The sequence below is a fragment of the Oncorhynchus mykiss genome, chromosome 13 (genome assembly GCF_057628025.1).
Source record: "Oncorhynchus mykiss isolate SJ-2025 chromosome 13, ASM5762802v1, whole genome shotgun sequence".
Classification (NCBI taxonomy): Eukaryota; Metazoa; Chordata; class Actinopteri; order Salmoniformes; family Salmonidae; genus Oncorhynchus; species Oncorhynchus mykiss.
Window position 1 is genome coordinate 22694789 of NC_143034.1, and position 285853 is coordinate 22980641.

Below are 285853 nucleotides of genomic sequence, written 5' to 3' on the forward strand. Positions count from 1 at the left end.
AGAAGTCAAAGTGAAGCAATTACCATATTGCTATAACCTATCGGATCGTTTCAAATGCCCATAAGTGACTAAGTGGTAGGTGTAGGGGCTAGGGGTTGATTTGGAATTCAGAAATTTACTCAGGTGTGGTTGATTCTCTAATTGAGTTCCTGACAGGTTTGACAGCCCTTACTCTAAAGCACACGTAAAACTCATTTCACGGAGGGCCGAGTGTCTGTGGGTTTTTGCTCCTTCCTTGTAGGAAAAAACCAAAACCAACAGACACTAGGCCCTCCATGGACTGAGTTTGACACCCCTGCTCTAAAGTAGGAAACACATTTTGTCTTGGCACTTCATTGATCGGTTTCAATTATTGTTTGTACAAAATTCACTTGGTTCATTTGAAGATTAGAGGTTGAATAAGCAGTTAGGCACCATTATTTTACACATGCCTTCTTTAAAACCGTGTGTTTCATTCAGCATAGCAACATTAGATGGATAACAGTTTCATTTGCACAAAGTGCAACATCTTAGACAAATTCTGATTTCAGACAGACACCAATTAAACACTCATGTTATGCTTTTGATGATCTGAGTCTTTAATTTTTCAGAGGCAAACATACAGTAGGGCTCGTTTGAGTGGTAAAGCTAAAGCAACTGACTGTAGACCAAAGTCAAGAAGTAAAGTCAGGAGAGGTGCATCTGCAACAACCGAAATTCGGATACTAATGTCTTCCAACAGCAAGGCTCAGATCACCATGGCAGTGTTGCCATTGTTTATACAAGGCTTCCTTTATAATGTAAAAAAAAACATGTCTCTAACACCCACTCACAAACTGAAATAATTTATGTGTACATTATACAATCAATAAATGAGAGAGAGCCTCAATCACAACATTCATTTATGCACTGTAGGCTACACATTAACTGCAGCAAATTGGTTCCTGTTTCAGTCATGTTTTTGGTCATGTGGGTTAAACATAAACACTAATGATTGGTTGACAATGGAGCCCCCACATGACAGGTGATGGCTGCAGGATGAAGTTGGTGAAGAGCTTTTGTAAAGATTTTTGTAAAGTTCATGCAGTCGACATATAGACTCACTTCGGAAATGTTTTATCCCCAGAACGCAACAAACTTTGAAAGGCGTCATGATGTTGGCCTGGTTGGGTTGGTTTATGACAGTCATAAATACCTCTTCCCCCCTTTTTCCAATCTCTAACCTACTGAGGTTACATTTTTTTAAAATCTTGGTTAACATAGAGATTCTGGGAGCATCAGTATGTGGGGGGAAATTAACTATATTCTGGTAATCCAAACAATTGAACATATGCAGCTGTACTTAATGAATATGATGTCAGTTCGATTGTCATCTGAGACATTCTCATCCATGATAAGATGACAAACTCTGCAGTAGAAAGTCTATACATCAGAGTTATCAGATTCACATGGAATTGTTGTTCAATTTAAATGTTTGAATATGAAATTATTTGTGACGGGATGAAATGTGATTTTAGCTTCTAAAATGTGAGATGTGGGTTTTCATAAGTTAGGGCTGCTCACTCAGTGGCCCGCCCACGTGAAGAGACAGAGGTCGTAAACTATGACACGCACCCCTTTTCTCCCTTCCTATATAAAGCCTTGACGACAACATAACTTTCTGTTCCAATGAGGTAGGATGACGATCCTATGTCAGAATGGTTCAGATAAAACTACAGAACGAAGCCAACATCAGCATGAGCTTTGGTTGCGAATGCTATGAACTTTGAACTCTTGTTCACAACAGAAGTGATACCTCCTAGCCATTGAGTTAGCGACCGCAGCTGCAAATGCAGGGTAGGAAGGAACAGACAGAGTATACCACACAACGACGTTACTACAACTTATCCAAGTGACCACCAGAGACATTCTTCAAAGGACAGAGGACTCGGTTTGGCAACGCGGTCTTCTACCACCAACCTACAGAAGCGCAGCTCAGAGTAAATATTTATTGCATTTTCCTTTTCCAAATGAGCGGTAATTTAGAATGCATAAGATCCTGTATTTACGATAGCACAGCTTCGCCTTTGTTCCAGTCTCCCACTCTTTCACTCAACCCAGCCCCTTTTCCTCTGTGTAACAAGCTGTCATATCTGTTCCGCCCACTAGGGACGTTTTCCTTTATGACGACAATTTGTAATCAAGTTATGATTTAATTATGTGTATGTGTGATTCTGTGTGATTAGTTAGGTATTTAGTAAATAACTAATTAAACCCAATTTTGTATTGCTGATTCAACTTGTTAGCCAGGATTCTTGCAGATAACCAAGAATTTACAACTTTAAGATTATGAGACTGAAGTAAGATGACAATTAATGTTGACTACTATTGATGTAAAATATTACAATCTTTAAGAGTTTATTTGGAAGATAACAGGTCTATAAATATTATTTTGTGTTGCCCGACTCTCTAGTTAATTACATTTACATGATTAGCTCAATCAGGTGATATTAATTACAGAGAAATTATTTTATAGAATAGCATGTCATAGCAATTAATCCGGCATAGCCAAAGACACGACAGCGGTGACCAACAATTGTCACCGACTTGACAATAGTGATCAGCTCGAAGGTGCCCACTGTCTCCATAAAATGTCTCCCTCATGTGGATGAAATAAAACACAAGACAACAACCCATCTCATCATCCTCTGACCGTCTATCCTACTTTGTGGAAGCATTTTTTTCCAATGTTGTCTCAACTTTGATTGCAGTACACATCCACAAACATATAAACTCGATTACAACTGTTTAGATAGCTATGCATATATCTCCAGCCCCCTTAAATCTGCCACAGTGTTTTCCCTATTCCGACTGATGTTTCCGCTTGCATTCCATCTCTGATAATTATACTTGATTCCAAGTCTGTGCCTTGAAAATGCCAATCTCCTTTTCTTCTCCTGTTTCTTACAACACAGCAGGCAGACACTGTTATTTTTTCTGGTCTTTTATATTCGCCCCAAGTGCTCCAATCATTCTGTACTTTATTGTACAGCCCTTAATGTCTAGAAATCTGCACTAACTCCCCTCTTCCACTGCTGTAGGCTGGCCTACTGTAACTGGAACACAAATGTATGTCACTTAAATCGGACCTGGGTTCAAATACTATTTAAAATATTTCAATTAATTTCACATACATTCAAAGTAAGTATTCTGATCTTTTATTTGAAAAGATAAGTAGTTAAATGTTATGTATTTAGAAATACACTTGGAAAGTGTTTGAAAACTCAAAATCACAAACTAATTTACACTCCAATGTATTAAATAAGTATTTGAAAATACTGTCAAATATACAATTTGTATTATAACCCAGATATTATAACCCAGATACTGAAATACACATGTTTTTGAATACAGGTCTGCACTTAAAATGTAGCATTTGCATGAAAATACACAGATATGTATTGTATTATACTGCATCATATTCTATTGTATTTCTTGTTTCTTTGCGATTGCATTTGAAATCCTCAACGGTTATTTTTTCTGTAGACAGATTCCAATTCTTCTTTCTCTGTTAGACCCTCCAGGCCCTATTAGTCTACTGAGGTCAGTCAGTTGTGATTGTAACCATCAGATCCAAAATCTCAGTGGTGAGTAACCACTGAGCTGATGGCAGTCCTCACATAAAGACACACCATGCCCACCAGAGCACACAAATAGCCTACATCAGATTCAGACAGAAATCAATACTGACTCCAAAACAGACACAATTATCATAGACATTCATTTATTTGTTTGTTTTACAACTCAGTTTTAGGATCAGGTACTACTGCCTGCTTCACCTCTTAAAATTAAGAAAAAAGTATTTGAGAAGCAATGTAGATAGATTATATAGAGGCAACTCAGTATAATTCACTGCTGCTTTCTATATATTATCAAAGCCACTTAATCGTATACTGCTCCATAGACATGGCTTCAAAATGAATTTCTTTCTTTCAAATACTTTTTTAGCTGCTCTTAATTGAGCGTTTATCTGTCACTCCAGGCAGGATCAATCAACCCTCAAAAGAATTTGAAAGAAAACCAATACTATTTGAACTCAGGTTTGTTTTCACCTCAGACCTTGAGATCGCCTCTTATGAGTGAGTGGAGATCTCTCCCTCGTGCATGAGCCATTTCATGGCTGACTTGCCGTCGTAAATGCCCACGCGAGGAAGGTCACGTGACATCAGGCCGAAGTAGGCCAGAGATTTTCCATTGGACTTCAGCCCGTTTACCAGCACAAACAGGAACCTAGACAAATAATTAATAGTTATGTTCAGTAGGGCACAGCGTAGCAAAACGTTCTGCAACCGAAACTAAAACTAAAATCAGTGGGTTTTTTGGACCAGACCAATGTCAAAAGTTGTTCAGTAGTTCATATATATTGAACTACTTTTGACATTGGTCTCATCCAAAAAAAACACAGATTTTAGTTTCGGTTGCAGAACGTATGAATTTTGTTGATGGGCAGTTCCTTATCTCCCGCATCTGGTAAGGGTTTTCTCAGATCACAAAGCAGTTCATCACATCTGACTCCAATGAATCAATTTACAAATTCAATTCAAGCTGCAATTAAAGAGTGGATTCAAAATAACTTGTTCCAAATAGTGGATTAGGGACATTATCTTAAGATCTGAATCAAATAGCCAATATAATAGAGGTTTTGGTGAGTCACTCTTTTTCAGGTCCAGTAGCTGCTTGCCTGATCTCACCTTTTCAACTAATTCTGGGGCCAGAGCTCCTGACCTAGCCGGTCCTTGAGCACTTCATAGTCACCACTCCCCCTGTTGATGAAGAGCAGGATGTGCCCCTTCACCTCTGACTGGTACAGACCCACTGCTGTCTCTGTGAGTGTGAGTGAGTGTGTGTGTGAGAGAGAGAGTGTGTGTGTGAGAGAGAGAAAACGAGAAAGACAGAAGTATGGGAAATAGATATCAAAATAGGCATGTGCCAGTACATTAACTGTCTGTAGGTATAGTCTGGTTATATGACTGAACATGAAAGGCTAATAATACAAAGATGTGATGCCAAGGTGTAGTTTTAACAAGGCTGGTTTAAATCTTGTGTAAATTTGCAGTCCAGGTATTTGTAATGCGAGTCAAGCAGGTGATTTCTGATGGAAATTTTGGATGGTTGCTTCTGCTGCTGAGGCACGAGAGCCTGTTGCTTCACCTAAGGTATTTGCGCCAGTCGTCACACTTGCTGAGGCATTGTGGCTGGTTGCTTCTGCTGAAAAGGCATGCAAGCCCATTCCTTTTGTTGCTGGGACATTGGCGCAGGTTCCTTTTAATGAAGTGTAGAGAATATATCTATAATTTACCTAGGAAACAAAGACAAAAAGTTCAAAATAGTAAAATGCCTGAATTTGAAGTCATTGGAACTATACGAATGCTGTTTTTTTTTTTACTTAATTAATTTGTGTATAACAAACACCGTTAGGTGTAGGATAACAGGTTATCCCTCCAATGAATAGATCAATTGAAGGTCAGAATTCTCATAATATGCAGTTAGTGAATGATTTCAGCAGAAATGTACATGTTCAAAGACATTCTGTTGTGTGTAGAGCATATTTGAGTTAATTGACATATTCCCAACCAATTGTGTTTTTTGTTAGTTTCTTGAGTTGTTTGGAACTTGTTTTTTTACTTATTTTGTACATAATGTTGCCGCTGTCATCTCTTACGACCGAAAATAACTGCAATTACTCACCACGGACTGGCAGAATCCTTTTTTTTGGAACAGAATAATTTTTGGGGGACAGGCCCAGATCCGTGATTTGTGTGAAGAGAAGGTGGAGAAAAGGGGGCCAGAGGCTGGACTGCCTTCTGAGATTTAGTAGGCGATCGAATAAACCCCCACTTCCTTCCATTCTGCTAGCAAACGTGCAATCTTTGGAAAATAAAATAGATGACCTACGCGAAAGATTAATTCAAAATTGTAATATCTTATGCTTCACGGAGTCATGGCTGAACAACGACATTATCAACATACAGCTAGCTGGCTGTCCTCCAGGATAGAACAGCGGTGTCTGGTAAGACAAGGGGCGGTGGACTATGTATTTTTGTAAATAACAGCTGGTGCACGATATCTGAGGAAGTCTCGAGCTATTGCCAGCCTGAGGTAGAATATCTCATGATAAGCTGTAGACCACACTATCTACCTAGAGAGTTATCTGTATTTTTTTGTAGCTGTATACATACCACCACAGACTGAGGCTGGCACTAAGACCGCATTGAATGAACTGTATTCTGCCATAAGCAAAAAGGAAAACGCTCACCGGGAGACGGTGTTCCTCGTAGCCGGGGACTTAAATGTATGGAAACTTAATTAAATACATCTTACCATATTTCTATCAGCATGTTACATGTGCAACCAGAGGGGGAAAAAAACTCTGGACCACCTTTACTCCACACACAGAGATGCATACAAAGCTCTCCCTCACCCTCCATTTGGCAAATCTAACCATAATTCTATCCTCCTGCTTACAAGCAATAATTTAAGCAGGAAACACCAGTGACTTGATCAATAAAAAAGTGGTCAGATGAAGCAGCTGCTAAGCTACATGACTGTTTTGCTAGTACAGACTGGAATATATTCTGGGATTCCTACGATGACATTGAGAAGTACACCACATCAATCATTGGCTTCATCAATAAGTGCATCAATGACGTCGTCCCCACAGTGACCGTACATACATAACCCAAACAGAAGCCATGGATTACAGGCAACATTTGCACTGAGCTAAAGGCTAGATTTGCCGCTTTCAAGGAGGGGGACGCCAACCCGGAAGCTTATAAGAAATCCTGCTATGCCCTCCGATGAACCATCAAACAGGCAAAGCGTCAATACAGGACTAAGATTGATCGTACTACACCGGCTCTGACACTCGTCGGATGTGGCAGGGCTTGCAAACCTTTACAGACTACAAAGGGAAGCACAGCCGAGAGCTGCCCAGTGACACCTGCCTACCAGACGAGCTAAAATACTTCTATGCTCACTTTGAGGCAAATAACACTGAAACATGCATGAGAGCAAAAGCTGATCAGGAAGACTGCGTGATCACGCTCTCCGCAGCCGATGTGAGTAAAACCTTTAAACAGGTCAACATTCACAAGACCACAGGGCTTGACAGATTACCAGGATGTGTACTGCGAGCAGGTGCTGACCAACTTGCAAGTGTCTTCACTGACATTTTCAACCTCTCCCTGTCCAAGTCTGTAATACCAACATGTTTTAAGCATACCACTATAGTCCCTGTGCTCAAGAACACTAAGGTAACCTGCCTAAATGTCTACCAACCCGTAGCACTCACGTCTGTAGCTATGAAGTGCTTTGAAAGGCAGGTCATGGCTCACATCAACACCATTATCCCAGAAACATTAGACCCACTCCAATTTGCATACCGTCCTAACAGATCCACAGATGCAGTTTTATTGCACTCCACACTGCTATTCTTTCCTATTCTTTGACTAGTGCTCAGCATTCAACATCATAGTGCCCTCAAAACTCATCAATAAGCTAAGGACCCTGGGACTAAACACCTCCCTCTGCAACTGGATCCTGGACTTCTTGACGGCCCGCCAACAGGTGGTATGGGTAGGTAATAACACATCCGCCACACTGATCCTCAACACGGGGCCACTCAGGGGTGCGTGCTCAGTCCCCTCCTGTACTCCCTGTTCACTCATGACAGCACGGCCAGGCACGACTCCAACACCATCATTAAGTTTGTTGACGACACAACAGTGGTAGGCCTGACCACAGACAACGAGACAGCCTATAGGGAGGAGGTCAGAGACCTGGCCGTGTGGTGCAAGGACAACAACCATTCCCTCAATGTGATCAAGACAAAGGAGATGATTGTGGACTACAGGAAAGAGAGGACCGAGCATTCCCCCATTCTCATCAACGGGGCTGTAGTGGAGGAGGTTGAGAGCTTCAAGTTCCTTGGTGTCCACATCACCAACAAGCAAACATGTTCCAAGCACACCAAGACAGTCGTGAAGCCAGCACGACAAAACCTATTCCCACTCAGGAGACTGAAAAGATTTGGCATGGGTCCTCATATTCTCCAAAGGTTCTACAGCTGCACCATCGAGAGTATCCTGACTGGTTGAATATCTGCCCGGTATGGCAACTGCTCAGCCTCCGACCGCAAGGCACTACAGAGGGTAGTGTGAATGGCCTAGTACATCACTGGGGACAAGCTTCCTGCCATCCAGGACCTCTGTACCAGGCCATGTCAGAGGAAGGCCCTAAAAATGGTCAAAGACTCCAGCCACCCTAGTCATTGACTGGTTTCTCTGCTACCGCACGGCAAGCGGTACCGGAGCACCAAGGCTAGGTCCAAGAGGCTTTTAAACAGCTTCTACCCCCAAGCCATAAGACTCCTGAACATCTAGTCAAACAGCTAATCAGACTACTTGCATCCCCCCTTTACACCGCTGCTACTCTCTGTGGTTATCTATGCATTGTCACTTTAATAACTCCACCTACATATTACCTCAACTAAAACGGTGCACCTACACATTGACTCTGTACCCCCCTGTATATAGTCTCACTATTGTTATTTTACTGCTGCTCTTTAATTACTTGTTACTTTTGTTTCTTATTCTTAGTCATATTTGTTTTTAAACTGCATTGTTGCTTACGGGCTCGTAAGTAAGCATTTCACTGTTGCATTCGGTAGCGCGAACGGCCTAGTACATTACTGGGGCCAAGCTTCCTGCCATCCAGACAGAGGTAGACATTAAAAACACACAGTATTTCAAAACACAAGGAGGCACTTTTAAAGGTACAATATTTTATTGTTTTACAAGTAATGCAGGGTAGAATGAGCAGCAGCAACTCCCTGGCCGACGCAAAAGCATACAGTGGAAGCTTAAAGAAAGTGTCAGCAACAACTCAGAAATGTCATCCAAAGGATGAATCTACCATTGCAATTCTGTTGATAGATGATTAGTAAAACGGATTTAAACACATGCTTGTTCAATGAACCATGAATGAACATTCACCTGTTGAACGGTCGTTAAGACACTAACAGCTTACAGACGTAGGCAAATAAGGTCACAGTTATGAAAACTTAGGACACTAAAAAAGGCCTTTCTACTGACTCTAAAAAACACCATGTCCAGGGTCCCTAGTCATCTGGGTGAACGTGCCTTAGGCATGCTGCAAGGAGACTGCAGATGGGGCCAGGGCGATAAATTGCAATGTCTATACTGTGAGACGCCTAAGACAGCACTACAGGGAGACAAGACGGACAGCTGATCGTCCTTGCAGTGACAGACCACGTGTAACAACACCTGCACGAGGATCGATACATAAAAAGATCACAAATGCGGGATAGGTACAGGATGGCAACAACTGCAGAGTTACACAGCTTATTGCCGCAGCTACTTGCCCAAGCCTCCCCAGTTTCTCCTTCACCCAAATCCAGATAGCTGATGTTCTGAAAGAGCTGCAAAACCTGGACCCGTACAAATCAGCTGGGCTAGACAATCTGGACCCTCTCTTTATAAAATGATCCGCCGCCATTGTTGGAACCCCTATTACCAGTCTTATCAACCTCTTTCGTATTGTCAGAGATCACTAAAAGATTGGAAAGCTGCTGCGGTCATCCCCCTCTTCAAAGTGGTTGACACTCTATACCCAAACTGTTATAGACCTATATCCACCCTGCCCTGCCTGTCTAAAGTTTTCTAACACCAAGTTAATAAACAGATCACAGAGCATTTCGAATCCCACCGTACCTTCTCCGCTGTGCAATCCGGTTTCCGAGCTGGTCACAGGTGCACCTCAGCCACGCTCAAGGTCCTAAACAATATCATAACCGCCATCGATAAAAGACAGTACTGTGCAGCCTTCTTCATATTAAGCATCTCCAATCCATAATTCAATCTAGAATCGGCTTCCAATTTCGTAACAGACCCTACATCACTCACAAACAAAGCCTGCCTTGGTGGAAGAGTGGGGTAACATCTCACAGTAAGAACTGGCAAATCTGGTGCAGTCCATGAGGAGATATATTGCAGTACTTAATGCAACACATAATTCCAGTTCTGTTATCTGGAAATAAACACAGGACACAGGATGTTTATTTTTTTGCGGAGTTTATATTAACTTCAGTTGCAGTGAAATAAAAATCTCTTCAAAATTGTCTTGGGAACAGAGTGGATAAATATTTCTATCAGCGTCTCGGGGAAAATGCCAATGCACGTGTAATGTGTCATCTTTGACACTTTTGCAAGCAGACAGCATTTCAACCACAAAATACACACCCAAGACTAACTGAAGTTACCATTCTCAGCTTTCCATTTCCTTAAAACCTGTTACAATGACATTTGGCACAGGACCAATGTTTCCACTGTGTTTTAGCATGCTACCTGGTCCTTAAACATTTGTGAGCACTACTTTAGTCTTCTGGGGCAACATGTTATGACAGAAGAGAAGCTGCATGTATTAAACTGTAGTTGACAAATGGCCTACCTAATGTAAGTAAGCAGAAACATCTCTAAATTAGGGGTGAAAGTAGCCATTAAGCTCAGTTATGGTGGATCAAACTGGACAGGTAGCCCACTTTAAATTGATTGACAGAGTCAGACAACCACGAGAGGCGAAACGGAGCCTGCGCATACCACAAAAACAGAGGTTTACATGCCACAGTAGCCCATCTCCGGGGTACAAGCTTTCTCTGGTTTTTGTAAAACAGGATTTGATGTTTACATGTCAACACAAAATAAACACTTCAGGATCCCGAATAACGGGATATTGATGTACATGTAAACGTGGTCAGTGGCTTTAACGTAGAGACAATCTTGGGGTTTGTCAACCAGCAGCAAAGATAAAAAGAAATTATAGATTTGATATCCAAAAGATAAGGAACTATGAACCACATTCCCCATTACTACAAATTGCACTGGCAACCAACATTGTTCTCAACCAGCAAGCCAAAGGTAGACATTAAAACACATACTATTTCAAAACACCAGGAGGCACTTTTAAAAAGGTACAATATTTTGTTTTACAAGTAATGCAGGATAGAATGAGCAGCAGCAGCAACTCCCTGGCCGACGCAAAAGCATACAGTGGAAGCTTAAAGTGTCAGCAACAACTCAGAATTGTCATCCAAAGGATGAATCTACCATTGCAATTCTGTTGATAGATGATTAGTATAACGGATTTCAAAATCAGAACGCAAAGTGCAGGTGAGTGTAGAAGTTGCACATTACATTGCATCCAAGTAGCCGTTCCCTTGTGGTGGGGCTACTTTAGCAGGTTGTGAGTTTGTAGCAGGTGGGGATATGCTTGGTCCAGAGATGTCACTACAGTCCGAGAGTTATTTGCATAACCTACCCAGTGGCGTGGCAGGTTTGGGAGTACAGTATTGCCATTCTCATACACCGATTTGTAACTGTGTTGGTACGAGAACTGACTGTTCAACGATGCTGCCTTGAACGCTGCTGGAGCTGACATATTGGGTGCTTTCATTGTCACCCTCATACCCAAAATCCTGAGAAACATCACTGCTGCTAAAATTCATGTTGCTTGAGGAGTTGGCCCTCCTGTTCAAGGACTGTCGCTTCTGCCGAGGCAAGGGCGCCTGTCGCTTCTGCCGAGGCAAGGGCGCCTGTCGCTTCTGCCGAGGCAAGGGCGCCTGTCGCTTCTGCCGAGGCAAGGGCGCCTGTCGCTTCTGCCGAGGCAAGGGCGCCTGTCGCTTCTGCCGAGGCAAGGGCGCCTGTCGCTTCTGCCGAGGCAAGGGCACCTGTCGCTTCTGCCGAGGCAAGGGCGCCTGTCGCTTCTGCCGAGGCAAGGGCGCCTGTCGCTTCTGCCGAGGCATTTGAACCAGATTCTGCACTTGAGGTACAGTGGCCGGTTGCTTCCGCTGCCGAGGCAAAGTGGCCGGTTGCTTCACCTAAGGTATTTGGGCCAGTCGTTAAGCTTGATGAAGCGTTGTGGCCAGATGCTTCACCTAAGGTATTTGGGCCAGCTGCCACACTTGTCGAGGCATTATGGGTGGCCGCTTGCGTGGCACTGTGGCCAGTTGCTTCCACTGCCGAGGCACTGTGGCCAGTTACTTCACCTGAGGCACTTGGGCCAGTCGTGGCGCTTGATGAAGCATTGTGGCCAGTTGCTTCAGCTAAGGCACGGGGCACGGGAGGCACGGGAGTCGGCTCCTTCACCCAAGGTATTTGGGCCAGTCGTGACGCTTGATGAGGCATTGTGGTTAGCCGCTTCTGAGGCATTATGGGTGGCCGTTTGCATGGCACTGTGTCCAGTTGCTTCCGCTGCCGAGGCACCGTGGCCAGTTGCTTCCGAGGCCAGTTGCTTCACCTAAGGTATTTGGGCCAGTTGCCATACTTGCCGAGGCATTATGGGTGATCGCTTGCGCGGCACTGTGGCCAGCTGCTTCACCTAAGGCATTTGGGACAGTCGTGGCACTTGATGAAGCATTGTGGCCAGTTGCTTCAGCTAAGGTATTTGGGCCAGTCGTGACGCTTGCAGAGGCATTATGGGTGGCTGCTTCACCTGCTGAGGTACGGGAGCCGGTAGCTTCACCTGTCGAGGCACGGGAGCCGGTAGCTTCCGCTGCATTGCGGCCAGTTCCTTTTACTTGATTTTGGGGAATATAGCTATAATTACCTACAAAATAAAACAAAAAGTTTCAAATCGTAAAATGCCAGCATTTGAAGCCATTTATACACATTTATTTTTACTGAATTAAAATGTGCAGAACAAAACACACCTTTAGGTGGAGGATAACAGGTTATCCCTCCAATTAGCAGGCAACAAATCCAAGAAATTCTAAATAAAAATATCCTAGTCAGTTAAATACAGCTACCTGTAAAACATGGAAGACAAGAGAATCAAACTAGAGCCATACAACTTACCTCAAAGACATTTCAAAACTCACAGCCATTTTTCACATCAAAACCTCAGTATTCAGAACTAATGGTAGCCAGAAGCCTTACCAGGAGATCCCTGATATTGTATCTGATTGTTTTTTTTGCTGCGCTTTACAAAGGAATCCTAGACCCTTCTAATCTGGCTGGTTAATTAGGTACACCTGCAAGCCACTGAACATAATTTCCATTGGTCCAATTTCCCAATTGAGATTAGGTGCGCTTGATTTCATTCAGTGGTTTTAATTAATAAAAAGTGAACTCTACCTACCCATTGCACTGGGTGAGCTTAATCAAGTGCACCTTTATTTCATGCTAATTAAGATCCTACCAGGGGCTTTTGCAGGTGCAACCACGGTGGAAGTGTGTTGTGCAAAAATATATTTTAGATTTTTCAAAGAGTGTGCAAATCTGTCATCAAGGCAAAGGGTGGCAACTTTGAAGAATCTCAAATATAAAATATATTTCAATTTGTTTGACACTTGTTTTTGTTGCTACATGATTCCATATGTGACTCACCACCTGGATTCCGTCTTATGTAGTAAAATGTGAAATTGTGTTAAAAGTAGAGACTCAAAGCTACAAAATGGTAAATCATACACTGTATTGGAGGAACAATGGGAAAGTAATTCTGCTTTGAAAGTTGATCATCTTTTAATCTCACTTTTGAGAAAATCACCTTTGAATGTTTTGGTATCTAGTTTAGAGCTCTTCTTTGTCTACACCCATTCAGCATCGTTCACACCCTCTTAATAAGCTTTAGCCCCACCCATCTCGTTTCGCTTTCAGAGCACACACTTGACACTCTGGCCAATGATTTGTTTACCTCTGGATAACATGAAAACAGCCTAACCAGTTCTGCTGGAAACAATTGCATGACGCTTTCTTGCAGACGTTTACTGACACCGGCCATATTCAACGGGTGTTGTACACACGTCACGTAACGTTAGCTAACGAGCCAGCCAGCTAATGTTAGCTAGTTAAACAACAATGAACAAAGTGGCAACAATGCCACAGTGCTGGGAGCTAACCAACCAGGTCCAATGTTAGCTAGCTAACATTAGGCTCTAACTAGAAAAGCAAACAGCTCTGGGAAACAAATAATAATGTCAGCTAGGGAACCAACCAGCTAACAGTACACTTTAGCTTGAAATGAAACCCCTTTGTCAAAATTAGAAATGTGTCATATCTGAAAATGTAGCTAGCTAATGCTAGACTATCAACATACATCATGGACGCATCTCCCTGTCAGGAATGCCATACCACGGTTGCACGGTTTGAAGATGTAATCCGGAGACAGGTGTTTTCTCCATCTCTTTAGCTATCATACTCTAATTCCACTGAATTCCTACAGAAAACAGGAGAGCAACACTTATGCAGCTCCACTATACAAAACATTTTTAAGCGGTGTTCGACAGGATTACCAAAACAGACTGACAAGCTCAAATAGACAGAGGACTTCAATATGGCAGACCAATCTGAACTCCTCTCTCTGCATGTCCAGCCCACTCATTACCTCAGACAATCATGGCTAGTGAGAAGTTTGCTTACTTTTACTGTGGCTTAACCAGCAAGGCTCGTAATTTAACAATTGTATTTACAGATGACATGTTTGTTATTAAGGTACATGAAAGTTCACTTGTTCGGGAAGGAATTTCTGCCAAAAACGCATTTTGATTTTTACGTTCAAACGGCTCCCCTGTGAAGTCGTGACTTGCAACATACGCCTAGTTTCCTGAATCAGGTCACATATGTGTTATTTCATAGTTTTGATGTGTTAACTATTAACTACTCTTCACTATTATTATAATACATTGTAGAAAATATTAAAAATAAAGAAAACCCTTGAATGACTAGGTGTGTCCAAGTTTGAGTGCTACTGCATGGTAGACAAGAGATTGTCCAACAACACAGAATTTACATTCATTACATAAAAGCAGACCATTGAATGCATATACAATTTCATCCCGTGTCATGAGTCTTTGGCCAAACAGGCAGTCGACTACAGCAGGCAAATGTGTTAATGTGTCAAAGTTTGTGAATGAGTTCCATGTGACACATAATGCTAGCTAAGCTTCCCTGCTAGTGCCTCGCCGGCTTCATCATTGGAACTTGAATGGATCCATTTAAGGTATGAGTTGTCATTCTATGTAGTTAGATGATTTCACCAACAATACTTGGTTTAGAAAAATTTACTTGCTCTTATTTTTTTATTTCGCCTTTATTTAACCAGTTAGGCCAGTTGAGAACAAGTTCTCATTTACAACTGCGACCTGGCCAAGATAAAGCAAAGCAGCGCGACAAAATCCACATAGATACACATGGGATAAACAAACGTACAGTCAGTAATACATTAGAAAAAATAAAAATCTGTATACAGTGAGTGCAAATGAGGTAAGATAAGGGAGGTAAGGCAATAAATAGGCCATTTTTTTTATTTTTTATTTTACCTTTATTTAACCAGGTAGGCAAGTTGAGAACAAGTTCTCATTTACAATTGCGACCTGGCCAAGATAAAGCAAAGCAGTTTGACAGATACAACAACACAGAGTTACACATGGAGTAAAACAAACATACAGTCAATAATAAAGTATAAACAAGTCTATATACAATGTGAGCAAATGAGGTGAGAAGGGAGGTAAAGGCAAAAAAGGCCTTGGTGGCAAGGTAAATACAATATAGCAAGTAAAACACTGGAATGGTAGTTTTGCAATGGAAGAATGTGCAAAGTAGAAATAAAAAAATAATGGGGTGCAAAGGAGCAAAATAAATAAATAAATTAAATACAGTTGGGAAAGAGGTAGTTGATAGGGCTAAATTATAGGTGGGCTATGTACAGGTGCAGTAATCTGTGAGCTGCTCTGACAGTTGGTGCTTAAAGCTAGTGAGGGAGATAAGTGTTTCCAGTTTCAGAGATTGTTGTAGTTCGTTCCAGTCATTGGCAGCAGAGAACTGGAAAGAGAGACGGCCAAAGAAAGAATTGGTTTTGGGGGTGACTAGAGAGATATACCTGCTGGAGCGTGTGCTACAGGTGGGAGATGCTATGGTGACCAGCGAGCTGAGATAAGGGGGGACTTTACCTAGCAGGGTCTTGTAGATGACATGGAGCCAGTGGGTTTGGCGACGAGTATGAAGCGAGGGCCAGCCAACGAGAGCGTACAGGTCGCAATGGTGGGTAGTATATGGGGCTTTGGTGACAAAACGGATTGCACTGTGATAGACTGCATCCAATTTGTTGAGTAGGGTATTGGAGGCTATTTTGTAAATTACATCGCCAAAGTCGAGGATTGGTAGGATGGTCAGTTTTACAAGGGTATGTTTGGCAGCATGAGTGAAGGATGCTTTGTTGCGAAATAGGAAGCCAATTCTAGATTTAACTTTGGATTGGAGATGTTTGATATGGGTCTGGAAGGAGAGTTTACAGTCTAACCAGACACCTAAGTATTTGTAGTTGTCCACGTATTCTAAGTCAGAGCCGTCCAGAGTAGTGATGTTGGACAGGCGGGTAGGTGCAGGTAGTGATCGGTTGAAGAGCATGCATTTAGTTTTACTTGTATTTAAGAGCAATTGGAGGCCACGGAAGGAGAGTTGTATGGCATTGAAGCTTGCCTGGAGGGTTGTTAACACAGTGTCCAAAGAAGGGCCGGAAGTATACAGAATGGTGTCGTCTGCGTAGAGGTGGATCAGAGACTCACCAGCAGCAAGAGCGACCTCATTGATGTATACAGAGAAGAGAGTCGGTCCAAGAATTGAACCCTGTGGCACCCCCATAGAGACTGCCAGAGGTCCGGACAACAGACCCTCAGATTTGACACACTGAACTCTATCAGAGAAGTAGTTGGTGAACCAGGCGAGGCAATCATTTGAGAAACCAAGGCTGTTGAGTCTGCCGATGAGGATGTGGTGATTGACAGAGTCGAAAGCCTTGGCCAGATCAATGAATACGGCTGCACAGTAATGTTTCTTATCGATGGCGGTTAAGATATCGTTTAGGACCTTGAGCGTGGCTGAGGTGCACCCATGACCAGCTCTGAAACCAGATTGCATAGCAGAGAAGGTATGGTGAGATTCAAAATGGTCGGTAATCTGTTTGTTGACTTGGCTTTCGAAGACCTTAGAAAGGCATGGTAGGATAGATATAGGTCTGTAGCAGTTTGGGTCAAGAGTGTCCCCCCCTTTGAAGAGGGGGATGACCGCAGCTGCTTTCCAATCTTTGGGAATCTCAGACGACACGAAAGAGAGGTTGAACAGGCTAGTAATAGGGGTGGCAACAATTTCGGCAGATAATTTTAGAAAGAAAGGGTCCAGATTGTCTAGCCCGGCTGATTTGTAGGGGTCCAGATTTTGCAGCTCTTTCAGAACATCAGCTGAATGGATTTGGGAGAAGGAGAAATGGGGAAGGCTTGGGCGAGTTGCTGTTGGGGGTGCAGTGCTGTTGACAGGGGTAGGAGTAGCCAGGTGGAAAGCATGGCCAGCAGTAGAAAAATGCTTATTGAAATTTTCAATTATGGTGGATTTATCAGTGGTGACAGTGTTTCCTATCTTCAGTGCAGTGGGCAGCTGGGAGGAGGTGTTCTTATTCTCCATGGACTTTACAGTGTCCCAGAACTTTTTTGAGTTAGTGTTGCAAGAAGCAAATTTCTGCTTGAAAAAGCTAGCCTTGGCTTTTCTAACTGCCTGTGTATAATGGTTTCTAGCTTCCCTGAACAGCTGCATATCACGGGGGCTGTTCGATGCTAATGCAGAACACCATAGGACATTTTTGTGTTGATTAAGGGCAGTCAGGTCTGGGGAGAACCAAGGGCTATATCTGTTCCTGGTTCTAAATTTCTTGAATGGGGCATGTTTATTTAAGATGGTTAGGAAGGCATTTTTTAAAAATATCCAGGCATCCTCTACTGACGGGATGAGGTCAATATCTTTCCAGGATACCCCGGCCAGGTCGATTAGAAAGGCCTGCTCGCTGAAGTGTTTCAGGGAGCGTTTTACAGTGATGAGAGGTCGTTTGACCGCTGACCCATTACGGATGCAGGCAATGAGGCAGTGATCGCTGAGATCTTGGTTGAAGACAGCAGAGGTGTATTTAGAGGGGAAGTTGGTTAGGATGATATCTATGAGGGTGCCCGTGTTTAAGGCTTTGGGGAGGTACCTGGTAGGTTCATTGATAATTTGTGTGAGATTGAGGGCATCAAGTTTAGATTGTAGGATGGCTGGGGTGTTAAGCATGTTCCAGTTTAGGTCGCCTAGCAGCACGAGCTCTGAAGATAGATGGGGGGCAATCAGTTCACATATGGTGTCCAGAGCACAGCTGGGGGTAGAGGGTGGTCTATAGCAGGCGGCAACGGTGAGAGACTTGTTTTTAGAGAGGTGGATTTTTAAAAGTAGAAGTTCAAATTGTTTGGGTACAGACCTGGATAATAGGACAGAACTCTGCAGGCTATCTTTGCAGTAGATTGCAGTAGATTGCAACACCGCCCACCGCCCAATTACTTCGCCATGGTGGCGAAGTAATTACAACATAGCAATTAGACACTGGAATGGTAGATGTGGTAGATGTGCAGAAGGTGAATGTGCAAGTAGAGATACTGGGTTGCAAAGGAGCAAGATGAATAAATAAATACAGTATGGGGACGAGGTAGTTGGATGGGCTGTTTACAGATGGGCTATGTACAGGTGCAGTGATCTGTGAACTGCTCTGACAGCTGGTGCTTAAAGCTAGTGAGGGAGATATTTGTCTCCAGCTTCAGTGATTTTTGCAGTTTGTTCCAGTCATTAGCAGCAGAGAACTGGAAGGAAAGGCAGCCAATGTAGGAATTGGCTTCAGGGGTGACCAGTGTGATATACCTGCTGGAGCGCGTGCTACGGGTGGGTGTTATGGTGACCAGTGAGCTGAGATAAGGTGGAGCTTTACCTAGCAAAGACTTGGAAACAGTGGGTTTGGCGACGAGTATGAAGCGATGGCCAGCCAACGAGAGTGTACAGGTCACAGTGGTGGGTGATAAATGGGGCTTTGGTGACAAAACGGATGGCACTGTGATAGACTGCATCACATTTGTTGAGTAGAGTGATGGAAGCTATTTTATAGATGATCAAGGATCGGTAGGATAGTCAGTTTTACGAGGGTGTTTGGCAGCATGAGTGAAGGAGGCTTTTTTGCGAAATAGGAAGAGGATTCTAGATTTAATATTGGATTGGAGATGCTTAATGTGAGTCTGGAAGGATAATTTACAGCCTAGCCAGACACCTAGGTATTTGTAGTTGTCCACATATTCTAAGTCAGAACCGTCCAGAGTAGTGATGCTGGACAAGCGGGCAGGTGCGGGCAGTGATCGGTTGAAGAGCATGCATTTAGTTTTACTTGTATTTAAGAGCAGTCTGAGGCCACGGAAGGAGAGTTGTATGGCATTGAAGCTCATCTGGAGGTTAGTTCAGTGTCCAAAGAAGGGCCAGAAGTATACAGAATGGTGTCGTCTACAGAGAGGTGGATCAGAGAATCACCAGCAGCGAGAGAGACATCTTTGATATATACAGAGAAGAGTCAGCCCGAGAATTGAACCCTGTGGCACCCCCATAGAGACTGCAAGAGGTCCGGACAACAGGCTCTCCAATTTGACACACTGAACTCTATATCAGAGAAATAGTTGGTGAACCAGGCGAGGCAATCATTTGAGAAACCAAGGCTGTTGAGTCTGCCACTAAGAATGTGGTAATTGACAGAGTCGAAAGCCTTGGCCAGGTCGATGAATATGGCTGCACAGTAATATCTCTTATCGATGGCGGTTATATCGTTTAGGACCTTGAGCGTGGCTGAGGTGCACCCATGACCAACATTGAAACCAGATTGCATAGCTGAGAAGGTACGGTGGGATTCGAAATGGTCGGCAATCTGTTGACTTGGCTTTCGAAGACCTTAGAAAGGCAGGATAGATTGCGTCTGTAGCAATTTGGGTCTAGAGGATCGTGGACCAATCCGATGGTTTTATAGAGGGAAATGTAACTAGCCATTGCACTGGGTGAGCTTAATCAAGTGCACCTTTTAATGCAGGCTAATGAAGTTCCTGACAGAGGATTTTGCAGGTGCAACCTCAGTGGTCCGGGAAGAAATGTGTTGTGCAAAAAGACTGTACATTGAGATTGTCCAAAAATTCCATACCGTGACAAATTAAACTAAGTATGTTGAGGTACGCTAGACGAGATTGTCCAACAGCAAAGTGTAACTCCTTGTAGAAAATTCAATGCATATACAATTTCATGTGTTCATGAGTCTGTGGCCAAACAGTCAACTACAACAGGCAAATTTGTCAAGTTTACAAAAAGTCCTGGGTGACATCTTATGCTAGTTAAACTGTCATGCTAGTGCCTACCAGCTTCCTCTTTGGAACTTAATGGATCCATTTAAGGGCTGAATTCTCATACTATGAAGTAAGATTAATAACTGGTTAAGAAAATGTACATGTTTGAAGACAGTCTGTATAGAATATATTTATTAATTGATAGGTTAAACGCTCCAGGCTCCATAAAAATCAAATACACCGAATCCATGCTATAGAAACCTGTGGTACAATAAATGGACTAGGAGGATTGGGCTACAGGTGAAGAGTATTGAGGCCCATCAAAATCCAGTTGAAGCTAGAACATTTAGAATGGGCTGCGTCTCAATCCACTGCATCCGCCTGTCGCCCTTACGCATCTCTGGTGGACAGGGGCCGAGCTACAGTGGTGTTGGTCAGACACCTCAAAATGCAGTCTCAAAAACATCTAGTGTCAGAACGGTTTGGCCTACAAACTATGAACATTATAGAAAATTGACTCCCGAACATAGTTACTTTTCCCTCTTTGACCCCACAATTGTAAGACACATCTGAAGGTAACCCATACAAACAGAAGTATGGAGGTAGATGTGCCAACAGGGGTTGAAGCATCCAAAACATGAGGCATCACCTAGATATGGGACAGACACTTCTAAACTGATTTGACTCTTTGCCATTTGTGGTGTGGGCTATAGTAGAAGGCTAAACGCAAGTTTAGTGTACTTTTTGGGTTTCAATTCTAATAGCTAAATGAGCCATTGTCTGACCATCTAAAAACAATTATATATGTTAATTTACTCACCAACAACTTACACTGAGGTTGAAGTGAAGTCTCACTGTATACAATGCATGACTACATCTAAAGTATGAACATATGATGAATGTCTAACAACTCACCCCATCACAAATGCTCTAATGTAGACCCAAGCTTTTATTTTTAACAACCAGTAGCAAAGGTAAAAGATGAACAACCAAAGATTTAACTGAACAGTCATTTTTACAAGACTGCACACCACCTGTTCTCAAGTCGCAAGCAATGGACACAAGAATCATTGTTTCAAAGAGACAAGGCATTTTTTAAAGTAAAATTGTTGATGTATTCCATAACTCTAGAGTAGCAAGAGCACCAGCAACGTCCTGGTCGAAACAAAAGCAGAAATGCAGTGTCAGCAACACAGAATGTTAAGTAACCAATGTAAGAAACAATACTCACCATTAGAGCTTCTAGAGGATGAATCCATTACATTTTCCTGTTGATAGATATATGGTTAGTACAAAGGACTTCAAATTCAGAGAGCAAAGTTCAGAGCAGGTTAAAGTGAACCATTACCTTGCAGAATCCTTCACTAGTGGTGGATATATGCTTGGTGCACCAAAGCTAACATAACCGTCCTTGGGAGCATTTCCACTGTCAACAGAAATAGCCTCCCTAGGAGTGTAGCTGATTTGGGAAAAGACAGTTCTGCCATTCTCGTAGTGCGATTTGGAACTGTAGGAATAGATTGGGATGACACCCGACTGTTCAACGATGCTGGCCTGAGCGCTACCAGAGGCACCATCTTCAGTGCTTTGGTAGTGCTTCTGCTGAGACATTGGGGTCAGTTGCTTCTGGGTCATTTGAGCTACATGCCATAATTGCTGAGGCATGGCGGTCAGTTGCTGTTGTGGCATGGCAGTGTGTAGCTTCCGCTGCTGGGACATTTGAGCTGGATACCACACTTGCTGGGATACGGCGGTAGGCTGCTCCTGCGGTAGAGGGGTGGAGGCCGGTTGCTTCTGCTGCTGGGGAGATTGAGCTGAATGCCACACTTGCTGATGCGTCTGCGGCATGGCGGTCAGTGCAGCGACTTGTTGCTTCTGGACCATTTTAGCTGGATACCACATGTTGTGAGGCTGCTGAAGCATTGCAGCCGGTTGCTTATGCTGCTGGGGAATTTGAGCCGTTTGCCACAGTTGTTGGGGTATGGCAGTCAGTTCCTTCTGCGGTAGATGCATAGGGGCTGGTTGCTTCTGCTCCTGGGGAAATTGATTTGGATGCCACACTTGCTGAGGTGGCTGGGGCATGGCGGTCGGTTCAATTTGCTGCCGAGTTTCAGTAGCTGGTTGCTTTTGCTGCTGTGGCATTTGAGCTGGATGCCACACTTGCGGGGGCAGGGTGGCCTGTTCCTTCTGCGGTTGAGGCAATGGGGCTGGTTGCTTCTGCAGTATGGTGGCCAGTTGTTTCTGCTGCTGGGACATTTGAGCTGGATACCATGCTTGCTGGAGTATAGCTGTTGGTTGTTTCTGCAGGATAGGCATTGGGGCCAGTTGCGTCTGCAGCATTTGAGCTGGATGCAACTCTTGCTGGGGTATGGTGGCCGGTTGCTTCTGCTCCTGGGGCATTTGAGCTGGATACCACACTTGCTGAGGCATGGTGGTCAGTTCCTTCTGCCGCCGAGTTGCAGCGGCTTGTTGCTTCTGGACCATTTTAGCTGGATACCACACGTCATGAGGCTGCTGGGGAATGGGGGCCAGTTGCCACACTTGCTGAAGCATGGCAGCCGGTTGCTTATGCAGCTGGGGCATTTGAGCGGAATGCAACAGTTGTGGTGGAATGGCGGTCAGATCCTTCTGCAGTTGACGCATAGGGACTGGTTGCTCCTGGGGAAATTGAGCTGGATGCCACATTTGCTGAGGCATGGCGGTTAGGTCAATCTGCTGCTGAGGTTCAGTGGCGGGTTGCTTCTGCTGCTGGGGCTTTTGAGCTGGATACCACACTTGCTGGGGCATGGCAGTCAGTTGCTTCTGCGGCTTTTGAGCTGGATGCAACACTTGCTGAGGTTGCTGGCTTATAGCGGCTGGTTCCTTCTGCTGCTGAGGTTCAGTAGCTGGTTGCTTTTGCTCCTGGGGAAATTGAGCTGGATGCCACACTTGCTGGTGAATGGTGGCCGGTTGCTTCTGCTGCATTTGAGCTGGATACCATGTTTGCTGCGGCATAGCTGTTGGTTGTTTCTGCAGTATATCCATTGGAGCCGGTTGCTTCTGGGGCATGGTGGTCAGTTCCGTCTGCTGCTGAGGCCCAGTAGCTGGTTGATTTGCTGCTGGGGAATTTGAACTGGATACCACACTTGCTGAGGTAACTGGGGTATGGCCTGTTCCTTCTGATGCTGACGTTCAGTAGCTGGTTGCTTCTGGGGCATTTGAGCTGGATACAACACTGCTTGAGGCTGCTTAGGATAACTGGCCGGTAGAGTCTCCTGTTGGGTCATGGCGGCCAGTTGCTTTTCCTGCTGGGGCATTTGAGTTGGATACCAAATTTTCGGAGGTGCCTGGGGCATGGGGGCCAGTTGCTTTTGCAGGATGGAGGCCAGATGTTTCTGTTGCTCTTCGGTCAGCTGCGCTCGCAATTGAGCTGTTGGAGAGATGTAATTTCCATATCCTTTAGACCTAAGTGAGCCTGCATAGAGACATACTGCATCAGAACCTGGTGCATGATAGCCATCACCTAGGTTAGAAACAAAGTAAAATGCCAGCCTTGGAAGTAATTGGAACTGCAACTGTTAATTGAAATGAATGTGTAGAAACTCACTTGATGTAGAACAGGTTATCCCACCAATTAGCAGGCAACAAAACCAAGAAACTCTAAAAAAAATATATATAAAATAAAAACATATGTTATAAACACATGAAGGACAAGGGAAACAAACTAGCGCAATACTTTTAAAACCCTACCTGAAAGTGATTCCAATCATCACGGCAAATTTTGCACCTCGAAACCTCACCAGTAATCAGAACTAATGGCCAATATAAGCCCTAGTTTAATATCCCTTTTGCTGTATCTGGCAGGCTTTTTGGTTGCTCCTTTTAAACAAATCCCAGACCCTTCTAATGTCATTGGCTAATTAAGGACAGCTGTAAGTCCCTGAACTACATTTGATACCTAATTCCAAATTGACCGCTAAATCCTACACCCTGGACTAAACACATCTGTGAATCAGAAATGATTGAAAAGGTATAAGCAATATGGCCACAATTGCATCCAGCCTATCAGAAGTCAAGGTGAAGCAATTACCATATTGCTATAACCTATCGGATCGTTTCAAATGCCCATAAGTGACTAAGTGGTTGGGCTAGGGGTTGATTTGGAATTCAGAAATTTACTCAGGTGTGGTTGATTCTCTAATTGAGTTCCTGACAGGTTTGACAGCCCTTACTCTAAAGCACACGTAAAACTCATTTCACAGAGGGCCGAGTGTCTGTGGGTTTTTGCTCCTTCCTTGTAGGAAAAAAACAAAAACCTACAGACACTAGGCCCTCCATGGACTGAGTTTGTCACCCCTGCTCTAAAGTAGGAAACACATTTTTGTCTTGGCACTACATTGATCGGTTTCAATTATTGTTTGTACAAAATTCACTTGGTTCATTTGAAGATTAGAGGCTGAATGAGCAGTTAGGCACCATTATTTTACACATGCCTTCTTTAAAACCGTGTGTTTCATTCAGCATAGCAACATTAGATGGATAACAGTTTAATTTACACAAAGTGCAACATCTTAGACAAATTCTGATTTCAGACAGACACCAATTAAACACTCATGTTATGCTTTTGATGAGTCTTTAATTTTTCAGAGGCAAACATACAGTGGTAAGGCTAAAGCAACTGACTGTAGACCAAAGTCAAGAAGTAAAGTCAGGAGAGGTGCATCTGCGACAACCGAAAGTCGGATACTAACATCATTATCCAACAGCAAGGCTCAGATCACCATGGCAGTGTTGCCATTGTTTATACAAGGCTTCCTTTATAATGTAAAAAAAACATGTCTCTAACACCCACTCACAAACTGAAATAATTTATGTGTACATTATACAATCAATAAATGAGAGAGAGCCTCATTCATATCATTCATTTATGCACTGTAGGCTACACATTAACTGCAGCAAATTGGTTCCTTTTTCAGTCATGTTTTTGGTCACGTGGGTTAAACATAAACACTAATGATTGGTTGACAATGGAGCCCCCACATTACAGGTGATAGCTGCAGGATGAAGTTGGTGAAGAGCAATTGCAGAAACTTGGAGTTTCTGCAGATTTTTGTAAAGATCATGCAGTCGACATATAGACTCACTTCGGAAATGTTTTATCCCCAGAACGCAACAAACTTTGAAAGGTGGTGTCATGACGTTGGCCTGGGGGGTTGGTTTATGACAGTCATAAATACCTCTTCCGATCTCTAACCTACTGAGGTTACATTTTTTTTAAATCTTGGTTAACATAGAGATTCTGGGAGCATCAGTATGTGGGGGGAAATTAACTATGTTCTGGTAATCCAAACAATTGAACATATGCAGCTGTACTTAATGAATATGATGTCAGTTCGATTGTCATCTGAGACATTCTCATCCATGATAAGATGACATAAACTCTGCAGTAGAAAGTTATCAGATTCACATGGAATTGCTGTTCAATTTAAATGTTTAAATATGAAATTATTTGTGATGGGATGAAATGTGATTTTAGCTTCTAAAATGTGAGATGTGGGTTTTCATAAGTTAGGGCTGCTCACTCAGTGGCCCGCCCACGTGAAGAGACAGAGGTTGTAAACTATGACACGCACCCCTTTTCTCCCTTCCTATATAAAGCCTTGACGAGAACATAACTTTCTGTTCCAATGAGGTAGGATGGCGATCCTATGTCAGAATGGTTCAGATAAAACTACAGAACGAAGCCAACATCAGCATGAGCTTTGGTTGCGAATGCTATGAACTTTGAACTCTTATTCACAACAGAAGTGATACCTCCTAGCCGTTGAGTTAGCGACCGCAGCTGCAAACGCAGGTTAGGAAGGAACAGACAGAGTATCCCATCTACCACACAACGACGTTACTACAACTTGTCCAAGTGACCACATTCTTCAAAGGACAGAGGACTCGGTTTGGCAACGCGGTCTTCCATCTACCACCAACCTACTGAAGCACAGCTCAGAGTAAATATTTATTGCATTTTCTGTTTCCAAATGGGCGGTAATTTAAAATGCATAAGATACTGTATTTACGATAGCACAGCTTCGCCCTTCGTTCCTCAGTCTTCCCGATCTTTCACTCAACCCAGACCCTTTTCCTTTGTGTAACAAGCAGTCATATCTGTTCCGCCCACTAGGGACGTTTTCCTTCATGACGACAATTTGTAATCAAGTTATGATTTAATTATGTGTATGTGTGATTCTGTGTGATTATTTAGTAAATAAATAATTAAACCCAATTTTGTATTGCTGATTCAACTTGTTAGCCAGGAATTTACAACTTTAAGATTATGAGACTGAAGTAAGATGACAATTAATGTTGACTACTATTGATGTAAAATATTACAATCTTTAAGAGTTTATTTGGAAGATAACAGCTCTATAAATATTATTTTGTGGTGCCCGACTCTCTAGTTAATTACATTTACATGATTAGCTCAATCAGGTGATATTAATTACGGAGAAATTATTTTATAGAATAGCATGTCATAGCAATTAATCCGGCATAGCCAAAGACACGACAGCGGTGACCAACAATTGCCACCGACTTGACAATAGTGATCAGCTCGAAGGTGTCCACTGTCTCCATAAAATGTCTCCCTCATGTGGATGAAATAAAACACAAGACAACAACCCATCTCATCATCCTCTGACCGTCTATCCTACTTTGTGGAAGCATTTTTTTCCAATGTTGTCTCAACTTTGATTGCAGTACACATCCACAAACATATAAACTCGATTACAACTGTTTAGATAGCTATGCATATATCTCCAGCCCCCTTAAATCTGCCACAGTGTTTTCCCTATTCCGACTGATGTTTCCGCTTGCATTCCATCTCTGATAATTATACTTGATTCCAAGTCTGTGCCTTGAAAATGCCAATCTCCTTTTCTTCTCCTGTTTCTTTCAGCACAGCAGGCAGACAATCTGTTCTTTTTTCTGGTCTTTTATATTCGCCCCAAGTGCTCCAATCATTCTGTACTTTATTGTACAGCCCCTAATGTCTAGAAATCTGCACTAACTGTATGTCACTTAAATCAGACCTGGGTTCAAATACTATTTAAAATATTTCAATTAATTTCACATACATTCAAAGTAAGTATTCTGATCTTTTATTTGAAAAGATAAGTAGTTAAATGTTATGTATTTGGAAATACACTTGGAAAGTGTTTGAAAAACTCAAAATCACACACAAATTTACACTCCAATGTATTAAATAAGTATTTCAAAATACTGTCAAATAATACAATTTGTATTATAACCCAGATATTATAACCCAGATACTGAAATACACATGTTTTTGAATACAGGTCTGCACTTAAAATGTAGCATTTGCATGAAAATACACAGATATATATTGTATTATACTGCATCACATTCTATTGTATTTGTTGTTTCTTTGCGATTGCATTTGAAATCTTCAACTGTTGTTTTTTCTGAAGACAGATTCCAAATCTTCTTTCTCTGTTAGACCCTCCAGGCCCTATTAGTCTACTGAGGTCAGTCAGTTGCGACAGCCTTGGTTTCTCAAATGATTGCCTCGCCTGGTTTACCAACTACTTCTCTGATAGAGTTCAGTGTGTCAAATCGGAGGGCCTGTTGTCCGGATCTCTGACAGTCTCTATTGGGGTGCCACAGGGTTCAATTCTCGGGCCGACTCTTTTCTGTATACATCAATGATGTTGCTCTTGCTGCTGGTGATTCTCTGATCCACCTCTACGCAGACGACACCATTCTGTATACATCTGGCCCCTCCTTGGACACTGTTAACTAACCTCCAGACCAGCTTCAATGCCATACAACACTCCTTCCGTGGCCTCCAACTGCTCTTAAACGCAAGTGTAGCCTTTCCTTTCAGTTCTCTGCTGCCAATGACTGGAATGAATTGCTAAAATCGCTGAAGCTGGAGACCTATATTTCCCTCACTAACTTTAAACATCAGCTATCTGAGCAGCTAACGGATCGCTGCAGGTGTACATAGCCCATATGTAAATAGTCCACCCAATCTACCTACCTCATCCCCATATTGTTTTTATTTACTTTTCTGCTCTTTTGCACACCAGTTTTTCTACTTGTACAGCATCTGCTCATCTAACACTCCAGTGTTAATTTGCTAAACTGTAATTATTTCACTACTATGGCCTATTTATTTCCTTACCTCCCCACGCCATTTGCACACACTGTATATAGACTTTCTTTTTTTTCTATTGTGTTATTGACTGTACGCTTGTTTATTCCATGTTGTTGTTTGTGTCGCACTGCTTTGCTTTATCTTGGCCAGGTCACAGTTGTAAATGAGAACTTGTTCTCAACTAACTTACCTGTTTAATAAAAATGATAAACACCAGGAACGCACAATCCCTCCATCAGTGCTCAGACTGTCCGCAATAGGCTGAGAGAGGCTGGACTGAGGTCTTGTAGGCTTGTTGTAAAGCAGGTCCTCACCAGACATCACCGGCAACAACGTTGCCTATGGGCACAATCCCAGCATCGCTGGACCAGACAGGACTGGCAAAAAGTGCTCTTCACTGACGAGTCGCGGATTCGCATTTATCATTTAAGGAATGAGTGTTACACAGAGGCCTGTACTCTGGAGCGGGATCGATTTGGAGGTGGAGGGTCCGTTATGTTCTGGGGCGGTGTGTCACAGCATCATCGGACTTAGCTTGTCACTGCAGGCAATCTCAACACTGTGTGTTATGTCCTCCTCCCTTATGTGGTAACCTTCCTGCAGGCTCATCCTGACATGACCCTCCAGCATGACAATGCCACCAGCCATACTGCTCGTTCTGTGTGTGATTTCCTTCAAGACAGGAATGTCAGTGTTCGGTCATGGCAGGCGAAGAGCCCGGATCTCAATCCCATTGAGCACGTCTGGGACCTGTTGGATGAGGGCTAGGTTCATTCCCCCTAGAAATGTCCGGGAACTTGCAGGTGCCTTGGTGGAAGAGTTGGGTAACATCTGACAGCAAGAACTGGCAAATCTGGTGCAGTCCATGAGGAGATGCACTGCAGTATTTAATGCAGCAGGTGGCCACACCAGATACTGTTACTTTTGATTTTGACTCCCTTTTTGTTCAGGGACACAATTCCAGTTCTGTTAGTCATGTCTGTGGAACTCAGTTTGTGTCAGTTGTAGAATCTTATGTTCATACAAATATTTACACGTTAAGTTTGCTGGAAAAAAACACAGGACACTCAGAGGATGTTTATTTTAACTTCAGTTGCAGTGAAATTATAAAAATCTATCTTTAAATTGTCTTGGGAACAGGAGTGGATAAATATTTCTATCAGCGTCTCGGGGAAAATGCCAATGCGCGTGTAATGTGTCATCTTTGACACTTTTGCAAGCAGACAGCATTTCAACCACATAAATACACACCCAAGACTAACTGAAGTTACCATTCTCAGCTTTCCATTTCCTTAAAATCTGTCAAAATGACATTTGGCACAGGACCAATGTTTCCACTGTGTTCTAGCATGCTACCTGGTCCTTAAATAATTGTACCTGTTAAGATGACTAATGCATTCATTCTATCAACGTAAGACATTTGTGAGCACTACTTTAGTCTTCTGGGGCAACATGTTATGACAGAAGAGAAGCTGCATGTATTAAACTGTAGTTGACAAATGGCTTACCTAATGTAAGTAAGCAGAAACGTGTCTAAATTAGGCGTGAAAGTAGCCATTAAGCTCAGTTATGGTGGATCAAACTGGACAGGTAGCCCACTTTAAATTGATTGACAGAGTCAATCAGACAACCATGAGATGCGAAACGGAGCCTGCGCATACCACAAAAACAGAAGAGGTTTACATGCCACAGTAGCCCATCTCCGGGGTACAAACTTTCTCAGGTTTTTGTAAAACAGGATTTGATGTTTACATGTCAACACAAAATAAATACTTCAGGATCCCGAATAACGGGATATTGATGTACATGTAAACGTGGTCAGTGGCTTTAACGTAGAGACAATCTTGGGATTTGTCAACCAGCAACAAAGATAAAAATAAATTATATATTTGAAATCCAAAAGATTAGGAACTGTGAACCACATTCCCTTTTACTACAAATTGCACTGGCAACCAACACAATATTTTATTGTTTTACAAGTAATGCAGGGTAGAATGAGCAGCAGCAATTCCCTGGCACGGCAGCAAAAACATACAGTGGAAGCTTAAAAAAAGTGTCAGCAACAACTCGGAATTGTCATCCAAAGGATGAATCTACCATTGCAATTCTGTTGATAGATGATTAATACACAGCTCAAAAAAATAAAGGGAACACTTAAACAACACACTGTAACTCCAAGTCAATCACACTTCTGTGAAATCAAACTGTCCACTTAGGAAGCAACACTGATTGACAATAAATTTCACATGCTGTTGTGCAAATGGAATAGACAACAGGTGGAAATTATAGACAATTAGCAAGACACCCCCAATAAAGGAGTGGTTCTGCAGGTGGGGACCACAGACCACTTCTCAGTTCCTATGCTTCCTGGCTGATTGAATGCTGGCGGTGCTTTCACTCTAGTGGTAGCATGAGACGGAGTCTACAACCCACACAAGTGGCTCAGGTAGTGCAGCTCATCTAGAATGGCACATCAATGCGAGCTGTGGAAAGAAGGTTTACTGTGTCTGTCAGCGTAGTGTCAAGAGCATGGAGGCGCTACCAGGAGACAGGCCAGTACATCAGGAGACGTAGAAGAGACCGTAGGATGACAACAACCCAGCAGCAGGACCGCTACCTCCACCGTTGTGCAAGGAGGAGCAGGAGGAGCACTGCCAGAGCCCTGCAAAATTACCTTCAGCAGGCCACAAATGTGCATATGTCTGCTCAAACGGTCAGAAACAGACTCCATGAGGGTGGTATGAGGGCCTGACGTCCACAGGTGGGGGTTGTGCTTACAGCCCAACACCGTGCAGGACGTTTTTCATTTGCCAGAGAACACCAAGATTGGCAAATTCGCCACTGGCGCCCTGTGCTCTTCACAGATGAAAGCAGGTTCACACTAAGCACATGTGACAGACGTGGCAGTCTGGAGACGTCGTGGAGAATATTCTGCTGCCTGCAACATCCTCCAGCATGACCGGTTTGGCGGTGGGTCAGTCATGGTGTGAGGTGGCATTTCTTTGGGGGGCCGCACACCTCCATGTGCTCGCCAGAGGTAGCCTGACCATTAGGTACCGAGATGAGATCATCAGACCCCTTGTGAGACCATATGCTGGTGCGGTTGGCCCTGGGTTCCTCCTAATGCAAGACAATGCTAGACCTCATGTGGCTGGAGTGTGTCAGAAGTTCCTGCAAGAGGAAGGCATTGATGCTATGGACTGGCCCGCCCATTCCCCAGACCTGAATCCAATTGAGCACATCTGGGACATCATGTCTCGCTCCATCCACCAACGCCAAGTTGCACCAGACTGTCCAGGAGTTGGTGGATGCTTTAGTCCAGGTCAGGGAGGAGGTCCCTCAGGAGACCATCCGCCACCTCATCAGGAGCATGCCCAGGCGTTGTAGGGAGGTCATACAGGCACGTGGAGGCCACACACACTACTGAGCCTCATTTTGACTTGTTTTAAGGACATTACATCAAAGTTGGATCAGCCTGTGGTGTGGTTTTCCACTTTAATTTTGAGTGTGACTCCAAATCCAGACCTTCATGGGTTGATACATTTGATTTCCATTGATAATTTTTGTGTGATTTTGTTGTCAGCACATTCAACTATGTAAAGAAAAAAGTATTTAATAAGAATATTTCATTCATTCAGATCTAGGATGTGTTATTTTAGTGTTCCCTTTATTTTTTTGAGCAGTTTACAAAGGATTTCAAAATCAGAACGCAAAGTGCAGGTGCTTCTGCCGAGGCAAGGGCGCCTGTCGCTTCTGCCGAGGCAAGGGCGCCTGTCGCTTCTGCCGAGGCAAGGGCGCCTGTCGCTTCTGCCGAGGCAAGGGCGCCTGTCGCTTCTGCCGAGGCAAGGGCGCCTGTCGCTTCTGCCGAGGCAAGGGCGCCTGCCGCTTCTGCCGAGGCAAGGGCGCCTGTCGCTTCTGCCGAGGCAAGGGCGCCTGTCACTTCTGCCGAGGCAAGGGCGCCTGCCGCTTCTGCCGAGGCAAGGGCGCCTGCCGCTTCTGCCGAGGCAAGGGCGCCTGCCGCTTCTGCCGAGGCAAGGGTGCCCAGGTGCGCTTCTGCCGAGGCAAGGTCGCCTGTCGCTTCTGCCGAGGCAAGGGCGCCTGTCGCTTCTGCCGAGGTATTTGAAGCAGATGCCGCACTTGATGCACGGGAGCCAATTGCTTCACAGGTATTTTGACCAGTTGCCACACTTGCTAAGGCGTTGTGTGTGGCTGCTTCCTAGGCATTATGGGTGGCCCCTTGCGCGGCTCTGTGGCCGGTAGCTTCCACTGCCGAGGCACTGTAGCTGGTAGCTTCACCTAAGGTAGTTGGGCCAGTCGTGGCGCTTGATGAAGCATTGTGGCCAGTTGCTTCACCTAAGCTATTTTGGCCATTGCCACACTAGCCGAGGCATTATGGGTGGCAGCTTGCGAGGCACTTTGGCCGGTAGCTTCTGCTGCAGTGGCACTGTGGCAAGTTGCTTCCACTGCATAGGCACTGTGGCCAGTTGCTTCCGCTGCTGAGACACGGGAGCCGGTTGCTTCACCTAAGGTATTTTGGCCAATCGTGGCACTTGAAGGATTGTGGCAAGTTGCTTCACCTAAGTTATTTGAGCCAATTGCCACACTTGCCGAGGCATTATGGGTGGCTGCTTCCACTGCATTATGGGTGGTCAAGTGCACCTTTTAATTCATGCTAATTTAGTTCCTGCCAGGGGCTTTTGCAGGTGCAACCTCAGTGGTCCGATAGAAGTGTGTTATGCAAAAATATATTTTAGATTTTTCAAAGTAGCCTCACTTGCCTTGATGACAGCTTTGCACACTCTTGGCATTCTCTCAACCAGCTTTACCTGGAATGCTTTTCCAACAGTCTTGAAGGAGTTCCCACATTTGCTGAGCAATTGTTGGCTTCTTTTCCTTCACTCATGCCAAACCATCTCAATTGGGTTGAGGTCGGGTGATTGTGGAGGCCAGGTCTTCTGATGCAGCACTCCATCACTCGCCGTCTTGGTCAAATATGCCTTACACAGTCTGGAGGTGTGTTGGGTCATTGTCCTATTGAAAAACAAATGATAGTCCCACTAAGCACAACCCAGATGGGATGGCGTATCGCAGCAGAATGTTGTGGCTGCCATTCTGGTAAATTGTGTCTTGAGTTCTAAATATATCACAGACAGTGTCACTAGCAAAGCACCATCACACCTCATCCTCCATGCTTCAATGTGGGAACCAGACATGCGGAGATTAACCATTCACCTACTCTACGTATCACAAAGACACGGCGGTTGGACCCAAAAATCTCACATTTGGACGCATTAGACCAAAGGACAGATTTCCACCAGTCTAATGTCCATTGCTCGTGTTTCTAGGCCCAAGCAAGTCTCTTCTTATTGGTGTCCTTTGATGGTGGTTTCTTTGCAGCAATTCGACCATGAAGGCCCGATTCACGCGGTCTCCTCTGAACAGTTGATGTTGAGATGTGTCTGTTACTTGACCTCTGTGAAGCATTTATTTGGACTGCAATTTTTGAGTCTGGTCACTCTCATGAACTTATCCTCTTCCGCAGAGGTAACTCTGGGTCTTCCTTTCCTGTGGTGGTCCTCATGAGAGCCACTTTGATGATAGCGCTTGATGCACTTGAAGAAACTTTCAGTTCTTGAAATGTTCCAGATTGACTGACCTTCATGTCTTAAAGTAATGATGGACTGTCATTTCCCATTGCTTATTTGAACGGTTCTCACTATAATATGAACTTGGTCTTTTTTCCAAATAGGGCTATCTTCTGTATACCACCCCTACCTTGTCACAACACAATTGACGCGTTAAGAAGGAAAGAAATTCCACAAATGAACTATTTACAAGGCACACCTTATGAAGCCAATTATTTTGTGCCCAAAAATGCATCCACTTTGAATACGCAGACCTTCCTCCACATGATCAGGCGACTTGATGAAAGGCGCCCTGTTAACCAGCTACACTTTTGATACAGCGGTGGTCAGTGCCATTTAAGATGAGGGAGGATGATTTTTTTTCATGAGCATAGCCTTATTCTTATTCCAGCATATTGGATGACTCTCATTCATATTCCATTCACCCAGTTCAATATAACATTGATTGGTTTAGGCTACTAAATGATACTTACATTTTCCCTACACCCATCATGAGGTTGCTTACAACCTAGCCTATGAATAAAAGTTTAGGTTGAGAGGTCGAGAGACAAATTTGAAGGGGACTGACAGTGGCACATGGACAGACAGTGATATTCAATGCCGCCTTGCACACTCTTGCCTGCATGTAGCTGATATAGGATGTAATCATTAGTCCAACCGTTACAAATTATAGTTTCTATTGGACAAATTCAGGTATGTTTATCCTTGTTTTGTTCCATTTGCGTCCGTTTAAGAAAAGTTTTTTTAACAGAATCTGCTTAATGAATACACTCCTGATCATGCGTAAGCACAGTTCACTTTCATAGAAGCCATGTTGTATTCATTCTCGCATCTTTGCGCTCTCCTCCTCTCACCTCTTCCCTTAACTTGTGGACTTTAATTTCATAGTCAGCATAGCTAATAGAACTAACTCATTAGTAAACCTTCTACAATCATGCAGTAACATTACAGTGTACAGTCAGTAAGCAGTTACACCGGCGGGCCCTGGTGGGAATACATTTGTAAAACCAAAAGCTTACCTTGACTTGGAAGAGTTCCAGTGTTGTGTTGGAAAGTCATAGCCAGCTAGCTAACATAGCATCCCTCTGTTTGAGCAGGGTGTTTCAGTAGGCTAAACTAGCTAACTGCATTTGCTTGCTAAGTAACTGCAAGTGAACAACAACAAAAAACAATCTCTCTCTCTTTTTCTCTCTTTGCTTCTCCTTAATTTTGGAAGAAATTAATTTGTTCAAAACTGTTCAACTATTTCTCTCTCTTTGATTCAACTACTCACCACATTTTATATACTGCAGTGCTAGCTAACTGTAGTTTATTCTTTCAGTACTAGATTCATTCTCTTTTGCTTTGATTGGGTGGACAAAATGTCGGTTCATGCAACGAAAGCTCTGATAGGTTGGAGGATGTCCTCCGGAAGTTGTCATAATTACCTATGGAAGGGGGTGAGAACCATGAGCCTCCTAGGTTTTGTATTGAAGTCAATGTACCCAAAGGAGGATGGAAGCTAGCTGTCCTCCAGCTACATCATGGTGCTACCCTACAGAGTGCTGTTGAGGCTACTGTAGACCTTCTTTGCAAAATAGTGTGTTTTAATAAATTATTTGGTAACATGATTATATTTTTGGTGTTGTTTTATCTAAAATGTATAACTTTTTAAATGTTTGGAAAATATTATTTGTGTAAAATTCACTGAGGATGGTCCTCCCCTTCCTCCTCTGAGGAGCATCTACTGTTTTGATACCAATTGGTATTGAATGTCTTCACCCTTTCATTCTTCTTCATGAAACTGATCTCAGGCAGACGTTAACCCTCGGTTTTAATTCACACCTTTTTCTGTTTATCCCACAGAATGATAGGGTTTCTTCAACAAAAAGTCTACAACATTTTCGGTAGCTTTGACCATTCTGCCATTCTGGCAACGAAAACTGCACACTCGCGCTGGTAGCTAGCTACTGCTTAGCAAGGAAAATTGAAATAAATTGCACTAACTGGACACAAAAATAAAGTTCTAAAACCAAGAAAACAATTTATAATCTACCGCCTCCGTCTCCTGTAATTTGAAGAAACTAATTGGAATTGAATAATATTCTAAAAATGCTCAACTATACCTTTTCACTCCTAATCTCTATCCAATAAGGTCACCAACTCACCAAGCTTCACAACCCCAAAACAACACAGGTTCATTCTCTGATCCTAATCCTATGATTGGATGGACAACATGTCAGTTCATACAGCAAAAGCTTTGATTGGTTGAAGGTCGTCCTCTGGAAGTTGTGTTAATTAACATGTAGGTCTATGGAAGGAGGTGAGGCCGACGAGCCTCCTAGGTTTTGTATTGAAGTCAATGTAGCCAGATGAAAATGTAAGCTAACTGTCCTCCAGCTAAACCATGGTGCTACCCCAAAGAGTGCTGTCAAAGTAACCATAGACCTGCATTGCAAAACAGTGTGTTTTAATAAATTATTTGGTGACATATGAATATACTTAGTATAGATGTATCTAAAAAACTTGAGAGCTGTTGATGACTGGAATAGTTTGTGGTGTCAGATAGTTGCTAGTGATATCTCTCTCTCTCTCTCTCTCTCTCCACTCGAGTCTTTTCCTCAGAAGTCTGCCCTTGTCTCCAGATGTGGTAGCCCAAGGTTAAGACACGTCTGTATTCTGTTTTACACCTCAGACCCCTATATTTCCTATTGCAGACACAGTCTAAAACCTACACCTCAACCAGCTTAACATCTTTGCAAGACCAGATTTTTTTTTTTAAGCAAACAATTCACACAGGTTGTAAAGGAGTGTACTTCACTGTTGCTAGTCATACAACTGGCCTCAACTCTGTAAGGTCAGAAACTCCAATTCCCTTGTGTTTTAATGACCGGCTATAGAGTGAAGTTGCACTCAGAGAACGGCAGGGAATATTGTACAGGGTCAATGTGCAAGGATGCTTCAAATAATTAGGCCTACTCATCTCTACCCTTAGGTGTGTAATAATAGCAGTGTAGTTACTAAAATGTCCAACAGGGTGTTTCAAAACCCCTCTTATATCAGTCATGGCTCAGACTGAACACTCTTTAAGATTATAAACATAAGGCCTTTGTATTAATAAGTGTATGGTTTTAACAAGTAGGACTATGGAAGCATCTCATACTACAAATACATAATTACAATATTATAGTTACTATATAGCACACTGCCACGTTGTCCCCTAGGGGAGTCATGCACTAACAAAACCGTCAGCTACTTTGTTTAAACTTTACAATGTATGCAAAATAAAATAAGCAGAGTTTTGTGTCTTTGGAAAGAGCTAAGGGCCCATTATCTCTGTCTGTAATGAGCTAAGGGCCCATTATCTCTGTCTGTAATGAGCAATGGGCCACTTGTCTCTGCCTGGAATGAGCTAAGTTCCCCTTGTCTCTGTCTGTAACCGTGTCACTTTCGGCACTGGGAGAACCATAAAACATTTTGTCAAGATTACTATGTGGCTTGCACTGTATGTGATTTTCAGGATGAAAATGCACACTAAAACAGACCTGATCCTGCAGAAAAGTCTAGACTCTTAACATCTTTGTTTATTCAACCCGGGATTTTGTGGCAAATGTTTTCTCAAACTTTGTCCTCCTGCATTGAAACGGGTTCACAAAATAGGATGCTGGACCAGACATTGAAATTACACCCCACACTATCCAAGAAAAACCCTTAAAGTGCCAATCAGCAGTTGAAACCATAACCAAGCAGTTGATACAAAACAAGGCGAGTGATTGGACTGGAGAAATATAAAATTCATTGGCAAATTCAAGGACTACGCATGCAGGATTTCAAAACTATAGTTTTAACCATGTTTTGAGGCTATACAGTGGTTGTTTACATTTACTTTGTAAACATTGGAGTATAACAAGCTCATATTTTCGGTTCTGTATGGGGTTTGACAGTTGAAATAAGCTCATGAGGCATTTATAAGTTATATTCTTCAAGAATCAATGGGTACATATCATATCATTTATGTCAACAAATGGATGTAGCAACTACAGATTGCCCCTTTTAACACCAAGAACAGACCAGCAAGAGATTGACAACCAGATCAGTCTGCTACAGCAGAGGGCAATGGTATTTCTCATTGTAACACACAACCAGGCCCCTGGTGTCAGCGCCGAGATATATAAATATATACATCAAGACATATTGGATTATCTACCATATTTACCTTTTAATATGGCTTTACTCCCTGTCCACAGTCTGAAAATTGAAATCAGCCGATATCAGATGCAAGCTTGTATCTCTATATATCGACCAACCACAGTCTATATTAGGCCCCCACCAAAACAAATCTATCCAATCCATATGCATATCACACACATCATTGTGCATTTAACATATGAGCAACCCAGGCAAGCTGTTTATACCTGTGCACATGCAAAAATACATCAAGTGTGGCTGTAACAGTTGGATCGTTAAGTTAGTTTAAATTGTGTGGCTGTGGATCTGTCTGGAATTGAATGGCCCCAGCCTTTATATAGTGAACGGCTGTGGCTTCAGTGGGACACTGGTAGGCTGTAATTAATCTCTGTCACATAATGAGTCTCGGTGCTGTTCCCAGTCACTCGATTAGTAGTGTGTGGTAGACCTGGGCTGTAGTTTGGGGTTTGTGGGGGTGGGAGTTTGAGGCGAGCAGCCGAGGAGCTGAGCCTCTCAGCAACTCAGATCCAGGGTCATCCGCTACATGCCACTGGCTGGGGCCTGATTTAAATCCAATCACAACTTATAGACATAGTCTTATTTCGAGGGATATGTTGCTTCTATTCTGACCCGTTTGGCTTTTTTTGGGGGGGTATTTCTGTTGTCACGCCCTGTCCTTAGAGAGCCGTTTTATTTCTCTATTTGGTTAGGTCAGGGTGTGATGTGGGGTGGGTAGTCTATGTTCTATTTTCTATGTTCTGTGTTTCTTTGTTTTGGCCGGGTATGGTTCTCAATCAGGGACAGCTGTCTATCGTTGTCTCTGATTGGGAACCATACTTAGGCAGCCCTTTTTCCCACCTGTCTTTGTAGGTAGTTAACTTTGTTTGTGGCACTAATGCCCTGTAAGCTTCACGGTTGTTTTTTTTGTTTGTTGGCGACATTTTGAAATAAAAAAGGAAAATGTACGCTCACCACGCTGCACCTTGGTCTTCTTCCAGCGATGGCCGTGACATCTGTTGGGATTATTTATACTACACTGATGAATGGTGGGGATGGAATCGATTTCAGGAGAATTTCAGGATCGATTCCATTTAGACCGAAATGGGGGGAAATGATCGGTTGGAATTCAGAATAATTGGCGTGAATGAATGTAACTCTTAGAGGATTTAATTTAGCATTCACATACAGGTAACTGCCAAAATAAAGGAAACACTTGCATACATGAGGGAAATAACGTTTATTGAAAGCAGGTGCTTCCACACCATAGACATTAAAACCAATTCCACACAGGTGTGGTTCCTGGTCCCCAGGGTCATGTATACAATTTTAAAAAGCTGGGCAGGCCCAGTTGACCTTGATTTTGTTTTTGGCAAGATCTGAGATCTTTGATTCAACCAAATTGAATGATGTTTTATGATGTTTCCTTTAGTTTGGAAGTTACCTGTACACTACAACAATAACAATGCCGGAAATAGCCTATGTTTATAATATTTCTCAACTCAAAGCCTATATTCATTTTCAAACCAGCACTTTTCTGTTTTCAGACACAATGTTCCTGGTGTGATGGTTATGTTAGGTCCATTCTAGATCAAATGTAGTAGTCCCTGTGCAATTAAAGGGGCTACATAGAAGAGGAATTCCATTTTTAGAAACCTTCTTACACATCCCTACTTGTTTCGTTTCATTGGTTCTGCTACATGGGTTGGGTGTACATGTATGTATGCCACATCGAGTGTGTATGTTTGTGTGGGTGTGTTTTAGCCTGTTCCAGTGCCTGTCTGGTGTGTGGGTTGTTATGTGATGAGTGTCCAGGGAAGTGGTACAAGTTGACATTCGATTCCTTAACCAATCACATAGTCTGACCATAGTGTGTATCTGATTGGGAGGGGGATGACTACAGTATATATTGACCATGGAGGGATATACAGTGAAGAAGGCATTGAAAGAAGGAGAGAAAGAACCAAAGCTCTACTACTACCACTCACTGGTAGTTCAAGAAAGCAGCAAGACAACAACCCAAAAACAACATGAAGTCTCTGACTCTCCTGACCATTTGTGCCGTTCTGTCGGTCTCTCTGTCCATGAACGGTAAGTTGGGAAAGCATATTGTGTTGTTTCATCATTCCTTTTGATTGTGACAATGTATTCTGAACAAGATTAACTAACGAGAGAACTAACATAACATGTTTTATAATAAGACATAAACGCAAATGGGATTTTCTCTGTTCAACAGATCTGGCTCTTGATGTGGTTCTCGATCCTGACCCTGCCGCTGAACCAGCACCAGCCGCAGACTCCTCCGCATCTTCATCAGCTTCCTCCTCTTCCTCCTCGGCTTCCGACTCATCAGCCTCTGCCTCAGACTCCTCGGACTCTGACTCTTCCTCATCCTCTTCCTCGTCTTCTTCTTCAGAGTCAGCAAGTGCTGAAGGTCTGGCATCTCTCTAACTAACTCTAAATGGTGTCATTGCTCAGCAGTGTGCTGATATAAAGTTAACAGATGCATTGATACTAGCAGATAGTGTATGCAGTATATGCAGATCTGCATAGAAACGGGAAAGAGGGTCGCCTTCTTTGTGTTTTGTATTTGTAATGGTATCAGTTTAAGGAAATGTGTAAGAGTATGTGTACAGGTTTGTGTTGACGTTTACAAAAAAATGGGAAGTAAAACTGTTCATAAATATAGGCTACCGTGGCTGCTCTAAAAAAGGAAGCAAAACCACATTTGTGTGTGTGTGTGTGTGTGTGTGTGTGTGTGTGTGTGTGTGTTCCAGCTATGGCAGAGGACCCAGCTGCAGCTACAGAGCCAGAAGTGATTATGAAGAGAGACCTGGCCTCAGTGCTGCTGAGGCGGAAGAGGGCGGCTGGACCTGCAGCTGCTGCCTTCACCCTCACCCAGGTGGAGAGGTAGGCTCCAATACCCTTTTAGAACTCGAAATTCTAGAACACACACACTTCTAGAACACATCACAGAATTACTCTACCATTACTCTATAGCAAATGTACAAGCTAATAGACTATTCTACATTAGGACAACATTCTCTATAGCAAATAGACCAACGCCCTACCACTACTGTACACTACTTCAATACACTTCAATACTACAGCACTTTTACCCAAGCTTTTCGCTACCATCACTCAACACTACACTACACACACTCTACTATGGCTATCTGCCAGCAAACAGCTGTCACAATCATGTCAAATGTGACCTACTATAATTAGGGTGTTCGCTTTTCCTGAATGCCTCATTTAGTCATTTAACAGTCAAGGCTGTTACCTCACATGATTTGGTGTTAGAATGTGTGACGTTGCAATGATGCTTGGGAAAAAGTGTGTGGAATGTTAACTGCATTGTCACCGCCAAGAAGCCAAATAATCTGTTTACATTTTACCTTACACATGTTTACATTTAGGCAACACTCTTACTGTACTTCATACAAGCCATATGACTGGAGCAAAATATGCAGAATATCACTGCTGTTTTGTAAAAAAAAAAAAAAATCACATCAAACAAATTGATAAAGTACATTTACCCTACAGTTGTGTAATTGCTGAGAAGTCAATTAACCCCAACTTTCTCTCTCTCTCTCTCTCTCTCTCTCTCTCTCTCTCGTCCAGTCTGAGTGAGGTGTGCGAGCTCAACCTGGCCTGTGAGCACATGGCGGAGACAGCTGGCATCGTTGCAGCATACACCGCATACTATGGACCACCTCCCTTCTAAACAGACTCTTTACTATGCAACCTGGAGAGAGAGAAAATACTCTCTGCCATTTCACCATCATGAAGCTACATTCTTGAGAAGGGATCAACCACTCCCAACAGTGTCCTTATACGGGCATAGGAAACAAACACAAACAGGTTTCCTCCACGTTTTAGCGAGCAGACCAAGTTATGGGACTTTGCGAGACCAGCCACAAGTGAAATTGGTAGCTACAGTACTCGTAATGCCGGCTGTAACTATATGTTTTGGGTAATGTAAGAAAAGGCATGTCTGATCCAAGCTTTTGTAATATTGAGGAGAAGCTAGAGGCATATAGGAACTGAGTCCTGTGGTTATCGGGGCCTGCTAATGTAAATTGCTCAACACAATATCACAAAGAATGGTGCTAAAACCGCAAATGTATTGTATCATAAATGTATTAATCTTTATCCGTTTTGTAGTATTAGGTAGGCTAAATCGCACATTATCATTTATCTGCAATGTATTATAATCATACATTTTAAATTATTGTTTCCTGTTCGTAGTGTAACTTGCTGATAGTCAATACTGTCATAGATTTGTATTGATTGATTTAGTGATGATAACAAACTTCTAAGGAGGGGTTTAGAAAGAGTGAGAACACCACAGTTTGTATGCAAACTCAAACCTTGTTGATGCCACTTTGACTACTGTCTTGCACATAAGTGCTGAATAAAGTGGAGAACATTTTAATATTTTGTGTTTGGGTGTTTTTTTTAATAGCAAATTGAGTACAGTATTGGGACCTAGGCCATGTAGGCTTCTATACCAGTATGTCTCAATTGCCCTCTTCGGTATTTGTTTGAATACCTATACATACCTATTATACCTAAAGACAAGATATTAACACACAAGGGTATGGCTCACTGATTGTCATCACTGCTTCTGCAGACTGTCCACCACAGGAGGTTGGTGGCACCTTGATTGGGGAGGACGGGCTCGTGGTAATGGACGGAGAAGAATAAATGGAATGGTATCAAATACATTCCATTTGCTCTGTTCCAGCCATTATTATGAGCCGTCCTCCCTTCAACAGCCTCAACTGCTGAGTGTTCACATGGGAAAAACTATTTTCATGGCACTTCGATACCGAAGTTACTTTTTAGTAGGGGGCTAGGAAAACTTAACACGTTAGGAGAATATATGTAACAGGTTAGAAGACCGAGGATAAAGGTTGGGAAAAGGGTTAGGGTTAGCAAAAATGCTCTCATAACCTGCAAAGAAAATCACTTTGTATCGAAGTGCCGTGAAAAGAGTGTGTATTCTGTCCTGTCCACACATCCACTTTATAATACAGTACAGTACAGTATGTAATCCTTTTTATAACCATAGCCTGGCCTGGTGGTATTCACGTGACCGCGCGTCCACAGATCAACCTACGATCTGTGTGAAGCTAGCCACAAGAGGGGAATTTGCGGTTTGCCTTCAAAATAAATGTCCCCCATTGAAAGTGATTCAAAACAATGCAATCGTTGATTCATGCCATATTTGGACTAGATAATGCTAAACAAAACCGGAATGTTGTTATATAATTTTTTTTTAAATACAATAATTTGTTAATTTCACACCAAAAAGTTAAATTCAGTTGAAATCGCACTGTGGATGACTTTAGAATTGCATTGGTGGCATACTTATATGCACTGTACAGCCTTACATATGGATATTGGGACCATGAAATGGGGTATCAGCCTGCTCCGTGACACTCACAGAACACAACTGTGTAGAGTTTACACAAATATTCACATCTTAGCTCTTGTTGCAGGACTTGACGGATGGAAATCCCCTTTCCAGTCAGTCTATTGTGCATATTGGACATTCATATTGCACTGTACAGCGTAACCTATGGATTGTGCACCCATGAAATGGGGGATCAGCCAACTCACTGACACTCACAGAACACAAATGTGTAGACTTTACACAAATATTAGTGTCTTAGCTCTTGCACAGTCCAATATGAATGTTCAATAGGCTGTATAGGGAGCTGATTTCCCACAGTTCAAGTTCCCTAATAAGAGCAAAGTTGTTTTCTGTGGGTGTCACCGAGTAGGCTGATACCCCATTTCAAGGAAGCCAATCTCTAGTTTAGGCTGTACATTGCATATTAGTATGCCCCAAAGGCAATCATCATTGGTCTAATACATCCACAGCGGGACTTAAATATATATATGTGTTTATTGACACAAATAATGCATTATTTCACTTCATATTAAATTATGTAACAACATTATAACCTTGTTTAGCATTATCTAGTCCAAATGGCATAAAGTGTTACACTGTTTGTATCTGTTTACATGACTTTCCATGGGGAACCTTTATTTTGAAGGCCACTAAAATCCACTGTTGTGGCTAGTCCTTATTGTGTCTAGCGTCATACAGGTCTATTTACGAACGGGGAAATAACGGGGAACTGGGAGTGAAAAAAGTACCGTTTTGGAATTACGACTTTGTGGAAAATATGGAGTTTCTCATAGGAAGCCCCTTCTCTTCTCCTGTTGGACAACGAATTGGTAAGTCGGGAGAAATATTGCAGAAAGTTGTTCAAAGCGGAGCCATCAAGCTAATTATGCGTCGCTCGATCTGCAACGTTGAATGACATCGCAACTAAACTTTAGAAACTTGCAAATTGTATCGATCCAGCTAGCTATTTATTTATGTTCAAACATTTAATACATTTTGTGAAAGTTACAGTGCTGTTTTGTTATAGAGGTTCAGACAGAAAAATAGGAATTGCAGTTACTTTTATTTGCTAAGTACTATATACAAACGTTAATGTGAATTTATGGCGATATCTGCCTTGAAAGATGTGTTCTCAAACCAATAAAATACTAGAAGCAGTCTAAAGTACCCTTATCGCTCATGTGATTCGTAATCTGTGGTGACATGACAGCAATATTGACGAATCACTGATGCCAATGGGTGGGTTTAGGGGCATAGAATGTGTTGCTTAGTTCCTTATTCAAAACCTTGGCTCACAAACCGTTTAAACTCTCCATTTCAAGACTGAAATTATTATCAGCCTATAACCAATGAACATTTCACAATTTATGCCCAAAGAATTTAAATCTTAGATATCTGGTTTCTTAACTGACATAGCATTATCACAGTCAAAGTTGGTCAACTTCCACATCATGTCTTGGAGGGCCTTTATGGCATACATAAACAGATTATGTCATTGATATCAACAAACTGTCTATATCAAATGCAGATCATGTTTTTATGTCACAGGTGTTTTGATGGAGATCAGCTATGGAAAGTTATGTCTACTGTCCAGTCTAGTGAAAGTGTTGACATCCTTGGTGACCTTAAGTTCCTGACATCACACACACAAACTCCTCTTACTTCATTCACTTTGCCCTCTCTCTCACATGGCATATATGCTTAGACTACCCCGGAGGGAATGCGAACAGAAGCAGCTGACAGTCACATGAAATAGGGGGACTGAGTGAGTGAGAGAGAGAGTGGCTTGCTTTGGCAATGTTAACATGTGTTTCCCATGCCAATAAAGCCCCTTGAATTGAATTGAATTGAATTGGGTGAGAGATTGAGAGTGAGATTAGCAGAGAATTATAAGGACCAACTCAAGGGGCCACAGAGTGGAGTGCAAAGAGGATGAAATGGGAACAAACATTCCTCAATAAATGCCATTTAGCTGAGTTTAGATAATTTGCTGGATTGTAAATGTTTTTAAACTGAATCATTATTCAATTAAAATCAACCAGCAATTGTTTAGAACAATTACATGTAGGCCAATGCCTGCTGAATAGATTTTACAGTAGGCCTATGTTTACGGTCGCTAATAGGCTAGGTGGTATTCTATGTGTTATCTTGATACCGAGCTGTATTGATAAGTATCGATAATGCTGTGGTATAAAATGTGACTTTGTAGTCTGCCTATCTGCATAATCATCCATGTTGTGTGTCTATCTGCATACAGTAGGCATGATTAATCATCCATGTTGTGTGTTTATCTGCATACAGTAGGCATGAATAATCATCCATGTTGTGTGTTTATCTGCATACAGTAGGCATGATTAATCATCCATGTTGTGTGTTTATCTGCATACAGTAGGCATGATTAATCATCCATGTTGTGTGTTTATCTGCATACAGTAGGCATGATTAATCATCCATGTTCTTTGTCGTCTCAGACAGTCATAATAAGAGTATAATATTCAATTGTTTGTCATCTCAGACAGTCATAATAAGAGTATAATATCATATTGTTTGTCGTCTTAGACAGTCATAATAAGAGTATAATATCATATTGTTTTTCGTCTCAGACAGTCATAATAAGAGTATAATATCATATTGTTTGTCATCTCAGACAGTCATAATAAGAGTATAATATCATATTGTTTGTCGTCTCAGACAGTCATAATAAGAGTATAATATCTCCTGTTGATGTTGACAGAACGAGCCACCAGCGCCGCGCTGCATGCAGAGGACTGGGCCCTTAACATGGAGATATGTGACATCATCAACGAGACAGACGAAGGGTAACTATGGCGTCACATAGGCCATTTTGTTTTCTATGGTGTTTTTATTGATGACTGTTTTTTTGTACTGAGTCATTTTCGATGTCAAACAGTTAGCAATACGGATAATATGACAACAATAAATACAGTCTTTCTGGGAATTGATGCTGGAAGTGCGTATGTGTGGTTTTCCTCCCTAGACCCAAAGATGCAGTCAGAGCCATAAAGAAGAGGATTGTTGGTAATAAGAGCTTCAGGGAGATCATGTTGGCTCTGACAGTGAGTATTATTTCAGGTCTTTCTATTCCATTTTCTGAGGATTGTAGTTCTCTTGATGGGGAATGTTGAATCATCTGGGTCTCACACTGGGGACTCCCGAGACGGGAACTGAGTGACTTCAGGGAGTGACTGAACTAAATGGGGTTATATACAGTACATGCTGCTCAGTGTGTTCCTTGCAGTGTGTGTATTCTCAGTCGTTCCTCCTTTAGGTTCTGGAGGCATGTGTAAAGAACTGTGGCCACCGGTTCCATGTTCTAGTGGCGTCCCAGGACTTTGTGGAGGGGGTTCTGGTCCGAGCCATCCTGCCCAAGAACAACCCTCCCACCACCCTACACGACCGGGTGCTGAGCCTCATACAGGTAGGTTGCATCTCAGAGGTAGAGTCTGAAATGGCATCCTTTTCCCTATGTATATAGTGCACCACGTTTTGCCTCTGGTGAATAGGGGGCCATTTCTGACGATCCATTTGGATCATATACAGGCACTGTACAACTCCGCTGTTTATTGACTGTTGATTTAGCTTGGACATGATCCCACTATTGCAAGACTGTAGAGTCAATTGTTATAGGCTATGATGGGGTTAATGCCTTGATTTAATTATCACGTCAATCGTCTATGGTCATTCATACATCATGTAAAGTCATTGAACAATGAGAGATGATGGAGAAATTGGTTGGAATGACAACATTCATTACAAACTCGGAGCTTGATGGTGGACAAATGCACGTTTTCTCTGTTCATTCATAAAGGATCTTCTTTTGCTCCTCCCCTCTCAAACTCTATTCCACTCTCTCTCTCTATCTCTCTGTCTGTCTGTCTATCTATCTCTGTCTCTATCGCTCTGTTTCTCTGTCTGTCTCTCAGGCGTGGGCCGATGCGTTCCGTAGCTCTCCCTCTCTGGGAGGTGTGGTCTGTGTGTACGAGGATCTGAGGAGGCGGGGCCTGGAGTTCCCTATGACCGACCTGGACGCCCTCTCCCCCATCCACACCCCCCTCAGGGTAAGGCTCATAGAGATGCTATAATTTACTGGTGATTTGTTATGTAATCCTATGGTGAACTTTGACCTTCCATGTCTGTTATCTCTGGATAGATCACTTTTTATCTTACACACATACACCGCCTTCCCACAAAACATACTCTTTACTATGCTGAGGTTCCGATAGCTCAGTTGGTTGGAGCATGATGTTTGCATTTCTGCGTGAGCCACGTGTGTGCTGTTTTGGATCAGATCATGTGCTAATTGGCTGTATTATTACGTGGCTCTCTTTCTGTTGTTTCATAGAGCATTCCAGAGAACGACTCCTCTGTTACAGTGCAAGCTCCACCACCTCAGAGTCAGACTCCCCGTGGCCCTGCTGCCTCGTCCCCTACCCAGGCTGCACTGACTGCCGTGCCCCCGCAACTCAGCGATGGACCCATCTCCATCTCTCCTGAACAGGTACTGAATAGATCCAAAACGCATTACCCTTTTGATATTATGGTAATACTCATGTACACACAGTGTGAGTAAATACTAGCTGCAGTTAAACATTGGTTAACTGTGTTTAAAGTGTTGGTTCTGTTTAAGACCACTTTTGACTAATCTCTTCAAATTGTTGTAAAACGTGCCGAGGGGAAACGTCTGTACGTACCATCGTGGTTAAAGTGGTAAGGCCTACCCATCCATGACGACGACTCCGTAGCTTGATTCTAGACTCCGTAGATGATTCTTTGCCTCCTCTCCTCATGTCTTTCCCCAAAGCCTCATTTGAGAGAGCATTGACAAAGAGCCTAAGGATGCTACTGTTGATGACCTTTTAGGCCCAGAAGCTGAGAGTTGACCTGGCTCTGGTCAGGGGGAACCTGACTGTGATGACTGAGATGTTGAACCAGTTGACGCCTGGACAGAGCCAGCAGGAGGACTCGGAGCTACTGCAGGTCTGTCTGCATGTCTTTCTTCCTCTCCTGCCTCTCTACTTCTCGCTCCGTTTCTTCTTGTGGTCTCTTTCCCTGTTTATTGCCTTCATGTATTCAAATGCGCCTCTGTCATATATTCTGTATTCATATATTCAGTGTTATCAGGTAGTGAATCCTGGATGTCCTCTGACTCCCCCCATCTGCTGCACTCTCTTTTTCTCTCTCTCTCTCTCCCTTCTTCTCCCTCTAACCCCCCTCCCACCCAACCCCCTCTGTTTGTGTGAGCAGCAGTTGTACCAGGTGTGCAGGGAGATGCAGAGCCGTGTGGTGGAGCTGATCCCCAGGCTGCTGGACGAGGGCCTCATAGAGGAGCTGCTGGTCGTCAACGATGACTTAAACAATGCCTTCCTCCGCTACAACAGGTAAGGCGTGGACACACAAACACATCAGACTTGGGTTACTTATGTTCTGTGTATTTGAGTATTTAAAAAATGATGTGGCTCGAATCAACTACTTCTCTTTGAAGTATTGAAAGTATTTTCAAATACTTCTTTTGAATACTATTTTCAAATACCTGTGTTAAATGCATGGGATTGTATTTGAGTCAGAGAACTACTTACTGTATATTAGTATTTTCAAATGCATGCCAATACTTTCTAAGTGTGTTTCCAAATGCTGTACATTCCAATATTCAACTACTTGTCTTCTCAAATATCCAGGTACTTACTTCCAAATATCTTTGAAAATAATTGAAATAACCTAAATAGTATTTGAACCTAGGGCTGACACACACACATACTCGGCTACTTGCAGTCAGAAAGACATTGAAAATGAGGCACATGTATTACAGAGTGTCCATGTTCTGAAGTCTGTACTTTCTCTTTTTCTCCCATGTTGTTTAGGTTTGACAGACTCAATAAGGCCCAGAGAACAGCTACAGAGCAGGTACAGTCCTCTTTCACCTTTTTGTTTTTGTGTTTTACATCTAGTTCAGTAGGGCACAATGTTCAGACATAAATCTATTCTGCTGACCAGACGTGCCTCACTGACGTGTACAGTAAGCAGTCATTTCAGCTCTCTTTAATTGCAACGTTCAATACGATGCACCATCCTGAACACGACCCAATGTATCCTATTCCCTCTGCCCTATAGCAGACTCCTGCCAGGGCCAACCTCATTGACCTCAGCCCTGTGCCCCAGTCCCTCAGCCAACCAGAAACCACCTCTGTGGCCGCCAGCCAACCCGCATTCAGCGCTCCCTCCAATCAGAGGCAGGCAGCCAACCACAGTGAGTGGCATCTGTTTTGCATTAAAACTCAAGGCCGGTCGGACTCCATTTCTTAATCTCTCAGACCCTAGATCAGCACTCCTACTCTGAGGCCGTGGTCATTGAATAAGAGAAGGTGATGTTGGTTTCTGTCTCACAGCCTGTCTCTGTGCGTCAGGTGCACCAGAGGAGGATGAGTTTGACATGTTTGCCCAGACCAGGGGCAGCTCTCTGGCCGATCAGAGGAAGAGGTGAGACACCTTCAATGTGGCGCTGTAGGGTGTTCTATCAGTATACAAATATCAAAACACACTGCAGAAATGTACACCAAAGACGACTGTTATACATATTATGGTATGTAGTCCACAGGAGGTTGGTAGGCACCTTAAATGGGGAGGACAGGCTCGTGGTAATGACTGGAGCGGAATGAGTGGAATGGTATCAAATATATCAAACACATGGATTCCATTTTCTCCGTTCCAGCCATTATTATAAGCCGTCCTCCCCTCAGCAGCCTCCACTGATGTAGTCTTGTGTGTGTCCAGTATGCGGTACGAAGACCCAGGAGCAGTGGAAGGACTGGCTGGAGCCCTGGACACCAGGTTACAGGTCACTGGAGCGGTAATGTTTCTCATTCATTATCTACGGTCAACATAGCATATCCTACGGAAAGCACAGGGTAGGATCTAAAAATACTGACTTAAAGGCCTTCAATTTACTGTTGATTTACATTCTGAATCATACTGTTATTGCCAGCAATAAGGGTGTAACCTTCCGGAAGGGACTGTTTCGATGCAGACAACAGCAATGAGCTGTTGAAGGCCTTTAAGTCAGTATTTTTAGACCAAAAATGTCCAACACACAGTCCCAGTTGTATAACAGTTCAGGAGCGACTTCTGCGATGATGCAGAAATGGGCTTGAATGAAAACATGCATTCACACACTGAGGCCCTGAGGACTAGACTCCGCTAGAAACATCTGCCTTGTGCCGTTTTACTAAGCCTCAAACCTCCCTCTGTTTCCTTTCTACCCTTCTTCTTCTTTGTTCTGTTTCTCTCCCTCCCCCTCAGATTCCTTCGTCTAAGCCTGGCCCTAAGAACTCCACCCTGGAAGACATTGACAGATGTCTGTCTGCGGACACAGAAACGGTAAGACGGTGACCTCTTAATGGGGTGTGTTTTCTTGACGTTTCAACAAACATGAATGGGTTGCCATGAGTTGCTACATACTTGTTTCATGTTACAGCAACCAGAGGCTGGGGACAGGGAAGGGCTGACCAGTGAGGGTAAGTCTTTTTTTCCTTCCCTTTTTAACCATTGTCATTGCCAATATCCTATTTCAGCCTGTGCCAGTAGAAATCAGTGTTGCAAAATACCCACACCATTAACTCTCTCACCCTCTCCTTCTCCCTCCCTCTCCCCCTCTCCTTCTCCCTCCCTCTCACCCTCTCCTCCCTCTCAGAGTTTGACAAGTTTCTGGAGGAAAGGGCGAAGGTGGCCGACCACATTCCCTCAACACACAGCCTGCCCCCCGTCTCGTCCAGGCCCCCGCCACAATCCGCCCGGCCACAGGAGAGCTCCCAGGACCAGCTTTTCTCACTCTGAGAGAACAGCGCACGCGCAGCAGAGGTGGACTCACAGGTGGACACATAGGATGAATACGCACAGTGCCTTGCTACCTTTTTAATCATAGTGTTTCTACTTTGAAATGAAGTTGCTGTAGTTAAAGTCTATGACATGATGACAATCGGTTATGTTGTGGTGGCACTTTACCTTATCAATGTGTGTATATATATATATATCACCTGAGTATGCGTGCTTGGTTACACACACACACACTGCATGGTGGTATTTGTAAATGTTTTATTGAGTCTTTATTTAACTAGGCAAGTCAGTTAAGAACAAATTCTTATTTTCAATGACTGCCTACACCGGCCTAAACCAGACTCCCAATCACAGCCGGTATTGATACAGTCTGGATTCGAACCAGGGGGTCTAGTGACGCCTCTAGCGCTAAGATGCAGTGCCTTAGACCGCTGCGCCACTCGGGAGCCCCCCTCGGGTATCACATCATTCAAAAGCCTGAGGGTACAAAACATTAAGAATATCTTCCTAATATTTACCCCCCCCCCTCAGAACAGAGCAAATGTGTCTGGGCATGGACTCTTCAAGGTGTTGAAAGCGTTCAACAGGGATGCTGACCCATGTTGACTCCAATGCTTCCCACAGTTGTGTTAAGTTGGGTGGTGGACCATTGATACACACAGGAAACTGTTGAGCATGAAAAACCAAGTGTTGCAGTTCTTGACATACTCAAACCGATGCGCCTGGCACCTACTACCATACCCCATTCAAAGGCACTTAAATATTGTGTCTTGTCCATTCACCCTCTGAATGGCACACATACACAATCCATGTCTCAGTTGTCTCGAGGCTTAAAAATCCTTCTTTAACCTGTCTCCTCCCCTTCATCTACACTGATTGAAAGTGGATTTAACAAGTGACCTCAATAAGGGATCATAGATTTCACCTGGATTCACCTGGTCAGTCTGTCATGGAAAAAGCAGGTGTTCTTAATATTTTGTACACTTGGCACAGACTTGTAAATATACACTATCTAGATTTCCTGAATACTGAGACCAGTTGAATCAATGCAGAAAGCAATATCAACCTTTTTAATGGAGATTCACACTTAGTTCATATACTGCACTTCAGAATTAGAATTATGTGAACTGTGTATGTATATATGAAGCCTAGTATTATGAATGAAAATAAATTGATATTTGAAAACAATCGTACAGTATTATTATTTATTATAGTGAAACCTCAGTCTTGATACGGTATGTTGTTGTGGCTTTGACCATGAAGAGGTGATTCCAGTAACCGTAAATGAAAGGGGCTCTTGTCCTGACGAACATATTTGGTCTGGGCTGCCAGTTTGTTATGTTTCAGTCTCTGAGACTCAGGGTGAGCCACACGCTGCAGATACTAGTTATGTTTGACGTTGCGGGAACTTGTGTGATTATGACCTCTCCTGACCACAGGGTTTCCCTCCTGTTCCTAGTAGCCAACTGGAGCTACATACATGGGATGGTATGAGGAATTATCAACTGTTTCCAGTACTGTAAGGTCGTTGTGATAAAATGAAGGTCAACAACTCACGCCTTTCCATCACGCTTCTCACCACTGCAAACCATCCCCACTCTAGCGTTGTCTCTCTCCTTTCCTGCCTGTGGTGTTTCAGCACGAGGTCTTTGACTGAGTGATCATACCAGAGAGAGAGACGGTGTGGACAGTATTGCCTGTTCCAGCCATAGCTGATAAAATCCCTGTTGTTCAGGTGATAAGAGAGACTCCTCCCAGCTCCTACTTTGACATCAGCTCTATTTGTGTATTATTGTGTCCTTGTTCAAGGATGTGTGCACTGATACACTGACTGTGTGGGTTCATGAAGACTCCAAAACAACCATGTATTATGAGAGGAAGACGGAGAAACCACATTAGACTTGCTAGTGGAGAGGAGCCAGTGAAGTGGGACTGTCCTTTGTACCTATTGAGGCCTACTACAACTGTTTGACTTCACTTTAGACATCCATTGTTTGGAAAATGGATGTATTGATCAATTGGTTAAGGAGCGTTTTACTGTGCTGGACATATCTGGTTGTCTTTCTCACCAGCGCAACTTCAATGATTCCCAACCAGGAGCAGGTGCGCAGTGAAACCCCTATGGGCCAAAAGGGCACAGATTTCGATGATGTATCCTTTCTACGGACCAGATCAAGTAGTTTCGTATCTTCCTCGCAGCCGATTCGGCCATATTCACTCTCGATGAATGAGGGGGATTACCATTATGCTCCGAAACCCAAACACCTGCGGCACAACCGGCTCCTGCGCATTTTGGGCTCGTCTTTTGATCCGTTCTGGATGTCCATAGAACGCCCAGCCGAAGCAAGAGTCGACACCGATGCGTCTGGTAGTCAAACTGCGTCTCGTGGTGACCCGCCCGCGTATCCCGCCTTAACAAACTACACCACTAAGGAGGGGTTCAACTTCGGCGCGTCTCCAGAGCTGACAGAGGGTGCAGCGCGCTACCAACGAAAACTACAAAACGACGCAGAGGATTTGGACTTGAGTGAACTTCCTGCAGACGTTGCCAGCACTCTGCGTGACTGGCTGGTCCGCTCGGCCACCTGTGGAATGCGCTACCAGTGGGTAAAATTAGCTCCAGTGTTCTGGCCCCGCTGGTTACGCCACACCGATTGCGAAAAATCTGGTGGCTCGCGGAGTTGCTCTTTCCCCAGCGGGATGGCATGCCGGCAGGCCCAAACCACACAGATAAAGATACTCGCCTGGCACTGCTGGAGCAGCGAAGAGAGAGGCGGGGATGGGTTAAGAGAGATGGCCGGGATCGACAGGGGGACTGTGGTGGTGGGGACAGGTGTTGCAGGCAGGAAGTGTTTGTGGAGGCAGGTGCCTTATCCTGTGGTTACAGCGTGTAAATGTTCATGCAAATAGTTTTATTTAATCACTGTTAGTCACGAACATGTAACCTATTTGGGGTTGGCCTACATTCAGGAGATAATTTATTTGAACATCTGATTGTCAATGTAGGCTTACGACTATTTGTTTTGCAATTGATTATCAAGTATTGTTTGTCCAGCCTTAAATAGGATACCTGTATACAATTAATTCACTTGGGTTTCGTAATCAACTTGTTTTCATTAGTATGAAACGAAGCTATTGGACGAAAATTGAATAAACTTGATGTTTCCAACCAATGTGTTTTAATGTGGGTTTTTTTAGGTGGACATTTTTATTTTTGATGAGATTTCACATTTTGCAGCGTTTTTCTATTTCTGTTACACAGGATAGCCTACTGTGACGGAAAGAGGTGAAGAATACCACGCTGTCCTTCAGCACTGAATATATTTTATTTATTGTCAACGCGCGCCATCTAGTGGTAATGTCATAACACAAACGGGTCAATGTCGATTATTGCGTAAATTAGTGGATTCTAATTTTGTGTTTCAAATACATTTTACATTGACTGCTATTTACACCACTTGTGTTGCTTGTATTTCTCGATGTATAGGTCTTATTTGTGACTTAAGCAGTTTTCAGCCCAGTTATTGCCGTGTTAGTTTAGTTTTCCGTAGAGAAAGCTTGTGTAACTGTTTTTACTGCTCTCCGGTTACACCTTGGATGAAATATGGATGATTCTACATCCATCCAAGGGTCTTCTTGGGTCGATTGTTACCTTGATTAGTATTGAATTAATGCTGTGCTCTACAGTAGCCAGCTCCATCCATGTGTTCAAATTAATTGCCTGTTAGCTCTCTGCTCACTGGTTCCAGAGCGAATGATGGATGGCCTGTCTTACAGAGAAAGCTCATCAGAGAGTTCCTGACTCTTCAGGAGCAAGGCATACTGCCAAACTACATCACTGTCAATCACATGAGAAAGCCTTCCTGAAGAAGTGAGCGAAACCTCAAGTTTCACCGACTCCAGTACAGTATGACGCACACAAATATATAGACCGATGGATAGATAGGCCCACGGGGATAGACATCGAAACATAAGAGTGATTGATGCAAGTTGTATGTCTTGTGTATAAATGGCAGAATGGAGAGACATCCACGTCATTGAGCTGTTGAGTAGATACTGTATATAGATACAGCTGTGATAGTCTGAACAAAATTACCATTTCAACTACACTGAACAAAAATATAAACGCAACATGTAAAGTGTTGGTTCCGTATTTCTTGAGCTGAAATAGATATCCCTGACATTTTTAATACGCACAAAAAGCTTATTTCTCAAAAATGTTGCGCACACATTTGTTAGTGAACATTTCTCATTTTCCGAGCTCTGTTTGTTCACAGGAACCAGAATCCCTCTCGATGGAGGGATGGAGGGTGATGATGGAGGTGGGAAAGGGGGAGAAGAAAAAGTTCTGCAGACTGTTTGGCTGTAAAAAAAAAAAAAAAAAATGAAAACAGCAATGGAGAAACGGATGGAGGATTGTGAAAAGTATTGTCTCAGGTGCGGAATTGTGTCTGTCATAGTCTGATACAGTACATGCTTCATGTGTCTTTGTTTTACTGTTCTGTCTAAATTATGTTTTCATGCTATGATTGTTAATATTAACACTCTAGCTGACAATATGTTCAAACATTTGATAAAATATCAAATCTGATTTAAAAAGATTACTTTCTAGATAACGCTTGTCATAATTCTCAAATGAGTCATGTATCAGCCTCTCTAGGCAAGAATAGGCCTACATACAAACTCAATGGGTCATTAGTTGAGGCATTCTACCTTACATTCTACCATAAATATATGTCTATATTTGGCTCTGCTTCTTCATATACATGAAACTCAAGGTCAAAGCTCTTATGGTTCCAGGTCAATAGAGAACACCTATCTCAACAGTAGAGGAAGTGTGTGTTATCCGGTTTGCTCTGTATGTTGCAGAGGAAAGCCACATCACGTGGGCAGAGTACTCACTCAGAAAATAACTTGATCTGTAACTGCATCTAAAATAGGAGGAGGTAGCAGTGTTGCCGTGCAAGGATTTCTCTTCTGTTTCGTCTACATCTGTTCGTTCCTTCTAATATGATGTCAACATGATTCATTTGTATCAAAATGTCACAATTATTCACAATATTTAAATTTTTCATCAACTGTTTCAAAATAAATCTTATTAACTGTTTTAACAATTGTTTTCTGATTTTTTTAAAACATTATTCACATTGGCCTATATGTTCATGCCAGCTGAAGAACTGAACCACTAGCGTTACAAGGTAAGTGAATTACATGATTTTTACGAGCAGATACTTACTATATGTTGTTGAATGTTGATGTAATGGTTGTCAATATTGTTCAGTGAGTATCTTTGATTATTGAAGTCCTTATTGTTTAACTTGATTTGTTCTTCTGCTTAAACAAAACAGTTGTATGGCTTTCCTATCATGGAATAATCACTACATCAAGTGTTTGTCTGTGCTTGATCACTTCTCCACTGAAGTGTGTGTGTATGAGTGGTTTTGATTACAGTATACCTGCAGTTTGTCCCCTTTTGGGGCATAGATGGATAACATCCCTTTAATTTAGCTTTACAATGCTTTATTTGTCCTTACATTTTATTTGACACAATTATAGTGTTACATGTGACTTTTATGTACAGGCCTACTCTATGCTACTAGACTAAAGTCCATCATGTGTCATTTGAGAGAGCATAAACCACCTGTTAACTTTTCAGGAAGTGTTAACGTGCACGTCTGTCTGCCTCTGCCCATGTTGTGCTGTTAGCTATTGGAAACGGATAATTATCAAAATAATATAAATGTAAGTTCAACATAATTATTTTACAAGGCACAGTTGATTTAAGATGCATGTGTGATCACTATCAAATGTCATTCCTGTGTTACTGGTTCCTTCGCTTCCTTGTTACGACGTACATAGTGTGTTTATGAACGATGAAGTCCTATCGCTGTGTTTATTCATTCTGTAACTCATTCTAAGCTCGTCTATAACGTGGATGATGATAATGACGATGACAGAGGCATAGTAATATTCCATAAATTGTGTATGATTGTGAATGGTATGGGACACTTTAAGTGTATAAACCATGGTGACCTAATTTAACCTGCATCAATGTGTTTCAATGCGAGGCAGCTAAAGAACAGCGCGTGAGAGGTAACCTCTGAGAGACGACATAAAAACAAAGTCACTCACCTGTGCAATGGCGAGGGAACGCTCCCCAAATGTTTATGGTAAGTAAATTCCAGTTCAGCCTATTACTTTTCGATAATTCCGTCCTTTCCACAGCCTGTGTTTGAAACACAAGTTAGTTAGTTAGTCTGTGTGCTGAGCTTGTGTCTGATTATTACCCTCCTCCTCCCCAGTCAGATCTTAGACTCCTGCTGCTTGGGAGAGTAGGAGCTGGGAAGAGTACAGTAGCCAAAACCATCCTGGGCAGCGATAACTTCCGGAGTGAAGGAGGCATGTGTGTGAAAAAGCAGGGTGGAAGGACCGTCACCGTGGTGGACACCCCGGGCTGGGACACTGTGAAATACACGTCCACACACATCAAACAAGAAATTAAGAAGTGTGACCCTATGTTCTCCAGGACCCCATGCTCTTCTTCTGGTGGTGCCCATGGCCAACCCGCTCTCCTCCGCAGAAAGAAAGGTGATTCGGTATCACATGGAGCTATTGTCAGTTAGGGCATGGAAGTTTACCATGGTCTTGTTTGTCAGTGAGGCTGAGGAGAAATGCACATCCATTGAACAGAATCAGATGATCGACAAAGCAAAAAGTATGCTAGCGAAATGTGGAGACAGACACCATCTCCTTGAGTGTGGCAATTCTCCTTCCCAGATTTCTGAGCTCCTGATAAAGCTAGACGCCATGGTAGCAGAAAACTGTGAAGAATTCTTAATCCCCCAAGTATACGATGAACTGATGGAGACCATGCCAAGGGAAGTGACCGAGCTGAGAAGGATGTATGAGAGGACAGACTGAGAGGACAGACTGAAACGGAAATACAAAACAGATTTGAAGGAAAAGGAAGAAGAGCTGAAGAAGTATAGAGAAGAAGAGAAGCCTAAAGAAAGGTTGATGAAGAGGACAAGTAGCAGTCACTTACCTCCCCCCCAGTAGTAAGTATGATAAGTTTAAAATTGCTAAAGTTAGTAATTTCCACTTTGACATTTCAGACTAGATTTGCCCAAAGGAAAAAGGTATCAACCACTACAGAACTGTCCTTAAAAAATAATCCACGTAATAATTCACATTTCCTATTGCTGCAGGTTTATTTTCCTGCTTTAGCAAACTGGCTCAAATTAAGATCCTACATCTGTAATGGTGATCTAATTCCTGAACTGTCTCTCTGTGTGTGTTTATTCTTTGAAGTAAGCACAGAGAAGCAGGACGGGTCGGTAATGGCTGACCATCAGAAGGTGGACCTACAGGCCGTCAAGCAAGGATACAGGGAAGAGGCCTTGTCTGTGGTGGGCCACTACGTCAAACCACTAATAGTGATTATGACTGCTGTAGTGGGGGCACTCATGGGAGCAGTTGCAGGTGCAGAACATGGAATACTTGTGTAACGGATGTGAAACGGCTAGCTTAGTTAGCGTGGGCGCTAAATAGCGTTTCAATCAGTGACGTCACTTGCTCTGAGACCTTGAAGTAGTAGTTCCCCTTGCTCTGCAAGGGCCGCGGCTTTTGTGGAGCGATGGGTAACGATGCTTCGAGGGTGACTGTTGATGTGTGCAGAAGGTCCCTGGTTCGCGCCCGGGTATGGGCGAGGGGACGGTTTAAATTTGTACTGTTACATTGATGCTGTTGACCCGGATTACTGGTTGCTGCGGAAAGAGGAGGAAGGGGGGTGAGTGTAACGGATGTGAAACGGCTAGCTTAGTTAGCGTGGGCGCTAAATAGCGTTTCAATCAGTGACGTCACTTGCTCTGAGACCTTGAAGTAGTAGTTCCCCTTGCTCTGCAAGGGCCGCGGCTTTTGTGGAGCGATGGGTAACGATGCTTCGAGGGTGACTGTTGATGTGTGCAGAAGGTCCCTGGTTCGCGCCCGGGTATGGGCGAGGGGACGGTTTAAATTTGTACTGTTACATTGATGCTGTTGACCCGGATTACTGGTTGCTGCGGAAAGAGGAGGAAGGGGGGTGAGTGTAACGGATGTGAAACGGCTAGCTTAGTTAGCGTGGGCGCTAAATAGCGTTTCAATCAGTGACGTCACTTGCTCTGAGACCTTGAAGTAGTAGTTCCCCTTGCTCTGCAAGGGCCGCGGCTTTTGTGGCGCGATGGGTAACGATGCTTCGAGGGTGACTGTTGATGTGTGCAGAAGGTCCCTAGTTCGCGCCCGGGTATGGGCGAGGGGACGGTTTAAATTTGTACTGTTACACTTGGCACTTTCCTATAGGCATTATTTTGGCTGTTCTTGTGAGTTATGCTGTCCGTGGAGCCGCCACAGCAGCAAGTGATATTTCCATCGCAGTCAAAGCCGAGGGAAATGAAAGCCAGAGGAGAGAAGAGCGAGCAGGCTTCTTCAAAATCTAAAAGATTTGATAAGGATCAGTGACACTCTTTTGTGTAGTAGTGTATGGACTGTGCTGTATGGACTGTGCTGTATGGACTGTGCTGTATGGACTGTGCTGTATGGACTCTCTTGGTTCACCTGACTTGACTGGCTGACCCCAGTGAAGAGACAGGACAGACTGCCCAGCAAACCGGGAACATACCCAGAACATAAGAAAGGGTTTTTATACAAAATTAGGACGTTCTCCTAACATTCACAAAACGCACAACATCTGTAACAACCACCATTCCCCAAACAACATTCTCGTTATGTTTCCTGCTAATGTAATAACACAATGTACCAGCAATGTTTTTTGAACATACTGCTGCAACAAAATGTATGCGCAACGTTCTGGGAACGTTCTTGCAACATCAGGCAAATGTTTATACAAACATTGTATAATCATCAGCACGACTGGACAGTTTTTGTGTTATGATAACATTTGCCGCAACCTAACAAATGTTCTGGGAGTTTTCAGAGAAACAATTTTGGTTTGTTAGACGCTCTTTCTCTCTCGCCCTCTCTCTCTCGCTCTCTCTCTCGCCCTCTATCTCTCTCGCCCTCTCTCTCTCTCTCTTGCCCTCTCTCTCTCTCTCTCTCTCTCTCGCCCTCTCCCGCCCCCTCTCTCTCTTGCCCTCTCTTTCTCACCCTCTCTCGCCCTCTGTCTGTCTGTGTGTGTGTGTGTGTGTAACTGATGTTTGTTGACAGGTTTTTATTATTGTGTGGGGGTGAATGTCTGCACCCTTTGCGACCTGATGGATTGTGTTGATCTGAGTCCTACTATACTTTTATCTGGTGTAGTCATGTTATCCAGTAGCTGTAGATATACATCAGTAGTAGAATCTTTCTGTGCAAACAGCAAGGGAATTTACTCAAACGAAAGGGCAGTTTGCTCTGGATTTACTCTGACAGCCGCAGAAGAGAAGGATGGTAGCAGACTTGAGAACTTCGGAAGACATGAATCATATTCTTCTCCGCTTTTTAAAGGATCACTGTTCAAGGATTTCACAGAGACACATTTAACATACAGCACAGTAGGCTTGAGCACGAATGCATATATTTCAGTGAAATAAATAAATGTGAGATGCAATAAAAAAAAGGTGATGTATTGTAAGGATGAATTCAAAACGGTTCTGTTTTCATATTGTACTTTATTTCAAAACTGTATCACCACAGAATTTCCTCTGTTGACCCATCGTTTTCTCATACTGTATTTGTTCACTCAAAAGTCTGCACTGAGGCGCTCACTAAACCAACCTTATTACAGTGCACCTCACCCTGGTACCCAGCTAACCAGGAGATTTTTGCACTGAACATTCTATTCTATATTTAATTCATCTTTAACATGATTTATTGAGCTATTAATGTTTTTTCTTTTTGTTATTTCTGATATAAACTTTTTAAAAACACAAATCCTAGTACAGAAGCCTATGTGTCTTTATTTGAATATTTTCTCTAAATTAAACGTGTTCATATTATGATTGTTTAAATTAACACATTTGCTGACAATATGTTACAGACGTGTTTAATATGTTATATGTACACCCTCTATTCGAATAGAGGCGAGGCCGTTATGTCAAGCGTATTAAAGAGTAGTGATACAAGCAAGAGCATTATGCGGGTTTCTTCTTTTTTCTCATCTGACAATATGTTTTAAAAAATTATATACATAATCAGATTTTTTTTTTTTTTTAAAGAAAATATACTCTAACCAAAAATGTAGCAGAACACATGCGCAGCTTGCTCCTCACATTGCGCTGCAACATAATTCTGGATCTGGAACATCTGTTGGTCATACTATTATTCAAATTCATGCTCAAACCTGTATGATAATCCCAAATAAATCTTTGGCACCTGCACGGATCGAAAGGGGAAATATCTAGCACAGGATTATATGGCACTGGTGTAATGAGGACAAAACAAAGAAACATGGTACGCAAGGAAGAGGCTGACAGCAGGCCATAAACAGCAACCACTGCTAAGAAGATATAAAGGGGGTGAAATTAGATTAAACATGGGGGGTCATAGTGGAGGGTCGAAACATAGCTGAGTCTGGGGGTCATAGTGGGGGGGTCGAAACATAGCTGAGTCTGGGGGTCATAGTGGGGGGGTCGAAACATAGCTGAGTCTGGGGGTCATAGTGGGGGGGTCGAAACAGCTGAGTCTGGGGGTCATAGTGGGGGGTCGAAACATAGCTGAGTCTAGGGGTCATAGTGGAGGGTCGAAACATAGCTGAGTCTAGGGGTCATAGTGGAGGGTCAAAACATAGCTGAGTCTAGGGGTCATAGTGGAGGGGTCGAAACATAGCTGAGTCTAGGAGTCATAGTGGGGGGTCGAAACATAGCTGAGTCTAGGGGTCATAGTGGAGGGGTCGAAACATAGCTGAGTCTAGGGGTCATAGTGTAGGGTCGAAACATAGCTGAGTCTAGAGGTCATAGTGGAGGGGTCGAAACATAGCTGAGTCTAGGGGTCATAGTGGAGGGTCAACATGGAAACCTGAATTGAAGAGGCGGGGAAGGTACGGGTTGCTCCCCCCAACTGTGCATATGAATTAATGACTCTAGATAAATACAGAGGTAACGTTACAATAAATCCCAACTAATGTGGCTTGGGGCAACTCCCTGAGCTCTGCATACAAACGTTGTTCTGTTGAAACCGACCAATAATGATGGATGAGTACTGCAATCAATCAATCAAATTAATTATATTTTATTTCTTTATAAAGCACTTTTTACATCAGCAGTAGTCACATGGTGCTTTACAGATGCCCAGTCTCAAACCCCAAAGAGCAAGCAATGCAGGTGTCACGCCATGACCTTAAAGAGCCTTTTTATGTCCCCATTTTGGTTTGGTCAGGGTGGGATTTGGGTGGGCATTCTATGTTCTGATTTCTATGTTTTGTGTTTCTATGTTTTGGCCGGGTATGGTTCTCATACAGCTGTCTATCGTTGTCTCTGATTGGGATCATACTTAGGCAGCCTTTTTCACTTTTGTTATTGTGGGAAGTTATCTTTGTTAGTGGCACTATAGCCCTTGTAAGCGTCACGGTCGTGTCCTTGTTTTGTTGGCGACATTCATTTAAAAGAAAATAAAATGTACGCTCATCACGCTGCGCTTTGGTCCACTTCTTCAGACGGTCAGGACAGAAGAAGCAGAAGCACAGTGGGCAGAAAAGCAGGCTCAGATGGTTGCCAGTCCTATTCTGGCTGTACCATTATAAACTTAATTTATATTAATACAGTACTTTCTGTAGTCATGTATTTTGTCTGTGTCCCCCCCCCCATTTTAAGTGACTGATGATGCAGAAGACACATTTAAGAGGCTAAAAGAGGAACTGGTTCTAAACAGAACCAGGAACTACATGAGCTGAAAACAGACCTGAACAGAACCAGGAACTAAATGAGCTGAAAGCAGATCTAAACACAACCAGGAACTAAATGAGCTGAAAGCAGAGGTGGACATACAAAAGCAATAGGAGCTGAAAGCAGAGGTGGACAGAGGTGTGCAGAAGCAGTAAGATCTGAAAGATGAGTTTGAAAGACTGTTTCAGGAACAGAAGGAGACGAAAGTAAAGATTAGCAAAGTCATATTTATGCAGAATATTTCTGGTTTTTGTAACTATTTAATCGTGAAGTTCCTGCTGTCTATATTTTTATTCTGCACGTTTTACAGTGGAGACTGGTGTAGTATAACATTGACATTGTTTATAACATTTAAGATAAAATCCTATTCTATTATAAAGGTTGTATAATAAAGATAGCATCTTTAAATGATCGTCTGCTTGAGATCTGTGTGCAGGACTGTAATACAGTAGCCAATAAGCTCCTCCTGAATATGGCGTCTTTCAGCTCTGATTTACGTCACGGGGGGCGTTCCCATTTTATGCAGAATTCAGTGCGGCGCTATGGTGTCACTTGACGTTTCGGATTTTACGCACGAAACCCCTCTGCTGGTTTCACCACAAGTATTATGCTCTTGCTTTACGTTCATTTAGCCTAGGCTTATTTTATGAAATTCGTTGATATTTTGTCAAAATATAATCGTATTGAAATGTATGTTACATTCGAAATGCGATAGGCCTATGTGTTAGTGAGAGATGATACCAAATGGTCTTTTCAGACAGAAGACGGCGAAGAACATCCTATCATCAACTGCTTGATATCGACCTCGTTTTATTTGTCATATTCTATTCAAGGTTCTGTATTCTGATGTCGACAACATGAGGAAGGCATTCATAAAACACGTCAAAAGGTTTCCGTGGCTAACCAACGTAACCCTCTACGGTTGCCTGTTTGCCGGCGGGGATTTCGTTCACCAGTTGTTCTCGCGCAATGAAAAAATGGACTGGAGGCACACACGCAATGTGGCAGTGGTCGCTTTCAGTTTCCATGGCAACTTTAACTTTTTCTGGATGCGGTTTTTGGAGCGCAGATTTCCCGGGAATTCGGTCAGGATGGTTGTGCGTAAACTTTTCTTGGACCAGACCACAGCCGCCCCTCTGGCCACTAGTGTATTCTACACAGGTTAGTCAGAGCGACCGAGAACAAAGTTCACTCTGTCTGTCTGTATGTAGGCCTAACTGAGGTCACGTGGAAGACTTGAACAGATGTGAGCTCCATAAATGACACATCGGATATTTAAAACCTACTAATGTTGGTTTCAACCAAATAAAGTAGCCATTCAAGTCAATTGTTGTCTCTAAATCTATGCTAATAGATATTTGACTAAACACACTGAGCTGTGTTCTCCCTAGGGGTGAGTTTCTTGGAGGGCAAAGAGGACATTTTCCAGGACTGGAGGGAGAAGTTCCTGAATACATATAAGGTGAGTCTATAGTCTGAAGAGAAATTCCAATCATGCCTGCCGTTATAGGGCCCTGTTTTACTGGTCAGGTCAGTTGGTTAGGAATAAACCCTGCCACTACTCAGTAGTGATGCGCAGGTTGACTCATAACCCGCAGTGCCGGCTATGTTATGCGTGATGATTGTGAGGCGCTAAACAAATTCGATAGTCACAAGAAGGGGACTTTAAATAAGGAAGTTCAAGGGAACTATAGCCTACTGTTCAGATGGGTTAAATGGAAGCTGAGCTCGGGGCGGCAGGTAGCCTAGTGGTTAGAGAGTTGGACTAGTAAATGAACGGTTGCGAGCTCGAATCCCCGAGCTAACAAGGTAAACATCTGTAGTTTTGCCCCTGAACATGGCACTGTTCCTAGGCCAATTTTGAAAAGTAATATTTTTTTTCTCTACTGACTTGCCTGGTTAAATAAAAATTGTTTTTAAATCTGGCTGACCTTGGATCTATAACCTCCAGTGGTTGAAAAAGTACCCAGTTGTGTTTACTTGAGTAAAGATTTACTTGATTAAAAGTGTTTGGTTTAGAATATACTTAAGTGTAAATGTAGTTACTTAAATAAAAGTATAAATCATTTCAAATTCCTTTTAATAAGCAAACCAGATAGCACCATTTTCTTATTTATATTTATTTATAGATAGCCAGAGGCACACTCCAACATTCCAACATCATTTACAAATGAAGCATGTGTGTTTAGTGAGTCCGCCAGATCAGAGGCAGTAGGGATGACCATGACTTATTCTGTTGATAAGTGCGCGAATTTGACCGTTTTCCTGTTCTGCTAAGCATTCAAAATGTAATGAGTACTTTTCAGTGTCAAGGAACATTTATGGAGAAAAAATACAGTATTTTCTGTAGGAATGTAGTGAAGTAAAAGTGTAAGTAGTCAAAAATATAAATAGTAATGTAAAGTACAGATGCACCAAAAAACTATATAAGTACTACTTTCAAGTATTTTTACTTAAGTACTTTACACCACTGATAACCTCTCACATAGCCTTACTATTAACTACTGCAGAATAAGGTTTTCTTGCAGTAAAATAATACACCAAATGTAGGCAAAATGTTAACTTGGGGGCAGGAGTGGAGAAATAGGATTCATTTTTTTCAGCATCTTGAGAGAATGAGAATGCTCAGTTAGATATCATCTGTAGAGGTGGTATCTTTATCAGCGTCATAAAATCTTAATATTTCAACCACATAAAATATGCAAGCCTAACTGCAATCCTATTAGAAACATGTTGGGTTGTTTTCACAGCTTTCTATTTCCTTACAACCAGTCAAACTGATTCCATTTGGACATTCTGCACAGAAGATCTTTCCCATTTAGTTTTTTTGTTGAGTTATTGCGTTTTCTCCCCGGTCCCTAAACATCTTTGCTCCGTGAAAGAAGATGACAGAGAATGAAGCATTCATTCTATCGATTTATGACATTCTGGTGAGCAAGGATTTATTTAGTCTTCTAGGGCAACATATAATGACAGAAGAGAAGCTGAATGTATCTAATTATAGACAAGTTGACTAACAAATAGCCTACCAAGATGTCGAAAATTATAAGCAGAAACATATCTAAACTCTGCAAAAGAAAATCCTGCACAAACTGTCCAAAAATTGACTGTAGCCTACAACGCATTTTCTATATTTGCGTGTTAGATTTTCACTTAATCACATATAGTCAGCCCTTTTTTTCATAATTTTTTTGGGGGGAGGGGAGGTACTTTTCACCTGGCCATAAACAGCAACCACTGGTAAGAAGATATAAAGGGGGTGAAATTAGATTGAAACATGGCTGAGTCTGGGGGTCATAGTGGGGGGTCAAAACATGGTGGAGTCTGGGGGTCATAGTGGGGGGTCGAAACATAGCTGAGTCTAGGGGTCATAGGGGGGGGGGGGGTCGAAACATAGCTGAGTCTAGGGGTCGTAGTGGGGGGGTCGAAACATAGCTGAGTCTAGGGGTCATAGGGGGGGGTCGAAACATAGCTGAGTCTAGGGGTCGTAGTGGGGGGGTCGAAACATAGCTGAGTCTAGGGGTCATAGTGGGGGGGTCGAAACATAGCTGAGTCTAGGGGTCATAGTGGGGGGGTCGAAACAGCTGAGTCTAGGGGTCATAGCTGAGTCTAGGGGTCAGAGTGGGGGGTCGAAACATAGCTGAGTCTAGGGGTCATAGTGGGGGTTCGAAACATAGCTGAGTCTAGAGGTCATAGTGGGGGGTCGAAACATAGCTGAGTCTAGGGGTCATAGTGGGGGGGTCGAAACATAGCTGAGTCTAGGGGTCATAGTGGGGGGGTCGAAACATAGCTGAGTCTAGGGGTCATAGTGGGGGTTCGAAACATAGCTGAGTCTAGGGGTCATAGTGGAGGGGTCGAAACATAGCTGAGTCTAGGGGTCATAGTGGGGGGGTCGAAACATAGCTGAGTCTAGGGGTCATAGTGGGGGGTCGAAACATAGCTGAGTCTGGGGGTCATAGTGGGGGGGTCGAAACATAGCTGAGTCTAGGGGTCATAGTGGGGGGTCGAAACATAGCTGAGTCTAGGGGTCATAGTGGGGGGGTCGAAACATAGCTGAGTCTAGGGGTCATAGTGGGGGGGTCGAAACATAGCTGAGTCTAGGGGTCATAGTGGGGGGGGTCGAAACATAGCTGAGTCTAGGGGTCATAGTGGGGGGGGGTCGAAACATAGCTGAGTCTAGGGGTCATAGCTGAGTCTAGGGGTCACAGTGGGTGGTCAACATGGAAACCTGAATTGAAGAGGCGGGGAAGGTACGGGTTGCTCCCCCCAACTGTGCATATGAATGAATGACACTAGATAAGTACAGAGGTAACGTTACAATAAATCCCAACTAATGTGGCTTGGGGCAACTCCCTGAGCTCTGCATACAAACGTTGTTCTGTTGAAACAGACCAATAATGATGGATGAGTACTGCAATCAATCAATCAAATTATTGTTTTAGACAGCCCAAAGTCTAAAAACATGGACGAAGTCTGATCTTGTAATGGTTGCTATGCTTTTCTCTTGCAGACTGGACTCATGTTCTGGCCATTCATGCAGGTAAATGACTGTCTTTGTTTAATCATATCTTAATGTATCTGAAAGCCTTGAACACACACTTCCTGTCCAACCAGTACTACTAACTTGAACAATGTCAATCATTACGGTTTCATAATATATTTACTGTATTCCATGAACATTTACAAATGTACAATGAACAAGACTTTGCTTTCTCACCTACCTCCCACTCTTCCTCCTCTCCCCTCATCTCTTCCTTCCCCTCTCTCCTAGTTCCTGAACTTTTCCATGGTGCCTCTGTACATGCGGACCACCTTCACAGGGTGCTGTGCCTTCGTCTGGGCCACCTTCCTGTGTTTCTCACGTCAGCGTGGGGACGGCACGGCTAACGCCGCCCTCACATGGATGTTTACTCCAAAACAGGATACGACGACAGAGCCTGAAGCGGAGAAACTCGGGCCCAAAGTGGACCAGACAGGGCCAAAAGTGGACCAGACAGGGCCCAAACTAGACACAGAAGGACCCAAACCGGAGAACCCAAGCCCCAAAGAGGAGACACAAGCACCCACTGTTAAGCAGGACGACCAAGCACGAACAAAGGAGGTGGAGGCTAGTTTGAACAAGGGCGCACAAACTGACACAACACCCAGCCAGGAGAGGGGACCACAGACAAGCACTGACTCAAAATGAATCTCTGGTAGATGCTAGTTCTATAGAACCTTCCGATAAGAATACTGTCTAATCTTATATCTCAAAATGTTCTCATCTTGAAACGTTAAATTCCAACGTGCTATGCTACTGCACAAGATGTCGGCAGGGTGTAACGTATTGCTATACATAGGGACTTTGTATTTATTGAATTTGTTATTGATAACAATTGGATCCAGCATTCTTAAACAAACCATACTTGAACATAGAAGTGCTTGTACTACTGCACCTATCTTCCCCTTTCTCCATCTCTCTCTCTATATCTCTCTCTCTCTCTCTCCCCCTCTTGACAGACAACTTGTAAAAATCAGTGTGTTGTACAATGGAGGCTATTTTAAATGTTCTGCTCTTATCTCTGAAGTCTGAAGGAATGAGTATGCGTTTCTAATTGGCATTGAGTTATAGTGATACACGAATCTGGTTATTTATTTGTTTGCAATATTTCCTGTCTCCTGTTAAACATCAGATATTTCTGACAACATTCATAATTTATCCAATCTATAGTAGTAGATATATATGTTAATACTATTTACAATAGTTGATCATCAATGCTCAATATAGATTTTTGCTTGATATTATTATCCGTTAAAAAATGTTTGAAAATATTTTCCATTGCACGTCCTGAATTAACATAACTCTGAAGTGGCTCCTACGCAGATGATATTCACATCCCAGATCTGCCTCCCCTCAGAATCTGCTTCCCCAAGCAGACATCTGTGTCCACCCTCCTCCTCCTCCTCCTCCTCCTCCTCCGACTTCTTCTGTCAAGGATCTCATTATGCTGACCAGTTGATTGATAAACAGATGTTCAGGGTATTGATTAGGCAGCTTGTTTTTTAATGCAATTAGTGTGATTACACTGGGTTAATTAGAATATGTGTCTGGCTTGGCTCTGCCGGTGATGACAGTGAAGCTACGTTGATAGGGGAGCCTGGTATTTCTTGTACTGTATTTTCTGAGTAACTGGGATCACAGTAGATAGTGTGTGGAGAACGCTGAAACTACTGCTGTTGTCATGATATATATTATATTTCCTATCATGTCTGTACACGATCCAACTAGTACATAATGTTTAGCAGGGCATTATGTACCTGTGGGATCAATCTAAAAACATATCTGTATTTCTACTAGTACACAACTGTTATACATTGTAATATGATTAATATGATATTTTACTAAATATTTTGAATGTAGGCCTATTGGTGCACATCAATCCAAGTCTATTGTGAGATTAACCTTGCCTCAGATTTAATATATTTATTATTGTAAATTAAAATAAAAACTTCATCAATGTCTATTTTCTTTTGTAATGAATCTTTTAACACATTTATTTTACACATCAAAAACGTCCAAGTGAAACTGAGTATTGGCCCAGTCATGTGCATCAACATAGCAACAGCCTATAGGTTCAACAGCGTGAAATGAGTCATCACGTCAGAGCCATATTGAACAGACCCCTAACAGGGTCCCTCCCACCTGCTCTGGCTACTCAGCTTCCATGCATAGCCCTAGAGTACTTCAGTTCTTTGACATTCACTCGTTTGAAGGACTTACTCTTTCGAGAGGGATACTGTATTAGTGAAACATTTTCCTATAAATGTAAGCCTTCTGCTCCACATATTCAGCACCTAGGCCTAGTGATATCTTGACATCTTCATTGAAAAAAATGCTATCGCTAGAAATTCTTCAAATAAATAATTTTATGGAAAAATAGTAGAAACGTTATAGAAAATATCGATTTCCAGCTTTGTATTTGACAAATATGACACTGTTTCAATGCAAGCTCGGTGCCGTTTTTCTCCCTTTCTCTGGTTCGTAATGCGCGTGCGCTCTGCATCCATCTGTGTACCACACAGGAATTTGTAAGCTTAAATAAAGATGCTCAACGTCTCGGCTCGGTGGTGCCTTCGAATCGGCGAAACTGATTTATCCTGAAAGGAAAACAGAAGAGCAGAACTCAATATAGGATTTTAACACACCTTTCCACAACCCATTAAACTCATAGTGTATCATAAAGCAATTCCAGCTATGGAATTGAAGAAATCAATTTCTGAAACCGAGCGCTCATTGAAGAGCTACGGCTCTGTATCGGAAACGGAATGGACAAAAGACAAAGGTGAGCGTCATTCATTGCAAAGTAACGTTTTGGTCTGTTATAGTGGTTATTGCTCTGTGCAGAATAAAGCATGTGGTTTCAGATAGGGGATGTTGCGTTGCAAAACAACACCCGTTAATTGCAATTAGTCCGTGCATCTTTATTGTTTCCTGAATGTCATTCCCAGTGCCTTGAAAATGGACTGGAGACATCTCCATGCATGAGCTTTGCTTTCAATGCATTTTGGAGGTGCATTTGACCAGTTATTCACTGATAATAACCATATCATTACTATTTGAGAAGATCTTTCTCATTTACAATAGCTTACCCGCTGTATTAACAGTATATATTACAATAGCACAAAGGAGAGGAGCCCCGAAATGTATACACATATGTAATGCCGCATATCTAGTAGACTATTTCCATAACACTAAAGAAGGACTGACATATGCCCCAGCTCTTCACTTTCAGCTGACTGTACATTCCAAAGTTGTCTGACTGGGTCTTCTAATATATTGAACTGCACCCCTTCCAGTCGATGGATGCAGCAGGGTAGAACAAGCTAGAAGCCTACCTGCTGGGCTGTGAGTGTGTGAGTCAATACCAGCATCACCAGCACTGATACCAGCAGGAAAGATGATATAAACAAACTGTAGAGACAGGCAAGAGATTTTCATCCTCCTCGTTTTCATCCTTTTTTTTATCAGTAAGATATCAATGCATTATGAAAGGTCTTTCGAAGGAAGATACATTTTAAGATAAATATTTCAATAATGTTATTTATATGACATGCATTGTTCATTGTTCTTAATTTTACTGGTATCTATTTGTGATATTATGGGTAGGCTAGGCTAGTGCCACAAAGCTGTCATCAGAGCAGTATGATATATGTCTAATAATACAGACATAAAGAGGGTCATGGGGGGGTAAACAGAGATCAGAGGTGAGAGGTCAGAGGTCAGGAGAACAAGAGGTCATAAAAAGAGGTCATATTGTGTGCTTTATGTAACCAGAGATCCACAGCAGAGAATCCTGTCATGAGTCAGCCTCACACACCTACGGGGTTAAGTTCAATATTCACTTGACTTATACTGGTAGTTATGTTTCACTGTATATTTTGTGTAGGGCTGTCTGTGTGACATCTGTATACTTTCAACAGAAATCAGCCCATTGGATCTTGGAATAATATATTCTTTGAGTGTCCTCTTCATTAATTCAATCGTTAGAATAGGAATGAAAAAGAGAGACGAGAGGAGAGTGGGGTGCAGAAAGTCTGAGATGAATTCTTCAGCTCATGAATATGAATAGAAGAAGACTGCATCTATTTTTAGAGGTAGACTCTCTGTCCCCATTCTCCCTTCCCCTGGTTCCTCCTTGTGTGTTCCAACTTTCAACTTCCATCTGTGTTGGGAGACGCATAGCTGGATACTAAAACACAGTGGGAAACATTACAATTAACACAGTACTTCTGGGCCCTGTTCATTAGGAGGAAAGCAGACTGAAACAGGGAGGGGCTACCAGACTTTGTACAATAACAAAAGCTCATTTTTGTTTTCCATTGCAAAAACTTTTTTTATTATATATTGCATGCCCGAATGAACATAACCCTGAAGTGGCTGCTACGCAGATAATATTCACATGACAGATCTGCTTCTCCTCATCAAGCAGACATCTGTCCACCCTCCTCCTTCTGTCAAGGCTCTCATTATGTTGATCAGCTGATTGATAGACAGATGTTCAGGGTATTGATTAGGCAGCTTGTTTTAATGTAATTAGTTTGATTACATTGGGTTAATAACTAGCTTGGCTCTGCCAGTGAAGCTACATTGATAGGGAAGCCTGGTATTTCTTCTAATAGTGACTGTGGGGACTGGGGAGGATAATGATGCTGTTACTGTATGGATTTAGAGCTGGATTCAACCCGCATCGCGGAAGATCTGCATTAAAACGTCAAGGTATTTTCCGATTGAGCCGACATATACAGCGTTTTACCACGAACGCGGGAACATTGCCTTTAAATTCCAGCTATACGGCGGGTCTTCCGTGATACTTCAGCGATTTATTATTATTTTGGCTTTTGCTTTTCGATACAGTGCTGTCTGTAGGCCACACTGTGTCTGTTTCCCTGTAGTAGGTTTAGCACGATTCTTACTTTGTCTTTCAATGCTGCCTTCCATGGTGCCCACTCTAGCATACCACTTAGAATGCATACCCAATACATTGCTTCATACTAATTGGTATGGTGCTGTGTATGTTGGAACAGAGCCTCAGCCTTCCATACTTAACATTTACCATGTATCCAGGAGTTTATCTGAAGACCCCTATGAGCAATATCTTCCTCCTCTGTAATCCTGCTGATGGCTGAATGTGGACTACTGAGTACGGGAGTGTGTGCTGACTGAGTGTGTACTGCGTTAAGATAACTTCCTTGGCTCAGAGCAGTCGGCAGTTTAGATCCTTTGTGTGTTATTCATTACAGACCTGGCTCTCTGCCATCATAATGGGCCAGTCAGGATTTTGTGTGGCTCGGTACTATTGACAGTCAGCAGCAAATTGTGTGTGTGTGTGTCTTTGTGTGAGGTAGAAAGAGTAGCGAGGGAGAGAAAGGTAGAAAGAGGAGGGGGAAGAGGGAGAGAAAGATAGAGAGAGCAGTGAGGGGTAGAGAAAGAGAGAGAGAGAATCCACTTGGTATGAAGCCTCCACAGTTTACCACACTGTGTTATTGACTGCAGAGACAACTATGTGGGTATCAGCATTGTTTTCATGCTGCGGTTACCACAGCAGGGAAAACATTGGGACGCTACTTTTCATTCAAGGACTCGACGTCAAGCTAAGCATTGAGTCTCATCAGCTATGAACAGTCACAGGATGCAATTTCGATTCTTGTTACATTTGTCTTAGACAAAAACAGTGACTCAAACGAATGTCAAAATCTCATCCAGCCAAAGAAAAACAATAGAGGGGACAAAATTGATGTGACATAATTTTTTGTTAGTTATTTCCAAGATTTGGAACGCCACTAATTTCCCTTTTGTCGATTGTCTTTAAGAGTCCTGCCTCCACATTAGCACCTTGTAAAGGTCTCTGGATGGATAGCATTACCAGTAGTTGGTTGAGGAGTCACAGAACAGTCAGTTCACCATTCTGGACTCGTAGCCTGTCTCTCTCCATAGAGAAAATCTGTCTGGAAGGCCTGTCTCCCAGCAGTACTGTACACAGTGCGTCCTTCTAACCCTGAGTGAAATATTTACGTCCTGCCTAGTGGGGGATGGGAGGCTATAGTTTACAATGGATCCAAGGTGTGACATTAGAGGGTAGGTGCTTGCCCCCTAGGCCTATGCCACAGGGGGTTGGTGGAACCTTAATTGGGGAGGACGGGCTCGTGGTAATGACTGGAGCGGAATCAGTGGAATGGTAACAAATACATCAAACACATGGATTCCAGATGTTTAATGCCATTCCATTTCCATAGTTCCGGCTGTCATTATGAGCCGTTCTCCCTACAGCAGCCTCCTGTGACCTATGCACTCTATCTGACAATGGTAGCGTGATGATTGTTCTGCGGCTTAGTGCTATTGACTGAAATATGCGTTTATTAATCCGTTTGCTTTCTTGCTGACATAGGTTACACATTGGAGAAGCCTAGGATTATTGTTAGTAGTGTGTTCAGTTGGTTGACATTGGGATTGCGATGATCATTCAGTTGCTTATGCTGGCTTCACGTGCTGGTGGAAAATGGGAAGTCGTAAGTCTGACATGATTGTGTTGAAGTGATTTTGAAGTCGGAAGAATTCTTTAAACAATAATATTTTAGCTAGCTAACATTTCCAATAATAAAGTTAGTTAGCTTATTTAACATTGACAATATGGTGAAACTAACTACATTCTCCATATTGATATGGTTGTAATTGTCAAAAACAGATTTGTTGCCATCTTTTGGTTCAAAAGGTGAAAGGTTGTGGTGAAACGTCACAACTCAGCAACTCGGCTAACAACATTTTCTCCAAGTTTCCTGCTTGGAGGGTTATTAAAGTGAAATTTCCCACTAGGAGCTAGGAGCTCACGATAACTCCAATAGCACTTGAACGCTGCATTAGTGACTAGCAATATAGGTTTATTATTCCATCAGTTTCCATTTCTATTGGCTTCACTGTGTTGCTGTGTCCGGTCTTTGATTGCTATTAGTTGAATAGGTGGCGTTGTGAGGTCATTGGCCCCGGTTCAGGGTGAATTAGTCCAATCGGTGAAGAGTTACTCTAGGACATTGATCTATGTCAGTACCAGTATGAGATTTCTCTCATTTCTTTGACTTGAGGCCCTTCCCACTGTCTGCATCCCAAATGGCTTTCTATTCGCTATATAATGCACTATATAGGGAATAGGGTGCCATTTGGGACACAACCACCGCCTTCAAGACTTCAACCCGTCAGCCCTTCCAAAGCCTCACTAACACTCAGAGACAATGACTCCTTCCATTATGTATTTTTATGCTCTTGATTCAGCGAGCGTCACATCAGAGTGCCTGAGCATCTGGCATCGAATTTAAGGTCGTCAGCTACTTCTTTCTTAGTCATCAGCCATTTTACTAGAACCTTCTATTCCTTTTAGGTGGGTACTGTGAGACACAATGACACATACCGTAGCTATCATCTGGACTTGTCTAGGTTTGCCACGAAGCACTTTGACAGTGTGTGAGTGAGTCAGGTTTTTTGCTTTGAAGACAAGACTTGAAGAAGACAGCTCAAAAGCAACACGGTGCTTTTCATTTAGTCAAGAGAGACATTCCTGGTGTCATTTACATTTCAGGTCATTTACTATGCGTATCTTGTCCCTTGATTTACTCGAGCGTCACTTTCATAATTAGGACGTTGGATGGAGCAGGGAGTAGTGTTGTATTACTGTAAAATAAATCTGCCAAACAAGCCGTGGGCATTGTACTGGATAAAGGGAGGGGAATAATAGGAAAGGCTAGACAGTAATGCTTAGCAGGACCAAGTCCATTGTGATTCCATGTACTGCTCTTTAAGTCAGAGGAAGGAGGGAATAATAGGCAAGGCTAGACAGTAAAGCAGTAATGCTTGGCAGGACCAAGTCCATTGTGATTCCATGTACTGTTCTTTAAGTCAGAGGAAGGAGGGAATAATAGGCAAGGCTAGACAGTAAAGCAGTAATGCTTGGCAGGACCAAGTCCATTGTGATTCCATGTACTGCTCTTTAAGTCAGAGGAAGGAGGGAATTGGTCTCCTCTTCAGACTATTTGATAGTGGGAACAATAGAATAGGCCCTTTGGTTCTGAAGTCCAGAAGTAGGTATTGTATTGGTGTTTTATGAATGATCTATTGAAATATTTAAGACCAAAATATTTAGAAATGCCTCCCTCCCTCCCTCCTGCCCTTCTCCCGATGTGTTAGAATGATGTAACTCACAATAGGGTTAAAGCACAAAGTTCCCTCTCTCCCTCCAGGTCAGTCAGATGTGTCCATGGCGGAGAGCATCATGTCTCCAGATGAGATTGAAGTGGAGATGGCTCGCATCCAGCGCCTCAGGGAGGTGCTGGTGAGGAGGGAGTCCGAACTGCGCTTTATGTGAGTACTGTACAGAGACCATCAACACCACAATAAAATAATTACAGACTGTGGCTTTAATCAATCAATCAATCAATCAATCAAATGTATTCTTAAAACCCTTCCTACATCAGCTGATGTCACAAAGTGCTGTACAGAAACCCAGCCTAAAACCCCAAACAGCAAGCAATGCAGGTGTAGAAGCACGGTGGCTAGGAAAAACTCCCTAGAATGGCTACAACCTAGGAAGAAACCTAGAGAGGAACCAGGCTATGAGGCATGGCCAGTCCTCTTTTGGCTGTGCCGGGTGGAGATTATAACAGAACATGGCCAAAATGGTCAAATGTTCATAGATGACCAGCAGGGTCAAATAATAATAATCACAGTGGTTGTAGAGGGTGCAACAGGTCAGCACCTCAGGAGTAAATGTCAGTTGGCCGATCATTCAGAGTATCTCTACCGCTCCTGCTGTCTCTAGTGAGTTGAAAACAGTCTGGGAGTCTGGGACAGGTAGCATGTCCGGTGAACAGGTCAGGGTTCCACAGCCGCAGCACATGGACTGGGGACACCAAGGAGCCATCAGGCCAGGTTGTCCTGAAGCATGGTCCTAGAGCTCAGGTCCTCAGAGAGAGAGAGAGAGAGAGAGAGAGAGAGAGAGAGAGAGAGAGAGAGAGAGAGAGAGAGAGAGAGAGAGAGAAAGAAAGAGAAAGAAAGAGAGGGAGAATAAGAGAGAGCATACTTAAATTCACACAGGACACCGGATAAGACAGGAGAAATATTTCAGATTTAACAGACTGACCCTAGCCCCTGACACATAAACCACTGCAGCATAAATACTGGAGGCTGAGACAGGAGGGGTCGGGAGACACGAAGACGTGTTGGATTTGAATAATAGAGAAGCTCATTGGAATAGATACATTGAATTTCCATTTTCTTCCAAGTGGGGTGGGCGAATGTATTATGTACAGTAAAGAGAGTACGTAGACTCTTTGGGACCCTTGAAGAATAATGACACCCATACACATAAGCCTAATAGGTTTATACTGTGTATCCTGATAATAATGATATTATCCGGATGTAGACGCAGTAAAGCCGTATTTCTAACACTGTGAATAATCAGTTAACTTGATTGCCAGCCTGCTCCATGCCAGTACAGAAAGGAGTTGGCTAAAGCAGAAACAGAATGGCATCCATGCTATTACAGTGCCTTCAGAAAGTATACACACTTCATACACATTTTGTTGTGTTCCAGCCTGAATGTAAAATGTATTACATTTGTCACTGGCCCACTCACAATACCCCCATAATGTCAAATTAAGAAAAAATGAAAAGCTGAAAATATGTTCAACCCCTTTGTCGTGCCAAGCCTACACAAGTTCAGCAGTTAAACAAGTCATATAATACGTGGCATGGACTCACTCTGTGTGCAATAATAGTGTTTAACATGATTTTTGAATAACTACCTCATCACTGTACCCCACACATACAGATAATTGTAAGGTCCCTCAGTCGAGCACTTGAATTTCAAACACAGATTCAGCAATAAAGACCAGGGAGGTTTTCCAATGCCTCGCAAAGAATGGCACCTATTGGTAGAGGGGTAAAAATTTAAAAGCAGACATTGAATATCCCTTTGAGCATGGTGAAACTATTAATTACACGTTGGATGGTGTATCAATACATCCAGTCACCACAAAGATGCAGGCATCCTTCCTAGCTCAATTGCCAGCGAGGAAGGAAACCGCTCAGGGATTTCACCATGAGGCCAATGGTGATTTTAAAACAGAGTTGAATGATGTGAAAGGAGAAAACTGAGGATGGATCAACAACATTGTAGTTACTCCACAATACTAACAAATGACAGAGTGAAAAGAAGGAGGCCTGTACAGAATAAAAATGTTCCAAAATATGCATCCTGTTTGAAACAAGGTACTGCAAAAAATATGGCAAAACAATGAACTTTTATCCTGAATACAGTGTTATGTTTGGGGCAAATCCAATACAACACATGACAGAGTACCACTCTCCATATTTTCAAGCATAGTGGTGGCTGTATCATGCTATGGGTATGCTTGTAATCATTAAGGACCGGGGAGTTTTTCAGGACAAAAAATAAACTAAATGGAGCTAAGCACAGGCAACATCTTAGTGGAAAACCTGGTTAACTCTGCTTTCCACCAGACACTGTGAGATGAACTGGGAGGAATCAAGATCTACACAGTCGTCTGATGTGGCTGTCAAAGGTCAGGGAGGAATCAGGATTTACACAGTCGTCTGATGTGGCTGTCAAAGGTCAGGGAGGAATCAGGATTTACACAGTCGTCTGATGTGGCTGTCAAAGGTCAGGGAGGAATCAGGATTTACACAGTCGTCTGATGTGGCTGTCAAAGGTCAGGGAGGAATCAGGATTTACACAGTCGTCTGATGTGGCTGTCAAAGGTCAGGGAGGAATCAAGATCTACACAGTCGTCTGATGTGGCTGTCAAAGGTCAGGGAGGAATCAGGATTTACACAGTCGTCTGATGTGGCTGTCAAAGGTCAGGGAGGAATCAGAATTTACACAGTCGTCTGATGTGGCTGTCAAAGGTCAGGGAGGAATCAGGATTTACACAGTCGTCTGATGTGGCTGTCAACGGTCAGGGAGGAATCAGAATTTACACAGTCGTCTGATGTGGCTGTCAACGGTCAGGGAGGAATCAAGATCTACACAGTCGTCTGATGTGGCTGTCAAAGGTCAGGGAGGAATCAGAATTTACACAGTCGTCTGATGTGGCTGTCAACGGTCAGGGAGGAATCAAGATCTACACAGTCGTCTGATGTGGCTGTCAAAGGTCAGGGAGGAATCAGGATTTACACAGTCGTCTGATGTGGCTGTCAATGGTCAGGGAGGAATCAAGATCTACACAGTTGTCTGATGTGGCTGTCAAAGGTCAGGGAGGAATCAGGTTTACACAGTCGTCTGATGTGGCTGTCAAAGGTCAGGGAGGAATCAAGCTGTACAGGCAGATTGGAACCTGAGGGGGAGAGAGAAGTGTTCTGTCCTGCAATGATGAGGTGCGTTAACGGTGAGTGCTGGACCTGGTGGGGGGTGCCAAGAAGTAGGGCCTCAGTTTTGCTGCTGTTCAGTTGAAGGAAGTTTTGCTTCATTCGTGCCCTTATCTGCTCACGGCAGGTGTTCAGACAGGCACTTGCATCAGAGGGACATGGAGCCATTTTTAGATACAGCTGGGTGTCATCAGCATAGCACTGCAATGTGATTCCATGCCGGCTGATGACACGACCGAGGGGGACCATGTGCAGGACAAACAGGATGGGTCCAAGAACAGATCCTCGTGGGACACCACAATACTCATACTCAGTCCTTTCTGAGAGGGAGGAGTGGAACCAGCTCAGAGCTGATCCAGACAATCCGACGGTGTCCCGGGAGGCATTCCAGGAGGATGGGGTGGTTGACAGTGTCAAACACTGCTCTCAAGTCCAGGACGATCAGGAGACAGGGGGAGCCTGCAGCCGCCATCAGCAGGTCGTTGGTGACCTTATTGGTCTTGTCACGGGGTCAGGTGACCAGATCAGAAGTTCATGCTTGATTTTCAGGGGATCTTGGACCACCATATTGTGTGAAATGTTTTGGTGTGATGGCAAATACAATCAATAGAATCTGGAAAGAGATTGGGGGCAAATGTGGCTTCATTAGCTTGGATGGCTTAATCAGTGAACAGTGATGCTAATACCTCCAGCTATGTGTGACTCAGACACACACACACACACACACACACACACATTCTGTAGCAGGTGGAGTGGCAGAGTGCAAAGCCTGCTGGAAGCACCATTGGGGTCTAGTGAGTGGGTAAACAACACAAGGCAGATAGGGGATAGTGAGGAGGAGAGAAAAAGATGTTGAGGTTGAGAGACAGGAACAAGTGAGTGGGCGAGAAATAACAGGGGGTCGAAAGAGCAGAGGGAGAAGAGGCTGAAGAATGGGAACAAGGGAGAAAGAGGGAACTACAGGAGGTGGAGAGAGATGAAGGGAGGATAGTAGGGAGAGGGATGGAGGAAGAGGAGGAGGAGGAGGAGGAGGAGAGAGTGGAGGAGGCAGAGGGGGAGGGGGGGGTGAGTGATGAAGGGAGGGATGGAGGGAGAGACTGAGGAGGAACAGGGAGAGAGAGATGGAGGGAGGGAGGAGGAAGGAGAGGTGTTGGGAGCTGGTGGATGAGTCATCAGTCTGTGATTTACAACAGAGAGACTTAAATCCCTGGTTGCTGTCACAGCGCTGCAGAGAGAAAGGTAGGGATGGATGGAGGGAGGGAAAGGAGGGGAGGAGAGGAAGAGAGAGATGAATGGGAGGGGGAGGAGAGGGAGAGAGGGAGGGGGCAGAGAAGAGAAGGAAAAGTTTACATAGTCAACGGCTCTCTATCCACCGGATGTGCACCAAACTCACTAAAAGTGGCAGTAATAAAGCCTCTCTTGAAAAAGCCAAACCTTTCGGCCTATATCGAATCTTCCATTCCTCTCAAAATTTTTAGAAAAGGCTGTTGCGCAGCAACTCACTGCCTTCCTGAAGACAATGTATATGAAATGCTTCAGTCTGGTTTTAGACCCCATCATAGCACTGAGACTGCACTTGTGAAGGTGGTAAATTACCTTTTAATGGCATCAGACCGAGGCTCTGCATCTGTCCTTGTGCTCCTAGACCTTAGTGCTGCTTTTGATACCATTGATCACCACATTCTTTTGGAGAGATTGGAAACCCAAATTGGTCTACACGGACAAGTTCTGGCCTGGTTTAGATCTTATCTGTCGGAAAGATATCAGTTTGTCTCTGTGAATGGTTTGTCCTCTGACAAATCAATTGTAAATTTTGGTGTTCCTCAAGGTTCCGTTTTAGGACCACTATTGTTTTCACTATATATTTTACCTCTTGAGGATGTCATTTGAGAACAATGTTAACTTTCACTGCTATGCGGATGACACACAGCTGTACATTTCAATGAAACATGGTGAAGCCCCAAAATTGCCCTCGCTAGAAGCCTGTGTTTCAGACATAAGGAAGTGGATGGCTGCAAACTTTCTACTTTTAAACTCGGACAAAACAGAGATGCTTTTTCTAGGTCCCAAGAAACAAAGAGATCTTCTGTTGAGTCTGACAATTAATCTTAATGGTTGTACAGTCGTCTCAAATAAAACTGTGAAGGTCCTCGGCGTTACTCTGGACCCTGATCTCTCTTTTGATGAACATATCAAGACTGTTTCAAGGACATCTTTTTTCCATCTATGTAACATTGCAAAAATCAGAAACTTTCTGTCCAAAAATGATGCAGAAAAAGTAACCCATGCTTTTGTTACTTCTAGGTTAGACTATTGCAATGCTCTACTTTCCGGCTACCCGGATAAAGCACTAAATAAACTTCAGTTAGTGCTAAATACGGCTGCTAGAATCCTGACTAGAACCAAAAAATTTGATCATATTCCTCCAGTGCTAGCCTCCCTACACTGGCTTCCTGTCAAGGCATGGGCTGATTTCAAGGTTTTACTGCTAACCTACAAAGCATTACATGGGCTTTCTCCTACCTATCTCTCTGATTTGGTCCTGCTGTACATACCTACACGTACGCTACGGTAACAAGACGCAGGCCTCCTAATTATCCCTAGAATTTCTAAGCAAACAGCTAGAGGCTGGGCTTTCTCCTATAGAGCTCCATTTTTTATGGAATGGTCTGCCTACCCATGTGAGAGATGCAAACTCGGTCTCAACCTTTAAGTCTTTACTGAGGACTCATCTCTTCAGTGGGTCATATGATTGAGTGTAGTCTGGCCCAGGAGTGTGAAGGTGAACGGAAATGCTCTGGAGCAACGAACCGCCCTTGCTGTCTCTGCCTGGCCGGTTCCCCTCTTTCCACTGGAATTCTCTGCCTCTAAACCTATTACAGGGGCTGAGTCACTGGCTTACTGGTGCTCTTTCATGCCTTCCCTAGGAGGGGTGCGTCACTTGAGTTGGTTGAGACACTGATGTGATCTTCCTGTCTGGGTTGGCGCCCCCCCTTGGTTTGTGCCGTGGCGGAGATCTTTGTGGGCTATACTCGGCCTTGTCTCAGGATGGTAAGTTGGTGGTTGAAGATATCCCTCTAGTGGTGTGGGGGCTGTGCTTTGGCAAAGTGGGTGGGGTTAAATCTTTTTGGCCCTGTCCGGGGGTATCATCGGATGGGGCCACAGTGTCTCCTGACCCCTCCTGTCTCGTCCTCCAGTATTTATGCTGCAGTAGTTTGTGTCGGGGGGCCTAGGGTCAGTTTGTTATATCTGGAGTACTTCTCCTGTCTTATCCGGTGTCCTGTGTGAATTTAAGTATGCTCTCTCTAATTCTCTCTCTCTCGCTTTCTCTCTTTCTTTCTTTCTCTCTCTCGGAGGACCTGAGCCCTAGGACCATGCCTCGGGACTACCTGGCATGATGACTCCTTGCTGTCCCCAGTCCACCTGTCCGTGCTGCTGCTCCAGTTTCAACTGTTCTGCCTGCGGCTATGGAATCCTGACCTGTTCACCGGACATGCTACCTGTACCAGACCTGCTGTTTTCAATTCTCTAGAGACAGCAGGAGTGGTAGAGATACTCTTAATGATCGGCTATGAAAAGCCAACTGACATTTACTCCTGAGGTGCTGACTTGCTGCACCCTCGACAACTACTGTGATTATTATTATTTGACCATGCTGGTCATTTATGAACATTTGAACATCTTGGCCATGTTCTGTTATAATCTCCACCCGGCACAGCCAGAAGAGGACTGGCCACCCCTCATAGCCTGGTTCCTCTCTAGGTTTCTTCCTAGGTTTTGGCCTTTCTAGGGAGTTTTTCCTAGCCACCGTGCTTCTACACCTGCATTGCTTGCTGTTTGGGGTTTTGGGCTGGGTTTCTGTACAGCACTTTGAGATATCAGCTGATGTACGAAGGGCTATATAAATACATTTGATTTGAAAGAGAGAAAGAGTGAAAGATGGAGGGAGGGAGTGATGGAGTGGAGGAGAGGGAAGGATGGGAAGAACAAGGGATGGAGGGAGGAAGGGGAGGAGAAGAGAGGGGGATGACATGACAGAGAGGTACCAGTAGTGTCCTCAGGGTGGGTCTTCAGGACCAGAGGATCTTGTAGAGGAGTGATTCATTCAATACTTTTCATCTGCCCACACTCTTCCCTAAGGGGAGTGTAACTTGGAAGAACTTGGAAGAACCAAAATGGAACAGGGCCAGAGAGTCACACTGTGCTTTACCCTTCCTAACTGGAATGAATGTTGTTGTCTTTTCAAGGGCGGACGACATCCAGCTCTGCAAAGACATCATGAGTCTGAAACAGGAGCTGAGGAAGGTGGTAACTGTACCAGGTAACTAACAGCAACAAATAGAGACAATCACAATCACAACAGTCAACCATATATCTGAGGTAAATATTTAAGCAACAAGGCATGAGGGGTATGGTATAAGGCCAATATATCACGGCTAAGGGCTGTTCTTAGGTGCGACTCAACATGGATTGCCTGGATACAGCCCTTAGCAGTCGTATATTGGCCATATACCACAAACACCCAAGGTGCCTTATTTCTATTATAATAAGGATTGGACCCTTTTTTTCAATTTTCGCCTAAAATGACATACCCAAATCTAACTGCCTGTAGCTGAGGACCTGAAGCAAGGATATTTATATTATTGATACCATTTGAAGGAAATACTTTGAAGTTTGTGTAAATGTGAAATTAATGTAGGAAAATATAACACATTAGATCTTGCATCTTTGAAATGCAAGAGAAAGGCCAAAATGTAATATTCCAGGTTAGGCGACTTTTGAATTTGGCCACTAGATGGCAGTAGTGTGAATGTGCAAAATTTTAGACTGATTCAATGAACCATTGCATTGCTGTTCAAATTGTTGTATCAAGACTGCCCAAATGTGCCTAATTGGTTTATTCATATATTTTCAAGTTCATAACTGTGCACTCTCCTCAAACAATAGCATGGTATTCTTTCACTGTAATAGCTACTGTAAATTGGACAGTGCAGTTAGATTAACAAGAATTTAAGCTTTCTGGCCATATCCGATATGTCTTTGTCCTGGAAAATGTTCTTGTTACTTACAACCTCATGCTAATCACATTAGCCTACGTTAGCTCAAACGTCCCTGCCGGGGGGGGGGACACTGATCTCGTAGAGGTTTCTGCCCATATCAGATATGTCCTGGGAAATGTTTTTGTTATTTACAACATCATGCTAATCACATTAACTCAACCTCCCCGTGGGTGGGGACACCAATCTCGTAAAGGTTAAACTGGTTACCAACGTCATTAGAGCAGTAAAAATACATTTTTGTCATAACTGTGGTATACGGTCTGATATACCACGACTGTCAGCCAATCAGCATTCAGGGCTCGAACCACCCAGTTTATCAATAACCATATATCCAGGTAACTAACGGCAACACGGACTTCACAACACCTCCACTGGCTGCCCTCGCCTGTCCTATTGCCTTTCCTATCCTTCCTGGCAACAGAGAGAAAAATGTACCATATAGTATTAACCATATATAACTACAGCCAAGAAATCCACTTCACCGCCCTCCCCTGTCCTATTCTACCCGGCAACATAACAGGGAGAAAAATGTGCCATACTGTCTATCCCTCTAGGAAATAGAACAAGCATATCAGGATGTATCCTCAATGTACCCTTAGCTTAGCCAAATTGCTTATGCATGTTGTAGAGCATGTGTCAAACTCATTCCACGGAGGGTCGAGTGTCTGCGGGTTTTTGCTCCCCCCTTGTACTTAATTGATGAATTAAGGTCACTGATTAGTTAGGAACTCCCCTCACCTGGTTGTCGAGGTCTGAATTGAAAGGAAAAACACCCCTGCTGTAGTGAGTATAAACCCAAAAATAGGGTAGAGGAGAAAAACTGCTACTGTATGCAGCTACCTTCTGCTACATGGTGAGGTGATTTGTGGGTAGGTTCACTGCGGTAAAGTAGCCGCAAAATTGATTGTAACTCTCAGGGACATGGGAGAGTTATAGGGGGGGAGGTTCTTCCCCTCAGGTAGTTTAGAGTAGGCACAGTCATAATGGCCACACAGGCACACAAACACACACACGCATAGCTAACCGTAATGGCTATATGAGCCAATGGTCCATTTCCTGAGACTGTGGCCTAAGATTATATCAACGAATACTACTTCATTTATACTTTCCTCAACAAATGATGTTAGGTCTATTTGTGTCCACGGCTGACAGCAGATGGAGTCAAATAGCCACTACAACCTCACAACTCTATAACATCACAGTCTAGAGTTAGCTGTCTAGCCTGGTCCCAGACAGCACAAACAGATCTGGTACAAGGCTAGTTTCTCCTTTTATTTGTGAACTTGACAGTGACTGGATCTGTATTAGTGATCATCTGGAATCGCAACAAACAAGAACAATTAGAGCATATACAGTGCCTTGCGAAAGTATTCGGCCCCCTTGAACTTTGCGACCTTTTGCCACATTTCAGGCTTCAAACATAAAGATATAAAACTGTATTTTTTTGGTGAAGAATCAACAACAAGTGGGACACAATCATGAAGTGGAACGACATTTATTGGATATTTCAAACTTTTTTAACAAATCAAAAACTGAAAAATTGGGCGTGCAAAATTATTCAGCCCCTTTACTTCCAGTGCAGCAAACTCTCTCCAGAAGTTCAGTGAGGATCTCTGAATGATCCAATGTTGACCTAAATGACTAATGATGATAAATACAATCCACCTGTGTGTAATCAAGTCTCCGTATAAATGCACCTGCACTGTGATAGTCTCAGAGGTCCGTCAAAAGCGCAGAGAGCATCATGAAGAACAAGGAACACACCAGGCAGGTCCGAGATACTGTTGTGAAGAAGTTTAAAGCCGGATTTGGATACAAAAAGATTTCCCAAGCTTTAAACATCCCAAGGAGCACTGTGCAAGCGATAATATTGAAATGGAAGGAGTATCAGACCACTGCAAATCTACCAAGACCTGGCCGTCCCTCTAAACTTTCAGCTCATACAAGGAGAAGACTGATCAGAGATGCAGCCAAGAGGCCCATGATCACTCTGGATGAACTGCAGAGATCTACAGCTGAGGTGGGAGACTCTGTCCATAGGACAACAATCAGTCGTATATTGCACAAATCTGGCCTTTATGGAAGAGTGGCAAGAAGAAAGCCATTTCTTAAAGATATCCATAAAAAGTGTTGTTTAAAGTTTGCCACAAGCCACCTGGGAGACACACCAAACATGTGGAAGAAGGTGCTCTGGTCAGATGAAACCAAAATGGAACTTTTTGGCAACAATGCAAAACGTTATGTTTGGCGTAAAAGCAACACAGCTCATCACCCTGAACACACCATCCCCACTGTCAAACATGGTGGTGGCAGCATCATGGTTTGGGCCTGCTTTTCTTCAGCAGGGACAGGGAAGATGGTTAAAATTGATGGGAAGATGGATGGAGCCAAATACAGGACCATTCTGGAAGAAAACCTGATGGAGTCTGCAAAAGACCTGAGACTGGGACGGAGATTTGTCTTCCAACAAGACAATGATCCAAAACATAAAGCAAAATCTACAATGGAATGGTTCAAAAATAAACATATCCAGGTGTTAGAATGGCCAAGTCAAAGTCCAGACCTGAATCCAATCGAGAATCTGTGGAAAGAACTGAAAACTGCTGTTCACAAATGCTTTCCATCCAACCTCACTGAGCTCGAGCTGTTTTGCAAGGAGGAATGGGAAAAAATGTCAGTCTCTCGATGTGCAAAACTGATAGAGACATACCCCAAGCGACTTACAGCTGTAATCGCAGCAAAAGTTGGCGCTACAAAGTATTAACTTAAGGGGGCTGAATAATTTTGCACGCCCAATTTTTCAGTTTTTGATTTGTTAAAAAAGTTTGAAATATCCAATAAATGTCGTTCCACTTCATGATTGTGTCCCACTTGTTGTTGATTCTTCACAAAAAAATACAGTTTTATATCTTTATGTTTGAAGCCTGAAATGTGGCAAAAGGTTGCAAAGTTCAAGGGGGCCGAATACTTTCGCAAGGCACTGTATAAAGCCTACATACAGTACAGATGCCATACTACTAGAAGCTAAATCCAGTACGTTATGCATGACATTCATTGAGATTTAAAACACCATTCACACATTCCAAATCAAATCTAATTCCTTACACCATTATGAGTCATAATATACCATACCCTATGTATCAATATGTATGTGACCCAACAAGCTCTGTTATTACCTCAGTACAGAGAAAGGCCCTAGCCCCGCTGCTTTTCCATTTCCATTTGACATTCCGATTTCTGCATTCATCTATACGTTCCGGGAACACTGTGACTCCAGGGAATGGCTGTACGGATCTAGTTCTACCCCGGTGGGAGAGAAAGAGCTGAGACTGCACTCCTCTCCTGCCTGGTGCCTCAGCTTTCCCACCTACTATTACTACTGTCAACAACACTGCACATTGTTCTCCAACTATTGCAGTGTATGTATGTGTGTGTGTGTGTGTCTCAGTCTATCACTGGGTCCCACAAGGGTGCGTGCTCAGCCCTCTCCTGTACTTCCTGTTCACCCATGACTGCGTGGCCATGCACGCCTCCAACTCAATCATCAAGTTTGCAGACAACACAACAGTAGTAGGCTTGATTAACAACGATGACGAGACAGCCTAAAGGGAGGAGGTGAGAGCACTCGGAGTGTGGTGTCAGGAAAACAACCTCTCACTCAACAGCAACAAAACAAAGGAGATGATCGTGGACTTCAGGAAACAGCAGAGGGAGCACCCCCCTATCCACATCAACAGGAAGGTAGTGGAGAAGGTGGAAAGTTTTAAGTTCCTTGGCTTACACATCACGAACAAACTGAAATGGTCCACCCTCACAGACAGTGTGGTGAAGAAGGCGCAACAGCACCTCTTCAACCTCAGGAGGCTGAAGAAATGTGGTTTGTCACCTAATACCCTCACAAACTTTTACAGGTGCACAATTGAGAGCATCCTGCCGGGCTGTATCACCACCTGGTACGGAAACTGCACTGCCCTCAATCGCAAGGATCTCCAAGAGGGTAGTGAGGTCTACACAACGCATCGCCGGGGGTAAACTACCTACCCTCCAGGACACCAACAGCACCTGATGTCACAGGAAGTCCAAAAAGATCATCAAGGATAACAACCACCCGAGTCACTGCCTGTTCTCCCCGCTACCATCCAGAAGGCGAGGTCAGTACAGGTGCATCAAAGCTGGGACCGAGAGACTGAAAAACAGCTTCTATCTCAAGGCCATTAGACTGTTAAACAACATCACTAACACAGAGAGGCTGCTGCCTACATACAGTCTCAAATCATTAGCCGCTTTAATAAATGGCACTTTATCAAGGTTTACATATCTTACATTACTCATCTCACATGTATATACTGTATTTTATACCATCTATTGCATCTTGCCTATGCCGCTCGGCCATTGCTCATCCATATATTTATATGTACATATTCTTATTCCATCCCATTACATTTGTGTGTATGAGGTAGTTGTTGTGAAATTGTTAGATTACTCGTTATATATTACTGCACTGCCGGAACAAGAAGGAAAAGCATCTCGCTACTCTCGCATTAACATCTGCTAACCATGTGTATGTGACCAATACATTTGATTTAATTTCAGTGTGAAGGTCAGGGGAATAAAGTCAAAATCCTTTCCAGAGAATTGGATAGAGAGTTTATGAATATACGACTGCGTATGCAAATGAACCCATTGGGCTCTGGTCAAAGGTAATGTCCTGTGTAGGGCATAGAGTAACATTTGAGATTAATCCCATTAATATACGACTGCTTATGCAAATTCCCCCATTCAGACAGGACATTGCATCATTGAACAGCATTTGCATATTTTGTCTCCCGATTAGTTCTCATGAATTAAACACGAGGAGGACTATTTAAGAATCTAAATATCTAGGACTCTATTCAATCCGCATCGCAGAAGTTCAGCTTTACAGCATGATTGAAATTTAAAGGCAATGTCCCGCTTTAGCAGAGACTGCATTCACGGTATCACTGCATATGTTGGCTCAACTGGAAATGACCTTTACAGTTCCATCACTTGAGCTTTACAGATTGAAAAGGGTCCCTACGGTTTGTGATGTGAATCACTATTTGGTAGCATGCGCTGCCTTCCCAGGAAGTTTCCTCTTCCCCTGTAGCTCAGTATCTAACAAATGTTGTATCAGTTGAGATATGTATTTAATATAAGATTTAAAAAATGTACTTTTTAGTTTGATATAAAACATCAGTCACCTTTCAAATCTAATCCTGTCTCTACCTCCCTCCCTCTATCCCCTTCCCTCTCTCCCTCTCTCCTTCCTCCAGAGAAAGAGAAGACCAAGAAACAGAGACAGTGGGAGGAGGAGTTGATCCTGAAAATCCATAAACTGGTGCAAAAGAGGGATTTCCTAGTGGACGATGCAGAGGTGGAGAGATTAAGGTAGAACTGTGGTCCGAGGGAGCTGGAGGGAGAGAGGGAGGGAGATGGAGAGAGGGAAGAAGATGGAGAGAGAGAGGTGGAGAGAGGGAGGGAGCTGGAGATATTAAGGTAGAACTGTGGTCTGAGGGAGGTGGAGGGAGGGAGCTGGAGATAGGGAGGGAGGGAGATGGAGAGAGGGAGGTAGAGGGAGAGGGTGGGAGATGGAGGGAGATGGAGAGAGATAGGTGGAGCGAGAGAGCTGGAGAGAGGGAGGGAGGGAGGTGGAGGGAGGGAGTTGGAGAGAGGGAGGGAGCTGGAGAGAGGGAGGTGGAGAGAGGGAGGGGGATGGAGAGAGGGAGGTGGAGGGAGGGAGGGAGGGAGGGAGGGAGGGAGGGAGGGAGAGAGGGAGGGAGGAGGGAGGGAGGGAGGGAGGGAGGGAGGGAGGGAGATTAAGGTATAACTGTGGTCTGAGGGAGGTGGAGGGAGGGAGCTGGAGAGAGGGAGGGAGGGAGGGAGATGGAGAGAGGGAGGTGGAGGGAGATGGAGAGAGGGAGGTGGAGGGAGAGAGCTGGAGAGAGGGTGGGAGATGGAGAGAGATAGGGAGGGAGATGGAGGTGGAGAGAAGGATGGGGATGGAGAGAGGGAGGTGGAGAGAGGGAGGGAGGTGGAGTGAAGGATGGAGATGGAGAGACGGAGGTGGAGGGAGGTGGAGAGAGGGAGGGAGATGGAGGTGGAGAGAAGGATGGAGATGGAGAGATGGAGGTGTTAGGGAGGTGGAGAGAGGGAGGGAGCTGGAGAGATTAAGGTCTAACTGCAAGACAGTCTGAGGGAGGTGGAGAGATTACAGTCTAACTGCCAGACAGTCTGAGGGAGGTGGAGAGATTACGGTCTAACTGCCAGACAGTCTGAGGGAGGTGGAGAGATTACGGTCTAACTGCCAAACAGTCTGAGGGAGGTGGAGAGATTACGGTCTAACTGCCATACAGTCTGAGGGAGGTGGAGAGATTATGGTCTAACTGCCAGACGGTCTGGGGGAGGAGGAGAGATTACGGTCCAACTGCCAAACAGTCTGTGGGAGGTGTAGAGATTATGGTCTAACTGCCAAACAGTCTGAGGGAGGTGGAGAGATTACGGTCTAACTGCCAAACAGTTTGAGGGAGGTGGAGAGATTACGGTCTAACTGCCATACAGTCTGAGGGAGGTGGAGATATTATTGTGTAACTGCCAGACATTCTCAGGGAGGTGGAGAGATTATGGTCTAACTGCCAGACAGTCTGAGGGAGGTGGAGAGATTACGGTCTAACTGCCAAACAGTCTGTGGGAGGTGGAGAGATTACGGTCTAACTGCCAGACAGTCTGAGGGAGGTGGATAGATTACGGTCTAACTGCCAGACAGTCTGAGGGACTGTCTGAGGGAGGTGGAGAGATTATGGTCTAACTGCCAGACAGTCTAAGGGAGGTGGAGAGATTACGGTCTAACTGCCAAACAGTCTGTGGGAGGTGGAGAGATTATGGTCTAACTGCCAGACAGTCTGAGGGAGGTGGATAGATTACAGTCTAACTGCCAGACAGCCTGAGGGAGGTGTAGAGATTATGGTCTAACTGCCAGACAGTCTGAGGGATGTGACACATGACCACAGTTCAACACCTTACCATCTTCACTTCCTCTTCTTCCTAGGCTGCTATCTTGGTCCCCCTTGGTCTCTCACTTACTCCCCATCCTCTGCCTGCTATCTTGGTCCCCCTTGGTCTCTCACTTACTCCCCATCCTCTGCCTGCTATCTTGGTCCCCCTTGGTCTCTCACTTACTCCCCATCCTCTGCCTGCTATCTTGGTCCCCCTTGGTCTCTCACTTACTCCCCATCCTCTGCCTGCTATCTTGGTCCCCCTTGGTCTCTCACTTACTCCCCATCCTCTGCCTGCTATCTTGGTCCCCCTTGGTCTCTCACTTACTCCCCATCCTCTGCCTGCTATCTTGGTCCCCCTTGGTCTCTCACTTACTCCCCATCCTCTGCCTGCTATCTTGGTCCCCCTTGGTCTCTCACTTACGCCCCATCCTCTGCCTGCTATCTTGGTCCCCCTTGGTCTCTCACTTACGTCCCATCCTCTGCCTGCTATCTTGGTCCCCCTTGGTCTCTCACTTACTCCCCATCCTCTGCCTGCTATCTCGGTCCCCCTTGGTCTCTCACTTACGCCCCATCCTCTGCCTGCTATCTTGGTCCCCCTTGGTCTCTCACTTACTCCCCATCCTCTGCCTGCTATCTTGGTCCTCCTTTCTTTGACATGGAGATTACTTACAGACAGCAGAGCTGATATGAGATCACAGTGTCATTCAGTGAATGTATGGAGTGTTGAGGATACTGAGAAGTAAACTGCAACGGACAGATTGCGAGACATTCTTGGAAGCAAAGCTATGTGTATGGAGATGTAATGTGCCATAAATAGTCACTAACTTTATGGAATAGGAGTATGGACACAAGGTATGTTACAGTCTGGAAAGTGACAACTGTTTAGGGGCAAATGCTTTGGTACGTACGTATGGGGGTATTCTACAGACTATGTGACGTTTTGCCATTGAGTAAGGGGTGACTGTCTGTCTGTAACCACTGACTCTAACCCATATCCTCTCTACAGGGAGCAGGAGGAGGACAAGGAGATGGCTGAGTTCCTGAGACAGAAGCTGATGCCTCTGGAGAAGCTGGCCAGAGAAGCTGCCCAAAGTGAGTAGTATCCTTCATATAAAAACGCACACTAGTACACAATCAATAGTTTGTTTATGAGTCATAGACATGGTACACGTGTAGGACACAGTGCAATGAAATGCTTACAGGTTCCCCCTCTTGACAACGCAACACCAACATGGTCATGGTCACAGTGGCCTTGATGAAAACACTCAAGTACGTGTTAAAAGCACACATACAGTAAAGATGTGGATATGGTGTAATACCAAGCAGATGAGTTCTGTCATCTCCAGAGTCACAGACCATGAGTGGCCCTGACTGTCATTCAGTTTCACACCGGGCACACTGGCTCTGTCACATTAGGTCAAGACCGAGATAAAATCAAGAGGCAACAAGGGACAAGCCACGTAATGGAATTAGTGTGGTAACAGCCGATTCAAATCATATCAGAATATCGATTCTAGAACAGTCTTAGTTGTTAGGGCGTTGATTTCATCTAATCATGGCTAGGACTTCATTCAAACAGAGTCAAAGATGGGAATCGTAGAGAAATGGCTGGGCCTTTTTCATTTCCATCTAAAACCACAGGGAACGTGTCCAAATGTGCACCCCTATACGAGTCTCTGGTAGGAGTGCAAAAAGTAGTGCACTATGTTGGGAATAGGGTGCCCTATGACATCTCAGATTTGCCCATACTCTCTTACCCTAGATCCCCAGAAGCCCAAGAGACAAGTCCCTGATCCTCCGCCCAGCAAGCCATCCGTCACCAAGTCCATCACCATCATCAAGGACTGCTGCGGAGCCACCCAGTGTTGTATCATGTAACCGTGGTTACAGAGGAGTTGAGGACAGTACCCCCTCCCATTCACAGCACCACCCTAGTAACAACAACACAGTCACACTGTACATCTGTCACCTGACCTGGTCTCTTGGTGTCATATCACCTATCGTTACATAATTTCCTGTGATCCAGAGAACCCTGGTGCAAAATGGACGCCCTTATACGTGATAGATGGACAGGCCTGGCCACATGTAAATAATGGAATAACAGAAATGTAAATGAAATATGTGGCACTATATAATGTTAAAAGGCAATTGGAAATTGAATTTATGGGACCTGTACAGTATTGTAATTAATACACCAATTTATATTGATTTAGGGACTCATTACATCCCTCTCGAAACATTCTTCAGAGATCAATAATGACATATATTCCTCAGATTTATAAGCACAACGTCCCATACCCAACCGCAAACGCATACCAAGGTTCTCTGTCCACCAGGAAATGACATCATGACTGAATTGTTATTGACTTTGTCATTTTGAATAACGGGTATTTACTGGATGCTTCCATTCCAACCCTTTAACGGAACAACTAGAACACTTCTCAGACTTAGGACTGTATGCTTACCAGGGTGGGGTCAATTCCATTTCAATTCAGTCAATTACTTACCGAATTACCAGATTTTAAAATGAATTGATCCAACCCTGATGCTTGCTCTGGAACTGTAGATTATGAAACACTTCACTCACTGCAGTACATTTTCTATCCCTTTATTGTAAAGGTATACTTCCTATATAAACAGTATTACCGAACACAGTTGCTATGATACCATTTACATTGGCAAGCTGCAACAATCACATGATTGAGTTATTTTGTTTGTCTATGATGTATATTAACGTATCAATAACCAGCCAGTATGCACGCATTTATGTTGCTAAGACAACGTCAGCCTTACAACTGGTCATTCTTATCTTCACCAAAACATACTGGTAGTTATTACCATGGTATCACTACAATATTATTCATGATTACAATGAACAAGTATAGCAAAGAAAAACATTTAGCGCCATACTACGAGTCTTGCAATTTCTACGGCAAAACAAGAAGAGGTGAATGCAATTCTTTATTTGTACATGCCTTTGTTAAGATTCTGGAAAAGAGAGTGTTTGTTGGAATCTAATGTTTGTAGAAGATTAGGGAGTCCTGTTCAACAAAGTGACCCTCTACTTCAGAATATTTCCCTCTAACCCCACGCCTCCCTTTGGGTAGATCTCGGAAGTAGTTTCCTTGACTCGTCAAGTCCTTCTCCTTGCTTCCATCGGAGGTTTTGAGAAGCAAAGAATTGAGGAAAACACTGAGACCCATCCCTGAACTTTGTTCTGTAGTTTATTAGCGATGCTTTAATGTCCAAATTGAACAATATGCATAAATGAGCCGAAATGACCTGTACATATATAGTACTGGTCAAAAGTTTGGACACACCTACTCATTACAGGGTTCTTTATTTTTACTATTTTCTACATTGTAGAATTATAGCAAAGACATCAAACCTATGAAATAACACATATGGAATCATGTAACCAAAACAAGTGTTAAATCAAAATATATTTAATATTTGAGATTCTTCTAGGTAGCCACCCTTTGTCTTGATGACAGCTTTGCACACTCTAGGCATTCTCCCAACCAGCTTCATGAGGTAGTCACCTGGAATGCATTTCAATTAACAGGTGTGCCCTGTTAAAAGTTAATTTGTGGAATTTCTTTCCTTCTTAATGCATTTGAGCCAATCAGTTGTGCTGTGACAAGGTAGGGTTGGTATACAGAAGATAGGCCTATTTGGTTAAAGACCAAGTCCATATTATGGCAAGAACCGCTCAAATTAGCAAAGAGAAACAACAGTCCATCATTACTTTAGGACATTAATCTCAGTCAATGCGGAAAATTAAGAACTTTGAAAGTTTGTTCAAGTCCAGTCACAAAAACCATTCAGCGTTATGATGAAACTGTCTCTCATGGGAAAGGAAGACCCAGAGTTCATTTGAGTTACCAGCTTCAGAAAATGCAGCCAGAAATAAATGCTTCACAGAGTTCAAGTACCAGAACATCAACTGTTCAGAGGAGACTGAGTGTATCAGGCCTTCATGGTCAAATTGCTGGAAAGAAATCACTACTAAAAGGACACCAATAATAAGAGACTTGGGCCAAGAAACACAAGCAATGGACATTAGACCAGAGGAAATCTGTCTCTTGGTCCGTTGAGTCCAAATTTGAGATATTTGGTTCCAACCCGCCATGTCTTTGTGAGACGCAGAGTAGGTGAACGGATGATCTCCGCATGTGTGGTTCCCACCATGAAGCATGGAGGAGTTGGTGTGCTGGTGACACTGGCAGTGTCCCACGCTATCCCATCTGGTATGCGCTTAGTGGAACTATCATTTGTTTTTCAACAATCAAAAACACACGTCCAGGCTGTGTAAGGGCTTTTTGACCAAGGAGAGTGGAGTGCTGCATCAGATGACCTGGCCTCCACAATCACCTGACCTCAACCCAATTGAGTTTGACCATGAAGGAAAAGCAGCCAACAAGTGCTCAGCATATGTAGGAACTCTTTCAAGACTGTTGGAAAAGCATTCCTAACAAAGCTGGTTGAGAGAATGCCAAGAGTGTGCAAAGTTGTCAAGGCAAAGGCTACTTTGAAGAATCTAAAATATATTTTGATTTGTTTAACACTTTTTTGGTTACTACATGATTCCATGTGTGTTATTTCATAGTTTGTGTCTTCACTGTTATTCTACAATGTACAAAAAAGTAAAAATAAATAAAAACCCTTGAATGTGTGTCCAAACTTTTGACTGGTACTGTATTTAAATAAAAAGGCATCTTTCAGGAATTCACTGGTTTTTCAAGTCAATTAAAGGGATCGTTCAGTTTGAAGTTTTAGTAACATTGCTAAATTACCAGTTAGCAAAACATAAAACCCTTTGCATTTACTGTCACTTTCAGCAAGTAAAAAATATAACACCTTTAACTATCCCTTTAAGAGAAACTCAAGTCAAAAATAAGAGGAAGGAGTAATGCTTCAGTGATTTATTCAACAGAAATCATTTGGTCCCCTCAACATCAATGAAACGGTTACAACAACGTCTTGTATGGTATGGTGAGCTGAGGTGAAGGGGGAACAGGGAGAAGGAACGATAGAATACTTCAGTGAAACAAATACAGAACAGAAAAATTATCACAAAGGATAACCTTGACAAAAAACTGGAGGGGGTGAGATCCATGGGAGTACAACAGAGAGACTAAGAGAAGTGCAAACAAACGTTGACATGGGCGTATCCAAAATAGCACCACATTCCCTATATAGTGCACTACTTTTGACCAGAGTTCATATAAAGTAGTGCACTATATAGGGAATATGCTGCCGTTTCAGATGCAGACCATGACATACTCACTTCGAGATACAATTAAATCGCACTACAGTGGAGTCCGATACAAATTAACCAATGACAAAACCTTGCAAAACTATTTTTTTTTCCACCTCAGAAATGAACAAACCCACAATAAACCTCCTTTTACAAGAACCAAAGCTATGCAAAGGTGCATACGGAGTACTTTACCAGTACATGCTGCTTTTAACTGATGTAAGCAAACTTAGGAGAATTGTACCTCTTATTTTAACTCTGCCTTCTGAGATAGTGGACACTGTAGCACCTGGGAGTTAGTTCTAACGTAAAACACAGTTGTATCTTTCGAGGCCAAACTAAAGTATAATTTAAGTTTTAGTGCACAATTTTAAGGCAATTTTTGTGCCGATTGTCCCTTTGTTAAAGAGAGAAATAAGATTCTGCCCATTGTTAAAATTGAAAATAACACTTTCGGAAGATTCTGAGCCTTTAAGCCGTTATGCCTCAATATACCGTATCGGAAATCGCTCAAGATTCTGGGAAATCCACCTCCTTGAGTCATGTAATTAGAAACAGGAAGGAAATCTTGGGCGTCAAAACACAAAAGTCCAGTAACTAATGAGGAGAATCAAATTAGATGCTAATTTGAAACACAGTCAACAGGAAAAACACTAACAGGACAGGAATCTGAGTAGCCATATTGGCTCTTGGCAAGGAGATCACTATCATGGGCTCTGGCCCAATTTCTCTGGTCTTCAACTGAATCTCCAACACATACAGTAACACTGACAGAAGGAGACATTTTGGATCAAAGGAGATGGACATCAGGGGCCCTGGCCCAATTCTCTGGTCTTTTCTGCATCTTCAACACAGTAGCAGCACAAGAGAGAAAACTGCATCTTTCAACATCCGTTCATAGGGATGCTGTTTTCCCCTTACATCAAGTCATGCCGTCTACTTTCCAAACCATGCTTGTAGGTAGGGACTCAATGTCATAACCTGGGGTTGGTTGGTACAATCAGCACTCTCATCAACACGTAGGATAGGCAACAACAAAAAATAAATCTATAGACAATCACAAGTAAAAATGTTATGTAAAGACGATTGAGGTATGTTATGTCTCCAGTCCATTCAGTAGCCATCCCTTACTCAGCACCATGGCAGATACAAGCCATTGTAAGAGCCAGGCGTTGTCCAGAGCCGCACGAGGGCCTTTGTCCCTTTGATCCTATCGGGGCCTCCAGGGGCCCTTCTTGCTGTTTCATGTGTAGCTGGAGCACACAAGTACCCATCTTTTCTCTCCACTTTTACTAAAAACACCAAGTCTATCTCATTGTTTTAAAAATCAAAAATCCCAGCTCCTCTACTCAACCAGTAGAGACAACACTGAAAATGTAGACAAAAAGCAACAAGGTTGAACAAAAACAACCTTGGGCGTTTCCACAGTAACCAGGAGTGTGTGGGGGGGGGGGGGGGGGTGATGTAAACTGTAACCAGGAGTGAGGGGGAGGGGGGGGGTGATGTAAACAATACCTCTAATATATGGTTTCTGCGGAAACAAGACAACTTCAACTAATTTCTTTAAAAAAAATGCAGTTCACCAACAGTCTGATTTCTGACCTAATAGGTTTACACCATGCATAAAATGTTGTTTTTTTATGCACAACATGCATATTACACACCACCTATAAGTTATTCAAGTGTAAACCACACTCAATCTCTAAAAATACAAAAACAGAAATCATTTCTACTTAGCTATTGGCAGGAAACAGTGTCATCATATCTTTGTTCACGCTGCCTCCAAGCTTTTTAACACTTGGTCCGAGTATTCAGGGTCTTGGCTTCTGCCTTGCCTAAATAACGGCCCAAGGCAGACTGGCCCTCAACCTCGCCAAGAGCTTGTTTAAAACTCTTCACGGAGGAGTCAGAATTCCTTCTCTTTCACACTGTCGTACACATTGGAGACAGCGCTGATTGCGACACCCCATTGAGAACACACAAATACAAGCTTAGGTCGATTTGACTGAGACCAGACAGTCGTCAAAGTTACTTCGAAGCCACTTTGGCAGCTTGATCCCTCCTGCCATTGACTCGATACTTAAAGGAGAAACTGAAAACACCAGCCATATAGGCTACTACTTTATGAAAGCACATAGTCAAGGTGGAACGATGTCTGAGGACTCTGGACTGTGAACTGAACACAATGCTAAACATCGCCCAAGAGAAAGAGTTAAAAGAATGAGATGGGCACGGTTACTCAACAACAATAATTGTCAATACTACCTCCAAAGCTGCCTCAATGGCAAAGCTCAAATATTTTTTTGTACTTCTAGCTGTATGAAGAAGTGCATTTGTCCGATGACAAAATGCAATGGGGACAACACAGGGGAGAGGGCAGTAGACACTCAAAATAATGACGTTTCTCTACATATTTATATAGCTTTCCCTCAGAGCTTCCTTGACAATAATTAACATGATATAAAATCCCTATATAAGTTCCCATTTTTAAACAAGTTACTGTATTAAATCTCTGAGGGGTTTTGAGTTGAGGTAAGGGTATTCAGTGGTAAAATAGGCATCTTTTGCGATTTGCAGTGTAAACTCGTGGCTACAGTGCCAACTACCTCAGTATTTGTTGTTGCTGTATTGTGGGGAAGTTCTCTTTCCACTTTCAGAGAATCATGTTTCCAAACAGTTTATCCATAGTATATAATTCATATCTACCACAAAACCTTCCTGGACATGCATTAATAATCTGACTAAAATTACACGGCTTTGAAAAATGAATGGCTGTTGCAGAAATAACTGCAACAAGAAAACGCATGGCTTTGTGAGGAAACAACTACATCAACATGATGATTGAGTTTGAAAAGGGGAAAAGGCAAAGAAAGGAAATAACGTCACAGTTTGTTGCGGGGGGCATGACTAAAAACAAATCATTATTTTTGGGGCTTTTTACAATTTAGCTGATCAACTCTTAATTTTCGAGTTGTGTGTGATGAATGTGTGTGTGTGCGCGAGTGTGTGCTTGTTCCAGCATGTGATCGTCAGTGAGTGTCTTAGGGTGCGGCTGTAAAAGAGAAGTTAGCTGCCAGCTTCACTTTATTGCGAGGAGCCCTCTTGCTGGGGCTGTTTTCAACGGACGCCATTTTGCGGGTCACATTCTGTGGAGGCTTGGTAGTCATGGAAACCGAAACAACAATATTCTGGTTGTTGTCAGTTAATGCTTCTATAGGCTCAGATGTGTCACAGACAGCAGGGGCTGCTACTTCTTCTGCTACAGCTTCCTCCTCAAGTTTATCACGCTCTGAAAAACACAATGGCATCATATATCCAGGTCAGTCCAAGGGAAGATGTCAGCTGTGTGTATAGCGGAGCACGAGTAAGCTCGAAGCTAATGCCTAGGAGGGCTAACAGTCTCATTGCACACAGAAGACCTGGGTTTGAAACGCGGTTGATCACGTGATCAGCTCACCTGCTGGTGATGGCGTCTGCTCGAAGCGGATGAGGTCAGCCTGTTGGAGAACGGGGTCAGGGTGCAGCTGGGGAGAGGGCAGGCAGGAGGGTACTGGGCCACACAGCAGGTCTACTGGAGAGGTCAGACACAGCAGCTCTGTCTCCACCCCACCAACACCTGATGGAGAAAAAAAAAAAGAGACTTAATTTCTGCTTCAATGTATAAACAACTATTAAAAAAGCCTAAAAACACCTACAAGGCAGAAAGAAGAACATCAAAACATTGGTAATAGTGCCTATGACTCCAGTGGTGTGGTTAGCTACCTGGGCTGTGAGTTCCAGACTCTGTGTTGCTACAGGGGCTGTCTCTCTGGCTGGCCCCGTCCTCAGGCTCCTCTGAGGCTGCAGGGCTGGCTCCAGTGGCTCGAGCTGCTGAGGAGAACCAACCAACCAACCCACAGACCATTATTACACTCTTTCCATTACAGAGTAAAACACCGTGCCTTCAAGACACTACCATTTCTGTTCTCATCATACAAGCAAAATACCACGACTTCTGTTCCCATTACATGTCATGTTCAACTAGTCTTGTGTTGAAGGATCATACAACATGATGCCCGTGAGATGAACTGATAACAACCCCTTCCCGTATGTTAATACTAAATGCAGGTAAGGCCAAAGCCATTTGTTTCCACAGTTCCTGCTGCCAGACGGTTGATTAGTCTTTACCTTTCATATCGTTCTTCAAAACGATAATCCTCTTGTGGCCATGCCCTTTGATCCACACTACCTGCACACAGGCAGAAACAACATCCCATTTAATTACCACAAACCCCATCCATCAGTCACCAGAGTCTGCTATGGGGGCTAAAGCCGCACAGTGCAGGGACAGAGAAGGCAACTAACCACATTGACTACATCTGCTGCTTCGACAGTGACATCCCCAGTGCAGGTCCATATGCTGAAGAACTCTTTAGATACAAGCGGTATAAATTCCCATCTTATCATCAACACATCTGTGTATTTCCAACATGTTGTTTAACAAGAAGTTTATTGTCTATCAGCTTTGAATTTGAGAAAAGCACTTCAACTTTTTTTGGTGAGGGTGAGGAGGAAGGCGAGCGTGGCGAGAGTTAGTAATTCTGTACCTGTGGTATGGCGTTGAGCAGGTCGTCTACGCTGCCGTAGCCGTAGGAGCGAGGTTGGAGGCCGCGTCCGGTGAACTTGGCATAGGCCCCGGGGAACTCCGTTAGGGAGATCTGGTGGTAGTGGTAGGTGTGGAGCAGGGCACGCACCCTACGGGCAAACTGGTACAGACGGGTTAGTCTAACTCTCTCCTCGCCACGCTCGCCTTCCTCCTCACCCTCACCGTAGAACAGCTAGGAGGGGGGGAGAGAGAGAGAAGGGAAGTTATGAGAAACACCAGGGGAGGGCAAACTTTGTGGCTCGAGGGCCACATTGGGATTTCGAAATGAAACAGAGGGCCACACACATTTTTTGGGGGGTGGGCCAGAATGGATGAGGGGTCGTAGTTTGCCGACCCTGGTCTAGACTAGACCTACACACAAAGACCTAATGGTCATCATTCCAACATATAACAACAGTGTTTCATTCAAAAGGATTGTGCAATACGTCTCAGACAATTACAAAACCCGACTAACACAATGCTACCCAACTTTAAGACCCGGTGAAAAAGCCCTAAAAAATGCTTTCAACAGGAATCCATGATCCTTCTTATCAGACAAATAGGCAGTAGAGCAAAAAGGTTCCAGTCTATAGAACTAGAATTAAACATTAGTATAGTATGATATCTCTATGGTCCAGTCCACCGACCTCCACCAGGTAAGGCAGGCTCTTCAGCAGCTCGCTGAGCGAGAGGAAGCCGTATTCACAGGGGTTGAGCTGTACCCCATGTACAGAATGATACAGCAGACTCAAGCCCTCCACGCTGACGGAGCCGTCTCCCTCGTGCTGCCCCAGGCCCATCAGCAGGGACAGCAGCTGGCACGTTAATGAGCGCAGAGACTTCCTGTTGATCAGCTGGACCTCACGGCCGTTAGTGCCGTCCACCACCTGAGGAGTAGATCAAATCAGATGTATTTATAAAAGTCCCTTTATACTGCAGCAGGTATCAAAGTGCCTTCAGTTGGAGGTGAGAGATGAACCTTGGCATTCAGAGAACATGGCTGAATCTGGAATTGATGGCTCATTTCCAATATAAAGATGACATTTCAACGCACCAATAAGGGGCCTGCACACTCAAACCTCATCCAAGCCACTTCAGTGACATCAGGAAATACTTGTGACTCATCCTTAGGGGCCAAAATAATGTTTACACGAGGTCTTGTATAGCCCAGGATGCTCTTGTTCAGTGTTGGGGTCGACAACCATCAAAACATGCAGTATCACAACCATTTAAATCAGTCTAAATCTATTAAAGTACAACAGCCTACTACAGATGTATTTGACTGAACTGACTAGAAAGTTCCAACCATACCTTGACGACGTGGCAGAGGTTGACGAGCAGGGCGGGCAGGGAGGAGACGTCGTAGTCCTGGAGCCTCAGGCCGTAGCCGAAGGTCTTGCTGTACTCAGACAGTAGCTGGGCAGCAGGCAGGCTGGAGTCTCTCTGGGAACGGAGCATCTTGACCAGCTGGGCAGCCAGGGCCTTCACACGCTCTACCTCTGTTAGTGTCAGCACCTTCTCCTCTCCACACTCCAACACCTGGGGAGAGAGAGAGGTTCCATAACAAAATGTCCACTCTACTCTAGGAATAATGTTATTTGTACTGATAATAAATGACCCATTGGGACAGAAATGAGACGCACACCAATATTTATTACACACAATTTTTATGGGAGGTGAAAAAAAAAATAGCTGCTGGGTATGACAGTTATTACTGTCAGACGTTGCAATTAATTTCCAAATTAAGGTAGTGCTCTGGATAAATTGAGGATAATCTGCCATTATCAATGGCTTCTCCTGCCGCACTCTGAAGTCAACAAATAAAAACACACATTCCTCCTGGGACAGAGAATGACTCTGGCCTCCACCCACCACGAGTACGTCGGGGATGGCCTCGAAGAGCTCCATGAGCTTGGTGAAGCCGTAGTAGGCGAGTTTGCACTGGCGTCCGAAGTGGTGGTGGTAGGTAGGGATGAACTTGGAGAAGGCCATGCGACAGTGGGCCTGGTGACGCAGTAGGTCCACCACCTCCTTACCAAACTGCTTGGTCCGCTCCATCTCATCTGATGTACGATCTGAGGGGGACGAGGACAAAGGAGGGCAAGAGTTAACAACTCAGTTCTCATTATTTATAATATATATTTTTAGAAGCCAGTTAGACATGTTCTCTGCTGGATGGCGTCTCCCTGTTGTAATAAACCACGTATTTATACATTTACTTCACCTTTTCTCCTTTTAACTCACCTGGTAATTCCTATTACAGCTCATTTCATTTTTTTGCCATTTTAAAGATTATACAGAAAAACAGGTAGAGGGAAAAACAACCTGATCCCCAAACCACATCAACCCCATACCAAGTAGAACAGGTATTTTCTGACTCTATTGAACAGAGAGAGGATGACAGTGTGGAAAGAGGTTGTGTCAAAAGGCAGTAGGCCGGGTTTAAACCTACTGTACGCCGACACCGTAGACGTGTACCGAAGGCTGCGGCATTACTGCTACACCAGCCAGGTCACAGTCAGGAGATAGTCAGGCATATGTGTGTGTGTGAAATGCATTACTTTATTCCATGCCAAGGATATTCTTATCCATCTCCAAGGGAATTTCTGGGTTGAATAAAGAGTGAAAAAAAAACCTATCCAAAACAACAGTGACTAATATTTCACGATTTCCCCCCAGGGATCAAATGTACAACTACAGACACAAACAAGACAACAACCCAACCGTCTGGTCCCAAGTTCAACATATTTTCTAAACAAATGTTACCAATATTTCACGTTCCTTCCTAAAGCTGGGTATGTTCCCCCAGAGGATCAAATGTACGAGAAAGACAGAACAACCCTCTGGTAGTTTATCCATGACCCTGATATCAGACCCATTAGGGTTGCAAAATTCTTGTTACTTTCCCCAAATTCCCAGAAAAGTACACTGGAACAATAACCACGAAAAATACAGAATCCTTTTGGGGAAGTTACCGGAATGTTGCATACCCTAAGACCCATACAGAGGGACCTCATCTCACCTCTCTTGGGTACAGAGATGACAGTGTCCAAGTCCTGGTGTGTGATGGTGATGGTGGTGTCAGGGATCTCAGCTAGCAGGTCCATCAGATCACACATCCCATAGTCCAGCACCCGCCAGTCTCTGGAGAAGCACCTGTAGCAATAGAAACACATTGAATGAACACACACACAGACAGGGAGCCATTTGACACAGAAAAGACACTTCCAAATGAATTCATATAAACACCATCACAAGTAAAAACACCTCCAAATAAGCCAATAGAAACAGAATCCAAACAAAAAAATAAAACAAATACTTTACTGTTAATTAACAATAGCTGACAGGAATGTGCTTAGCTTAGGATAGACAACATGATTGGCTGAGAGTGTGGGAATGGGCGGTCCTCCTATAGAATTGACCAGTGGTTGGTCTGAATTTTAGACTCTTTGGCTCGACGGTATGATTTGCTGAGAGAGCGGCGGAGTGGGCAGTTCCTATGGTAGTACTGACCAATGGTAGGCCTGCATGAAGTCTGTGATGGCCACCTGTTTGCTGGCCTGGAACTTGAGCAGTTTGAGGAGGTCCTGGGTGAATCTTTTCACCTGGGCACGGTGTGTCAGGGTCAGCAGACGCTTGGTCCCCATGCCAAGGATCTGGAGTTGAGAGGAAAGAGAGATTCATTCATGCTTTGTTTACTTCAGGGGTCGCCACCACTGAGTGTATGCAAGCACTTCCTGCTGCAATAATCTATTAGATATTGTACTAATTGTTTCTGTCAGGGATCTAACCTCAAGGCTGTTGAAGTGTGTAATGAGAAACAAAGTGGGCAAGGCTTTGTTAGAAGGGATAGCAGATGGTCTCCCAGTCTCTTCATTGTGTGTTTGAGCTAGGAAGTCACTAAACTAGCAAGATTAAAAGTGATCCGTCGTGTGTCAATTAATTGAGCTTGAGTAACTGCCATCTTTGATTATCTGTGTAAGTGAGCGATTTATTAAACTGTACGTGTGTATGTATCATACCTGCAGTACGTGAGGCACAGCCTCCAGTAGCTCCAGCAGCTTAGAGTATCCGTAGTCAGAGACCCTACACTGCTTGGCATAGTGGTGGTGGTAGGCAGGTATGAACTTGCTGATGGGCATCAGGTTGCAGGGCTGACCCTTCATCAGGTCAATGAGCTCTCTACTGAACTGGATCAACTGGGGGTTCCCCACCGGGGACTTGCATCGCTGCGTCCACTGGTCTATGACACACACACACAGCAAGAGGTTTTAATGACTTCTATTATGATAGTAGTATGGTTGCAGCTCTGTCTTGGAGTGCTGGTATCTGCGTCAGCAGCACAGTATCCACCTACTAAAAATGTCAGGAAAGCAGTTTTTAGCTCAACATATCTCTGACACAATTCTTATGGCCTCCCGAGTCTCTTCAAGTGTCTTTGAGAACGGTCTTATGCGATAGGGGTCTCCATTGTTAATGAATATAGGGTTTAAATTCTGTAGGTTTGTATTGCTTTTATGAACCCCAGAAGATTCCTCTGCGAGTCTAAATAAAAGGTTTTCAATGTAATTCTCCCCGAGGGTTAGGGCTGAGAGTCAGGTCAGTACCTGTGTTGGATGCGGGCGGCTTGTTGTGGATCCACTTGATGACCTTGAAGCCGTTCTGAGCAGTGACGATGTTAATGCCTGGTATACAGGTGATGAGGTGCTCCAAGGGGACACTACCCTCCTCCTCCCCCTCTTCAGACACCGCCAGGGGGCCCAACTCTGATGCATAGCACTCTGAGAAACTGAGTCACAGGAAAGCAAAATTAATATTCATGAAACACAAAATCTAGTAACATTTACAGTGTTATACGAAATTCCAAATGGCCATTGCAGTCCATTTGTATGAAATGGGTTCTAGAAATATTGTTTTGATTTATTAAAAAAGGTCTTTCCCATAAAAGTTCACTTATTTCAAGGCAGATCTCTCCCACTCCATTTATTGAATTCAACTTTATTAAGCATCCACTGTCCGTTAATCTATCCAGGCAGAGACAGCGTTGGTTACCTGAGCAGGGGCAGGGTTCCCTCATGGGACTGTAGCAGACAGTGGACCTGGGAGGCCAGGGTCTTCAGAGACACCACCACAAAAGGAATCTTATACGAGTCTGGGTCAAAGTCTGCCTCACTACAGGGGGGGACAGAGAGAGATCGAGCTCTTATGAAATACTTTCTCAAAAAGTCCTGTAAGATGACATAAATATATGTGTGTGTGTGTGTGTGTGTGTGCGCATATGGGTCTTTCAGTCTATCCCTACCTGAAGTTCTGCTGTGTGTAGTGGTAACTGCAGACAGGCTCGTGGTACTCCAACTGTTCAAACACCACAGGACTACCATTAGCCGAGGACCCTTCCAGGGACTGAGACGACCCCAGAGGGCTCTGCCTGGCCTGGCTACTGGGGAGGAGACACACCAGCCTGCCTCCACCCTGCTCCCTCACCGCCACAACCTCTTGTAGTCTGTATAGGTCGCTCACCACCAGCTTACGACCAAATCTGGGGAGAGGTGGAGAGATGGGTGGAAGGGAATTAATAAAGTACATTGACATAGCCATTACTTAGCCTCCATTTACACAGGCAGCCCAATTCTGATCTTTTTCCCCCCACTGATTGGTCTTTTAACCTGTTAGAGCTCTAGGGGCGCTATTTCATTTTTGGATAAAAAACGTTCCCGTTTTAAGCGCGATATTTTGTCACGAAAAGATGCTCGACTATGCATATTCTTGACAGTTTTGGAAAGAAAACACTGAAGTTTCAGAATCTGCAAAGATTTTGTCTGTAAGTGCCCCAGAACTCATTCTACAGGCGAAACCAAGATGATGCATCACCCAGGAATTAGCAGAATTTCTGAAGCTCTGTTTTCCATTCTCTCCTTATATGGCTGTGATTGCGCAACGAATGAGCCTACACTTTCTGTCGTTCGCCCAAGGTCTTAGCAGCATTGTGACGTATTTGTAGGCATATCATTGGAAGATTGACCATAAGAGACTACATTTTCCAAGTGTCCGCCTGGTGTCCTGCGTCGAATTCGGTGCGCAATTGCCAGCTGCTTCTACTTTACCATTTGATTCAGGGGAGAAAGCATGTGTCCAAGAACGATGTATCAATGAAGATATATGTGAAAAACACCTTGATGATTGATTCTAAACAACGTTTGCCATGTTTTCAGTCGATATTATGGAGTTAATTTGGAAAAAAGTTTGCGTTTTGAGGACTGAATTTATGGATTTTTTTTGGTAGCCAAATGTGATGTATAAAACGGAGCTATTTCTAATACACAAGGAATCTTTTTGGAAAAACTGAGCATCTGCTATCTAACTGAGAGTATCCTCATTGAAAACATCAGAAGTTCTTCAAAGGTAAATTATTTTATTTGAAGGCTTTTATGTTTTTGTTAATGTTGCTTCTGGATGCTAACGCTAATGCTAACGCTAAATGCTAACGCGAAATGCTAACGCTAGCTAGCTACTTTTACACAAATGATTGTTTTCCTATGGTTGAGAAGCATATTTTGAAAATCTGAGATGACAGTGTTGTTTACAAAAGGCTAAGCTTGAGAGATGGCATATTTATTTCATTTCATTTGCGATTTTCATAAATAGTTAACGTTGTGTTATGCTAATGAGCTTGCTGATAGATTTACACAATCCTGGATACAGGGGTTTTTTCATAGCTAAACGTGACGCAGAAAACGGAGCGATTTGTCCTAAACAAATAATCTTTCAGGAAAAACTGAACATTTGCTATCTGAGAGTCTCCTCATTGAAAACATCTGAAGTTCTTCAAAGGTAAATAATTTTTTTGAATGCTTTTCTGTTTTTTTGTGTAAATGTTGCCAGCTGAATGCTAATGCTAAATGCTACGTTAGCCATCAATACTGTTACACAAATGCTTGTTTTGCAATGGTTGAGAAGCATATTTTGAAAATCTGAGATGACAGTGTTGTTAACAAAAGGCTAAGCTTGAGAGCTAGCATATTTATTTCATTTCATTTGCGATTTTCATGAATAGTTAACGTTGCGTTATGGTAATGAGCTTGAGTCTGTATTCACGATCCCGGATCCGGGATGGGGAGATCAGAAAGGTTAACCAATTAAATCAGATCTTATTGGTCAAAAGACCAATTAGTGAAAAAAAAAATATCAGGGCCCGTTTTCCCAAAAGCATCTTAAGAATAAGTTCATTAGAACCATAGGATCCCATAGCTCTGTTGAACTTAGCATTAAGATGCTTTTGGGAGAAAGTGTAAACGCAGCCAGAGTACTTAACATTGCATAGGACTAACTCCTACAGGGGTGGAGGGAGGTTGAGTGATGAGGAGGAGAGAAGCAACATGACTCACTTTTTCTCGTAGATTTCAGTGAACTTGAAAAGGGGAAGACAGCTGGCTGGCGCGTCCTGGAGAATCTGGAAGATTTCAGAGCTGTAGAAAGAGGAAACCTTTTCATACCATCCGAATCCATCTCAAACCAGGTACAAATCATGTGTTGGCGACATTTAAAAAAGGACGGTGACGAGTTCCCCGATCGAAGACATGAAACTGCCAAATGATGTGACAAGTAAGGGAGAGAGTACTACCTCAATGTTAGCTGTGCTGTACATACCGGAGCATGGCTAGAGACTTGTTGCCGGCCCCGGTGATGAGGGAGACGTGGATGCGTTTGCTTCCTATCTTGTAGCGGTGCAGGCTGCTCACAGCACTGATGGCCTGCTGTAGGGAGACGAACTGGACGGTGGCCTTCAGCTGGTAGTCTGTGTGGGGACTCAGCTCTACGCCTTTAACCTGGAGGGAGACACGCACGTTAGCTTCTCATGTCGTCTACAGTGTTCGCGATTTGGCACAAGCACACACAGCCGCGTCAGAAAATGACAGAATAGGTTGAATCAATACAATGACACTAAACTACTAAATCTTGACCTCGCCATCTTGCTATTTAGCCTCAAATGGGAGACAGATTAAAGCTCCATTCATCTATAATGAATAGCATCAGAATACTGTCTGTACAGGACTCACCCGTCCGTGTCTGGAGAAGGCGTCGTGCAGGCTCTGCTGCAGCTCCTTACGGGACATCCTGTAGTCCAGATTGGCCACCTGTAAGTCTGCCCCGTCCGAGAAGGGCTCCGAGGCCTGTGGGCCCACAGGCAGACAGGGGCTGCTGCTGCCCCGGGGAGGAGGGCCTATTAGGGGGGAGGAGCGGCTCGACATGCAGGGGGATCCACTCCTGGAGCAGAGAGAAAGTTGAGTTGAGTGGGTTGGTTGGCAGCACCAAAGGAAGGTATAGATTGAAATGTCCTGACCAAATCATCAAAGTGTCAGATATTTGTGTAGCTCAATGAGGTTACTTTAAGACGATTCGTGCAGGAAATGTTAAAACTAATTTGGGGGAATATTCCCTTGCATTGTTTTTTGGGGTATAAAAAAGGCTCAAGTTAAAACCAAGGCATAGACTGACGTCTCTCCTCGCCTAAAGACTGCTTACAGGGTAAGGAAACAAATAGTAATTCTGTAGTGTCTGAAGGTCTCACCGTGAGGACCAGGAGCCTTGGGAGAGGCCCTGTGGCTGGGGGAGGACCGAGGCGCTAAAGGTCTTGTGCAGGGTCAGCTTGCTGAAGGCAGAGGGGGTGCTGATCTGGAACTCTCCAGAGCTCCGGTCCACATGACGCTCAGAGTCCGATGCACTGCGGGGGCTGGAGAGGTCCCTCCTGATGGGAGAGGGGACATTAACTCGAAGTTTAAAGATTATGGCATACTCAGCTCTCTGAAAACAGCAACTGCATGTGAGAGTTTTTGGCATCACCTCAGCTCCAGTAGTTTGAGCACAAGCCACCTCATTTAGAAACAGCTGCTTATTAATTCCTACATCTGCCTATGTGTTCTACACTTCCTTGGGTCGATGGAGGCCTCTATAACAGGGATACTTTTTGCAGGCCATTTTACAATATTGAAGGTAAAAACACATACAAGCCTGTGGGAACCAACTGTGATGGAACCATCTAACTATTAGTACATTTGTTCTTTCTTCATTTTAGTCTGAAAGGGGCCCTGGTGTCCATAGCGTACCTCCTGCAGCTGAACATAGACTCTCCTATGAGGCCGGCCTTGATGGGGTGTTGCTGGGACGGCCCCTCTCCGTTACTGTGGGGGGAGGAGTTGCGCTGGCCTTTCTCCAGGGGGAAACCCCCAATCTTGGGCTTGGTCTCCAGTCCACCTAGCTCCTGCACCAGGGGGACAACCAAAGTGTAACTAGATATGTAGTGGTGAATGTATTAGAAAAGCCATCAGCTTGGCAGAATGGATGTGAAGAGGAAGAGGCTAATAAATAAACAATAGATCTGAGAGGAAGTGGTCCTTCAGAATGCTGGTGATTTTTTACCAAAGCTATTTATTCAAATCAGAGCTATACGCTTCCCCCATTGTTAGTATTATTCAACCTCTTGTATTGTCATAACTCTGACATTATCATCACCATTCTGCAGTCTTCCCCTCAGCTCTATTGTCGGGTGGAGACAAAGCAACGGAGGAGCAGAATAAAAAGAGCAGAGATCAAAGTAACACATCAAAAGCGTAGAAGAAAGAGACCATAAAAAACAGACTGTTACGGCCGGCGGGACAGGAAGCGATTACAAACAGAAGCAGGATTCTGACGAGATGAGGCATGGGATAGAGCAAAGATATGGGAGAGAGAGATATGCAATCATTAGATTGATCGAGGCATTAATTGACGCAATTAATTTAAAAAAAGATCAGCCAGACCTTATATGAAGCATGGGACAAAGTGTTGAAATGCCACACATTGATTAAAGCATTACATGAAATGTTGAACGAAGCACAGAAACAGACCAGGCTTTAAACTACATGAAGTAGGGGATGAAGCATGGCTATAGTTTAAAAGCCACAGGTTAGCGCAGGCAGAGTGGAGGACATGGACAGGGTTAGGGGAGGACAGGCGGCACGCGGGATGGGGGGACGGCAGGATGCTGCTGACCTGAGGAAGGGTTCTGGTTTGGAGGGGAACGGGGAAAGGTGTCCCCCCGCTCCCCCTCCTGGGGCTGTAGGGCCTCTCAGGCACCGGAACGGAGAGGGGGAGCGAGGATTCCCTCTCTCTCTGACACTCACGCCTCGCACGCCTTTTCCTCCTAGGGGAGCGCAGCTTCTCCAGGGGAAGGAAGGAAAAAGAGGAGGAGGGAAGAGGTTGAACTGGAAGCAGAGGTGGAGTCTCAGATGAGGAGGGTGGTGGGGTCGGGTCGTTTCCCTCCTCAGTGGACGGAGCTGAGAAGGAGAGGGTGATGCGCCGGCCGAACACGTCCTCGTTCTCCATGCGCTTGAGGGCGCGCTCCGCCGCTTCCTGCGAGCTGAAGCGGAGGACGGCGGTGCCGGTGGCCATGGAGACGCCCAGCACCTTGCCCCCGCAGTTGTCCGAGAGGCGGCGGAGGCGGTTGCCCACGCTCTTGCCGTCGCAGCCCGGCGGCAGGTTGTACACATAGAGCAGGTTGAAACCGAGCTGGTGGGGGGAGGAGAGGAGGGAAAGAGAGAAGAGGGGACCGCTCTGGGTTTACGTTTTTGAACATTCTTTGGAAATGTGTTTTGAAATGACAAGAGGTTTGCAGGGTCGGAGTCTTGTGATTCGTAGCATTACACTACTGAAGATCACACTGTAGAACGAGAGGGAAGACACAGGACCCGTGTGGCTCAGATGGTAGAGCATGGCACTTGCAAGGCCAGGGTTGTGGGTTCGATTCCCACAGAGGGACCAGTATGGACAAATATGAAAATGTAAGTTGCTCTGGATAAGAGTGTCTGCTAAATGACTCAAAAGTCAAATGTGAAGAGGTCTAGAACCATTGGAAGAGTAAAGGGCAGATTTCAGATCGCCCAGAAGTAATGCCTAAAGGGCAGATATTGTCTCTGAGTAACCAGTCAGAGTACTGTACATGTATTGAAAAGTGAACTTTGACATTCTGCAATATGGATTACATATATCAATTAAGCATCTCTGAAGCCTACCTGTGATTTGACAGCCTGTCTGGGCGGCAGGTCGGCTACCATCTCTTCAAAGGCCACGTGGCGGTGGGCGTGCTGCAGCAGGGCGTCCGACGTCTGACCGCTCTTATGGACCAGGATCACCTGGAAACCATGGCGATGCCGGAGATCACTCAGCTCGCTGGCAAAGTTCACGTCGGCTGCGAAACGGATTCAGAAAAGGGGTTAACTACCGCCAAGAGTGGACGAACGAACGAAATGAAAGAAAAACAGTTTTAACATAAGGTAAAATGAGCATACGCACAGGAGACTAGCACCACAGTAGCAGGGGCAGTGTGTGTTTCCGCAAAGCGCCGCAGGCTCTGACGAAGCTTGTCGTCCGCAGCGTTCTTGGCGGTAGCGTTAATGTGCGCTACCGTCACCTGGGGATTTTTTTTTACCAGAAGACAATCAGACATTGCTCATTTAGGTAGAGTCAGAGACTGAAGAATACAGTGGAACACTTTACCAGCTGAGGGAATCAGATCACACACAGGTTACCTGGCAGTTGTTGAGCTCCTGGATGACGGCCTTGTTCTCCTTGCTGATGTCACAGACGCAGATGAACTCTGCCTCTCTGTGGCCCTGGAAGAAGTGGCTGCGGAGGCGCTGGACCACAGCTGCAGCAGAGCGACCGCTGGGAACACAGCAGTTCTCGATGTCCCAGAAAACACCCACCGGAGGAATGTTCTCAGGGCCTTCTGGAGAACCTGGGGAGGAGAAAAACACCAAATGTGTTCAGAAATTGAGAGAAACTGGGAGGTACTACTGTCCTGCATGTCTCTAGTGAGAATTGTTTTTGGGAAAAATGTTGGTTCAGTGTGCCCTTCTGAACACGACTGGCATCATTACATTGATACATACCATACTTTGTTGCAGATTTGCCCAGGCTGGAACCCAGCAGTAGCAGGCCGTCGGAGGAGGTCCCACAGCCATTACACACGGGGATGGGCACAGAGACCGACTGGGCCAGGGGCAGAGGAATGTTAGGCCACAACTTGTCTGCAGGCTGAACACGTGGAAAGAACAAGTTATCATTCTGTAGTCAGACAAAACAACCCATGTCTTCAAATGTTGTAATATTGTACAGTCAGGGACGGCAAAGAGTCATTTCTAAATGATGGGCAAATGACACAAATTGTAACTTGTATGCATGTAACTGAACAAAGTACTGCCTGTTCCTGTATACAAGTGACACCCAATACAATGGAGTGCCACCACCACAGTGAACAAAGAGAATTCCACCAACCTTCGTCAAACAATCCCGGCAGTAGTGCGCCCCGGTGCGACAAACTGTGCGTTCAAGATTGAAGTGCATAGCATTAGAAGAACAGATATGTCCCGAGGTGGGTATGTGGGGGTCACTGTGTGCTGCCAATGATCTCTGGACCCCCAGAGTGGCAGGGTTGTAATCACCACCACAGGGGTAATACCCAGCTGCCCAATGGTGGGGGGTGGCGGTGGTAATGAATTTAGACTCGTTGTAGGGTAAAGGGATGGAGGGGTAAGAGTGGAGAGGTCTGAGAAGGCCTCCTGTACAGCAGGAGCATGGTAGGTGGGAGTGAGACTGAAAGGATAGGGGCTGGGACGTGGTGTCTACAGAGGGGATGTGGAGCTTGTAGCTCCCAGAGGGGAGTAGCGTGGCTCTGGCATCCCCTCCACCACCACCAAGGCTGGGGAAGTGCGGGTGTGAGTTGAGGGTGGTTGGCGTTATTTGACTGGCTCCTAGCCTGCTGAAAGAGGCTTCCTGAGAACATGGAGGGAGGTAGAGTGGGACACCACTGCTGACACCGACACCACTACTAATACTAGCGCTACCTCCACCACTAACAACCCCATAACCACCCCAACCTAATGGGTCTGTGCTGCAGTGCTCACAGTGAGTGCACACGCTTACTTTGGGACTACCCCCCTGTAGTGGTAGTTGTTGGAGGGAGTCTTGCGGAAGAGGAGGCAGACAGGGAGGGGGCAGAGGGAGGGGGGCGAGGGGGAAGGGCTGGGAGGCAGCGGTATGATGCGGAGGAGGAGGCAGATCTTTCAGCTCCAATACTGGCTTTCTTTTGTCCATGTAATCGTTCTGGGAAAAGAAGTTAAACAAACAAAAAGGTTATTTCTCAGCATAATCATTTCATGCTTACTACTTATTTTTTTTATTTGGCATTTGATTCCTGATTGATATTGTACTGCATTGTTGAGGAGAGTTAGTAAGCATATCACTGAACAGTGCTCACGTGACCAATAAACTTTGATATGATGGGGAAATGTTTTCTAGTTTACCCTGACCCATCTTTGTACAACTTACACCTCAGCTCTACTACACACGTGGCGTTGCTTTGCCTTCAGCGCCGTGTCAATGTGACGTTCTACCTGCTACACAGAACACACGCAACCAAAAATTATCCTTTTTCACTCGAGAATTGAACCTCTGTGAATCTTGAGCTTGGAGGCTGCCGTTGGACGGGACGCAAAAGCGAGCGCAACACAGTAGTATAGCAGCTTTCATTGATGTCAAAGGAAGCATTTCCTCAATGGCTGATGGCAATGCTGGATGCCCGATGTCTATAGCATAGCAGGGCCGTAAGATGGGAGAGAAAACCAAGTTGATGAAAGTAGGCCCGTTCAGTTCACTGATAAGAGTAAAGAGACGTGTGCTCCTGTGTGTCTAATATGTCAGATAGTGGCCTTGGGAGGATTCACGATATGTAATAAGAGGAACTGTCATTCTTGAACAACCAAGTTCAGGAACAAATGGTCTCTGGCTTTTGAAGCCTATCTAAAAATGACTGGAGGCAGCAATGTACATAGTTATGACTATAATGCTACATTTCACATTTCATTAAAAAAGGCAAGTAGGTTAAAGAACAAGTTCTTATTTACAATGACGGCCTACCCTGGCCAATCCCTCCTCTAATGGCGCTGGGCCAAATTGTACACCACCTTATGGGACTCCCGATCACAGCCGGTTGTGACACAGCCCGGGATCGAACCTGGGTCTGTAATGACGCCTTAGACCGCTGCGTCACTCAGGATCCCCAAATCCTCTTTTATTACACACATTTATTGACTTCACTCGCCACAATTCACACACTGCTTCCTCTCAAAGCTTCAAAATAATTGGTCCCTCCATGTTGAAATCAGTATCTTCAATGTCTACCCCTAATAATATGATTGATTAGAGCTGGGAAGAGAAACCACAAATTGACACCGACCACTTATCGTGGACATTTAGCTAATATCGTTCATTACCTGATAGGGACTTATTAAATAAGTTTGCTTATGTGGGCGATTGCTAACGGGACAATTGATAGCTACACCATTTAAAGTAGTAGTAGCTTTAACTCCTTTGGGATAGGGGGCGGTATTTTGACGTCCGGATGAAAAGCGTGCTTAAAGTAAACGGCCTGCTACTCAGGCCCAGAAGCTAGGATATGCATATAATTGGTAGATTTGGATAGAAAACACTCTAAAGTTTCTAAAACTGTTCAAATAATGTCTGTGAGTATGGCAGGCGAAACCCAGAGGACAACCCCCCCCCCCCCCCAAAATCATCCTACCACTGATTTCAATGGCTGGCATTTTTATTATAGGTCGAAATCGTGCCCGACTGCAGTTCCCAGGGCTTCCACTAGATGTCAACAGTCTAGAGTTTCAGGCTGGTTTTTGGAAAAATTAGCCAGAAATTGTCATTTTTCTGGGTAGCTCCCATTTTGGCTGTAGTGTTTCCAAGCGCGTGAATGAGAGCGCATTCTTTGGTATTTTTCTCCAGTAGAGATAATAACAATTATCAGTCTTAAATTGTATCGTTTATTTGCATATTAGGGTACCTAAGGTTTGTATTTTTGTACTTCATACCCATCATAGAACGTAAACTATCATCAGTCTCCGGCTACAATGTCAATACTTAATTGAAACAGAATGTAATGTTACATACTTGTTTGTCTGTGTTGTAACTTGGGGTGTTTTGCTGCTCGGGGGTGGAGAAGCACTCTGTGAGTTTCCAGAGCCGGGACGAGGCCTCTTTCTTGGGACGACTGAGCCATGGGAAGGGCCTAGAACTGCATATGGATCTCTCCTTTCCCAGTCCTTCCATCATACAACCTAGCAAAGCCTTTCACCATCTTGCTTCCTTCTCATGCTCCCCTAAGATAGAAAAAAGAGGAAGCCCTTTGTTTTAAATGTTTCCAAATTGGTCTTCATAAGTTTCCACTGGCTGCAATAGGGTAGCTAACGTTATCTAGCTAGCGACTACCACCGAATATTTAAACCTACACCCAGGGCTTTACAGAGCTACCATTTTGGGGGAATATGCTCCTAAATATTTAGCTGTGCTGTCTGGAATTATAACTTGGGAGCACAGTGCCCCTAAAAAAACAGAATCCAGGTAATAATTGTTGAAACGATTTCTTCGCTGTCTCGCAGCCGCAGTAGTATGCAAACATGTGGTGGCACAGAAAGGAAAAGGTAGCTTCTTCAGGAGAATAACATGTGGTGGCACAGAAAGGAAAAGGTAGCTTCTTCAGGAGAATAACATGTGGTGGCACAGAAAGGACAAGGTAGCTTCTTCAGCAGATGAGCTTCAAAACTAGCTAGGATTCATATATTTTAGCCATTTAGCAGACAATTATCTAGAGCGGTTTATAAGAGCAATTAGCGCTCCGATTTTTCACCAAGTCGGCTTGGGGATTCGAACCAGCAACCTTTCGGTTACGGTCCCAACACTCTTATCCACTAGGCTACCTGCCACCTAATACAAAAAAAAAAAAAAAAAAAAAAAAAATTATATATATATATATATATATATATATATATATATATATATATATATATATATATATATATATATATATATATATATATATATATATATACACCCACTATAGGCCATCTTAAAAATCTTCTAGATTTATTCAATTACAATAAACCCTGTATTTTTTGCTGGCAATTCTTATCAATGAAAGGGCAATCTGCAATTACTACAAAAATGTGGGACTTATAAATAATAAACACATTGATTCCTGAAGAGTAGAACTTAAACTGCCCCATGAGCTTAGTTTAACTGTCATAATCTGAATCAAAAATATAAACTTGTTTTCCCTATGTTTGTAAACAAAGTAAATGTAAACAAACACTATAGCCTCAAACATGGTTAAAACTGTACTTTTATATCATGATGGTCGGTCTGTGAATTTAAGTGTGGTTACATTTCCCACAGGCCAATCCCTCAACCTTTTACCGAAACAGTGGCGGGAAATCTGCTATGTTTATTTGTGTGCTTGGGAGCAAGTGTGGAAAATGTCAGCATAGAGCACCAAGCAAAATGTTAACTGCAGAGTTTAGCCAATTAAACTCAACGTTTTAAATCGTGGAGTTGAGTTGCCTATGCAGTTGTGACATGCTAGTGTGGATTTACTGTTTAGCTATACACGTGCCATTAAACTAAATGCGTGTTCCCGTTTGCTATGTTAATGACCAACTGCCCTCATATAATTCACTGGTTCATTTTAGTGGTGAAACGAGGCGTGCTAGCTAACAGGACTGCTTGCGTAAACCAATCTCAGTGTTTGGTTAGCAGCTAACCATAGTGAGTTAGCTAACGTTACATGGATTCGCTTGAAAGTAGTTAAAAACTAAACAATTTTGCGGTACAACCCAAACGACATAGCTTTCTCTCTAAAACCATTGTTGCAATTCCTCATAACACAACCTTGACAAATGACAAAGTGTGCCGTTAAAGTTAGCTCGCCTAGGTTGGTTAGGTAGCCAGCTAATGCTAACTGACGAGTGTCTGTTGAGACAGCACCTGCTACATACTGCTTAGTAGTAGGTACAAGGGATAACATCATGCTATATCAACAAACAGTCAACGTATTTGATTGGGGTATTTATCTAGATAACTGGTTATTTCTTACCTGACTGGCGAGCTAGCTAGCTACTTTACTTCCTTTCTTCTCATCATATCCCTCCGTAGTATTGTTTTGCGTTATCCGTCTACCTAGCAACCAGACGTTTTTTTTAACATACATTTGCCATAAACGATTCCACCACTGTCGCAATTGCACACAAAGCACCCAACTAGTTTCAAGTGTCCTTGCCACTGAGCTTATCGTTATATCCTTGCTAGCTGGTTATCGAATTCCTCAAAACGAAACTTACCATAATTACAACAGTATGCTGATCAAATTTGTAGCCATTGTAATGTAAAATAACTACTAAATAACCTGTAATGGAATAAATAATTTGCTAACGAAGGCAATTCGTTCTCTCTATTCTGGAACGTCCGTCAATTTCAAATCGTGTAATGTACACCCTTTTCTAGTGGGAAATTGGTTTAGCAAATGGAAACATTTGTTTGTGTCCACAAGGTTTATTTATTACATAACTCGTTTTTAATTTCTTAGAACTTGTAACGGTGCACCGAATGACTAATAACGTGAACCCGGTTGTCTACACTCACAGTCTTCCAAGAAATATAACTTGATTGGTTGAAATGCCTATGCTTTGCGTCATCCTCTCAATCCACCAATGGCGTGCTGTAAACGCGGGGGATGTAATCGTTTGGATTTGGGTAGAAGGGCAGTTTATTTCCTGATAGCGTTTTGCTATCTATGTTATTGATCTACTGTTAGCTAGGTAGGTAATATTTATAGCTATCAGCGTCCAGGTAAGCATTCTGCCGTATATTTTACTCTCTGAAAGTCGGAAATCTTCATGTATCGTACAACAGTTTATGTGTTATTCACGTAACGGTTGGGATGTCGCTAAACTCACTAGTTAGCTAGCCAACATCTTAATGTATTTATTGAATAGGCTAGCTAAAGTAACTGAATAGTTATCTGATCAAACTGGACATTCCAACGGGCTGTAAAAAAACATAGTTAGCTATCAAGTGTCTAACGTTACCTACTGGGCTAACTGTTAAGTGTCAACATGCATGCAAGCCTCATGCATTCCATTGTATATGATTAATTGATCTCCATAGCTAGCTAGCTAGACAAACAAGAGCCTGCCTCAACATGACCAGTGCCATGTTCCTTCTTTACTTTATATGTTTTACTAGGTTTTGTGAAACCATAGAGTCAGCTGTAGCGTTAGACATGGGGGAGCCCAAGACGCCCAAATTTGGGTCCATAGAAGAAGAGCTGAGTTTCTGGAAGGAGCAGTCAGACAAACACCAGCAAAGGTAAGGAATTATACCAATGGTTGGTAGCTAGCAGCCGAACTGGTTGGCCTAGATGTGTGGATAATGGATAGAAGTGAAACAATCCGAATCTCTATCTCTGAAGCTGTCCGTAAGTGTATATCTAGGAAGTTTACCATATATCAATGGCTAGAAGGGATGTGTGTGTTTAGCTAACCCTAAACTTTTTCCTAAGTTTAAGCAATTTCTCCTAACCTGCTGTGTAAGTTTTCCTAACCTGCTACGAAAAATCAAATCTGGTGTTAATTTGACAAAAGCTGGATCCCTTCTAGCCATGACCATCCTAACTTCACCCTGTAACAGAGACAAAATAGAATCTAATCCTAGATCAGAATTCAGTGGCGATTTCCTTCGACATAGTTTAGCTATGAAGGTTAGACGTGTGTTTGTGCCCAGGGCTGAGGAGGCACAGGAGGAGTTGCAGGAGTTCCAGCAAATGAGTAGGGACTATGAGGCTGAGCTGGAGACTGAGCTGAAGCAGTGTGAAGCACGGAACAGAGAACTACTGTCCTCCAACAACCGGCTACGCATGGAACTGGAGAACATCCAGGTTAGAACCTAGAACACCTGTATTGTCAAGGCCAACACTACTCATATTCTGTAGTCTTGCATCACCACGTCATATTATCTCGTATACTCTGCTTCCCATCACGTAAAGGTTGGGCTCCATAATCTGTATGTTTTAGTAGACTTCAAAGCGCCTTCTGTGTCTTGAGTTGTCTAGTAGTACACACACGGTCACTCTAGCATCACTAAATCATAGCCACCATCACCAGGGGCCCTGTGTGTTCATTACCACAGAGCAGCTGACTTCTGAGTAACTATTTATACTGCTGAGCCCAGAGGGAAGGTTAAAGTCATTGAATACTTGATTGTGCTAAAAGCCTTAATTTCTGGGGACAGTCAAGGACAAGCCTGTGAAGAAGTGAAGGGAGAACATCATCTAAGGCCAGAAATGAGCAGCAGACATGCATCAAAAATAAGTGTTCTGTGATTTTGCAGGAGAAGTACGAGGCACAGCACTCTGAAGCGTTTAGGCAGATCTCATTGTTGGAGGGAGACCTGGAAGAGACCACAGCGGTCAAGGACCAACTCCAGAAGTACATCAGAGAGCTGGAGCAGTCCAATGATGACCTGGAGAGGGCCAAGAGGTCAGTCTGGACACTTTGACCTCAACTTGTTTGTTATTATTGTGGCGTAATGACACTGACTGTTGTGTTGATGAGGGACTTTCAATAACTATGTAAAAAAGCCTGTCTCTGCTGGGTTGTCATTGTATTGTAATTCTGAAGTGTCTGTCTGACACTTCTTTATCCAATCACCCTAATGACATTGGTGTGTGTCTTGACATTGGTGTGTACCCATTTTGTCACAAATTTCATAGGCCTACATACAGATTCAACCATGTCTGTCCTTCCACTCACCCTGGAGGATAGGATGTAATTTAAGACATAACCATAGTAACTGACTGACCAATGTCCTGTCTCACAGGGCGACCATCATGTCCCTGGAGGACTTTGAGCAGAGGATGAACCACATGATCGAAAGGAACGCCTTCCTGGAGAGTGAGCTGGACGAAAAGGAAAACCTTCTGGAGTCTGTCCAGAGACTAAAGGATGAGGCCAGAGGTTTGTGTGTGTAAGGGTCGGGACGGGGGGTCAGTGTGTTTTTCTCTCTCTGTGTGTGTGTGTGAGAGTGAGAAGCCAGAGGTGAGTCAGTGGAACAAGAAACTCAAAAAGGTTTTCATTTCATGTTCTCATCAAGAACTGCTGATTTTTGCCAGATTTAGTTACCGGTTTAAAAAATATGTGCAATTTGATAGTTGACTAATTGACATTGTAATATCAGGATGATCCAGCCTTGCCCATTGTATTCCTCAAAAAGTAAGCAGAGCGAATGTGAGATTATGAGTTTGGCATTATGTGTAGAATTTACAGCTATAAAAGTCCTGCCTACTTCCTGGTTCAAGTCCTGTACTGTGTTTTAATGGTCTTCAAGCTTATATATCATCATATTCATGAAAATGGGTTCATCTTAAGATATATACTGTAATTGTATTTGTGGATTAATTCACCTTTACCCAGTGCCTTTTATGAAGGTTTTTGATTACGGGGGAAAACGCAATAAAAAACCTTCATGAAAGACATCAGTAAAAAGTAAATTAATCCACAAATACAATTTTACATGTACAGTATCTTAAATTATCACGTTTTCATGAATTTCATATATAAGCTTGAAGCCCATTCAAAAACTTGATCCAGGAAGTAGGTGGGACTTCCATTGGTGATTACTTGTATAGACTTTTTCTATATTTGTACTGTAGTATCAATGTCACAAATGTCCTCAGTATTGAGATCTGATCTGTTGTCTCTCCTCTCTCTGTGTTGGGCAGATTTACGACAGGAGCTAGCTGTACAGCAGGTCCAGGAGCGACGCCCCCCCAGTAGCCTTTCTAAAGAGAAAGACAGGACCGAATCATCGTCACGCTCCACCATACCGACCACCCCCTCCAAACCACTTGGTACATTCCCAGCAACCCCAGCCTCAAGCATTCGTCGAGGTGGGTGAGACCAATGGTAGCTGTGTTGTGGGTTAAACTGTAATAATGACATATGACTTTATCCAAATTTTAATATATGAATAATGGTGGAATGCTAGTTAATCCCTTAGTCAAAGACAGACAGTACAGTATGAAGACAGATAGGCAAAAAATGCTTTTCTAATAGAAATCCCCAATCACACTTGTTGGCGATGTTGGCTAGCTAAGCTTGTGCGTAGAAACACGTCATCAGGTTTTTTTTAACTAGGCAAGTCAGTTAAGAACAAATTCTTATTTTCAATGAACTGCCTGTTCAGGGGCAGAACGACAGATTTGTACCATGTCAGCTCGGGGATTTGAACTTGCAACCTCTACGGTTACTAGTCCAACCACTAGGCTACCCTGCCGCCCCAGGGTAATGGCGCGTGAGCAGGCCGTCAAATAAATGGCAATCCTTCGATATAAAGTTGTTTTTGAAAAATGAAAGCATGTCACTTTCACAAGGTTGGAATAATAACATGTTCAACCACTTAAGACACTGGCTCGAATCATGGTTGTGCATTTAGATTGAGAAAATGTACAACTAAAGAAGAATTTCCCACCAAACCCTGGCCTGGTCTGTTTTGCAAGCTTTCCAGCAAAGTCTTGCAATGTTGCGCCTCTGGCTTTAGAAACGCCTTAGTAGCTGTAGTTTGATGTTGTGATATGTGCCATGTGTTTGTGTTTAGGGGATAACCTAACAGGAACTCCATTGACTACGTCAGCTCGCATATCTGCACTCAACATCGTCGGCGAGCTCCTAAGAAAAGTCGGGGTAAGAAACATTGTCTTAGTAGGGCCTATGCATTTAATACCACCCTCATATCACCAGGAACCTTCAATGATGTAAATAATAAAATAGAACTCATTTAATGACGTAAAGGAAAACTCCATACAAAAATGATATCTTGGTATTTGTTTGGACTTTTCATTTTTAAACGCATCTCCATTTGTGTCTGATGATCTCAGACTGTAATGCAACTTATTTCCCCTCTTGGATGCTCTAGAACCTGGAGTCCAAGTTGGCGTCTTGTCGAGACTTCGTATACGACACTTCGCCGAAAAGATCGGCTCTTCCGTCGTGTCCCGGTACCCCCTCTGCTATAGAGGGAGGCACAGAGATCCAGGCCTGCAGCATGAGCCCTCCACACTACGACAGGTAAATGGGTCACAATGAGAAAATCATATATATTTCTGTCTCGTTGTGTGTATCTAGATTCAGCCTACTTAGTAGTAGTATTTATTAGGATTCCCAATTAGCTGCTTCCGAGGCAGTGGACACTTCCTGGGGTACCAAACATTAGGAACACCTTCTGCACCCCACGCCCTCAGAACAGCCTCAATTCGTTGGGGCATGGACACTACAAGGTGTTGAAAGCGTTCCACAGGGATACTGGCCCGTGTTGATTCCAATGCTTCCCACAGTTGTCAAGTTGTCCGGATGTTCTTTTGGTGGTTGACCATTATTGATACACACAGGAAACTGTTGAATGTGGAAAAACCCAGCAGCATTGCAGTTCTTGACACAACCTGGTGCGCCTGGCACCTACTACCATACCCCGTTCAAAGGCACTTAAACACCTCTACAGGATCGGTGGGTCCCCTGTGGGATGGTTGAGCTAATGTGATTAGCATCAGGTTGTAAGTAACAAGAACATTTCCCAGGACATATCTGATATTGGCAGAAAGATTAACATGAATTTAAGCTAACTGCTCTGTCCAATTTACAGTAGCAATTACAAAAAAAAACTTTTCCTATGCGTTATCTTTTACCAGATCTAATGTGTTATTCTCCTACATTAATTTAAAATTTCCACAAACTTCAAAGTGTTTCCTTTCAAATGGTATCAAGAATATGCAGGTCCTGAGCTACAGGCAGTTAGATTTGGGTATGATATTTTAGGTGAAAATTGAAGAATATTATGTCTTGACCATTCAACTTCTGAATGGCACACAAAAGAAAGATTTTTAAAAAGCCATCTCCCACTTCATCTACACCGATTCCAAGTGGATTTAGCAAGTGACATCAAAAAGGATCATAGCTTTCACCTGGTCAGTCTGTCATGGAAAGAGCAGGTGTCGTTAATGTTTTGTATACTCAGTGTACATGGCACAACATTTAGCAGATGCTCCCATCCAGGGCGACCCACAGCTAGTGCATTCAACTCAAGATAGCCAGAGATCTGGACTAAAGTACTACTCCATTTAGACTTATACTGGTCTTAGTATCTTACAACTAATGAACATGAACTGGGTGGGATTTGTTCTGGTTCCTGTTGCTCATAACATTGTCTGATCTACATTAAAATTAACTTGTTGATTTATGTGTTACTCATGGTAGATGTTCGGTCTTTCAGTTTGGTGAAGCGGTTAGAGTTTGGACCTGCGCCTCCTCGGGGGGTCTCCTCCCACGGCTCCCAGTCACCATCGGGGGGAGTCAAGATCCTGCTATGAAACGAGGGCCTCCCTCCACCAGACTGTCCTACCCATCAGTAGGGCTTTAAACTGTGTCCCCCTCACTACCAGCTGAACATCCTCCCCCCGAACCAGGAAGCCGCTCCCTCTATCAACTTATTTGCTGCATGGACTCTGCTGAGAAGAACCGCCGTGTCATGCTACGCTACAGTTTTATTTTATTAATGAATAATAGAAGTGAGGATTCCTTGACCCCGCTGCATGTCGTCCTGCTACTATGCCACTAACACCCCCCCCCCCCCGGTCCTTCTTGTACCCACGTTCTCTGATTGAACTCCATCTTGGATTCTTGGTGTGCCAGCTGGTCGATAATTGGCGGTGTTAGCATTGCTGCCTTTTATCAATATCACATGGAAGTTTTGCCTAGTCACGATTCCTTTCTGTATGTCTAACTCTCTGATATGTCCGTTCGTAGCTAAGCCACATATGTGCTTATAGAGGCTATACGTGTAAAGTGTCGGAGATGGTAAGTTAGGCTAGCTTTACCTTTTGGAGAATGTGTATTATTCCTTTCTTTGTGCTGTGTTGTCATCAGCTGTAAAAGCTAAGGATGGTCTGAAGTTTATGGGTACTACTACTTTACAGGTCAATGTTTGAGTTAAAAGCAATGGTTTATTCATGTACAAATATACATTATTTTAAAGGTCTTCTACCTGGTAACTTGAAAAAGTATTTCTGTGAGAAATGCACAGACTAGCTAGCCTTATACCCTGTCATGCATTTGCAGAATGTTTTACAAGGTAGGCAAGATATAGGAACAGAGAAAGTACATCGAGTTAACTTGAGAATCTGAAATTTAGTCTAGGTCTTTGGCAAAGACATTTCTTTCCGTTACCACAGTTGATAAAGTTGCCGTTTAAGTTTTAGATTTTTTTTCTCGGTTTGTATATGTTCTTCATCTTTTACGAGTTGGAGAGTTAGGGGGCACCACTGCACTACTGAATGTATAGAATCTATATTACAGATGTTTCTAATAGGAAGTGGCCTAAAGACAGGTTTGGTTCAGTTTGAGCAGGTCAGTCGGCCCAGAATTCCTGTCAAAAGACTGATCTTTTATCAGATCAGGGAGCTATCAAAGATGACAAAATAGCAATAATAGATTTGACAGACTAGAGTTCGATTTTACAGAATGGGGTTTTGAGATAAAGCAAAGTTCATACTATATTTCCAAAACCATTATGGATGATGCCTTGGTTACTGTTATTGCTGGACGTATGAATTCATTACGTGCTGTTTAAAATAATGTTTTAGCCTTTGTCTTTCCAATGAGGAGCAATAGTCCGACATCAAGGACATGTTACTACTCAACGACAGATGGAACGTTTGTACTCATTAGCAATATATACACTGTATATCTCACTGGTTTATATTGGTTCCATCCATATGTGCTTTATCCAACTCCCCTGTCATGTTCGTGATAAAGGAGTTGATTTGAGACCAGACTAATATGTCTACAAAACAACTGTTACAGCAGCTGTCCTTATGTAAGTACTCTGCTGTTGTATGAACTAAGGACCAGGAAGTACCGTTTGTACTTTTACAACTGTACATGTAACCGTTTGTGGGTGTGTTACTAACATACTAACTTCTGTTTGCGTTTACATTGAAATGTATGCACCCGAGGTGCTCTACCTTTTGACCTGTTGGTTTGCAATCCTTTTTGTATCAAAATGAACACATAAAATGAACATTCTAAACATTCTTTTGGCAATATCATTCAGGATGTGGAGACAGACATATAGTAGAGAAATAGGGTTACTTTTTCACTCATTTATTGTGCAGGTGGTTCCACAATTTATAGATTTAAAGAAGTGGCATGTAAACGTCAATTGAGTAAAAACAAGACAGAACATTGTTGTAAAGGTGACCAGTGGCGGGAAAAACTCATATTTTGGTTGAATATGCATCTGGACACAAAATGGCCTTGATGGTATGACACGATTCCTGCTGATGATATTCTACTTGGCAAGGTACACAACTGAAAAAGTACCTGTCTTGTTGATACTACGTGTGTATTAGACTTTAGGAACAAGAAAAGTCTGATATGAATATGTAGGTGAAAGGGGTGACTGGTTTTGGTTTCTAGAAGTAGGAAGGTGTTCTGCTACCCATACTTGACAGTCAGAGAAATATTCAAAGTATGAAATATATATGGTCGATTCACTGTCCTTACCACAGACAAAACAGTTGCTATAGTTGCAACCGTGCGCCAATATTGGGGCAGCTATTCTGAATACAAAGAAAATACATTTGGACTACATCAGTTATTTTTTTTATCTGGGTGGGTATACCATTTGTCATAGTATACATTGACCTTCTATAACGATCTTAACAGTTAACAGCAGTGTAGAAGACGGGACAAGTCATAATGTCATAGAAATAGATTTACATGACCGCTAGATGTATAAATCTAGAAATACAATGTGATGCCTATAATTATTTAGGATTTAAAGTGACGAATAGTAACACCTGGATTTATCCTTCCAGATGAAAGGAGAATAAGGAACATGTAACCTACGTACCTTCGAGGGGTACAACATTATGCTAAGGAAGTATCGTAGGGACAAGTAATTCAGTGCAGTACAAAACAGTGTAGCAAAATAAAATCACACCAACATCCCAGGCACTTAACTTAAACCAAATTAATTATCACGCCTTTGTCTCTTGTGCCTCCATTTAGTCTGTTTTGAATTGTGAAAAGCCTTATGTGCTCTGAACGAGAAGGCAGTCGATATGCGACTGATATAGAGAATCATATTTGGAAGTGATATGAAAAAAAAAGGTTGAAGTCACTTGTGTGTTCTTTGGTAAAGCGGGTCAGTCTGGCACCTAATACCGAGTCTGATTGGTTGGATGCTTGTAATACAGAATTTAATTGGATGGTTTTGGGCTCTTCTACTCAACAGACTTTGTTCCGTTGTAGTCCCCCTGTGAGTCCCCGTCTTCTTCTGACGCGTCATCAATGACCCCTCTCCGGGCACTGCCCCCGGCACGGCGCGGTGCGGCGCTGAAAGAGGGCTCGGTCCCACGCCTGACACGCAGACCGACAAACACAGGACACACAGACAAACAAAGATGAGACGAGCTATGGGCAAGACCAGTCTAGGTTTCCTGGTAACCTCAGGACAATGTTGGAGGACTTTCTGCTCCCATTGTCTGAGTCTGTATATCACTCTGCCTTTATCCACCTTTCTGTTTGAAGTTAAAATGGATGTCTAACAATACCTACCAGAGAGGTTGTGATCGTTCAAAGTATTGACATCTTATTACAATAATAGTCCCACTTTAAACAATTACAATTTATAAAGGCTTCGTATAGCCTACATAAAGGCTTCATAAGCACTACATAAATACTACACAAATCTGATTTATACACCATGATATAAATGGTGTATAAACATTTGGCAATTCACCCTACTCTGGTTGTCACGTCACTATTTATAGAGAGTATGACATGCTTATAGATGATTTATGAAGCCTTTATGTAGTTATGAGGCCTTCGCATGCTATATATAGCCATTATAAGTTGTACTTCGTTTAAAGTGGAACCACAATGGTCTATTAAGTTCAAACTCCATTTCATGTAACTTGTCTATTACGTTTTGTTAGACTTGGGTAAAAAAACTTGTGTTGAACACGAGGAAGATTAAATGGCATCGCTGAAATGCAGAATGAGTGAGATGTTATAGTAACAGTAGGCACGCTGCACACCGGCCGGTTATATCTTTAACTCATTTGACTCCTGTCTAGACGAACACTAGTCTGAACCCAAAACTGTTTGTGCGGAATTGTCAACTCCGATGGTCACCGGAGACCATCGGATTTGGCAAGACAGCACAAACAGATCTGGAACCAGGCTAGACAGACAGAGAAATGAGTTTGGTTTAGGGCAACTAAACCAAGCATGGAGAAAAATATGGTCACCAGTAGTAGAAAGACCACAATGGAAGTGCAATACACTTTTCTTGCACTGTTTCAGACTATGAGCTCGACCAGAGGAGCTCCATTGAAGATATTGACCGATAAACCATATTTCACTCTTTCAGGCGGAGAAATGGCACAGTCAGTTGGACAAGAGTGCATGGGGGTAAGTTATGGAAAGTTAAAATGAAATGGTGATAAACTTCTAAATGCAGAGGTACCTGCTACGTTACTCCTTGGGTTCTGGGATTGGGTTGCCTCTGCAATAAAGATTCGAGAAAGGCTTTGATTTCCAGAGGACTCACCATGGTGTTGGAAACAGATATACTGTAGTACAGTGTTCGAATTGTTATCTGCAAGCCCCAAAAGGGCACTTTATGCTCATTTGCCCATTGGGAGAAGATTTAATTGTGGTTGGCGAATGGTTGATAGTGTGAAATGTCAGTGTGGTTGCTGTAAATCTACTCAGTTATATATTGGACCTGCCTTGATTTGGGGTGGGGTTATCCTTTTCTATCGAGTGATTTGAGCACAGTGAAACTACAGTACACAGGAGAGGTCAGGAGCAGGGACTCTTGCCAAAGACACCGCCCCGACTCTGGGGTCATACTGTACCTGAGTTTGCTCTTGAGGGAGTTGACCTCGCGGCTCATGGCATCGTTAGCCTCGGTGGACTCATCCAGCTCCCTCTGCAGCTTCCTGCGGGCAGCCGTGATGCGCTGAGACTCCTCCTCCGACTCCTCCAGCTGGCGCTTCAGCTGCTTCATCCGCGTGTTGCCCTTTTCTGCCTGGGGAGGAGAGGGGAGAGGAGTAAGGTGGGGGGTGGGGGGTCGTAAGAGTGTCATAACACTGCCATTAGCAGAAAGGAAGAAGAGGGTGTTCATAAGACTGGTGTCAGCATGACACAACAGCATACCTGTTCCTTGTACTGTTCGGCCTGTTTCCTCTCGTCCTCCACCTGGATCATCAGATCTTTCAGCTTTTTGTCCTTCTGGCGCAGGCCCTTGGCTACGGCCTGCTTGTCTCTGCTCTCTTGCTCCACCTGCTCCTCCAACTGAGCCACCTTGGCCTCCAGGGCGGTGATGGATGACTTGAACTTGGACTTGACCTGGTCAGAGATGATAGAGACCGATACCTCACAATTTAACAGCACACTACACAGCCACTAAGATAGACCGGAAAGTAAGGACACTTAATATTTTCTCAATGGGGAGAAACCCTAGATAGTAGATTTACGTAGATGTGACTATCTCTGACCTGGTTCTCCATCTCCTGCAGCTTGGCCTTTAGGTCCTTGTTCTGCCTCTCCATCTGCTGCCGGGCGCTCTCGTTCTTCTGGGAGGTGGTGCGCTCGGTCTGCAGCTCATTGTTCAGCTGGTCCACCTGAGTGTGACGAGTGGTCAAGATGTGGTCAATGACACCGAGTTCAAAACTTGGTCACTGAGAGTTAAAGGTATGGTCAATGTACATCCAAGAGGTGGTCAATGAGGGTTGAAAGTGTAGTCAATGAGGGTTCAAAGCATGGTTGATTAAAGGTCAAGTTGGGGTTCTAGTGCAGGGCTGCCCAACCCGCTTCCTGGAGATTTCCTTATTTTTCTAATTTCACCTTTAACCAGGTAGGCCAGTTGAGAACAAGTTCTCATTTACAACTGTGACCTGGCCAAGATGAAGCAAAGCAGTGCAACAGAAAAAACAACACAGAGTTACACATGGAATAAACAAGTGTACTGTCAATAACACAATAGAAGAAAAAAAGTCTTTATACAGTGTGCGCAAATGGCGTGAGGTGGTAAGGCAATAAATAGTCCATAGTAGCGAAGTAATTACAGTTTAGCAAATTAACACTGGAGGGATAGATGTGCAGATGATGTGCAAGTAGAAATACTGGTGTGCAAAAGAGTAAAAAAATAAATACAAAGAATATGGGGATGAGGTCGGTAGATTTGATGGGCTATTTACAGATGGGCTGTGTACAGCTGCAGTGATCGGTAAGCTGCTCCTCAGATAGCGGATGTTAAAAGTTAGTGAGGGAGATAAGTCTCCAACTTCAGTGATTTATTGCAACTCGTTCCAGTCATTGGCAGCAGAGAACTGGAAGGAAAGATCTACTGTCCTGTAGGATTTTCAGTTCAACCCTAATTTAGCATATCTGATTCAGGTATTTAAGGTCTTGTTGATCAGCTAATTAGTTGAATCAGGTGTGTTAAATTAGGGTTGGACTGAAAACCCACAGGATGGTAGATCTCCAGGAAGAGGGTTGGACAGCCCTGTTCTAGTGTGTTTAAGGTGTGGTCACAGTGTGTTTCAGGTCGTTAGGAGGAGGGGTCCTGCCAGTCTAACCTGTTGAGTGCTCTTCCTCAATCTGTCGTTGAGGATCTCCATGTTACTGCTTTCTTCCTCCAGCTCCTCCTCCAGCTGGGAGATTTTAGCCTCCAAACGACGCTTTTCATCAGACAGGGCTGATCTGGAAACGGCACACAGGAAACAGTCAATCATACAACGTTCCACTACACAGCCACACTACGCTTCAGTCGCGCACAATGAATGCTCCCCTACACTACGCTTCAGTCGCGCACAATGAATGCTCCCCTACACTACGCTTGTCGCACACAATGAATGCTCCCCTACACTACGCTTGTCGCACACAATGAATGCTCCCCTACATTACCACACAATGAATGCTCCCCTATATTACCACACAATGAATGCTCCCCTATATTACCACACAATGAATGCTCCCCTACACTACGCTTCAGTCACAATGAATGCTCCCCTACATTACCACACAATGAATGCTCCCCTATATTACCACACAATGAATGCTCCCCTATATTACCACACAATGAATGCTCCCCTACACTACGCTTCAGTCACAATGAATGCTCCCCTACATTACCACACAATGAATGCTCCTACACTACGCTTCAGTCACAATGAATGCTCCCCTACATTACCGCACAATGCTCCACTACACCACCATCTAATGCTGCGTTCAATTCATTCCACTCATTTGACTGTGGAAAAATGGTGAAATACAAGAGGCATTATAATGCTGTTAACATCACACTCATTTAGTAAAGGTTCTACTTACTTTCCAGAGGTGTTGCTGGCTAGTTCGTCGGACAGCTCGTCCCGCTCAGCCTCTGCTTGTTTCCGTGCCCTCTCAGCAGCAGCCAGCTCCTACACACACACACACACACAATAGCACTCTGGTCAAAAGTAGTGCACTATATGGGAAATAGTGTTATTTCACACTTTGCCATGCTATCTACAGTGAGCCAGGCTACGTTACCTCCTGAATCTGCATGAGCTCAGCCTCCAGACTCTTAGCCTTCCTCTCACTCTCCTTGGCCGTACCCAGCACCTCTTCTCTGGCTGCACGGGCATCTTCCAGTTCCCTCTGGAAGTCCTTCATCTGGGCCTGGAGATGGAATGACATAGTTACATTATGAGGCATCATAAGGCTTTCATAATGCTTTATAGGGTGTGATGGGTTCTGACTTCTAAACTTGAAAAATCCTTGTTCATGGTACTGAGGGAGAGAGGGGGAATGCAGAACGTTTACATTCTCTCAGAACATGCTATTGATAGACATTAGATATCCTATGGAAAGGAGAAGGGCTACAGTCTGGTACAAGTCAAGAGGACAGCTGTGAGTTGGGGAGGAGTGAGGAATTTGGGCCGAGGTCAGGTCAGATGAAGTGAGAAAGAGCATGCATCACTAAAGTCCCGTCTAGCAACAGAGATGTATTGGCTGTCCAGATGTGTAAGGAGGAGACTCCGCATAGGAGGAAGGCTTAAATACCAGTGCTTGTGTAAATATGTCTTTGTCCTTTCAGCTGTCTGACCAATTGGGTGAATAAACTTGGTTAGAGCTTTTCATAGTTGTCCATTAGTTTTACTCTGTTTATTTAGAACCTAACAGGTGTTATGTCAATGCCATAGCCAAACCTCACACTAGCTGGATTCATTTTACACCATGAATGTCAGTTACATAAGGCTACATAAGGCATGCTACATATGACTAAATAAGGAATAGGCTGTCATACTGCTACGTAAACAAAACAGTATCACTGTAAGGTAATGTGTTACAGTATCGTCGTTCGCGCCAACTCACCTGGATCTTGCGCAGCTGTTTAATGGCCTCGTCGCGTCCCTTGTTGGACATCTCGATCTGTCCCTCCAGGTCCTTCATATCTCCCTCCAGCTTCTTCTTGGCTGCTGCCGCCGTGGCTCTCTGCTTCCTCTCGTCCTCTAGCTCCGTCTCCAACTCACGCACCTGGGGAGCACACATACAGAAAGCGAAAGATGAGCACAAGCTCAATTCAGCAACATCATTTGTTGCTGTGAATGTGTGTCAGTATTGTGTAGCTCAAGAGTGGCTTGAACACCCTGGAGAGTTAATCCATGAACCTACTACTCTTCTGTGTAACAAAATGGTGGCTTTTCCTCTTTACAGTTTTTCCTTCTTTCCCTACCTGCTTTATGAGCTGTCTCTTCTTCTCCTCTCCCATCTCGTCACGTCCCACCAGGTCCCTGTCGAACTGGGCCTTCAGGGCCTGCATGTTGACCTCCAGACGCAGCTTGGCGTCCTCTGCAGCCTGCAGCTCGTCCTCCAGCTCCTCCAGCTGGGTCTTCATCTCCTCCACCTGGGCCTCCAGTCCACGCTTCCCCTTCTCCAACTCATGGACCTACGGATGGGATGCAGGGGTGGGTGGGTGAGAAAAGGTTGTGGACATGCCTGCTACCTACTGGTGGTTTAAGAATATTGCCATTAAATAAATAATTTAAAAAAGTGATTAAACCTAGTCCTGGATTAAAAATCAGGCTCAACCTCCATGGAAAGAGGCTCCATTGAAAGACACTTTTAGTCCAGGACTAGGCTTGATCGGTATCTGGGAATCTGGCCCATAGATTCCAGAGAAGTTGATTGTCCACACTCACACTCTTGCCCACGTCGTCCTTAGAGCTGACCAGGTCTTCCATCTCAGTCCTCAGGGACTTGTTGGCTCTCTCCAGCTCCTCCCTGCTCTCCTGGGCCTCCTCCAGAGCACGGGCCAGAGACAGGGCCTTGGTCTCCTTCTCCCTGGCCTCTGCCTCAGCACGGTCCCTCTCATCAGCGTACTTACTGGAGATGGTCTTCTCCTCGGCCAACATCTGGAAGAAAGAGTGAAGTGGAGAAGGTCAGTTCAGATGACTTTCAAGTACACAGCAGAGAAAGTAGTTAAAGAGAAGTATTTTTTTGTTGATGCATGGCTTAAGTAAATGTTTTCTCCTTATTTACATTCTCCTACACCCTGTTGATCTTTAACATAACATGCATCACAATTGCTTTGATTAGTGTCAGACATTTTGATATGTCTGTTGTACCAGCAGGCAAAACTGGTTGGTATTGCGTCATTTCCATCCTTATAATGTTATGTCGACCAGTTTTGCAGTTGGTTTGGTTGACTGACCTGGTCGAACTTCTTCTGCTTCTTCTCCAGGTTGGAGACGATGGTCCTCTGGTTGTCCAGGTCCATGAGGATGTCCTCTAGCTCCTGCTGCAGACGGTTCTTGGTCTTCTCCAGCTTGTCGTAGGCAGAGGCCTTCTCCTCGAACTGGGTGTTGGACGCTTCCAGGTCTCTCTGAAGACGCTTCTTGCTCTCCTCCAGGAGCTCATTGTTGCCGGCCATTTCTTCTAGCTTCTTCTTGGAGTCTGACAACTGGTGATACAAAGAAAATAGTGTAAAAAAAAGTGTATAAATGTCCTTCCTTCACGTTTTCATTATTTGTTCATTTAACTGTTATTTTACCAGGTTAATTGACTGAGAACACCTTTTCATTTCCAGCTAGTCTTCATCTTAAGTGGATGCTGTCCCAATACGCTAACTCCGAAAGACACACTACAATCTCTTGTTTTGGGAACATAACGCACAGGAAATGTCCACTTGAAATGGTAACAAGATGGATCTCTTCACATGCAGCATCCATCTCAATGAGGTTTTACCGTTTGACTCCGGTCTCTGACCCTGTGTGTGAACTCTAACCTGTATGTTGAGGGTGGACACGTGTCTCTCCACGTTCCTCTTGGCCTCCACCTCCTCCTCCAGCTGTTCCTGCAGACTGTTGCGGTCGTCCTCCATCTGACGCAACTTGGTGGAGAACTGCAGCTTCTGACGGGTCTCCTCAGCCAGCAGCTCCTGAGGAGGGCAGAGACAAAGTCAAAGTTCAGTATCAAATGCCAACCAATGAGCAACAAGTGCTACATACAGGATATCATAAACCAGCATTGAACCACACAGAGCAGTTACGGTGAGTCCTTTTGGTAATTTCTCACTTAAAATATACTTACAACGAAATGTTAGCTTGCATGAATATGCAGTACAGAATAAACAGGATGTATTGTGTGTGTACTTGTGTGTCTTGGACTTGGGCGCTGAGGGTGGAGACATCTTTGCTCAGCTTGATGTTCTTCCCCTCGGCTTCATTCAGGAGGTTGGTGACACTCTCTAGTTCAATCTGTGTAGAGCAAGAGATGGGATATTAGTCAGAATCTCATCTAGCTAGTGAAACTTGTCTTCTATATCTATGGACTATTTCAACCATTAATCTATTGCATCGTGCGTCATTCTACATAACTAATATCATTCTACAAAGAACAAAGAATAGAGACCATGTGTGTTCCAGCAGGTCCACATTTTTTATTAATTATGGCCATATGGGCTCTGTGTGAAGATGTCATCATTGTGCGACCCCTCATAGTCGTCACTCACAGTGATCTTGGAGCAGCGCTCTCCCAGCTCGCCCTTCTGCTTCTCGCTGTCGGTGAAGCGTGCCTGCAGCTCGTTCAGCTGACCTTCGACCTTCCTCTTCTTGTTCTCCACGTCCTGTTTGGCCGTGGTCAGGGAGCGCACCTCCACCGTCAGCTCCGACGTCTCCTTCTCCAGGGCCTGCTTGGCCTTGTCCAGGTTTGACTTCACCTGGGGGACACAGAGAAGAAGGGGATTCAACCAGTCAATGGAAATACTATATAATGTAGGTAGGCCCACACAGCATCTAATACATATGGATTTTTCCATATCCTGAAACCAGAGTGCTAATACAGAGAGCTTCCATAATAGAACGGTAAAATGGATCCTGTTCTGTGGAAGATGGATTCATGCACACATAAAATTATCATATGCTTCAGAATGTAGACAGAGTCACGTCAAATCTGGCCAGTGATGAAGCTATACAATCAGATACAGAACTTTGGGCACTTGAACAGGCCTAGTAGTGTAGCTACATTTCCTTACCCGTTTGGACTGCTCCAGCTGCTCTGTGAGCTCCTCTACAGCCTGGGTGTGTTTCTGTCTCATCTCCTGCACCTGGGCCTCGTGGGTCCGACCCTCGTCGTCCATGGCCTTCTTCAACAGGGTCACCTCCTGTTCTCTCTTCGCCCTACAGAGAAGAGAGGATGAATGAATGGATAGATAGATGATGGGTGGGTGAATGGATAGAGGGATGGGTGGGTGAGTGGATAGAGGGATGGATGAAAGAATGGATGGACATGATGAATTGCATGAGTGATTGAATAGACCAAGTACTACCCTAGACTGTATGAATACAGACAAATGACCAAAATGGCTACGTTCCAATGTCCATACTAGCATTCACACTAAGAATATATTGCTTCATACTAAGTGGTATGCCGGTGTGGATATTGGAACAGAGCCACTGCCTAGTATTTGTACTCACCGAAGCTCCTGCTGGGTAGCGGTGCTGTCAAGTGTATCCTCCAGCTCAGACTTGAGGGCCTCCAGCTCCTCTCCCAGGTCCCTCCTGGCCTTCTCAGTCTTGTTCCTGGCCTGGCGCTCTGAGTCCAGGTCCTCCTGAAGGTCTGAGATGTGGCCCTCCAGCTCCCGGATCTTCTTTAGGGCATTGTTCTTCTGGGCCATCTCGTCCTCTAGCCTAGGGGAAAAAGGTGAACATTGATGAACATTGTTTATATGTTGTTTGTGGATGATTTCAAGATAATAAAACATCACTAATAAAAGGCGCACTGTGCTGATGCTAATATCAATAGATGGCACAGTTACATTTGGTGCTTTGTTTTAGAGGTCATAAACAAGTGTAACGTGGACTTTATCATAGTATCATGTGAGGATCTATAAAACTGAAGGGGGCTCAAAAGGAAAGAATAATGAAAAGTGATATAATTACTCAAAATAAATATCAAAATCCAGTGTTTGTTGCCCACCTGGCCAGAGCAGCCTGTAGCTCCTCCTCCTTCTTAGCCAGCTGGGCTTTGAGCTCAGCGATCTGGGCCAGCAGGTCGGCTATCTGCTCCTGGAGGTCGTTAGACTCCGCCTCCAGCTTACGCTTTGCTTTGTCCAGCTCCTGCCGACCCTTCTCTTCCTTCTTCAGACGGACTAGAGGACAAAAGATAAAGAAATATATGGAAGGTTACTCTATGGATGAAGATGTGTGTAGTGGCTGAATAGCTTCAATATGTTCTTCCGACAAACTTAAGGACACCACAGATTGTTTACGATATAGGATGCTCCTTTATGGATTTGGCTAGGAGTTTTTCCTGGTCAGGTCACATGGTCAGGAAAACCCCCAAAGCCACTATTTGTACAGACCAAGATGTGCATTGTTGCTTGATAACTGAATAGGTGTGGTATCCATTGAGAGTGGTTAATGTGATGTCTGGATGGGGTAAAAGATTGACACGAACCCTCAAGTTCAGAGATCATCGACTCGTGTTTGTTCTTGAGCTTGGTCAGGTTTTTGGACTTCTCTTCCTCCTCTGCCAGGTTGGAGCTGAAATCTGCTAGCCTCTCCTCCATTAGTTTCCTCTCCTAAAACAGGGTAAACATGGCAAAAAAACAGTGTAAATCCTAAACGTCATACCTCTGCTTTCATCAAATGCCGATTGAGTGGACAAATAGAAACGGGATCAACTGTCATTATCAAATCTTCATTGGACTCATGGACCCAGAGACTTGACAATGCTTCTATGACGCGGAGGACATAATATGGAAACTGACACACGAGTCTCTCTTGATAGACGAAAACACTAAAATGTTCCTTTAAAATGGCCCATAGCCTTGACAATATGTCTCATATGATGCCTGAGACATGGTACTATAACTGACCTTTAACAGTTTGGTGTTGTGGTCCTCCATCACTAAGACATCGTCCTCTAACTTCTTGATCTTGCCTTCACATGCTACCTTCTCCAGCTGCAGCTTCTGACGGGCATCCTCCTCCTCCTCCAGATGCTCCTCCAGATCCTAAACACAAAACCAAGAAGAACTGAACTGCCAGACTTAGGATTCAAACCAGCAACCCTCAACATGACTGCACAAGCCTAAAGCAACACACACCCCGAACTCCAAAATACAAAGTCAAGGTGAAAGACACAGAAGGAAAGAAAAAGGTCAAACAAACCTGCATCTGTTGCTGCATCTTTTTCTTGTCCACCTGCAGGGCCTGAGCGCGGTCTTCCTCCTCTTCCAACCTGGCCTCCATTTCATGGAGGATCTCCTCTAGCTCCTGCTTCTTAGAGGCCAGACGCACCCTCATCTCCTCCGCCTCGGCATACAGCTCGGTCTCAGCCTGCAGCTGCTCCTGCAGTGCGTTCCTCTCCTCCATGATCTGGATAGAGGAGGAGCCAGAGAAAAAGCCAAGAGAGCTGAATAGAAAGAAAAGTGTAGGGGGCCCAACACACAACCCTGTGATACACCAAACTTTCTTGAGTTTTAATGTTTTTATTTCATAACACTTCTTATGTTAATGCCCAAACTTTTTTTGAGAGGCAATGAAAGTGGTGAAAAGGGTTACAATAGTAATGTAATTCAAACGAATATCTGAAAAATGGCAACATAATCCCTACAAAGATTGTGGAAAGCACATTGTGTGTTCCTGGTGAATGAACCCTATACATACTGTTGTGTGTTTCAGGGTGATCTCCTTCAGCTCTGATTCGTACTTCACTGCAGACTCCTTAGCCTTCTGCAGCTCCTCGTCCTTCAGGCCCATCTCCTCCTCCTGGCGGGTCACTTGCAACAGAGGCTTGACCTGCAGGTCAGAACGACGTGGCTTGGTCAACATCGCATCCGCCACCAAAGTCTAAAACTGATGTCCTTGGTAAGTCGGACAGACATCAATTAATGGAGTGAGTTGAATAGTTCATGTTGTTGAAACTCTACCTTGGTGAAGAGTCTCCACCACTGCCAGTTCCTAAGTTTGAGGTAGGCAGCACAGTTCCTCTGAATCACCTTCATGGCCATCAGTTGCTGCTGTCTCTTAGCAAAGGCCCTGTTAGAACACAGGAGCGGAACCATCATTGACCACTGTAATGTAGCATTTATTGGCTCATAAAAGCCATTTTCACTGATTCAGTTTCATTTGTGGACAGTGCTAATAACAGCATACATAGTGGCACTTTCGGAACCAGAATCAGAAAAATCGGACAAACGTCTGTCCTGGGAACAATACATTGCGACGTCCCCTGGACTTTCGCTAACATTTAGGGGACGTTCCCAGGACCAAATGTTGTTAGCTGTAGAGAATTGATATATAGACTGAGGGCTTTATTGTATTAAAGCAGTGTCAACACTGAGGCCATTGCTCACTTTCTGGCCAGATAACCTCTAGCCTGGGACTGGAAGGCGATAATGACCACTGTAATCTTCAGATCTCTCTCCTCCTCGAGCTGGGCCAACACGCCGGTACGGAAGAAGATCTTACTCTGACCAATCCGGTACAAGTTGGGGTCCAGATCCAGGTGCTTAATCTACAGAAATGGGACAGGAAAGGAATGTGAGAAAAGGGGAATTGAGCTTGGTATGTTGCAGAGTTGGTACCAACTTGGTTTCAATCTTGGTACTTGGTGTCTCATCTTGGTAGAATTCCAGAGAAGATAATATGTAAGGCTGTTTTTATAGACTTGATATGATAAAAGTCCTGATGCTAGGATTTGGAAATGGCTCCACTTTCTTACCATGAGACCACACGCCTGTTTGCCATCCATGAATCCCTTGGGAATAGCACTAGCCGCCAGGATCTCGTAACTGTAGAGTGAAAATATTGAGTCTGATTTAAGAGAAATGTTTACCACAGGCTATGTTTAATACATGCCAATGTTGAATGCACTGGATAGTAGGCAACAGTATAGCCTGGTTAAACCAGACTGAACGGTGAAACCATGGTGAGCGACAGATTCTTCCATTCCAGTCTACTCACCGCTGACGGAACTCCTGGAAGAGGATTCGGTTGGGGAACCCTTGCCGGCAGATACGGATGCCCTCCAACACACCGTTGCATTTCAGCTGATCCAAGACCAGATGGGCGTCCAGTTTCCCCGCCTGAGGACAACGGGTCAGGATATAGGATTAATGAATATGATCACATTTGCTTTACATATTGTATACAAACATCAATTTGTTACAAATACCCAAGCATAGCAAACACTAAAGTAAGGGTGAGATTATTTGCGGCTCCTTACCGTACGAATAGAAATAAGTACATGAAGTTATTCTTTAGATTGGTTCTAAAAGGTTTAAGGTTGAAAGTGAAAAAGTAGAAAAAGCAGTTGAAGAAAATACTTAACACTCCTTCATAACTGGGGGAGGAAACACTTCATTCCATTCAAATGTCCTAAATTGCCTTTATCAGACAAACGGCGTCTTGCCGCTAATCTAATAAGGTATTTTTTCCCCATTTTATAGAGGGAGTTGCTTGCACCTCTCCTCTGCATCAACAAACTACAGTTCAAAAGGAATGCCCCTACAAGGGGAACAATAGTGGTGGACTGAGGTAGGCTGCAATTGAATCAAATAGAATTCAAATTGAATCAAGTGGATTTCTTCACTCCACTTAGACACTGGCAACAGGGTGAAGGGAACCGCCCTCGACTTGCAGCCTAATAGACCTTATTCACAGCTGAACGTTCTATTGAATGGCCACATTGTGAGTAATGTATATGCCTAGTGCCTACCCTCTTCTCGTGGTTAGGGATGATACATCTGACGAAGTTGGGCTGGGTGTTGTGCAGCGTGGTCATGAGCTTGGCCAGGGACTCCTTGTAGAGCTGACCCACGGTCCGGAACATGCCCTTCTTGGTCTTGGAGCCGCTGGGCATGGAGCTGTCGGACATCTTGGCCATGGTCTCCAGGCCCACCACACGGTCCGCTGAGTCACATTCATGACAGAGAGGGGGTTTGTTTTAGGATTTGGGTTAGGTTAGGACACTGGTAGCCTGTATGCCAAACATGACACCAGTTGGCTAATCATGGAATAGATCTGGTTACCACGCTTAGGAGGCAATATTTTCAATCAGAGCTAGTCACACAAAATGAAAGGGTATATGTATCCGTCTTGAGACTCCATCTCGATGCTAAAAAGGCAACTGCTAACTGGAGTCCAGGGGAACTTACCATCTTTCCAGAGCTCCTGGATAAACGTGTTGGACGAGATGTTAAGCAGTGCTATGACGTTGTCGTTGAGCGGGTCCATGTTCTTTGTCAACCAATTATCAGCATTGTAGTCCACCTACAGGCAAAGCACCACACATTTCTTGTATTTGTATGTGATCCCTGTGAGGATTGAACCCACAACCTTGTCCCTCTTACCCACTTACTGAGCCACACAGCACCACAAAGATGATAGATACACACCTTTCCAGCGTAGTGGTGCACAGAGAACTCTGTCTTGCTCTTCAGCTGTTTTGGTTTGCTGAACTTGATGTGGCTGGCCTGGGTGTTCATGAGTTTCTCCACGAAGGAGACGTCTGTGGCTTTGGGGAACCAGCACTCCTCATCCAACAGGGCCAGAATACCAGGAGGATTGTTCTGTGGAGAAAACATAACTCAAAGAAATATTTTCCTGGTTTCTTAATATATCTACGAAAGGTTTCCAGGACACAGATTAAGCCTAGCACTGAACTAAAAAGCTCTTTCAATGTAGAATCTACCTGAGAATACTATTTAGTCAAGGACTAGTCTTAATCTGTATCTATTTAATGTCTTGAATGCATACATTTTACACCTAAAGAGTGTTTTTTACAGTTCCCACTCACCGGCCTCTCAATGAGCTCAATGCAGGGCTGCAGGTCCAGGCCGAAGTCGATGAAGCTCCATTCAATTCCCTCCCTCTGGTACTCCTCCTGCTCCAGGACGAACATGGTGTGGTTGAACAGCTGTTGCAGCCTCTCGTTGGTGTAGTTGATGCACAGCTGCTCAAAGGAGTTATCCTGCAAGAGAAGGGAGAGAAGAAGAATGAGTTTTCACTAAAGACAGTGTGGTGTGCCGCAGGGTTGTGTGCTAGGCCCCCCCAAGTCTTTTCCTTCATCTTAATAGCTCAGCTTTGACGTATAGCATGTGGCCCAAGTCTTACCCAAGATATTGTACAAACAACCCTATGAATCCTTCCATGCAATCATATGAATCCCCTCACTCACCTCAAATATCTCAAAGCCAGCAATGTCGAGGATGCCCAAGAAGGATGCTCCCTGGCGTTTGGTCTTGTCCAGAGCCTTGTTGACCCTAGCTAGCAGCCAGCGGAACAGACGCTCGTACATAGCCTTGGCCAAGGCCTCGATGGCAAAGTCAGCCTGGAGGAAACAGAATAATATATGGATAACTCAAATTCAGCCCGGCAGTATGGCCTATTCCTGGACAAAAAAACTGTGGAGATTCTCCTTTGAATAAGTTTTTTAGTCCAGGAGATAAAATCTGAGTCTGGGAAACAGACGAGCAGGAGTCTGAATTTCAGCCTGCCAAAGCAACATGTACCTGCTCTTTGGTCTGGGCCTTCTGCACCACCTCTCTGCCCACTTTGATGCGAGGCGTTAGGATGGCTCTGGTGAAGTCTACCACGTTGACGCCCTGGAGGTGGCACACCTTCTGAGCCGCTGGAGAGGTAAGAAACAAAGACCCATTTCAGAAAGAAAGTAGATGTGATATTGTCCTACACATTAATAACATACAGCATGTACTACATTTAATATAAGTGGCGTAATACATACCATATTCATAGCACAACATATACTATACCATACAATGGCAAATAACAACATAATATATACATAACTAGTGCACTATCTAACCTGTGTTGTCAGGCATGGTGGCCTGCTCCTGGTTCCTCTCCTTCTTGAACTCTATGTTCCCCAACTGCAGCACCGTGGAGCACACCTTCAGGATGCCTAGGGGACAGACAGCACAGAGAGTACAGGTCAATTACAGTAAGTACAGGAACAAATCAAAATGGCATATTCTATGCCTTGTCAGCCTAGCTAGTCAGTCACCATTAGCTATCTAAGATCTTCACACCTAGTTTACTGTGTCTAATGTATTTGACGTGCTGATCTAGGGCCACCGGGTTATCCTGACCTTGTGATCTTGAAGAAAAAACCCTAGACCCAAGTCATAGCCTGGTTATTCCTGAAAGTTATATAATATTTACCGTATGGTGTAACCGCCCTAGTAATGAAGGGTTTGTTGTGATTGAATAGAATGGCCCTGTGCTGTAGCCTACCTATCCCCTCATCCTCAGTGAGGCCCATGCTATGCATGGTCTCATGCAGGACTTGTTAAGGTGATTGAATAATTGATTGATGTATCATTTCATTTATTAGTTGATTCAATTAACGAATTGGTTGATTGATAGATAAACTACCCATCTTCTTGTTCTCGGTGAGGCCCATGATGTTCATGGCCACATGTAGGACTTTTTGTGATTTGATAAATGGATTCATTTATTGATTGATACAGTACCTGTCCTCTCTTCCTCAGTGATACCCATGATGTTCATGGCCTCCATGGTCTCCTCGTACATCTCGTCGTCCTGCTGGCCCGAGATCGAGACATGGCCCGCAATCAGGAAACGGTAGGCGCTGAAGTTCTCCAGCAGAAGCTCCTCTGGAATGACAATGATTCAGTGTGTTCAATTTTGACAGTTCTAGAAATTCTAGCTCTACATTCAATCACGTACAGGAGTGCATCTGGAAGAACAACGGTCGAGGGTTTTCATGGATGGAGTGGAGAGTTCTAGAAATTCTAGCTCTGCATTATCAAGAAATAATCCTATTTGATTGTGTACAGAATGATTCTGCTTCTGGTTGTCTGCGGTCAATGGGATGAAAAGTGGGACTTCCACAACTGCCTGTTCTGCAGTAAAGATTAAATCTCCTACTCTCCTCCACCATGACAATCATCAGGTTGATCAGGAAGCCTGATCTAAATCTAAAATGGCACCCTATTCCCTACAGAGCGCCCTATGGACCCTGGTCAAATGTAATGCACTACCTAGGGAATAGGGAACACAACCCAGATCTTACCGCGTAGCTTGTCCTTGACCCCAGCCACCATGTAGTAGAAGATGTGGAAGGCTCTCTCAGTCTTGGCCTGTCTGATACAACGAGACTTCTCCAGCAGGTCTGAGAACAGCCGTTAAGGATATACATTCTAATTCTGGATGGAGTTTCAAGTTTATGCCTGAGAGGAAAACAGCCTAAAGAAACACATTTACAAACAAGCTTGTCTACTTTGTCATCTTACAGTGAACATACACTGTGAACTATACACAGAATATACATTATATGACACTGGAGCTTCATCATCTCAATTTCTGACACATTCTTGGCAACCTGTATGTGATAACATGGACGGTTCAGCACCCTGTACCTACAGTATGTATGAACCTTTACAAACAGGGCTCTGCGCCAAAACATCTTTAAACAACATGACCCAAATACATCATTCCAACCTAAACATTTCTTATCTCATCATTCCATTCCATGGTAAGTCAGAGTTTGAGTGACAGCACTTTTTAGACTCTGTCATTGTGCAGATGCCATCGACCTCCCCAGTGTTTACCGTCGGTCACAGGAGAGCCCATGACACTTCTAACAGGAATGTGTCAACAGTCCAATACCGCAGGTTTGGGTCTGGGTTCATGTTTACTGTTCAAACACAGGAGTCCCAGGAGCTTTTGTAGCCGTTTTCCCAGGGTAGTGAACACAAAGAACAGCTTTTCTGAACCGGGATCCCCCCGTTTAGAGTTAGACACTAACACTGTGTCAGGATACAGGTTTCAATGTTGGCTCCGACGATGTAGCCAGTCACATCAAAGTTGATGCGGATGAATTTACCCTAAAGGGAACAGGCACACCAGGATTACAGTAGGTCATATGTTACACAACGAGGTACCGTATACATCCAATCAGATGACTGTTACATAGCACAAGACGACATATGGGTCACTATGCAAATTACACAAATCAAGAGCTTGAATTAATGAATGAAAAGGACACTACTCTGTGGCCCGCCTCAAATACTCCAGGCCTACGCGTCTGCGAAAGGTGAACTCACAAATCGTGAAGAGTTGTCATTTTTGATGGTCTTGGCGTTCCCGAAGGCCTCCAGGATGGGGTTAGCCTGCAGAAGCTGCTTTTCCAGCTCCCCCTGGACATAACAACGTAACGACAAACATTAAACTAAATCTGTGACATTATTTGTTTGTGAATAGAGTAGTCAAATAAAAGGCTGGAACAGCAGCACAAGCCCTATGAAAGTCAATTGAAAAAAATAACATTTTCTAAAGATATATCCTAAAAAATAAAATAAAAACCAGTTGTTTTCAACAGTTTGGACTCCTATATCATCATCTCTACACTGTGTATATCTACACCGTGACTGGGCCTAATAGCATTATAACTGAGCGGACAGCACCTACAACTCCAGAACATCTAATCCCCTATTAGTCTCTATGCACTGAGGACACGTGTCCTACCAACATGACTTATTTCACTACCAATCTGCCTCAAACTGAGACAACCAGGGCCTGATTGTTCAAATGAGGCCCACTAGAGTGTTCGCTGGCTGGGCCAGGGGAAGGATGTGACGAGGGAGTGGCTGGAGGTGGTAGATTCAGAGTGTTGCTGGTCTGGAGAGGGGCCAGCGCAGAGGGTGGCGAGATGACAGGTCCGCAGACATGACAGGATTGTTATTTCTATAGAAAAGGTGCTTCCTAGAAATCAAATATTTTGCATTTCTCTAGGCTTTGTACAGATCTGATAATATGCAGTTTGATCAAAGGGCCTGTGTTAGCTTACTGGCTGGGTGGGTCAGAGGCAGGCATACCCCTGACAAACACACACACGGAAATGTGCACACAAACATACGTAACAATGCTCCTCTGGCTTAAGGGGGAGGGGGGAGCAGTGGATGGTTTAACCTCTCCCATCTTGACTAGCCGAGAATGATAGCTTGTTGTGGTCCTTACACCTGTTTTTTTAATGGGTGTTTTTAGACTGGAGAGTTGAAACCAGGACAATGTTGTGCAAAACCACAGGGCAAATGAATGTAAATGAGGTAAATGATTTGACTGGAGTTCAGAGGTGTCCGTCACATGCCTTTCAGATCTAGATCTATGAGAAAACTACTTGATGATAACACATCAGCCAAATCTTCTTATTGACAAATTCCCAGTAAGATAAAGATAAACCTCACCCAAGTTCTGAAACCGAATGAGTTACTGGTACTTGAGTGAAGAGAGAGTAGCAACCAGATACTTTACATGTCAGCAGGGAAAAGGCCCTGCTCGCTTCAGACAGCCACTGAGAGAAAGAGAGAGAAGAGAGACAGAAAAACAAAGAAACAGCGAGGGGAAATGACAGATGACAGGAAGGATCAGTCATTAATAGGCTGTTGAAATGGAGAGATAAAGGAGGAGAGGAGGAAGGAGAAGAGAGACACATTCTAGTTCTAAAGCAGACATTAAGTCCACTGCTGGTGGTAGGCTTCTAAAAAATGAATTACATTCTAATCTCCACACTAGCATACTACTTAGAATGCATGGCCAATACATCGCTTCATACTAAGTGCCCACTGGGCAGACGTCAATTCAACGTCTATTCCACATTGGTTCAATGTAATTTAATTGAAATGACGTGGAAATGGCGTTGATTCAACCAATGTGTGCCCAGTGGGTAGTAGAGAAGGCTGGACAATGAAATTATGATTGGGCTTCACTGCATCTCCTAAAGGTCTTGAGGGGTAATGGCAAAGAAAACATTTTGACCCTTGACCCCCCCCCCCCCAATCCGTACCCCCCAACTATTTGAATCTCACTCAGGCATGATTCTGACAGAGAGCTGTCTGAAAATGCACATTTTTTTAAAAATCAGGGGCGAAGAGAGACCTGGCTGTTGTGATGAAAAGGTCAAAGGTCAGAGATCACAAGGTCACGTGTAGGTCACATGGTGTCTGAAACTCCACACTAGTGCAAATCATCAAAAGTGGTAGAACAACTACTGTGTAACGGAGGAGCAAGAAGCCGCCACAACGCCCACAGGACAAAATGGCGGGTGGTGGATGTTAGGATTAGGGGATGAGGTAGGGGGTTCGGTGACAGGACATGATGTCGTTTGATAGACAGGAAAAGGTAGATGGACATGCTCACACTGTGCTCTGTTGATCTGTGATAATCTGTGGTGGTGGTTAACCATTTCAATGCCGGGCTCCAACCCCAGGCAGTGAAAGAGTGTGTTTGGAAAACCATGGACGACATAACAATAACAACCAAACTCAGGGGGAATATAAAGTAAATCTGACATATTATCTACCATTTTGTATTTGGATGAGAGGGCTGCATGTTAATTAAAAAAAATCACTATCATGCAGTTTTTAGTTGTGAGGTCCATAACTGGTAATATCGGGACGTTATGAGCACACTGTTAAACAATGGGGATATGGGATGATATTGCTCATGTTATAGTACATTTTGAGCTCAACAACAAAGGAGTTGGAGAACTTGATAGGAGGGGGATCTTGTCAGAAATATATTTGTTACTACAAAAAACCTGTCAGTGAGCCACTCTCACATGCAATCCTTAATTCTAGGAGAAAACACACATACACCACCACACGCAAAACACACTTGGGTCATTCCCTTTTTTACTCACGTGGACAAATGCTCCTGGCTGTGTCTATTTGGAGGAAATTGCGGTACAGAATTATCATTCAACGGGGCAGTTTCCTCATACATTGGCCAAGTCTCCCTTAGAGCATGGAAACCGGCTTGGGGAGGTCCCCACTTTTGACACACAATAGCCACTTGTCATAGACGGCACAATGGCAAAAACCATACAAAAAACGTTGCAGTTTGCAGTATACTTACAGCACTGGTGTCCTTCTTGCCTTTGTGAGAAGAGGCCACTAGAGCCAGATACTGGATGACCTTCTTGGTGTTCTCCGTCTTACCCGCACCAGACTCCCCACTGGAGAGCAGGAGACACGGGTTAGAGAGAGAGAGGGGGGAACAGAGGGAGAGGGAGAGAGAGGGGGAACAGAGGGAGACAGGGGGAACAGAAAGAGAGAGCGAGGGTGGGGGGAACAGAAAGAGAGGGGGGGCAGAGGGAGAGGGGGGGGGCAGAGGGAGAGCGTGAAAGAAAGAGAGTTTGAGATAGAAAAACAGAGGGTGAGCGAGAGAGAGAGAGAGAGAGAGAGAGAGAGAGAGAGAGAGAGAGAGAGATGAGAAAATAGAACTGACAGGTTGTTCACAGTTGAATAACGCACTTTAATTAAACCGTGAACCACGTGAGTGACTGAGTGAAATAACAACATCAACTCCCAAGCACAATGTTATTGTCATTGTCCAAAGTAATGTAATGCCATCCAACCTCTTCCTGTGTGCCTCTAACAAACGATTAGCCCTACTCTACTGCCTTATACCATGATGAAAGGAAACTAAAGGGTCAGACTGACCCACTACCAGACCAGGGGGTCAAGGAAAGGTCTGAACCTGGAAAGACCCATGTACACGGAATGCAGATCCAGGTAAAACATAAATCCCTAATCCAGTGTATTTGAGGCTTAAGGAAGACAAAGGCAGGGTACAAATGTATGACATATCCTACAGCTCTACACCAGAAGGCCAAGGGTGGGTATTGGACATATTTAACAGAGGTCGGAAACTACAGAAGGATGAGGGAGAGTAGTTTATTGGCCTTTGATCTCTAGATGCTGGAGACGCCAACCACAATGCTGCTATCTGAATGATCCCAGCCTAGCGTCCAGCTGGCTCCAACAACTCCATAAAAGGAGAGGTGTTTGTAAGACCCACCAGAGGCTGTCTGTCATGGGGCCGACAGGAATCTATCCAGTATCCATCATAAAGATGTAAGCTCTTAATTTGACGTATATTGTCATAGCAAAATAATCATTTTAATGTTTAGTCCATAATGTTGCTTGATCAGTGGTTAGGCTATTAGCTGACACAAAAGTAGACTACATGAAAAGTGCAATACTGTTAATACAACAGCGTTAGTGCGGGTTTTCAGTGAATTTATGTCAATCACAAAGCTCATCTGCCTTTCCTGAGGTGCAGGAAAATTCTCAACAATAAAAGTGTGATCAAATTAAGATCCTACATCTGTACCTCATCTCACTATGTCACTCACACTATACAAGGTCGTAACCTCATACTACAGCATATACTGTACATCAGGTCGGATTCACACTCTCCTACGAAGACCTACATTCGTCATGAATGTTGTCATAACATTCATACCTCACCGAAATACAACAGACCAAGCTCACATCAGGCCCAACATTAACTGTCATACAAAAACCTAAAATCACACTACACCAACTCTGTGCATCAACACTACCCAGGCCTCAACACATTGTAAAAACACAGAACTCCATAATCCTTGAAAATATCCTCCGAGACCTATAGGCCCTGAGACAGAGACCTCACATTCTGTATATCTAAGTGAGGGGATTCCTCTTCTAACACAGTTTGTCTTAAACCATCCCAGGGTCAGGGTGGCCACCGTGGATCACTGGTCAGCATCCTGGGCTTTGGCCCTTTTCATTCCAAACCTAGGTTCAAATGCTATTCAAAATCATTTAAAATACTTTGTCTGTGCTTGATTGAGCTTGCCTGGATTATTGGACATAACTTGAATAATTCCAAAACAGTAAACCTCCGCCCATCTGGCACTCCAGGCAGAATAGAGCAACCGCTCAAAGTATTTGAAAGAGTTTGAATAGCATTTGAACCCTGGTCTGGTTCTCTTTTGGAAATGATGCTCGGTCTCTTATCACACACCAATTATTGTAAAGAGAAAGAGATGACCCCATATAAATTAGATGTCAAGACCCCAAGCAAGGATTTAGTGAGCTATGTGGCTACTTCCTATGCATTCTTATTTTGGTTGTAACTAAGGATTGTGAGGAGAAATTAAGCAATGGAATGGGAAACTGCAGCGTGCGATTGTGTATAACATGTTATTGTCAACATACCACACCCTGACAGCAGTCCATTAGCTCATGTTGTCTATGTTCACACTTACATCTTACAAAACCATTTATAAGAGGAGTCTGTCACAAAGCCTACACAATGCTGTTATAAACAGCGCCCTCATATAAATGCTATTACATTGTCATAAATGCAATTCAAATCTCTAGACTTCAAAAGATGACGGTCCAGTACATTGTTTGCCACCATACAGATGTAGGATCTTAATTTGAGACAGTTTTCTACAGCGGTAAAATTTTCCAGCAGCAACAGGAAATGTAATTATTATGTGGATTATAACTAATAGACATTTACTAATGGACATTTACTAAAATACTAATGTATTTTTTCATTTGGGAAAATCAAGTTTGAAATGTCAAAGTATAAAATTACAAACTTCAGAACTTTTTAAACCCCCCCAAAAAAAAACAAACAAAAAAAAAAAACACTACAACCTTTACATTTCCTGCATTGTAGAAAAATGATCCTGTACCAGGGTGATCAAATTGAGATCCAACATCTGTATGTTGACTATGTATGCCATGACGTGTGCTATGTCATGTTTATCAATATACAAAGTAATGCCATCGTCACCAGGTCAAACCCCTGTCTGCTATGGCGACAACACAGTCGGTCCCTGGTTCATATGTTTTTAACAATACATCAGTGTCATTTCATACACACTCAGAGAGCATGTCATACATGGCATTCCCCGTAGCGTATGTTTAGCCTATATATGGATAGAGAGCATGCTTATACCTAGCTGACCCAACTAGAGGTGAATTATTTTTCCAAAAGCTCCCAGGTTTTTCAGAATTCCCTGTTGGAAGATGTCCCCTCTGATATTTCCTTACTGATTCCAAGAAACATGGGGGAAACATTAGGAACACTTCTGGAATTTTGAAACCCTATAGCTCCAAACTTCCCTGCTTCCATCCACAACCCTACTGCATCACCGACCTCCCATTCCCTGACTACAAACAGGAAAATTAAACCCCAGTTCTCCAAATAAGCCTCCTGTGGTAAATTGTTCAGGCAAAACTTCAGGAAGTGAGTCGATTTGATCAGAGAATGCTGCATCCTGGCATCAATTGGTTTAGAATAGAAGGAGCCCGGAGCTCCAGGGCAGTCTACTTTAGACAGGGACCCTCCCATTTCCTCTACTGGGTACACTGGAGGCTCGACAGGAAAGGTGCTCTGACTTACTGTAGAGTAGGGCTTACTGTAACTAGGCACGAGGTCAAACAACATGCCAAGAGGTGCTGAAGTGTATTGGGTTTTGTTTTGTGTAGTAGACCTGACTAGCTAAAACCCCTAGAACTAGGGCCCAAAGATGTTCCTGAATGTGTGGCCTGACAACGCCTAGTCTATATAGTAACTAGAATGAGACAAGAGATTCCATTTCTCTCCCAGAGTCCCAGAGAGATTCTCAATAATTGCTCTGCAATAAGTAAACAAACAAAATGGAGCCCAAACAAAAAATAATCTGTCTTTATAATCAGGACAGGGCACACTTCCTGTCTCTGAGAGGAGGGAGGAGAGGAGAAAGGAGAGAAGAAAAGAGAAGTGCTCTAACCCCTAACCCCACAACTCCCTGGATAACGGTTCCCACAACAGGATCTTAATTTGATCACTATTTTGTTACTTAGCATTGTCATGCACAGCAGGAAATGCTAACTTGTAGTGTATTTGAGTTTTCAAACAGCTTCTAAAGTTTGTAATTTCCACTTCAGAAATGTCAGACTTTATTTGCCATAAACAAAACGTATCATAAATGTTTATTATAAGCCACATAGCAAACTGTCTCAAATTAAAATCCTACATCTGTATGACATGAGCATTTCAGCTAAGATTCACCAAAATACCCACGGAACTTCCTGTCATCCTTATTGTCAAACCAATCAGACATGTCACCATAGTTGTCCCCCAAAGTGTTCATTCCCACCAGACAGACCACAGTGTGTTAGGGTAGTGCAGTAGCAGGCTGGAAAAAGGTAATGTTGATGTTAGAGGTATCTCATTTGTTTAACTGTGGCTGTGAAATGGCTCCTTATTCCTTATGTAGTGCACTACTTTTGACCAGGGCACATAGGGCCCATAGGGAATAGGATGCAATTTCAGACTGTGTGTTTATGTAACCCATGGGTTACATAACTGTTACATCTTCAACACCCCACCCCCCCTGTGACGTCTAGGAAAAATGATGTGGGGAGAAAAACAACAAGGTGTATTTTAGGATCAAATGTACTGTATAGTGTGAAATGTAGTGGATCATGTAAAGTGTCAAATGTAAAAAATAAACATTTTACTCACGTGCAAAGAATGGACTGGTCCTCACGATCTGCAGAAAAAATAAAAATCCTGATGTCAGGATAGAGTTGCTCATACATGCACACATGCAGTATGAAGACATGGTGTACTGATGTCAGATGCCTATAGTAAGACAATTGGATTGGTTTATCAAGATGTGTTTTTCTGGTCCTGGTAAGAGCATGGCGCTTGGAACGCCAAGGTTGTGGGTTCAATTCCCACTAGGGCCACAAATTCAAAAACATACTCACTGCACGTTAAGTTGCTTTAGCATGATATACCTGAATCATTTCTAAACGTGTGTAAATCATATACAGTATGGGTATGTTTATCTGCTACCTGTTCATTTGGACAGCATTTCATTTGAATAACTCTTCCTGTATTCGGTAGTGGTGCTCCTGAGTAATAACTGAGCGATGACGACGTTCTGTTGTTTCCTGTCTCGGTGTACAGTGCAGTCCTCAGATCACAGCCGGTCATATGAAACATACACTTTATTACTCCAGAGAAATCAACCAAGCGTTCACATCTTTGTACAGCCATATGCGTTGAACCTTTGGACAAGTTGAATCATCTGCTCAAGTGAGAAATTGGTCGGGCTTTCCCTTGCCTAAAACATTAAAGCAAGACAAAAAATAAATTTAAAAAAAAAAACTTTGATTTTGAAAAATAAATATCACCTGGCGTGTTAAGCAATACGATGACTATCAATTCCCGATATGTGATCCCAAAAAATAGACTACGTCACAAATCCTAGGAAAATACTAAAGGTCCATGTAGGGATATAACGAAACAGTATCCCTCTTTAAAATGCTAGACAGGGTGTGTATGTGCTCGTGTGTGTCTGGAGTCTGGGGAATGCTGTTAAGGAGAAAAAGACCATTTGGATATTATTAGTTCAATTATCAAGTTAAAGTATTTGGAGCCCAGTGCAATCTAAACATGACCTATGTGAAACAGCGGGAGGGGGGATTGGAGGGAGAGAAAGCAGAAGGAGAGTGAGAAAGAAAGAGAGCAGCAGAGAGGGTTAGTTAATCCCCCTGTGCATTATCCTTATCTGCTAATAGAAAGCCCATGGCTCGTATGTTGTGTCATTTAGCGTAACTCCTCAAAGATTGAAATCTCTCCGTACTGGCCATCATTCCCATCCCTGGTCCTACTGGGCATGTGCTACACTAGGCTACACTAGCCAGGCTAGCCTGTATGGCTTTGCTCAGGCTGGAAAGAACCAAGCGCTAGGATGCTATTCCTCATTTGGCAGTGGGCTAGGTTCCATTCCACACACAGCAAAATGCTGTCTGTTCCCCTTTCTTCCTAATTAAGGCACAGAGGGGAGAGAGGGAGAGGAGGGGAATCCAGGGTTGTGCAGCATTTCCAAACACGCTCAAAACAGATTCAAACACAACAGACACCAAATGTAACTCTGAGCCAGGGAGTAGAACCTCAAGGGGGAACGCCAAACAGTAGGGGCCAATCTGAAATGGCACCCTATTTCCTACTGCAAAGCGAGATAAATACAATACAGAGAGCGAGACAGAGAGGGAGTCTCCCAAATTACAATTGGTTTAAAGGGAAAATTCCAAGGTCACTCTAGTCTCATCCCAATCACGAGTTCACCAGAGAGAAAGCCAAGACCTGTCATCAAATCACCGTCAAACAGAACATTTCATATAAGAGGTGTATATAAATTCCCCTCATGACAATGGCATTGAAAAAACAAAATTTCAAATCGTCATCCTAATCATCCTCACCAGCTGAAACTTTTTACACAAAACCCAAATCGCATGAGAACTTACCATCTCTATTCCCTTCAAACTTCAAAGAGCAGGCAGGGCAAATTTCTAAGCCTTTGTGAAGGAATGCGAGTCTTCCCAGGAGAGATGAGAGCCAAGATTTCACAGAATTGTCAGAGACTGATTGTAGATAACCCTGTTAAGACACTTAAGAAAGTGTAGACTCCTTAAGACTATCATCTAAGACTTATCATGTAGCAGACAGGCAAGGCTGTGTCTGGTCAAAAGTCCTGCACTACATACAGTGCATTCGGACTGGATTATATTGTTTTTCCCCTTAACCACTCTACACACACAATACACCATAATGACAAAGCAAAAGCTGTTTTTTTATACATTTGTGCAGACTCTTTACTCAGTATCTTGTTGAAGCACCTTTGGCAGTGATTACAGCCTCGAGTCTTCTTGGGTATGATGCAACAAGCTTAGCACACCTGTATTTGGAAAGTATCTCCCATTCCTCTGCAGATCCTCTCAAGCTCTGTGAGGTTGGATGGGGAGCGTCGCTGCACAGCTATTTTCAAGTCTCTCCAGAGATGTTTAGATCGGGGTTCAAGTCCGGGCTCTGGCTGGGCCACTCAAGGACATTGAGACTTGTCCCAAAGCCCCTCTTGCATTGTCCTGGCTGTGTACTTAGGGTTGTTGTCCTGTTGGAAGGTAAACCTTTGCCCTAGTCTGAGATCCTGAGTGCCCTGGAGCAGGTTTTCATCAAGGATCTCTGTTCATCTTTCCCTCAATCCTGATTAGTCTCCCAGTTCCTACCGCTTGGCATTCAGGCCAGAAGAGTTCAATCTTGGTAGAATCTTGTTGCTCATGGTCCGAGAGTCCTTTAGGTGCCTTTTGGCAAACTCCAAGCGGGCTGTCATGTACCTTTTACTAAGGAGTGGCTTCCAACTGGACAATTTACCATAAAGGCCAGATTGGTGAAGTGCTGCAGAGATGGTTGTCCTTCTGGAAGGTTCTCCGATCTCCACAGAGGAACTCTGGAGCTCTGTCAGAGTGACCATCGGGTTCTTGGTCACCTCCCTGACAAAGGACCTTCTCCCCCATAGCTCAGTTTGGCCAGCTCTAGGAAAAGTCTTTCTGGTTTCAAACTTCTTCCATTTAAGAATGATGGAGGCCACTTTATTTTTGAGGACCTTCAATGCTGCAGAAATGTTTTGGTATGCTTCCCCAGAGCTGTGCCTCAACACAATCCTAACTCTGAGCTCTATAGACAATTCCTACCAATTCATGGCTTGTTTTTTTTGCTCTGACACCCACTCAACTGTGGGACTTTAGAGAGAGATGTGCCTTTCCAAATCATGTCCAATTAATATAATTTACCACAGGTGGAGTCCAATCAAGTTGTAGAAACAGCTCAACAATGATCAATGGATATAGGATGCACCGGAGCTCAATTTCGAGTCTCATAGCAAAGGGTCTGAATACTTATGTAAATAAGGTATTTCATTTTCAATACATTTGCAAAAAAATCAAAAGTTGTTTTCGCTTTGTCAGTATGGGGTAGTGTGTGTAGATTGCTGAGGATTTGTTATTTATTTAATCCATTTTAGAATAAGGCTGTAATGTAACACAATTTGGAAAAAGTCAAGGGGTCTGAATACTTTCCGAATGCACTGTAGGAAATAGGGTGCCATATCAGACACTGCCAGGGTTGTTGATAGTCTTGCTCCTCTTAATGTACATGTAGACCCACGGAGAGATCGCCACGGCGACAGGGCGACACCCCCCCTAAAGGGTTTGTTTGGACCGTACCATTAGTCATCTACTCTATTCTGTCGTGGGAAATCCTATCAGTCTGTTAACAATAAATACTCCCAACACTCCAATCTAAAACATAGCGACAGAGTAGACAGCGAGCTATTGACCGTCCATCATCATAATGTTTACTCACGACCCTGGATGCACACCCCATAGCTGTAGGATGTACACACTGACATTTCCTGTGTGTACATGCAATTAAGTTGGTAGATTCCTACACATACAGCATATCAACAGAAAGTATGAGTCATACACCACCAGGGATGGGCAGCTTTTGTTGGCCCGCTGAATAAATACAAAATAAGTTGGAGTCGGGGTCTTAACTTACTGTTGGGAGTTAGAATAGTAGAACACACAAGGTGCAATTTCGAAATGTTGTTGCGCATCTGCATTTTTTTTTTCTTGTCATGTCAGTCATTGACAGCAGCCTAGACTAACTTAACCCCCCTTAAAAATATTGCTGACTATCTAAACTTGTAGTTATCATGGTCGTATTACCGACCGGAGGGCCCCTATTGATTTTGTTAGTCCCTCTCAGTCAGATATCATATTAAAAACATTTCTCTCCACCCTATGACAAAATGAGTAGAATGGCAGGAAATTTTAGGTGTGTATTCAAATGTGTTTGTTTTTTTGCAAAACTCTATACACTGAGTGTATATGCACTGAACACCTGCTCTTTCCATGACATAGACTGACCAGGTGAATCCAAGGTGTTCCTAATATTTGGTATACTCAGTGTTTTTTCATTGTCTAGCTGGAATGGCATGTTCGCATCCTGTATATTTGACTGTGATACGTGGTCACCCAAGATGTTCTGGATAAGAGCATCTGCTAAATGACTAAAATGTTAAATGTAAATGTTTTACATACTCATATTACTGTATTGATTCATTTTTAGATATTGATGTCACAGATGTATAATTTGTACAGTTTAAAAAAATAAAATAAAAATAAAACCTACTATGTAAAAGTACTATGTATTTCTCTGAGACAGATAAATATAGTTCTGCAAAAAACATGATTATTTTTCTCTCCGAAATGAAATGTCTCATTGAACAACCCCATGCCATGATTAGACAGTGAAAAAAAACTCATCTCTTTTCATAAGTTCTTTAAGCAATAAAAGCATCCAACATTTCTGAAAATGGATATATAGCGTTTTGGAAAGAAACTCTTCATATAAGCACGCCTACACATCTAGCATTTTAAAAGATCTTTACAGCTAGACACACTAAAGTGCTGTTTAAATTACTCCACATTTCTCAAAACAGATCAAATCGAGTAACAATCATAGACCGACGTAGATCAAACATAGTGAAATAAAATAAAAATCACTGGTAAAAACATTGATTAACTATTTGTTATTCTACTCCAAGGTAGTTATGAACGTGTCAGTGGCTCAATTCATAGATGTATCCAATGGGGGCTTAACATTCTTGTTGTGGTTTTGTTTAACCTCAACCTGCCTTGTTTCCTGTTCACCTCACAGATCCCCCTAGGAGCTGCATGCACACACACACACACACACTAATGTGTTAATTCTGACTAAGCTGGAATGTCAAATGCTATCTGACAAGAACCCACAGAACAGCAGGCAGATTCTACGGGAATCCGTTTGTGTGTGTGTGTGTGTAAATTCAAAGATAATGCACACACACACACCCAGGCTTAACCTGTGAGTGTGTGTAAATTCAAAGATAATGCACACACACAGAGGCTTAACCTGTGACTTATGCGTGTAAGAAAGTCCATCTAAGATCTAAATCCAAATGATATAAACATGGGGTTTGAAGAGTGACTGATAAAAAGAGAGGATAATCAAGTCAGTGTGTTTGCTCTCCTCTTTGTGATGTATGACTAGAAATGTATACAGTACTTAAACCGGGTACTACATAATAGGGAACTTGAGCTCGAGTAGGAGTGAGGTCATTGTGTTTCTGCTTGGCCAGCATCACAGGGCTTATTCTAACTTCTCTCATCATGCTGCAGCACTTTGAACAATGGAGAGGGTTGGTTCTTACATCATTTACAATGTGCTTCCAAGGTCATGTTCTGGGAGGACCCCATTGGTCAGAAAATTGTCAAAATGAAGTCTAAAAGGAGAGATGGTGTTGTTTTTTCCCAATGAGGTGACTATCTGCTCTTTGACTGCAATGTTATGTTCACTAATACTCTTTTTAGACTATCGTGCCAACCTGACCCATACGGTGCTGACTCAGATACATTTGTGTCACGTTCTTTTCACAACTACCGTAAATGAGTAAGCAGGCCAGTGCGCTACGTTTTGGCTCAGCTTGGCTCAGTGGCGTAAAAAAGTCAGATCTAAGTTTTGTTGATGCATGATAAGCAACACTGGTGACTGGCTGTAAAAAAGACAGTCGTAGAAATGTGATAACCACAAGGCCCTTGTGAGAACGTGTTGTATAGTGTCACTTATCGCCGCATAATTGACATGTACTGTCACAAAAGTGATGATCATTTAAATAAACGGTTAACTTTTACTTATAGCTAAAATGTCAAATGTAGAATTTAAAACATAAAAAGCGGCTGATATCTACAATCTGATTAGAATTTACAATAAATTATACAAGGGCTTGAATCAAAGAGGTAAATACAGAAATGTTTGTCTCTGGGAACTTTTGCTTTTGGGCCAAAATGAGTCATTTAAATGGACAGAAATATTGTCAGAAGTTAGCAACTTAAACTTCCATAGTTTATCTTTAATCCTAAAGCAGACAGACAGAAAAGGCTAAATGGAGAGCACATTTTATTGAAGATTCGAACAGGAACGGTCTTCCGACTTCCTGTCCTCCATCTCTCTAAAGCCAGATGTCAGTAGGCTCCTGAAAATCCCCCAGAATTCTTATAAAATCCTTGGGGTCAACTAGGTCCGCATGACCCCTGACACCACATAACAAAGCCTTGTGGGAAACACTGAGTTGTCCCCATCAGGATATTAGCCTCTTGTTCTCTCTCAGTCTTAGCACTGTAGGGGCTAGCCAAGAGCCCTTCACTGGCATTTACTGTAAGCAGAGTTAGCCCATCGTCACCTCGTGTCCAGATTTATCTTTGAATGAGCTACTAAAAGGCTTTTTCTGCTTCTGTTCATTAACTTTCATTGAAGTAAACAGTTTTCACATTGTTTTTATGCAGTTTCACAGCCCACATACTTCAGGAAGAGAGGTTTTTGACCATACATGGCATTGATAGAGCGTGTAAGGCTATAGTATATTTAAGCAAGGTGTTTGTGGTATATGGCCCATGTGCATTATAAACTGGTTGGGTCGAGCCCTGAATGCTGATTGGCTTACAGCCGTGGTATATCAGACCATATACCACAGGTATGACAAAACATGTATTTTTAGTGCTCTAATTATGTTGGTAACCAGTTTATAATAGCAATAAGGCACCTCAGGGTTTGTGATATATTGGCCATTTTACCACCCCTCCTCGGGCCTTATTGCTTAAATATATCTCTGCAGTATTCTGTACTGCAGTTCAGCTGCTGCTGAGTTTATAAAATCTTGTACCTTTTGAATATTGAAGAGCTAGCTATCGTTGAGTTATTGAAAATGTTGTTTTGTTGGTTTGTTGACCTAAAGACAGCTGACAAGACTGTTGCAATCACTGTTTTGTAGCAGTCATTCTCCCAAGATAGTAGCTAGCTAGATAGGAAGAATGGCTGTGGTGAGATACCATGGCCCTCAAGCAGGGTTGGGATCTGATCAAATGTCATTCATTTCAGTCAATTCCGCAGGTAAACTGAAATTCCAAACACTTAATTTCAGTCAATTGATGGACTGAATTGAATCGACGCCAACCCTGCCTTCCCAGGCAAAGAACCTAGAGTATCAGGAAGAGGTGTAACTATGAACGAATGAACCCACCTTGCATCATGTTTCTGTAGGCATTGTCAGTGATGGAGTAGATGTGAGGGGGAACTTCGTGGCGTTTCTTCCCTTTGTACATCTCAATGATTTTCTCAGAGTAGATGGGCAGCATCTTGTATGGGTTCACCACTACACAGAACAGGCCAGAGTATGTCTGCAGAGAGAAAACAAGGATGAGCAGGGTTATTATTAAGCAATAAGGCACTTCTGGGGGTTGTGGTATATGGCAAATATACCACGGCTGTCAGCCAATCAGCATTTAGGGCTCGAACCACGCCATTTATTATTGAAAATAAGCCAACATGATTATTCTACACTTATTAAATTGCTGTGTTTGAAATTACATGTGTATCACAGTCCTTTTTGCTGGTAGCAAGGACCTCTAAGGTTGTGAAGACTGAGTATTATTGTGAGTATTTATGGGTCTGTGTGCTTCTACGACCATATATTCTCATGTAGATGGGCCTATCCCACTGGCCACACACTGGTTGAATCAACGTTGTTTCAAGGAAATTAAGTTGAACCAAAGTGGAATGGACATTGAATTGACGTCTGTCCCAGTGGGACAGAATTCATTTACCTCAGGTTGTGTAGAGTGTGTACTGTACAAGTATGACTGTGTGCATCTGTGTGAAAGTAGAGAGTCCAACTCACATAGATGAGCCCGGAGAAGTACCTCTCCCGGATGTTGTGCAGCACCGACGCCTCGTTCAGGCAGGTGAGCTCGGCCATGTCCTCCACCTTACTGAACTTGGGAGGGTTCATCTTCTGGATATCATCCTTATTCACCGTCACCTTCTTCCCGTTGTCGGCCAGCTCTACCAGACACTCGTCCCCGTGCTCCTCCTTGACGCTCGCCGCCTCGAAGCCATTCTTCTCCGAGGGGATCCACACCAGCTTCTTGGCTGACCAGTCGGCCTGGGCCATGGGACTGTTGATGAAGTCCTTGTCCAGGAAGAGGAACTTCTCGTCCTCAGTCATCTGTTTTTTATTAGCCATCTTGGTGGTCGGTGGAGGATCTTGGATCTTCTAAGATCTTGTCTTTTGGGGGGGCCAGCTGGAGATGGGGACAGAGAGAAGACATTTTCAAATGTTAAGACTGGGTTGGATTGACTTGGTTTGGTTTATGTGTTTATGGTTTGGCTAGTCATTGACTCAGAGAAGGGGGTTATGGGTCTGGGTTGTGCACGGCAACCACAAGGTCAGGGGTTAAGAGTTTGAGTCATTACAAAAATATCAAAAGAAGTGGTATAGCTCCATAAATTGCATGATTCTGTCTGTAAATACTTTCTCACACAGAAAACTCTGTTGTTTTCAGTCCAGCACTTCCAAAACATACTCAAGGGGTTATTAACTAAATGGTGTATGAGTCAGACACTACATGTACACTCTCCTACCACTGCCAGCCATACGTCCACAGAAGGCATGGACACTCAAAGGGTTAACATTTCTTCATCCATCCAGAAACTCCCAGAATAAAGTAATCCCCTCACCCTTCAGGTTTAGCCTCCTACACACACACACACACACACACGAGCCACAAGGGAGACTACAACCATTACAGTGCCTAGTTTAGATATGAAGATAGACTCTGGGAAACGAGTTCTAAGTAACTGTACCATATGCGATAAGGACTTACATCGATCTTCTCATCTCGTGTACTGTAGGTACTATACACTTTTACAAGTGAGGGGTTTACCCATACCCTAATCAGAAAAAAATGCTCCAACAACAATAAAGTCCATTTTTTTCTTTCCCTCTCTCCTGTGCAGCACCGTCCGCTACATTGCAGTCCCGTGCTGTGATGCCCATATATGGCATGCTTCTCTGGAGCAGGCCTTTCGATGGACCTAAACAGCCAGGCGAGTTCAACTCCCAAACAAAGCCCTTATAGGGAAGAGTATGTCTACAGCTGGTCCACACAATTTGGAGTTTACTCCAAAATGATAACACGGACAGAGAGGGAGAGCTCGTTTGGGGGGGGGGGGGGGGGGTTTCATGTTCATGGTTCATGCTTCACATGGTCCCGCCACTGTGCCGTTCTCCTCTGTGGCTGTGTAGTGTAGTGGAATGAGGGATGCTAGCTAGCTAGCTGCTGGGCTCTGAGTCATACCTGAAGGAAGTGGAGCCACGGCAGGTGCACAGTTCTATGGCAAACTTAGTGCTAGTATTTTATCATTCAGTGCTGTTATGAATGCATTACTGGAATCTTGGTAATAACTTGCTGTGTTTAACACCCTAATAGAAACACCAACGGGTCAGTGGAGGCTGCTGAGGGGAGGACGGCTCATAACAATAGCTGGAATGAAATCAATGGAATGGTATCAAACATGTGATTTCCATGTGGTTGACACCATTGCATGGACTCCATTCCGGGCCTGACTATGAGCCGTCCTCCCCTCAGCAGCCTCCACTGTAATGGATCCAGATCAATAGTACTACAGTATCTAAAGGATTCTGACATACTTTATCTTTTAAATTCCAGTCAGTCTACGCAGACATAAGACATGATAAATGTTGACCTTTGTGCTGGTAAATCAATCTACTCTTGCTTGATAAGATTCAGACTAATAAATTGCACTACATCATGGAGTCCCTGCACCCATCATTCCTATCCAGCCCAGTCACAGATACAGACTGGCATGCTCTTTCTAGGACTAGAAATGGGAACTATGCGAACAAGTCACAAGTCCTCCTGGGAAAGATTGTCACTGCGTCCCCTGGGACCAGCCAGAGCCAAACTACCCACAAAAGCATAAATAACCACTCAGCCAGTGATTTTTTTTTTTTAGGAAAAAGGACATTGTCCTTTATCCTGTTCCTTATTTGCAATGGTTGTAGAGCACAGCACTGAATGAACTGGGGCCGTACTAATACACAACACAGTAGTCCAAGGTTGTGTATGAAGGGGAGACATTTACAGCGGATTCAGTATGAACTATTTCCTTTACTGACTGAGGATAAGTGGACTTTTCCTGACACTCCCCTCCAGTACTGTCACTGTAGATGCAGCAAGACAAGTGTCATCACTCCCTTGAACTTTTCTGCACCTCTCAAACCATTTAGACCTCTCTACTATTTTTTATATCTATCTTTCTCTCTCATCCCTAATCCTTAACATTTCAGCCCCTTCCTTCCCTTCTTGTCATGTCAACGCATGGTCAGTGGTTCCTCACCCCCTTCTCGCCGTCTCGCTCTTCATCTTGTTGTGTCAACGCGTGCTCACCTTTGTTCTCAGCCAGCATACACTGAGGACAGCTGTCTGAGTAGGGGGCTGACAGGGTGGCAGTTTGCTGATAGGAAGCAGTCCAGCCTGGGTAGAGACTATAAGACCGTACTTGAAGAGCATGATAGGGAGGGAAAATGAGGAGGGAGGATGAGGTGGAGGAGGAGAGGAGTCTTAGAAGATTCTGTTTGCCAACACTGTCAGGAGAATGAGGGGCAGAGGAAAAGAGAGTAGAGAAGAGAGGAGCAGGAGGAGGGGAGGAAGGGGAGGGTACAGTAAAAGTAGGGTGAAATTCTCAGTAGCAAAGTTGGTCTTTCCAGGAAGCAAAGCCAGAAGATAATGAATCACTTCATGCATCATCAGATAAGAACTCATTGATTGTCATATCTAACCCTGGTATCTAGTACACTACAGCAATGTACAGCAACCTGAAGGAGTGATTGAGTCCTTGATACTGCTGATCTTTAAACAGAGGAGGCAAATGTCCAACTCATCACAGAATAGTATGATAGAGATTGAGCAGGAACTATTTTAATTAAATAGTGGAACCTCCTGTGGTCTTGCACACACATCCACTGACCTGCTAAGTTCCAAATAAACCACTGTTTAAATTATTTGTGTATGAATGGGCTGGTTGCCCAGGAGAACGCTTGACCTTTCTATTTGCAGGGGCTGAATGGTGACCCCTGGGCCTGTGAAAGGCTTTACCCTTCCCCAATTCCTGGCTTCATTGCAAAAACGAATTTCCTAATAGTTACTGTACTGTTACTAAGCACTGTATCATCAAGCCTTGACAACTCAAATGGATTGCACTCAGCTATGCCAGGATAAGAGTTAGGCCTAATAAAGGTAATTCTCCCAAACTATCACAGTATCTAACACATTCACTACTCTGGTATATCGGCTGGTATACTGTATCAACTAACACTAAGGCCCTGATTTCCTTGCCTGATGACTAACTCTGCTCTACGTTCACTACATACTTCAGTCTGAGACTGCCATCATTGAAGTCATTTGTGGTGATGTCAAAGTGAGGTGTGTTGGACAAAACAAAGTCATCAGCAATAAGATCATTTCTAACCAATCAGAGGATCTAAGTCAATTAAAAATATGTCTAAAAGCAGTCGGGTTTCTGGGACCAATCAGAACAGTTAAAATGTGTTTGTGTTCTAGAAATCGTCAGGGAAGTACTCGGATCCAGACTCATTGTGGAGAAAAAAATTGTAGCGTTTGGCAGGAGCAAGGAGTTTGGGTAGCCAGGCAGCTGATTTGCTGCGCTCTGAGTCCTGATGAACTGCAATAGCCCCACATGTAAATACAGACAGTTAAAACCGGGTGTAATGATACCGGATTCAAATAGATTTGCATGCTGAGGTATGTGATGATGAATAAACACTCCAATCCAGTACATCCAAATAAAAATGTAAAAGCCAGGTCCTGTAACATTGAAGAAGAATGAAGTCTATGAACTCACAGTTGTGTTAGGTCATTTAAACGCAATTAAAGGTTAATGTTGTAACTACCTGCCCAGAGATAGTCAGAGTACGATGCATTTCAGTCTGGGGTTCTACTGCTATGGTGTCTCACGTGTTGCTTACTCCAAACACCGCTCTTCTTATTAGGCAGTTTGGCTGTTCTCCACCTCTAAAAGCATCTGCCTTTATTTTCTCCTGATAGACCTTCTGACCATGTTGTTTTCACTTGTGCCTTAGAGCAGTGCTTTATTTCACCCAAAAAAACTTGGATGAAAGTCGGTTGAAAACATCATTTCGATGATGCTGCAGGCTCTCTGTGGTGGATCGACAAAGGCCGTCAAAATGAATCTCCAAAGTCAACCAGAGACAAGATAGCTGCGAGTTAACAAAGTCCTCAGACTGAGATAGAAAACCACATGCTTGCTTTACTCAAACTCCCATGCAGCATAATCATACGATAACCACTTCTCCTGTCAGCAAACTACGAGGTTGTGTTTCAACATCGGGTCAACCTCAGCAACTATGATGACGACTCCAATGTCTTTCTGCTCACTCAGACATTTTCCAGTTTGATGCTGGTTTGTGTCACTGCAAACTGGAGAGGATACGACTCTCACAAGTGACAAGTCTACCCTGAGCCACCACACCGCAAAGTTCGGCATCAAGACAGACAGCTTTAAAACTACCATATTAGGAGAACAGGAAACACCCTGGTTAACGTTCAGCCTGTTTCTTCTTTCAGATATACAAAGTAAACTTCCCCTTACTTCCTAGAACCTATGGCATTGCACTACTTGTGTAAATAATTCATTCAAGCTGTTATTCCAAGTTGTTACAGTAGAAATAACATGGCTACTGTATAGATAGTATTACTGGTTAGTGTATAGAAAACTTGGTAAAGAAAGGCATTGTTAGGCAATGTTGTGCAGCACTGATAAAAAGGGAAGAATTCGCTGATAAAGATGGCCAACATAAAAAGGTCACAGACTCTTTAACCACAGCATCATGCGACTGCATCAGACAGGTGTCAGCACAGCAGTTACATTGTATCGGCTCCCACCGATAGTCATTTCTTCTGGGGTGATTTGGCTTGTTCTGCATTTACTTTAGAGTCATGCAAAACAGCTGTCAAAAGCATGCAATTGTAACAGAGACCAACAGTGACAATTGATATCCGATATCTATTTGCTGGTCATTTTGCTCAGTAATACATGCAGTGTGTGAAACCTAAACACATTAATTACAATATAGGATACATATGATAAACAAAAATGTCAGTTTCAAGAGTCACAATCAATGTCGCTAAACGTGTGTAATAAAAGTGCGCGCAAAACAACAAGTGCACTCTCACTCTCTCCAACTTGTTTCAAAGTAAAACAATGGCCTTGCATAAAAATAAATGACTTACAAATTTGATGAATTCGAATCAGCAGGGGAGATTTGGAAAGTTATGGTTTGGAGCGTCCTGCGGTCGACAGGGTATCCTACTCCAAAGACGAACAGTCCAAATTACCCTGGTAATTACCTCGCTTTACCATTTAAACCCGGGGGGTGGAGTCGCACGCGCAGACCCTCCTCTCTCTGATCTGACAACATAAAAGCATCAAATTCTACCGCAGAGCGCGTCCAATACGGTACTGTTTGAAAACTCAGTGGTACTGTCGTGTACACAGCGTGCTTGACTCTGAAAAGCAGAACGAATTGCAATTTGGCTGCGCGCACATGCGTAATTTAATTTGACGCGGACACACTTTATAGTAATGTGGTATGCATAGTATACTTCAGTCTCTGTTCATATTCATTTTCTTCCAGTGAGTTAATGGTAATAATTTAATATTATACCTTCATAGAAACTGTTGAATATGTGGGTGATGAGTCATCCAAAGACTATATGACCCTCCTATGGACCTACCGTGAGAAGCTCAAGGATGCAACAACATCTATAGTAAACAGTGATTATCAGTGTCATTTGTCTGTTTTTAAGGATGATGTTTAGGATTGACACTGTCACGGTCTCTTTCCAAATGGCACACTTCCATCAACACCAAGAGCCCTCGGCACACATCATATCACACAGAACCTTTGGAAATGACATCAATTTAACTCAAACTTGGCTCCCTTTTCTCTATTTTGAACTCTAAATCATGGGAATCTCAGTATATCCCATGGATATAATTAATCTCCATTGGCTGATGTCCATGACACTTCTGATGATGTTTAATGGCACTTCGTCCCAGAGGTTCTGTGGTCCAGTCCCATTGACATACAGTACTATTGTATATACAAGGGTCCAGTCCCACTCCCAACAAGGCAGCCCAGCTGTTACCAGAGGAGAAAATCCATCTTGATGGACTTTAGAGGAGGGGGAAGAGAGAGAGAGATTCCCCTTGATACACACTACTGGAGGACGAGGGAGGAAGGGGGAGGAAGGGGATGCGTCCCACGTGTTTGTGTCCCCCCATATTGTTACACACATCGCATTCCCCTCTTCTCCCTCTTTCCAGCTCCTCTATCTCTAGTCCAATGGAACGTCCTATATAAGGACACCTCCTGATTGGCTCAATAAATCACCTTGCTTTGTGATGCCATGACTGGGCCTCTCTCCGGTGCCAAACAGCACATCGCCATTGGTATGTGTGCAAAACGACGATGACAGTTCAAGGGACCAAAATGGAGGGGGATGACTAGGGGTTGGAAACCTGCTGGCTGGGTCTCTGGTCAACATCAAGATCATGGAGGCTGGTGTGTAGTAAGGAAGGAGAAAGGAGAGAGAGAAAGAGAGAGAAATTCAGAGACGCAATGCACTGTGCCATATAAGGACTGTGGGGTCTGGATGGAATCTGGGCAGCTTAAAAGTCTAGTGCAGGTGGCCTGGGCCCCAGTGACTAAATATGGTCCAGCAGCAATGGTATTGTTCAAACAAGAAGGGGTGTTTCTATGGGGATAACTCTGCACTATTTACTTGTAGCATCTCCCTCTGATGACATCTCAGTGTTTTTTATCATAACATAAATCATTAGATAATATATCAGTCTTTGCTATGAGAGTTTTGGTGATCAGTATTGGTTATTATCAATATACATTCATATGATGTTAATGACATCACCTTCGACAGATTAGCATACAATTTGTGTGTTTAAAGGGATCGTTCACTTTTGTGAAATGTCATCTTATTCCTAGGGTGTTGATTCCGTGAAGTTATATTTCATGATGTACTCGCGCTGACTATTTTCAAAGCGCCAGTTCTCCAGCACACACCACAGTTAGGAGTTATTTAGTCTGTATAGACTTTCCGCTCCCTGAGCCCTGCTCATCCCCCCACCTCTCCTCTCACTGCCGCTTTGTTTGTTTCTCGGTTTATTCATTGCCCTTTAATGACAGTGTAACAGACTGCATCTCAGGCAGTAGACATTATGGATGACCCAAGAAAAGTGGGAGGTGCGGGGGAGGGGGGGGATGGAGGACAGAGGAGGTGGAAAACCCTGAGGGGATAAGTGCAGAAGTCAGGACGAGGCAGCAGTCCAGGCACGGCCTGTAGCCGAGAAAGAAGCCCTTCTGATAGGTCCGAGCCAAGACATACTCCCCTCCTCTGGTTCTCCAGGATGCCTGCCTCATTCAGCCTCAACTCATCTCTGACAGAAAGTGTCTGACTGGGGTTATGCGGAGAAGGTGGTGATGAGGGTAGGTGTCCACATTTCTGACTGGGAGAAGGTTACTTACAGTAGAAGAGGAAATGGACACCATTCCAGACAAGGGTATTGTTGTTGTTGATGATCACGTTGTTGACTATAAGGATGTAAAGAGAGATGAAGGGTTTTGCCATGCACAAGTACAGTACTCGGTGATTACATGGGCATGAACCATAAGTGCCTATCAATCTCGCCGGCTTTGTCCCTCACCTCCAAAAACGGCATAAAAAGGTCATGATTTATTGACACGAGTATTAGTCCATAACCAAATTCTCCTTATACAGCACAATCTATATGGGAGCTGAAAACTATCCAAGACAAATACATATTTTCGGAGTTCTTTAAATCATTTACCATACATACACTTTATGTCCCCCGCGGCCCCCCTGACTACCATTTGTAGCCATAGATGGACAAACAGTTGACAGAGCCATATGTTTGTAGATACATTTGTCCCCATAGAAATGTAATTGCGTTCTAATTTAAGCTCAGAACAAACAACGCTGCACTCTGGTACAGTGAAGTAGCACTGTACTCAATCGTATTTATACAGATGTTGCACACACTTCCAATGTATAATATAAATGGTGGAACAATGCTACTTATTTTCAGGCAATCGGCCCAGTGAATAACAACAGTCATAGTTCTATTTCCTCTGCATATATAGCTATGTATCTGTCCGAGAAAAGATTTGGACTGCCTGAGCAGAGGTGCAACCTAGGCAAGGCTAGGGAGATCCGCAGATAGAGCTGTTGTTCTAAGAATTAGCTAGAGAGTTCTAGGAATAGTGCATGGCATCACTCCTAGGGATGCCAAAAGCAGGTTGCTTCTGTAAAGCATCTTTGCTGTCATCATTGAGCAAAAATAAAAAAAAGAACATCTCCATGAATTAACACTCAGTAAACAAGCAGGTACAGGAACACCTGTTCATCTTATAGAATATGGTTAGCCATCATATTCATAACTAGTTTCTCTTTAGATGACTTGCCGATGCAATGGCAGGCTATTCAATATTCAAGTCATGTCTTTGTTACAGTACAGTTCAGTACAACAACCTGTAACACTACAGTACAAGATATCTGACTGGGAAAACAGGAGGCAAGGTAAAGAAAGATGTTGGACTCTGGGTATAGACTTGAGTTTCCAGGGCTCCGAGCGATGACATTCTCAGAGTGAGATAAGAATGTTGTGTTCCCTTTTATGGCGAAAGAGGAAATGAGGATGGTGGAGACGGGTGAGAGAGAGAAGAGAGAGGCCCGGCCCACGACAGCAGCAGGCAGATGTTTGTGTGACCTGTGCTGAGTCTAGGCCACACAGGGACGTCACTAGGGTTCTCCAGCTACGGTTCTTAGCTGCACCACGGAACACGAGGAGGAGGGAGGGATGAGAGGGAGAGGGAGAGAGGGGGTGAGATAGAGAAAAATGAGAGAGAAAAAGAGAGGGAGGAGGGACAGGGGGCAGGGAAGGAGGAGGACGTTTCCCACTTCATAATCAGTTTAGGTCAGGGATCATCAACTAGATTCAGCTGCTGGCCCATTTTTTCTTGATCGGATGCTCAGGGGGCCAGAACATAATTACAAATAATAGACTGCAAATTGACCGCAAGAAGCCCAAACAGATATCATTTTTGACTTAAACATAACCATTTTAAACATTACTTACATTTGTACACGATCACATATACTGAGTATAAAAAACTTTAAGAACACCTGCTCTTTCCATGACATAGACTGACCAGGTGAATCCAGGTGAAAGCTATGATCCCCCTTATTGATGTCACTTAATAAATCCACTTTAAGCAGTGTAGATGAAGGGGAGGAGACAGGTTAAATAAGGATTTTTAAGCCTGGAGACAATTGAGACATGGATTGTGAATGGACAAGACAAAATATTTATGTGCCTTTGAACGGGGAATGGTAATAGGTGCCAGGCGCACTGGCTTGTGTCAAGAACTGCAACACTGCTAGGTTTTTCATGCACAACAGTTTCCGCATTTTTAAAGAATGGTCCACCACCCAAAGGACATCCAGCCAACTTGACATAACTGTGGGAAGCATTGGAGTCAACATGGGTCCCTGTGAAACGCTTTCGACACCTTGTAGAGTTCATGCCCCGATGAATTGAGAATGTTCTGAGGGCAAAACGGGGCCTGCAATTCAATATTAGGAAGGTGTTCTTTATGTTTGGTATACTCATTGTATCTCTCGATCATGAGTGGGAATACTTTGGAACAGTTTTCCAAAATGAAAGTCACTTGGAGCTGATTTGCTGGTGTTTTTACAGTCTTGGGTGGCCAAATAGATTCATTGTCAGTTGAGGAATCCTGGTTTAGGTAAATATAGGGATTAGTAGAAATGTTGTTTTTCATTCAACTGATATGGAATGGATATGTCTCAGAAATAATTTAGTTGAGAGGGAGAAGTGGACATTTCCCATTTTATAATTTAGATAAATGGATAGATTAGTGAGTATTTTATAAAATTATATAAAGGAGGTGGAAATTTTGGTTGAAAAAAAAAGCTAATCTCTGTGGTAATTCTATTAATAGAATAATGGTAAAATAAATAAATAAAATAGACCTACTTGTGGAAATGTGAAAGCAGATAGGAGTTGCATCGTAAAGGGCTATGTCTACTTGGCTTGTCAACAATATGTCAATTTCAAGAGATTTAATACTAAAAGGGTGAATCCATGCTGATTCTGGGCTAAAGTGTCTCTGAATCTGCATCCACTACACCGTTATCAGTTGTTTGAAATCTCCATCATAACTTTCCTAACATCAGAGAGGTAGACTATGTAGATAAATCAACATAAGTCCACAGGGGACATTGTTCCAAGACAACTTCAACCTTTTAGATTTTGGCAGCACTGGGAGAGCATTGCTCAAATCTTTCCTTATACAGCAACAGTACGGTGCTCTGACTGTAAACGTGGGAAAAAAGGGTTCCAAGAGGGTTCTTCGGCTGTCCCCATAGGAGAACCCTTTTTAGTTCCAGGTATAAACCTTTCAGGTTCAAGAGAGCACCTTTTCTTCCCCGAAGAGTGTATGGTCATCTGGCCTTAGAGATAGAATTTATAGCAGCCATTTATCAAGTGAGAGAAATCAGCTCTTGTAAAGGAGTTTTATGCACTAGACTAGTTAGATTACATGAGAAACGTGATAGCCCATAGGCCTGCCTGCTATGTCCAAAACGGAACCCTATTCCCTATAATAGTGATAAGGAATCCCTATAGGCCCTGGTCAAAAGTAGTGCACTATAAAGGGAATAGGGTGTCATTTGGGACACACAGGGATAGAGGTGATAGCAGGCAGGCCTAAGCCTTTCTTTACATGTGAGTTACAGCATATTTATATGTTATGATCTACAGTACATGTCTCTCTATATGCTAAGACCATGAGATAACACGTGTATAAACATTCTATACTGACTTCATAAATGCAGGTTTTGTTTGTCGTGACCACAATAGATATTCGAGACAGTTTATTGCACTTCTTCAGTGGAAGGTGTTTATCATGGAGTTTTATGAGAATGTGGGAGTGAAGATACACTGTGAAAATGCCTGAATACTGTTTACAATACATGTACTGGTCTCTAGGCAGAATTATTTTGTGCTACTACAGCCACTGTGTGTTGAAACATAAAACAGTTATAAAGGGATAAACCCATTGGCTACAACATTAGACCTAATGCCAAAATAGAAATGATTACCTATAGATCCCCATCAACAAAATCAACATGTTCTAGCCTCTAAAATTGAATAATTACATATATGCTAAAAATGCTTTATTAAAAGAAAATGTTATTAAAACAACAATTTATTTTAGATACATCTTCATGAGCAATTGGCACATCAAACGCTTACGACAGTATGTACAGCTATGCGGACATAGCAGTAGTGAAGAACAGACTACATTTACAGAGTCTCAGGGAACAAACAATTGGCCAAATGAAATGAAATTCAGACCTGTTGGTTTGAACCGGTTTTGGCAACATTAACACACACTACTAAGGCTTTCTTGACATCAACTGCAATTTTTTAAATAAAAAAAATAAATAAAATCACTCAACACCCCCAGTCCCAGTGCAATCTGGAATGACAGACAGGACACACCTGTGTTAAGACTCAGGACCAGGGAGTGTGTTAGGGTCTCTGGTCATAGTAGCAGGTGCTGAGCCCCTGAGAAACAGCTTCCCTCCACTGTCTCCACTGCTGCTTAGGAAGTGGGATAGCAAGCCGTACAGCAGAGGCCTGAAAACACACAATATGTACAGTTGAAGTCGGAAGTGCGCCATCGTGCATACGTTTATTTTGTCCCCCCACACCAAACGCGATCACGAAACGCAGATTAAATTATCAAAACAAACTGAATCAATTACATTCATTTGGGGACAGGTCAAAAAGCATTAAACATGTATGGCAATTTAGCTAGCTAGCTTGCACTTGCTAGCTAATTTGTCCTATTTAGATAGCTTGCTGTTGCTAGCTAATTTGTCCTGCGATATAAACATTGAGTTGTTTTTTTTACCTGAAATGCACAAGGTCCTCTACACCGACAATTAATCCATACATAAAACGGTCAACCGAATCGTTTATAGTCATCTCTCCTCCTTCCAGGCTTTTTCATCTTTGAACTTATATGGTGATTGGCATCTAAACTTTCATAGCATTACCACGACGACCGGCAACAAAGTTCGTCTTTCAGTCACAAAGGTGGGTATAACCAATGAGGAGATGGCACGTGGGTACCTGCATCTATAAACAAAATGAGGAGATGGGAGAGGCAGGACATGCAGAGCGATCTGCGACAGAAATAGGAATGACTTCTATTTTAGCCCTTGGCAACGCAGACGCTCGTTAACGCGCACGAGCAGTGTGGGTGCAATAATTGAATAACAGATTCCTAAATTTATTTTGCCGCGGTGTAGTCAGGGTATTAGGTTGGAGTCATTAAAACTTGTTTTTCAACCACTCCACAAAACTGTTGTTAACAAACTATAGTTTTGGCAAGTCTGTTAGGACATCTACTTTGTGCATGACACAAGTAATTTTTCCAACGATTGTTTACAGACAGATCATTTCACTTATAATTCACTGTATCACAATTCCAGTGGGTCAGATGTTTACATACACCAAGTTGACTGTGCCTTTAAACAGCTTGGAAAATTCCAGAAAATTATGTCATGGCTTTAGAAGCTTCTGATAGGCTAATTGACATCATTTGACTTAATTGGAGGTGTACCTGTGGATGTATTTCAGGGCCTACCTTCAAACTCAGTGCCTCTTTGCTTGCGATAAAGGGAAAATCAACAGAAATCAGCCAAGACCTCAGAAAAACAATTGTAGACCTCCACAAGTCTGGTTCATCCTTGGGAGCAATTTCCAAATGCCTGAAGGTACCATGTTCATCTGTACAAACAATAGTATGCAAGTATAAACACCATGGGATCACGCAGCTGTCATACCGCTCAAGGAGACTCATTCTGTCTCCTAGAGATGAACATACTTTGGTGTGAAAAGTGCAAATCAATCCCAGAACAACAGCAAAGGACGTTGTGAAGATGCTGGAAGAAACAGGCACAAAAGTATCCATATCCATAGTAAAACAAGTCCTATATCGACATAACCTGAAATGCCACTCAGCAAGGAAGCCACTGCTCCACCATAAAAAAGCCAGACTACAGTTTGCAACTGCACATGGGGACAAAGATCGTACTTTTTGCAGAAATGTCCTTTGGTCTGATGAAACAAAAATAGAAATGTTTGGCCATAATAACCATTGTTGTGTTTGGAGGAAAAAGGGGGATGCTCGCAAGCTGAAGAACACCATCCCAACCGTCAAGCACGGGGGTGGCAGCATCATGTTGTGGGGGTGCTTTGCTACAGGAGGGACTGGTGCACTTCACAAAATAGATGGCATCATGAGGATGGAAAATGATGTGGATATATTGAAGCAACATCTCAAGACATCAGTCAGGAAGTTAAAGCTTGGTCGCAAATGGACAATGAACCCAAGCATCCTTGGTTATGGCAAAATGGCTTAAGGACAACAAAGTCAAGGTATTGGAGTGGCCATCACAAAGCCCTGACCTCAATCCTATAGAAATTTTGTGGGCAGAACTGAAAAAAGCGTGTGTGAGCAAGGAGGCCTACAAACCTGACTCAGTTACACCAGCTCTGTCAGGAGGAATGGGACAAAATTCACCCAACTTATTGTGGGAAGCTTGTGGAAGGCTACCTGGAACGTTTGACCCAAGTTAAACAATTTAAAGGCAATGCTACCAAATACTAATTGAGTGTATGTAAACTTCTGACCCACTGGGAATGTGAGGAAATAAATAAAAGCTTAAATAAATCACTCTCTACTATTATTCTGACATTATACATTCTTAAAATAAAGTGGTGATCCTAACTGACCTAAGACAGGGAATTTTTACTATGATTAAATGTCAGGAATTGTGAAAAAACGAAGTTTAAATGTACTTGGCACAAGTGTATGTAAACTTCTGACTTCAACTGTATGTCTTTACTAGGCCTAATAGTAGTATTTACAGTTTTCGATCAGGATAGGATAAGTCTTTCAGGTCTGGAATCAGTTTTCTGTGGCCTTTTATGAATAATTTCTAGATAAACTTACACAGATCTGGAACTGGGGTCCTCCACCACTTTCAGCTCATTCGCCATGAACTGTCTGTCAAGTGGTACCTCAGGTTGACCTGATTCTGAAAAACATTGATTTGATAAGGTCATAAAATCCAACTTGCAATTGAATAACGGTGAACCTACAAATGGCACTTATATTCAGTTCTGAAATTGATTGTCATATGGTTGAATTGAATGCATAATACTCACCTGCTGTCAACACAGACGCTGTGTATCGATACTTGTTGAATTCCAGGTACTCGCGGATGAGCTCGTTGATTAGAAGGTTGTCGTGCGACAGCGCAGGACGCGGCTCGCTCTGATCGTCGAGCGCATTGAACACCTCAGCTCTGATCCGAGCCTTCAGCTGACCCAACACACCTCGAGACTCCAGGCTCTCTCTCAGAGCTGGGAGAGAAGATAAGTTGTTGAAAATGCTATCATAAAAACCTCTGCAACTTGTGGGGACATATTGATAACGTAGACTTAAGGTGTGTTGTCCTGTACGATAGCCAGGCAAACTTTGATAGCTAGCGCTACCTACTGTCGTCTTACTGTGCGTTGCACGAACTATGAAATAGTTGCACAGTTCGCTTCCGTTTTAATAAATGTAATATATACTTTAAAGTGAAAGAAAGGACAATGCTTACCGCATTTCAGTTCCGTTATGGTCGCCATTGCAACAGGTATAAACAAATGGCGTCCGTGTCCCTCACCGAGTTCAAAGGGTAAACTGTTAGCTGCACAAGTTAACTTTTGCTCCCACCTAGTGGTCTAACTGGGTTACTTGCCTGGGCATGACCAAATCGTTTCCCACTTGTTCCCACAGCGACAAAGTCAAAGTGGTCTATGTCGTAAACATTTATGAAAACAAAAATGAGCTTTTTGTTCTTAATATAAGGTCAGGTATAGGCATGATGTTGGCAGTGTGATTAAGGTTAGGTTTAAAATCACATTTTAAGTAGAGTTTATGACTTTGGCTGTGGTGACTAGTGCCTTTACTGTAAGCAAATTATGCCTAATGTCTGCATCGCAGGAGGTTGGTGGCAACTTAATTGGGGAGGACGGGCTCGTGGTAAAGGCTGGAGTGGAGTTGGAATGATATCAAATACATCAAACACATTCCATTTGCTCTGTTCTGGCCATTGTTATAAGCTGTCCTCCCCTCAGCAGCCTCCTGTGGTCTGCACACCCTGTCAATGACAGGCTTTGGAAAATGTGATCCCATTTATATTACAGTAATTACATTACCCAACTGCCTGCAGTCATGCTTGACTCATACTTATATAAGGCATAGAGGCATAATTGTATAAGGTTTTACAGATGAGACTCAAAAACATTATTTTAAAAACAGTTTTATTATTTCCAGCATGAATTATTGCACAGTAAAATTTTAAATCAAAAAATGAACAGATTGAATACAAAAAGTATAAATATAATACAATCTCTTAGAATTTTAAGGCAACTTCCATGTTCATTATTTCACAAATATTGTAGTTTCTTCTTAGCATATTGTCTAAACCAGTAAGACAAAAATATTAAGATCCTCCTTTTGGAAAAGTCCATGTTAGATATAAACAGGAAGGAATGTCTATTTACAGCCAGTCATAACTGGAACCAAAGGAATAACAACAATAACACTGACATTGAATGGTATGTGATGAGAGTCTGTTACCTCAATATGTCACTCATACCTTTGAGAATTAGGTGGTCTGTGTGCGTGCTTGCACATGTGTCACATCCATAGCTTTGAGAATTAGGGTGTGTGTGTTCATGCACGCGTGTATGTGTGTTGGTGGAACGACTGGCAGATGTAAAGTGGAGAAACACTTTTTTAAAAATACTTTTTGTCCATTGTTTTGAAAAGGCGTTCTCTTCATTCCTGTCGGGTTTCCCGTCACCACTGTAACAGTTGAACGTCCAGGTTTCTAGGCCTACATACCCGACCATACAGATTCTATTGTCCGTTTTGTGTTTACTTAGACTGAAATAAACAAATACCGCAGAACAGTTGGACGCTAGGCTAGCTAAGCACCTTGGCTCGCTGCAGTGTTTTCTTGACCAGACTCATAAAACACTGAAATGGCTGGGTAGGAATCAGACTGAGTGCGTCTGAAATGGTTCAAGTTTAGATTGATGACTGTGAAACGCTTTGTGTTTTCTGGGTTTTACAGGGTCAGCCCTTTAAGGCTAGTGGTCGGTCAGAGAATATTGCTCCACTTTCTCTAGACTTACCCTGTGGTTGGATGGTATGAGAATAGATATGAATTCATTATAAACTTTTTTTTCTGTCTGATGAGATGATAACATGGGGTCCTGTTGGAGGAAGAACCAAATGTCAGTTACCATCACTGATATGAACAAAATAGTTGGATTTGGTTGCCTGAGATTTCAACTCAACATCAAAGGTACCCAGGTGTTCTTCAAAAAGATGCTTCATTAAATGTAGCAGATCTACAAAAATAATTTGGTTCACATTCAGAGACGTTCAGAGACGGAATCCAAAGTCCTTTGGATTTTGCACTCAATCTGACTTTCATCTCCATAAGTTTCATTGGCACAGCCTATATACAATATTTTAAATGTTTGCCTAGCAACAACCCATCTGCGTCCAGTAATAGCTTCATAAATTACAGTCTTTGAGATCAGGGCTTGATGTCTCTCTCCCCTTCCGAGCACCAGTTTAAGTGTGCGTAGGTTACATGTCTTTATCGGGACCAGAGAGCACATACTGTTCACTAAATCGTCATCAGCTTCGCTTCTGGGTCGTCTTTGGTTTACATCGACTTCAGTTCCTGGTCGTTCTAAAAGCATTGCTCTCAAGAGTTTGAACTGCCTGGATCGTGGAGCTAGGAATGGCCGATTCTCCATGTGTTGGTTTGGAAGAGCCAGGGCCATCAGAATTTTCCCCTGGTCAGAGCCACCTCGGAGCTGGGTAGCTTTTAGACTAGCCCAGCCTCTCGGCACATACGGTAGAACTGTCCCCTGTTTGAGATGAGGTTGGTTGGGGAGTCCATCTCTGAGATGTGGCCTTTGTCCATCACTATCACTCTGTGGAAGGAAGAGTGAGAAGAATTGTAAAATTCTGTGACTGAACCATTGATTTTGAGATGTTGCGATATCATTTTACTGGGGCGTAGCAGCTACTAGGTGTAGAAAAGGAATTGATATGCACATCCCAAACTTGAGACACCTGGCGCTGGGCAAAAAGTATAGCAGAGAGCCTTACCTGGTATAGTCCATGATGGTGTTGAGGCGGTGGGCGATGGTGAGCACGGTGCAGTCCTCAAACTGTTGTCTGATGGTGGACTGGATCAGGGTGTCTGTCTCCAGGTCCACAGCGGCCGTGGCCTCGTCCAGAACCAGGATCTTGGTCTTACGGAGGAGAGCGCGGGCCAGGCAGACCAGCTGGCGCTGACCCAGACTAGAGAAGGAGACAAATGAAGGAAGGTTGAATATTGACACTTAAACTTTTGAGCACCAAAGCACAGAATATAGAGCTTGACAGATGATAGAACCAGATATAGTAGACCAGATGAAGCAAAAAATAATGCTCAATATCATTTTTAGTCCAGGAATAGGCTTAATCTGGATGCAGGACACCAGCCCTAGCCTATATGCTTTGTGTTTGGTCTTTAGTGGTTCTTTGTAGCTCAGTTGATATGCGTCACATATTGTTTTACGGGAGCGACGCAGGAGATGAGAAGCAGGTACGGGGAGTGAAGGTTTATTAGCTGACGGACATTAAACGGAACAGGAACAGCGCCTGCACAAGAACACATAACAGGCACAATGTGGACACGGAACACAACCGAGGAACAGACCGATATACAGGGGGTAATCAACAAAGTGATTACCTCGAGCGCCAGGGGGGGGAAGAGCGGGAGCAGGTGTGACAGATATACATGCCTCAAATGTAGGCACGCATGACTACGTTTCTTTGGATAAAAGCATCTGCTAAATGGCATATATTATATATTTATATATGCTATTATGTTATTTGGTCAAATATCTCAATTGTCCGTACCTGAGGTTCTCTCCTCCCTCCGAGCACTCATAATTCAGTTTGTCAGGCAGGTTGGACACAAAGTTCTTGAGGTGAGCAAGCTCTAGTGAACTCCATATTTCCTCGTCAGTATACGTGTCAAAGGGGTCAAGGTTCATACGCAGTGAGCCGGAGAACAACACAGGGTCCTGTTGGAGGAAGAAGCAAAAGTCAGTTACCATCACTGTAGTAAGACATTTTGGGGGATTATCAAATAAAATCAATAACTGTAGTACCTGTGGGATGATGGTAATGCGGGATCTGAGGTCGTGGAGTCCGATCTCTGCGATGTTGACTCCATCGATGTAGATCGCTCCCTTGGCTGCCTCTAGGATTCTGAAGATCCCCAGAGCAAGGGAAGACTTTCCAGCTCCGGTTCTGCCCACAATGCCAACCTAAGAATGACAAATGAGACCCTTCGTTAGATAGGATCAAATTGTTTTTACTGGTCAGGTAACATGGCTGGGAAAATGCCCCTGGTCCTAAGTATGATAAAACTGTAAAAGGAGTATGTTGCCTCAGACAAAACTGAATATCATAAACAAAGCATTATGGGTACTGTAGAAGGCTACCTCATTCTAGATTGTACTGACCTTTTCTCTCTCCTGGATTTTCAGGGTGATGCCTTTCAGTGCCCAGTCCAGGCCCTTGCGGTACTGCAGTCCATAGTCTTGGAACTCTATAGTGCCAGTCTGAGGCCAGGCCAGAGGCAGGGAACTGCCCTCCACGGTCCACACAGCCTGGTGAGTATAGAGAACAGTTAAGATTAAATGGATCTGTGTCTCTATATCTATGTTCTTTGTCCCTCTATGTCTATAGATCTCAACAGGTTAGTTGCACAACACTTCAGTTACTGTAAACCTTGCTAGAAAATTGTTAGTTTGGCAACACTCCAGTGACTGTAAACCTGACTAAAGAATGGTTAGTTTGACAACACTTCAGTTACTGTAAACCTGGCTAGAAAATGGTTAGTTTGCCAACACTCCAGTTACTGTAAACCTGACTAAAGAATGGTTAGTTTGATAACATTTCAGTTACTGTAAACCTGGCTAGAAAAGGGTTAGTTTGGCAACACTTCAGTTACTGTAAACCTAAAAAAGAGAATGAATAACATTCATGAAACAGTAACTGCCGACATAACTTAATGTTGCCCACATAACTTAATGACATAACAATGTTAATATCGTGACTCATGTCATGCATATTACTTATATAACAGCTAATTTCATTGTGGGTATTAACTAACAGAGAAGATATGTAGATGCTTACCTCTTTTGCAGTGTCAGCGTACTCCTTCACCCTCTCAACAGACACAATGTTGTTCTCTACGTCTGTCCATGATCTCACAATCCAGCTCAGAATGCCAGTCACCTGCACAACACAATTGCGAGGTTCAAATTAAAACAGAGCTCTCTCATTTGAGGTAATATGCAGTTAGGATTGTGCAGCACGTAGGTAGGCTATTCTTCTGTTTTTTTTCTTTTCAGTTTGGTAAACCACACACTTTCTGATGCAATAAAAGGGATTGCCTGTAATGGGTTTTGTGTGATTGTAGCCCGGGTACAAAATATTAAAATGACTATTCTTCTTTGTTGCTAAATGAGCCATTTACCTTTAATGACTACGGTATAGGGTGTAATATCTTACCTGGAGGGAGTGTGACACAGCCAAACCAACAATGCCAGGGCTCAGGGTGTCTTTCCCCATCACGGAGAGAATAGCTGCGGCTAAAACCACACCGTTACCGACAAACTCAAGATTAACTGCCAACCACCTGCGGATATCAGGAGAAGAAAGCCTGATTAGTTGCGGAGAAAGTTTTGGCCTCCATCATTCATCATGGAGGTGTTTTGATTGTGTCAAATCGCCAGTTGGCAACCCATCCCTTACGGGATTAATTGACACATAAACGAACATTACAATCCTTCAGGTGTTCTGCGCAGTACGTACCGCATTAAGAATGAAAAATAAATCAATACCTAATAGAGATAAGGTTATCCAAGCAATAATAATAACCCTAGAGTAGTGAAGAAAGAAATGCAGAAACATTTCACAGAAGGCATTTAAAACCAGTCTGTCACAAAGAGAAGATGTGAGCGATATAGGCCTGCACACAATCAATATGCATACGTGCACTTTGCTATAGGCCTATATCTGGAGCTAAATATTTGTATAATTTAATTATAGGTCGCCCTTTTTCTTTTTTTCCAGGCTTTATTTTAAAAAATCTGAAAACGGAACAATGTACACCAGTCACCACATCAACTGGATATTTGTACTGCAAGGGTGAATGTGTTGTTTCTATCAAACCTAACCTGGTGGCCACAAAGCGGGGAAAGTAGGAGGTCTGGTTGAAGTCGACCCTCTTGTTAGCCTGCACAATGAAGCGGTGCTGTTCTCCGAAGGCCCGTATGACACTGGCTCCCTGCACCGTCTCGTTGAAGTGGGTGTAGATGGGCGAGCGGCTCACCGACTCCAGCCTCCGCAGCTGGCAGGAAGTGGCCACGTAGAAACTCTGTATAAAAATAAAACATTACGTTTTAATGAACCGAAAGTACCAAGAGGTGGTGTATATGTGTGGAAGTGGGTTTTCCACTCCAGCATTTCTTGTAGATTTACAGTATGTAGCCTGCCATTACTTAGCACTACTATGTTAGCAGGTGGAATAAATCACCATGCAAAACCAACAACTTGCAAAATCCGCTATTTTGGTTTTCAAGAGTCTAAAACTATTATTCTCCCACAAAACAGTGTCTCAGTCGGTTAGAAACATACCTGAACGAAGGCGTAGAGAATGGCGAGGGGCAGGATGACGACCGCCGCAAAAGGTGTAGCCAGCATGACGATGATACAGACTTCCATCAGCTTGAAGAGGTAGCCCAGCATCATCTTGAGGCCGTCGGGGATCATGCAGTCGATAGCGTCGATCTCCTTGGCAAAACGGTTTAGGAGGTTCCCACTGGGGGTGGTCTCAAAGAAAGACATGGGGGAGCGGAGAACATTCTTCAGGAGGTCCATGTGGAGGTGCCGGGACGCGATGATACCTCCGACCGAAATGGCCACCGTGGTGCCGAAAATAGCGATTCCTGAAATATAAAATAAACTGCTGTTAGGATCCCTGCTGTTTGGCAACTGTGGTTTATATCAGATACTGAAACTCTCAATCTCTCAGAAGGACTCTTGGAGTACTAGTACAATGGAGGGTTATAACAGATCCAAATAAACAAACATTAGTGGGATGAAAGATGGAATCCACATTAGGGGAAACAGCGCCACTGTCCTCCCCAGCACCTTTGTTGTTATTGTTTGTGTTTTGTGAGCTAAACGGAGTTGAGGTGTGTCAAGCTGCACGGTAAAACAAAATGCAGTACATATTCTGCTGTTCAGTCATGCATGCAATAATAAAACAGTGTTCATTCTTCAGAGTAACTCATTTGTTGTTGCAAAAGCCCCAAACATACCTGGCTGTTTCACCATTAAGGATTCTAGCCAAATTGTAGTCTATGCTGTTTCACCATTAAGGATTCTAGCCAAATTGTAGCCTATGCTGTTTCACCATTAAGGATTCTAGCTAAACTGTAGCCTATGCTGTTTCACCATTAAGGATTCTAGCTAAACTAGTCTATGCTGTTTCACCATTAAGGATTCTAGCTAAACTAGTCTATGCTGTTTCTCTTCATCTAAGTCAAAATAACCTACTTTTATCTTTGGTGTCTTTTCTCAGTAAAATGCATTCACCACTGACCTTGTGCGAAGCCCAGAGCCCCGTAGACGGCCAGCTTCATGTCCGTGTCGACCTGGGTGCCGTTGACGATGGGTTCGTCGGCCCACAGGCTCAGCCAGTAGTTGTAAGCCAGCGAGGCCCCCTGTTGGAAGGCGTACAGGAAGACGATGGGGATGATGAAGGCCATGCCGATGGTCTTGAAGTACTCCATGTACATCTCCAGCCTCACCTGTGGTAAAAAGACAGGCAATCAGTTGCTAGAAATGGACAAACACCTGTTAATATGTGAAAGATGAGAAAGAAGCTCATAGTAGTGGAGCGCTCAAATGGGTACAACCTCTATGGCTATGGAGACTTTATCATTTAGTTTGAACCACTTTTAACCATAAGAGGTGCAGTCAAAAATCAGCTCTTCTTCTAGACTCACCCTCCCAGTGCGTGCCTTGTCAACCTCCATCAGCTTTCCCAAGTCCTCAGGAACCTGCTCCTCGTCTATCTCAGACATGGGCTCCATACCCTGCAGGTTAGTACTGTTGGTGTCTCCCCTAGAGAACATAGAGGGGTTTCAGTTAGGTTTTTATTTTTAAGATGCTTGGCATGCTCAATGTGATGTTTTCTCCAATAGACGTTTATTATACCATTGAATCAATTAGAACCATGATGTTATCAGGAAAAAATGATGTAATGTGCTCTGGATATTCCCTTACCCAATGAGCTGCTCTTGGGATAGATCTCTTGAGAATGGCATGAAGTCTGTAACACTCAGCCGTGAGCTGGCCCTCCTGGCACCTGCAGCAATGGGACAAAATGTTAATTTACATGGAGAATAGCTTGCTGGTGAGAAGCAAATGTTTGTTCATCAATGGCGATAATGACTTATCCCAAATTTCATTACAATGAGGTCCTACCCCTCTGTGCGGCGGTCTCTGTGACACTCTCTTTACGGTCGTTGCTGGCGAAGGTATGGATGAAGTCTGCAAAGGCCCCATGGCGGCTCAGCAACTCCTGGTAGGAGCCACTCTCTGTGATCTCCCCGTCCACCAGCACCAGGATGAGGTCCGCCTGGGGCAGGAAGCTCATCCCATGGGTTACTAGGACACGGGTCTGGTAGCACAAACCACAGGAGCAGGATTAATCAAAATAGACGATCAGCGAAACTAGCCTAATACAAATGGTGGATTTGATTTGAAGAATCTGCAAAATCATGCTTTTCCATCTCAAACCCACACAAGGAACAGCTACGTGTAAGCTTCTAATATTGATTTTCACTCTGACTGTTAATAGAGATCATATTTTGGTCGTAGTTTTACCTTATCTCTTAGCACTCCCTTGGGTCCGATGACTTTGTCGAAGATGTGTTGCCCCACATGAGCATCCACAGCAGACAGGGGGTCATCCAGCAGATAGACGTCAGCCTTCCTGTACACAGCCCTTGCCAGGCTCACCCTCTGCTTCTGACCACCCGAGAGATTCAGACCCTGTCAGGAAGAACAATCAAGAAGAAGACATGACTCAAGATTCCAGAACATTCTAGAAGACCATTTGATTGACCATCTAGTGAAAGGAGGTGGAATTCTAGAAGATTATTTTCACACCTTCTCCCCAATCTCTGTGCAGTCTCCAGCAGGCAGGATCTCCAGGTCAGGCAACAGAGCACAGGCTTCCAACACCCGCTGGTACCAGGTCTTCTGCTTCTCACGACCAAACATAACATTGTCCTGAACCGTGGCATTCTGGATCCAGGCCTGCTGAGGTACATAGGCCACTGAGCCCTGTGGAGAAAAATAAATAGAGTAACATTAGCATTGAAGAAGAAGAACATTGAGTGTAAATCAGACCCTTAGATTGAAAACTGAAAACCTTAGATTCAATATATTCAACTTCTGTTGCTTCCTATTTTAAGAGAACTTGTTTACCTTAATTGACACACTGCCGCTCCTCTTCTCTGTTTCTCCAAGCATGGCAGACAGCAGGGAGGACTTCCCGCTACCTACATGGCCCACCACCGCCACCAGTGAACCCTGGGGTACACCCACATTAATCCTGTAAACAGAGAAGTGGAGTTGAGTCTCTTAACTTAAACTTCAGAATGTGTGAAAATGGGAATACTGTTATGATTTACCTTTTAAGGCATGGAGGACCTTCTTTAGTCCAACTGAACGTTCCGTTGTCTATCAATACACCTTCCCCATCTGAGAAGAAAATAGAAAAACAGAGAAAGAGAGGAGAGAGGAACCATTGAAAAAATACACTAATATTTCCTCTCTGCATACAGGCATCACAGTTTATGCACCCGTTTATGCACCCAACAACTACCCAACGTTAAAAATATGTCCTTTTAAGTGACATGTCAAATTGCAGAGTCTACATAATTACAAGAGATCTAAAATTACAGTGTGTTCTTTTCACGAGCTGTCTTAAGGAAGTGTTGACGGATTACAGGCGAAGAAAACTGCTTTTATTTATCCGGAATCATACGTCTGACTGTCTAGAAGTAATTTACGTTCAACCACTGGATGGCAACATCCTATCATTACTCAGTCTCCCCAGTCTCTCGATCACAGGAAGTGACAACATAACATTACCATTAAGGGTTCTGGATAGAATGCCATGGATGTAAACAACACATCTTCGGAGGCTTGTTTTTATTGGTTACGACAGGCAGAGGCAGACCACAGTTCCCACTGGGTAAGAGTTGCTATGAGTGTTTTTTAAAATGTATTGCTATAGGCTGATACAAAGCCCTTTGCTCCACTTGGAGCTACAAGTTATAGGTCAAGTATGTCAACATACATGGCACCAGTAGGTGTTCTTACCGGTACTCAAAGGGGCCTTGGCTACATTGTCGTCTTTCAGCTCCTCAGAACACAGGTATTTCCCTAAGCGCTTCAGCGAGACAATGGCCTAAAATTCAAAGAATTATAATTTTTTTGAACAGCAGCACAAAACATTATACATTGGTTTGGTCTGTTGAATACTGGACATTGTATTTCACCTGCATGGTAGTGCTCATGGCAAAGGGTAGCTGGCTCAGTGGGGTCTTCAGAATGTTGATGAGAGCCATGGAGACAAAGACCTTCTGGGCATCTAGGACGTTCTTGTCATCAATCAGCACATAGACACCAAACATGGCAAAGGCAATCTGGGGGGAAAAACAAATTAGCATGATTGGGACATGGTGACCTGAAGCTGTAACTGTAACCATCACACACAGAATTCAGCGATGATACATTTCTACTGTGAGGCTTGAAGCTATGGATAGAAAAGAGTAGACCTGTATAGCCGAGCGAACACTGCAGCACGGGTATTATTTACCATGCATTTTCCAGTCAATTTTCGGTGTTCTGGCTTGTTAGGATGTTCAAAAGAGTGTTACATTTATACAAATGTTGAATTTTGCTTTTTTTTTTCTATTTACTTATTTAATTAAATGTTTTGAGAGCTGTGTGTGTGTGTGTGTATGTATATATATATATATATATATATATATATATATATATATATATATATATATATGTATATATGTATGTATGTATGTATGTATGTATGTATGTATATATATATATATGTATATATATATGTATATATATATATATATATATATGTATATATATATATATATATATATATATATATATATGTATATATATATGTATATATATATATATATATATATATATATATATATATATATATATATATATATATATATATATGTATATATATATATATATATATATATATGTATATATATATATATATGTATATATATATATATATGTATATATATATGTATATGTATATATATATATATATATATATGTATATATATATATATATATATATGTATATATATGTATATATATATATGTATATATATGTATATATATATATGTATATATATATATATATATATATGTATATGTATATATGTATATATATATATATATATATATATGTATATGTATATATGTATATATGTATATATGTATATATATATATATATATATATATATATATATATATATATATATATATATATATATATATATATATATATATATATATATATATATGTATATATATGTATATATATGTATATATATATATATATATATATATATATGTATGTATATGTATATGTATATATATATATATATATATATGTGTATATATATGTATATATGTATATATATATATACGTATATATATATATATATATACATATATATAATATATATATATATATATATATATAATATGTGTGTGTGTATAGGGGGCAACATATACCTATACTTCCTTTTTTATATATTGTTTTACTATCCTTAAAATATGCATATTGCATAAGATACCTTAGATAACTTTGGTGGTTCCCTCCAGAATCCCTTCCCTAGTTGTAACTGTATTATGTTGGCCCTGGACAGAGCTCTACAGAGGTTCATTTGAACATGGTAGCATTTTGCTCTGGCCTTCCTCCTTCCAACAGGAGGAAGGCCAGCATAGGGGTCCAAGGTTTTAGCTGTTTTTTCTTTATATTTGATTACTCTGACCTTTCAGCACAATGGCCATGTGATTGTACTAACATTAATTTCTCATTACTATGACTACGCCTAATGAACATACTCTAGGCTCCACATGCTTTATCAGCTGGGACGTGAAGGAATTAGGAATTAACCAGGTGGTGAAGCGTAGCCGAGTGTATGCTCATCTTATGTCCTTAAGTCTGGACGTTGTTTTTCTCCAAGAGACCCATCTCCGGTCCAGCGACCATGATAAACTAAAGTGAGGATAAGTAGACCAAATATTTTCACTCCAACTTTGGTGCTAAGGCCAGAGGGGCAGCCCAGCCATCCTTATCAGAAAAGGCACCCCGTTTGTCTCCTCCAAAGTCATTTCAGATACTAATGGAAGATATATTATAGTAATGTGGAAATGGTTTAGCACACAGGTTATTCCGGCTAACCTCTATGGTCCTAATTGGGATGACGGCAGGGTAGCCTAGTGGTTAGAGCGTTGGACTAGTAACCGGAAGGTTGCAAGTTCAAACCCCCGAGCTGACAAAGTACAAATCTGTCGTTCTGCTCCTGAACAGGCAGTTAACCCACTGTTCCTAGGCCGTCATTGAAAACAAGAATTTGTTCTTAATTGACTTGCCTAGTTAAATAAAGGTAAAATAAAAAATGACGCAACATTTTTCTCTGACTTCATCGCAACACTTCCTGACCATAACACTCATCATTTGATATTGGGCGGAGATTTCAATTGTGTAATGCATCCAAGTCTAGACAGATCCAGACCGAAGCCCAACAATGTAATTTCAAAATCAGGTGCAGTAATCAACTCATTTCTAGAATCCTATAATTTGTCTGATCCATGTAAGAGGAGCAATCCCACTGCTAAACAGTACTCCTTTTTTTCCTCCAGTCCACAGCTCATACTCTAGGATTGACTTTTTCCTGCTGGACAATAGAATTCTTCATTTTGTAACTAATAGCCAATATCGCAGCATCTTTATCTCAGACCATAGCCCTGTCCTATCTCAGACCGTAGCCCTGTCCAGCTAGATTTGGGTGGCGAGCTACCCGATGATATATGGAAACACAGTATTGAGAGTATCCACACATCATAATTTTGCATAAGGCTTGGGCTTTTTCAGTTTAAGGTTTTTCTCATTCTCCATTACTCAAATGGCAGATTGGCAAAAATATACCCAAATGTTGACCCCAAGTGTTTGAGATGCCACCAGAGTCCAGTGACTGTGGGACACATGTTTTGGTCATGCCAATCTTTGAGTGGCCTCTGGGACCCCATTTTTGAGGCATTCTGTTTACACATATGTACCCCACATTTTTTGTGGGGGGGTACTTTACACAACGTACCCCAAAAATGGCAGTGACCCCAACCCAGTCACTGACATTTTTGGTGTACTTCCCTTAGACCAGAATGCTACATCGCTGCTAGCTCGCCACCTTGTCCTCTTTCACTAGAAGTCTGCAAAGCTGTCCTCCTTCATGCAGCGGGTTAAGGAGGTGATGTCATCTCTGTCTCTGGAGAAGGTTAAGTACACTGTCCTTGGGTCCCGATAGAAGTTTAACCTGGTCCCCATTAATACAATACCTGGAGAGTCTGCCTTTTACTTAGTGGAACTTGCATATTTTGGTAAGTAATCATGTCTGTTCTAGTGGCCATTTGTGCTGCTAAGAATTTTTATTCTGAGGGGATGGATGGGAGAATGAGGGATTGGGGTTCTACTGTTTGTGTTGTCTATAAAGTTTGTGTTATGTGTTGTCTATAAAGTTTGTGTTATGTGTTGTCTTTAAAGTTTTTTTTATTTTTTATAAATACAAAAGTAAAGAGTAGACACTGAGCTATACTCCAAAAGACCAAATAACTATTACTACTAGTTATATTGTATTGCACATACCAGGAAAGTGGATGAGTTGAAGGAGGCGATGGAGATGGAGTAGAGGATCTGGGACTTCTTCAGGGCCTTCAGTTCTTTCTCCCTGTATCCCAGGACCTGCTCCAGAAAGGCCTTCTCCCATGCATAGAACTTCAGGATCTTGATCCCGTTCAGGATCTCGTTCATCAGCTTGATTCGCCCATCCATAAACTTCATCTGTACCTCCTAGGGAGAAGCATTCAAAGACATGGTTAAATAGATAGTCGGCCCTTCTAAAACGAGGGAAGAGGACAGCAACACCACAAGAGAACAGTACAATAGAAAACCTATAGAAGTGTTGTTGCACCAGCATACCTGTATCTATTACTCATCTCAAGATGGCGCTGCAGTGGATAGTAGCTGTCTTACGGGCTCCTGACCAATTCTGCTATTTTGTGTGTTTTTTTGTTTGACGAAGCCATTGACAAATAAAATGTGATTTAATGTGATTTTATGAACATCGAGTTGTCAGTTACAGCTGCAGATACTTGTCAAGGAACAGCTAATGTTGAGCACTCTACAGAAGTATGTACTTGTTTAATTTTATTAGAATTGTACTCTGTTACAGCATTGAACACAGTTCTTAACACTTAGCAGTTTATGACGAGGAAACAACAAAGCGTCCAGGAAAGCGGTCAGTGACATTCTACGACTGTAAGTTAGATTAAAACAGGCATTATTGCCAAAACTGTCTGTTGTTTTTCCAAAAAACAAATGAAAAATATAGCCTTTTATAGCCCCTTTTTTTCTGTGGTTGTTTTTCATAAGCATAACAAGGTGGAGACATCCATCCAACCCGCACTCCCACACAGCTCTGCTTCGGCTATGTAAACCAGCTGTGGCATCCCTGACCAAACATGCAAAATCACATTCTGATTCAGCTACTGCCTGGGGTCAAAGTAGCCTGGAAAGACTGTCTGGTCCCAGATCTTTTTGCACTGAGGTCAAAGTGCATATGAGTCTCCTCTTAGGACATGTCTGTACCTGCAGTTTGCTCCTTTTCTTGGCGATGAATCCGTTGAGTGGGAAGATGAGGATGACGGTGGCAATTCCGGCTAGCGCAGATGGGCCTAGGTGCTGTAAAATGGCATCGTTTTACACAAGTCATCAAAAGCCATGTTTGTTATAAATGAGTACCAAAGAAAACAAATGTCCGTCATCAATGAGTACCAACAAAAAACAGAAGTGCCAGTGCCATCCATACCTGCCAGAGGAAGAAGAGGCAGAGGGCGATCTCGATAGGAGCCAGCCACACTGCGTTGAAGTAAACCACAAAGTCCATAAGCTTCTGAGTGTCGGCTGATACCAGGTTGACGATCTCCCCCACTGTGCACGTCCTCCTGGATGCGCTGTTGATCACCAAAGACTAGAGGAAAAACAGAACAACCTCAAGTTAAACCTCCAGTAAATGATTATTATGTAACACTTGGTTTCAAGGTTTCTTAACACCCAGAACCTCTTTTTCCAACTTAAATAAACCATAAACTTGACAATTAACATATTTATTTTTCAATGTTTTTTTCTTGGTCCTTGGAAAAAATAATATGGTAATTGTCGAGGTATAGTTTATTTACGTTGGAATTTCAAGCCTGCCATTAAGAGCCAATGTTTACAACGTGACGCACAGTCACCCACTGTTTACTGGTTGGCACAACAACGTACCTTTCTGTAGACCAGTCCCATCACGGCTGTCTTCACTCTCATGCCCACGGTGAAGCAGGTGTACATGTACTGGTGGTTGAACAGGGACTGGAGACAGGACAGCAGGAACATCAGGGTAGCGTAGAAGTAACCCTTCCACAGGGGGGCGTCTTCTTCGTTCATGAAGCCCAGAAGAAGACTGTTGGAGAGGGGATAAGGGTGAAAGAGAGAACATGGTAATATCATACAGTGCTTCCTGTGGATACGTTCTGCTTCATGTTTCTGGAGACTTTCAGCATACTCAACTCAAAAGAGTCTTATTCATACTATAAAACATAAGCCTATACACTGAACATGGACACTGTGCCACTGCCAATGCAGTGCATTTAATGGAGTCATAAGCACAGACAAGTTACTGTTCTCTGTCAGCTTCATGTACCCCTGTCATGTTCCTTCACTATCACTGCTTTGCCATGCAGCCCTGTGCGGACTATGATCATTAGTGTGGTCGCAGGGCCTGCTGGTCGACACAAAGCCGTCTCTAGTTGCACAACAGTGCTCCTCTTGTGGCTGGGCTGGCCTCAACACTTGGCTAGTGGCTCTCTTATTGTGGTCCACCAGAGCAACCTCAGCCTTTCTGCCATTTAGAGCCTTCTCTTCACTCTCTCTTTCCTTCCTTTCTTTCTTTTCTTCCCTCCCTTAAGCTAAGCTAATGTCCTTGACTCTCCATGTTGGGGCAGAAAGCTGTGGTCTCTGACTCCTTTCTCTTGACCGTAATTAACACTTCCACCAAGCCATGGTTGTGCAACAACAACAACAAGGTTCCTGTCTAGACTGGCATTGGGTGCCAGAGATGGGGTCAAGCATGGCGGGTCCAGTTTTAAGGTTGCCAAATTGACATTTTAGTATGTATATCAATGTCAAGGGCATTGGAAATAGACGTGGAATCTGTCTGACTTGCAAGGGATTATTGTGTCTAGTGCTGCCCTGTTTACAATGGCTTTGTTTACGATGTGATGCCATGGATTTATGGGAGCTTTAGTCTCCTGTGTAGAATTAACGTCAAACCCTTAGCCATTTTTACCTGAGCACCTGAGGGATGGCAAACATAAAGAAGTCGTGGAAGATGATGCACATTGTCCCAGTAAGGAAGTAAGGTCCCAAGTTCCTGGCCAGTGTCCTCAGCAGACAGAAGCCGGAGCTCTGCTCCTTCTGCAGCTTCCTGAGTATCTGGGCCTGGTCGGGCAGTCTGGTGCCCAGCGCCACGGCTGCCACCATGGTTTTCTCCTGCCTGGTTAAATAAGCAGACAGAGAGGACATCTGGGTTTGATGGCCCTACATATTGCCTGTTTGTTTTTATATGAAACAAAGGGATTAAAAAAAATCAACAATAGTCATTGTTGTTCATTTGACACATCTCCGATGCAAAAATGTGAAGAGAAGACTTTTCAGCAGCCATAAAAGGCATTATCCTGCTCACACGTGAGTAGATGAGCGCTGAACGCAAGGTTTTGGAATTTAACAATGGGATCTTCAAAGCTAGTGTCTCGACGTTACAGTATGCTGTCCTTAGGGGACTTCTTTTGACCTATTTTCAGACTTAAGTGTCCCTTAGCGAGACAGCTTGTTTTTCCGATTACAACTACACAAGCTCTTCAAGGGACCTCGATCATCTAGAGTTCTAGGCAGACACTATTCTGAAGTTTAACCACAATGTCAATGTCATAAAATTAAGTTTATTGATTCCGGAGTGCCTGAAGCTACAGAATTAGTTTGGCGAGAGTATGCATATTGTAATTGGTTCTTACTGTTGCAGTTTGGCACATTCTGTTGTCCACTCCTCCTCCAGATCAGAGAGGATCTTGTCCGATGTGTCCTCTTCCCTCAGGTTCCACAGGTCTCCAGCTTCCAGAGGGGTACGATAACCTTTAACCACCAGCCTGAGGGGAACAGCGATGACATACTGAGTGTGCAAATTAAGAACACCTTCCTAATATTGACTTTCACCTGGTCAGTCTATGTCTTGGAAAGAGCAGGTGTTCTTTAGGTTTTGTACACTCAGTGTATAAGTTATACACAAACACCCACGTACATTATAAGATTTACAGTATAAAAGATTTTTCAAACAAGTCAACATGTTGTTTGAGAGTTTCATTAAACCATCTTACCCAGTAAACCACCAGAAGAGCATCTTCGACAGGAAAGAGGCATCCTTGACTGGACATGGGTTCTGAAACAGATTAGAGGGTGAATGTCACTGACTTTGACCACCATGTAAATCTCTCAATGTTTAAAGGCTTTGGTAAAACATAGGACTCCTCTGTGGCTGACTTTAATGGTTCTATGATGTACTTGTGGAGTCTATTTACTGGATGCTAATGAGTTTAAACAGCATGATGCAGTAAGGTGGTCCTCAGTGGAAACTGCATGTGTAAATAGCTGGAGACTGTGGACAGGAGTAAAGCACGTAAACAGTTAGAGTTAGTGTTGGAGCTAGGGTTGGGAGGAGAATTTGACATCCATGCTGGGTGGTAACGTGTCGTCACTGTGGCACCATGCTGAACACACACACCAACACACTAGCAATTTGTGCTCATGCTCGATCTTTGGCAACCTCTCTTCCCTCTACCGCCCCCTCACCGGAGGTCTTACTCTGTCTCTCTTTCCATCTCTCTCGCTCTTCCTCTCCATCCCTCGCTTTCTCTGTTGTTGTGACTGACTATGAGAATCTCTGACCAAGATGCGGGGGGAGCAGAGAACACACTAGGGTGTGGCTCTTACACCAGGCTGTGGCTTCCAGGCCTCTGAACCTCACTACCGCTGGCCGACCAGGACAGATGCTGAGAGACATTTAGGAGTTTTTTGGGACAGTTTGTTTTCTTGTTTTTCTCTCAAGATACAGTATTATGTCATGGACTATATAGGCTTCACTGTAGCTACCACTACCAAAGTCAAGTTGATTAGAACGGGAGTTGTTATAGTCGCTATGGTTGTTTGGTTGGAACATGATTCATCAGTCTTTTTTGATTGGACCGACCGTGAGAGAGTATGATTCCTTAAACCGCATAAATACAGAACAACGTTGGTGTAGTAGTGGTGTAACGGTCGTAGCATGGTTCATGTGGTGTGTGAGTCGTGTGTATGGAATGGACAGAGTAGACAACACATCCATTCATTAATTCACACTGTCCTCGTAGGAAAGTGGGCAGAGAGAGGAAGTGAATCACTTGATCTTCCACCAAAAGGAAAACTCAGGGAGTGTGTTGACAACGAAAGTCAAAAACCACAAGATGGCTTCTATTCTCAATCCCAGTCTCAGCCCAAGCATTCTCTCATGTTTTGGAAGGAGAGAGCATTTTGACGGAAGTGAAATATAGCCCACGTTCTGATATAATGCCTACTTTGACGAGGACGGTTTTTCCCTCTGGAGGCTGGTCAGCGAAACAACACAGGAAGAGCTGGGCCAGTTGGAGTGAGAAGTAGGAGAAAAACGCTGTGTATCTCACAATATCGGTGGTGATGCCCTGTTAAAAAAGAAAACAGTGAATATTACATGATTTGCCTAAGTAAATAAAGGTTAAATTAATACAATTGCCAACATTATTGTTGTCATTGCATTTCTCATGCAACATATAGTTGTGTAACCATTTGTGGGTTACTGAGACATGCATCTTTTGAGTTTTAAGACATGGAAATGGGTTGGTTACACACAGCATTGGAACTGTGGCATCAAGGAAATCGTGTTTCAATTTAAATGCTCTGTCACAACTAGTAAACAATGTATCATTCATTGCGATACTTTTTACTTCATCAGTGTGGGTTTGCAAGAGTTAGTCAAAATGCAAGCTTTTCTTCCCAGATAAAGATTTCAAGATTTCCCATGCTGGAACTCAACATAAGGAACACTATATAGGACAGGATATGGTTATAGGCCACGATCACAGAGAGACTCAATAAAGCTTATTTTGAACCGTAAAGCCAAATCATGGTGAAAAACCAAAGTCTTTAATACTTCGCTTTATATAAATGAAGCAATTGTAAAAAGCTCCCTGCAGTCACGCTACGACCCATATCTGTAAATAGAGAGATTGTGGGTGAAGCAGACACAAACCAACAACCCTCGCTCCCTCTTTCTCAATGGAAGACAGCCAAAACAGTGATATTAACCACGTATTATGTGAAATGTGGTTTTCACATGTTATTCTTAACTTATAAGAGACCAGCAGGCCTGTTTTTGATGGCCCATATGTCAACCTAATGTTGACCCGTTTCCCTTTGTGTGAAAGTTAGAGCCATAGTAAACGGCAGTTGGAGTGATTTTGTCATTTTAGTCATTTAGCAGACACTCTTATCCATCCCTTACAGGAGCAGTTAGGGTTAAGTGCCTTGCTCAAAGGCAAAATATTTGTCATCTAGTTGGCTCAGGGATTTGAACCAGAGACCTTTCTGTTACTGGCACAAGACTCTTAACCGCTAGGCTATCTGCCGCACAGGTACGACTTATGATCAAATCAAATTGTAATTGTCAGATGCTTCATAAACAACAGGTGTAGATTTACAGTCAAAGGCTTATGAGCAATGATAGCGTGGCTATGTACAGGGGGTACCAGTACCTAGTTGATGTGCAGGGGTACGAGGAAATTGAGGTAGATATGTACATATAGGTAGGGGTAAAGTGACTAGGCAACAGGATAGATACACTGCTGCTATTGTCTATTTCTGTATGTGAAGAGTGAGTGTGTGGCGAATGTGTGCCTGTGTGTGTGCATGTATGTGTTGGATTGTCAGTGTAAGTTTGTGTGAGTGTGTGGGTAGAGTCCAGTGTGTGTGCATAGAGTCAAAATAGTGCAAAAAGGGTCAATGCAGATATTACGGTTAGCTATTTGGTTAACTATTTAGCACACTTATGACTTGGGGGTTGAAGAGGTTCAGGAACCTTTTGGTCCCAGACTTAGCACACCTGTACCATTTGCCATGCGGTAGCAGATAGAACAGTCTATGACTTGGTTGGCCGTAGTTTTTAACCATTTTTAGGCCCTTCCTCTGGCACCATCTGGTATATAGGTCCTGGATGGCAGGGAGTTCAACCCCAGTGATGTACTGGGCCGTACGCACTACCCTCTGTAGCATCTTGCGGTCAGATGCCGAGCAGTTGCCATACCAAGTGGGGATGCAGCCAGTGGAGATGCTCTCAATGGTGGCAGCTGTAGAACATTTTAATCATCTGACGGCCCATGCCAAATCTTTTTATCCTCCTGACGGGGAAGAGGCATTGTCGTGCCTTCTTCATGACTGTGTTATTGTGTTTGGACCATGATAGGTCCTTAGTGATGTGGACACTGAGGAACTAGAAGCTCTCGACCCGCTCCACTACAGCCCATGTGAATGGGGGAATATTTGTCCCTCCGTTTCCTGTAGTTGTTGATGACAACCTCACCCTATGTTGCGCCCAGAGTGCAGATGGGGAGAACAAACTAGATCCGGCCGCATAGTGAAAACAGGGTCAGGATGGTATGGGGCTAGGAGTGGGTGGTAATATATGCCTGTAAACATAGGTCAGTTGGTCTGACCAACGAGCCGAGGGAATTGGGTCTGCAAAACCAAACATGAGCTCTGTACACTCTGTACACTCTCAACGCTTTTACCATTGCAGTGAAATGTCTCATGTTGAGATACAGGTACAACTGTCTTCTAATGTTGTTGCCTGTCTACCAGAAGAGCTGTCTCAAAGTTCTTCTCTGAGTTTGTCCATATGATCAGGGCTGGTGGTGGCCACGTGTGTGCACGTTTGAAAATGTGCCCGTCTATACACCAGTGTACAGACTGACCAGTTGAATCCAGGTGAAAGCTATGATCCATTATTGATGTCACCCGTTAAATCCAACCAGGGTTTTTCACACTCAACAGTTTCTAGTCTGTATCAAGAATGGTCCACCACACAAAGGACATCCAGACAACTTGACACAACTGTGGGAAGCATTGGAGACAACATGGGCCAGCAACCCTGTGGACCGCTTTCAACACCTTGTGCCGATGTATTTAGGCTCTTCTGAGGGGAAAAGGGGGTGCAACTCAATATTAGGAAGGTGTTCTTAATGTTTTGTTCTCCCGGTGTATGTGACTGTGTTGAGAGGATAATACAAATACTGTATTTCCCAGTAGGTCGGTCCCAGTAGGTGTTTGCTGGCTGCTCCTGCCTATAAAAGTGGTGTTGACGTGCCTCTGGTCTGACCCTGGGCTGCCATGTTGGGTTGTCTCACCAACACTATCGGTTTTACCTCAGAGCTGTCATTACCGCTGGCCTAAACACTACGTGTGGTAATGTCATACTGGAGGCGATAAGGATGTGATATGGATGTGTGTTTTTCTAAAAGCACGAATGCTGTTACCGCTTTGACAAATACGAGGACAATGATTGCAGTGTCTGGAAGGAAGAGACACCGGATGAGAAGAGATGGGAGTCTAGCAATCTACAGAGGCTTTAGGGAGACAAGGGAGAGAGTTGGCGGTGTCTGTCATCCGCCCTACCAACACTGCAGGGTTTCCTCTGTCGACTTTGGGGAGGCAATGCATTTATACCCAAGTCATGCTAAGTCTAGACTAGAAAACCCTTGGTTAATTTTGTGGAGTTACGAATAAAGCATAGCAGGCACAACAGCATCTCTATATCAAGCAATGCGCTCTCTAGTCTCTAAGTCTAGACTATGGGTAGACAACCCTAGACCCTAGACAACCCTTCAGACAAACTGGTTCTGCGGGGTCACTGAGTGCAAACCTAAGCAGACATAACAATCAGGATGTAGGCGTAACATATTCATTCAAGTAAATTGTTTCCTACGTTACAAAATGCCTGTGTGTCATGACTGTTTTGACAGTAGTCTCTATTAACCTACATTCCCATAGCGTGAACTTGTAACATCAGTCATGCAGACACTGAGTAGGTTAGTGCCTGTGTCATCACACCTGCTACTTATCCCATAGACCATAGAGAATAAAGTCATGTTCTACTACCACCGTACCTCGTACATAGCCAGCTGGATCTTTGCCCGTAGGGGCACCAGGGAACACACCACCACCAGGACCCAGAACAGGAAGAGGAAGACGGAGGAACGACAGCCTCGTATCCTCTCCAACTGGATGATGCATATGGCCAGGACCTGAGGAGAGAGTGGGGGAGAGAGTGCGACAGTGAGAGAGTGAGATTAGTAAGACTTGCATTACAACGGACAGTGAAAGTCAAGCGAGTGTTTTGAAAGGAGAGACCCCCAACTGAGGACTGGCAAGCGAGTCTACTTTGAAACTCAACAACTATTACTTTGAAGATGAAAATTCATCCCTCAATAAATCCTCTGTATTCACTGTCATTCCCAGTAGTCTCTCTGGGGCTGAGAAGAAAGCTGAGAAGAATCAATGGCTAAATAGAAAATATTTGTAAGGATTGGTTTTGGCTTTTGTTGGTTTTGGAGAAAGAGGTTAGATTGGGATTTCCCTGACCACAGACGCAGCTGTTATCCTGCTGACTTCCTTCAATAAAACAACAGATGTATGGTACTATGCCTTCCACCCCTCCTTCCTTCCATCCCTCCATCCATGCATTGCTTTTTGCCTGAATTGCACTATATTCATTTTCTCTTCTTCAAAAATGTCTCTGAACTCGTCTATTTTGTTTGAATACAGGCTGTCATTGTAAATAAAATAACATTCTTAACTGACTTGCCTGGTTAAATAAATGTTTAGTAAAATAAGTAGATTAAACAGGACTGATTCCATGTTTTGGGGCACCAGTGTCTATCCGAAAAATCCCTTGTCTTTCCACGGACTGTGTTTTGTCTGTAATTATCTCTGACTGTCTGTAGTTTGGTCAAGTTGAGAAGTCATCTAGCCTCGCCAGCTCATCACTAAAAGTAGAGTGTGGTTATAGAGTTGCATAATAGATACCATACTGGTTCCATCAGATCTTAAAAACTGTCCTGTTTTTAAGCAACCAGCCATGAACACCATAGAAACACTATTTGTATGCTATAGAGTGGAGATAAATATGGTGATTGTTGGGTTAATTTTCAGTTTCTATGCCTATTGTTAGACTAGCCACATTGCAGGCAAAGAAATGGCCTCCAGACTCATAATTACCAGTATAAACTCTTGATATATCAACGACACCATAGAAACTAGCCTGGTCCCAGATAGTGTTGTGCTACCTTGACAACTCCTAAAGGTTATAGTGTGGCAAGACAGCACAAACTGATCTGGGACCAGGCTAGGTAGAAACACTGTATAGAAAAAAGATCTATGCTGTGTGGTTGGATGTCAGGTTCATTTCCCAGTTTCTATGCTGCTTGGCCTGTTGCCTAACTAACCACATTGCAAGCAAGAAATGGCCATTCCCTTTTGAGAGAAACCCATTTCTTTGAATGGAAGTCAGTGGGTGTAACTAAGTCCATTACTAAAACCTAACTCAATTCCATACCTAGTAATTATACTGGAAGTCTGGGGAATTGGGGTGGAAAAATAACTCTGCGTCATGGTGTCGCTGATTACAGCAGATGGCGTGCCTTGCAAGCAGCTCTCATGGTAGGAAGAGAGAGTAACCATGACCACGAACCAGGGTGAGTCTGGTGAATTTTAAAACATTTCCAAACATTGACTGTATATGGGTCGATGAGTACGAGAAACAAGCAAAATAACGTAGTTTGGACACGGTGTTCCTTAGCTTTACGTATGGGTAACCAGAGGGTGGTGGCTGCCATTATGGTTCTGTGCCCAGAAAATGATTGGCCTTGGCTTTTTATTTACATAGCAACCAACCAATCAAGTGTAAATATCATGGCTGGTTAACCGTAGCAATGTCTTGGATTTCAAATCTGGGTCCCTAATGTGATAAAAAAGTGACCTTTTTAAAAATGGATGCCTTGTGTACCTGGTACAAGAGATGCATTCAGTATTTCTTCACCCAAACAGTTGCTGATATTGACCTAAGAGTCTGAGGTGACCACAGGTGGGCCAGGCTGTCTGATTTGGAGGGACTGAGTCTGTGCAGTACTTGTGTACGGCCTCTGAGGGAGAGGGGATTTATGGGTAGGGGGGTCATGGCTCTGTGAGTCAGCTACAGGGGGCACACTGCCTATTCCCAACCCCTTGCACCTCTGCCTCTGTCTTAAATCTGACATTATACCCCCCCCCCCTACACAGTAGTAAACATGACTTTATTCTATATAGCTGGGCCTCCCATAGTGCACTGCACTGCTCTCCACCGACATTCTCCTCTGCCTGATCCCAGTACTGTAAATCAGTGGGGAGGATGATTTGAGAGTAGAGTACAGTATGTCTTTGTAATCATTGTAGAAGTTGTCACACAGTGTTTATTGACAGAGGTCATAGAGTGCTTTGCTTAGCCCCTGCCCTCTCTAAGAGTAAATCAGGAGTAAACGACTCAAACTGCTGCTATACGCATGCACCACCAGGATCTGCTGTCAGGGAAGCCTCTTTGTTCACGATTGCTCTCTCCGTCTACTATGTCTCAGTATCGCCTCTTGACTTCTCTTCCTTGACGGCAGATCCTGGCGGTGCATAAAAAATATATATCATGTATTTCACCTGCTTAAATAAAGGTAGGGGGAAAAGCAACTCCCAGGATCTACTGTCAGGGAAGAGAAGTCAACAGCAGATACTGAGACATAAACAGTAGATAGAGAGAGAGAGCAATCGTGAAGAAAGAAGCTGAGACAAAGACATTGGCTGATGGTTACAGTACTTACCACAGTCAAGCTGCGTATGATGGGACTGAGGAGGAAGACCATGTGGTTTTGGATCTCATGACTCCTCTCCAGAAGAATGTAGAAGAACTCCACGAAGCCAAATGAAGCCAGGAGGAACCCCAGCACCTGGAGGATGGACAGACACAGGGAGGGAAGCAGAGTGAGGTCTGCAGTACTGTCATTGTGATTGATTCAAACCTTTTGGTTACTGGGGAAACCAGAAACATGCATCTTTAGCACCTAAATCACAATCTGGACTCTCAAGAGACTCTGGAACTGTCAATCCATATTGTCAAGTTGCATGTCTCCATATTGTAAGTATTTTATATACTTTATACAGACTGAAGTACAACCACATGGAACTTAACAGTGGAAAGTGAGAAGGGACCAAGACATTTAAATGTACATGTAACCCTCTTGGAGTGCCATGTATGCCATCCTATAAACTCTTACGTTCGTCCTGTAAGCTCTTACATTCGTCCTGTAAACTCTCCATGCTTTCTTGAGTACTCTCTAAACCTTCATGGCTTTTCCCCACTGATATCCCCTCCTCTTGCTCGCTAAGGCATGAAATTGTCCCCGGCCGGCCCTATATAAACACTAACCATGTGGTGCTTGGTCTTCACAGTACTTCACACTCATATTATTTTATGGCAGATATGGTTGGTGCACTCGAACACTCGCCTGGTCTTGTATAATGTTAATGGCCATGCCATGTCTACTCTTGCGGTTTGGTTTAAGGCTGGTCTTAAGGCTCAGGACTGGTTGGTGCAGGCTGGTTGTACTTTCAGGTTGAAACGTTGCACTGAATAACACTACAGGAGCATCCAGCAGTGTCTGGGTACTGGGTATCTATTTTTCTTTCATGACTTTACTTTTTGTACCCTGCATCTGCAAGCCACTGGATGTGCTTATAAACTCATAGAGATAGAATGACTAGAATAGACAATTCAAGTCACTGTTCTGTGATCGTTGGACCGACCGCTGACCATATTGGGATTCTATGGGTTGGCTCACCGTCTTGGCAGTGCAGAGAGTGGAGATTCGGATGCATCCACAGTCATGGCAGTAGAGTTTGAGGGCGTAGAAGGGCGCCAACAGCCAGAGGTAGACGCACGGGAACCAGACCAACACCGTGTTCTGGAAGCACTCGGTCAGGTCCGGTTTGTCCGTGTACCACGTTCGATTCCAGTCCTGGAAAAGACAAAGATAGACCTGTTAATATGTGTAAATTAGGATGTGAGAGAGTGGAGGAGTAGGTTTCTGCACCATTCTCTGCACTGAGTAGAATTCATTTATTTCTTGACTCAATACAGATTTATATTTATGTAATGGAGTATTGTTCATTGTTTTCATGAGTTCATTTTAAGTACAGAATTTCTCATTCAGTCTCTAAATTGGCTGTGTTCAAATAAATACAACTCAACCAATTTTCCTCCAAGCTTCGCCTACTGTACTGTCAACTTGAGGAACGTCAACTTGATATATCAGTCTAACAGTTTACTTCTGTCAGGGTATTAGCCTAGTGACAGATTATTGAGGGCAAGGGTTGTTAAATGAACTGTTTGAGTCCAGTCCAGAGAAACTGGACGCTGGCTACAGTATAATGTCCCGGTCTGTGTATCTAGGCATTGGAGAGTGAAACCACAGCAAGTCAACATACGGTAATCTGTGTGCGCGTTAGTTGGATGGTTGGAGCTTGGGAGTTTTTCGTCTTTTTGTCTACAGAGCTGAGTCAGTCCTGGAATATTTTAACCCACGGCTCCACCACGTTTAAAAACTTTCCCCTTTGGAAGGGCGAAGTCAGTCAAAATATTACAGTACATGATGACGATACAAACCCACTTAGACGACAGTGGGATGTATTCTGTTTGTGCCGACCGAAGTGTGTACTGTTGGCCGAAGTTGCTAAATCCACATTTCCAGATTGCATCATGCAAGCCTGCAGCCCCCGGCGACGGTGGGCTGAAAAGGAAGGAAGTCTGACTGTAAAAAGCACCAAAATACTCTTAGCCTCTAAGTGCTCTGTTGTACTCTCACCTCTCCCTGTTTTTCACCTCTAAGCTCTCTGACGAGGGGCTGGGTGTCTGGCTGCAGTTTGGAGGAGCTAGAGGTGCCTGCAGAGTTGCGAGAGGAAGTGGGTTTAACTACTATGGTCGGCTGGACTTGTTGAGTGGCGGCAATGCAGCGTTGTGAATCACACACACACACACACACACACAAACACACACACAGCAGCTTGTAGCAGCGGGGCAAGGCAGACTCCCAAGGGCATAAGGGAGAGTGACCACAATTCATAACAGCTGTATGTTCGGTCTTTACGCAACAGCAACACCAAATGTGTTACTATACTAACAAATGTGTTATTAATTTCAGTTTAGTTTATCCATCCCACAAGACGCAATTCTGCTCCTACTACATAAAATACTCCAGATCATGTGTGAGGAAATTAATCCACCTACTGAATATTTTCTCTGTGTAACAGGTATTCTTCTGAAGTGCTAGATGGCTATTGACTCAATGAGTGGGAGTCTTTTTCACAGTCTCTCCTTGGCTCCTGTGGTCAATTTAGGCCTGCAAACAAACACTTTTACAACTGTTATATAAGAATCTTTTGAGTTGTCAAACAAACTCAAAAGCTTTTTCTTGGTCACCTTGCTCAGCGTTTTCTGAATTGGCTACAGAAGCTTCTTCCAGACCTTGGTTTGGATGGAAATGGAAGGTCTATTTTTACCTATCAAACGTAGTGATGTGAACTGAGGAGAGAGAGCCTGCATGGACTGTGTTGTGCAGCCTTTCAGTTATCTGAGAGAAATGATACATTCTGATTCCTTTTTGATATCATTCAATAATTCACTGTAATACTTTACGTCACTGCAAGCATAAATGTGTCCAAAGATCTCAACCATTTGGCATACGGAGTGAATGTGTTAGTTAAATTGGATCTGTTCATTGTCATTTAGAGAATGTTGTAATTGTCTCAACAGGACTGTTCATCATTGCCTTTGTCACGTCTCCCAAATTGCAGAGTAGTTTTGATTTAAGATAAGGTTTTCAAAACATGTTGAATTGCAGGGTTTCAATACAATCCCGTCCAGTTTGCAGAGTAGGTGTTCTCTGAACCACACCTCTCTTGCTGAATGCAGGATTCTCTACGTCAAATTGTCTTTATCCACAATGCAAGATAATAACATTTGATTGATAGGGGATGAAATAATTCTCTTTTCACCTTTCAGCTCTTTGACCAGAACTGTTACCGAAGTAAGATTATGTTGTTGATGTAGCCGCACTACTCTGAAGGGCCCAGGGACATACGTTGCCATAAAATTACTACATATCCGTAATGTGTTCTATGTTTCACCTTCTGTAAATGTTTCATTTGAATGTTCCAGAGTTTTCGCATTCGCAACATTCTGTTTTATGTCTTGTCCCACGTTGGGAACTTTGTTAAAGAGGCTGCTGGCACAAGATTAGGTCGGCCACCTTTGTATACAGTTAGATTGGTGAGCTCGGAAGGTACATCGACTGATAATGGCCATGTTTTTTTCTGGCTTTGTTAGCAATATAACGGTTATGGCATGTTACTCGGTAGCAGATTGTTCTAGAAGTAGCAGACTGTTCTATGGATGAAATCTCAATTAGTGTTTGCATGTCTATTCCTGAATAAGACTGATATGTGAATATCAGGTGTGTGAAAGAGAGAAAGAAAAAGAGAGGGGGAATAGAGAGAATGACACAGGGAGAGAGCGAGAGAGGCACAGAGAAAGAGAGTGAGTGATGACAGGCGATTGACTGATACCTTTCTTCCTGGATCAATGCCATTCTCCAATTTTCGAATAAAAGTACACTCACATCAACGATAGTTCACATGTGTATCTGAATTTGGCTGGCATGTGAATAGCAGGTCTGAGTGATAGAGAAAGAGGGGGGGGGGGGGGGGTAGAGAGAGAGAGTGGACAGGGGGATTGACTAATGGCTTTCTAGCTGGATCAGGGCCATTCTCACATTTTTTGAATCCAGGTACAGAATGTGGAGCTTTGCTCCTATGCGTACTATTAGGGATTACCGGCAGCTGTCCACATACTGATTGATCCACATGCTTGGCTGTACCTGATATTCCCAGATATCCTTACATTACCTACGGTAGCATCACATAGGATGCTTACGCTCTTTGAGACTCCAGTTCTCGTGCTTAGCGTGGTGTCACTATCCATGCCATCATTCTACTTAGATTAGAATGCATGTCCAATACATTGATTTCTTCATGAAGTGGTATGCTAGTGTGGATATTGGAACCTCGTAGCCTAAGCCTAAGTGCACTTACATAGGTGCCTATGGCTCTAATGTCATTTGAGAAAGGTCCATGCATACTGTGCAACTGTACCTTCCTTGTACAGCAGAGAAGTCTACTTGGAAAGTCTTCAGTAACCTAACTTTGAAAGTAAACTTTCAGAAACGTATGCCTGAACTCTGAACTTACGCCCTGTAGGTTTAAATGTGTCAACATGTGCATGCTGTGTCAACATGTGCATGCTGGGACAGTTTGAACTGAACTCTTTCAGGACAATAGAGTCAACCACCAATGAGCACCTTATAGAATATTGGCAGAACGTTAGTAAAAAAAGACAATCCTACACAGTACACACTACTCTGCCAAGATGCATTTATCCCTGCAGAACAATACATAGTCCTGCCACAATAATTGCATGATACACCATATATACAAAAGTATGTGGACATCGCTTCAAATGAGTGGATTTGGATATTTCAGCCACACCCGATGCTGACAGGTGTATAAAATCAAGCACACAGTCATGCAATCTCCATAGTCAAACATTGGCAGTAGAATGGCCTTACTGAAGAGCTCAGTGACTGTCCCATGTGGCACCACCCAACAAGTCAGGTCATAACATTTCTGCCCTGCTATAGCTGCCAACTGTAAGTGCTGTTATTGTGAAGTGGAAACTACTAGGAGCAACAACGACTCATCAGCCATGAAGTGGTAGGCCACACAAGCTCACAGCACGGGACCGTGCTGCAGCATGTAGCGCATAAAAATGGTCTGTCCTCAGTTACAACTCTCACTACCGAGTTCCAAACGGCCTCTGGAAGCAACGTCGACTGTTCGTCGGGAGCTTCATGAAATGGGTTTCCATGGCCGAGCAGCCCCACACAAGCCTAAGATCACCATGCGCAATGCCAAGCGTCGGCTGGAGTGGTGTAAAGTAAGCTAACATTGGACTCTGGAGCAGTGGAAACGCGTTCTCTTGAGTGATGAATCACGCTTCACCATCTGGCAGTGTAACGGACGAATCTGGGTTTGGCGGATGCCAGGAGAACGCTACCTGCCCCAATGCATAGGGCCAACTGTAGATTTTGGTGGAGGAGGAATAATGGTCTGTGAATGATTTTCATGGTTCTGGATAGGCCCCTTAGTTCCAGTGAAGGGAAATCTTAACAATACAGCATACAATGATATTCTATACATTCATTACTCTTCTGGGAAGGCTTTCCACTAGATGTTGGAACATTGATGCAGGGACTGGCTTCCATTCAACCACAAGAGCATTAGTGAGGTCGGCACTGATGTTGGGCGATTATGCCTGGCTCACAGTCGGCGTTCCAATTCATCCCAAAGGTGTTGGATGGTGTTGAAATGCTTATGTTTCTAGCTCCAACAGTACAGTAATACCTAACAGCACAAAACAATACACACAAATCCCAAAAATATCAGAACGAGCCATGTCAGAGTCGGAAATGGTGTGGTATAGACCGTATGGACAGTATATGAACAGAAAAGGTGTGTACAGCAGTAGTAATATGGGATTCAATGACTGTATACATATGGCAGCACTATGTACATAGAGCAACTGTCTCTAAGGTGCAAAGTAGAGTACCAGGTGGGAGACGGCTAGTTGGGACTATTTCACAGTCTGATGGCCTCTCTGATGGAGATAGAAGCTGTTTTTCAGTCTCTTGGTCCCAGCTTTAATGCACCTGTACTGACCTCGCCTTCTAGGTGGTAGCGGGGTGAACAGGCCGTGGCTCGGATGGCTGAGGTCCTAGATGATCTCCTTGGCCTTCTTGTGACACCGAGGGCTGTAGATGTCCTGAAGGGCAGGCAGTGTGCCCCGGTGATGCGTTGGGCTGACCACACCACCCTCTGGAGAGCCATAAAGTTGCGGACGGAGCAATTGCTGTACCATGCAGTGATACCGCCCGACAGGAGGCTCTCAATGGTACATCTGTAGAATTTCTTCAGCCTCCTGAGGTTGTTGCGCTTTCTTCACCACACTGTGTGTATGGACAATTTCAGGTTGTCAGTGATGTGCACACCAAGGAACTTGAAGCTTTAGATGATACCCCTAAAGATCATACTCCACCTCTATCCGAATACCTGAGCCCCGAGCGGATCCGGATCCAGAATTCTAAATAATGTCACGGGTCTGAGTCGGCTCTGATATGATTGTCACGGGTTTCGGGTAGGTGGATGAGAGAGAGAGAGAGAGAGAAGCGTGCAGCTTGTTGTTGTTGGCCAATCATAAGTCAGCAAAGCGGCAAAAGGCTACAGTCATAGAGCCTCTGTGTGTGGCAAAAGTTAGGAGATATCTAATCAGTGGAAGATGAAAGTCAAAGGAGAAGGACTACAACGACCAAGAGCCAACATGTAGACTTCTGCCCAGTATTCTGAATGGAGTTGTTATTTGTAACTGTAGGATGAGAAAGCACGTGCACTGCAGCCTCTATTAGCCTAGCTAGCTAAAGTTAGTTAGCTTTAATAGCTTCTCCTGGTTTGATGCAGTCAAGACAGGTACTACGTCATCATGTTTGATGATAAATAACCTAGCTATGGCAGCTATTAGTCTACTATAGTGCGAGTCGGCTTGTTGGTTGGTTGCCGTCTCTCGTCTTTCACTCCCTGCTCCCTGTGTCACTTGCTCATTATTCATGATTCATTCAGGATTATCCGTAATCATGGTAGCATCCACATTTTCCATTGTTATTTACTGTAAAAGCGAGACCAAATGACACAATACATTATTTACCATTGATATCTATTATAATCTGAAACATAACCAAAACAAACTGCAAATGCATCCCACAAGTTTTGCTGCATCATGTTATGAGCATGCTTGCCATCGTCATTTTTTAGGATAAAAATAAATGGAATAAAGCTAAGCACAGGAAACATCCTAGAAGAAAACCTGGTTCAGTCTGCTTTCCAACAGACACTGGGAGACAAATGCACCTTTCAACAGGACAATAACCGAAAACAAAAGGTCAAATCTACACTGGAGTTGCTTACCAAGATGACATTGAATGTTCCTGAGTGGCCTAGTTACAATTTTGACTTAAATCGAATTGAAAATCTATGGCAAGACTTGAAAATGGCTTTTTAGCAATGATCAACAACCAACTTGACAGAGCTTGAAGACTTACGCAAAAAGACTCACTGCCAAAGGTTTTATTTGTCATAAATTTTTAATCAATGTTAGAATTTTTCTTCCACTTCCACATTACATAGTATTTTGTGTAGATCGTTGACCAAAAATGACAATTAAATCAATTTACGTCAAGGGATGTGAACACTTTCTGCAGGCACTGTATTCTAAATAGATTTCAAACAGTTGACTACAGGTACTTGCTCAAACAAGTGAACTTTTGAACATGAGGTCCATCATGCACTCACCCATAGAGGATCCAGGCCACTGAGTTCACAAAAGGCATCCATCCACTCCCCTTCACCTTCCTCCTCACTTCTCTCTGGGGTTCAATATCCCTTCTCAGGATGGGCACAGGTACTGTATGAGTGAGAGAGAGTGTCTGTGTGTAAGACTCCTCTTTCTGAAGTAAAATATCACTGCTCTCAGGTGTAGGCTAGTCACTCAGTGTGTGTCAGTGTGAGACTTCTCCTCAATGAAGGCACATTGTGTGTGTTTCTGTGTTAAGGTACACTGTGTGTGTCAGTGTTTCAAGGTACACTGTGTGTGTCTCTGTGTTAAGGTACACTGTGTGTGTCTGTGTTAGTATAATACTTATGTTAGTGAAGCCACTCAAGTGTTCTAGTGTTCAAGTCAAGTGTTCCTCTCTCTCTCTGACACCTTGTGCTCTCTCTGTGCTCCTCCAGCAGTTCTGAGTCCCTTTCTGTGTCTCCGCTGTTTATGAGTGTCTCCCTGTTAGGTGGGTGGAAGTATTTCTCTCTCTCTTTCTCTGTCGCTCGCTCTCTCTCTCTCTCTCTCTGTCTCTCTCTCCCCTCTTTTTCTCCAACCTCTGCTGGATCTTGATCAAAACACCACAACTTGCTACTCCCCCTTGATAGGATGGCAGTCTGTTCCACACCCAGAAACACTCCTCTCCCCCCTCCACACCCGTCCTCTCCCTGTAGTAAAGTAGCAGCTTTATCTCCCTCTGTGACCACGAGGAGTTTTGTTTTTACATTGGCACAGTTAAGTAGGTGCGATTTTCAGAGTTCAAAGTTCATTCCTGGCCCCTTGCTTGTCCTGATAACCTAGATATGTATGTGCAGCTGTTGGACATCTACGTAAACAAAGGACCATGGGAATGCATTTAATTTCCTACCAGCATTTAGGTGAGAAACACTGAGCAAGAGCGGAACACACACACATATATATATATTAATATATATATATATATTAATATATATATATATATATTAATATATATATTCATATATATATATATATATATATATATATATATATATATATATATTCATATATATATATATATATATATATATATATATATTAATATATATATATATATTAATATATATATATATATTTTAATATATATATTCATATATATATATATATATATATATATATATTCATATATATATATATATATATATATATATATATATATATATATATATATATATTCATATATATATATATATATATATTCATATATATATATATATATATATATATATATATATATATATATATATATATATATATATATATATATATATATATGTATACACACACACACACGCACAGTAATGATTTATTTGAGTGTAGTTCATAACCGTGCCATGCCACTCTAGCTAACCACACACACACACAGGCAACAGTAGTCTATCAGTGCCCCAGCCAGCACCATGGAGTTGACACAGAGAGACAGGGTGTCATTTCTGAGATATATAGCCGTCCATGATGTTGTGTAGAATGCAGCAACTTACTGATTCGTTTTTTGGGTGTGGATTCTGAGAGGAGATTATGGAGAGAGTGTGTGTGTGTGTGTGTGTGTGTGTGTGTGTATGTGTATGTGTGTGTGTGTGTGTGTGTGTGTGTGTGTGTGTGTGTGTGTGTGGAGTTGGAGGGTGTGTATGAGGAACTTTTGTGAGTGTATATGTGTGTGTGCTTGTTCATGCATGCGCCTGTGTGTGTGCGTCTGTGTGTATGTACGTGTGTGCTTGGTCCTGCATGTGTCTCTGTGTGTGTGTGTGTGTGTGCGTGCACGTGCGTTCGTTTGTGTGTGCACGCATGCATGTGTGTGTGTGTGTGTGGGTAGTGTGTGGGGCAGTTATTGTGTGAGGAGAGTGCCAGATGTGAGGATGAGTAACCCTGCAGCACTTCACTTTCCTCCGAACCTCAGCCAAACCTTCAAAAAAAAACTCACCACAAACTCTGACCCTAACAGACATCCATCCCCATCTGAACCTCATGGAATATTTTTGTCGAAACCCAATAAAAACAGTGTCTGTGTCTCTTGCTCTTTAAGGGTCTTTGTAGTCTGCTTATAGGTACGGTAGTCTAACATCAGACACACTAACTGATGACCATCACCCTGGTGAAGACCCAAGGGAAAGTTCAGATGGTGCATGGGGAAAGTATGACAGTGTCTGGTAATACCGACACCACAGTAGAGAAACATGGAAAGAAGGGAGGGCTGGAGGGAGGGATGGCATGGTAGAAGCAACCCACCATGCCCTCTGCTGTGTCTAGCCAAGTCCAAAGAGCGTGAAAGAAAATATTACTCTATTTTTCTTCAACGTGAATCATCATCATCATAAACATATCAGTTCTTCTCAAGGTCACTTGTCTGTCCATGGTGTGAAACCTGGGGGGGTAACACAATCCAGTAGTCTCTCTTGGAGTCTGTGTAGAATCCAATTCAATATTCAATTAGATATATTCTATTAAATGTAACTTTAGGTGTTAAGATGTGTTCTGGCCTATAGATTTTTAAAAAAAAGATATACTAAATGTATTGAGTAATACTGACATAATGCTCATATTCTTCATTGGCCCCCTTTTTCAGTGTCTTCCTTAACAAAGGTCAAAGATGTGTCATAGTCGTTGTGCTTGAGATCCCTCCTCTCATGTGTGACTCGTTCCACTCTGGGTTGCTCTGTAACATCGCTGATAAGGCAACAGGGTGATAGTGACAGGGGGAGAGGTTTAGAGGAGAGCGATATCTCCCTGAACACCAGCACCACTACTGTAAATGTGAGAAGTTTTAGCTGTTATCATGAAAGGCCAGCTTCCTAATTACTGGGTCATCCATGTTTTGGTGTGTGTGGGTAACGTAGTCTATGGTCACGGATGCTATATGCTGTCTGTAATAGGATGTAGCACTACAATTCTCTAAAACATGACAAAGTAGTTTGATGCATCCAAATGACTCTATGGATGTTGTATATACTGTATAGACAGGACAGTATGTCTATGTGTTGTGCATTTATTGTACATACCGCTATATATATATATATATATATATATATATATATATATATATATATGCTGTGTATATATAGTACCAGTCACACCTACTCTCTCCAGGGTTTTTCCTTATTTTTACTATTTTCTATATTGTAGAATAACAGTGAAGACATCAAAACTATGAAATAACACATATGGAATCATGTAGTAACCAAAGAACTTTTAAACAAATCAAAATATATTTTAAATTTGAGATTCTTCAAAGTAGCCACCCTTTGTCTTGATGACAGCTTAAACATGATTCCACATATTTATTTTATTTAACCTTTATTTAACTAGGCAAGTCCATATGTGTTATTTCATAGTTTTGATGTATTCACTATTATTCTACAATGTAGAAAATAGTAAAAATATAGAAAAACCCTTCAATGGGTAGGTGTGTCCAAACATTTGACTGGTACTGTACCTGGTAAAATAATGATTAATAAACAAGTCTATGGGTGGCCTTATAAAATATTTGACTTTTGAATGGTACTGTGTGTGTATATAAACTCAGCAAAAAAATAAATGTCCTCTCACTGTCAACTGGGTTTATTTTCAGCAAACTTGTGTAAATCTCTGTATGAACATAACAAGATTCAACAACTGAGACATAAACTGAACAATGACAAACAGAAATGGAATAATGTGTCCCTGAACAAAGGGGGGGGATCAAAAGTAACAGTCAGTATCTGGTGTGGCCACCAGCTGCATTAAGTACTGCAGTGCGTCTCCTCCTCATGTACTGCACCAGATTTACCAGTTCTTGCTGTGAGATGTTACCCAACTCTTCCACTAAGGCACCTGCAAGTTCCCGGACATTTCTGCGGGGAATGGCCCTAGCCCTCATCCTCCGATCCAACAGGTCCCAGACGTGCTCAATGGGATTGAGATCTGGGCTCTTCGCTGGCCATGACAGAACACTGACATTCATGTCTTGCAGGAAATCACGCACAGAACGAACAGTCTGGCTGGTGGCATTGTCATGCTGGAGGGTCATGTCAGGATGAGCCTGCAGGAAGGTTACCACATGAGGGAGGAGGATGTCTTCCCTGTAATGCACAGCGTTGAGATTGCCTGCAATGACAACAAGCACAGTCCGATGATGATGTGACACAACGCCCCAGACCATGACGGACCCTCCTCCTTGGTGTAACACTCATTCCTTCGATAATAAACGCGAATCCGACCATTACCCCTGGTGAGACAAAACCGCGACTCGTCAGTGAAGAGCAATTTTTGCCTGTCCTGTTTGGTCAAACGACGGTGGGTTTGTGCCCATAGGCGACGTTGTTGCCGGTGATGTCTGGTGAGGACCTGACTTACAACAGGTCTACAAACTCTCAGCCTATTGCGGACAGTCTGAGCACTGATGGAGGGATTGTGCGTTCCTGGTGTAACTCGGGCAGTTGTTGTTGCCATACTGTCTCTGTCCCACAGGTGTTATGTTCGGATGTACCGATCCTGTGCAGGTGTTGTTACATGTGGTCTGCCACCGCGAGGACGATCAGCTGTCTGTCCTTTCTCCCTGTAGTGCTGTCTTAGGCATTTCACAGTACGGACATTGCAATATATTGCCCTCATGTCACCTTGCAGCATGCCTATGGCACGTTCTAGGCAGATGAGCAGGGACCCTGGGCATCTTTCTTTTGGTGTTTTTCAGAGTCAGTAGAAAGGCCTCTTTAGTGTCCTATGTTTTCATAACTGTGACCTTAATTGCCTACTGTCTGTAAGCTGTTAGTGTCTTAACGATCGTTCCACAGGTGCATGTTCATTAATCGCTTATGGTTCATTGAACAAGCATGGGAAACAGTGTTTAAACCCTTTACAATGAAGATCTGTGAAGTTATTTGGATTTTTACTAATTATATTTCAAAAGACAGGGTTCTGAAAAAGGGGCATTTCTTTTTTTTTTGATTTTATATACAGCGGGGCAAAAAAGTATTTAGTCAGCCACCAATTGTGCAAGTTCTCCCACTTAAAAAGATGAGAGGCCTGTAATTTTCATCATAGGTACACTTCAACTATGACAGACAAAATTAGAAAAAAAATCCAGAAAATCTAATTGTAGCATTTTTTATGAATTTATTTGCAAATTATAGTGGAAAATAAGTATTCGGTCACCTACAAACAAGCAATATTTCTGGCTCTCACAGACCTGTAACTTCTTCTTTAAGAGGCTCCTCTGTCCTCCACTCGTTACCTGTATTAATGGCACCTGTTTGAACTTGTTATCAGTATAAAAGACACCTGTCCACAACCTCAAACTCCACTATGGCCAAGACCAAAGAGCTGTCAAAGGACACCAGAAACAACATTGTAGACCTGCACCAGGCTGGGAAGACTGAATCTGCAATAGGTAAGCAGCTTGATTTGAAGAAATTAACTGTGGGAGCAATTATTAGGAAATGGAAGACATACAAGACCACTGACAATCTCCCTCGATCTGGGGCTCCACGCAAGATCTCACCCCGTGAGGTCAAAATGATCACAAGAACGGTGAGCAAAAATCCCAGAACCACACGTGGGGACCTAGTGTATGACCTGCAGAGAGCTGGGACCAAAGTAACAAAACCACCGTAACACACTACGCCGCCAGGGACTCAAAACTAATTGTGTGTATGTAAACTTCTGACCCACTGGGAATGTGATGAAAGAAGTGAAAGCTGAAATAAATCATTCTCTACTATTATTCTGACATTTCACGTGCTTAAAATGAAGTGGTGGTCCTAACTGACCTAAAACAGGGAATTTTTACTAGGATTAAATGTCAGGAATTGTGAAAACTGAGTTTAAATGTATTTGGCTAAGGTGTATGTAAACTTCCGACTTCAACTGTATATATACACACACTGTGTTTCTGGGAACATTTATTTGTAGATTGCAGTGAGGTTCTGAGAACCTTTTACTCTGGTTCCTTGAAAAATGTATGAACACTCTGAGAATGGAAATGATTTGTTATTTGGAGGTATTTTAATGACTTCCTTACAACTTTTAATAACAATGCTATTTTTGGATTTATTTTTTAACTGCAAGCACATATAGGACACATGGCAATTCAATTCCTGAGGCATCAATCATGCAAACATTTATTTTTTATTGTGACACGGCATCAGTGGGATTTGAACCTATGATCTTCTGGTTTCTATCCATGGAATTAGTCCACTGTTCCACACAAAGGGAGCAGGCATGCCATGTTTTTTTTTAGACATACAAAGCAGACCCCATTTCAAAGGAAACAAGTTATCATTAAGATCAGGTGTGGCCGATTATTTGGCACGGCCAACACATCTGAACACACTTAACAGAGGATAGAGAGAGTTTTGTTGATGCTGAGAACGGAATGTATATATGTTTTTTTTTTAACATTCTCGGAACGTTCTTACGTTTCCTTGTGGTTTTTTATGGCAAGTTTTATTAACGTTCTCTGAACAATTTGAGGATACAATCAGGAAATAACCATAGGTCAACCACGCTCTCACCACGCTCTCAGACACATATGGTTGTTTGAAGGTTTAATGTGCTATCTGGGTATGGTGTAGTTTAATCAGTGTGACTAGGGCCAACATACCATTATCTCTGACAGGACCATCAAGCAAAGAGAGACAAATACATGCTCAACCCTAAAGGTCAACCCTAAACCCTACCAGCCGTTTCACCCACCAGACAGACCAGTTCCAAACAAGAACTAAAAATGACCTGTCTCAGTTATGTCTCAGAGTTCCAGAGCTCGGAGTTCTGAGTGGAGTGTTTTTACTGGGAAGGACATGGTCCGAGTCAACCAATGGCAATAACAAGGCACACACCACCACAACTAGGGGGGCCTCGAGAGAGACCATAACACTGTGATGTTTATTTCACTATTCTCCACTCTGGTAATTGCTCAGAAGTGATACTTATGGAGAAGTTAGGCCTCAAAACCTGTGTTTGGCCCAGTCTGTGATTAAAAACACACTCATTCAGGGGAATAAAACGTTTTTAAAAAAGAATTGCGGCTAAGCTTGTTAGTCTTTACTAATCAACTCCAGACCAGACAAAGGAGTATGTTCTGGTAATTGAACGGTAGCAAAACAACGTCTGGTGCGTTGGACAAATCGGGGGAATCTATTTTCGGGGGGATTTGTGCAACATTAAGGAGCTCAATGTGTACCTGACTGCCACTTCACTTTACAGGTTCTCATATACCGTTTGTGTCTCACAGGCGGGCGATGTGAAATTGGTCTGTTGTCTGTCTGTAACTGCCCTCTATAAAAGCCCATTGGTCAACGTTAACAACGTTAGCTCTCACCTCGGCCAATCATAGGTGCACATTGGAGTCCAGAGGAATGCTTAATGTTACAGTTGTGTCCAGAATAAACTCTATGGTCAGTAGAGTTGGCCTTATAGCAAGACGTTTCAGCTGGAGAGAGACAGGAAAGTGGAGGAGGTCAGGATTCGGAGGTGTTGCAATCCCGTGAACCAAGGGTGCACATTGCACACACACACTTACACAATCTTCATGAAATACAGTGGGGAGAACAAGTATTTGATACACTGCCGATTTTGCAGATTAATTACTTTAAAATCATACAATGTGATTTTCTGGATTTTTGTTTTAGATTCCGTCTCTCACAGTTGAAGTGTACCTATGATAAAAAATTACAGACCTCAACATGCTTTGTAAGTAGGAAAACCTGCAAAATTGGCAGTGTATCAAATACTTGTTCTCACCACTGTATGCCAGACTGTGTAAACCAACCACTGAGCCCCAAGGTGTATGTCTGTACACAAAATGACCGACTGGTCCAGAAAAGAGAACACACCACCATATAGAAAACCGCACTAACCAGCTGTTTACATCAATGGGGAGAGACTGAAGGTCGGGACGAGCCAATCGGAGGCTGTCGCTGGACTGGGGCCACTTGCAGTTACGGAGTATAGTAGCTGTGATGGTCTAGCAGTCGGAGGCAGAGGCAGAGGCCAAGCGAGAGATGAGGAGGGAGGTGGCGGAGGAGAGGGTGTCGGTACCAACTGTGCCCATGCCAGCCCTGCCAGTGGTGGTTAACAGACCCAGGTCACCTACACTTCCTCTGGCCTCTCCTCCGTTTCTCCTCTTCTTCCTCTCCTCCAGAGGGAAAACAGTCTAGTCTAAGTAATGGTGTAATTTTGGGCTCTTGCGTTGGGTGCTAGGCTAGCGGGATAAATATAGCATCCGACCAGCAGCATCAACCAGAGGAGGGTTGGCTTTCGGCTGCTGAAACCGATTAAGAAACAAAGCGAGCAAAAAAAAAAAAAAAGTTTTTTTTTCATAAGCGGTGTTAAGATGTGTGGCTTGACTCCAGCTGCAGGCTGTAAAATAAATTCAGATGTGTCAGCCTACGCAACCCTATTATAACTGGGTTCTGTCTTCCGCTGCTTGCTCGCCCTCCATCTCTCCCTCCCTTCCTCGCCTCACTCCTTCCCCGTTTCCTCCCTGCTGCCACTCTCTGCCTCCTTCTTTCATTGAGTTTGGACTCCTGCCCTCCCTTTCGCCATCTCTGCGTGCAGTCGGCTGGTCCAGACTCCAGACCTGTCTCACATGCCACTGTGAGTGTCATGCTCCAAAACTATTTACCACCACCCTGCTGTCCTGGCACCTGCAATAGAGCTTTGCCTGTTCAAAGAGACTGGATTTACCTGTGTGTGGGCGTGTGTTTACAATATAACCACAGGAGGTTGGTGGCATCTTAATTGGGAGGACAGGCTCGTGGTAAAGGCTGAAGTGGAATAAGTGGAATGGTATCAAATACATCAAACACATGGTTGATGCCATTCAATTTGCTCTGTTCCAACCATTATTATGAGCCGTCCTCCCCTCGGCAGCCTTCCAATGTATATAACCATGTATACTGAACAAAAATATAAACGCAACAATTTCAAAGATTTTACTGAATTACAATTCATATAAGGAAATCAGAATTAATCTAATTAATTAGGCCCTAATCTATGGATTTCACATGACTGGGAATACAGATATGCAGATACTGTGGATCAGATAATCAGTCAGTATCTGGTAGGACCACAATTTGCCTCATGCAGCGCGATGCATCTCATTCATATATAGTTGATCAGGCTGTTGATTGTGGCCTGTGGAATTTGGGGCGGCAGGTAGCCTAGTGGTTAAACGAGGTAAAAAATCTGTCGTTCTGCCCCTGAACAGGCAGTTGACCCACTGTTCCTAGGCCGTCATTGTGAATAAGAATTTGTTCTTAACTGACTTGCCTAGTTAAATAAAAAATACATTAAAAAAATGTTGTCCCACTCTTCTTCAAGAGCTGTGCTAAGTTTCAGGATATTAGCGGGAACTGGAACTGGAACTGCGTACACGTCAATCCAGAGCATCCCAAACATGCTCAATGGGTGACATGTCTGGTAAGTATGCAGGCCATGGAAGAACTGGGACATTTTCAGCTTCCAGGAATTGTGTTCAGATCCTTGCGACATGGGACCATGCATTATCATGCTGAAACATGAGGTGATGGCGACAGATGAATGGCACGGCAATGGGCCTCAGGATCTCGTCATACCATCTCTGTGCATTCAAACTGCCATCGATAAAAAATGCAGTTGTGTTTGTTGTTCATAGTATATGCCTGCCCATACCATAACCCCACCGCCACCATGGGACACTCTGTTCACAATGTTTGCATTAGCAAACCGCTCATCCACACGATGCCATACAAGTGGTCTGCGGTTATGAGGTCGGTTGGACGTACTGCCAAATACTCTAAAATTACAGAGGTGGCTTATGGTAGAGAAATTAACATTCAAATCCCTGGCAACCGCTCTGGTGGACATTCCTCCAGTCAGCATGCCAATTGTACGCTCCATCAAAACTGTGGCATTATGTTTTGTGACAAAACTGAACATTTCAGAGTTATTGTCCCCAGCACAAGGTTCACCTGTGTAATTATTATGCTGTTAATCAGTTTCTTGATATGCGACAGCTATCAAGTGGATGGATTATCTTGGCACAGGAGAAATGCTCACTAACATGTTTTTTTGTACATAATTTTTGAGGGAAATAAGATTTTTGTGTGTATGACTAACTAGGACCATAACCTATACACTTCACGTAGAATGGGTCTCCAGATTATAGCCTCAACTAGGAGAAAGGGGTATTATGCAACCAGAATAAAATTAATTGTTTTTTCTCTCAGAAAAATATCCCAGTATTCTTTACCAAGTAGTCACACCAATAAATTTCACCGCATTCTTGCCTCCCCCTCAGTTTTCAGCGACTCTATTCTTAGGGTGCCATTCATTGAAGAAAACCAACAGGTCGTCTGTGTCAACAGAGTGTCTCACCGCCACACCACTGTGTCGTGACTCGTGACGTTGTGGAGCCTGCCTACGTCAGGGAAGCCCGGTTGAGTGGGTGGAGGGGCTCCAGCCCGCATTAGGACGAGTGGAGCAGTCTCCAAAGTTATTGGGCATTATGACGGGGAGACCATCCCCATCCTGACGATTTCCATACTGATGCTATTTTAGGTTGGACCCGGGTCTGTTTTGAGTTTTCTTCCCAAAGCCACAGCATTGTTAACGGAATTGAGCAATGTTTACTGAAAGACTTGCAGGCAGTAGGGCGAAGAGACTGATAGTAGGAATGTGACAGTTTGGGTCACATTCTTACTATTTTGGGTCTCACGGTACGACCCTGGTTAAGCATTGCATCTGTACTACCATTACTGTACCTCAATTCCACCTCACAAAGTTTGCATTTGCTTGTCATTTAACTTGTCAAAGTATTGCAATACAGAACTTCGCTGCGATCGCTTGCCTTTCTTTGTCATTTTCCCAACTGTTAACGACGGAGATGTAGTGGTGGAGAGTCGACTCCAAAATAATTGATTCCTCGACTCCTTGCGTTTCGACTCCGGGTGTAAACTCCCATTTCTGAGTGTCGACTCCGGGTGTAAACTCCCATTTCTGAGTGTCGACTCCTAAGATTCAGTATTTTTGGAACTGAAGAGACTGATTAGTTGCAGTACTTCCGAGAACACAAACATTCACATGTTTCATAGCGAACTAGCGAGGGATTGAGAGAGAGGGGAGGGGCACAGTATAGGCAGGTCGGCCACCAGGCAGACAGTCAGAACCGTGCACTAGGCCTATCTATTGGCAATCAAACCCACTGGGGTTGTGTGATGTTGTGGGTAGGGTTAAAGTGTGATGTTGTGGGTAGGGGTAAAGTGTGATGTTGTGGGTAGGGTTAAAGTGTGATGTTGTGGGTAGGGGTAAAGTGTGATGTTGTGGGTAGGGTTAAAGTGTGATGTTGTGGGTAGGGGTAAAGTGTGATGTTGTGGGTAGGGGTAAAGTGTGATGTTGTTGTTAGGGGTAAAGTGACCAGGCAACATGATAGATAATAAGCAGTAGCAGCAGCGTATGTGATGAGTCAAAAGAGTTAGTGCAAAGGAGTGCCCACGCAGATAGTCCAGATAGCTATTGGGTTCATTATTTAGCAGTCTTATGGCTTGGGGGTAGAAGCTGTTCAGGTTCCTGTTGGTTCCAGGCGTGGTGCATCGGTACCGCTTGCCATGCGGTAGCAGAGAGAAGAGTCTATGACTTGGATGGTTGGAGTCTTTGACTATTTTTAGGGCCTTCCTCTGACAGGAAAGTCCTGGGTGGCAGGCTCGGCACACTGGCTGCACTACCCTCTATAGCCCCTTGCGCTCAGATGCCAAGCAGTTGCAATACCAAGCGGTAATGCAGCCAGTCAAGATGCTTTCAATGGTGCAGCTGTAGAAGTTTTTGAGGATCTGAGAGTCCATGACAAATCTTTTCAGCCTGCTGACGGGGAAGAGGCATTGTTGTGCCTTCTTCACAACTGTGTTGGTGTGTGGACCATGTTAATTCCTTAGTGATGTGGACTCTCGACCTGTTCCACAACAGCCCTGTCGATGTGGATAATTTTTCGGTTTGTGATGTTTCTTAACGTCAAGGATCCCAATTTCATTCACACACCTAGCGGATAGCGACAGCAGAAGGGATAGAGAAGATACATGTAAACACTGTGTGGCTTAAGGTGGGGAAAGCTAAAAGCAACAACAGTTAGCCATGATGTCACTAATGTACTTTATGAAATATGACACAAAGGAATATACATTCTGACAAGCTTCAAGAGGAAGAAGAGTTTGCCACACACTGTGCGACTCGGTACTTACACTGTAGTGTAAGGATTTAGAAATGTGAAGAAATAAAAGGAAAGCGTAGGTTAATTACTGTATCAAAGATTTATTTAACACAGCTTCCACTTGTCAGATACTTTTTAAGAGCCTTTAGTAGGCTAAAAAAATAGACAGCCATTTTTTGATGAGTCTTCACCACCTCCATTCTACTGGCTGCCGTACCTCCGCAAGACTGTGGTTTTCTTCAACGGTGTAATCACAACATCATTCCTCATCGTCATCACTTCCTGTCTATAGAGGGAGGTGAGACTAGAGAACCCTATCTGTCTGGGAAACAAACCAAAAAGTGGGTTCAGCTTTACTTAGCCAACTGTGCTATATATGCGGGTTATGGTATATTATGTGATTGTGGGGTTGTGACTAGGGAAACCGGATTTGTCTGGAGTCTGTCTGGGAAAATTAACATAAAAGTGGGTTAAACTTGGGTTATCTAGGTGTAAGATATGTTCAGTTGTTCGGTTGAAATGTCCCACTCTATGCGTAATATCTTAATGTCAATCTTAATGTTAATACTGTAATTCGTTATCTGGGATCTTCCTTTTCTAAGAAGGTACATTTAGGAAAGTTATTGCTTTGAATTGCGTCAAGCTGATTTGATTCTGTCTGACTGAAGAAGGGAATAATTTATCTGGTCTGTCGAACTTCCTGGTCCACTCCTGTTGGTTCCTTCTCTCCTCTCTCAGTCTGCAGCTGTTTCCCATATGTGCCTCTGCAACCGCCTGTTGCACAAGAACAGCAGCGAAGCGACGTGTAAACACAGCAATTACCCTCGATTAAAGTGGCAAAATAACACCAGAGCCATTTTCTTAAATGTTTTTAACCAATATCTTTTCATGTAGAACCAACCCAGGATAGCCCAGTCGACCTCTCGTATAGTCATTTTCCTAAACAGAAAATGAAGGCGCCCTATCTCCTCCACCCCAAAACAAACCAGCCCACTCACTGGCCTATTTAACACATTAAGGTTGTGTAAAATTTGATGTAAATGATGTTAATTAAAAACACAAACAACAATGCACATTTAATTCCCCCTATATTCTGACCATCTCGGGCTCATTTCCCGCCTCAAATTCACCGTAATAATAAACATGTGACATATATACAGTATGTGCACACTATTGGGCTTTTATTTATTTATTGAACCTTCTTTTACCAGGTAAGTTGATTGAGAACATGTTGTCTTTTATAGCAATGACCTGGGGAAGAGCAGGGATGACTGAGCCAAGCTGGAGACGATTTGGTGGCCATGATGGTATGAGGCCCAGATTGGGAATTTAGCCAGGACACCTACTCTTACGATAACTGCCATGGGATCTTCAGTGACCACAGAGAGTCTAGACACTTGTTTTAACGTCCCATCTGAAAGATGGCACCCTATGCAGAGCAATGTCCCCTTCACTGCCTTTTAGACCAGAGGGAAGAGGGCCAGCCCCCTCCTGGACCAACTCCACTTCCAGCAGCATCTGGTCTCCCATCCAGGGGAATGACCAGGACGGACCCTGCTTAGCTTCAGAGGCAAGCTAGCAGGGTGGTTTGTTGCTGGGATTTGGGCTGAGAAGTGAAGTGGGAAGTTGTAAATCCGGCATGACTGTTTTGAAGTGCTTTTGAAGTCGGACCAATTCTTCAACCAATAAGGTTTTAGCTAGCTTGATAAGCTATTTGCACGTCACGTCAACGATATCATGTCACCGTGTGGGACTGTTGGTCAATTAACCTTGTCGGAGTGGGCGCCCTGATTCTAGTTTGTGAGCTAGGCAGGCTACTGCCTGGGAAGGTCTCCCACTCTGAAGTACGAGTTGGGGAGGGGGCCGGGGGTAGGTTGACCTCAGGTCTCCCCACTTGAAGCCCAAGGTAGGGGGAGTGGGGGAATCTATCAAATATTTTGGAGCAACCTCTGGCACAGGCCAGGATGAGGAGCCATCTACCTCCTCAACCACAAAGGCCTCTTCACAAATGTTGTCTGAGCCTGAAGATGAGGAGGATTCCAACAGGATTCTTCAGGTGTGTTTGTGCGCATGCGTGTGTGTATGTGGGTACACGCACATGGGTTTATGTGTGCATCCCTGCATAACATAAACAAAATAATGTACTTTTTACTCCATACATTTATCCTGACACCCAAGAGTACATTTTGAATGCTTAGCAGGACAGAAAAATGGTCCAATTCATGCACTTGTCAAGAGAACATCCCTGGTCATTCCTACTGCCTCGGATTTGGTGGACTCACTAAACACACATGCTTCGTTTGTAAAATGTACACTGACGTCTGAGAGTTGGAGTGTGCTTCTGGCTATCCGTAAATAAAAAACAAACAAGAAAATTGTGCCATTTTGTTTGCATAATATAATCAAATTTGAAATGATTTATACTTTTACTACTTAAGTATATTTGATACTTAAGTATATTTAAAACCAAATACTTTAAAACTTTTACTCAAGTCGTATTTTACCGGGTGACTTTTACTTGAGTCATTTTCTATTAAGGCATCTTTACTTTTACTCGAGTATGAAAATTGGGTACTTTTTCCACCACTGCAGACATCAGCATGATGACCACATCCTGTGACTAACAGGAACAGGTAATGCTAGGTAAATGCTAGGTTTTATGATAAATAGGTCTGGTTTGGTTTGCCATCACAACCCTTTAACCCTGGCCCTGCCCTGAGCTTACAGTTCTCTCTGTTTCAGCACTTAGCTAGTGTAATGTTAGCACTGATGATCTTTACAAATATGAAAGAAAAATGTGGCTTCTTTTAGGGCTCGACTCAATGTTATGTATGCTGATGTTGAACATTACTAGACTGCAAAAGCAAAACCACTGCATTAAGTAATGGATCAATCGTTATTAAAGTTTAAAAAACTGTCTTCAAAACGATTAAGATTAAAAAAAATAATACCTCATGGTTGTTGATACAGGTCTTTTAATGTGTGTTCAATTGACAATTCATACTATATCAGCTTGAGGTCTATCAACCCTCAAGAGCATTGCATGTGGTTGATGTTTTCATGAAGAACTTTAGTTTCTCCTGTAAAACCATTGACATGTCCCCGCTTGCCTCGATCTGCAACTTGCTCCGACTATCTCTCTCTTCCACTTGTGTGAACCCTAGAGTTGGAGATCTGTTTAGGAGTGCCATAGAAACCAAACAAAAACAAATCAAGTCATTGTTTTTTAGCCCAATGATTTCCTCTGTAATAGCAGTTATAATATGGGGGATTTCGTTGAGACATCCAATGTTCTACCTGGGTGAGATATGTCCTGACATGAAAAATCATGAACTTCTTCATCTACAGGTGCAGCTCAACACACACCTTACCGCTACAGAGGGATAAGGCCTTGAGCCTGCATTTCTCCTGAGAAAATTACGACTTGAGCGACACTTTCAGACAGGCAATGGCTTATTTGCTCAACCCGAGACATAGCTACATTAAAACACACTGGATCGCCAATGTTCATGAAAACAGTCTGTTTACAGTGCTTTAACAAGGTCTGAGTGCCGAGGAACGCAAAAATAAACGATTTCTTGAGTGTCAGCACTTCAATAATGCTAGAAACGTCACTCTCCACCAGTTCTTATTCTTATAAAGGCCTCTATAAAAAGGGTTGGGTGGCTTCGGGGAGACGGAAATGTAAATCTGAAAATGAATTGTTAGCTTTTTACGAGACAACTTGGTCTTCTCCAGAGGGATACCGCTACAGCAATAAAAATGGGTGACTTTGAGAGTTTTGGATATGAGGCCGATGTTGCGTAACCCTTGATTTTTCTGTCTGTCAACCTAGTTTTCCTTACCAGGTTTGGGGGAGGGTAATGGAGGAGGATTTGGGGCAAATTAAAGTACCCATTCGTTCTATACGAAACCCGGTTTCCCAAAAGCATCTGAAGGCTAAGTTCATCATTAGAACCATCAAAATAGATAAAATTAGATGATCAATGAAAGATGCTTTTGAGAAATCGGCTCCAACAATGTCCAGCACAGGAGGCTGCTGAGGGGAGAATGGAGCCAGAGCGAATGGATTGTCATCAAACACCTGGAAACCATATGTTTGATATATTTGTTACCATTCCACTTATTCAGCTCGAGTTATTACCACGAGCCCATTCTCCCCAATTAAGGTGCCACCAATATAAAATCGCAACATGTCGACATCTTAACCCAAGCTAGGGAGAAGCTGACTAACAAGCTGTTGAATTGACGAAACTTGTTTGTTGTTTACTTGGGGTTGACTTGGGGTTTTGAAATCTATGCCCTCCAACTTGGACACATAAACACATGACACATTCTGTTTTTTTTGGGTGTCCTGACAGGACTGGGAGGACAAAGATCAGGCACGACATGTCATGTCGCAGCCAGGCAATGCTGCCTTCCTGGCCCCTCTCTGTGAGCAGAGTTACGACCCACAACTTGGATACATAAATACATACACATTCTCAGGGGGGGGGGGGGGGGGGTGCTTCCCAAACGATGTCCTATTCCCTAAATAGAGCAGTACTTTTCACCAAAAGTAGTGCACTATATAGAGAATAGCATGCCATTTAGGAAACAAACTAGGTGTCTGTCGTACAAGACCAGACAAGACATGTCATGTCCTTCAGCCAGGCAGTGCTGCCTTCCAGGCCCCCCTCTGTGTACAGATGTGTTGACTCACTCTAGCCTAAGGGTCCTTAGCCTGAGCACCACCACAGCTATGCACTGTCTGACCAGAACCCTGGAGCAAGGGTGAACATACACAAACAGACGAACATACACAAACAGAGAGACGCAGGCGCGTAGTACACAGGCCCACACACACACATGCACCTGCACACAGCCCTAATCCACTCACCAGTTGCAGACAACAAGGGGAAAACAACTGCTCTCTCTCTTTCATGCTTTCTCTCAATCTTTCTCTCAGAAAGGCAACTGCAAGGCACCCGACCGCAAGGCACTGCAGAGGGTGGTGAGTACTGTCCAGTACATCACTGGGGCCGAGCTCCCTGCCATCCAGGACCTCTATACCAGCCGGTGTCAGAGAAAGGCCCAAAAAAGTGTCAAAGACGGGCCTCCCGGGTGGCGCAATGGTCTAAGGCACTGCATTGCTAGCTGTGCCACCAGAGACTGGGTTCGAGCCCAGGCTCTGTCGCAGCTGGCCGTGACCAGGAAGTCCACGGGTCAACGCACAATTGGCCTAGCGTCGTCTGGGTTAGGGAGGGTTTGGCTGGTAGGGATATCCTTGTCTCATCGCGTGCTAGCGACTCCTGTGGCGGGCCAGGCGCAGTGCACACTAACCAGGTCGCCGGGTGCACAGTGTTTCCTCCAACACATTGGTGCGGCTGGCTTCCGGGTTGGATGCGTGCTGTGTTAAGAAGCAGTGCGGCTTGGTTGGGTTGTGTTTCGGAGGACGCATGGCTTTCGACCTTCGACTCTCCCGAGCCCGTACGGGAGTTGTAGCGATGAGACAAGATAGTAACTACTAACAATTGGATACCATGAAATTGGGGAGAATTTATTTTTAAGTTCACCAAGTCTGAAACCATCAGGACCCTGAGCAGCTTCTACCCCCAAGCCGTAGGACTGCTAAACAAGGCTACTAAATAGCTAATCAAATGTTTACCCAGACCACCTGCATTGACCCTTTTTAAACGAACTCTCTCGCGCTGACTCTATGCACACACACTGGACACACTCACACAGACTGACACCCCAACACACACATACACACCCACCCACACTCACATAACATGCACACACACACACCACATACGCTGCTGCTACTGTCTATTATCTATCCTGTTGCCTAGTCACTTTACCTCTACCTATATGTACATAGCTACCTCAGTTACCTCGTACCCCTGCGCATCGACTAGGTACTGGTACTCCCTGTATATAGTCATGTTATTTGTACTCGTTATTCGTTATTCACTGTGCATTTATACCTCATGTCACTATAAAAAAATTATATAACTCTGCATTGTTGGAAAAGGAACCGTTAGTCAGCATTTCACTGTCAGTCTACACCTGTTTACCAAGCAGGTGACAAATAACATTTGATTAGATTCAGTCCTGATTGAAATGAGAGCACCTGTCCTATAATCCTTTGATGCTCGGGTCAGGTTCACAATCACGAATACACCAATGAAAGTTCAAAGCCTTCTTACAAATCCACCAGGAGATAAGGTTAGACGGGGCCTCTACCTACAGTGGCAAGAGAGAGTATGTGAACCCTTTGGAATTACCTGGATTTCTCCATAAATTGGTCATAAAATTTGATCTGATCTTCATCTAAGTCTCAACAATAGACAAACAGTCTCCTTAAACTGATAACACACAAACAATATGTTTTCATGTCTTTATTGAACACACTGTGTAAACATTTGCAGTGTCGGATGGAAAAAGTATGTGAACCCTTGGATTTAATAACTGGTTGACCCTCCTTTGGGAGCAATAATCTCTAACGTTTTCTGTAGTTGCGGATCAGACCTGCCACAACGGTCAGGAGGAATTTTGGACGATTCATCTTTACAAAACTGTTTCAGTTCAGCAATATTCTTAGGATGTCTGGTGTGAACCGCTCGAGGTCATGCCACAGCATTTTAAATCGGGTTGAGGTCAGTACTCTGACTGGACCACTCCAAAAGGCGTATTTTCTTCTGTTGAAGCCTTTCTCTTGTCGATTTACTTCTGTTTTGGGTCGTTGTCCTGTTGCGTCACCCAACTTCTGTTGCGCTTCAATTGGTGGACAGATAGCCTAACATTCTCCTGCAAAATGTCTTGATAAACTTGGGAATTAATTTTTCCGTAGATATTAGCAAGCTGTCCAGGCCCTGAGGCAGCATAGCAGCTCCAAACCATGATACTCCCTTCACTATACTTTACAGTTAGGATGAGGTTTTGACGTTGGTGTGCTGTGCTGTGCTGTGCCTTTTTTTTTCTCCACACATAGTGTTGTGTGTTCCTTCCAAACAAATCCATACTTTAGTTTAATCTATCCACAGAATATTTTGCCAGAAGCGCTGTGGAACATCCAGGTGCTCTTTTGCGAACTTCAGACATGCAACAATGTTTATTTTGGACAGCAGTGGCTTCTTCCGTGATGCCCTCCCATGAACACCATTCTTGTTTAGTGTTTTATGTATCGTAGACTCGTCAACAGAGATGTTAGCATGTTCCAGAGATTTCTGTAAGTCTATAGCGGACACTCTAGGATTCTTCTTAACCTCATTGAGCATTCTGCACTGTGCTCTTGCAGTCATCTTTGCAGGACGGCCACTCCTAGGAAGAGTAGCAACAGTGCAGAAGTTTCTCCATTTATAGACTATTTGTCTTACCGTGGACTGATGAACATCAAGGCTTTTAGAGATACTTTTGTAACTCTTTCCAGCTTTATGCAAGTCAACCATTCTTAACCGTAGGTCTTCTGAGATCTCTTTTGTTCGAGGCATGGTTCACATCAGGCAATGCTTCTGTGAATAGCAAACTCACATTTTGTGAGTGTTTTTTATAGGGCAGGGCAGCTCTAACCAACATCTCTAATCTCAGCTAATTGATTGGACTCCAGGTTAGCGGACTCCTGACTCCAGTTATCTTTTGGAAAAGTAATTAGCCTATATGGTTCACATACTTTTTCCAAACTACACTGTGAAAGTTTAAATTATGTATTCAATATAGACAAGAAAAATACAATAATTTGTGTGTTATTAGTTTAAGCACACTGTATTTGTTAATTGTTGTGACTAAGATGAAGATCAGGTCAAATTGCATGACTAATTTATGCAGAAATCCAGGTAATTCCAAAGGGTTCACATACTTTTTCTTGCCACTGTATGTGGATCTAGCCAGGACAATGAACATTGGTCCTCCAGCACTAGACTGATGCTCCATGCCACACCACTACCAGCCAGGCAGCCTGACAGCAGGAACAGAGCTGTCTTCCTTCACTCCAAACCAAGTGCCTGCTACCTCTTACACCTCCCACCGCCACAGCCTACCCCCCGCAGCTCCAGCCCCATCCGTTTTCCTCAGCACCACATCACTCACCTCAGCCCTGCCTTCCCTAGCCCCATGCTCTAGCCCCACATCCCTAGCCCAAACCCCTCAGTCCAAGTCAGCCCCACACACAACCACGCTGCCTTCCCCATGTCCAGTCTGCCTCACAGCCAGCCTCAAGCTCTAATTGCCCCAGTCTGTCTGCCTCACAGCCAGCCTCAGCTCTAACTGCCCCAATCTCAGTCTGCCTCACAGCCAGCCTCAGCTATTCCATTAACGGCACCAGTCTCATCCCTGTTTATCCTGGGCCATCGCAGTCAGCCTCACCATTCCTCAGATGTCTCTGCACATTCTTTTATAAACCTGCAGAATGAAGGTGTCTGACTGACTGCTGCATGCTGGTCTACGCGTGATTCATAAAAGGCCCGATTCATGAAGTTGCATATGTGTGAGGTGCTGTTGGTTGGTGGGGTTCTCTATAAAATATCAATGCAATGTTTTGGATGTTTGTATATGATGATCATTCACTGTGGCAAAACGTTGAATTGTTGATCCACACCAAACGAAAGTTATTGGATATTTCTAGGCTTCTGAAGTTGTCCCAAGTTGTGTGGCCTAATATGTTTGTATAAGACTGCCATCTATGGGTCACATAGGGAAATACTGATTATTATTTCAGAACTGAAACAATAACAGCAAAGAGAGTCTCTGATAACAGCATACATCAGTGGAGGCTGCTGAGAGGAGGATGGTTTATAATAGTGGATGGAATGGAGTCAGTGGAATGGTGTCAACCTCATGGATACCATTCCAGCCATTATTATTGCAAGGACTGACGCCAGGGATCAGAAGCAGGTACGGGGAGTTGAACATTTAATGACGAACAGACAGGTGACAGAACCAGCGTCAGCACACAGGTAAACAAGGACATATGTCAATCAATGCAGAACCAGGGAACAGAGCGGTGAACTAGACAGATATGGGGAAGGTAATGACAGAGGTGATTGACTACAGCTGCGTCCAATAATCACTGACGCGTGTGCCGGGGGAAGGCAGGTGGGCGTAATGATGATGTCAGGAGTGCGCAATGCTGGGAAGCCTGGTGCCTTTGAGCGCCAGGGTGGAAGAGTGGGAGCAGGCGTGACAATTATGAGTCGTAGCAGCGATCAGTTGAAGAGCATGCACTTAGTTTTACTAGCATTTAAGAGCAGTTGGAGGCCACGGAAGGAGTGTTGTATGGCGTTGAAGCTCGTTTGGAGGTTTGTTAGCACAGTGTAGATACTGTATGTATTTATTCATTTATCTTCTGGCAAATCTAATAGGAGGGATCTACTAAGTAGTTCTTGATACAGTTTTGTTTTTCACTTTTGCAAATGTATTAAATCAAAAACGTAAATATTTAATTTGCATAAGTATTCAGACCTGGTTGGGCCACTCAAGGACATTCAGAGAGTTGTCCAATAGCCACTTGTCTTGGCTGTGTTCTTAGGGTGCTCTGGAGCAGGTTACTCTCTGTACTTTGCTCCGTTAATCTTTCCTTCAATCCTGACTAGTAACCCAGTCCCTGCCGCTGAAAAACTTCCCGACATCACGATGCTGCCACTACCATGCTTCACCATAGGGATGGTGCCAGGTTTCCTCCAGACGTGACGCTTGGCATTCAGGCCAAAGAATTTAACCTTCGTTTCATCAGACCAGAGAATCTGTTTCTCATCATAAATAATGACGAGAGTCTTTAGGCAAACTCCAAGCGGGCTGTCATGGGCCTTTTACTGGTTTAGTGGCTTCAGTCTGGCCACTCTACCGTAAATACCTGATTGGTGGAGCGCTGCAGAGATGGTTGTCCTTCTGGAAGGTTCTCCAATTTCTACAGGAACTCTGGAGCTCTGTCAGAGTGACCATCGGGTTCTTGGTCACCTCCCTGACCAAGACCCTTCTCCCCTGATTGCTCAGTTTGGCCGGTGGTTCAGCTCTAGGAAGAGACTTGGTGGTTCCAAACTTCTTCCATTGAAGAATTATGGAGGCCAGTGTGTTCTTGGGGACCTTCAATGCTGCAGAAATGTTTTGGTACCGTTCCTCAGATCTGTGCCTCAACACAATCCTGTCTCGAAGCTCTACGGACAATTCCTTCGACCTCGTGGCTTGGTTTTTGCTCTGACATGCCCTGTCAACTGTGGGACCTTATATAGACAGGTGTGTGCCTTTCCAAATCATGTCCAATCAATTGAATTGACCACAGGTGGACTCCAATCAAGCTATAGAAACATCTGTAGGATGATCAATGGAAACAGGATGCACCTGAGCTCAATTTCGATACTCATAGCAAAGGATCTGAATACTTATGTAAATAAGGTATTTCTGTTTTACTTTTTTTTAAATAAATTTGCAAACATTTCTAAAAACCTGTTTTTGCTTTGTCATTATGGGGTATTGTGTGTAGATTGATGAGGACAAACATGCATTTAATCCAGTTTAGAATAAGGCTGTAACGTAACAAAAAAATGTAAAAGTCAAGTGGTCTGAATACTTTTCGAATGCACTGTATATAATAATGTAGAGTTAAATGTAAACCGTGATTGACCACACATTCCAGGACAGTAGGTGGCAGCATGCACCTTAAACCTTTATTTGCGGGCCGCTATTAAACCATAGAAGAAGTTACGTCATTTGACCGCGCCATCTCCACAAGCAGGCACATTTCAATGACAACCTGCATATGTAACATATATTAATTACAGAATAATAGAGCCATATAACAATGCAACGAGCCGTTTTCGCACACATTGCATTGCATGACTGGACGCATGTTTTCAGTCCTTTGAGGATACGACAATGTTGTTTGAAGCACAGAGGTAGGCACTCAATGCTGTTTAGCTAGCTACAATGCTAAAAACAAGTCTGCTCAGTGTTCATACATAAATGCTGACCTATGAATATATAATTTGTCAGTGGTCAGTTTCTGTCTTGCTTGCATCCTCATAGCAGCTCAAGTGAGTTTTGCAGCTAGAGCTAGTTGTTAACTAACTTAGCTGGCAATTTCACATTTAGTTTACATGGTGCTTTTGTAAGGTGTGAGACACTTCAGTCGTTATAGCTAACAGTTATGTTGATCTGCAGAAAAAAATGTAATGCAGGTGACATGTTCGACTGCAAAGTAAAATAGCTACATATTTTAATACACTTTTTCGTCCTGTTTGAAGCACTACCAGTACAGCTCAATTCTCGGGCATACAGTGTGATACCGCCCCCGCGCGACGAAGCAGAGAAGGCTCTGCTGCACAGTATGTTGCGGGTGGACCACGCAGGGGAATACGGTGCCAACCGCATCTACGCCGGCCAGATGGCAGTGTTGGGAAGGTCACAGACAGGACAGCTTATTCAGGTATAAGTAGTCTGCATTACACATGCACAGATGTAGCTACTTTTCTTACATTCTTGCAGACGACAATAGCCTAACTACTTGTTTTGTTTTTTAGATGATTGGCTACCATTCCAGTATCCCCAAAGTTAACTTTATGACAACAATTAAAGTGAATGGATGTAATCATGTTGTCAGTGCTTGGTGACCCACAAAAACAAAATGTTGACATTCCAGCATCCTCAATTATATATTCATTTTCACTATGCTTCAAGGAAATGTGGGATCAAGAGAAGAAGCATCTTGCCAAATTCAATGAGATCCTTGCAGAGAACAGAGTTCGCCCAACGTTGCTGTTGCCCCTCTGGAACGTTGCAGGTTTTTTACTTGGTAAGGAACAAGGCTTCACTCCATACAGTCAACAGTTGTCACATATGCCTGACAAATAAACAAAGGGAATGGATGTATATGTCTGTGAGTTCTGTTGCAATGAGACAATAATCCAATACAACAGTATGATACATATGGCACTTGGGGGATAGACCATATTCTGTGGTGTGTCCCCGCAGGAGCGGGCACCGCTCTACTGGGTAAAGAAGGGGCCATGGCCTGTACTGTGGCTGTGGAGGAGAGCATCTCAGAGCACTACAACAGCCAGATCAGAGCCCTCATGGAGGAGGACCCAGACAGATACGTAGAGCTGTTAAAAGTAAGATAATGAACCATCCCTCGTACCATGGGCCCTGGAGTTTTTCCTGACCAGGAACATCTCTGGGCTCTATCAAGAAAAACTCTGTGCCCCAGCTAGGGCTCTTACTTGGTTTACAGTAGCTTCTATAGCCACAAAGTCAGATTCCACAGCCAAAAAGTCCAAATGTAGGCTTTTTGGTCTTTCATTTAAGGTTAGGCATAAATTTAGCAGTGTGGTTAGGGTAAGTTTTAAAGTCAGATTTCAGGAAGAGAAATTGTAGAAATGGGCGGGATTTATGACTTTGTGGCTATAGTAGCTAGTAAGGACCCTCATACTTTCCTGGTCAGGTAAAACCCTACCCCTATAATTGAATAATGCACACTGTACTTTGTCTTGAGTGTTTGTTGTCTTGATTTCTGAGAAGTGAATGTGGCCATTTATTTTCCATACAGTTAATAAAGGAATTCCGAGATGATGAGATGGAACATCATGATACAGGACTGGAGCACGATGCTGAATCTGTAAGCCCTCTTTCCCCCTTTGATCTTTAGGTTTTACTCTATTTAATCCTTTGGTTAAGGTTCTGTTGTTACGCTGTTATTGACAACAGCTATGGCTGGTGGAGTGAACCTTAATTGAGTTCAGTTCTAATAATAATGAATCATAATTTGTTACATTTCTAAAGTGCTTTCCATAGAATCTCAAAGCGCCTCGAGCAAAAATCAAGCAAGCAGTATATCATGATCAGTCAATAATTATGTTATTGTGTTATGTTGTTGTTGTTGCATAGTGATGTCTCAGTGTTTCCCAGTCTTTTTATGTTGTGGTTTATTGTCCCTGGATCATTATGGGTTTTCCTTTAAATTTATTCCATAAAAACAAGGAATGGATTCCGTCTCATTATCTCCCACTCAAATGCTTTGATTCCTCCAAAACTGGGTCATGGTGGGAAAGATTGCGTGCGGCTTGGGAACACTGTGGTGTTACATTCCTTCACTGTTTCCTGTCAAACATCATGTGCTTTGAACTCTTCTGATAAAGGTTTTCTTGTGTTTTCTTTCTTTTGTTTCAGCTACCCGGATACAAGGTTTTGAAGGGTGCAATACAACTTGGCTGCACAGCCGCAATATTTGTGTCTCAGCGCCTATAAAGTAATAATTCATTCAGTTTCTCAAAGATGGTTTTCTAAAAAATATAATGATTTAAGTGATGTAAATGGATTTGTAAATTGTATTAGTAAAGTGAACCTTGCTACTTTATACAATGTAATAGTCAGTGCACTCCCATTAAAAATAGTTGTGTTTTTTGTCCAATTGTAACCAAGATGTTGTCAATTACTTCAACGCTAGCACTAGTAGCCAAACCATATAGGTACCAGCTCAATGCTGAAACCTCTGAGTTGGCATCCTAGAATAAGCAAGTTGTCAAAGAGATATTGGTGGGAAAGTTGGTGTAATTCTACCCTCTGTCTGGTCTAGGTGATGGGGATAGTGTGTTATCCTGCTATACTAAGGTATTGTGGTCATCACTGACAGAGCTGGAACCTACCTTCCTTATCAAGTTTACTTTGTAACATCATTGATACTAAGTAATATACTACATACTGTAATTACCTATCTGTTAGGTTTAATTGTTTGAATGACTAATCACCTTTCCACTGCAACCCCCCCCCCCCCCGTGCCTTTGTTATTCCCCGAAAGATAAATATCTAACACATCTCTACCGAGGACATATCGATATTGGCATTGTTATGCCATCACCATACCTTTCAACAAACTATCCTCTTTCACACATTATGTGTCATAAATCACAATGAACAATGGCTTGTCAGTCCAGATGAATGGTTAAGCCTCTTACACAGCTGTTCCAGTACATTAGATCAGAGTGAAAGAAGGATTGACAACTGACGGGTGCTGGCAGGGGGGTCTAGCTAATCAATGCCGTTCAGCGCTGCAGAGAAAAGTTTTCCGGTGGTTCAGTTTACTCCCCAGAGACCCCTGTATTGACTATAGGGATTGAAGTGTCCTTATAGTATGTTCTGTACTGACCTAGTGCCTGAGATCTGCCCTAGCCACTTCCGATGCAGGCTATAGTACACATCAGTTAGCACAGAGAGACGTATTGACCTCCATTCCACGTGCAATGTCTACGATAGAATGTAAAGTAGCAAAGAGAGAATACAAAGTAGCTGCGTTGTTGTTGGTGCAACAAGGAGGGTTTAAAGGAACAGTGTGATATCATGCTTTTGACGTATATTATTCTTCGACAGTACCGATCCTGCTCTGTATGCGAGGGTGCCTCTGGCATCCAAGCCACAGCCCACTTATGTGTTTTCTGCCCCTGCCGGCCCATGAACAGCCCGCCAAACTGTTTCCGCCCCCAACCAAGGCCCATGAACGGCCCGCCGAACTGTTTCCGCCCCCAACCAAGGCCCATGAACAGCCCACTGAACTGTTTTCTGCCCCAATGTCGAGAGACGTGCTTTTGTCTGAAAAAGTCTGACAAACTTTAATTTGGAAGTGTAACTAGCCTTTAAACTTCACTAGGCATTGTGTGTATGTGTGTGTCAGTGTGTGTTTCGCCACCTGTACCCCAGTTGTTTTCTGCCCCTACCGGCCCACTAAGGAGTTATTTCTCACTGGGGCCAGGCTGCTGGTTCTCAGGCAGGGAGTTATTTTCCCCAGCATGAGTTCAGAGGAGTTTTTTTTAGATGGGGTGGGTTTACGTATCAGACCTGACCCTAAAGGTTAACATGCTGTAACTGTGCTCTTTTTGTGCCCTCTGCCTTAAAAATAGCCCCTCCCCCCTCATGTAAATCACAGAGCGGGCCGGCTGGCACACACCCCAAGATGGACAAAACTACTCAAACGTATTACGAGTCCTATACCGGGAACACTTTGTTTAAACCTTACCCGCCCACCCAGCGTACTATTATCAGTCCGCGATGACTTATGACGACACAAACAGAGATGCGCATGTATGTACAGTTGAAGTTGTAAGTTTACATACACCTTAGCCAAAAACATTTACACTCAGTTTTTCACAATTATTTAATCCTAGTAAAAAAATCCCTGTCTTTGGTCAGTTAGAATCACCACTTTATTTTAAGAATGTGAAATGTCAGAATAATAGTAGAGAGAATTATTTATTTCAGATTTGATTTCTTTCATCACATTCCCAGTGGGTCAGAAGTTTACATACACTCAATTAGTATTTGGTAGCATAGCATTTAAATTGTTTAACTTGGATCAAATGTTTTGAGTGGCCTTCCACAAGCTTCCCACAATAAGTTGGGTGAATTTTGGCTCATTCCTCCTGACAGAGTTGGTGTAACTGAGTCAGGTTTGTAGGCCTCCTTGCTCGCACACGCTTTTTCAGTTCTGCCCACAAATTTTCTACAGGATTGAGGTCAGGGCTTTGTGATGGCCACTCCAATATCTTGACTTTGTTGTCCTTAAGCCATTTTGCCACAACTTTGGAAGTATGCTTGGGGTCATTGTCCATTTGGAAGACCCATTTGCGACCAAGCTTTAACTTCCTGACTGATGTCTTGAGATGTTGCTTGAATATATCCACATAATTGTCCGTCATGATGTCATCTATTTTGTGAAGTGCACCAGTCCTCCTGCAGCAAAGCAACCCCACAACATGATGATGCCACCCCCTTGCTTGACGGCTGGGATGGTGTTCTTTGGCTTGCAAGCCTCCCCCTTTTTCCTCCAAACATAACGATGGTCATTATGGCCAACAGTTCTATTTTTGTTTCATCAGACCAGAGGACATTTCTCCAAGAAGTACGATCTTTTGTCTCCGTGTGCAGTTACAAACTGTAGTCTGGCTTTTTTATAGCGGTTTTGGAGTAGTGGCTTCTTCCTTGCTGAGCGGCTTTTCAGGTTATGTCGATTTGTTTAACTATGGATATAGATAGTTGTGTACCTGTTTCCTGCAGAATCTTCTCAAGGGCCTTTGCTGCTGTTCTGGGATTGATTTGCACTTTTCGCACCAAAGTACGTTCATCTCCAGGAGACAGAACGTGTCTCCTTCTTGAGCGGTATGACGGCTGTGTGGTCCCATGATATTTATACTTGTGTACTATTGTTTGTACAGATGAATGTGGTACATTCAGGCGCTTGGAAATTGTTTCCAAGGATGAACCAGACTACCAGTACACCTCCAATTGACTAAAATTATGTCAATTAGCCTATCAGAAGCTACTAAAGCCATGACATCATTTTCTGGTATTTTCCAAGCTGTTTAAAGACACAGTCAACTTGGTGTATGTAAACTTCTGACCCATTGGAATTGTGATACAGTGATTTATAAGTGAAATAATCTGTCTGTAAACAATTATTGGAAAAATTACTTGTGTCATGCACAAAGTAGATGTCCCAACCGACTTTCCAAAACTATAGTTTGTTAATAAGAAATGTGTGGAGTGGTTGAAAAACGAGTTTTAATGACTCCAACCTAAGTTTATGTAAACTTTCAACTTCAACTGTATGTATGTAGGTGAAGTCTTTTTTTTGGCATGATGGGATACACAGACTGACATGGATTGGTTTGCTCTGTGACCTAGTCCATACCCCCTCCCCTCTTCCTTGGTACTATGTTCTCATGTACCTTTTAATACCTTATGATATCACAGCATAAAGATACAAGTGTACCTATCTGAACCGCCAATGAGTCTCTTTCAGTATTAATAAACGCTGACTTATAGGCTACCCATCATCAATCATAAAGTTCCTGCTTTAGCTCTTGTTGCAAAACAGTCTATAAATCTGAGGGTTGGACAAACAAAGCGTCTCTGCAAGCCGTGCATTTGGCAAACGCTGCTAATAGGCTTACGGATATCTGGCAAGAGAATTGCTAATTAGCTACTAATATACACCAAACAAAAATACACTATAAACACACACTCATCACCAGGGTCTTGACCTGAATGCAGTTCAGTGTCATAACTGACTTCAGTGGGCAAATGCTCACCTTCCATGGCCACTGGCATGCTGGAGATGTGTGCTCTTCATGGATGAATCCCGATTTTAACTGTACCAGGCAGATGGCGGACAGTGTGTATGGCGTTGTGTGGGGGCGAGCGGTTTGCTGATGTCAGCGTTATCAGTGCCCCGTGGTGGTAGGGTTATGGTCTGGGCAGGCGTAAGCTACAGACAACAAACACAATGACATTTTATGATGTTAACTTGAATGCACAGAGATAACGTGACGAGATCCCGAGGCCCGTTGTCGTGCCATTCATGTGCCACCATCACCTCATGTTTCAGCATGATAATGCATGGCCCCATGTCGCAGGGATTTGTACACAATTCCTGGAAGCTGAAAATGTTCTTCCATGGCCTGCGTACTCACCAGACATGTCACAACTCTGGATCGACGTGTACACAGCATGTTCAAGTTCCCGCTAATATCCAGAAACTTAGCACAGCCATTGAAGAGGAGTGGGACAACATTCCACAGGCCACAATCAACAGCATGATTGACTCCATGCGAAGGAGATGTGTCGCGCTCCATGAGGCAAATGGTGGTCACATTAGGTACTTTTAAGGTATTTGTGACCAACAGATGCATATCTGTATTCCCAGTCATGTAAAATCCATAGATTACGGCCTAATTTATTCATTTCAATTGATTGTCTTCCTTTATATGAACTGTAACTCTGTAAAATCTTTGAAATTGTTGCCTGTCGCGGTTTATATTTTTGTTCAGTGTATGACTTTGCAGCATGGCACATGGTTTCATGTTTTTTTGTGCAACAATTAGGAGTTGAATATCATTGGAATTGTGATAATAAACTCAGCAAAAAAATAAACGTCCTCTCACTGTCAACTGCGTTTATTTTCAGCAAACTTAACCTGTCAATATTTGTATGAACATAATATTCAACAACTGAGATATAAACTGAACAAGTTCCACAGACATGTGACTAACAGAAATGGAAAAATGTGTCCCTGAACAAAGGGGGGTCCAAAATCAAAAGTAACAGTCAGTATCTGGTGTGGCCACCAGCTACATTAAGTACTGCAGTGCATCTCCTTCTCATGGACTGCACCAGATGTGCTTCTTGCTGTGAGATGTTACCCCACTCTTCCACCAAGGCACCTGCAAGTTCCCGGACATTTCTGGGGGGAATGGCCCTAGCCCTCACCCTCCGATCCAACAGGTCCCAGACGTGCTCAATGGGATTGAGATCCGGACTCTTCGCTGGCCATGGCAGAACACTGACATTCCTCTCTTGCAGGAAATCACGAGCAGTATGGCTGGTGGTATTGTCATGCTGGAGGGTCATGTCAGGATGAGCCTGCAGGAAGGGTACCACATGAGGGAGGAGGATGTCTTCCCTGTAACGCGCAGCGTTGAGATTGCCTGCAATGACAACAAGCACAGTCCGATGATGATGTGAAACACCGCCCCAGACCATGACGGACCCTCCGCCTCGGTGTAACACTGATTCCTTCGATGATAAACGTGAATCTGACCATCACCAAAACCGCGACTCGTCAGTGAAGAGCAATTTTTGCCAGTCCTTTCTCGTCCAGCGATGGTGGGTTTGTGCCCATAGGCAACGTTGTTGCCGGTGATGTCTGGTGAGGACCTGCCTTACAACAGGCCTACAAGCCCTCAGTCCAGCCTCTCTCAGGCTATTGCGGACAGTCTGAGCACTGATGGAGGGATTGTGCGTTCCTGGTGTAACTTGGGCAGTTGTTGTTGCCATCCTGTATCTGTCCCGCAGGTGTGATGTTCGGATGTGCCGATCCTGTGCAGGTGTTGTTACACGTGGTCTGCCACTGCGAGGACGATCAGCTGTCCGTCCTGTCTCCCTGTAGCGTTGTCTTAGGCGTTTCACAGTACGGACATTGTAATTTATTGCCCTGGCCACATCTGCAGTCCTCATGTCTCCTTGCAGCATGCCTAAGGCACGTTCACGCAGATGAGCAGGGACCCTGGGCATCTTTCTGTGGGTGTTTTTCCAGAGTCAGTAGAAAGGCCTCTTTAGTGTCCTATGTTTTGATAACTGTGACCTTAATTGCCTACTGTCTGTAAGCTGTTAGTGTCTTAACGACCTTTCCACAGGTGCATGTTCATTAATTGTTTATGGTTCATTAAACAAGCATGGGAAACAGTGAAAGCATGGGAAACTTCTGTGAAGTTATTTGGATTTTTACGAATTATCTTTGTAAGACAGGGTCCTGAAAAAGGGACGTTTCTTTTTTTTTTGCTGAGTTTAGTATATTTAGCAGGCTTAGGATACCTGATGTTGTGGAATGAAATCTTTCTTTGTCACAGCGAGAAATAAAAAGTATGTTGCATACTATTTATTGAAACAGGAAGTTGCCACCTATAGATAAGCTGCATGAGACAGTTGGGTTCTATCAATATGATACATTACCCATTTGGTGGGGCTCTGGGGGGGGGGGGGGGGGGGCTTTTTGCGTCTAAAGTTTGATCGTCACATATTATTTCTGTTCCAGATTAATAGTGTTGACAGCTTTATAGCCAAGATGCAAGTCTTTTTAAAAAGCAACAAGTGTACAACTGCATATTTGGCACAGCTTTGGGTAACAAACTTGCTGTTAAATTAAAACATGAGTGACGACTCCGTCATGATGCAGGTGTTAATAACAGTTAACCATAAAACCCAACGTCTAAATTAGCACCTGTTTTCTAAATTAGCAACGATACTCGATAAGCAGTAGGATTTCGTTACGAGTCTACGACTCAAGCAGAAATGCATCTTTTTTTATGACGCAGCGTAACGTTCTTCATTGACATTTGACATAATATTATGAAGCTATTTTTAGCATCCAAACATGGCAATCAGGAGAACTGTGGTTGAAATGTTCGGCTTCTTCGCCTAGATTCACCTCAGAAGGAATCTGCTGATATATCGACCGAGAAATCAGCAACAAGAATTTGAAAATAGCAATAAAACTCCCGAATGGGACCGTGAATAATCAAGGCTGTAAATTTTGTGCATGTGGACAATATAAATTCATATACGTCATAAAATCTTTCGGATGCAGAGCATATTGTTTCTTGACCTAGATCTACAGGGTTGTCCATCACCCGCCTTGGGATAAAATCTGACTGACATTTATCATACGGTGCCATTCTCTCAGCAGGATCACAATAGAGCTCAGTTCTGAAACCCACACTATCATACTAAGAAACAATGTGTGGATATTGGAACATAACCGGAGTCTCTTGATATGAAGAAGCCACTCGTTAGGTTAAGACACCGTTCATTTATTTGTGGATTCAAGAGTTTTCCCAATGGACCGTCTTAACTTCCTAAAATGTAATAGAAGTTTTGAGGCGATTGGTATTTTCCAGCCTGCTATATACCTGGTATTTACCCTAATAATAAATACAAATGTTTCTTTTAGGTTCTTTGTAAAAAATAAACTTTGTATCAAAATAACATGTTCAACTTTCCCATAATGCTTTATGTTGATACTTTTTGGACTTTGACTTTTATGCCAAACAAACCTATGCTTCTGATGTTAGATAGGAGGTGCTACTTTTTATTTGTCTTCTTTGTGTACATTTTTCTGGTTAATTTCCATGTTCTTTGTAAAGTTATTGGGTTTGATCTGTTTTAAACATTGCAAAACCAGGTGTGAGTGCTTGGTACTGTAATGAGGGTTTTACTGACCTAAAAAAGAATTCACGATTATTTTCAAAAGACTGATTTGACTTTAAAATTAAACACATATATAACATATATTGTAACAGTTGCATTGATAGATTAAGGCTATAACAAGGGCAACTAGCCAATCATATTTTGTTTTGTTTGTATAACATCAGTGGCAGAGTCCCTCATTTATTATCAGAGCGTACTAGCGCAGATGCTAGCTGTCACGTTACCATAAATTCAAGCAGAATTCCACCGCAGTGTTTGTATGTTCGAATTCTGTTCTTGTTTCTCACAGCATTCATGCATTTAACCTTTATAAGCGCTTCTGAGAAGCGAGGGGCCATTAGCTTGATCTGAGCCAGTGCAGCACTGAACACAATGGTGTTGGCCAGTGGCCAATTCTGTACACAAATTTGGTTGTCAAAGTAAAAAATAAAAAAAAACATTTATCTATACTGCCTGTTGTAGCTGGACGTGGGAGTGAGAGATGACAAGCGGGGCCCACATGTTTTTTGAAACATACTGTACACTCATACATAAACTGACTTGTCTTTCCAGTAAATGGTCAGACATGTGGGTCCCCTCCCTCCCCCTGTGAAAAGGCTCTAGAAAAGCTGTGCCCACGTGTCCACACAGTGGGGAGCCACAACACATGATGTAAAGGACTGACATCACCTCAGCAGGAATCCCTGATTTACAGCCGCCCCGACATGAGCAAGACCGCCACCTACCAGATCCAGAGAAATTCAGCCAAGGTCATGTTCTGTATCTGGGTTATATGTTGCCTATGAAGCGTTTTAGCAGGTTCACATAGTCATAGTGGATGACCATGTGAATATTAGGTTTAATATTAACATGAATCTACTTTTACAGATTCAGGACATTAACATTAACTCCCAAGACTCCGATAGCTCTCTTATTCATTGGTGGTAGCAATCATTACGTGTGCTTGTCCTCAGCAGCCAGGCCTGGACAGCTGTGTTGGCAGTTGGCACCCTGCGTTGTGGATCAGCTGGGGAGAGGCTTATGTGAGGGCCAAGGCCCTGCTGCCTGCTTCCCTCTGAGCGTAGCGTGACCCTGCGGGCACATACATCAGCACAGTGACAGGCTGGGTGCTCGGCCGCTCAAGCATGACTCCCAGGCCACGTTGCTGCTCCTCCGTGTCATGAGCCCCAACGACTCTTCAAGCTATTCACTGAAGCATGTCCCCAGGCCCCCCTGGGACCCTGGCAAGAGGACAATGACCTGGGCAACAGGAGACCGTTCATGGACTCTGCAATACTCTGCTAGTAAGTTTGCATTTACAATTTCTCTGATTAATGTGGTGTTTTTGGTACTAGGTGTGCCACAGGGCTCGGTCCAGTGTATGTTGCGTCAGACAAAATTGGTATTTGAGTTTGTTTTGGTTTATAGGGTGTTTTTTGGTAAACGGTGTGCCACAGGGCTCCTTTCAAGACCCAATTGATACATTTTTAAAACTTTTTTTTTACAAAAGTATTTGCTTTCAAAATGTCATTTGTTTTCACACATTTAGGTTCCAGTGTATGTTGCATGAGACCAAAGAGGCCTGTTCTTCTGAAGTCGTGGAGTTATACCCCCTCTCTCTGTCTTGCCTCGTTCTTTACTCACACTACAGTTGCTAGCTGGAGGATAGGGGCTGTGCAGTTCATCTACTGATGAAATCTGTTCTGGCAAAGATGCGCCAGGCACGCCGACGATGGGCTGAGAGGTGGGAGCATTAGATGCACCCCTCTGTGGCCTCTCGCGGACCCACCATACCTATGGGCCTACAGTATGTCATGCCACCATGTCTATGGCCGTTACATTACCCTGCTCCTGAAGCCGATCCCGTTCTCACTGCTATCATTCCCCTCCATCCATCACGTTGACTGTTTGACAGTTTGCAGAAGGTTGCCACGCATGGCCTCTAAACACCTGGCTCTAGTCGAGGGCGTTGCCCACCCCACCTGTTAGTCCTCTTTAGTGGCCATTTCACACTTTGCACCAATCCCGGTCAAGTCCCTTCTGTCGACTGGGCTGATTGAAGGGTGTGTCCTGGCAATGCTGTTTCTCACTGGGCTCCATTGCTCTCCGCTGAGCACGGCTTTCATGCAGCTCGTAAACATGCCACTCTCCTGGCTCATCAGTCACGGGCCCTCCGATGCCCTACAACGCTGGTGACAACCCTGATATCAGGGTGATGTGGTAGCAGATTGCCAATTTAAGCTCCTGTGTGGTTTATATGTCACTGCGGCCAGTATTCACACCCGCAGAGCTTCTGTATTCTGTCCTCTTACAAGTTGACTTCAAGCTGCTATGAATACTATTCACCGTTGGACACCCATGTGGCCAGCATATGGTGGTCATTTAATGCCCGTGTGCTTCATTTTGAAGTTGTTACCAGTGGGTCATAACCTTTTCTGTGTTGTGGTGTGTACCCATAAAATGTGGTGTATGTCAATTCTTTGATGCTCTCTGCCGACAGATATTCTAGCTCGCCATCAGCTCACTGACACTGGTGATGACACACATGCTCAGCAGACAAAGTGCCCTGGACCACCCAAGCTTTAGGTGTCTATAGCCTGACCTTGAAGATGAGAAAAACGTGAGAAAAAAACAACACAGGGAGAAAGTATGCCTCTTATGTGCTCAGGGGTCAAGCTTCTAACCCTGCTAGTGTTAAGTTCAGCAAGGTCTTTACGGCCTCGGCACATTCTGTGTGAGGTTATGCTAAATGTTTTTCTTTACAAGTAAAGTGCAGTAGGTAATGGAGTAGGTAATGGACCTCGGAGATGTGTGTGTGTCCTCACGGTGGTTTGTAGAGGCTTGACCCCTGACCTCTAGCTGGTTCAGAGAGTTGAAACCAACATGGGGAGCCGAGAACATTGAATGTGCTTTCGCTATTGATCTGAAGCCCGTCGGTGCGTAAAAAATGATCATCTGTCGAATCCCATATCAAAGAAAACAAAATAGCAGCAATGCCATCTCAAACGCTCTGCTCAAGGCGTTCTAGCGAAAAGGTGATAGATTTACAACAGGTTTTTTCTTTCGTTTCTCAGCTATTTGAGGTATCTGTTAAACAGATTGTTGCATTGATTTCTGGGAAGACAGATGGTTGTGTGCATGCTTTCAAGACGACCGAAGGAATGAAGAAATTGTTCAGCTCAGTAGATCAAGTTCAGAATAGCAGTGTCATTAGATCTCATTTTATTGTTTCGACACATACGTTCTCACAGACATATTTTCACGTATGGTCCTTCTGGCATAACTTGAAAGTAAAAAGAAAATGCTTTAGAAGAAGCTTTCTATTGAGAAGTGAGAATGTGAATCAGAATGAGATTTTTTTTTAAATACCTTTCTAGAACATGCCAAAGCAATAACACTAACTATAAATGTCTGATTTTATACGTAACATTTCGTTTACGAGACTAAACACACCAACATTTCTGGATATAATCGATGTCATTTCTGGATATAATTGATGTCCTTGACGAATAATGTCCTGTACTATGTATTATGTCATGTTTATGTGGACCCCAGGAAGAGTAGCTGATGCTTTTGCAGCGGCTAATGGGATCCTAATAAATACCAGTATCAAAATACCAACATTTCTGGATATCATATCTGTGTTGTAGGTACACCTGGATTACTGTCTGCTGTAACTGTTTGGTGTATAGTGTCCAAACATAGCACAACCCTTAGCCGTTTAGATGAAGGTACCCGATGCTCAGTTAAAGCAATAGTGAGAGTGTTTTGTAGGTAGTCAAAACGCTAATGGTCTAGGCTGCCTAGTGCTGCGATCAATGCTTTTGTGTCAAGTATCGCATGCAACTATCCCATGCCTCCCTCCAAGTCCCCAGCCCCAGTCCCCAAAATCCCTAGCCCCTATCCCAGTCCCTTAACCCCAGCCTCTCTGCTGTCTCTCCCAGTCCCAGGGCCTCGTTAAGGGACTTGATTGACACGTCAGGATGGTGTGCATTTCATTGATGAGAATTTTAGAGGCCGGGCTCGTGAACTTCTTCTGTACTGATCAGTACGTCACCCCACAGCTATCCCAGGGGGGACGTGAGATCGGTTTCAAATACCCTGCCTCTTCCCTCAGTGGCAAACCTTCTGTCCTGTCCAGGAGCCCCCAGCCCAACCTGGCCCCCACAGGAGCACAGCGAAAGGTAAAGCAGCTCGCAGCCGGTCGACTACCGCCACATCGTGTAGAACTTGGATTTACTTCTGTACTGTGCGTATGCTGAGATCTGTAATATATATCTTGAGAATATATTGCATAGGGTGTAAAGGGGATTTGGGGATTTTACTGGTAATGCTTAATTTTTTTCAACAAGTATTTGCCTGGAAATTATATACTAAGATATTGCGGTCACAGTGGGTACTTTTTTGGTGCTTCTGTAAACAGATTTGGTAACTACCAAATTATACATAACGTTTCTTGCTTTAACGAATCCCAAAGAAACAAATGATTATTATTAGTAGTAAACAATAATGTTATAACTTTACCCTATGTTATCTATATGTAAATACAGAGCCGGATACAATATAAAACAATCCACAACCCTCAATGGTTTTATCTCTCAATTTCCTGATGATTATCCTTATATTTGTTGTAATATAGGTTATTGGGGGTCTTTATCATTCGTATGAGTCATTTCCTAACGGTTTTAACTGTCACTTGTCCTATTCAAGTCTCACACAATATAGGCTACCCCAGCAGGTGCAGTAATAACAGCAACAATGATTTATACTCTAGACAGTTATATTTCAAGCATTTAGAGTGTTTCAAGCCAGACAATGTTTGAAGATGAACAACCCTTCACGATTAGAAAAGGTTTTGATGGCGGTGTTTTGCACGCAATGCTTTTTGGAGGGCTTTAGCTCGAGGCTTTTGCATTTGAATTCTGTCATAAAATGACGATGAATTTGACTAAAAGTAAAATACGTACATAGCAAATTCAATTGCACAAATTGTAAACTTTTAATCAATGTATTTATAATAACTTTATATATTAACAGTAATAACCTTCCTTCAACACACTTTCTTATTGTTATGTTTAAACGTTTTACTGTAGTGCATTGATTTTGACGTTTTAAACACATATACCAGTCCACTTCACATAACTGTTATTGAGGTCATTTGTTTACCAACACATTTCCTTCAGTTGGCAAATTGAACATTTGCGGCACAAGGGGTAAAGTGCAGCTTGATAAACATTCATTTAGAGCTTCTATCTGATATCATTAAGCTGGAAACCCATCGCTCAACAAGACAGCCACCACGTGCTTTTGCCACCCAAAGTATCAACCACTCTGTACCTTTGTGTGTGTCCTCTGGATCTTTCAACGTGAGGTCAACATACAGGGGCGGTCTTATGGAGTGTGTCTGAGCTTTGCGCTCTACTGACCTCCGGGGTACACGGCACACAAAAGGATTATGCTGCAGATATGCCAGCCATGTAGGTGTTTAAATCAAAGCACAGGCGAACAGAGGGGAGAGGGGTGGGTGAGAGGAGGGGAGAGGAGGGGATGAGGGAGGTATAGTTTTTTCTTGTTGTGGGACTGGGTCAGGTGGGTGGATGTGTGGGTGTGAGTCGGGAGTTAGTGGGGGCGCTTGAAATATGTTCAGCAGAGCGTGTGTTATCTTTTCTCCTCGCCACTAACCATCCAACACCCTTAGCGTGTCGTCACATCGCACAGTCAGAACCTGGCGGCAGCTCAAAGGGAATGCTGGGAAATAGGATCCATATGGTGGCACTATAAAGTGCACCGCCAACCCCGAGCCTTCACCAAATAACTGGCCAAGCCGTCCTCAACGCCAGCATCCATTCACCTACAGTCTCTCCTCACCTGTCTCCTCAGTAGCATCGCTGCTCTGTTTACCCAAGGATCCTTCCTCACACGTGACCTACTTCAGGACTGGATACTGAAAGGGGTATGTTGATTTTCTGTGGAATTTAATGGATCCTGATTGCTATTGATAATTTCTTTAATCTATTTTAACTTTTGAGAAGGATGTTTGGTATGTTAAGTCAATTTGCCTAACATATCATTAACCTTCATTCGTTTTGCAATGCTGGTGCCCAATTACTCTAAACCAAACTGCGTCTCTCGCCTATACCATTGAGTAAGGATGGTGTGTTTCAGTGTCTATGAGTTGAGTGTTTCATGTAGCATGTTTTGTGCTAAACTCTTAGGCTGGATTGACTATGAAGATCCCGGGCCATGTGGTTTTCCTGCTGCTGATAGGAGGGATTTGTTGCCAGAACAACCGCAATGCCAAACCTAGTGGCAAGTCATCTAAGAAGAACCAGGGGAACCAGAACCAGGGGGCCGAGGCAGCCCAGTCGGCCCCAGAAGATGAGCCTCATTCTGGGCCAGTGGAGTCGGGCAGGGAGGGTAACTCTGGAGGTCGGGCGACAGCCCAGCAGTCAGCTTCACAGAACAACAAGGCTTCAGATGATATGAAGCTGCATGTCCTCAAGAATACTCAGGTCACATGCAACGATGGAACAGCAGCGGGGTAAGATGCTCTGGAAAACTATTTATGGAGGCGAATGATGACTGTTTAGATAATAAAAAAGCTCTAGAGATTGTACTCTGGACATAAGACAATCTATCAATTTCAGCAAAAATGGATGTGATAAGGAATCATATAGTGCCGTGAAAACATTGAAATAACTAATCAGCGGTTCATGTTTTTTGTATTTGTCAGTGCTATTACAGCTGTTATTACACTGTCATGTGTTTTGATATCAGATAAAGTAGTAATCTAGTCCTCAGCTATCTAAGTTGGTGACGGCAAGGGGTAAATGGTTTTAATTACTATCAAAGGACTTTGAATTAGAGTTTGTGGTTGAACTTTGAAGAAATTAAAGAATTCAGGAATTGTCATGTACTTTATGGTACTTAGCATCATTGTGTTGATAAGGGGTTACAATGATGAGTGATTATGGTTGGAAGATCGGCCAACACATGACACTATACAGCAGTGTTCTCTAGGTTTCACCATTCACAGCCCTTCATCCATGTTTATTTGTGGTCCACAGGTTTTACCTAAAGGACTTCAAAGGGAGTAAGCGATGGCTGATATTTCTGGAAGGTGTGTATTTTAAACTCATCTGGTTCATTTGATCTTGAGAGGTCAGCGCGTGGCATGTTTGCGTGACGCCCTCATCGGCATCTGGACCGGTGGTAGTCTCCTTTCCCTTTTTCGTCTTTTTCGGCGACTGTCTGTCACTCTGATTGGACGCCTCCTCTGGCATTCGCCCCTCCGTCGCTATGGGATATTTATGAGGATTGCGTTGTGACATCACACGTGTATTCTGAGACCTAGAACCGGATGTGTCACATCCTCTAAGAACAAACATTTCAGCAGGTTGAAATGTCACAGCGTACATATCCTACATCAGAGGTACTTTGCTGTTGGATACAGGTCAACAAGTACCAAGATATCCACTCTTTTATACGGCAAGGATCTGATTAGGTCACAAATGCCACAGTTTGTTCATTTGTTTATTTTCTCAGCAGGTGGTACGGCTCCAAAAGACTTGACTTACATTTGATTTACATGTTAAATATGCATATAAGCATAGGTATGGTTAAGATTATAACTCAACCATTAATGGACACCAGGTGGGATTTTAGGAAGCAGTCACATAATAGCCACCAATTTATATCCCTGCCGTTTCTATTCAACAGTCCATTGCCATACATGTGCATCAGACCCCACAGACACTCCCTCAGTTCGGGAGCCTGGCCAGAGGCTAGCAGATGGAGCTGCAGGTGGATGCCTCAGTTACCCTCCCTCTCCCATTCCTCCCAACCCCCATTCCTCTCAGGCCTCTGAAATGGGCTAACAAGGGGGTCTCCCTTTCTGAGCTTCTGAAACCGGATGTGAGAAGCTAATATTAGTGTCTTATTTTTAGGCGGTTGGTGCTGCTACAACAAAGACTCCTGCGATACCAGATATAAAAATATCCCACGACTCATGACCTCATCCGACTGGCCCCAAACGCGCAAAGGTAGGTACTGTTTTAGAATGCGTCCTCGTCATTCATCATACATGTTTTACATGGGCGTCCATGTTTGGTCCCATTCCCAATATACATTGTGTCATGGGTTGTTGATTGTCATATGACATCAGAGTTGTGTCCTACTGTATGTCCAATGAGAGGTCACCACTGTCTCTGCTTGACTTTCTATTGGTTGCTTTACAGGAAGTGGAATATTGTCAGCCCAGGCGGAAGAAAACCCTCATTGGTATAACAGTAATATTGTGTAAGTATGCTTGTTAACACGCTGGTTGTTGTATGTTACCGGTACATGTTGTCCTACATACTGTACTGCTCATACTGTACTGCTAACTAAAGTTCTCAGGATCTGTGTGATTGAAGAAGCCAACTGCAGGCTGAGATGATGAATATCAAACATGACAGGTTGCTTCACAATGAGGGATGGAGTCCCATTAATACTATTACATATGTACATGAGTACGTGTGAGAGTGTGCGTGTGTGCGTGCGTGTGTGTGTGTGTGGGTGGGTGTGTGTGAGAGAGAGAGAGTGTGTGTGAGAGAGAGTGTGTGTGAGTGTGTGTGTGGCTCTGACCCAGCTGTGTATCTCCTCTTCTGCAGATTCATCCCGTACTGCTCCAGCGACGTGTGGAGTGGCACAGGGCCCACAGCCACCAAGGAGAAGAGAGGCCCGGGAAAAGAGAAGGAGAAAGATGCCAGTAGGTCCTCTCACCACCAGCAGATCCTCATTATTTTCCTCAACCTCAAGCCATTTCAATACGGTGGTTTGTTCTATTGATTGCATATCTATGTTTCCCTACAGTTGAGTATACCTTCATGGGTTCCCTGATCATCCGTGAGGTCATCAAAGACCTAGTCCCTAAAGGCATCAAACAGGCCAAGGTTGTCATGCTGGCTGGCACAAGGTGAGCTCCTCTCCTCTGCTTTGGGTCTGTTCCCAATCTTGCCCCGTTGTCTGGCACCATCTGTCTCTGCTACCCATCTCCACACACTCACACACATTGACAGAGTGAGTCTATTTTAGGACGTCCTGTTACTGTTGTCTACCATAAAGATGTTTACGAGCCCTGCTGTCCTGTATTGGCCGTAGAGTGTGGGACAATGACATCATGTCTATTAGGGGCCTCTTCCATAAAGGACGACACAGTTCTGGAGATTCTTCCCAGGTTAGCAACATGTTTGGTGAGACATCCTGAGGACTAAAACAAGAACACACAGTTAAGTCTGACTGTGACAGCATAGCATTATTGTGGCTAGCTGTCGGCCATTTTGGCTCCAATTGGCAGTGTGCCAATGCAGGGAAACGGTCACAGACACAGACTTTATACCCAGTTTCTTTGCTCCCCTGCAGTGCTGGAGGGACGGGAGTGCTGCTGAACATTGAGAGGGTGTCCAGTCAGCTGGAGCAGCTGGGGGCAGAGGCCCAGGTTCGAGGCCTGGTGGATTCGGGCTGGTTTCTGGAGAGTAAACAGCAGAGGGTTCCTGACTGCCCAGACAGTGTTTCCTGCTCACCTGTAGACGCCATCAAGAGAGGACTCAAGTAAAACACATCTGTCTCTCTCCCTTCAGCTTATCCATGTCTCTATGACCTTATAATGACAGATGCCCTGAACAAAGCATTGCATCTCATCACACGTGTAGCTTTATTTCCATTGTTTTGAAGTACACCAATAATTTTAGCATATAACAGTTGCCCTGTCTATGTTCAATGCGCACTGGAAGCCATTTTTCTCCAATGGCTGTTTTCTTAGGCTGTGGAACGGGGTGGTCCCAGACAAGTGTCGGCAGCAGTACAAGAAAGGAGAGGAGTGGCAGTGCTTCTTCAGCCACAAACTCTACTCCTCCCTGACCTGTGAGTGTCTTTACTACCTACCATCATCTTGTAAGAATGTGTCTTTCATCTATGAAAGCTGAAGGGTCATGAATCAGAATGCTAGTAAACTTTATGTCCATCGTGTTACCCATCAAGATACCAATAAATGTTACGTCCCTCATGTTACTCAATAAAACACTTATAGGTACAAGCAACACCCCAACTCTGTTCTCATAGTGTGTGTGTGTGTGTGTGTGTGTGTGTGTGTGTGTGTGTGTGTGTGTGTGTGTGTGTGTGTGTGTGTGTGTGTGTCACAGCCCCTCTGTTTGTGGTGCAGTGGCTGTTTGATGAGGAGCAGTTGCGAGTGGAGAATATCTACCTGGGGGGTCAGACCCTGTCAGAACAGCAGTGGACCTACATGCAGAACCTGGGAAAGGATATCAAGAACTCACTCAAAGATGTCACGTAAGTGTGCAGCTGCAGCGACGGACGTGACTGTGGAATGTGGTAGACAGCTGAGCTTGAGATTGATCCATGGTATATAGGCCAAGAATTCACAAAACCTACGTTTCGTGATCAAAACAAGTAAGAGCACCTTTTTCCCTCAGAACAGCCTCAATTCGTCAGGGCATGAACTCTACAAGGTGTCGAAAGCGTTCCACAGGGATGTTGGCCCATGTTGAGTCCAATGCTTCCCACAGTTCTGTCTAGTTGGCTGGATGTCCATTAGGTGGTGGACCATTCTTGATGCACGCAAACCCAGCAGTGTTGCAGTTCTTGACACACTCAAACCGGTGTGTTTTTTTGTCACCTACTACCATACCCTGTTCAAAGGCACTTAAATGTTTTGTCTTGCCCATTCACCCTCAATGGCACACTTACTCAAACCATGTTAACATTTTCTCAAGGCTTCAAAAAAGTAATTATCCTGTCTCCTCCCATTAATCTACACTGATTGAAGTGGATTTAACAAGTGACATCAATAAGGGATCATAGCTTTCACCTGGATTCACCTGGCCAGTCTGTCATGGAAAGAGCAGGTGTTCCTAATGTTTTCTCCTGTCAGTGTATACTATTGATCAGCTGAAATGGAAAATTAGCTCAAATGAATCAACAGCAATATTCTCCACAGGTTCCCAACACTATGAAATATGTCAAGCTGCTCAGTGCTGACGTTATGCTGTGGTGTGTGTTGCAGGGCTGTGTTCGCACCCTCCTGCCTGTCCCACACATTGATCACTAAAAGGTAGGACATCTGACTCCCTGGGGGCCCTGAAAAGCACATGCACTGTCCCCTCCACCCCTCACCCCTACCCTGACCCATCTCTACCCAGTGAGCTCATGCTACTCTTTTTGTGTAGCTCGTTCATCAAACCGCCTTCTGCGTGTCACTGAATGACATTTCACACTTTTACTAACCCCCCAGCACGCTTTACACACACACACAGCTGCACGCACAAACCCACACACACACACGCACCCACACCCGCACGGACACACACACCCACAGACACACACACACACGCACCCACCCACCCACCTACATACACACAAACGTGCACAAACAAACTCAGCCCTTTAAGCAAGCAAATACATACACACTTAAAAGGGAACACACACACACACTCATAAAATCACGCACACTTAAAACACACGCCTCTCCAGCTGGACATAGGGTCAGTGACAGGGCAGAAGGTGGGGCCTATGTTACGGTAAAGGACAGGGTTGGAGATGGGAGGAGTGATTAGCTCAGGGTTGTAGGGGAGGAGCTGGTTGCCTAATCATACTAGTGTGAGGTAGGTGGATCATATTTTCACAGTTTTGTAATCTAATGCAGGGCTATGTTGATGGTAGATATGGTGGTGGTGTTGGAGGCTGGACACAAGGAGGGCACAGCTGGGGAACTAATTGAGACGCAGCCTGCCAAGGCAAACTGCTTGTGAGAAGATACAGGGCTCAAGTGGCCCAACACGCTCTCTCCCTTCTCACAGTTACCTACTTCAATCATCTCCCCTTTCTCTGGCACCCATTCACTCCCTCTCTCTCTCTCTCTCTCTCTCTTTCTCTCTCTCTCGCTCTCTCTCTCTCCCCTTCTCTCTCTCTCTCTCTCTCTCGCTCTCTCTCTCTCTCTCTCTCTCTCTCTCTCTCACACTCTCTCTCTCTCTCCCTCCCTCCCCCTCTCATTCTCTCCATCGTTCTTTACATTAGTAACTGGATGACGTTTCAAGTCAAAGGCACCTCCCTGCCCCGGGCTCTGCAGTGCTGGGATAAGAGTTTCCAAGAAGCCAACCGTAACAGCAAGACCCCCCTGAAGGGCTGTCCCTTCCACCTGATCGACACCTGCCACTGGCCCCAGTGCAACCCCACCTGCCCAGCCTTGATGGACCAGGCCACCCAGCAGGAGCTCACCCTGCTCCAGATGTTAGTGGGCATGGGCCTGGACCTCCAGAAACTAGGCCTGGACCTCAGGAGGGACAGTAGCTCTATAACTAGCATGGTCAGTAACGGTGGCTAAGACAAGGAGTATAGAAGCCCACTCTCTGGCTTAGTAAAGGGACATTATTTATGAGTTATGACGTAACCATGAAAGGTACAGAATCTGGTTACTTCTGTTGTGCTGCTCAGCCATTCCGTTGTGCTCCACTGTTACCATGCCGTCTTGACCGGTGGGTATGTCACTGGGCTTACACTATGTCTGTCTGTAATGTTACAGTTTGCCTCCAGGATCACTCTCCTGGACAGTTTAAAGAGGGGAGGGGAGTGATTCCAGTTTACCCCTGGGTTGTGTCTCACATTTGATTTGATTCAAGGGAGAATGAGGAGTGCCAGGTACCTGTAGCTAACCAGTCAGACACCAAACCTGCAACACACTTTCACCCAACTACATGTACTATACAAAACTTCAACAACATTTTGTGAAGTGAAACGTACTGCTTTTGAGGATTTTTGAATAAGCTATTTTCACATTGTATCATCTTGCCAACATAGGACTGGTACAGTATTCAGAGGAAATGTACATTTTAATGTAGATGGTTGACTGGAAGGATATATTATAAGAGTCTGCTGTTTTAGATCCATGTCCAAGCTCAAACACTGCCCGAGAATGAAGCAAGGACACTTGTAGTGCCTAGACCATTCTCTAACTTTTATTGAATGTGTTCTACACACACACACACACACACACACACACACACACACACACACACACACACACACACACACACACACACACACACACACACACACACACACACACACACACATCCTACAGTTTATATTGCCCACATTTCTACTGCTGCTGCAATTACAACGTTGACTTTATATATATATATACAGTGCCTTGCGAAAGTATTCGGCCCCCTTGAACTTTGCGACCTTTTGCCAGATTTCAGGCTTCAAACATAAAGATATAAAACTGTATTTTTTTTGTGAAGAATCAACAACAAGTGGGACACAATCATGAAGTGGAACGACATTTATTGGATATTTCAAACTTTTTTAACAAATCAAAAACTGAAAAATTGGGCGTGCAAAATTATTCAGCCCCCTTAAGTTAATACTTTGTAGCGCCACCTTTTGCTGCGATTACAGCTGTAAGTCGCTTGGGGTATGTCTCTATCAGTTTTGCACATCGAGAGACTGACATTTTTTTCCCATTCCTCCTTGCAAAACAGCTCGAGCTCAGTGAGGTTGGATGGAGAGCATTTGTGAACAGCAGTTTTCAATTCTTTCCACAGATTCTCGATTGGATTCAGGTCTGGACTTTGACTTGGCCATTCTAACACCTGGATATGTTTATTTTTTAACCATTCCATTGTAGATTTTGCTTTATGTTTTGGATCATTGTCTTGTTGGAAGACAAATCTCTGTCCCAGTCTCAGGTCTTTTGCAGACTCCATCAGGTTTTCTTCCAGAATGGTCCTGTATTTGGCTCCATCCATCTTCCCATCAATTTTAACCATCTTCCCTGTCCCTGCTGAAGAAAAGCAGGCCCAAACCATGATGCTGCCACCACCATGTTTGACAGTGGGGATGGTGTGTTCAGGGTGATGAGCTGTGTTGCTTTTACGCCAAACATAACGTTTTGCGTTGTTGCCAAAAAGTTCAATTTTGGTTTCATCTGACCAGAGCACCTTCTTCCACATGTTTGGTGTGTCTCCTAGGTGGCTTGTGGCAAACTTTAAATGACACTTTTTATGGATATCTTTAAGAAATGGCTTTCTTCTTGCCACTCTTCCATAAAGGCCAGATTTGTGCAATATACGACTGATTGTTGTCCTATGGACAGAGTCTCCCACCTCAGCTGTAGATCTCTGCAGTTCATCCAGAGTGATCATGGGCCTCTTGGCTGCATCTCTGATCAGTCTTCTCCTTGCATGAGCTGAAAGTTTAGAGGGACGGCCAGGTCTTGGTAGATTTGCAGTGGTCTGATACTCCTTCCATTTCAATATTATCGCTTGCACAGTGCTCCTTGGGATGTTTAAAGCTTGGGAAATCTTTTTGTATCCAAATCCGGCTTTAAACTTCTTCACGACAGTATCTCGGATCTGCCTGGTGTGTTCCTTGTTCTTCATGATGCTCTCTGCGCTTTTGACGGACCTCTGAGACTATCACAGTGCAGGTGCATTTATACGGAGACTTGATTACACACAGGTGGATTGTATTTATCATCATTAGTCATTTAGGTCAACATTGGATCATTCAGAGATCCTCACTGAACTTCTGGAGAGAGTTTGCTGCACTGAAAGTAAAGGGGCTGAATAATTTTGCACGCCCAATTTTTCAGTTTTCGATATGTTAAAAAAGTTTGAAATATCCAATAAATGTCGTTCCACTTCATGATTGTATCCCACTTGTTGTTGATTCTTCACAAAAAAATACAGTTTTATATCTTTATGTTTGAAGCCTGAAATGTGGCAAAAGGTCGCAAAGTTCAAGGGGGCCGAATACTTTCGCAAGGCACTGTATATAGATAATTTGATATGCATGTGGAGTAAGGGATGTTTGATCTTACAAAAGTGGCCCAAATGAAGAGCAATTGTCATACTTTCTAATATTTTATATTATCAAGAGAAGGTTGTGACCATCTCTTCTTTCTTTGAGTTTACCGTGAAGTGTGTTTGAACCTAATGTATCTTCCCCTGGACCCTTTTAAGTGATGTTTCCTCTTCAAAAACACTGTAGTCGATACTACTCAGCTAGTGTGTCATGTACTGTAATATCTACATAATTTACATCATTAAAGAATCATTTAATGTGATTATATCTAATCTATTGTATGTTAATTATAATCAGAATTGTTTGATTTGCTACTGTTTTAAATTGTATGTAATGAACCCTATTTTGCTTGAAATATTTACCTTGTAAACAGAACTATAACTTGACAGGCATTATATAGTGGATGTATGTTGAATTGAATACAGAACAATAAATAAAAGGTTGGATTATCCTTGAAAACCTGTTCAGAGTGAGCTTTGTTACTTTTTCTTTGATTGATCCTCCTGTCATTAAATCATTATTTCAAATTCGTCCTCAAATTCTAAGGCTCTGAGATTTAAAGAAAAAATTCCCAGGTTTCAACAAAGCATAATCTACTCGGTAAACCTACTGGTAAAACGTCATACTGTATTTATTTCCCACACTCCAACCACTAGTTGGCGATCTTTAGATTTAAACCAAAGCCCCACATAAGATACTATAGTTTGAAAAGGGATTACAGACTCCCCAACTACTACTGTAAATATGAAAAGAGAGACACCAGAGATGTTTCAGAAAGACTGTAATATGTTTTGGACGTTTACATTTGCATTTTGCTTACCGACACATTTAAAATATCTTGGTAGATTTGACTTTAATTTAGAAATCTCTATTTCTTGCACAAATATAATCAGCAATATGAATTGAATGCTTCTGTTTTATCAATTTGGAAGTTTGTTTGCATTAGACTAAAGGGTAAATAAAGTAATGAGACTGTAAAATAAGGATGCATTTGCATCTAAATCACTGTCTGAATAAATATAATATATATATTTAATTATCAAGCTTATTTTGAAAAAAGTTTTCATAAACCCAGTGGTTTTCAGCTGGTGATCGCATGAACTAGTCGTAAAAAACCTTCGTTTTTTCCCATAATGCATCGCTAGGTCTTCCTACTTCCTCTTTCCGCCATATTGCAGAACCGGTAAGGGCCCCCTCTAAAATCTCATTGTCAATCTTTCCCAAATCTAATCCATCCAGCCGTCTAAAACACAATTTATGAAATTATATACACGTTTAATAATGTACTAATGTCATGAAATGGTTATTGTGTCGATATGTTGTGAGATGTTGGTGTTTTGTCTTGTGATTCGTAAAGTCCCCATCACTGTCCGTTTTACTAGTGTGTTGTATTGGTAGCTAGAACATGAATAAAACCCGACAATACTGTTAAGGCTAATTACGTTTTGTTCTTAAGTAGTCGACACATTTTCTATATTGTCAAGATATGGTATAAATGTTGAGCAGTACAGTTTGGTTTGCCAACCAACTCTTCTAGCTAGCTTGGCCCGTACATGTAGTCCTTCCATGCGTGGTAGACAGTCACGATGGTGGTGGTTAAACGTGTCTGCATGGCCGTGCAAACCTCTTCTAATTTCTTATCTAAGGACCTAACGCTTATCCCAGTTTTGAAATTGTTGGTGTTGGCGCTAGCCATTCGAATGTTATGTCTTGGCTAGTGAAATGTAGACGGTTCGCTCTAACCAGGTAATTTGGATAGCTAGCATAATGTCTATTAACCTCACACTATCGAGGTTGCTACCTTAGTATGTAGCCTTCTATTTTCTTCACCAAAGTAACCACGTAACGTTAGCTAACCAGCTAGTTGGACAATACTTTGCTATGCAATATCTTAGCTAACGTTAGGTAAGTCTATACTCAAATTGTCATTGCATACTCAATGATGTCCATCTACCTACATTTGAGCTAGCTTACAGTCAGTTTGTTGGCAGACTTATTTGTCAAGTCAATAGCTAGTTAGACAGCTAACGTTAGCTTGCCAGTTTCACAGCATGTTATTAGGAGAACTAACCACTATTAGACTGTTTACTATTAACTAGTTAGCTGAGCAGTAGTTGGCTGCCTTTCAACTCCTAAACTAATTTAACTTTTTATGTATCTCTGATCGACAGGCATCATGGTGCGCATGAACGTTCTTGCGGATGCCCTCAAAAGCATCAACAATGCTGAGAAACGTGGGAAACGCCAGGTTCTGATCCGGCCGTGTTCGAAGGTCATTGTACGTTTCCTGACCGTCATGATGAAGCACGGTGAGTTACTGAAATGTATCACCTGTTTTGTAAGTGGTATGGGTCCAGTCAAGGGGGAGGTCAACAAGATGTGCAGGTGTCAGTTACAGGTATGACCAGGACACTACATAACCCACTTCCCTCCAGGAGGGGAATTGCTTACCTCCGGTTGAGGGATCTGAGTTCAAGCCCTGTAACATCCTGTCGACAATGCTGTGTGTCTGTACTTGGTTTTGATTCCCTGTCTCCCTTGTTTCCCTAGGTTACATTGGTGAGTTTGAGATCATCGACGACCACAGAGCTGGGAAAATTGTCGTCAATCTCACTGGCAGGCTGAACAAGGTAAAAAGAAAACGTTCAATATACTGCATCACAAGGACTACCATCAGACCTTTTGAGTGCCATTCTACTTCATTTTCACTCTTTTGTAATGGGGTAGATAGACTATCTGACCCCTCTGTTTTGCTCATCTTCTCTGACATGTTTTTTTCTTGGTCATATTCTGCATTGTGGCATTATCAGCCTTCCTGCGTAATTGTATATTTGCACCTGGCACTTCTAATCTTTCTTTTGCTAATTTCAGTGTGGTGTGATCAGCCCTCGTTTTGACCTCCAGTTGAAGGATCTGGAAAAGTGGCAGAACAACCTCCTGCCATCAAGACAGTTTGGGTGAGAATCAGTCAGCAGCACCCTAATGGTGGCATGCATGTCGGAGTGGCCGTATCACGGTTGTGCAGTGGAACTTTGTGAACAGGGAGGTATTAAATCAGTGGCAACTTCGTTTGCTACGGTGTTTCACGTATGAATGCATCTCTTGATGTTGTGTTAATGTGCTCCTTTGGGGTGTATAAAATTGTGCCCCGGGTTTCACAGACTTTAAATCTCTGAACTTTTATTTGGATGTCAAAGCAAGTAAACTAATCGCTTTTTTTTTCTGTGCCTGAATGTTCAGCTTCCGATAGCATTGAGAGCAAGAAAATGCAGCATTAGTCTAGTATTTATAGATGCTGGGAGCTGGCTGGGTTGGAGATTGGAACAGTCCTTGAAATGCACTTTCTTTGAAAAGATGAGGGCAGCCTAGGCAACGGGAACTAAAACTTGTATCATAAGTCGGGGATGGGCAACTTGGGTCCCTGGGACTGAGTGTACTCTGTGTGCTCCCACTTTCTATTGAATGCATCCATGGGAATATGATTGCTGCAGCCTCTTGAACAGGATTTGACCTGCATGTAGGAAAGGGGGTGAATATGGTTGATTGAGTATGTACTGACAATATCACTATGCGCATTAAATTGCTCTCACCTTTACTTAAGTCCAATGGTGGATGTGGTGAGGGCACGGTCACAGATTTATTGATATGTGTGGACTGATAAAATCTAATGGGTGTGTCACAATGACTCGTCCTCAACTATTGGGAAAAACCGACGGGGCTGGCTTAGGTTGTTGACATATGGACTGTATTTCGTCTCCTTTGTTTCTTGAAAACCTAAATTTGCACAATAAGCACTTGTGTCTCAAATACATTGTTACAGTGGTTGGCTAGCTAGCGAACTTTAGCCATTAGCAATGAGGTGAAATCAGTCAAAACAAGACATGGCATCAAGAACGAGATGAACTAGCTGAAACATTTCACGATTCCCCACAGGGCAGTTTCTTGTCATTCTTGCTAGCTATCTGGCCATCCACAACAATGCTTGGACTTCTGCCCCGTTTAAAGTGTGTGCATCGTTCTCTTGCTGTTGTCAGCTAACCCATCTATAGTTGGCGCATTTTGGCATTCCATCTGTGGCGTTTACCCGTGTCAGTCTGCCATAGAAAACCTTTGGAGGCTACAGGTGGAAAAGTCATGCTATTTGTATTTGAGCAATATAATTGGCAGTTCATTCAACTTCAACTCGGAACTTCTTGAACTCCACCGTACTTGAGGCGTTCACATGGCACACAAACTGTCAAGAGTAAAAATAAGCATTTACCAAGCCACTCGCCGCGCTTATTTGTTTTAGGAGAAGTGATATACTAAAGTAAACCTTCAATACTGCAAAAATTGCAATAGGTTAGCTAATGGCGACCAATTGATGATCTGCAAAAAGAAAGCTACAAAAAGACACCTAGCATTCGTCTTGGCTGGCTTGCTGTAGCCATGTCAATATCTCTTTTGAAAGCCCTCGTCTTAAAGGGGCAACGTCCTATTCCTTAAATTGATGTGCTTTAGAAACATTTTATATAATTAATGCAATTTTAAAGAATATAATGTCTTGCATGGCTACATTATATTGCACAGCTTTTTATTATATGCCATCATAACCACATGGACTCTATTACTAGCTAAATAGAGCCAAAGCATGTCAACCTAGGTCCTGCATGAGTCTAATGCATTAATAAACTACCCCATATCCAGGCCAGTGAGGGGGGGGGGGGGTTCGTTGGACCTTGTTGGTGCTTATTTGACGTGACTTAGCGCACTTATATGGTTTGCACTATTGAAGATGGAACTGAATTTTGATGACATGATCAGGGTTTGTATAGTCATGAAAATCCTGGGACGGTCATGTAATTTTAAAATGGTGTTTTCCAGGATCCCAAAAGTTTAGGGCAAGTTTGATTTTTATTTCTGATAATGTCATTTGTTTAGGAATGGTGTAAATATTTTATCAATTCACAATCTACATCAGACAGGATCAGAATTACACTTGCGTGTTTGCGAGCATTGCCTGCATGTGCGAGAAGTGTGGGCTGTTGCAGCAGCAGGTAGGCCTAGTCTATAAAATATGATCGAGAACAGACTAGGTAGCCAATTCCAGACATCTTGTACCCTCTTAACGGTTTAGCAAAGGATAGCGTGTATTCATGTTTTTATCATGTTCAAAAAAAACTTACCTCTGACACTTGCGAATAAGGCCATGCAAAGTTGATTCACTTAACAATTTGTTTCATTTAAATTATTTTTTTCAGAAACAAATGATTCACTTTGCCATTGCATTAGTTGGGATTCGAATCAAGATTATTTGTGAACCCGTAACATTATTTACAGGAACTTGTTTTCTATATACTTGCAGTTGATTTGGGCTTCCAATGTATGGGACATTGAAACTCAATAGATGCTAGACAGCCTGCAAAGTAAACACTTCTTAGATAAATATGACAACTCGAAAAGCTACATTTGCTGAAGAAACTTTGTGGGGGGTTGATTCAGATTAATAAAATGATTAGTAGCCTACATAGCCATTTGATATATTGAATGAGCAAATTATTTCAAAACGCAGGACATGCTATGTTTTTCATAAAGGGTGGTCAACCATCCTCCAGGAGGGCTAATGGGTGTGCAGGCTTTTATTCCAGTCCCCCTGTATGACTTCATAACATTTGTTGCATCTAGCTTTTTCTAAGAGAATGACTCTTAAAGTGAAGATTGAATGTGATTTGGATAATCACTATCAGGAATAGTTTTACCGCCGCGATGCATTTCTTGTTATGATAGGCTTCACTCTGTACATCCACATGCATTGCTAACATTGCTTGATTGGGAAAGCATTGAATGTTTAGGATCATAATGGCCTCCATACAATATAAATGGAGGCCACGTAATTACCGCGGAAAAGTGGTTCAGGAGTGGAGAGCAAAACAGTACCTTAAGTTGTCTTGATATGGTAATGATGGTCTGCAATTGGTTTCTAGCAGGTTTTTGAAGGATGAGGTTAGGAAATGCTTTCTTAAGTGTTGTATGGCATCAATGGAAGCGACTGATGTTGCTTTAGAAGGGGTTCAACTGGATTTGTCTCAGCTGTTCCTAGTGTTTCATGGTCTTAGTCTATTAATGTTAAATGTACTTTTGTAATAGAATTTCCCTACTGCTTGCCATAAATGAATTTAAGTCTGCCTGTTGTGAGTGTTTTTATAAACTCATGTCTTACACACCTTGTCTGTTTCTTCAGATACATCGTGCTGACCACCTCAGCTGGCATCATGGACCACGAAGAAGCCAGACGAAAACACACAGGAGGGAAAATTCTTGGATTCTTTTTCTAAAATGTAAAGAACTGCAAAATAAAACACCAAATCCAGTGGACTGGACTTTGTATTTTGTCTTATTAGATTGCTACAGTCAAAAGCTCTTTATGTATTGGTACAATGAGAAATGTATACTGATCAAAAATATAAATGACTATTTCAAAGGTTTAACTGAGTTCGTATAAGAAAATCAGCGAATTTAAATAAATTCATTAGGCCCTAATCTGGATTTCACAAAGATGGATCTGTTGGTCAAATACCTTTTTTTTTTTAAACAGTAGGGGCGTGGTTCAGAACCAGTCAGTATCTTGTGTGACTACCATTTGCCGCATGGAGCGCGACACAGCTCCTTTGCCTAGAGTTGATCAGGCTGTTGATTGTAGAATGGTGTCCCACTCAATGGCTGTGCGAAGTTGCTGTATATTGCCAGGAACTGGAACACGTTGATCCAGAGCATACCAAACATGCTCAATGGGTGACATGCATGGTGACTATGCAGGCTATGGAAGAACTGGGACATTTTCATCTTCCAGGAATTGTGTACAAATCCTTGCGACATGTGGCTGTGGATTATCATGCTGAAATGAGGTGATTGCGGCAGATGATTGGCACGACAATGGTCCTCAGGATCTTTCATAATTGTATCTGCATTCAAATTGCCAGCGATTTAAAATGTGATTGTGTTTGTTGTCCGTGGTTTATGCCTGCCCATACCATAACGCCACTGCCACCATGGGTCACTGTTCACAACGTTGACATCAGTGACCCATTCGCCCATACGACACCATATACTACTTGGTCTGCGGTTGAGGCCCCAAAATCTCTAAAATGGAGGCAGCTAATGGTAGAGAAATAAACATTCAATTCTCTGGCAACAACTCTGGTGGCATGCTGACTACAGGAATGTCCCAATTGCACGCTCCCTCAACTTCAGACATCTGGCATTGTGTTGTGACAAAGCTTCACATTTTAGTGGCCTTTTATTGTCCCCAGAAAAAGGTGCACCTGTGTAATGATCATCCTGTTTAATCAGCTTCTTGATATGCCACACCTTTCAGGTGGATGGATTATTTTACCAAAAGAGAAATTCTCACTAGGAGGGATGTAGACATTTGTGCACAAAATGAGAAGCTTTTTGTCCATATGGAACATTTCTGGGATCTTTTATTTCACCTCATGAAACATTGGACCAATACTACATGTTGTATATACTGAACAAAACTATAAACGCTGCATGCAACAATTTCAATGATTTTACTGAGTTACAAGGAAATCAATACTCCAATATATGGGTTTCTATGACTCAGAAAGTGTGCAGCCAGGGGTGGGCAAGGCTCACTCAAGACTCACTCCAAATGATTTTTCCCCACAAAAGGGCTATATTACAGACAGAAATACTCCTCAGTTTCATCAGCTATCCAGGTGGCTGGTCTCAGACGATCCTGCAGGTGAAGCCGTATGTGGAGGTCGTTTGCTGGTGCAGGTACACGTGTTCTGCGGTTGTGAGACCGGTTGGAAGTACTGCAAAATTCTATAAGACAACTTTGGAGGCAGTTTATGGTAGAGAAATTAACATTCAATTAACTGGCAACAGCTCTGGTGGACATTCCTGCAGTCAGTGTGCCAATTGCACGCTCCCTCAAAACTTGGGACATCTGTGGCGTTGTGTGACCAAACTGCACATTTTAGTGTGGCCTTTTATTGTCCCCAGCACAAGGTGCACCTGAGGATCATGCTGTTTAATCGGCTTCTTGATATGCCACACCTGGCAGGTGGATGGATTATCTTGGCAAAGGAGAAATGCTCCCTTTTTGTGCGTGATGGAACATTTCTGGGATTTTTTTTATTTCACCTCATGAAACATGGGACCAATGCTTTACATGTTGTGTTTATATTTTTGTTCAGTATATTTCCGGTGTGGTATTCAGAGCACAGTATTCAGATGTCTGTTATCAATCTTGAAGTTAAGCTGTGTAGATGCAAGATGGCAATTTGAGCCAGTGTTCCTGGGATTCAGTTGTGGCCTCCACAATTATTTAGCTGAATTCTGAAAATGCGTCTGGAGGGTTGACCTCCCCCATTATAGCTGCCCCAGATGTGGCTAATGAATTACTGGATTCACACTAAATGAAGTCTGAAACCTTCCCTCTCTTGCCCTCGGGCACTGTAGTAATTACTTAGTGTGAGCAGGCAGGGAGCAGCTTTCTACCTCTTCCGAAGCATTTTAAGCTACAGTTTCAAGAAACAGGCCTATTTTGTAATGCAAAGTAGACTTTCAGTCCAGCGGTTGTTCACCAGCATCAAGTGAGGCTGAATCAGTTGTATATGGGTCCTTGGTTATATACGCTGTATCTCGGCGGAGGATTTCCTGGTCTGGTCATGTCAAGGAAATAAAATTGCCTGATTGCCCGTGTAGGCAGGAAGACTTGGAGGGAAATGGGAAGCAACTGTCTGAAAGTGGCAGGTCTTTTCAAGTCAGCTCCAATGGAAGTCCCTCATGCCTACTGCAGATGGTGTGTTGCTCCACGATGCTGCCATTCCATGAAATATTGAGTGATCCTATTCATGGATGGTTTGGAAGGGTGTGCCCCAGTGGGAATGGATGATGTTTCTGTACTGTAATGAGTTTGTTGTAACTTGTGTTGGATTCATTGAAAGTGGAGCACAACAAAAAGCCCTAGATCCAGTCTCTTGCAAAGGCACCCATAAAATGAGTTCCTTATTTTCTTAAAGGACAAATCTTTGACATTTGTCCGCATCGTCAGGTGGCTTGGTCCTTGGTGTATATTTTTACAGCTAAAAGCAGCACTTTCCCACGACATGATGTGGAATATCTGTCGCTGTCCACTTTACCTCACCGATGGGACACAGACATCCCAACCTCTCCTACCCCAGAGCCCGCTTGTTGTGAACCTAGCAGCCTACGCCAGACTTGGTGTAGAAGGGTACAGCTAATGCATCTGCGCCAAAGTGCTGGGTAGCAGCACACAGTGCACTATGACAATGTTATATGGGCTAAGTGCACAGAGACCGTCTTGCTCCCTCATGGGTTCACAGCACTATGCGCTGGTCCCCCTAAAGAGGACAACCAAAGTCTTTGTTGCTGTTTTGCTTTGAAGCCCAGGGAGGGCTGGGACACGGGTGTCCAAGCTCAGAGAGAGAGAGAGATAAAGAGAGATGAGGGATTTTACACCACTTAGCAAGGGGGTGCATGTTCATGACAAGGCCACGATGAGAAGTCCAGGGTCATCCTGGAGGTGGATACAGGGTCCGTTCTCCTATTGCTCCCAGTAAATATTAACCAACTAAAGAGTCATTATCTTCCTGGCTTTATCAAAGTATCGAGTGTATTATTATAATCAGTTGCCCGCAATGAACTCTTCGTTCTCTCTCTCTTGACCTGGAAGCTAAACTCCACAACGTTTTGGCAGGACCAATAGAAACCATGAAATCAGGAAGGATGAAACCCCCAGCTGCTGGTGTATGCTGTGATCCAAGGTGGGACCGTTTGAGCACAATAGCAACCAACCACACAGGCACGTGCCCCCTCAGATGTGTCCTGTAAAAAAAAAATTATACTAGCCACTTAGCAATTTTATGAAGTTGGCTTTAGCTATCCCAGATAGGTTATCAACCTCATAACTAGCTACCAAGAAGCCATATCAGGCTATCAATCAAATTAGTGTAAGTAGCTTGTCTAACTATCTTAGCTGGCAAGCCTGCTGGTAAGGTTGGTAGGCTTTAGAAATGCAAGCAATAACTAAATTTAGCTTTAGGCTGTATCACCGCCTGGTATGGCAACTGCACCGCCCTCAACCGTAAGGCTCTCCAGAGGGTAGTGAGGTCTGCACAACGCATCACCGGGGGCAAACTACCTGCCCTCCAGGACACCTACACCACCCGATGTCACAGGAAGGCCATAAAGATCATCAAGGACATCAACCACCCGAGCCACTGCCTGTTCACCCCGCTATCATCCAGAAGGCGAGGTCAGTACAGGTGCATCAAAGCTGGGACCGAGAGACTGAAAAACACCTTCTATCTCAAGGCCATCAGACTGTTAAACAGCCACCACTAACACTGAGTGGCTGCTGCCAACACACTGACACTGACTCAACTCCAGCCACTTTAATAATGGGAATTGATGGGAAATGATGTAAATATATCACTAGCCACTTTAAACAATGCTACCTTATATAAATGTTACTTACCCTACATTATTCATCTCATATGCATACGTATATACTGTACTCTATATCATCGACGGTATCCTTATGTAATACATGTATCACTAGCCACTTTATACTATACTATGCCACTTTGTTTACATACTCATCTCATTTGTACATACTGTACCCGATACCATCTACTGTACCTTGCCTATGCTGCTCTGTACCATCACTCATTCATATATCCTTATGTACATATTCTTTATCCCCTTACACTGTGTACAAGACAGTAGTTTTGGAATTGTTAGTTAGATTACTTGTTGGTTATTACTGCATTGTCGGAACTAGAAGCACAAGCATTTCGCTACACTCGCATTAACATCTGCTAACCATGTGTATGTGACAAATAAAATTTGATTTGATTTGATTTGATAAATGTACTGAATAATACTGCTTTCACATAGGATTTACTGTATTTTGGCTGTAACGTGTGGAATCGCTGTCATATAAATTATCTTTTGAAACGGAGTCCAAGCCCATGCCTTTTTGATCCGCGGTTCATCTTTTTCCTCCCCTCACTCCGCTTTGTTAGGGAGCAGGCATTTGGTCATATATTTGTCATGATACCAATACAAAATAATAGCAATCCTATTTTTAAAAGCATGTGAGTCTCTTGTTCATATTTCACAACCTCTGCAGGCTTTGGAGTTGCCTGCCGAGCAAAATAATAGGCTTAGGCCTACTCTTGATTTAGCCTGCATTAATGCCAATGGCAATTTTAGCATGTAAATCTTGGTGGGGTAAAACAAAGCCACAACACTAAACAATATATTATTTGCACTATAACGGTGACAAACGGTTCCCACAAACTGTTAGGGCCTACATAAAGCTGTCCCAACAGCAGTCCTAACACCTTACCACTGCTACACCTGGCTATCAGCGGAGCCTTGTCTGGCAGCGAAACAGTTAATTCAGCTTAAATTTACTGACTTAAAAAAAACATAGCTGATATGGCTGATTTGCTTAAACACGTGTTTTCTACTGACAACTGAGATGTACAAACTATGGCATAAGGAGACAAAGAGTGGATAAGAGGCAATACGTAATTTCGACTAAGACATTAATGAGCGAGCTAGGACGGACGTAGTCAATATAACTATTTGTTCAGCACTTTTGAAATGTACAGCAACAGAATTCAGAACATGGGCCGTTCTTACAGTGTTCTCCCTGTACACCAAGTCAGGGGGCATATAAGCAGAATGAAAGCTCTTACAATATGAAGGTGGCACGGTGGTCGTTTGTGGGCAAATTTGGTCATCAAAGTCTGGTATTCTCTGGATTTATGGTGCTTTCAAGACAACTGGGAACTCGAAGAAATAAATAGTTGAATAATGATCTTCACGTCGTAGCTTTATAAAGAGGCCCGAGTTCAGAGTTTACAATTCAGAGTTAAATGAAAGTTCAAAACTTATTTTCCCAGTCGTAGCTAGTTTTTCCCAAGTTCCCAGTTGTCTTGAACTCACTAAAGTAAGATTTTGCAGTTCCGAGTTAACCGTTGTTTTGCGCGAGGCACAAATCATTCTTCATTGACAGCATGGCCAATGTTGAATGTTTATCATTGTAAACTAGGAAAAGAGACACAATCTTAGATTTGGGACCACACAGCCACTCCACTGAATTATGTATGTAACATGCTAAATGTTTCCAATCAGTGATAGAGGATCAAACAAATAAATGAGCTATACCACATCCACTTATTTGCCCAGACAGAAACCATTTAACCAAATAGCCTTACAGACAGAGATTCAGTGAAACAAAATCACATTGATTGATTATCAGACAAGTCAGTGAAGTCACAGGCTTTTGGTTGGGAGTAGGTCTAGGATACTAAGCGACTGTGAGTAAAGAGAAAAATATACATAACGTGGCAAAATGTTCTAAAAAATGAGCCAACTAGACAAGATGATCAGGAACTAACATTTTCCCGGCCTAATTGTAGCCTAGCTAATATCCTAACCTATATTCATGCTTGTCACAAATCAGCATAATGACTCTATCCCAATCAAATTGGTTCTGAAATGATAATCTAGTTGACCACACTATGTGGATTGGATGACTGGGAGTTTCACTAAGCAAAGAAATGAATACATGCCTTCAATTGCATTAGCCTACTTTATTCCAATATTTTAGTCTTTAGTTCTTTATGGATCCATCAAGTTGAGGTAAAAGAAACAGTGCATGCTTAGTGGTGGGCTATGTGAATAGATGGGCGAAGTGACATGCTTTGCAAAGTTTAGAACTGCCAGGAGCATGGTAAAACTGCCTAGCAACCATCAGGAGTTTAAGAGGGTAGTGCATGCCACTTTTCAACATTACCGAAATGATTGCTAGCTTGTTTGGCGGAAATAAAAGTTTCGTCTTTGATACCGGCAATACCTTTCAGATATAAAGAACGTTTGGTGGTATGGTAAACTTGGCAGAAAAACATCTTAGTATGAAAGGGATATACAGTGCATTCGAAAAGTATTCAGACCCATTCACCTTTTCTTATTCTAGGATGTATTAAATACATTTGTCCTCATCAATCTACACACAATACCCCAAAATGACAAAGCAAAAACAGGCTTTTAGGAATGTTAGCATATTTATGAAAGATAAAAAACATAAATACCTCATTTCCATAAGTATTCAGACCTTTTGCTATGAGACTCAAAATTGAGGTCAGGTGCATCCTGTTTCCATTGATCATCCTTGAGATGTTTCTACAACTTGATTGGAGTCCACCTGTGGTAAATTCAATTGATTGGACATGATTTGGAAAGGCATACACCTGTCTATATAAGGTCCCACAGTTGACATTGCATATCAGAGCAAAAACCAAGCAATGAGGTCGAAGGAATTGTCCGTAGAGCTCCTAGACAGGATTGTGTCAAGGCACAGATCTTGGGAAGGGTACCAAAACATTTCTGCAGCATTGAAGGTCCCCAAGAACACAGCGATCTCCATTAATAGAAGAAGTTTGGAACAACCAAGACTCTTCCAAGGTCTGGCCGCCCAGTCAAATTGCGTATTCGGGTGAGTTTGCCAAAAAGCACCTAAAAGACTCTCAGGTCATGAGAAACAAGATGATTTGGTCTGAAGAAACCAACATTGAACTCTTTGGCCTGAATGCCAAAGAGTGTGTCACGTCTGGAGGAAACCAGGCACCGCTCACTACCTGGCCAAAACGATCCCTACGGTGAAGCGTGGTGGTGGCAGCATCATGCTGTGGGAATGTTTTTCAGCGGAAGGGACTGGGAGACTAGTTAGGATCGAGGGAAAGATGAACGAAACAATATCTCTGGATAGACCTGAAAATAGCTGTACAGCAAAGCTCCTCATCCAACCTGACATAGCTTGAGAGAATCTGCAGAGAAGAATAGGAGAAACTCCCCAAATGAAATTCCTTTCAATCTTTTACCCAGATTTTAACAGAGATGCAAATGTAGTTTCTTTAAAAAAGAAACATAGACCGCTCATGAGGTATGCTTCGATATGCAGAAAAATATGCATTTTTTTTTAAAAACGTAGAATTAAGCATAATGATTATGGCTCTAGATGGCAGGAAACGGGTGTTTCAGTTGTTTGAAAAATACAAAATTCCCCAATTTATGGACGGGGGCCACAGCTTTGTGACCCTTCAGATCTTTGGTGTCCATGACGCGCCCCTGCAACCACATGCTGGGTTTGGGTGCCAGAGGTCGGAAACCCTTGATGGCAGACACACACAGCACCATATGTCGTGGGGAGCAGCACCCATAAGAATGCCAGTAGAGGGATTTGCACTCATATGAGCAACAAATGGAATACATTAATACTGAAACAAAAAGTCTGCTATCTTGGCCTCCTTTATCTGGGTATAAAAGAGACTCAGCACTGAGATGTTTCCGTGCCTGGGTTTGTGACGTCTGTTCTGTACGGATATGAATATGGATCTGAACGTTTGAGAGTTCTGGAAAGTATTTTGGGAGTTCTCTATGGTATTATTTACTGAAGGAAGTTAACCAGAAATGACAGTAAGCTACTTCCACATTCTCAACAAACACGGTTCTCCTAAAAACAGTTCATCATAGTAGCGTCAAAGCATTATCTATGAACATTTGTCTCCTGCACCACCACGCCTCATTTTTTATTCCTCTGACAATATACCAAACTACCTGTACATGTCATCATCGCAGTGCGGCCACAGGGACTAAAACGTACTTGTGCGCCGTAATACAACGGTGGGAATGGCACATTATGGCCGGTGGTATTAAATCCTGCACATTTATTTGAACCTGGAGGCATTAGCGAGAAAAACATTCAATTTAACACATATAAATGAAGTGAGGGAAGCTTTAGTAAACGTTCCTACCGTTTGACCTGTTCGTTATCTTGTATTACCGTGGCAACGTTAATCAGGGTCAAAGTCAGTTGTGTTTGTGTACAGGTTGAGGAAGAGTTATGAAGGTTATTCACATTTTTTATGTATTCAAATATTCTACATATAAAAATTCATGGTAATATATTCATATACAATATCTAGTTTGCTATTGCATTCAGAGGGTATGAAATTGGCATTCATGTTGTCTCCAGTCCAACTCTATCTCATGACTATGGAAAGTAGAGTGCGGTCTTATCATATGATAAATGGGTAGTGAATCAGTCTCTTCAATTGATGCTCCTCTTCCACCGTTTTAACTTCCCTTTTCTGCAATACACACATCGGCCACTTGGGGGCGGTCGTGAGACAGCCAATTGTCCTTGTCTCGTTTTCACTAAACACTAGGCTGGACCTTCTTTCAGTTTATTCTATGAGCCAGCTGCCAGACCCGTATTGCAAAGACTAATTAAGATGGATTTCAGAGATAACATAATTAATATTGAAATGGTGGAATAGGATGAAATGACATAAAATTCGGTGGAAATGAAATACATTTTACTTTATTCAGACCGTCTGCTGTTGTCTTTTGTCCATAAATTAATTTGCAGTCAGAGAGAGAGAGAGAGGGAGAGAGGAAGTAACAAGAGATCAAGGGAGAAAAAAAGAGACATTCAATTTATGCAATGAAATCATCATATGTATCTCAACCTGCACCTTGACGCCAAACCAGTGTTTTGTTCCTTGTCCTGTTCGTGTCTTACATTCCCTCTCCAGGTGTTGCTTTAGATTTCATCCCAAATGGCACCCTATACCCTACATAGTGCACGTCTTTTAACCAGTGCCTATAAGGCTCTGGTCAAAAGTAGTGCACTATTTAGGAAATACGTTGGCATTTGGGATGAAGACATAATGTATTCTGCATTGCCTTTGGACTCTCCGGTAATCCTCAGTCACACAGAAAGTGAATTATTTGAAAACCCAATATGGCACCGTTTGCTTCTCTAGCCTATCTCTCTAAATACCTGACTAAATTCAAACATATGGGGACTAGAGAACCCGTTAGGAGAAGTGTGGAGATATGCTGTAGCTTCCCAAATGGTACCCTATTCTCTACATAGTCCACTTCTTTTGACCAGAGCCCATGGGGAATAGGAGAGACAATATTGTTCCCTCAGCCAAGCGATTCAGGCATTCCAAGGTGAAATGGAGGTCTCACGTCATCATACACTGTCCCCAATATCTCTCTCTCTTACTGTTGCGTTTGCTAGGCAGCAAACCTGGGGGGGAGATGGAAGAGAGATGGGGATTTTGGGACGCTGCCGAGAGAGAGTGTATGGCGTATGATGAATGAGATAGTTAGAAAAGGTGTGAATTTATGGATGTGAATGCAGGCCATCCATTTGTCCTGTCCTCAAGGGCATCATCTTTCCAGGGCCTGATGATCTGGAAGGGGGCTTATGGGGATCGGATCCGCGGCCACCTGTGGACATCCAGGTTATGCATCCCAAATGTCATGCTATTCCATGTATAGTGCACTACCTTTGACCAGAGACCTGTAGGACATAGTGTACCACTTGGGACACATGCAGGGTCTCTGCCCCGTGAAAAGCCACCGTGGCCACCCTGCAGCGTGTTAAACAACAATTCATTAACAGGGTGTTTATAAAGTCTGTTAATGCCCATGTATTAATGGGGAGGCCAAGAGGTGGAGGGAAACGATTCCGTTCATAAATTAATACTGTGTCACTACATAATATACCACCTTGCAATAGAGTAGCTGTTTATAATGCTACTTACTTTAGGTGCTGTACTGTGCTGCAGTAAACACATTACTTAATACAGTGTTAAAACATTAAGAAACACATAAACAAACCAAGTCACACAAGTCACATATTTTACAATTGGTGTTAAAATCACTCCATTGCCACTTGATTAATTGACTTAAATCTGATTACCTGTTACATGCTGCTCAACAGTGGCACTGTGGCGGGGTGTCCGTGAAGACAAGCTCGTCATAACAACCCATTGTCCTACCTTTAGGGTTTTAGGGTCTCTGTCACCTTAGGCTTTCTGTTTGAGAAGTGGTTCAGCCCTGGGCTTATTTTCACAGTTGATGGGGGAAATATGAAACGTTGATGGTGCTTAACTCACCAAGGTGAATCGGAAGGAGTTAGATTCTAATATTGAAACTCTCAATAGAGATGTACAGTATCTTTAAACATTCACATCACCTTAGTCTGCTGTTTGCATGCAGACCTGAAAGGAAAGGAAAGTTATTGATGGAGTTAGTGAGTTGTTAGCAGGGAACTGGGAGTGTGTTGATGATGATGATGATGAGATAGTTAGTTGTTAGCAGGGAACTGGGAGTGTGTTGATGATGATGATGAGTTAGTGAGTTGTTAGTAGGGAACTGGGAGTGTGTTGATGATGATGATGAGTTAGTGAGTTGTTAGTAGGGAACTGGGAGTGTGTTGATGATGATGATGAGTTAGTGAGTTGTTAGTAGGGAACTGGGAATGTGTTGATGATGAGGAGTTAGTGAGTTGTTAGTAGGGAACTGGGAGTGTGTTGATGATGATGATGAGTTAGTGAGTTGTTAGTAGGGAACTGGGAGTGTGTTGATGATGATGAGGAGTTAGTGAGTTGTTAGCAGGGAACTGGGAGTGTGTTGATGATGAGGAGGAGTTAGTGAGTTGTTAGTAGGGAACTGGGAGTGTGTTGATGATGATGAGGAGTTAGTGAGTTGTTAGTAGGGAACTGGGAGTGTGTTGATGATGATGAGGAGTTAGTGAGTTGTTAGTAGGGAACTGGGAGTGTGTTGATGATGATGATGAGTTAGTGAGTTGTTAGTAGGGAACTGGGAGTGTGTTGATGATGATGATGAGTTAGTGAGTTGTTAGTAGGGAACTGGGAGTGTGTTGATGGTGATGATGATGAGATAGTTAGTTGTTAGCAGGGAACTGGGAGTGTGTTGATGATGATGATGAGTTAGTGAGTTGTTAGTAGGGAACTGGGAGTGTGTTGATGATGATGATGAGTTAGTGAGTTGTTAGTAGGGAACTGGGAGTGTGTTGATGATGATGATGAGTTAGTGAGTTGTTAGTAGGGAACTGGGAATGTGTTGATGATGAGGAGTTAGTGAGTTGTTAGTAGGGAACTGGGAGTGTGTTGATGATGATGATGAGTTAGTGAGTTGTTAGTAGGGAACTGGGAGTGTGTTGATGATGATGAGGAGTTAGTGAGTTGTTAGTAGGGAACTGGGAGTGTGTTGATGATGAGGAGGAGTTAGTGAGTTGTTAGTAGGGAACTGGGAGTGTGTTGATGATGATGAGGAGTTAGTGAGTTGTTAGTAGGGAACTGGGAGTGTGTTGATGATGATGAGGAGGAGTTAGTGAGTTGTTAGTAGGGAACTGGGAGTGTGTTGATGATGATGATGAGTTAGTGAGTTGTTAGTAGGGAACTGGGAGTGTGTTGATGATGATGATGAGTTAGTGAGTTGTTAGTAGGGAACTGGGAGTGTGTTGATGATGATGAGGAGTTAGTGAGTTGTTAGTAGGGAACTGGGAGTGTGTTGATGATGATGATGAGTTAGTGAGTTGTTAGTAGGGAACTGGGAGTGTGTTGATGATGATGATGATGAGTTAGTGAGTTGTTAGTAGGGAACTGGGAATGTGTTGATGATGAGGAGTTAGTGAGTTGTTAGTAGGGAACTGGGAGTGTGTTGATGATGATGATGAGTTAGTGAGTTGTTAGTAGGGAACTGGGAGTGTGTTGATGATGATGAGGAGTTAGTGAGTTGTTAGCAGGGAACTGGGAGTGTGTTGATGATGAGGAGGAGTTAGTGAGTTGTTAGTAGGGAACTGGGAGTGTGTTGATGATGATGAGGAGTTAGTGAGTTGTTAGTAGGGAACTGGGAGTGTGTTGATGATGATGATGAGGAGTTAGTGAGTTGTTAGTAGGGAACTGGGAGTGTGTTGATGATGATGATGAGTTAGTGAGTTGTTAGTAGGGAACTGGGAGTGTGTTGATGATGATGATGAGTTAGTGAGTTGTTAGTAGGGAACTGGGAGTGTGTTGATGATGATGAGGAGTTAGTGAGTTGTTAGTAGGGAACTGGGAGTGTGTTGATGATGATGATGAGTTAGTGAGTTGTTAGTAGGGAACTGGGAGTGTGTTGATGATGATGATGATGAGTTAGTGAGTTGTTAGTAGGGAACTGGGAGTGTGTTGATGATGATGAGGAGTTAGTGAGTTGTTAGTAGGGAACTGGGAGTGTGTTGATGATGATGATGAGTTAGTGAGTTGTTAGTAGGGAACTGGGAGTGTGTTGATGATGATGAGGAGTTAGTGAGTTGTTAGTAGGGAACTGGGAGTGTGTTGATGATGATGATGATGAGTTAGTGAGTTGTTAGTAGGGAACTGGGAGTGTGTTGATGATGATGAGGAGTTAGTGAGTTGTTAGTAGGGAACTGGGAGTGTGTTGATGATGATGATGAGTTAGTGAGTTGTTAGTAGGGAACTGGGAGTGTGTTGATGATGATGATGAGTTAGTGAGTTGTTAGTAGGGAACTGGGAGTGTGTTGATGATGATGATGAGTTAGTGAGTTGTTAGTAGGGAACTGGGAGTGTGTTGATGATGATGATGAGTTAGTGAGTTGTTAGTAGGGAACTGGGAGTGTGTTGATGATGATGATGAGTTAGTGAGTTGTTAGTAGGGAACTGGGAGTGTGTTGATGATGATGAGGAGTTAGTGAGTTGTTAGCAGGGAACTGGGAGTGTGTTGATGATGATGATGAGTTAGTGAGTTGTTAGTAGGGAACTGGGAGTGTGTTGATGATGATGATGAGTTAGTGAGTTGTTAGCAGGGAACTGGGAGTGTGTTGATGATGATGATGAGTTAGTGAGTTGTTAGTAGGGAACTGGGAGTGTGTTGATGATGATGAGGAGTTAGTGAGTTGTTAGCAGGGAACTGGGAGTGTGTTGATGATGATGATGAGTTAGTGAGTTGTTAGTAGGGAACTGGGAGTGTGTTGATGATGATGATGAGTTAGTGAGTTGTTAGCAGGGAACTGGGAGTGTGTTGATGATGATGATGAGTTAGTGAGTTGTTAGTAGGGAACTGGGAGTGTGTTGATGATGATGAGGAGTTAGTGAGTTGTTAGTAGGGAACTGGGAGTGTGTTGATGATGATGATGAGTTAGTGAGTTGTTAGTAGGGAACTGGGAGTGTGTTGATGATGATGATGAGTTAGTGAGTTGTTAGTAGGGAACTGGGAGTGTGTTGATGATGATGATGAGTTAGTGAGTTGTTAGTAGGGAACTGGGAGTGTGTTGATGATGATGAGGAGTTAGTGAGTTGTTAGTAGGGAACTGGGAGTGTGTTGATGATGATGATGAGTTAGTGAGTTGTTAGTAGGGAACTGGGAGTGTGTTGATGATGATGATGAGTTAGTGAGTTGTTAGTAGGGAACTGGGAGTGTGTTGATGATGATGAGGAGTTAGTGAGTTGTTAGTAGGGAACTGGGAGTGTGTTGATGGTGATGATGAGTTAGTGAGTTGTTAGTAGGGAACTGGGAGTGTGTTGATGATGATGATGATGAGATAGTTAGTTGTTAGTAGGGAACTGGGAGTGTGTTGATGGTGATGATGAGTTAGTGAGTTGTTAGTAGGGAACTGGGAGTGTGTTGATGGTGATGATGATGAGATAGTTAGTTGTTAGTAGGGAACTGGGAGTGTGTTGATGATGATGATGATGAGTTAGTGAGTTGTTAGTAGGGAACTGGGAGTGTGTTGATGGTGATGATGATGAGATAGTTAGTTGTTAGTAGGGAACTGGGAGTGTGTTGATGATGATGATGATGAGATAGTTAGTTGTTAGTAGGGAACTGGGAGTGTGTTGATGATGATGAGGAGTTAGTGAGTTGTTAGTAGGGAACTGGGAGTGTGTTGATGACTATGATGATGAGATAGTTAGTTGTTAGTAGGGAACTGGGAGTGTGTTGATGATGATGATGATGAGTTAGTGAGTTGTTAGTAGGGAACTGGGAGTGTGTTGATGATGATGATGATGAGATAGTTAGTTGTTAGTAGGGAACTGGGAGTGTGTTGATGATGATGAGGAGGAGTTAGTAAGTTGTTAGTAGGGAACTGGAGCGTGTTGATGATGATGATGAGTTAGTGAGTTGTTAGTAGGGAACTGGGAGTGTGTTGATGATGATGAGGAGTTAGTGAGTTGTTAGTAGGGAACTGGGAGTGTTTTGATGATGATGATGAGTTAGTGAGTTGTTAGTAGGGAACTGGGAGTGTGTTGATGATGATGAGGAGTTAGTGAGTTGTTAGTAGGGAACTTGGAGTGTGTTGATGATGAGGAGTTAGTGAGTTGTTAGTAGGGAAACTGGGAGTGTGTTGATGGTGATGATGAGTTAGTGAGTTGTTAGTAGGGAACTGGGAGTGTGTTGATGATGATGATGATGAGATAGTTAGTTGTTAGTAGGGAACTGGGAGTGTGTTGATGGTGATGATGAGTTAGTGAGTTGTTAGTAGGGAACTGGGAGTGTGTTGATGGTGATGATGATGAGATAGTTAGTTGTTAGTAGGGAACTGGGAGTGTGTTGATGATGATGATGATGAGATAGTTAGTTGTTAGTAGGGAACTGGGAGTGTGTTGATGATGATGAGGAGTTAGTGAGTTGTTAGTAGGGAACTGGGAGTGTGTTGATGATGATGATGATGAGATAGTTAGTTGTTAGTAGGGAACTGGGAGTGTGTTGATGATGATGATGATGAGTTAGTGAGTTGTTAGTAGGGAACTGGGAGTGTGTTGATGATGATGATGATGAGATAGTTAGTTGTTAGTAGGGAACTGGGAGTGTGTTGATGATGATGAGGAGGAGTTAGTAAGTTGTTAGTAGGGAACTGGGAGTGTGTTGATGATGATGATGAGTTAGTGAGTTGTTAGTAGGGAACTGGGAGTGTGTTGATGATGATGAGGAGTTAGTGAGTTGTTAGTAGGGAACTGGGAGTGTTTTGATGATGATGAGGAGTTAGTGAGTTGTTAGTAGGGAACTGGGAGTGTGTTGATGATGATGATGAGTTAGTGAGTTGTTAGTAGGGAACTGGGAGTGTGTTGATGATGATGAGGAGTTAGTGAGTTGTTAGTAGGGAACTGGGAGTGTGTTGATGGTGATGATGGAGTTAGTGAGTTGTTAGTAGGGAACTGGGAGTGTGTTAATGATGATGATGATGAGATGTTAGTTGTTAGTAGGGAACTGGGAGTGTGTTGATGATGATGATGATGAGTTAGTGAGTTGTTAGTAGGGAACTGGGAGTGTGTTGATGATGATGATGATGAGATAGTTAGTTGTTAGTAGGGAACTGGGAGTGTGTTGATGATGATGAGGAGGTTAGTAAGTTGTTAGTAGGGAACTGGGAGTGTGTTGATGATGATGATGAGTTAGTGAGTTGTTAGTAGGGAACTGGGAGTGTGTTGATGATGATGAGGAGTTAGTGAGTTGTTAGTAGGGAACTGGGAGTGTGTTGATGATGATGATGAGTTAGTGAGTTGTTAGTAGGGAACTGGGAGTGTGTTGATGATGATGATGAGTTAGTGAGTTGTTAGTAGGGAACTGGGAGTGTGTTGATGATGATGAGGAGTTAGTGAGTTGTTAGTAGGGAACTGGGAGTGTGTTGATGGTGATGATGAGTTAGTGAGTTGTTAGTAGGGAACTGGGAGTGTGTTGATGATGATGATGATGAGATTGTTAGTTGTTAGTAGGGAACTGGGAGTGTGTTGATGGTGATGATGAGTTAGTGAGTTGTTAGTAGGGAACTGGGAGTGTGTTGATGGTGATGATGATGAGATAGTTAGTTGTTAGTAGGAACTGGGAGTGTGTTGATGATGATGATGATGAGTTAGTGAGTTGTTAGTAGGGAACTGGGAGTGTGTTGATGATGATGATGATGAGATAGTTAGTTGTTAGTAGGGAACTGGGAGTGTGTTGATGATGATGATGATGAGATAGTTGTTGTTAGTAGGGAACTGGGAGTGTGTTGATGATGATGAGGAGTTAGTGAGTTGTTAGTAGGGAACTGGGAGTGTGTTGATGATGATGATGATGAGATAGTTAGTTGTTAGTAGGGAACTGGGAGTGTGTTGATGATGATGATGATGATGAGTTAGTGAGTTGTTAGTAGGGAACTGGGAGTGTGTTGATGATGATGAGATAGTTAGTTGTTAGTAGGGAACTGGGAGTGTGTTGATGATGATGAGGAGGAGTTAGTAAGTTGTTAGTAGGGAACTGGGAGTGTGTTGATGATGATGATGAGTTAGTGAGTTGTTAGTAGGGAACTGGGAGTGTGTTGATGATGATGATGATGAGATAGTTAGTTGTTAGTAGGGAACTGGGAGTGTGTTGATGGTGATGATGAGTTAGTGAGTTGTTAGTAGGGAACTGGGAGTGTGTTGATGGTGATGATGATGAGATAGTTAGTTGTTAGTAGGGAACTGGGAGTGTGTTGATGATGATGATGATGAGTTAGTGAGTTGTTAGTAGGGAACTGGGAGTGTGTTGATGGTGATGATGAGTTAGTGAGTTGTTAGTAGGGAACTGGGAGTGTGTTGATGATGATGATGATGAGATAGTTAGTTGTTAGTAGGGAACTGGGAGTGTGTTGATGATGATGATGATGAGTTAGTGAGTTGTTAGTAGGGAACTGGGAGTGTGTTGATGATGAGATAGTTAGTTGTTAGTAGGGAACTGGGAGTGTGTTGATGATGATGAGGAGGAGTTAGTAAGTTGTTAGTAGGGAACTGGGAGTGTGTTGATGATGATGATGAGTTAGTGAGTTGTTAGTAGGGAACTGGGAGTGTGTTGATGATGATGAGGAGTTAGTGAGTTGTTAGTAGGGAACTGGGAGTGTTTTGATGATGATGAGGAGTTAGTGAGTTGTTAGTAGGGAACTGGGAGTGTGTTGATGATGATGATGAGTTAGTGAGTTGTTAGTAGGGAACTGGGAGTGTGTTGATGATGATGAGGAGTTAGTGAGTTGTTAGTAGGGAACTGGGAGTGTGTTGATGGTGATGATGAGTTAGTGAGTTGTTAGTAGGGAACTGGGAGTGTGTTGATGATGATGATGATGAGATAGTTAGTTGTTATTAGGGAACTGGGAGTGTGTTGATGATGATGATGATGAGTTAGTGAGTTGTTAGTAGGGAACTGGGAGTGTGTTGATGATGATGATGATGAGATAGTTAGTTGTAGTAGGGAACTGGGAGTGTGTTGATGATGATGAGGAGGAGTTAGTAAGTTGTTAGTAGGGAACTGGGAGTGTGTTGATGATGATGATGAGTTAGTGAGTTGTTAGTAGGGAACTGGGAGTGTGTTGATGATGATGAGGAGTTAGTGAGTTGTTAGTAGGGAACTGGGAGTGTTTTGATGATGATGAGGAGTTAGTGAGTTGTTAGTAGGGAACTGGGAGTGTGTTGATGATGAGGAGTTAGTTAGTTAGTTGTTAGTAGGGAACTGGGAGTGTGTTGATGATGATGATGATGAGTTAGTGAGTTGTTAGTAGGGAACTGGGAGTGTTGTTGATGATGAGGAGGAGTTAGTGAGTTGTTAGTAGGGAACTGGGGGTGTTTTGATGATGATGATGAGGAGTTAGTTAGTTGTTAGTAGGGAACTGGGAGTGTGTTGATGATGATGATGAGGAGTTAGTTAGTTGTTAGTAGGGAACTGGGAGTGTGTTGATGATGATGAGGAGGAGTTAGTTAGTTGTTAGTAGGGAACTGGGAGTGTGTTGATGATGATGAGGAGTTAGTGAGTTGTTAGTAGGGAACTGGGATTGTGTTGATGATGAGTTAGTGAGTTGTTAGTAGGGAACTGGGAGTGTGTTGATGATGATGATGATGAGGAGTTAGTGAGTTGTTAGTAGGGAACTGGGAGTGTGTTGATGATGATGATGATGATGAGGAGGAGTTAGTTGTTAGTAGGGAACTGGGAGTGTGTTGATGATGATGATGATGAGGAGGAGTTAGTTAGTTGTTAGTAGGGAACTGGGAGTGTGTTGATGATGATGATGAGTTAGTGAGTTGTTAGTAGGGAACTGGGAATGTGTTGATGATGAGGAGGAGTTAGTGAGTTGTTAGTAGGGAACTGGGAGTGTGTTGATGATGAGGAGGAGTTAGTGAGTTGTTAGCAGGGAACTGGGAGTGTGTTGATGATGATGATGAGGAGTTAGTGAGTTGTTAGTAGGGAACTGGGAGTGTGTTGATGATGATGAGTTAGTGCGTTGTTAGTAGGGAACTGGGAGTGTGTTGATGATGATGAGGAGTTAGTGAGTTGTTAGTAGGGAACTGGGAGTGTGTTGATGATGAGGAGGAGTTAGTTAGTTGTTAGTAGGGAACTGGGAGTGTGTTGATGAGGAGTTAGTGAGTTGTTAGTAGGGAACTGTGAGTGTGTTGATGATGATGAGGAGTTAGTGCGTTGTTAGTAGGGAACTGGGAGTGTGTTGATGATGATGATGAGTTAGTGAGTTGTTAGTAGGGAACTGGGAGTGTGTTGATGACGATGAGGAGGAGTTAGTTAGTTGTTAGTAAGGAACTGGGAGTGTGTTAATGATCATGAGGAGGAGTTAGTTAGTTGTTAGTAGGGAACTGGGAGTGTGTTGATGATGAGGAGGAGTTAGTGAGTTGTTAGTAGGGAACTGGGAGTGTGTTGATGATGATGAGGAGTTAGTGAGTTGTTAGTAGGGAACTGGGAGTGTGTTGATGATGATGATGAGTTAGTGAGTTGTTAGTAGGGAACTGGGAGTGTGTTGATGATGATGAGGAGGAGTTAGTTAGTTGTTAGTAGGGAACTGGGAGTGTGTTGATGATGATGAGGAGTTAGTGAGTTGTTAGTAGGGAACTGGGAGTGTGTTGATGATGATGATGAGTTAGTGAGTTGTTAGTAGGGAACTGGGAGTGTGTTGATGATGATGATGATGAGTTAGTGAGTTGTTAGTAGGGAACTGGGAGTGTGTTGATGATGATGATGATGAGATAGTTAGTTGTTAGTAGGGAACTGGGAGTGTGTTGATGATGATGAGGAGGAGTTAGTAAGTTGTTAGTAGGGAACTGGGAGTGTGTTGATGATGATGATGAGTTAGTGAGTTGTTAGTAGGGAACTGGGAGTGTGTTGATGATGATGAGGAGTTAGTGAGTTGTTAGTAGGGAACTGGGAGTGTGTTGATGATGATGAGGAGTTAGTGAGTTGTTAGTAGGGAACTGGGAGTGTGTTGATGGTGATGATGAGTTAGTGAGTTGTTAGTAGGGAACTGGGAGTGTGTTGATGATGATGATGATGAGATAGTTAGTTGTTAGTAGGGAACTGGGAGTGTGTTGATGATGATGATGATGAGTTAGTGAGTTGTTAGTAGGGAACTGGGAGTGTGTTGATGATGATGATGATGAGATAGTTAGTTGTTAGTAGGGAACTGGGAGTGTGTTGATGATGATGAGGAGGAGTTAGTAAGTTGTTAGTAGGGAACTGGGAGTGTGTTGATGATGATGATGAGTTAGTGAGTTGTTAGTAGGGAACTGGGAGTGTGTTGATGATGATGAGGAGTTAGTGAGTTGTTAGTAGGGAACTGGGAGTGTTTTGATGATGATGAGGAGTTAGTGAGTTGTTAGTAGGGAACTGGGAGTGTGTTGATGATGATGATGATGAGATAGTTAGTTGTTAGTAGGGAACTGGGATTGTGTTGATGATGATGATGATGAGTTAGTGAGTTGTTAGTAGGGAACTGGGAGTGTTGTTGATGATGAGGAGGAGTTAGTGAGTTGTTAGTAGGGAACTGGGGGTGTGTTGATGATGATGATGAGGAGTTAGTTAGTTGTTAGTAGGGAACTGGGAGTGTGTTGATGATGATGATGAGGAGTTAGTTAGTTGTTAGTAGGGAACTGGGAGTGTGTTGATGATGATGAGGAGGAGTTAGTTAGTTGTTAGTAGGGAACTGGGAGTGTGTTGATGATGATGAGGAGTTAGTGAGTTGTTAGTAGGGAACTGGGATTGTGTTGATGATGAGTTAGTGAGTTGTTAGTAGGGAACTGGGAGTGTGTTGATGATGATGATGATGAGGAGTTAGTGAGTTGTTAGTAGGGAACTGGGAGTGTGTTGATGATGATGATGATGATGAGGAGGAGTTAGTTGTTAGTAGGGAACTGGGAGTGTGTTGATGATGATGATGATGAGGAGGAGTTAGTTAGTTGTTAGTAGGGAACTGGGAGTGTGTTGATGATGATGATGAGTTAGTGAGTTGTTAGTAGGGAACTTGGAATGTGTTGATGATGAGGAGGAGTTAGCGAGTTGTTAGTAGGGAACTGGGAGTGTGTTGATGATGAGGAGGAGTTAGTGAGTTGTTAGCAGGGAACTGGGAGTGTGTTGATGATGATGATGAGGAGTTAGTGCGTTGTTAGTAGGGAACTGGGAGTGTGTTGATGATGATGATGAGTTAGTGAGTTGTTAGTAGGGAACTGGGAGTGTGTTGATGACGATGAGGAGGAGTTAGTTAGTTGTTAGTAAGGAACTGGGAGTGTGTTAATGATCATGAGGAGGAGTTAGTTAGTTGTTAGTAGGGAACTGGGAGTGTGTTGATGATGAGGAGGAGTTAGTGAGTTGTTAGTAGGGAACTGGGAGTGTGTTGATGATGATGAGGAGTTAGTGAGTTGTTAGTAGGGAACTGGGAGTGTGTTGATGATGATGATGAGTTAGTGAGTTGTTAGTAGGGAACTGGGAGTGTGTTGATGATGATGAGGAGGAGTTAGTTAGTTGTTAGTAGGGAACTGGGAGTGTGTTGATGATGATGAGGAGTTAGTGAGTTGTTAGTAGGGAACTGGGAGTGTGTTGATGATGATGATGAGTTAGTGAGTTGTTAGTAGGGAACTGGGAGTGTGTTGATGATGATGAGGAGGAGTTAGTTAGTTGTTAGTAGGGACCTGGGAGTGTGTTAATGATAATGAGGAGGAGTTAGTTAGTTGTTAGTAGGGAACTGGGAGTGTGTTGATGATGATGAGGAGTTAGTGAGTTGTTAGTAGGGAACTGGGAGTGTGTTGATGATGATGATGAGTTAGTGAGTTGTTAGTAGGGAACTGGGGGTGTGTTGATGATGATGAGGAGTTAGTGAGTTGTTAGTGGGGAACTGGGAGTGTGTTGATGATGATGATGATGAGGAGGAGTTAGTTAGTTGTTAGTAGGGAACTGGGAGTGTGTTGATGATGATGATGATGAGGAGGAGTTAGTTAGTTGTTAGTAGGGAACTGGGAGTGTGTTGATGATGATGATGAGTTAGTGAGTTGTTAGTAGGGAACTGGGAGTGTGTTGATGATTATGATGAGTTAGTGAGTTGTTAGTAGGGAACTGGGGGTGTGTTGATGATGATGAGGAGTTAGTGAGTTGTTAGTAGGGAACTGGGAGTGTGTTGATGATGATGAGGAGTTAGTGAGTTGTTAGTAGGGAACTGGGAGTGTGTTGATGATGATGAGGAGTTAGTGAGTTGTTAGTAGGGAACTGGGAGTGTGTTGATGATGATGAGGAGTTAGTGAGTTGGTAGTAGGGAACTGGGAGTGTGTTGAATATGATGATGATGAGGAGGAGTTAGTTGTTAGTAGGGAACTGGGAGTGTGTTGATGATGATGAGGAGGAGTTAGTTAGTTGTTAGCAGGGAACTGGGAGTGTGTTGATGATGATGAGGAGGAGTTAGTTAGTTGTTAGTAGGGAACTGGGAGATTGTTGATGATGATGATGATGAGTTAGTTAGTTGTTAGTAGGGAACTGGGAGTGTGTTGATGATGATGAGGAGTTAGTGAGTTGTTAGTAGGGAACTGGGAGTGTGTTTATGATGATGAGGATGAGTTAGTGAGTTGTTAGTAGGGAACTGGGAGTGTGTTGATGATGATGAGTTAGTGAGTTGTTAGTAGGGAACTGGGAGTGTGTTGATTATGATGAGGAGTTAGTTAGTTGTTAGTAGGGAACTGGGAGTGTGTTGATGATGATGATGAGTTAGTGAGTTGTTAGTAGGGAACTGGGAGTGTGTTGATGATGATGAGGAGTTAGTGAGTTGTTAGTAGGGAACTGGGAGTGTGTTGATGATGATGAGGAGTTAGTGAGTTGTTAGTAGGGAACTGGGAGTGTGTTGATGATGATGAGGAGTTAGTGAGTTGTTAGTAGGGAACTGGGAGTGTGTTGATGATGATGATGATGAGGAGGAGTTAGTTGTTAGTAGGGAACTGGGAGTGTGTTGATGATGATGATGATGAGGAGGAGTTAGTTAGTTGTTAGTAGGGAACTGGGAGTGTGTTGATGATGATGATGAGTTAGTGAGTTGTTAGTAGGGAACTGGGAGTGTGTTGATGATGATGATGAGTTAGTGAGTTGTTAGTAGGGAACTGGGGGTGTGTTGATGATGATGAGGAGTTAGTGAGTTGTTAGTAGGGAACTGGGAGTGTGTTGATGATGATGTGTTAGTGAGTTGTTAGTAGGGAACTGGGAGTGTGTTGATGATGATGAGTTAGTGAGTTGTTAGTAGGGAACTGGGAGTGTGTTGATGGTGATGATGAGTTAGTGAGTTGTTAGTAGGGAACTGGGAGTGTGTTGATGATGATGATGAGGAGTTAGTGAGTTGTTAGTAGGGAACTGGGAATGTGTTGATGATGAGGAGGAGTTAGTGAGTTGTTAGTAGGGAACTGGGAGTGGGTTGATGATGAGGAGGAGTTAGTGAGTTGTTAGCAGGGAACTGGGAGTGTGTTGATGATGATGATGAGGAGTTAGTGAGTTGTTAGTAGGGAACTGGGAGTGTGTTGATGATGATGAGTTAGTGCGTTGTTAGTAGGGAACTGGGAGTGTGTTGATGATAATGAGGAGTTAGTGAGTTGTTAGTAGGGAACTGGGAGTGTGTTGATGATGAGGAGGAGTTAGTTAGTTGTTAGTAGGGAACTGGGAGTGTGTTGATGATGATGAGGAGTTAGTGAGTTGTTAGTAGGGAACTGTGAGTGTGTTGATGATGATGAGGAGTTAGTGCGTTGTTAGTAGGGAACTGGGAGTGTGTTGATGAGTTAGTGAGTTGTTAGTAGGGAACTGGGAGTGTGTTGATGACGATGAGGAGGAGTTAGTTAGTTGTTAGTAGGGAACTGGGAGTGTGTTAATGATAATGAGGAGGAGTTAGTTAGTTGTTAGTAGGGAACTGGGAGTGTGTTGATGATGATGAGGAGTTAGTGAGTTGTTAGTAGGGAACTGGGAGTGTGTTGATGATGATGATGAGGTAGTGAGTTGTTAGTAGGGAACTGGGAGTGTGTTGATGATGATGAGGAGGAGTTAGTTAGTTGTTAGTAGGGAACTGGGAGTGTGTTTATGATGATGAGGATGAGTTAGTGAGTTGTTAGTAGGGAACTGGGAGTGTGTTGATGATGATGATGAGTTAGTGAGTTGTTAGTAGGGAACTGGGAGTGTTTTGA

General features: G+C 43.2%; 15 protein-coding genes and 1 pseudogene across 45 annotated transcripts; 10 read left to right on the forward strand and 6 right to left on the reverse strand.

Moving 5' to 3' along the window:
- Positions 1 to 21122: 21122 nt before the first annotated feature.
- Positions 21123 to 23328, reverse strand: LOC149978783 (uncharacterized). Its single transcript, XM_090195794.1, has 3 exons — positions 21540 to 23328; positions 21423 to 21459; positions 21123 to 21346 (listed from the first exon to the last, which is right to left on the reverse strand). Exons 1-2 carry the CDS (start codon positions 23237 to 23239, stop codon positions 21450 to 21452), a joined length of 1710 nt encoding a protein of 569 aa, XP_090051920.1. The 5' UTR covers positions 23240 to 23328; the 3' UTR covers positions 21123 to 21346; positions 21423 to 21449.
- On the reverse strand, positions 23245 to 39165 carry LOC149978784 (uncharacterized; annotated as a pseudogene).
- A 759-nt stretch (positions 39166 to 39924) lies between these two features.
- bglapl (bone gamma-carboxyglutamate (gla) protein, like) lies at positions 39925 to 42587 on the forward strand. Its single transcript, XM_021556863.3, has 4 exons — positions 39925 to 40240; positions 40386 to 40583; positions 40927 to 41059; positions 41774 to 42587. Exons 1-4 carry the CDS (start codon positions 40180 to 40182, stop codon positions 41874 to 41876), a joined length of 495 nt encoding a protein of 164 aa, XP_021412538.3. The 5' UTR covers positions 39925 to 40179; the 3' UTR covers positions 41877 to 42587.
- Positions 42588 to 44228: 1641 nt separating this feature from the next.
- Positions 44229 to 52607, forward strand: LOC110485720 (target of Myb1 membrane trafficking protein). Of its 7 annotated transcripts, none has more exons than XR_016485762.1 (15): positions 44229 to 44401; positions 46306 to 46390; positions 46570 to 46648; positions 46861 to 47010; positions 47516 to 47650; positions 47935 to 48090; positions 48453 to 48569; positions 48837 to 48970; positions 49451 to 49493; positions 49701 to 49836; positions 49976 to 50066; positions 50299 to 50436; positions 50886 to 50963; positions 51061 to 51100; positions 51277 to 52607. XR_016485762.1 is itself a non-coding variant. In XM_021556864.3 (15 exons), the coding sequence occupies exons 1-15, from the start codon at positions 44350 to 44352 to the stop codon at positions 51417 to 51419; spliced, it is 1515 nt and encodes a 504-aa protein (XP_021412539.3). In that variant the 5' UTR covers positions 44229 to 44349; the 3' UTR covers positions 51420 to 52607. The 7 variants fall into 7 exon arrangements, 4 of the variants coding, with proteins under 4 accessions (XP_021412539.3, XP_021412542.3, XP_021412541.3 ...); XR_016485763.1 differs by having other exon boundaries at positions 49994 to 50066; XR_016485764.1 differs by having other exon boundaries at positions 49704 to 49836; positions 49994 to 50066.
- An 80-nt stretch (positions 52608 to 52687) lies between these two features.
- On the forward strand, positions 52688 to 54592 carry LOC110485721 (noggin-2-like). Its single transcript, XM_021556868.3, has one exon. The coding sequence runs from the start codon at positions 53421 to 53423 to the stop codon at positions 54327 to 54329; it is 909 nt and encodes a 302-aa protein (XP_021412543.1). The 5' UTR covers positions 52688 to 53420; the 3' UTR covers positions 54330 to 54592.
- A 1272-nt stretch (positions 54593 to 55864) lies between these two features.
- Positions 55865 to 58916, forward strand: LOC110485722 (GTPase IMAP family member 4). Its single transcript, XM_090195797.1, is given in 6 exon segments — positions 55865 to 56617; positions 57076 to 57161; positions 57488 to 57589; positions 57726 to 57921; positions 57923 to 58477; positions 58731 to 58916. Coding segments are annotated over 4 exon segments (819 nt in total). The 5' UTR covers positions 55865 to 56617; positions 57076 to 57161; positions 57488 to 57558; the 3' UTR covers positions 58768 to 58916.
- A 4878-nt stretch (positions 58917 to 63794) lies between these two features.
- LOC110485724 (mpv17-like protein) lies at positions 63795 to 69775 on the forward strand. The gene is made up of 4 exons (XM_021556870.3): positions 63795 to 64435; positions 64666 to 64736; positions 67785 to 67814; positions 68046 to 69775. The coding sequence occupies exons 1-4, from the start codon at positions 64132 to 64134 to the stop codon at positions 68460 to 68462; spliced, it is 822 nt and encodes a 273-aa protein (XP_021412545.3). The 5' UTR covers positions 63795 to 64131; the 3' UTR covers positions 68463 to 69775.
- Positions 69776 to 69995: 220 nt separating this feature from the next.
- Positions 69996 to 95988, forward strand: bmerb1 (bMERB domain containing 1). Of its 2 annotated transcripts, none has more exons than XM_021556872.3 (6): positions 69996 to 70596; positions 76040 to 76160; positions 83432 to 83505; positions 89539 to 89653; positions 92267 to 92352; positions 93023 to 95988. In XM_021556872.3, the coding sequence occupies exons 1-6, from the start codon at positions 70509 to 70511 to the stop codon at positions 93136 to 93138; spliced, it is 600 nt and encodes a 199-aa protein (XP_021412547.1). In that variant the 5' UTR covers positions 69996 to 70508; the 3' UTR covers positions 93139 to 95988. The 2 variants fall into 2 exon arrangements, with proteins under 2 accessions (XP_021412547.1, XP_090051931.1); XM_090195805.1 differs by lacking the exon at positions 69996 to 70596 and adding an exon at positions 72336 to 72530.
- A 182-nt stretch (positions 95989 to 96170) lies between these two features.
- LOC110485726 (meiosis regulator and mRNA stability factor 1) lies at positions 96171 to 118631 on the reverse strand. 9 transcript variants are annotated; one of them, XM_090195800.1, is made up of 27 exons: positions 118361 to 118631; positions 116139 to 116347; positions 114105 to 114284; positions 113072 to 113216; positions 112709 to 112917; positions 112473 to 112590; positions 112193 to 112368; positions 111174 to 111689; positions 110249 to 110403; positions 109714 to 109890; positions 109202 to 109409; positions 108792 to 108970; positions 108530 to 108610; positions 106447 to 106683; positions 106197 to 106316; positions 105752 to 105933; positions 105167 to 105387; positions 104658 to 104800; positions 104167 to 104300; positions 103017 to 103219; positions 102456 to 102683; positions 101792 to 102031; positions 101107 to 101337; positions 100688 to 100748; positions 100283 to 100390; positions 99978 to 100136; positions 96171 to 99809 (listed from the first exon to the last, which is right to left on the reverse strand). In XM_090195800.1, the coding sequence occupies exons 2-27, from the start codon at positions 116298 to 116300 to the stop codon at positions 99562 to 99564; spliced, it is 4821 nt and encodes a 1606-aa protein (XP_090051926.1). In that variant the 5' UTR covers positions 116301 to 116347; positions 118361 to 118631; the 3' UTR covers positions 96171 to 99561. The 9 variants fall into 9 exon arrangements, with proteins under 9 accessions (XP_090051926.1, XP_036796281.2, XP_036796280.2 ...); XM_036940386.2 differs by having other exon boundaries at positions 113457 to 114284; positions 118361 to 118489; XM_036940385.2 differs by lacking the exon at positions 118361 to 118631 and adding an exon at positions 118117 to 118337 and having other exon boundaries at positions 113457 to 114284.
- A 31-nt stretch (positions 118632 to 118662) lies between these two features.
- Positions 118663 to 126159, forward strand: LOC110485727 (nuclear distribution protein nudE homolog 1). 6 transcript variants are annotated; one of them, XM_090195804.1, is made up of 9 exons: positions 118663 to 118868; positions 119265 to 119387; positions 119802 to 119955; positions 120408 to 120556; positions 120897 to 121033; positions 121798 to 121965; positions 122673 to 122758; positions 122991 to 123142; positions 124341 to 126159. In XM_090195804.1, exons 2-9 carry the CDS (start codon positions 119302 to 119304, stop codon positions 124435 to 124437), a joined length of 1029 nt encoding a protein of 342 aa, XP_090051930.1. In that variant the 5' UTR covers positions 118663 to 118868; positions 119265 to 119301; the 3' UTR covers positions 124438 to 126159. The 6 variants fall into 6 exon arrangements, with proteins under 6 accessions (XP_090051930.1, XP_036796286.2, XP_021412549.3 ...); XM_021556875.3 differs by having other exon boundaries at positions 118721 to 118868; positions 124325 to 126159; XM_021556876.3 differs by having other exon boundaries at positions 118721 to 118837; positions 124325 to 126159.
- Positions 126160 to 126213: 54 nt separating this feature from the next.
- On the reverse strand, positions 126214 to 166048 carry LOC110485728 (myosin-11). Of its 4 annotated transcripts, XM_021556879.3 has the most exons (43): positions 165522 to 165808; positions 160067 to 160469; positions 159410 to 159566; positions 151966 to 151993; positions 147529 to 147628; positions 147314 to 147337; positions 144720 to 144812; positions 144437 to 144500; positions 143687 to 143785; positions 143124 to 143267; positions 142457 to 142552; positions 142143 to 142261; positions 141809 to 141961; positions 141428 to 141601; positions 141027 to 141200; positions 140787 to 140901; positions 140348 to 140541; positions 139594 to 139715; positions 139352 to 139421; positions 138984 to 139144; positions 138558 to 138666; positions 138295 to 138426; positions 137797 to 138003; positions 137502 to 137639; positions 137081 to 137204; positions 136601 to 136772; positions 136099 to 136311; positions 135657 to 135801; positions 135135 to 135341; positions 134776 to 134880; positions 134409 to 134561; positions 133836 to 134084; positions 133324 to 133536; positions 132858 to 133070; positions 132497 to 132658; positions 131672 to 131800; positions 131471 to 131559; positions 130720 to 130843; positions 129637 to 129762; positions 129296 to 129487; positions 128995 to 129167; positions 128601 to 128639; positions 126214 to 127489 (listed from the first exon to the last, which is right to left on the reverse strand). In XM_021556879.3, exons 2-42 carry the CDS (start codon positions 160409 to 160411, stop codon positions 128609 to 128611), a joined length of 5838 nt encoding a protein of 1945 aa, XP_021412554.1. In that variant the 5' UTR covers positions 160412 to 160469; positions 165522 to 165808; the 3' UTR covers positions 126214 to 127489; positions 128601 to 128608. The 4 variants fall into 4 exon arrangements, with proteins under 4 accessions (XP_021412554.1, XP_090051924.1, XP_021412552.1 ...); XM_090195798.1 differs by lacking the exon at positions 147314 to 147337 and having other exon boundaries at positions 165522 to 166048; XM_021556877.3 differs by lacking the exon at positions 128601 to 128639.
- Positions 166049 to 171583: 5535 nt separating this feature from the next.
- Positions 171584 to 175237, reverse strand: LOC110485730 (centrosomal protein 20). The gene is made up of 4 exons (XM_021556883.3): positions 175095 to 175237; positions 174655 to 174852; positions 174440 to 174524; positions 171584 to 172053 (listed from the first exon to the last, which is right to left on the reverse strand). The coding sequence occupies exons 1-4, from the start codon at positions 175120 to 175122 to the stop codon at positions 171921 to 171923; spliced, it is 444 nt and encodes a 147-aa protein (XP_021412558.2). The 5' UTR covers positions 175123 to 175237; the 3' UTR covers positions 171584 to 171920.
- Positions 175238 to 175786: 549 nt separating this feature from the next.
- Positions 175787 to 208443, reverse strand: LOC110485729 (multidrug resistance-associated protein 1). 3 transcript variants are annotated; one of them, XM_021556882.3, is made up of 32 exons: positions 208154 to 208351; positions 207742 to 207853; positions 201069 to 201245; positions 200052 to 200177; positions 197316 to 197453; positions 193698 to 193820; positions 192465 to 192526; positions 192105 to 192236; positions 191381 to 191587; positions 190318 to 190495; positions 189860 to 190021; positions 189640 to 189732; positions 188638 to 188841; positions 185209 to 185355; positions 185030 to 185117; positions 184336 to 184405; positions 184130 to 184256; positions 183809 to 183985; positions 183524 to 183691; positions 183122 to 183317; positions 182921 to 183002; positions 182641 to 182758; positions 182235 to 182442; positions 181265 to 181575; positions 180805 to 181004; positions 180137 to 180263; positions 179759 to 179860; positions 179083 to 179229; positions 178726 to 178884; positions 178472 to 178638; positions 177674 to 177868; positions 175787 to 177495 (listed from the first exon to the last, which is right to left on the reverse strand). In XM_021556882.3, exons 2-32 carry the CDS (start codon positions 207781 to 207783, stop codon positions 177387 to 177389), a joined length of 4542 nt encoding a protein of 1513 aa, XP_021412557.3. In that variant the 5' UTR covers positions 207784 to 207853; positions 208154 to 208351; the 3' UTR covers positions 175787 to 177386. The 3 variants fall into 3 exon arrangements, with proteins under 3 accessions (XP_021412557.3, XP_036796287.2, XP_090051932.1); XM_036940392.2 differs by having other exon boundaries at positions 207742 to 208443; XM_090195806.1 differs by lacking the exons at positions 207742 to 207853; positions 208154 to 208351 and adding an exon at positions 202092 to 205465.
- A 20230-nt stretch (positions 208444 to 228673) lies between these two features.
- On the forward strand, positions 228674 to 237827 carry coq7 (Ubiquinone biosynthesis protein COQ7 homolog). 5 transcript variants are annotated; one of them, XM_090194290.1, is made up of 7 exons: positions 230603 to 230806; positions 231155 to 231336; positions 231588 to 231702; positions 231882 to 232021; positions 232456 to 232524; positions 233076 to 233154; positions 233482 to 237827. In XM_090194290.1, exons 1-6 carry the CDS (start codon positions 230713 to 230715, stop codon positions 233151 to 233153), a joined length of 678 nt encoding a protein of 225 aa, XP_090050416.1. In that variant the 5' UTR covers positions 230603 to 230712; the 3' UTR covers position 233154; positions 233482 to 237827.
- Positions 237828 to 244702: 6875 nt separating this feature from the next.
- LOC110485731 (carboxylesterase notum2) lies at positions 244703 to 253863 on the forward strand. Of its 2 annotated transcripts, none has more exons than XM_036940393.2 (13): positions 244703 to 244822; positions 246337 to 246591; positions 246854 to 247179; positions 247706 to 247758; positions 248585 to 248680; positions 248876 to 248936; positions 249290 to 249387; positions 249492 to 249594; positions 250041 to 250229; positions 250441 to 250541; positions 250820 to 250967; positions 251701 to 251748; positions 252711 to 253863. In XM_036940393.2, the coding sequence occupies exons 3-13, from the start codon at positions 246866 to 246868 to the stop codon at positions 253015 to 253017; spliced, it is 1518 nt and encodes a 505-aa protein (XP_036796288.2). In that variant the 5' UTR covers positions 244703 to 244822; positions 246337 to 246591; positions 246854 to 246865; the 3' UTR covers positions 253018 to 253863. The 2 variants fall into 2 exon arrangements, with proteins under 2 accessions (XP_036796288.2, XP_021412559.3); XM_021556884.3 differs by having other exon boundaries at positions 244708 to 244822; positions 246519 to 246591; positions 252711 to 253625.
- Positions 253864 to 257672: 3809 nt separating this feature from the next.
- Positions 257673 to 261854, forward strand: LOC110485732 (small ribosomal subunit protein uS8). The gene is made up of 4 exons (XM_021556885.3): positions 257673 to 257809; positions 258051 to 258130; positions 258372 to 258457; positions 261721 to 261854. Exons 1-4 carry the CDS (start codon positions 257677 to 257679, stop codon positions 261812 to 261814), a joined length of 393 nt encoding a protein of 130 aa, XP_021412560.1. The 5' UTR covers positions 257673 to 257676; the 3' UTR covers positions 261815 to 261854.
- Positions 261855 to 285853: the final 23999 nt, after the last annotated feature.

Coding starts and splice junctions, on each gene's coding strand:
- LOC110485728 (XM_021556877.3), bottom strand. CDS start 160,411: ATGGCTAATAAAAAACAGATGACTGAGGACGAGAAGTTCCTCTTCCTG. Junction 147,629..151,965: donor GACCAGTCCATTCTTTGCAC/GTGAGTAAAATG, acceptor CCTGCTCTCCAG/TGGGGAGTCTGGTGCGGGTA. Junction 140,902..141,026: donor TGCACCACTACGCTGGAAAG/GTGTGTATCTAT, acceptor CTTTGCCTGTAG/GTGGACTACAATGCTGATAA.
- LOC110485731 (XM_036940393.2), top strand. CDS start 246,866: ATGAAGATCCCGGGCCATGTGGTTTTCCTGCTGCTGATAGGAGGGATT. Junction 247,759..248,584: donor ATGGCTGATATTTCTGGAAG/GTGTGTATTTTA, acceptor TCTTATTTTTAG/GCGGTTGGTGCTGCTACAAC. Junction 249,595..250,040: donor GTCATGCTGGCTGGCACAAG/GTGAGCTCCTCT, acceptor GCTCCCCTGCAG/TGCTGGAGGGACGGGAGTGC.
- LOC149978783 (XM_090195794.1), bottom strand. CDS start 23,239: ATGCCCCAGAAGCAACCGGCTCCAATGGATATACTGCAGAAACAACCA.
- LOC110485724 (XM_021556870.3), top strand. CDS start 64,132: ATGAGGAAGGCATTCATAAAACACGTCAAAAGGTTTCCGTGGCTAACC. Junction 64,436..64,665: donor CACTAGTGTATTCTACACAG/GTTAGTCAGAGC, acceptor TGTTCTCCCTAG/GGGTGAGTTTCTTGGAGGGC. Junction 64,737..67,784: donor AGTTCCTGAATACATATAAG/GTGAGTCTATAG, acceptor TTTCTCTTGCAG/ACTGGACTCATGTTCTGGCC.
- bglapl (XM_021556863.3), top strand. CDS start 40,180: ATGAAGTCTCTGACTCTCCTGACCATTTGTGCCGTTCTGTCGGTCTCT. Junction 40,241..40,385: donor GGTCTCTCTGTCCATGAACG/GTAAGTTGGGAA, acceptor TCTGTTCAACAG/ATCTGGCTCTTGATGTGGTT. Junction 40,584..40,926: donor AGAGTCAGCAAGTGCTGAAG/GTCTGGCATCTC, acceptor TGTGTGTTCCAG/CTATGGCAGAGGACCCAGCT.
- LOC110485720 (XM_021556864.3), top strand. CDS start 44,350: ATGGAGTTTCTCATAGGAAGCCCCTTCTCTTCTCCTGTTGGACAACGA. Junction 47,011..47,515: donor GGGTGCTGAGCCTCATACAG/GTAGGTTGCATC, acceptor TCTGTCTCTCAG/GCGTGGGCCGATGCGTTCCG. Junction 48,971..49,450: donor GCCTTCCTCCGCTACAACAG/GTAAGGCGTGGA, acceptor CATGTTGTTTAG/GTTTGACAGACTCAATAAGG.
- bmerb1 (XM_021556872.3), top strand. CDS start 70,509: ATGGAATTGAAGAAATCAATTTCTGAAACCGAGCGCTCATTGAAGAGC. Junction 70,597..76,039: donor GGAATGGACAAAAGACAAAG/GTGAGCGTCATT, acceptor CTCTCCCTCCAG/GTCAGTCAGATGTGTCCATG. Junction 83,506..89,538: donor GAAGGTGGTAACTGTACCAG/GTAACTAACAGC, acceptor TCCTTCCTCCAG/AGAAAGAGAAGACCAAGAAA.
- LOC110485727 (XM_036940391.2), top strand. CDS start 119,221: ATGACCAGTGCCATGTTCCTTCTTTACTTTATATGTTTTACTAGGTTT. Junction 119,388..119,801: donor TCAGACAAACACCAGCAAAG/GTAAGGAATTAT, acceptor GTTTGTGCCCAG/GGCTGAGGAGGCACAGGAGG. Junction 121,034..121,797: donor ACTAAAGGATGAGGCCAGAG/GTTTGTGTGTGT, acceptor TGTGTTGGGCAG/ATTTACGACAGGAGCTAGCT.
- LOC110485732 (XM_021556885.3), top strand. CDS start 257,677: ATGGTGCGCATGAACGTTCTTGCGGATGCCCTCAAAAGCATCAACAAT. Junction 257,810..258,050: donor GACCGTCATGATGAAGCACG/GTGAGTTACTGA, acceptor TTGTTTCCCTAG/GTTACATTGGTGAGTTTGAG. Junction 258,458..261,720: donor CTGCCATCAAGACAGTTTGG/GTGAGAATCAGT, acceptor CTGTTTCTTCAG/ATACATCGTGCTGACCACCT.
- coq7 (XM_021556159.3), top strand. CDS start 230,713: ATGCAACGAGCCGTTTTCGCACACATTGCATTGCATGACTGGACGCAT. Junction 231,337..231,587: donor AGACAGGACAGCTTATTCAG/GTATAAGTAGTC, acceptor CTATGCTTCAAG/GAAATGTGGGATCAAGAGAA. Junction 231,703..231,881: donor CGTTGCAGGTTTTTTACTTG/GTAAGGAACAAG, acceptor GTGTCCCCGCAG/GAGCGGGCACCGCTCTACTG.
- LOC110485721 (XM_021556868.3), top strand. CDS start 53,421: ATGGATGTATTGATCAATTGGTTAAGGAGCGTTTTACTGTGCTGGACA.
- LOC110485729 (XM_090195806.1), bottom strand. CDS start 202,349: ATGAATTGTGGTCACTCTCCCTTATGCCCTTGGGAGTCTGCCTTGCCC. Junction 180,264..180,804: donor CCCCGCTTTGTGGCCACCAG/GTTAGGTTTGAT, acceptor TGATATCCGCAG/GTGGTTGGCAGTTAATCTTG. Junction 177,869..178,471: donor GAGGGAGGAGAGAACCTCAG/GTACGGACAATT, acceptor CTCCTTCTCTAG/TCTGGGTCAGCGCCAGCTGG.
- LOC110485726 (XM_036940386.2), bottom strand. CDS start 116,300: ATGATGGAAGGACTGGGAAAGGAGAGATCCATATGCAGTTCTAGGCCC. Junction 105,934..106,196: donor GGAACCCTGCCCCTGCTCAG/GTAACCAACGCT, acceptor CCTGTGACTCAG/TTTCTCAGAGTGCTATGCAT. Junction 100,137..100,282: donor GTCTGGAACTCACAGCCCAG/GTAGCTAACCAC, acceptor TTTCTCCATCAG/GTGTTGGTGGGGTGGAGACA.
- LOC110485730 (XM_021556883.3), bottom strand. CDS start 175,122: ATGGCGACCATAACGGAACTGAAATGCG. Junction 174,853..175,094: donor CATAACGGAACTGAAATGCG/GTAAGCATTGTC, acceptor CTTCTCTCCCAG/CTCTGAGAGAGAGCCTGGAG. Junction 172,054..174,439: donor GACCCCAGTTCCAGATCTGT/GTAAGTTTATCT, acceptor GTGTGTTTTCAG/GCCTCTGCTGTACGGCTTGC.